Genomic DNA, 237573 nt, shown 5'->3' with positions numbered 1-237573 from the left:
TTATATATTTTTAATGATCCTTATTTTGGTATTCATTTCCCAATTTACTACCTTTAGATTCAGTTTTGCACAATATACTGGAGTTGCATTCAGTTTTAAGAATGAATTAAGAAAACAGTACTGACCTTAAGAATTCATAATTACTTCAGTGTTCTACAAGTCAGAAACTTGCCTATATAGAGATAGAAAAGACAATGGTGATCCCAGGATTTCAGAAGGGGAGGCTAAAACAGTGAGATCATTAAATTCCAGGATAATTCCCTCCCCCACCAGAGTGGAAAAATGCTCTTCCCTTTTTTTTTATTGGTAGACAAGTTGTGGTGTGTGTTAAGCACCAAGGCAACTAAGGCTATCAAGTTTAAGTATCTTGTGTCCAATGGCACATATTCTTTGGCCAGTTTGCTGCATGAAAAACACAAGTTTCTGGGAGATGAACCATGTAACAATTGCTAGAGACCAACAATGCCACATTGAAGGCTGACATGCATAATTCCTTGTTGTTTGTTAAATATAACTAGCTTTTATTTAATCTGTTCATTTTATATTTGAATAACCTTTGTAATAATGTAGTTTCACAGTCATCAAAAGGATTTTGCAATTTTTTGACTTGAGTTTTTATAAGAGCCATTTTCATAATCATTTAACTTATTCAACACATAGCCTCTTTTATACTTATATATATATATTTACAGCATCATCATTTAAGCATAGCACATGCATTTAACATCTGCAATTTCTTTTTAGCAATTAAGCAAAATGTTCTACTTTGTTCAAAAGCAGAACATTTTGTTGGAGAGGGGAAAAACATATATATGTACATCATAAACATTTTATAAAAGTACTGCATTTGTGCAAATTTCTGCAGCTCTGCTGCAAAATAAATTAACAGATGGCTAAATAATCTGACAGATTTGAGGTGTATTACTGCAAAATCTACCACATCTTTTAAAAAATTTAAAAAAAAACAACAAAATCTGCTGTGACAAATGGGCCTGGAGTACTGGGGTCCATAGTTTAACAGATATTTATTTAAAGTATACCCAGTATAAAATAAAAATAAAATATTTCCAGAAGCTTTCGGAACTTGTGTCCCTTTCTCAACTGACAGAATTTTTTGAATACATTACAAGCAAAGTGTGGCACGTTACTCATTCGTCATTGTTGTAGCACGGACGTGTGCTGCCTTGCGCCAGTGATCATCCATCAATAAAACGGTTTTATTGATGGATGATCACTGGCGCAAGGCAGCACACGTCCGTGCTACAACAATGACGAATGAGTAACGTGCCACACTTTGCTTGTAATGTATTCAAAAAATTCTGTCAGTTGAGAAAGGGACACGAGTTCCGAAAGCTTCTGGAAATATTTTATTTTTATTTTATACTGGGTATACTTTAAATAAATATCTGTTAAAATCTGCTGTATTGTTTTCTACATTAAAGTATCCTCCAATACTTTAATGCAGAAAACAAATCCATGATGCTATATCATTAATCCATGGATCCATAATGCTATATCATTATGGCTTAACCAAGTTTTCATAGGCAAAAAAAAAAAAAAAAAAAAAAAAAAACATTCTTTAAAAATCTGCATAGAAAATTAGAAGTGATTATCACATCTGAAATTAGAACTTTTTTTTTTTTTCAATTTGAGAAAAAAAACAAACAAAACCTGAGGCCCTTATTGTTGTTATTATGATTTTAATAGCACATTAGCATCTAAGCCATAAAATTTGTATTGTGTGTATTATGTGCAAGAGTGTGTGTTCAGGAACTAATCTGCATGTTATGCAAGCTGGAAAGCCCGGAACAACTCAGTATATCAAATCCTTATTGTCCATAGGCAACAGGAGGAATTCGATCTAATAAGTAACGAGTGGTGAAATCACTATAGTGTCAAAAAAGATCTGAGGTCCCTAGACTATGTAATGCACCATTGATATGTATAGCTCTTTAATTGTGTTTTTTGTGTTTTATCTATATTTGTGTTTATGATAAAATGCTCAATAGACTACACTGCTGCATTGTATTATTGCATATAAATTTTGTTTGTGTGTGTGTGTGTGTGTGTGTGTGTGTGTGTGTGTGTGTGTGTGTGTGTGTGTGTGTGTGTGTGTGTGTGTGTGTGTTCTAAGTCAAGTTGTACTCTCAAAAAAATTAAAAGTTCTAATATTATAAGTGTTTTTATTTTTCATTCACTCTGATTTTAACTCAACTTGTGGCATTGGTTTAAGATCTGGGGAGACCTACAAAAAGAATAATTATTATTAAATATCTGAATGTAATCAGCATACAGTACTAAATTTCAAGCTGCAAAAAATTTCAAAACACCAAAGTATGCTACATAAAAACACACAAAACATGCTCTTTTAACTGATAACCAAAAGTTTCCTATATCAGCAAAACTTATACATTTATAAGTCAAACAATGTCGACAGATATTAATGAATGTTCAAAAAAAAAAAAAAGAGAGAGAGAGAGAGGACTCAAACTATTTTATTATTTAAAGGTACGATGCGTATAAGCTCTACCAAAATCCACAATCAAGACAGCATTACCATCATCCATGTCCAAAGAAGGGATTGAAAGGGATTTTTCAGTAATGGTGCCTTCAGGGCAGCACCAGCTATACACTAATGGAAACCAAATAGCAAATGTAAACATCTGCACATTTGCTATCAATGTATTTTAACTACTCTATTTCATTCGAGAATCAAATTTTTGTGGCTAAAATATTTAAATTTTCAAAATGCATGATAAAATCTCAAATTCAGCATTCAAAACTACAAAATTCTCAATAATCTGCCTTTTAATGAAAATTTTTGCTAATGATATATATATATCATTATCATTTTTTTTTTAAGTAAAGAAATAAGAATCATGTACAAATTATTCAGTGTTGCTCCTTCAGTTATCATAAATCACATGCAAATCTGGGAAACCTGCCCACTGTTTTCCAAAGTGCAAACTCCTTGTGAATGTCTCTATTTGTTTTACGTAATTGACAGACAACTATTTATTCAAACTATATATCGGATAAACTTAGAAAGCATATATTATATTGTGTTATACTTTTTTAACATATCACTCACATTCACTTCAAGAAACTTTCCCATGGCTACTTCAACAGTTGCCACAATGAAGTTTCCCAAGCATCACATTCTAAGTGATGCTTGAGACTAAGAGGCAATGAAGACCAATGTTCTGTAAACACTAAAAGAGACAACGAAGACTAAGGAGACTAAAAGTTCAATGTATCAAAGAATGTGTTTTGTCGTATTTTATATTGTGATAATAAATTTGATTTAAAAACAAAAGATCAGTCTCAATCATTGTCAAATAAAATTAGATCTTTTTTAAATTCATGTGCTCTACTATTATTTGGTCTGACATTTATCCAATGTAAATTTTGTAAGCAAATTATTACAAAATACACAATCAGATATATTAACATCACTAACACATTTAAGAAAATTAAAGAAAACAATTATAAACTTTAGGACAGATGAGCATTTTGTACATGTACTTGAAAACGCAGCAAAAATTGCTAGCTCATTACAAATTGACACCGATTTTCCAAAAGGAAACAAAAAATTTGATTGTGAGGCTAAACTCGATTATTTGGTAACCACTTGTCTCCATGCAGTGGGTGTGGTTGTAGAACGGAGTGATTGTGCAGTCGAGTTCTTTGATTATTGTGAAGGCATTTTCTTTCCGATTGTTTTGTGTTGTTGAGGTGGGAGGTGCTTAGCTGAAGTAGGGTGTTTATCTCCCCATCCCACTATTTTAAAATCGGAAAACGAGTTCCTGATTTAAAAACAGTGGCAAGTGGGGGGGGGGAATACACCCTAGGCATATCAAGCTAGAAGGACAGTGGAGGGGGGAAAGCAGTGAGCGGCATCTGCCAATCACTGCTTTGTTCCTGTCCATTTGTCAAAATATGGACTAGTACCCAAGATCTGGAGATGAATTTATTTGTGCCAACACCAAACTATAATTTTAAAATAAACTTATTTTTTGCCATTTCAGACACTACAAGAAATGCAATAGGTGAACGTTTTGAACAGCTTGAGGTTTAAAATAACAATTTTAATTTTTTACAATGTTTTAACGAGCTAAGTAAAATGTCAAAAGATAAAATTTTAAAACATTGTTCAGATTTATAATTACAGTTATCATATGCCACTAGGGATGTCAAATAACCACAGTTTTCTAATAACCGGTTATCCAATTGTTTTTGCACTAGATAACCAGTTAACCAATGCATTTTTTGGCTTATAGGAAGTAGTACAATAAAATGCTGCTGAAAATTACAATTTTTTATTAATAACATGAATTAAATAAACAAATCGATGATATAAAAAAAGTAAGTAAAAATATTTATTGCTTATTAAATAATTATTACAATTAAAACAAACAATTTTCAAGCTGCAAAGAATTTCAAAACACCAAAGTATACTACGTAAAAACACAAAACATGCTCTTTTTTTGTTTGAAAATTTATTTTTTCAAAAATCAAGTGCATCTAAAAGTTCAGGATTAATTCTATTTCTAATCTTAGTTTGTATGGTAGAGTACATAGAAAAAATTCGTTCTGTAGCAGTGGAAGTTGGCTTTACTTCCACTGCTACAGAACGTGGCTTTACTTCCACTGACAAAGAATTTCATTTCTTTCTGCATGTCATCAGCTTTCGAACAATTATTGGACTTAAAACAGCTATCAAGAGTCACTCTTAATTCATCGACAAGTGACATATTTATGTCAGTGTTACTATTTGTTTTGGTACTATCCGTCATAGTTGTTTGTTTGTTATTTGGTTTTTAGGAGCATTAGCAACTAAGGCCATATTGCTCCGGGATATGCGGTGGTCATTCCCTGACCTTTCCACATCTTCCGTATTTGGTGGTGACGGGCTCGAACCCCGGTCTAATCAAGAAGCGTGTGCTACGCACTGCTGCTGCTCCTTCTCACCTGGCTATGGAGGCACCTATCCGTCATAGTAACATTATTTTCAGAAAGACTTGTGTCTTTATTAGGAAATAGTCTCATAATTAATGTTTTTTTGCAAATGGATATAAAACTGACTAGAACATAGCTTAGATCATCTTGATCTTGATTATTTTCAGGCAGGTTTCCCATTTGTAAAATTTCATTAGAGATATTAATTTTTTATTCCTGCATTCAAAAACTTTATTTTTTAATGCTTCTAAAATTTTGATACTTAAATCATTGTCTATTTCTTCAAGTTTTGCAAACATAAATTTTAAAATACCTTCTGCATTCATCAATGTCATTGTTTCTTTGTTAAGTTCCACTACACCTAATTCTATCGGTTTTAAAATTTTTATTAATAATTCCATAGATTTGAAATCACTCTCATAATATACATGATTTTGTCCCACATCATGTAGAGCTTTTTTAATACAATTTTTAACAAGAACTAATCTTTCAAACATTAGAATCAATGAATTCCATCTAATTTTCACATCTAGACATAATGACAATTAATTCTTTCCCCTTTCCTTCAACTACAAACTCCCGGACTTACATAAGGGTTGCATTCTGCAGAACGCTATGTAAGTTAGAATTTCCCCCATGCTTGTGCAGCACTCACAACTGTGCTCGCTGAATTGATTGAATCAAAAAAGAAATGTTCGACGAACATATAAATAGAATTATTTATTGAATTTATTCAATTTTTTATCTCATGCGCAGGAAAAATTACAAAAGTGTGAAATTTAAAAAAATTTCAAAATTATAAAATTATAAAAAAAGAGAGGAGACAGGCATAACATCAGTAAGTTTTACCTCTCGAGCATCATTGCCAGAATCAACATCTTCAGCTCATAAGTATGCCGCTGAGGAGGTTGAGGGCTGTGGAGATTTTGAAGAGGTCGGCCGCTCAACCTTACAAAAGAACATATTAATGGATGACTGGATGGTGGCTTTTTTATTTTCATCGCAGATTTCTTTGTAGCAAGGAAGCATATTCTCCCCTCTGTTAACTTTTAAGAATCGTTTGCTGTCAGGACCATCTTCTGAAACCTCGCCATTGCCAATGCAATTTCATGAAATGCCATTGCCATCTCTCTGATGATGAAGCATCTTGGCTCCTCATTTTGGTTCATCTTGAGCTTCGTCAACATTTACTTCTTTCACTATCGCTGCCTGCAAGTCAATAAGTTCTTTGTTAGATAATTCCTTCTCTTCTTTCTCTATTAACTCCTCCATGTCTTTGGCATCAACCTGGGGTGCCTCCATAGCCAGGTGGGAAGGAGCAGCAGTGCGTAGCACATGCTTCTTGATTAGACCGGGGTTCGAGCTCATCACCACCAAATACCGAGGATGCGGAAAGGTCAGGGAATGACCACCGCATATCCCGGAGCAATATGGCCTTAGTTGCTAATGCTCCTAAAAACCAAATAACAAACAAACAAGCATCAACTTCCAACCGAAGTAGCTCTACAACCTTTATAATCTTATCTGTAACCTCTTCATATGATTCATCTTTTTCAAATCCTTCGAAGCCTTTTATATGCTGTGGGCCATATTTTCTTCTATGCGCCATTTAAACAACTTATAGTAATTTCTGCCCAGGCCTTATTAAAGTTTAAGATGGCATGGTAAATACCGTAAGATTTTCAAAAGTCTCTTAATGTAAAATTTTTCTCATCATCTACTGCTGACAATGGCTGACCAAATGTTGTGCGTAAATAGCATGCATTTAAATTCGAAATAACGCCATGATCCATAGGTAGGATGAGTGAAGTTGTGTTTGGCGGTAGAAATATGACTCTCACATTTAAAATGAAATCATCTGGATGCGTAGGATGTCCAGCATCTAATAGAAGCAAAATCTTGAAAGGAACGTCGTTGTATTTACAAATATTTTTCGACCTTGGGAATGAAGCAGCATTTAAACCAATCCTCAAAGAGAGATACTGTTATCCATGCTCTCTGGTTCGATTGGAAATGCATGGGTAGGGTGACTTTATTGATGCCCTTAAATGCACGAGGATTTCCAGAAGTGGTTTTAATTTGTAATCTCCCACTGCATTAGTCCCAAGCAAGAACATGGCCCCATCTTTTGATGCCTTGAAACTTGGCATTGTATTTTCCTCTTTGGCAACGTATGTTCAATCTGGCATTTTTTTTTTCCAATACAGTCTTGAGAAGAGCAAATTTTTAACGTTGACAAGAGCAGTCTTGTCAACGTTAAAAATTTGCTGCATTGAATAGCCGCCTTCATCAATAATTTTTTCCAACACATCACAAAATTTCTCTACAGCTGCAGAACCTTCATTGGTGACTTCACTGCATACTTTAAAGTTGTGGAAACCAGCGCAATGCTTGAACCTATTAAACCACCCATTGCTTGTCATGAACTTGTGTTGGGATTTGCCGCACTTAATCTTAATATCTCTATAAATACTTGTTGTTTTGCTTGAATGGTCATTAGACCCAGGGGCACCTGCTTCTGAATCTGATTTTCCATCCATATTATTAACAGCTGTTCCATCTTCAATATAGCATCTGAACGCTGTTGATCTTAAGTGCGTTGTTCCTTTGGCATGTTCTTTTATACGTGTACTGTCCTTTAAAATAGTATTCACTGTTGAAGCAGCGACACCTAATTCCCTTGCAATAAATGACAAACTTTGTCCTGCTTTATACTTCTTAATCATCTTCATTTCTAAATCAATTTTGTTTCGTTTCCTGGCACTACCACCACTTGCACTTTTCGTTGGTCGCTTTCCCTTCATCATTGTAATACATAAATAGGAATGAAGAGAAGTTTCTGAAAATTTGTTTTTTATATGATAGAAAATTTCAGTCAAAATTTCAAATGCAATAAGATCTAGTTTAATACCCTTTTATAATTAGATGCACTAGAGAAAAGGCCAATAAACTGAAAAGTGCAAATTGTTTTTATTGTTTTTTGGTCATAACCTCCAGGAACGTGCTTTGGAAAAATATCACAAAGACATTCAAAATTGATTCTTATAACAGGAACATATGATAATGATGAAAGGATAGTGCAATTTCCATTATAAATATGACCTTTTAGAGAGATAAATAGCTTAGTAATATAGCGAAATTATCAATTTCCAAGGACTTGGAATGTATTACAAAAAAAAAAAAAAAAACAGTGTTATTGGGTTCACATTACGATCACATTACAATTTATTCCTATGAGATGCAAAATAAGTTTCCACGATTTTTTTCAGTTTGCACCGGCCGGCAAAAACTTACGTAAAGTCGATTTCCGTAAGTTGAGTATCACGTAAGTCGGGGAGTTCCTGTATATATTTTTGAAGAATTGAATTTTTCACACTTGAATTTTTAAAAACTTTTATAAGTGCTCAGTACAACTGTATTTAAATTTTCTGTTAACTCCAGTTCATTATTATTCTGATACGTAATATCTAAAGTATTTTCTAATTGTAAGTCATCATCAGAATTGGATATGTCATCAGTTTCATCTTCATTAACTTCTGCATCAAGTGATTTCTTTTTCTTTTGATAAAAAACGTCAAGAACAGCTAAGTGAATAGTGTGACTATAACATAACTGATTCTCAACTCCAGTTAACAAACCATACTTTTGCATCACCTTTGCACCGTCATGTGTAGATGCAACAATGTCATTTTCAAATTCAATGCCGAATTCTTGTAGTTTATTCTTCACAATTTCTTTAGTGTGAAGGGCGTTGTAACTACCTTTTATGTAAATCAGTCCCAAATTATAATTACTTTTTTCTAGGTGTAAAGTCACATTAAGATAATGCTTCATAGTAAAACTAGTCCATTCATCAACTGTTACGGAAAATTTGACATTATTGTTTGATAGGTATTGTTAATTAACTTTTTGAATTCATTTTTCTGTTTCAATTTTACCTCCTTACAAAATGATACAATTAACTTTCTTACTGTTGCTCGACTCTGTGGCATTTCATAGCCCCTTTTCATGATAAATTCGTGAACAGCTCTAGAATTAGTTATTGCACTAACTGAAAAATTATCTTCTTTCACTGCACATTCAGACAATAATTTGCCTAAACTTTTGCATTTTATATATGTCAATATAGAACCCCCTTTCGGCTAAGGTAAAGAAAGCAAACACGAGAACAACGAGAAACGTCGGATAAGTTATGCGGAAAATTAGTTTCCCGACACCGGACTCTAGCACTGCTCGTTCAGTAAACAGACAGTAGGTGTTATCGGTCTGGAGCCAAAATCGAGAAGGATATATTGATTGACAGGTAGGCGTGGCAAAAAATGAAATGATTGGTGGTGGGCGCAACAGACAACAAGCTATTGGTTGGCATTATAATGTATATTTATGAGTAAAGAACGGTGCATAATAGTTTTGTGATGAATGGTAAAGAGGTAATAGTAGCGATGAATCTTTTAAAGATGGAAGAAATTTGTAAGGAAAATAAAATGTTAATAAACAATTTATGTGCTAGTCCACCCATGATTCTAGAGAAAAAAGGTTACATTACCCCCTCCATTTCGGGAGGGGTTCAATCTCCCATGGGATTCAAGTGGAGGTAACCTGACCTTTTTTCACCCTTAGAGTATATTATTGAACAAGAAAATAAAAATACAGTCATAAAAAAATTTATTTTTTTATAAATGTATTTCTAAATATGACTGTGATTCTAAAGAAAAAAGGCTAGGTTACCCCCACCACTTCGGGAGGGGGGTAAAGCTTCCATGGGATTCAAGTGGAAGGAACCTGACCTTTTTTCACTATTATGGAAAGCGTTCATTAGGGCAAGTTACCATTAGTGTTTCTGAGTGCTACTAAACCGATGTTATCGTGTGTTGTGTTCGTGCACCAATCAGCATATCATTTGCCACGCTTACCTGTCAATCAATATATCGTTCTTGACTTTGCTTCAGACTGACAACACCTACCGTCTGTTTACCGAGCGAGCACTGCTCTCTCCAATGATATGGAAATAATTATCTCTAACAGACAGTAGGTGTAAACAGACGGTAGGTGTTGTCAGTCTAGAGTGGCGTATCAGGAAACTAATTTTCTGCGTAATAATTTACAAAAGAGATTCATCTCAATACTGGGACTCCATTCTCTACTATCCATATACTGCATTTACAGTCATTCAAACTAATTCCAGCTTCATTCCAACCAAACAAAGTAGAGATACAGAGCCATAAAAATGAAATGTGACAGAATCCAAAGAATCAGATCAATTCCAGACACAGAAGGGGGAAAAGAAAACATTTGTTTAATGACTATCATTATTCTGGACTTGAGACAACTGAAATCGGCATGAGTTCATTTTCGTCTTTATTATTTAACCTATTTCACATTTTATGCTGACACTGCCTGAGATTGGAAGTATTTAGGTCCACAGTCCCCACCGGGGATGATCATCATTATTTTTGAGGCAGTATGTTTTGCTACACTGTTTATCCAGAGGGTCAACAGAGTTACAAGTCAGACTACTGCTGCTATGTTATTAACTCATCCCAAGGTATCTAGATTACCACTTTTGCAATTCTGCAGGTTTAAGAATTTGGGAGTGGTGATATCACAATTAGAATGGGCCATGGTCTGTATCAAATGTTTCTGGTGGACTATCAATTACATAGGTCACAGGTAAGAACTGACTGGTTATTTTCTCTTGTGAATCCATTATTAATTAGACTAAAATCAAAACACAGTTGAGCTGTGATGGAAGACTCGCATGATGCATGGATGTATGATGCCATGTCCAGAGTTATAGTGAAACATAAAAGACACACAGATTCCAAACCAAACTTTTCCATTTAACACAGTATTGAAGAGATTGCTCCCTAATCAGGTAGTCAACTCCATTTACTACTTATGAGCATAAATAAGTTTTTATGCAGTTAATCAGGAGTCTACTATCCTTGAAAAACGATAACACTACTTCTCTCCCATTTTGTCTTGATGTGAAAACTGCTCCAAAGACTGCAGTGCGGCCACTACAATGCACTCTTGCTCTCCAGCCAGTTCTTAGTCGTGCAGAGCACACTGGCTCACATCTAGAGGTATTGACTCTAACATAATCATCTTATTCAATACTACAAGCAGTCTGGAAGAACAGACTGAGGGCCAATGATATGAAAATAATTATCTCTTTCCCTCTATATCCAATTTCACCAACAATGCCTGCTGTTTCTGTTGTTTCACATGCAGAAAATATATTTCTGAAACAATGTGCCTGCATGATTATCACAGCTCAGAGGAAGATTATGTTCTATGATAAATGATGTGAATAAGCATTCAGTACACAATACTATCGGAGCTATTTCCATGGGGGACTTGGTATTGGAATCCCCCACATTAGCATTAGCATTAGTAGAGACACATGATGCAAGAAAGCAAGCCTATACAGCATCAGCCAAAAAAAAAAAACCCTTCCCATTTCACTGATCCATTCATTCCAAATGTTTGTCTAGTTCTTGCCTTGAATTTATTTATTTATCAACTTCCACAACAACAGATGGAAGTTTGTTCCAGCAATAAATTACCCGCTGGCTAAAGGCAAACTTCCGTACATCTATTCTACAACTGCCTTTCCTCAGTTTGAATCTATGCCCCCTTCAAGCATCAGATCAAGAGGAAGAATCCCATCAACATTGTCACTGTAATAGCAAACCCAGGGTCCTGAGCTGGATATCATGATTCTTCTCTTTCTTGTTGTGATTCCTTGCTATCTCTCTCTCTCTCTCTCTCAGGATAACTCGAGAATTTTTTTGGCTGGTGCAGCATAAGCCTCAGGCTTCCTTGCACCATATGGCTAATAATAATAATAATATGAATAAGCAAATTATTATGATTAGCAGTTTAATTTGGTCCTTGAGGTTGTCACAGACATTCTCTCAGATATACCAGACAAGCTGTACTTGCTACCTGGGAGTCTAAAACGCTGACGGAACTGATATTCAGGTGACACTCAAGTCAAGTGGACCCAATTTCGGCGAAGTCCGGATGGTCTGTGACAGCCAAATCCTCTACTTGCACCTTCACGATGGTGGGACTGTTAGTAATCCTGGGTATAACCTCTATGCACAAGTACATGGTGGGTGACCACCCAGGTGTGAACAGGGGTCGAGGTGTGGCGCCCACACCACATGGAGGAATGCCACCCCTCTGTGTTGCCAGGCAGTACTAGGTGACAGATAACTCTCATCAACCAGTGCAATACCACCACTTTGCTTATTGGAGGCTTGAAGTGGTGGAACCCATGTATAGTCTCCAGAGCTAAGTTCTGGTCAACTGTTCCCCATCTCTTCCATCATGCAGTATGACTGATGACTTTTGAGGTTATGATGAACATCGTGGGGAGATCCAATATTCCTTACATTTCGAGGGTACAGCTCTTAAATGGTGTTCGCAGGCCGTCCGCTAGTTAGTACACCGGACCGAACATATTGGTAAGTCTCTAGAGGCTTCCGGATCAGTTAGTGCATAATCTTGCTACCTCTACTCTGCCAGATAGTGACTGGAGGGAGTCCGAGTAGTGTGTATGCGAGGAAGCATTGTCGAGGCCACATTATGTCAAGGATCTGGGTATATTCTTACCATGTGTACGCCATATCCAAAAATTTCATTACTTCATATAGCATGTCGCTCCCACTTTTTCTTACAATTGAATACACCATGAATTGTCAAACTAATGGAGTAAGCTTATCTGCAAAAAGATCTAAACCTCCCAAACACTTCCTAATTCATTTCACAAATATACGTAGTCTCAATTCTAATCTCAACGACGTCCATTTCCACTTGCAGTCTGCCATACCCCATGTACTTTTTCTGACAGAATATCAGTTATCAGTTGATTCAACTACTGCTCATCTCAGTTGCCCAAATTATTCGCTGTATGATTCCTTTCACCTCAAAGGTGGTACTTGTGCAGAAGTCTGCTCTGATATTCCCTGTCAAAGACTTGGTAATTTGGAATCTCCTCTTTTCGATCTTCTCTGGCTTAAAATATCTCTACCTCATTGTGTCAAATTCATCTGTTGTCTCTACCATTCTCCCAACTCCACTAAGGGCACCTCTGTAGCCAGGTGGCCAGGAGCAGCAGTGTACAGCACACGCTTCTTGATTAGACCGGGGTTCTAGCCCATGACCACCAAATACGGGGGATGCGGAAAGGTGACGGAACGACCACCGCATATCCCCGGAGCAATATGGCCTTAGTTGCTAATGCTCCTAAAAACCAAATAACAACAACAACAACAACTCCACTAATCACTTAGAGTTCTTTGACTTCCTCTCTTTGCAACTTGACTTTCTGCAGTCAAACTTTCCTAACAGTGAGGTAATTTTCCTTGGTGATTTTAATGTTCACAACTCCAGCTGGCTTCCGTTTTCAAGCCACACTGACCCAGCTTGGTTGAGATGCTGAGGCTTTTGTAATTACTAATGACCTTGCACAAATTGTTCATTTACCTACAAGAATACCAGATAATCCTAACCATACAGCCAACACGCTTGATCTTTTTCTCACAAACAACCCTTCTAAGTACACAGTCGAAGTGAGAGGTCCTTTAGGCACTTCAGATCACAACTTGGTGATTGTCTCTTCTCCAATGGAGCCTTTATCTCATGGCTATTCCCAACCTTGTATTGTTTGGCCTTACAAGAATGCAAAATGGGATGACCTGCGAGATTTCTTTTCTTCTTTTCCTTGGTCTGATTACTGTTTCAAAACTTCTGATGTCAACGTTTGCTCAGATCGTGTCAGTAAAATTATTCTTGCAGGAATGGAATCCTTTATTCCACACTCCACTTTAAAATCTCCTCCTTTATCTAAACCATGGTTTTCCAATAAATGTGCTAAGGCTGTTCAAGAGAAGAACTGTGCATATCGTAATTGGCTTGTTTCTAATTCTTCAGTTTCATTTTCTGCCTACACTAAAGCTTGCAACAATTGTAAAGCAGTTATTAATCAGTCCAAACTAGAGTTTGAACAGGTCAAGAGTAGAAAACTTGCTTCTTGCTATTGGCCGCATCTTTTGACCATCTCTGCTCCCACCTCTGTCCAAACCAGATGGTTCTGTTGTCACTTCAGCCAAGGATAAAGCTCACTCGATAGCATCCCATTTTTCTTCCAGCTCATGTATTAATGATCTTGGTAAAACACCTCCCAGCATTCCCAACATGCTCGGTCTTCCATCAAAAGGATGTCAGAAGGATTTTGACGAATCTTGATGCTAAGAAAGCTCCAGGTCCCAATGGTATTTCTCCACTTGTTCTCAAAACCTGTGCTACTGAACTTACTCCTGTTCTTTGCCGTCTTTTTTCACTTTCTTATTCCAAAGGTGTTTTTCCTTGTGCTTGGAAATTTGCTCATATCCAACCAGTTCCTAAAAAAGGGTGACAAATTCCTCCCATCCAATTATCATCCCATTGCAATTACTTATATTCTTTCTAAAGTAATGGAGGAATCAATTAACCGCCAACTCTTAGAAACTACCTAGAAACTTTCCATCTGATCAACGATCGCCAGTATGGATTCCGTCAGTGTCGATCCACTGGTGATATTCTGGCTTATGTTACCCATTTATGGCCGACCGGACTAGCCAGGTAGGTAAAGTGCAACCTGGCAACCCAAAGGTCGCGGGTTTGATTCCCGTCTCGGGCTTGGATCACAGTAAAATGCAAAAACTTTGGGAGGTGCATTATGGCCATAGAAGCTGATGCGCCAACAACTAACAAGGGAAAAAAAAAATACCCATTTATGGACTAATTCAATGGAAAGGTTTGGTGAAACACAAGTAGTTGCTCTAGACATCTCAAAGACTTTTGATCATGTTTGGCATAAAGCACTTCTAAACAAGCTTCCATCTTATAGTTTGCCAACTGTTTTTTTGCCATTGGTTATCCAGTTTTCTCTCTGATCGCTCACTGAGGGTGATGGTAGATGGCTCCCTGTCTTCTAACTTCTCCACTAATGCCAGTGTCCCACAAGGTTTAGTTCTTTCCCCCACTCTTTTCGTCTTGTATATTAATGACCTTCTTCCATTGACTGGAAATCCTATCCATAGTTTTGCGGATGATAACACATTGCATTCCACTTTCCATTTTGAGAAACCTTGCCCTGCTCAATCAGCTTCAACTTCTCGAAAATCTGCTACCAATTCCTTAAATGCCGATCTTCAGGTAATTCTCCAGTAAAGACAACTAGTTGATTTCAATCCTTCTAAAACTCAGCCTTGTCTTATATCTCACAAAAAGGATTATTCTGCCCCTATGCTTATCTTTGGTGACACTCCGATTTCTAGGCAAAATGGTATATCTCTTTTCGGGATTACCGTGACTTCTAATCTCTCTTGGCACAAGCACATTACAAATATTGCTTCCTCTGCATCTAAAAAACTTGGTTTTCTCTTTTGCTCTTGGCGTTACTTTTCTTCCAAACAGCTGCTCACTCTGTACAAATCAAAAATTTGCCCTACATTGGAATATTGTTCCCACATTCTGGGGTTGTGCTCCCAAAATCTCCCTCAGACTTCTTGATTCCGTTCAGAAGAGGGCAGTTTGGTTAATTAATGATTCATCTCTAACAGAGTCTCTCCACTCGCTGTCTCATAGATGTACTGTTTCTGCTGCATGCCTCTTTTACAGATATTTTCAAGGGCACTGTTCTTCTGAATTGGCTTCTATAATTCCCACTCTCTCTTTCAAAATAGTCCGAACACCAGCCAACATCCATTTACTGTCCAACTTCAAACTCACAAAACCAACTTTTCATCTTCCTCATTTATTCATTCAACTGCCATTTTCTGGAACAACCTTCCTTTATACCTATTTCCTGAAAATTACAGTCTAAAGAAGTTCAAGTCCAATGTCAACAAATATCTTCTTTCGTCTTCTCAACCTCCAACCCAAGTACGGTACTAAGTGCTAGGTTCTAATACCTCTCATGTTTGGGGTCTACATAAAAAAAAAAAAATTATTATCATTTATTAGCACCTATGCCACTGAAAAAATGATTTCAAATTACAGTTAAGCTGTGGCAGACCAGCTCTGAGTCCAACTAAATCAGCATTTCTAAGTACAATGAGAAGTACAAACAGGCACAATGTATTGTGCCTATTTAAGGTATTATATGTTAATCAACGATTTTGTCTATTAAATACAAATAGGTATGATGAGAATATAACAGGCATTAGTTTGAATTACAAGACAGATGGAGATAAATAAAATGAATAGACATGGACTGGGGGGGGGATTTCTGGAGCCTAGTTGGTTTTTCTTATTTTGTTTACATACATGATATCCTATCATCTTCATATTGAAATGCTACATCTATTTTCAAATTTATTTCAACAATTGCACATTTTTCATTTGCTTATTCCTCTGCAAATATCTGATTAAATACTGTTGGACATGAATGACTGTTGTAAAAACTGGAACAGTGCAGCATTAAGGGAAAGTTACTGCTATGAATAAAGGGATAGTTGAATGGGAGAACACAGAGTGATTATCAACGGACATTACTCTTCTTGAACTAATGTTATTAGTGAATATGCCCCTTAATGTATCAGGCCTTTGCAGATGATACAAATCATTACTGTCATTAAAGCATCCTTGGCAGGATGCTTAATGACAGTAATTAGGATATGCTACTGCAACAAAATCTTGACAAATGCAGGCACCACATATGGGTAGTAGTAATCCCAGAAAAACCACCTGTGTGGTACTACCCTCAAAGATAGTACAGAACAAAAAATCCCTGGGGTAACTGTGCAGTAAGGAATGAAGTTTTCTGAAAATTGCAGAGGAGATGCTAAGACAGGCCAGCCCATGTGGTTTTGTCAATATATATATATATATATATATGGAATATGAAAACAAGGATGTGGAAAAACAGGAAAAATAATATCTTATCTTTTTTATATCTTATATATATATATATATATACAAGAATTTTGCTAGCAGGAATAAGGAGGTAATTATTCTGCTGTATAAGGCAATGGTTAAGGCCACATTTTAAGTACTGAACACAGATCTGCAAGCCTCATTTTAGGAAGCATGCTAAAATTCTTTGTTGTAAAATTTGCTATGAAATATACACAGTCATCAAACAGCCTTTAATCTGTGTATATGGTTTTTTTTTTTTTTTTGTTTTTGACTGATGTCCTTTACATCATCTTGATAATACCAATACTAATGAAAACACAGTATACTCTTAATTATCTAGAGTGACTGGGAAATAAATTTCTCCAGATAATTGAAATCCTTGATAATCTGCTAAAAAATAAAATAAAATAAAAAACATAATTTAAAAAAACTTGCAAATGTGACAAAAATGTAAATTTATTATATTGAATTTTATGTAAAATCTTCCAATACTGTAGTGGGAAGAGTCAATATAAAATTTAATGTGTGTACATTATTTATTTTTGAAAATGGTAAGAAAGAAATTTCTGTTTCCCTTGGTTGACCTTCCTACAAATGGTAAATTATTATATAAATTATCTCAAATTACTGCATAATGTTTAAAGTTATCTTGTTAGGGAAAGAAGTGGCTCCTTGTTCCACACAGTCAAGTAGAGACTCCACATGAAATAAATCACTACTAAATAGGACTGCAAAGACCCTGATTAATCAGGAATCTACTGTCTGTAAAGTGTATAAAAAGAGCCTTTGTTTTAATATAAAGCAAGAGAGTCAATTACTCTGAGATGCATTCCACTTTAAATATATGCCATGGTACTGCAAATTTAATTACATATCAGATATGCAGTGCAAATAAAGTCAACAGCACAGCTGTCTTAAAACAGAAGTGATTAATCCGGAACAATCAAGCTGCCTGAGTGAAATCTTAATCATAATGAAATATAAGTCATTAAAATCTTTGAAAATAGTTACCTGAAATATGCATGCAGTTGTTTTTCTCACATCTTGCAGATCTACTCCATCAGCAATTTCAGTTAGGGTTAATCCTTTCATTGTATCTACTTCAAACACACCCTGCATAAATAAAAGAAAACACTAATACTCTTAATTGCTTATATTTCAAAATCATGTGTTCCAAACACTCTCTGATGTAAGAATGAATTACTTCGTTGTTGCATTTTGAATTGCAGTAGTTAAATATTGAAGAATACAGAGAGCAGAATTAGCACATTTCTGCTCTCCATATCGTTATCCCAGTGCATTATAGCTTTCGTTACTAATGCACCACTAAAACTCAAATATACCCAAATCCTGTGTATCCAGACTTAGCGCTAGTGATGCACATACAGAATTTCACAGTGGCACCATAAGCACACTATAACCACAGCTGCTGATACCCCCAGAAAAAAATTCAAACACACAAACAATCACAGCGGCATCTACAAAGGCTGCATCCAGCATGAATACCAAATATTTGGAGAACTATTATGATCTTCCTCAGGCTTAATCTTGGAAAAATATGAAATCAATGCAGTAAATGAAAGAAAGAAAGAAAGATCAAGGCCAAAAGACAAAAATAAACCTGTACTGATACAAGTTAATGCATATTCTGGTTGGCAATTTCTGGATTCCTTAGCATATAGACTACTACAGATTACCATAATAGACTGCTGTGCTTTTGGGCAATAAGCAATCACCTAAAAGTGCACTGGTTTGTATTGTTTACCACATATCAGATCTGTATGAATGTGTGTAAACATGATAGAGAACACAGGCTGACCAAATTCTGCAGAATCAAAAAAAAAAAAATAATGTAATGCTAAAACTACTAACAGGTTCACCTTGGGGTAGTGAATAATGAAAAAGACCTAGGGGGGTGAATGTACAATTTTGTATCCTAAGTCATGAAGCTCAAAGAGCTTCATGACTTAGGATACAAAAGGATACCTTAGACAAGCTGCTAGGACAGCCATGGGAATTCTGTTAATGATATGTAGCAATTTTTCCAGTAATGATAAGGAGGTCATTATCCTAATATATAAGGTAATTTGTTAGGCAACATCATTGGAAGGATCTAGACCTGCTGGGTGCAGAGAAGTGCAACAAGATTATTTAAGAACAAAAGGGGTACTCCAACTAAAGAAAAATTTGCATCTGTAAGTTACAGCATTTGGAAATTACAGCATCATTCCAGATACTGTAACTTACAGCATCTGGAAATTAGGAAATTAGCCAGAAAGCAAATTGCTTTCAGCCAGAGTAACTCACTTCAAGAACACCAAACTTCCATTTGATGTTCTGGAGGTGAGCAATTTGAATAAATTTAAAGGAACTGACAAATTATTTTAAGGGATAAAAAATGAAGTGGGTAGTGCATGTTTTTTTTTTTTTTTTTTGCTCATGCACTACAATCTTGCTTCATTTTGCCATTACTAATACTAAAACTTGACATGAAATTACCTTATTTTCACTGGAAATTAGAAAGTGCTCTTCAAAGTTTACATAATTTTTCCATGTTTTAAATTTTCTCTATCCTGTCATTACTTTCTTTGCATATGTGCCAATATCCACTACTTCTATTTCACTATTAACATCCATATCCAGTTTGGAATTCCCAAAAAGTATATTAATTTGAGCTTTGGTAAACCCATTTATCTAACTAAGGAGCCATAGCTAATAACAAAGAAAATAGTGATGGTACATTTGAAAGGGACCAATTATGAACCTGAAAGCAAATGCTATTTATAGATGAATCCACATAAAATAGATGGCAGCACAGGGTATATTTAAGGTATATTTAAGAGTATATTTAACTATACCCTTGACATGGTTAATGATATATAAATATATGTAAATCTTCCCTTGACACAAACTTGAAAATGTTAATTTATACTGCATATATACTCTGGGAAAATGTATGTACTCTAGAAAGGGTAAGGGTACAAAAAAATGCATGCACTATGCTGCTGATATGCTTAGACTTTCATATTCCCACAGTTTTCTCTTGTTAATTAATTTGTGGGGTGTGTGCCTAAGATCAGCCATGCATTGGGTTGGTTCTCTTTCTATTGTTTCCCCATTTTGCACACACTCTAGAATTCATGTTATTGGTTTTTCTTTTCCTCCCTTCTTATTTAGGTTTAGTTTATTTAACTCTCACTTTATTTTCCATTTGACTGTGTCATTCTATTTACTTTCTAATTTTATAAATATATATACATACACACATTGTCAAAGCTCTTTATAGTGACCCCCCACGGGCATTAGAAAAATGGTCATCATTATATTAATAATTCACAAAATCAGCAAAAGAACATTTAACATACTAATACAACATAATATAATCTAATTCAGAATACAGTAGTATATATGTATTATAGAGTAGTGTATATAGTATACACTACTGTATAATACTGTATAATGTACACAGTAGTATATATGTATCTATGTATATGTGTACATACTTGTATATCAGGGCCTACCCAAGAAAGGGGAACCGGTTTCCAACTAAAATAATCTGACAAAATGTGCTGTTTCAGTGGGAGAGCATTTTTTAGAAGAGAATTATGAAGGTGTATGATAGTGTTTAATTCACTTTCATAGTTAGGCTGTGCTTGATAAAACAAAGTACAAGTTCTAATCCACAATGAGCATCCTCCAACAAAAGTTCTCAACCACAGTGGATTCCTCTTCGTCATTACTGCAAATTTCAGGTTCCAAATGCATGTGCAATGAGCTCCTCTTCATTCGCATATCCTGAAACATGCATGTCTGCATCCACTTCGGTGTAGTCTTCAGAACACACTTCCCTCTAACTTTAAGTGATGATGCACATCCTCAAAAATTGTTTTCACTATTATCAGAATGTTTTTCATGATTAGCAGATGAAGAAGCATGTGAAGCTTCATTTGTTGCATCACTCAAGGCAACAAACCAGCATGTTTGAGTAGTCGGCCAATCACTTTTTCATAAATCTCATCTCATGCATAAATAAATACATTGTCTTCAGCACATCTGTCTTTGTCATAATCACATAAATACATTGTCTGCAGCACACCGATTTCAGCTTGTGATTTGCTTTCAGACACAGCACAATTTTGTTTAATAGCATTCTTCGATAGTTTATCTTTGAGGCAAGGACAAGGAGCAAAGATTATTTGACCAAGTAGCTGAAGAACTGATGTCATATTAGGCGGAGAGTACTCGACCGTGATTGCATGTTGTCCATTCACTTAGCAATGAGGGGTGTGGTTCTACAAATGGCAAAATTTTTCTCTTGTCTCTGCTCATCTTGAGATCTATATCTCTGATCCATTCTTTGTAGATTTTTCATGATATCCAAGAGCTACTTGGTTGTCCAAAATGTAGTCAGCATCTTCAAACCTTAAAAGCATTGAGACTTCTGGACTTTCCCAGTGATTAGAGATGAAGCTTTTCTGTGCCAGACATGTTTGCCAATAGGAGAATGGTAATCCACTGTTTTGCCTTCCCCCCTCCTTGTTTACACAAAAACACTCACTTTTAAATGCAAAGGTTTACCTGGTAACAACTTAAAAAAAAAAAGAAACCACAAGTGCAGTTTTGTCAGGACTGAAGATGTTGTTCTAGTCATAATATCAACAAACATGTTTTAAATGATTCTTCCTTTCAAAATTGCCACCATCCACTTGAATGTGGATGGTGGCAATTTTACCACACAGTTTTTTGAAGACAGCCCATCATGGACTGTCTTAAAAAAAAAAAGTGTGCAGATTCAAAATTTCTCAAACCATCCATAAGAAGACTTGAAATCTTTAATATTCATCCAATGCACTAACAATTCAGTCTTAATTTGATTTCCAGGTACAGGAATATTTTTTGATGCATCATCTTTAGCCATTCCAAGTGTTTTTTTCTTTCTTTCTCTCTCACTCACTCACTCCTTTTCAAGGCAGATACTTCGCTTTTGTGCTCTGAGCTTACCTGGTGCAGTAGGTTTCTCTAAGCTTTGAATCTTTTTTTGATCTTTTAGAATGGTAAACAGTGTACCTTTTGGAGTGACAAACTGTTTAGCAATGTAGAGAACCCTTACCCTTTCATAGAATGCATGCCATTATCTACAGCCTGTAAAATCTTAATTTTTCTGAAAAGTGACATAAAGCAGTTGATAAATATACCTATGGATAGTCTACACATACTATAATGAAATGTACTTCTGGTAAAAGTCAAATTTCATTATACAATGAGTGTAAGATTTGCCAAACAGCATAGGAAATCACCAATGAGTAATTTCTCTTAGCATGCAAGCTTGTCATTAGTTTCAATAGATTAGTGTTCTTTCATTTTCAAATGCAAATACTGCAATAAAACTGATCATAATGTGAGTAATTAAGCATATTGAGATGAGCAGTAGCTGAAGAAAACTAACATTAGAAATTCAAATCAAAAAGCTCAAAAAAGATAAGCGGGCCTTAGAAGATTACTGAATTTTCAGTCCTAATCTTAATGAAATCCATTCCTACAGATGGAAATGAACTTTGAAGAAATCAGAATTGAGACTACATAGATCTGAAATAAATTAAGTGATCTTAATTTGGCTTTTCAGAGTTTATTTCAGAATTTATGCTATTTGATCCCCTACCTAATAAAAATATAATACAATTATTATATAAAAATAAAATAAAAATATCAAAAAAATATATATTAGCATTTTTTTATAATAATTAATATATTATTACCACACACACACATTGCAGTTAAGTTTCAGAACACTTGCTGCTCCATCTTTTGATTGATTCTATATTTTGATAAAGGAAGTAAAAGATGCATGAGTTTTCTTCCAACAAGATTTAAATATAGTGGACCTTACCTTCTCTGTTATGATGGTGTTAACACAATTTCTTCCAGTTAAGGGCAATGTACAATCTTCTACAATTTTGGGTTCTCCTGATTTTGAGGTGTGTTCCATAGTGATTATAACTTTGGTACCTGCAGCAGCACTACCCACGAGATCCATAGCACCACCCATGCCTTTTACAAGTTTTCCCTGATGAGACAGGAAACACTAAATTAGCTACTTAAATAGATTTACTTATAAATCTAAAATATATTCAGAGATTGACGTCATAAGTACATTTATATAAAGGCATATGACTTGCATTTTGGTTCTTTAATCCACAATGATGACATACAAATATACTTACAGCAATTAAAAACAGATCATTCAAATGATACAAAGAAAGAGAAGAAATGGTTTTGAATAAACAGGTATCCTGCAACTGCACACTAAAGATGCATATATGAGATGTGCACACAGCATGTAAAGCAAAGCATATGATATGTACTTAATGAACTGCAAAGGCAGGTGTGAGATGTAGATAGTGGAACTGACAACATCAAGCACAGCTTGATTTCTAACCATAGCAAGAACTGCAGATGAATTTTTTTTACACAAAAATTATAAGAATTACTGTCTGAGGTCAAGCAAAAGATTACACATTACAAAAGATTAGAAGAAATATTACAAGAATAGCCATCATTTTACTGTAGACCAGCTGTGAACTGAAAACCCTTGATCATGTAATTAATGATGCAACAACTATGAAGGTACATTACCTGGTATAGGGAAATTAAAATTAAATTCAGTAGTTGGTAATCTGGGAGATTCCTCTGTATGTTGACTTGTAGAGTATAGTACCATTAGTTTTATCATGTATGTCTGTGCATAAGATGATTTGCGTATTGTTATGTAAAGATCCAAAATAACTAAAAAGTAAAAAACCTGGCCTCTATTCAAAATCATCAACCTTGACTTAGGAGGCCTTTAACCCGGCAGTTGTGGTACCATTAATTGTCACCATTAATTATTATTAGTATACTACTAATAATAATAGGAATTCACAGTGTACTGATGTGGGATTTACTCAAAGATGTAACTACCATTAGGAGTAAACGGAAGAGTTTTTGGTTTCGTAAAGGAGAATACAGTGTCTCCGACAGTTTTTAAATTTTATACAGTGGGACCAACTGATGATTTTACCAAAAGCAAATTCGCTAGACTTTTCATAACAGCTAGGCTTTTCATATCAACTAAGAAATACTGTTAAAGGTTTAGGCCTAAATAGAGGTCAAATGAACTAATGAGACTCTTAAATAGAGTCTAAATAGAGCAGAGAAGAAAATGCATGGAATGAATATAAATTATCAGGACACACAGACACCAATGGTATACATAAGATAGCCTTGTGTAATCAAGTCACAAAGGAGGTTAGGCAAGCAAAGGATGCAAAGAAAAACAGTAAAGACTTCTTTACTTATATAAACTCTAGAAGGAAGGGGATGAATCAGATTGGTCCACCTGATATCGATGGTTCGATTGTTGATGATTCTGCTCAGTTAGCTGACAAACAGAATGAGTATTTTGTATCTACATTCACACATGAGGAATTCCGTACGGAAGTGGAGGTCAGAAGCTTATCAAACTTGAACATGGAGGTAATGATTTTGTAATAACTGAGAGCAAAGTAGAGGAGAAATTGTTGAAGTTAAACATAAGAAGGACACCTGGGGTAAATGGGATCTCTCCAGTTATATTAAAGGAGGCAGCAAAAGGAAGTAAGCAGGCCCTTGGCCACGATTATGAGGCCTTCCTAGGACTCAGGGAGGTCCCCTTGGACTGGAGATGTGCAAATGTATCCCCAATTCACAAAGGAGGACAAAAGGTGACATGAGTAATCACAGACCTGGTTAAAGAAGCACTGCAGGATCATCTAGACAAGACTGCATTTATAGTTCAGATACAGCATGGATTTGTTAATCTTGTCTGATCAATTGATTGGTTACTATGATTGGTCACAAAGGAACTGGATGCAAAAAATAATTCTGAAATCACATATTTAGATTTTAGGAAAGCTTTTGATACTGTTGCACATAGAAGACTACTGTATTGGCATTAAGTTGAAGCAGTATGGCATTAAGAGCAATTTGCTGCTATGGATAAAGGGATGGTTGAGTGGAAGAAGACAGAGAGTGGTAATCAATAGACACTGCTCTTAGCATTAGCATTAGTAGAGGCATATGATGCAAGAAAGCAAGCTTATGCAGCATCAGCCAAAAAAAAAAAAAAAAAACTTCCACTTCACCCCTCCGTTCATTCGAAATACCTGTCCAGCTGAGCCTTAAATTTATTTAGGCTATCAACTTCCACAACAAGGGATGGAAGTCTGTTCCACCAACCAACTACCCGCTGGCTAAAGGCAAATTTCTGCACATCTATCCTACATCTGTCTTTCCTCAATTTGAATTTATGCCCTCTCAGGTGATTATTCTGAGCAAGAGGAAGAATTCAATCAGCATTGAGCATGCTGAAACCATTCAACACTTTATACACCTATATCAGATTACCTCGCCAGTGCCTAGTCTCCAGACACTGTAATTTGCAAAACTTAAGCCTTTCTTCATAAGAGCAACCCTTTGCTCCATTCACTAATCTTGTTGCCCTTCTCTCTCATTCCAGCAGCTCTACATCCTTCTTGAAATGAGGCCTCCAGACCTGTATACACCTTGAGTGGCCTGACCATTGCCTTATACAAGGGAATAATCACCTCTTTATCCCTGATAGAAAAATTCCTGTATATCATTGACAAGACACCATGGGCTACTCTTGCAGAATGGGCTACTCTTGCAGCCCATTCTGCACTGCTCAGAGAACTTCATATCTGCCTGCACAATTACCTTCCCAGTCCTTTTCATTCTCTACCACTGTCATTGTAGAACCACAGAGCTGATACGTTGCTCTGGGGTTGCTGTTTCCCATATGTAGTACTTTACATTTGTCAATGTTAAAATTCATTTGCCACCTCTGAGCCCATCTGTTAAACCTTTCCAGATCCTGTTGCAGCAGCAGCATACTGTCAGTAGTGTCCTTAACAACCCCGCCAACCTTTGTATTGTCTGCAAACTTGGACATTAAGCTTGATATACCATCATCAATATTATTTATAAATACAGAAAACAATAATGGACCCAACACTGAATGCTGAGGGTCTCCACTAATAACATTAGCCCAAGATGAGCAGTGTCCATTGATTACCACTCTCTGTCTTCTCCCCCTCAACCACCCTTTTATCCATAGCAGCAATTTGCCTCCGATGCCACACTGCTCCAATTTGTGCAGCAGTCTTCCATGTGCAACAGTATCAAAAGCCTTTCTGAGATCCAAGTATATAATATCAAAGTTATTCCCTGCATCCAGTTCTTTTGTGACTACATCATAGTATCCAATCAAGTTGGTCAGGCAAGACTTCCCCTTAACAATACTATGCTGTGTCCGAGCTATAACTGAAGTCTTGTCTAGATGATCCTACAGTGCTTCTTTAACTAGTGCCTCCATTAATTTTCCTGGAACAGAAGTTAAACTCACAGGTCTATAATTACTTGTGCCAGCCTTTGATCCTCCTTTGTGAATTGGGGTCACATTTGCACATCTCCAGTCTATGGGTACCTCCCCTGAGTCCAAGGAAGCTCTCATAATTATGGCTAAGGGTTTGCTTACTTCCTTTGCTGCCTCCTTTAATATAACTGGATAGATCCCATCCACCCCAGGTGCCTTTCTTGTGTTTATCTTCAACAATTTCTCCTCCACTTTACTCTCAGTTATTACAAGATTATCTAGCTTACTGCCAGAGTTGAATACACCTCTGGCATTCCCCTCGCTGAATAACTCCTCATGTGTGAATGTCAATGCAAAATATTCATTTAGTTTGTTAGCTGCCTGAGCAGGATCATTGTTAGCTACCTGAGCAGGTTGGAGCAGTATGGCATTAAAGGCAAGTTGCTGCTATGGATAAAGGGATGGTTGAGTGGAAGAAGACAGAGAGTGGTAATCAATAGACACTGCTCTTCATGGACTAATGTTATTAGTGGTGTCCCCCAGTGTCCATATTGGGCCGATCATGGTTTTCTGTATTTATCAATGATACTGATGAAGGTATATCAGGTTTAATCCCCAAAGTTTACAGACGATTCGAAGGTTTGTAGGGTTGTTAATTACAGTAAAGACAATATGCAACAAGATCTGGAAAAGTTTAGCACATGGTCTGAGAGGTGGCAGCTGAAGTTTAACATTGACAAATGCAAAGTGCAGTATACGGCTAGCAGTAACCTCAGAGTAACATACTAACTGTGCGGTACTACACTGAGTGTAGAGGAGAATGAAAAAGACTTGGGGATAATTGTGCAGTCAGATCAGTTTTCTGAGCAGTGCAGAGATTTTGCAAGAGTAGCTCATGGTGTCTTATCAATAATATACAGGAATTTTTCTAGCAGGTAAAAGGATGAGATTGTCACCATGTATAAGGCAATGGTTAGGCCACACCTTGAGTACTGTAGGTCTGGAAGCCACATTTTAGGAAGGACGTAGAGCTGCTGGAATGAGTACAGAGAAAAGCAATGAGATTATTTAATGGAACAACGAAGAAAGGCTTAAATTTTGAAAATTACTGTACCTGGAGACAAAGCACCTGTGAGATGACCTGATTGAGCCTTAAATGAGTTGAGCACGTTGAATTCTGATGGGATTCTTCCACTTGCTCAGATTTCACACCTGAGGAGGCATAACTTTAAATAGTGGAAAGACAGTTGTGGAATAAATGTGTGGAAATTGATCTTTAGCCAGCAGCTGGTTGATTGCTGGAACGTTTAGAGTGAATGGATTGGTGAAATGGGAAGGTTTTTTTTTTTGGCTTATGCTATATAAGCTTGCTTTCTTGCATCATATGCTTCTATTAATGCTAATAATAATAATAACTCTGGATCACCGAAGAATTCAGCAAGGACATCAGGATGGAATTTTATCTAGAAAAATTCAAGACCCACAAATTAGTTGGCCGAAATTACCAGCTGCTGACTGGTAAAGAGATCGAAGCTATGACAGGAGAGACCTACAAATACCTAGGGATAATGCAGGCTGAGCAGTTAGAGCACAAGGAAATCAAGAAGTGCCTGACCGAAAAATATCATCAGAGACTCAGAAGCCTACTGAAAGCAAAATTGAATGGAGGGAACACAGTTAAAGCCATAGACATCTATGCAGCTCCAGTACTAACATACACATTCAGGGTTATAGATTGGACTAACACCAAGCTAGAAGATATCATGCGAAAGACAAGGACAATGATGACCAATACCACCCGAAGTCAGCAGTGAAGAGAATAACAGTACCTCGGAAAGAGGGAGGAAGAGACCTGATAGAACAACAGAAAACAGCAATAGTTAACCTGAAGGATTACTTCGAGAACAACACAGCACCACTACACCAGACCATAAGGAAGATAGATAAGTGGTATACCCCACTCAACCTAAGCGAGGAAACCCCTCCTGCCCAGACAGTACAAGAAACAAAGTTAGAAAGATGGGCAAAGAAGACACTCCATGGCAGACAATACAATGACCTCCATCAAGATCACATTGACACCATTGCTTCCAGTGCATGGCTCACAAGCAGGATGCTCTTTCCCAAGACTGAAGGATTCATGCTGGCCATCCAAGACCAGGCAATCAACACCAGAAACTATAGAAAATGCATTGCAAAGGAGCCCGGAATGTCAGATGACACGTGTTGACAATGCCACCTGGCCTCAGAAACGATCCAACACATCACTGCGGGGTGCAAGGTGATCACCCAGACTGAGTACACTCATAGACACGACCAGGTAGCCAGGATCAGAAGCTAGCGAGGAAATACCAGTTGACCAAAGAAAGTGTACCATACTACAAGTACGAACCCCAGGCAGTACTGAAGACCCGAACCCACAAGCTGTACTGGGATTGAGCCATAATAAAGAATAAGACCATCCCACGCAACAGACTGGACATAACACTTGTGGACAAGATTGAAAAGGCTGCCTACCTGATTGACATTGCGGTGCCGAACACTAGCAATGTCCAGAAAACCCATGAGGAAAAATTAGGAAGTACACGAACCTGAGACATGAAATCAAGGAGATGTGGCATATGCAAGAAGTATCAACCACCCCAATCATCGTGTCAACCACCGGTATGGTACCAAAGACTCTACATAGCAGCCTAGCAGCAATAGGTCTCCCAGAGAACACCTACAAGGAACTCCAGAAAGTCGCAATCCTGAGCACCTGTAGGATAGTCAGAGATTTCCTCGACCGACAGTAACACCAGACATCACAACCACCCTGTGTACTTGGAAGCAGTACCCGTCACAGAGTGGAACCCCCCAATCAGGGAGAAATAATATAAGAGCAACAACAATAATAATAATAATACAATACAATACAATTTGTTTACAATAAATGAACTTGTTAAGAAAAGTAAATTTCTTGACAACAAGTTGTAATTCTTCATTTACAACAGTTTTTGCATACAAATTTGTTATCTAACAAAAAAGATAATGAAATCACAACACAGTATTCTGCACTGCAAACAGAGATAGCAATTTATCTGCATAGCAATTCTAATCTACTGTATCATTGAGTAACAAAAATTTTCTTATTAACAATTTTAATTTGGAGCTAGAATAACTTCTCCTGTGCCTGAAATCTACACTAGTCAACAAGTTGTTTGTTTTATTCATTGTATGCCTATCTCCAAATCTATTTAGTACCTTAGGGTGAGGCAAAACAATTGCTTTTAGGTTCCTTGAATTATGTGAGACATTTGTTTGCAGATTCGACTCTTCAAAAATAGTGTTAAGATTTTTCAAGATTAAATTTGACTTCAGTTTTTGAACTGGATAAAGTTTTTTATATTTCAACAAAAATTGCCTTCTCTAATTCAGGTTATTCCAAAAGTTTGTCATTCCAAAATAATAATAATAATAATAAGAGAGAGGGGCACGATGGCCCAGTGGTTACAACACTGGTTTGAGCCCAGGTTTGAGTACTGCCTTGGTGGAAGCGAACGCGGCTACATCATGCTGGGAGACTGGTATAATAATGATAATAGTAATAAATTAGAATAATAATAATAAATAAATTAATAGTAAAAAAAATTAATAAAATAAATAAACATCGTGAAAGTTGCTCCAATGGACCTACCCATCCCAAGGTTGGAGTGGCGGTTAAGGCAGATTGTGCCGCCATGTGGCGTCACTCGCAAGAACTACCACTGGATATAAGCCGAAGCTAAAACAGGTCCACCTCCAATAATGGATAATGTCGCAGAGAAATATTAATCATACTGCATCGAGTGTGGCGCAGGATAAAGTCACTCGTGTTCAGGCCTTAGGCAGAGGTGTCGGTTCAAAAAATCAGAGATGGTCTCCCGAGGAAGACAGTGGAGCGAGTGGCGCTGTCCTCCATATGGCTACCACAAGAGAAGGGCAAGACCATCCAGCCCCACCAACTGGAAGTGCTTCCTGCGCAACTGTGCTAGTGACCACCCAGGAAGGGAGAAAACGCCAATGCATGAAGTGGAGCATCGAAATGAATATGTACATCATGCAAGCATACTACGAAATAATGAAGCTGGAGACCAATATGACTTACGGGGCGAGACTACATACCAAGTGGCTGGAACGATTCCCAGATATTCAGGTCACCGAACAGTGGACCAGAGAAGGACCATCGTCACGAAGAACCTAATAGCCCCTGCAACCTTGGAAAAAAATCAAGCAGTACGTGAGCGATCAACTGCAAAGGATAAAGAATATGGAACCAGAGGAGGAAGAACATACCACTGCCGAATCAGAGAGAGGTATGGCATTAAGGGTAAGTTGCTACAATGGATAAGGGGATGGTTGAGTGGGAGATGACAGAGTGCTAATCAATGGACACTGCTCTTCATGGACAAATGTTATTAGTGGAGTTCCCTGGAATTCGGTGCTGGGCCCATTGTTGTTTTGCGTATTCATCATTGATATTGATGAAAGTATATCAGGATTAATGTCCAAGTTTGCAGATGATACAAAGGTTGGCAATGTTGTTAACGACAGTAAAGACAGTATGCTACTGCAACTGGATCTAGATAAGTTGGGCAAATGGGCTGAGAAGTGGCAACTGAAAGTTTAACATTGACAAATGCTAAGTACTGCATATGAGCAGTGCAGATGGGCTGCCAGGGCAGGTCGTGAAGTCTTGCCAATGATATATAGGAATTTTGCTAGCAGGGACAGCAAGGTGATTATCCCGTTGTACAAGGCAATGGTCAGGCCACACCTGGAGTACTGTATTCAGGTCTCATTTTAGGAAGGATGTAGAGTTGCTAGAATGGGTAGCAAGAAGGGTAACAAGATTGGTGAGGGGAAGAAATTGGTACTCTCACTAGGAATGGCTTAAGTTCTGCAAATTGCAGCACCTGGAGAGGAGGCACTTGCGAGGTGATCTGATTGAGGTGTATAAGGCCTAGAATAGGTTGAGCAAGCTGAATGCTGATGGGATTCTTCCTCTTGCTCAGATTAAGAACCTAATGGGGGGGACATAAGATTGAAACTGAGGAAAGGCAGTTGTAGAATAGACGTGCGGAAATTTGCCTCTAGCCAGTGGGTGGTTGATTGGTGGAACAGCCTTCCATCTTTCGTTGTGGAAGTTGATAGCCTAAATAGTTTAAGGCTGAGCTGGATAGGCAATTGAAATGAGTGGAGGGGTGAAATAGGAAGGGTTTTTTTTTTTTTTTTTGGCTGATGCTGCATAAGCTTGCTTTCATGCATCGTATGCCCTACTAATGATAATATTATGTACTTAATTGACTAATTTACACTGCTTTTGTAAGCTCCTCTGAAGGATCCATATATTAAAGCATTGCCTTTTTCTTTTTTCTTTTTTTTTAATTATGGAAAATAAAGGATTTTATTTGAAATCGCATATTGTGGAAATATTTCATCACTAGGGTGTCTGGTCATTTGCTGACTATGCCTGCCTATCCAAAATTAGGTGCAACATGTGCAAATAACAGTTGGGTAACTAACAGCATGCAATAAAAATAGCAAGCTTCAACTAAGCAGCAGAATATCATTTTGGGAAAGTGCTTTTTTTTGAAGTGTATATACAACACAAGACAATTTGTAGCAACTTGTGAGAAATGAATTCTATTGTAAATTCAAACTATTTAAAATGTAGATATTATAGCATGATTTTGACCATAACAATATATTGATAGATATATATTTCTTGATCATTTAATAACATAATTTGTTATTAAATTATCAGATGATCAGATAAATTCTAAAAACTGTGAACATTAAAAAAAATTAGTTTCCAGTTGATTAGCTAATTTCTGTAGGGGGGAAAAACATTTAACGCTGGTTAAGAGGGGACTTCAGTGTATTCTGTAAATGAGGTAGATCTTTTCACCACTGCTATCATGGTAGCCAAAAGGACAACAGATTTTAATGAGAATAGCTGTGGCTCTTATGACAATTAAATAGAAAGAAATGAATCTGCATAGTGTATATTTAAAAATTTTCACCTCAGCTGCCACCAAGTTGTTCCAAACATTGGATAGCTGCATGAGTTTCTATTTATTTAATGGATAATCAAGGTTTTATGCTGGCATCTACTTGCAAAAAGCTCATTATCTCAGACATAAAAGGCGCCTCCGTATCCAGGTGGGCAGGAGCAGCAGTGTGTAGCACATGCTTCTTGATTAGACTGGGGTTCGAGCCCGTGACCACCAAATACAGAGGATGCGGAAAGGTCAGGGAATGACCACTGCATATCCCCGGAGCAATATGGCCTTAGTTGCTAATGCTCCTAAAAACTAAATGACAACAACATCAGACGTCAACACAATCATATTGTCTGTTTTGAAAATTAAGAAAAAAAAATTTAATAATTCAAAATAATCTTTATTTTATAAACAAAGATGGTTTTGATTTTTTGCAGAAGTCTTAAAAACCTTCTGTTATAAAATTTTAATTTGTTCACTTACTGGTATCATCCAATTAGCCAAGTCTCCATATCTAGAAACCTGCATTGCTCCAAGCATTGTAATTTCTAAATGGCCACTAAAATTATAAAACAATTAAAGAGGTTAATTTTTTTCACTTATTAGGTTTAAATTTAGTAAATTTAGGATTAAATGAATAATTTTACATATTAGGGATTAAATTAGGATTTAGATTTAAATAAACAATCCTAATTTTATGATGAATTTCAAAAGGACCAAGAAGCTTATTACTGCTCCCAGCCTAAACACTATTAATATGAACATAAACAATTTTTTTTCAAGCTTCTTGGTAGATATATGATTTCAGTTTAAGTGTAAGAATATATTTCCAATTTTAATTTTATTTTAGTTAATCATCATAACAGAAATTACAACTGTTGTTGTTTAAGGGTTTTAAGACACAAGGGCATCAAAGGCCAAGATGTGTGTGTGTGTGTCTTTCTAGGTTTGTTAATGTATATCATATTTTGTTAGGTTCATTTATCAAAGCAGAATTGTGAAATGAAATTAAACAGTTCATCTAGACTTACAGAATACATGGAGTGATTTCAGTATTGGATTTACATCTTAATAGGGCTAACAGTTACAAGCACCTTGGGTCAGTGTTAGACACTAATGGCAGCTGCGAACAGGACATCTGAAGTTGAATAAAATCTTGATGAGCTAAGTGGAGGGAAATGTCTGGTGTTTTGAAAGACAAGAAGATGCCAATCAAACTGAAATCAAAAATTTTCAAACAGGGTAAGGCCATGTATGTTATATGGTTCAGGGTGCTGGGCTGTCAGAAGAAAGGAGAATGAGCTTTAACGTTAGCAGAAATGAGAATGCTAATGTGGAATCTGGGAATAACCCTGAGAGATAGAAAGCAGAATGAAGATGTGAGACAGAAAACTGCATCCATCAACCAGAAGATCAGGGAGAACAGACTTGATGGTTGGGGCACATCCAGCACTGCAAACATACCCACATTACCAGGTGGGTGTTAAGCTGCGAAGTCCCAGGCCGAAGATGACAATTGAGAGCAGAGTGCAGCAAGATATGCAGGAATTAGAACTCACTCCAGAAGACTATACCAACCGTACTAATTGGAAGCATTCCATCCATGTAGCTGATCCCTAACCGGAACAAACAGTGCAGATAAAGTAAAATAAAGTATCTAGACTTGCAGAATATCTGTTGAAGGATAAGTGCATTCTGATTATTACATAAACTCAGGAAGCAAAGGAATCTGGAATTTCTGAATCAAGGGCATACGAAACGCATTTGTCTTACTGAAAGCTGAACTTGGCGCTGAGCACAGAGAGGACATAATTATACATATGCATGTATTTCCATTCAGAATAATATTAGAGTGCCAAATGTGATCAGTTAAAACATACAAATTAACTATGGTAAAAAATGAGTAAAAAATAAGTTCATACAGTTAAAAGGATGAATATACTTGGTGAAATAAAATTTGGATCTTTAATAGTGAAAGATGAAAAAACAACTTAATCATTAGTTGATAAGACAATGTCTAAAAAAAAGCAAAAAAAATGATAGGGTGTGTTGTGGAAAAACAATAATGAAAGGGATATTCAGTTGTAAAAATGTTGAGAAGCACCTCCTATACTTTGATTGTTTGTGTTTGTTATTTGGTTTTTAGGAGCATTAGCAACTAAGGCCATATTGCTCCGGGATATGCGGTGGTCATTCCCTGACCTTTCCGCATCCTCCGTATTTGGTGGTGACGGGCTCGAACCCCGGTCTAATCAAGAAGCGTGTTCTACGCACTGCCGCTCCTTCCCACCTGGCTACGGAGGCGCCCTATACTTTGATGTAGGAAGATGGATGCAAGTGATAAAAACAAAACAAAAGCTTCATCGGAGTTCCTCAAATGTTACTGAAGCTTGACTATGAAAGGAACATCTCAAAATCTGAATGAAGTCTGTAAGGCTCTGAAGAAGAATTACAAAAATAAATGAGGGAGAAATATTCTCGCTGATGAGTGGGACAAGAAACAGAAGGCATATAAAATATTAGGGAAGAACAGTAGACTAGATCGTATGAAGTTTACCTTCTTAAGTTGCCTGCAAGGGTGGTTGAAGCAGAGTTTGACAAAATTAAAGGAAGAACTGGGATACTAAAGAAAAGTGTAGCAAATAATGAGCTGTTCAACAAGTTTGAAAAAGTGGAGCCAAATGCTACAATGCAGACAGTGTGGTTAATCCACACTGTTTCCATTGCAGCACCTGTTCAAAAAAGTTCATTCTACATGCTCATCTTTTGGCAGAATTTAAAAAAAAAAAATAGAGATTGAAAACAATCACGAACCAAATGTTCCTCATAAACCAGGGCACACCCAATGAAAGCAAAAGAATAAAATGTATTTAGTCTAACTTTCTGCACTAAATACATTTTTTTTTCTTCTTCTTCTTCTTCATTTCAATACAGCTAAACCAAACATCAAGTAAATAAACAAACAACTGGTCACTCTTTAGTAGTTTGTCCAAAGTTGGCCACCAAATTCTTAGAAACAATGTTGGAAAGAAGACTATCAGATCTTGTTAGTTAGTTAGTTTTTAGGAGCATTAGCAACTAAGGCCATATTGCTCCGGGATATGCGGTGGTCATTCCCTGACCTTTCCACATCCTCCGTATTTGGTGGTGACGGGCTCGAACCCCGGTCTAATCAAGAAGCCTGTGCTATGCACTGCTGCTCCTTCCCACCTGGCTACGGAGGCACCTTCTATCAGATCTATAGCTGTAGTTGTTCCAGTGGAGAAGTGAATATAAGTATCAGTACTAGTATTTAAGTAATGTTAGATTATGTTTGTCAAGAAAATATTTGATAACTTTTTCCCATCTATCTGTATGTGGAGAGATGCTGTAGAGTGATGGTATGCACTAAAGTCCCCATTAAACAAAAAGGATGAAGAAGCTGTATCAGGAATCTATAAAAGAATCTATGTAATCTGTATATTCTTTCTTTGGTGATAAGTATATTGAAACTACTGGTAACATAAGAACTAATGAGGTCTCTAGGGGAATGTATTTGGTGGGAATTGTGGAGTTCACAAGAATGGCCACATGCAACAAACATGTTACTTCTATTTTGTTAATAGATAGTGTAGTTCTTGATTGTTGGGATCATCTATGGAGTTGATGCCTGGAGACATATGCTTGCTGAACTATATGGTTTGATTAGATCACAAATATCATCAATATTGGTATGAAGGACTCTACAATTTCACTGTTTGATTCAATCCTTTATTTGTTTTTAGTAGTTGGATTTGATTCAGTCTTCTAGGTCCAGTTCCAGTTTTACTTTCTCCTTTCTCAGAAAGAACAGTACAGTATGTCCAATGTCTACATCATCCTCCTGAGCAGGTCTAAGATGGTTCATCTTTGTTTAGTGTTGTCAACTATATCCACATTCATTAAATTTTGCTGATTCTTCATTGGAGCCAATGTTTTACTTTTTTATAGTAAAAAAAAAAAAAACAATGTTTTTCTGTGGAGTATGGGATGCAGTAGTGGAACCATAATTGGCATTAGCATTAGCATTAGTAAAGGCATATGATGCAAGAAAGCAAGTTTATGCAGCATCAGCCAAAAAATAACCCACTCCCATTTCACCCCTACGTTCGTTCAAAATACCTATCCAGCTGAGCCTTAAATTTATTTAGGCTATCAACTTCCACAACAAGGGATGGAAGTCTGTTCCACCAACCAACTATTCGCTGGCTAAAGGCAAATTTCCGCACATATATCCTACATCTGTTTTTCCTCAATTAGAATTTATGCATCCTCAGGTGATTATTCTGAGCAAGAGGAAGAATCCCATCGACATTAAGCATGCTCAAACCACTCAAGGTTTTATACATCTCTATCAGATCACCTCGCCGGTGCCCAGTCTCCAAACACTGTAATTTGCAAAACTTAAGCCTTTCTTCGTAAGAGCAACCCTTTGTTCCATTCACTAATCTTGTTGCCCTTCTCTGTACTCGTTCCAGCAGCTCTACAACCTTCTTGAAATAAGGCCTCCAGACCTGTATACAGTACTCAAGGTGTGGCCTGACCATTGCCTTATACAAGGGAATAATCACCTCGTTATCCCTGCTAGAAAAATTCCTGTATATCATTGACAAGACACAATGACCTACTCTTGCAGCCCGTCTGCACTGCTCAGAAAACTTCATATCTGCCTGCACAATTACCCCCAGATCCTTTTCATTCTCTACTACTGTCAGTTTGTACCGTAGAGTTGATACGTTGCTCTGGGGTTACTGTTTCCCATATGTAGTACTTTACATTTGTCAATGTTAAACTTCATTTGCCACCTCTCAGCCCATCTGCTCAACCTTTCCAGATCCTTTTGCAGCAGCAGCATACTGTCAGTAGTGTCCTTAACAACCCTGCCAACCTTTGTATCGTCTGCAAACTTGGACATTAAGCTTGATATACCATCATCAATATTATTTATAAATACAGAAAACAATAATGGACCCAACACTGAACCCTGAGGGATGCCACTAATAACATTACCCCAAGAGGAGCAGTGCCCATTGATTACCACTCTCTGTCTTCTTCCCCTCAACCACCCCTTTATCCATAGCAGCAATTTGTCTCCAATGCCACACTGCTCCAATTTGTGCAGCAGCCTTCCATGTGCAACAGTATCAAAAGCCTTTCTGAGATCCAAGTATATAATATCAAAGTTATTCCCTGCATCCATTTCTTTTGTGACTGCATCATAGTATCCAATCAAATTGGTCAGGCAAGACTTCTCCTTAATAAAACCATGCTGTGTCCAAGCTATAACTGAAGTCTTGTCTAGATGATCCTGCAGTGCTTCTTTAACCAGTGCCTCCATTAATTTTCCTGGAATAGAAGTTAAACTCACAGGTCTATAATTACTTGTGTCAGCCTTTGATCCTAATTTGTGAATTGGGGTCACATTTGCACATCTCAAGTCTATGGGTACCTCCCCTGAGTCCAAAGAAGCTCTCATAATTATGGTTAAGGGTTTGCTTACTTAATTTGCTGCCTCCTTTCATATAACTGGATAGATCCCATCCACCCTGGGTGCCTTTTTTATGTTTATCCTCAACTATTTCTCCTCCATTTTCCTCTCAGTTATTACAAAATTATCTAGTTCACTGCCAGAGTTTACTTCACCTCTGGCATTCCCCTTCCTGAATAACTTCTCATGTGTGAATGTAGATGCAAAATACTCGTTTAGTTTGTTAGCCACCTGAGCAGGATTATCAATAGTTGAACCATCAATATCCAGTGGACCAATCTGATTCATCCCTTTCCTTCTAGAGTTTACATAGTTAAAGAATTCTTTTCTGTTTTTCTTTGCATCCTTTGCCAAGGATTTCTCATAATCTGCCTTTGGCTGCCTAATCTTCTTTGTGACTTGGTTACAGACCAACTTATATCTATCATAGGCTTCCATGTCACCCATTAATTTATATGTATCCCATGCATTTTTCTTCTCTGTCATATGTCTCATTAGTTCATCTGACATCCATTTAGGCCTAAACCTGGAACAATATTTCTTAGTTGGTATGTAAAGCCTAGTAGTTTCCAAGATAAATTCTTTGAATGCTTCCTATTTTGAATTTGCTGTTGGTAACATCATCAGTTGGTCCCACTGTATAGAATTTAAATACTGTCTCAGACCATCGTAGTCGCCTTTACGAAAGCAAAAATCCTTCCCTTTACCCTTAATGGTAGTTACCTCTGTGAGTAAATCCCACTTCAGCACACTGTGATCACTGCCACGTAGTGGTTCCTTTATCTGCAGATTCTTAATGCATGAAGAATCACTACTGATAATCAGATCAAGAGTATTACTCCCTCTAGTTGCCTCCCGAACATGCTGATGTAGAAAACAATCATCCAATAAATCCAAAAAAGCCTTGCTAGTGTGTGAGTGACCAACCCACAAATTCCTGTCATTATCTGGGAAATTAAAATCCCCCATTATAAGACTCTCTCATTTATTGGCCCACTCTATTTCCCTGTACAGTTTCTTATTATACTCATCAGATTCATTAGGCCTATAGCACACTCCTACTCTCAATTTTGATCTCCCAATGCTTATGCCACACCAAACTGACTAGACACTGCACCGTCCAGTCACTTCACTTCCCAGGATTTTATGTGTTTCTTAACTAATAGCATAACCCCTTCTCCCTTCCTATCCTGTCTATTCTTTCTGTACACATTGTACCCCCTAAATTCCAGTTCTGCATTCCTTATATCTGTGTGACACCACGTCTCTGATATCCCAACAATATCTGTCTTTGATGTTTTGAGCAATACCTCAAATTCATGAAATTTATTTACCAAACTCCTAGCATTGGTGTACACGCAAGTATACATGCACCAGTTCCTATTCTTAGCTACCCTAACACAACCCATGTGTTTACTTGTACCGCAATGACTCCCAGCAGTCTCTGAAATACCCTGCATCTTGTTTTCCAGGCTGCTGCTCATTCCAATAGAAGCAGTGCAAGAATCATTTTCGCCTCTGCCAGTCGCTACTGTTAATCTATTAGTCCTTGTATCCCCCCCCCCCAAGCTAGCAGTTTTCCGACCCACCTAACACTGACTCGATAACATCAGCAAATATTCTTGCATCCTTTCTATTTAAGTGTATCGCATCCCTGTAGAAGCAGTCTCTCCTGTTAACAAGTACAGCCCAGGCTGAAAAAAATTCTACCCCTTGAGCCTTGCACAATCTTTCCAGGACCGAATTGATCGACAAGGCTCTCATCATATACTCCCTCCTATTGTGTCTGGGCAGAATTGCAGACACTTTCAAATTCAACTCTAATTCACAGCTTTTTTTCAACAGTGACATGTTGTTGGCATGATCTATCACAGTCCTTAGGAGACTGCTGTTAGGATGAGAATACTGTTTATGTCCAATCTTCAATAAACATAGTGGGTGGAACTGAAATGTCAGTTTGTGCTGCTGCTGACTGGCATTTCTTTGTTACTGTTGTTGGAATGTGTTGGGGTACAGAGCATTATTTGCTTCTTTGCCTCCTGATAGGTGACTTTCGACTCTACCTTATATTTTTGAATCTTGATTTCCTTATTTTAAATTCACAAGACTAAGCATAGGCTGGATGTTGCCCTTCACAGTTCAGACTGTTTCAGCATCACAATTTGGAGCCATGGTTACGAAGATAGACCTAACCCTATAATCCTATACATGACCCTCATCAGTTCCTAACTGATGAAGGTTAGGAACTTAGGATCTTACACAGGAATTGAGATAGCTAGCTTTAATACTGGATACTAAATACAAATGCAAGAATGACATTCTGTGTAGTAAGAAGCTCGCCATCCTTTTTGATCATAACTCACTTAGCTTGCTTGACTTTGAATTTTCAACTCAGATCAACTCAATCTCTGGCATTCACCGAACCCACTCTGCAATTACCCTTTTGTATTTAGTTTTGAATGTAGAGTAAGTTGTATGGGTATACCACGAAAGGCTGAGAGTTTTAACAGTCTTAGAATGCTTATGACTCAAGTCTTTAATAAATTAGATTAATTTACTCTAATTTACATAGCAGGTAAACCATTTTTGGTTAACCAGCTAATTTTTCTAAATATTTCTGTATGGGAAATGGGGACAGTGTATGTCTATTTGACAAAAGAGTGAAAAGTGAATAATGATTGGATCTGTCCGTACACAGTCTTTTTGACTGTGATGTGCCGATGTGTCAAAGCTTAATTGGAGGGTAGATGTCATGTGCTTTGCCTTTTAGTCCTGGGGGAGGTAGCTCTTTCAACTCATTTTCTTGACATTGGCCACATGGTGGCAGGAGAACAGTACCAACCAACAACCAAGCGATCAGAAGAGTAAGAGAGCACGTTGCTAACAGAGGTAGCAGTGACATTGCAAGCAGTAATGTTGTGAACAGAGAAAAAGTTATGAAAGGCACTAAAAACACACTAGTCAACTGTACTATAAAAAAAAAAAAAAAAATCGAGCTTGGAACTCGGGGCCATGGACGATGTTGTGCTGGAATTCTCTGGTTATGCACATTAAAGAGAAAGTGGATGAAGCAGTGATTTACTAATGCTTAGATAAGAAATTGACAAACAAACTGTCAATGTAAATCACCTGTTATCTGCTGAGGGGTCAAGTTTTTTTTCCTATCATAGTAGTGTCTCATCTTTTAAATCACTGATTAACATTTTGACAAACATCATTTGTTTAAATGCAAATACAAAGGAAACTCATGGTAAAGTGAAGTTTAATCTGCGGCAAACATTAAGACCACTGCATTTACTAACATCTTCACTTCCACTTATATTTATGAGGGACCTTTATTTGGGGCTTGGGGAACTTCTCTGGGGTAATGGATCAAGTAGGCGGTGCTTTTTTAGTAAATGGATTTCACCTGTGAAGAATCATCACTCAAAGTTATAGCTCTCATTTAAGTTAAAGTTATAGTTATAGCTTCAGTTATAGCTGGGACACAGCATGGTTTTGTTAAGGGAAAGTCTTGGATGACCAAGTTGATTGGATACTATGATGCAGTCACAAAAGAGAACTGGATGCAGGGAATAACTTTGATATTATATATTTGGATCTTAGAAAGGCTTTTGATACTGTTGCACGTGGAAGACTGCTGCACAAATTGGAGCAGTGCGGCATTGGAGGCAAATTGCTGCTATGGATAAAGGGGTGGTTGAGGGGAAGAAGACAGAGAGTGGTAATCAATGGGCACTGCTCATCGTGGACTAATGTTATTAGTGGAGTCCCTCAGGGTTCAGTGTTGGATCCATTGTTGTTTTCTGTATTTATAAATGATATTGATGATGGTATATCAAGCTTAATATCCAAGTTTGCAGATGATACAAAGGTTGGCAGGGTTGTTAAGGACACTACTGACAGTATGCTGCTGCAACAGGATCTGGAAAGGTTGAGCAGATGGGCTGAGAGGTGGCAAATGAAGTTTAACATTGACAAATGTAAAATATTACATAGGGGAAACAGTAACCCCAGAGCAACGTATCAACTCTGTCATACTACACTGACAGTGGTAGAGAATGAAAAGGACCTGGGGATAATTGTGCAGGCAGACATGAAGTTTTCTGAGCAGTGCAGACGGGCTGCAAGAGTAGCTCATGGTGTATTGTCAATGATATACAGGAATTTTTCTAGCAGGGATAAGGAGGTGATTATTCCCTTGTATAAGTCAATGGTCAGGCCACACCTAGAGTATGAATGTATACAGGTCTGGAGGCTTCATTTTAAGAAGGATGTAGAGCTGCTGGAAGAAGTACAGAGAAGGGCAACAAGATTAGTGAATGGAACAAAGGGTTGCTCTTACGAAGAAAGGCTTAAGTTTTGCAAATTAGTGTTTGGAGACTGGGCACCGGCGAGGTGATCTGATTGAGGTGTATAAAGTCTTGAATGGTTTGAGCATGCTCAATGCTGATGGGATCCTTCCTCTTGCTCAGAATCACCTGAGAGGGCATAAATTCAAATTGAGGAAAGACAGATGTAGGGTAGACGTGCAGAAATTTGCCTTTAGCCATGCAGGTAGTTTGAGGTGTATAAAGTCTTGAATGGTTTGAGCATGCTCAATGCTGATGGGATCCTTCCTCTTGCTCAGAATCACCTGAGAGGGCATAAATTCAAATTGAGGAAAGACAGATGTAGGGTAGACGTGCAGAAATTTGCCTTTAGCCATGCAGGTAGTTGGTTGGTGGAACAGACTTCCATCTCTTGTTCTGGAAGTTGATAGCCTAAATAAATTTAAGGCTCAGCTGGACAGGTGTTTTGAACGAACGGAGGGGTGAAATGGGAGTGTTTTTTTTTTTTTTTGGCTGATGCTGCATAAGCTTGCTTTCTTGCATCATATGCCTCTACTAATGCTAATGTTAAAGTAATGCTGGCACCTGTTGTTTGTAGCATTCTAAGAATAGATACATTTGAATGATATTCAGAATCCACATCACTTGAATAGAATTCTATTTCAATATCAGATGACATATTATAAAGAGCCAATTCAATGTCATCAGCTTCAACATACTGTCCATTCCTGTTCCTTTCAATCCTGATGTACCAGGCTGTGAATTCATAATAACTCTTTAGAGTAAAATTTTATAGGAAAATACTTTTTACACAAAATTTTATCAATAGACACACACTAATGTTTTGTTTTTCACATACTAAAGAATTAAAATTCAGCAAGTATAAACTTCAAAAACTTTTACCTTTGTTCTTGTGGAAAATACTAAAGTAGATAAGCAAAGAAAAAATACTAAATTAGATAAAATAACTTCGACATAAGCAAAGAACATAAAACTGCAACAGCCCATAGTTCAGTGTGCCAATATCACTGTTATTCATTTCATGTGCTTTTCCTTTTTCAGCACTCATTTACTAACTGCAGTTCAATGGACACATATTAGCACTGAAGCACAAAAATTGCAGTTGATTTTGATGCAAGTTTGCATTCAGGAAGCAAAGTGTTAAGCAGTTTAAATCATGCTGAATTTAAAACATCACAGAGCATGAGAAAGTTCTACTTTTTATAATGCAGCCTAAGACTAAATTGACTAAATTTTATAACACATATATGGAAGGTATATATATACATATATATATATATATATATAGTAGATAGTAGATAAGATAGTAGAAAAACTAACATCAGTGGCAGCAGAAAAGCACAGTCCACTACATGCTGCTTATAATAAACTAAATTAAAATAGGATTTTTGCGAGTAGCATGGCAAACCAGTAGAGTGAAAATGAACCAAATAAAAAATAACAATAACAGAAAATGTAGGGGGGGGATTTATCCCCCTATATTTTCCATTATCCGTTTCCCCCCTTACCTCCCTATATTTTCCATTATTGTTATTTTTTATTTAGTTCAGTTCATTTTCACTCTACTGGTTTGCCATGCTACTGGCAAAAATCCTATTTTAATTTAGTTTATGTATATACAGGGTGATTCACTACCAGTGTGACAAACTTGCAGGAGGTGTAGGGGGCACAAAGACGAATCGGAATCACATAGCATTGCAGGGTCCGAAATGCCTTCATCATGCGGTAGAGGACGTTGAACGGGAGGTTGCGTGAACAGCGATCCCGCTGGAAGTCAGCATTTGCGAACCGTTTCTGTTGAAGAAACCAAGTAGCAAAAGTCCTCCGGAGTGGATAATCCGCAGGCTCCAATGATTGGACGCATTGCAGATGGTATGAACTCATTTGGTTTGTTGACAGTATCCTCCATACAGTGGATTGGGAAATACCCAATCGTTGGCCTATCGCTCGAGTACTCGTACTTGGATTGCCTTCTGCAAGACGTAGGACATTCTCCTCATTGTCTGGCATCCTCATCATTCGCTCTCGATTCATGGTACCTCTCGTGAAACAACCAGTCTCACGTAACCTTCTGTGCACAAGTGCGAAAATCATATGATGAGGAGCACACCTGTGCGGGAAATGTTCTTGGTACAAGCGCAGAGTGGCGCGCCCATTACAGTCCGCAGCTCCATACATGAGGTGCATGTTGGCCAGTTCAACATTTGAATACTCGTCCATCCTACTGCCTCGGGAACCGGTTTGCAAATGCTGACTTCCAGCGGGATCGCTGTTCACGCGACCTCCCCGTTCAACGTCCTCTACCGCATGACGAAGGCATTTCAGATCCTGCAATGCTATGTGATTCCGATTCGTCTTTGTGCCACCTACACCTCCTGCAAGTTTGTCACACTGGTAGTGAATCACCCTGTATATACTTGGATATATGCCTTCCACTGATCACATCAATGTTCATATGCTAAAATATCAGATAACAAAGTGTTTACTATACAAGTTTAATAAACAAATTCTTTAAAAACTCAAAAGTCTATTTTCAATACATTTTTTTTCACTCATAATGATATTCTAATAATATATTTTATTACATTGCACAACTATGGTGACATACCCAGCTTCACTTTAGTGAACAACCTACCCTCGAATCATTACAAAGGATTCATCACTGGCAAAGCAGGACCCACCAGGTAAAACAGTAACAGTCTCCTTCGCAGCATTAATGAGATCTCCATCTACTTCGTCTATAAGTGGATATGGACCCTGGCAGGGAGAAATATTGTTGAAGCTCTCCTACTTCACATAACAAATGACACTGAAATTTGACATAAATCTGACTGTTTTAAACCACTTCCATTGGGGGAATGTTTACCAATAAAACTCTATGTTAAATAAAAACCAGTTGTTTAATGTTAACTGGGCTTGACGAAATATGAGTGATATTTAAAATTTAATCAATACTAATAAAATAATAAAGTCAAAAAGCACTACATGCATTTCTGCTAGTCATACTGCTAGCATCATCAGTGAAATATTAACCAATGCATCTGTTGCTTGTATAAAGGGGTAAAAAATAATTCCAGTATGTGACAAGGAAGGCAACTATCATGGATGGTGGTAGGAGTACCTGAATTGGCAATGATTGGAAGCAGGGCCACGGAACAAGAAAATCTACTCTGGTTTAATGGTCTATCTACTTTCCGATATTGCAAATAATAGGGTAATGAAAAAATGCATACTTTGTCTGAAAAAAGCTTCTTTGTATAAATTTCAATTCTCTGGTATTTCAAAGGAAAATTCTCCTTTGAACGTTGAAAATGCTATAATTATTCTACAGTGTTGGAAATAGGGGTGTAAACTCAACCAAGTATAAGTATACTGAGCATACTCTTTCATACATTTTCTGGTATAATGATATGTAACAGCATTGCAATATTTTTAGGAGATCCTCAAACAGGCCTATGGGGTTGGGAAATTCCATATTCAAAAAAGTTAATACTCAAACACCAGCCAAGTAATTAAATATTTTAATAAAATAAAATAAAGTAAGATGATACAGTAAACTGGACTATTACAATAAGTACTAAAAGAAATAAAATCAGTTAAAGTAGTTAAAAACTAACAATGCTAAAATCGTTAAAATAAGCTAAAAATACCTGAAATCTCAACAGTGTACTGTTGCTACAATGACACATCCTTAAGTAACAGGCCCATGGTACTCATGTGACTCACCAGGAACATCGTCAGTATTCTCTACTTGCGCCCCGGAAACGGAAGTGAACTGGGAGTGTACCATGTGGAACCGATCATCACGTCTGAGGACAATTGTCTCAAAGAGGGGGTGTAATCACACACCCCTGTCCCTGTTAATAGTATGACAGGATGAACCGATTCACAAGCTCTCGAGCCACTTGCGTTCCCAGACCCATGCGCACAGTCAGTAATGACCGCATCCTCAGGGGAGATCTGATGCTGCTTCTCCCAAAAATGTTCTGCTACAGCAGACCTAGCATAGTTCGCAGCCTTACAGGTGATACAAGCCGATGAAATATATGTTAGGATTGCTTCCATTCTAAGCCAGTCCAAGAGAGCACAGTTTAATCTTAGTTATAGACATAAAAAAGCACTGAAGCAATTGAGGCAAGATGACGATATCATTGTATTACCTGCTGATAAAGGTAGGTCTACAGTTATATTGGGTAAAGAAGACTATTGCTCAAAAGCTCTGGATCTCCTACAAGATACTAATACATATAAATTTACTAGGCATAATCCATTGTCTAGTTTGGAAAGAGAGGTTAATGGTATCATACAAAGTTGGTATAAGGCAGGTAAAATATTTAAAGAAGTGTATTGGACTTTACATGCCTCAGGATGCCGAATACCTCGGTTTTATGGTCTCCCGAAGACCCACAAGGTGGGTGTTCCGTTGAGACCGACAGTTTCATTTGTGGGTAGTCCCACCTATGCCTTATCGAAATTTCTAGCTAGGATTATTTCGCGTATAGTAGGACATTCTGGTTTTGTGGTCAAGGACAACAAAGAATTTGTAGAGTATGTAAGAAATCAGATTATAGGGGATGATGATCTTATGATCTCCTTCGATGTGGTATCGTTGTTTACATGTATCCCAATTAAACATGGGGTTCATTGTGAAAGATCAACCTTAGAACAAGATGATGCTATTAGTGCCAGGTGCAGGTGTTTGTTAAGCATTGATGACATTTGTAAAGGGGTGGAGTTCTGTCTTGCCAGCACCACTATGATTTTTCAAAATGTTATGTATAAACAGGTCCATGGGTTCCCCCATTAGTGCCATGGTGGCTAATCTAGCTATGGAGGAACTAGAAGCCAGGATTTTCCATCAGTTAGATTCTCCCATGCGTGAATGGAAGAGATACGTTGATGATACGTTCACCATTATAAAGAAGGGGAGGGAAGATGAAATACTTAACTTACTTAATAGCTTCTCCCCATTTATACAATTCACCTCGGAGATGGAAACAGCTGGTACCCTCCCATTTCTTGATGTCCTGGTTATTAGAGATGGTGCTAGAGTGAAGACTACAGTTTATAGAAAATCAATGTGTCGTAGTCAGTATGTCCATTACAGTTCAGCACAGGCTTATCAACATAAAGATAGTGTAGCCAGGGCATTAATAAATAGGGTGTGGTCCCACTGCAGTACCCCCGAGGATAGGGAATTGGAAGTTAGTAAGATCACGGCAGACCTTAGTAAGTGTGGTTACCCCCAGAGGGTCTTGGACAAATATGTTTATAGGATTGGCTCCAATCACCGGAAACCACCTCCCTCGGTGGCTACTGCTTACATTCCCTACTATCCAGGCCTTTCAGAGCGTGTGGCGTGGGCACTATGGGAGTGTCAGACTTGCTGTGTGCAGCTTCAGGGACAGAGGTTGCACACAGTGGTGTCTCAGTCTCAGGTCAAAGACCCCGTAACCCGGGATTCCACCAGTAGTGTAGTTTATGAGATTAAGTGCCCAGATTGTGGGGGTTGTTATGTGGGGGAGACAGGGTGACATCTAAAAGACCGTCTGGGGGAACATTTGACTGCCATTAAGACTGTGAACTATGAGAGGTCTGCTGTGGAGGAATCTTTTTGGGAGAAGCAACATCGGATCTCCCCTGAGGATGCGGTCATTACTGACCATGCGCATGGGTTGTGGGAATGCAAGTGGCTCGAGAGCTTGTGAATCGGTTCATCCTGTCATATTATTAACAGGGACAGGGGTGTGCGATTACACCCCCCTCTTTGAGGCGATTGTCCTCGGACGTGATGATCGGTTCCACATGGCACGCTAGTGAGTCACTTCCGTTTAGGGTGCGCAAATAGGGAATACTGATGATGTTCCTGGTGAGTCACATGAGTACCATGGGCCTGTTACTTAAGGATGTGTCATTGTAGCAACAGTACACTGTTGAGAAAGGAGACAGCTGTCTCCAAAAGCTTCGGATTTCCGGTATTTTGGCTTATTTTAACGATTTTAGCATTGTTAGTTTTTAACTGTTTTAACTGATTTTATTTCTTTTAGTACTTATTGTAATAGTCCACTTTACTGTATCATCTTACTTTATTTTATTTTATTAAAATATTTAATTACTTGGCTGGTGTTTTAGTATTAACATTTTTGAGTATTTTTAGGAGAATAAGAGAAACTTACCTCAATATGATACATAGAACACTTCCATGTGATACTCTCTAGAAATTAAAATGAATAAAAGATTAAAGCAAAATGATTACAATAAAAAAATCAATTGAAAACAATTCATATATTAATTAAGATTTAAAGTCAATTTTGAAAAACGATTTTACTTCCTGAAGCAGACAGCACTTTTCGACCGTATGTCGTGATCACAGGAATGAAAATTATGGACTGCATGAACTTGAATCTTAAATAGAGAGATTTGTCCTTAAGTATGTGGATGAAATGCCATAATTTTTGTCTTCAGGCATGTGCACAAAAGACCACAAATCGGAGATTAGATATGGACGATGAACGTTAATAGAATTCTCATGTAATTTAATTTCAATGGTTTCTGAATTAATAGCCTGTATAATTACATTGGACACTAAGCATTTTGGCCTCATTAAATAAAAATATATGTTTTTCGTTAATGGCATGAGAGGCTAATTCTGATGCTGCTGAACAAGAAGCACAAACTGAGGACGGTTGCTGTTTTACTCGAATATTCAGCAGAAATATTGTAGATCCTCGGTAAGATGAATCGCAATCACTGCAAGAAATGTTGTATACTAAGTTATTTATTTGTGTCACGAAAGAGGAAAGGACTGAGTGATTGTTCATTATAGTGTGTAATTTCCGTATTGGTCTGGCCATAACCTCAAATTCGGCATTTTTAAAGAATTTGTTAAGCTGCTTGTGCCACTGTTCAATGTATGGGCCAGAAATAAAGTATTTTTTGATGTTACTATTGTTGGTTGGTATAGATTTTTGTATCCTATCCTCAGCTTGTACAATAATTTGGTTTATTGTAGCAAGGGTGTAACCCCTGTTTAAGAATCTGCTGGTTAATATCTGTATTTCTGAGTCTAAAGAAGATTCCGTCATTGCATATTTATAAGCATTAAGAAACTGATTAAAGATAATAGACCTTTTGTAGATGAATAGATGACAGCTATCATAATGTAGAAGCACATCAGTGTTTGTAGGTTTACGATATACGTTAAATTGGATTTTATTCGCATCTCGAGTAAGCATGAATTTTAGAAAATTTAATGACTGTATCCACGTTTTCTCTTTCCAATGTAAAATTGAGTCTAGGATGAATATTATTAAATGAATATAAAATGTCTTGAATAGTGCTATTATCAGTAATAACCAGAACGTCATCTAAATACCTTCCATAGTATGTGATATAGGGTAGAAAAGGTGTCAAATGTATATGCTGAATCGTTGAGAGATAGACATCCAATATTAAGCCGCTTAGGATCAATCCCATTGACAAACCAAAAATTTGCTTATATACTTTGTCTCAAAAGGTGATATAGTTGGCTTCAACTAAAATTTAATCAAGTTAAAAATTTCTTTAATAGGAAGCTTCGTATAATTAATCAGTATTAAGTTATTATTTAATATATTCAAGAATATCTAATGTGCATTCAACGTTTAACGAACATATAACGAAGTAACATCCAGTGAGAATAAATTATCATTATCGCCGAGTTTATAGTCCTTAAGGTTATTAAATAATGTATCATAGTTTTTTATCCCAAATTGTATCGCCTGTCTAAAGGGCTTTATAATACTATACATTTGTGTAGCTAAGGATGAAAATGCTGAGTTTCTGTAAGAAACATTGGGCCGAATAGGAAATCCAGTCTTATGCAGTTTTACCTGACTGAAAAGGGCAGGAATGTTGTATGTTCTGGCCTTCAATTCCTTTAACTAAGACTAAGACTAACTGAGGCAAGGTTGTTAATGAGAGTAAAGACAGTATGCTACTGCAACAGGAGCTAGAAAAATTAGGCAGATGGACTGAGAAGCGGCAACTGAAGTTTAACATTGACAGACAAATGCAAAGTACTGTATATGAAGTACTGTATATGGGTAGGAGCAACCCAAGAGAAATGTACCAACTGTGTGGAACTACACTCGGGGAGGTGAAGAATGAAAAAGACCTGGGGGTAATTGTGCAGTCAGATATGAAGTTCTCTGAGCAGAGCAGATGGACTGCCAGAGCAGGTCATGGAGTTTTGTCAATGATATATAGGAATTTTGCTAGCAGAGACAAGGAGGTGATTATCCCTTTGTATAAGGCAATGGTCATTGAGTACTGCGTACAGGTCTGGAAGCCTCATTTTAGGAAGGATGTAGAGTTGCTAGAGCAAGATTGGTGAGAGGAACAAAGAGGTGCACTTACAAAAAAAAGGCTTAAGTTCTGCAAGTTGCAGCATCTGGAGACTAGACACCTGTGAGGTGATTTGATTGAGGTGTATAAGGCATTAAATGGTTTGAGCAGGCTCAATGCTGACGAAATACTTCCGCTTACTCAGATTAAGAACCTGAGGGGGCTAAATTCAAATTGAGAAAAAAACCATCGTAGAATAGATGTGCGGAAGTTTGCCTTTAGCCAGCGGCTAGTTGATTGCTGGAACAGACTTCCATCTGTTTTTGTTGAAGTTGACAGCTTAAATAAATTTAAAGCTGAACTAGACAAACATTTGGAGTGACCAGATGGTGGGTGAAATGGGAAGTTTTTTTTTTTTTTTTGTCTGATGCTGTAAAAGCTTGCTTTCTTGCATCATAATGCCTCAACTAATGCTAAAAAATGATAAAGACTGCGATTGAGACAAAGTCATTAAATTTCACACTTACTCGGGATGCGAATAAAATCCAATTTAACATCTATTATAAACCTGCAAACACTGCTTGTATTTCATAATGTATACTTCTACATTATGACATCCATTCACCTACAAAAGGTAGGTAATTACCTTTATTCAGTTTCTCAATGCCTATAAATAGTCAATGACAGAATCTGCTTTAGACCCAGAAGATTCTTAAACCAGGGTTACACCCTTGCTACAGTAAACCGAATTAGGATACAAGCTAAGGATAGGATACAAAAAACTAAATGATGACATCCTAATGACACCAACCAACAACAGTAACATAAAAAAATACTTTATTTCTGTCCCATACATTGAACAGTGGCACAAGCAGCTTAACAGATTCTTTAAGAATACCAAATTTAAGAATGTGGCCAGACCAATGCTATACTGAACAATTGCTCAGTCCTTTCCTGTTTATCAACACAAATAAATGACTTGGTGTACAGCATTTCTTGCAGTGATTGCGACTCATCTTACCAAGGATCTAAGAGTTGTTATTGTTATGTTATTTGGTGTTTTAGGAGCATTAGCAACTAAGGCCATATTGCTCCGGGATATGCGGTGGTCATTCCCTGACCTTTCCGTTTCTTCCGTATTTGGTGGTGACGGGCTCGAACCCCGGTCTAATCAAGAAGCGTGTGCTACGCACTGCTGCTCCTTCCCACCTGGCTACGGAGGCACCAAGGATCTAAGAGATTTCTGCTGAATATTAGAGTAAAACAGCAAGCATCCTCAGTTTGTGCTTCTTGTTCAGTAGTGTCAAAATTAGCCTTTCATGCTGTTAACGAAAAACATATTTTTATTTAATGAGGCCAAAATACTTAGTGTGCAATGTAATTATATAGGTATTAATTGCAGAAACCATTGAAATTAAATTACATGAATATTCCATTAACGTTCGCCATCCATATCTAATCTCCGATTTGTGATCTTTTGCTGCATGTGCGAAGACAAATAATTGCAGCCTTTCACACGCATGCGTAAGGACAAATCTCTCTATTTAAGAATCAAGCTCACACACTCCTGTGATCATGACATACGGTTGAAAAGTGCTGTCTGCTTCAGGAAGTAAAATTGTTTTTCAAAATTGATGTTAAATCTTAATTAATTTTTTAATTGTTTTCAATTGATTTTTTACTGTAATCATTTTGCGTTAATATTTTATTTGTTTTAATTTCTGGAGAGTATCGTACAGAAGTGTTCTACGCATCATATTGAGTTAAATTTCTCTTATTCTCCTAAAAATATTGATATCAACGTAGAATATATTGAGCATCATAGCGCTGTTATATACTATCAAAGCAGCATTATAATGCACTGAATGCTGTAAACTGTTTTCCCTTAATGTTAAGGGGGATGGGGAAATAACAGTGGTAAGGAAGCTGTTTCAATTTCTTCCCACTGGTGAAGGTTTCTTTACCACCTTCTCTAATAAAAACAAATCAACTTTTGCTGCAATTAGGCACAAACAAGATGGCAAATGTGCTTTCCTGTTGGCTGGGGAGTCTCTGGAAGGGGATTGATATGGAGAAGGTCTCAACAATGGTCCTCAGCAGCGGCTCCCAATCTTTTGTTCCTCAAGTCACACTTTAAATTAAAAGATACATACTGATACCATACCTAAATAGCGATTGTTATTTAAAATGGAGTGTTTCCTAATCTCATAGTACACTTGAAAAGGATTGCAGCACAATGAAGGGAACTACTGGTTCTGGAGATAGTGTTACTGAATACTCCTAGAAGATAAAGTTTTTCCAAAGGGTGATATTGACCAAATTCACTTATCCTTCCAAGTCACTTCTTAGCAAGTTTTGAGCACCAACAAGGATTAGGCTGGCTCATGGTGATACTAGTTTTGATGCTGCAGGAATAATATGACAAGAAGTTCATGCAGTTTAACCATGTTGGTCAATCACAACATGGGTAAACTGCTGAAAATGGTCCACAATATGCTATGGTTCTAAGATTCTGAAACATAAAGAACCATAAGGTTTTTTATGGTTCTGAAAGCGATGGAGAGAAAACTATTAGGATGGGAAGTGTTAATCTCTTTCCAATTCTAACTTGGAAGGAGATTCTGGAATGTTAGAAATCAGGTGTCTGTGGAACTCTTTAACCAGGAGGCTGCTACATTGCCAAATCATTAGGATGTCATCAATATGAAGATCCACCTCATTAATGAAGATTGACCCGATTAATGTGCCCAATAAGAAAACAATTTTGAATTATTTTCATATTTATTTGAATTTTTTTTATTTATGGAACTCAAATTTTGAATGCATCAGCTATATACCTAAGCCCTTTTCATCTGAATAACTTATCCCCCCCCCCCAGTTTATAAATTATCAATTTTTGTTTCCTAACTGCAAACACCTATGGAACAGAAATTTCTGTCCCTTACATTTAGAAGCATTAAAGTTCAGTTGCTAAATTTGACCATTTACACAACCAATCTAAGTCATTTTGAAGCAAAATAGCCTGGAAATTAACCATCCAAACTAACTTTAAATGATCACCAAACTTAGAAAACTTTCTCTGCATCCTCAACATCACTAAGGTAGATTAGAAATTGAAGTGGCACCAATACTGTTACCTGAGGGACCCCACATACCACACTGGCCCACTCTGAGAAATATACATATATGACTACTCTGCCTCCTTTCTTTTAGTCAGTACTTGATCCAACAAAGGATCTTACTATTAATCTTAGTTTGCTACAATTTATATAATAACCTTTCATACAGAGCTGTATCAGAAGCTCCACTCAAGTCAAATTAATATGCAAGTTGTAAATGTGAATTCTACATTCTGAAGTTTTATGGATGGGAATGCCAGAAGTGAGTCAAATTCTGGTAGGGAGCTTAATGATTCTGTGATAACTGATAGGAAAGTCGAGAAATTGAAGCTAAATATAAAAAAGGCACCCTTGGAGTGGATGGAATCTATCCAGTTATATCTGACAGTCTGTTGGTGACGTCATTAATAGTTGCTCACGGCAGACATACCATGGTTCTAGTCCACCTATTCTTATTACAAAAAGTATTTCCTGTTTCCCTGATAATAGAATCTCCTAATAAAACTACGTCCTTTTGAACCAGAGTAGTTTGCACTTGGTTATTTTGTTCTGGGGCCCAAATAAAGAGTGCATCACTTGGTAGGCTGCTAGAGTCTTGAGTTGCTGACAAGCTCCGATTTCCATTATTCTTGAGAGCAAGCAACTGTTTATCAGTGACTCAAATTGTTCCAGCAATACACCAAATTGTAACTTAAGATCGGTGCACTTCTTACAACGCTGACAAAGAAAAGAATCTCCAAGTGAGTTAGGATTATCCACTCGGTCGATCTTGGAATATATGGCACAGGTTCTGCAAAGGATAAAATCATGACTCATCTGGAAATCGCCATCTGCTATTTCTGTATGAGTCATGGTTCACTCTGACGAAGTGTTCAAGGCAGATCTTGTAATAGCCATTATGAAATTTACTAATTTTTATTAATAAAAGAAACTTTCAAAAAATTATATTTATAATAAAAAAAAATCAAACTATTACAGGAAAAAAACATTAAAATAAACTTTACAATATACTAAATAATCTTTGAAATCCTGCTCTACTTCACTAATTCTGCTTTAATCCCCCCCCCTTATCTATACTTCTTTAATGTCACTATGAAGAGCTGTAATAGACATGTCTACTCGCCGTGAATGCCAACAGTAGAAATATAATCTGATTGAGGTGTTTAAGGCCTTGAATGGATTGAGTAAGGTCAGTGCTGATGGAATCCTTCTTGTGCAGACTACCTACATGAGAGGGCATAAATTCAAATTGAGGAAGGATGGTTGCAAATTTGCCTTCAGTCAGAGGGTGGTTCATCTAGTGTTTGGAGGTGGGTAGTTTGAATAAATTCAAGAAAGAACTAGATAAGCTGTTAGAGGGGGGGATGGGCAGATGAAATGGGAAGTGGTGGTTTTCTGTTTTTTTTCTGGACCGATGCTGTATATAGTAGTAGTATTTGCCATACAGTGCAAGGAAGAAGCCAGAGGCTTTTGCTGCACTAGCCCAGAAAGAAAAAAACAAATTATTTGCTTCCCTCCTCATATGGGTAACTATCCAGTTGACCTTTGAATTTATTCAAACTGTCAGCCTCAACTACCCGTGAAGGCAACCTGTTCCAGTGATCAACACTCACTGGCTAAAACAGGCCTGGCCAACCGAAATTGTTCTGCAAGCCACCTTCACAAACTACAAATTTTCCACAGGTAGCACATAAAATAAAATAATCTTTTAAAAATAAAAAAGCCATAAAAATTTATTTTATTCATTCATTTTTATTGTATATCTACATCAATGAGATATTTGCTTTTCTTTGTGATCAATCAGATTTTTTAAAATCTACTTCAATATCAATCTTGGTAGTTGCACATCTTAAATGATTTGTTATTGAAGCTCGAGATTTACTTTTAATAAATTTCATTTTTGAAAAGAAAGTTTCACAAACATATATGCATCCTGAAGGTGTTCACAATTTTTTGTGCAAAAATTTTAATTTGGGATATTTTTCCTGTGACATGCATGTTGTAAAAGTTGATTTTTGATGTCGTGGCGTGAATGTGTTTTAATTCACTATTGCACTGTAAATCAACTACTTCCATCTGCAGAGTTTCCAATGTTAAGAAGGGAGTGAGTGGTGGGGATTTGAAAAGTAAGCTGGTCTAGTATTATATTTCTCGTTATTTATCGTGCCTAGTGCAGCTAGTGAATGATTTCCCACTGATGTAGTCAGTAGTATAAAAATCATCTGTCAGGCCGCAAAAGAAATAATGTGGCAGGCTGCATGTGGCCCGCAGGTTGGCCAGGCCTGGGCTTAAAGAAAACTTCTCACAATTTAGTCTGAATCTCTTCCCCTGTAATTTGAATTTATGTCCATGAGTTCTGGAATTCTCTATAACAGTGAAAATTGCATCTTCATTCATTTTATTAACCCCTCTTAGAGGCTTATTTTTAACTTCAATCATATCACCTCTGAGGTGCCCAGTTGCAAAGCTCTGTAGCTCACATATTCATATTCCTTATATGGTCGCTCATTTGCTGATTTCACCATTTCAGTTGCCCATCTTTGGACCCTTTCAAGAAGCTCAATGTCTTTTTTCAGATGAAATTTCCATACTTGAACATAGTATTCAAATTGTGGTCTTACAATTGCATTATACAGTGGGACTATGACCTCCATATCTCTACAGGATAATGTACAATAAATCATCGATATGCCTAGGCTTTCCTGGCTTCTTGTTTACACTTCTCAGAAAGCTCTGTATCTGCCCATATTATAACTCCAGATCCCTTTCTTCTTCTACTGTTTTTAATTCAATTCCACCAAGTACGTAATTTATTTTGGGGTTGCTGTTCACCAAGTGTAAGACCCTGCATTTTGCTGCATTAATATATAACTGCCACTTTTCTGCCATTCTTGCAGCCTGTTCAAGTCATCCTGAAGGAGCACTGCTTGGTACTGATCATTAACTACTCTACCAATGTTTATGTCACCTGCAAATTTTGACATCAATCCTTCTATCCTATCGTCGATGTCATTTATGAAAATCAGAAACAACAGTGGTCCAAGACCCGATCCCTGGGGGACCTCTCTTCTGACTTTACACCAATCTGAAGAATATCCATTAATCAAAACCCTCTTCCTTCTGCCCTACAGTCACCCAGCAATCCATCTTAGAATTTTTCCAGTAATCCCAACATGTTCCAGCTTATACAGTAGCTTCTCATGAGGGAATGAGTTAGCCTTGTTAAAATGCAAACTATGTTGAAATTGTTCCCTATATTCAGCTCATGAGTAACTGTGCCACAACAGCTTACTAAGTTAGTTAAACATGATTTTACCTTAACAAAACGATTTTGTGTGTTATTCAGAATGCCAATATCTATCTAAATATAGATTGCACTCTTAATCATAATTTTTTCTAAGATTTTTCCTACCACTGAATCTGTAGTTACCAACTTTGCTCTTAGAACGTATATGCTTGCTTTTTTGCATAATTTGGAATAATAACAACAATATATGCAAATGCACCTAAAAATGAATAAAATAAAATTACAAAATGAATACATTAAAAAAAAACTGAAACTGAAAGTTGATACTCATGACAGGAAGCACAACTTTGAAAAGTCTTGCAACTGCAAGGTGAAAATAAGGCAAGGATTCCCAATATGTGCAAACCTAAACCTAAAATTTTGGTTCTCACTGCAAGTTAAATAAAGAATACCAAAAGAAAGAATGAGGGGAAACACAATGAGCTCTTCATCGGAGTGGCATCAGCCACTGCAGATTGCAGGCATATTTCAGACACAGCCTGCCTGGAAAGCAAACTGGCCATTGATGTTACTATAGAACAAAGAAATACTGACCCACATCACACATGCTTAAATACACAAAGCTGTTTAAACAAAACCAATTTATAAGTAAACTAAAAACCTATAAAGAAGACATAAAAAAATGGAAATAAAGTAAAATAAAAATTGTAAAATAAATGAAATGGACAAAATAGAATGCAAATACCCAACAACAGAAAGCACAATTGTGTAGACACTTGTATAGGATGGTGTAACTCAGCCAGAAAGCAGAATTGTAAAAGCAAACAAACACTCAGAGAGAAAGAGGAAACAAAAGGAGTTTAAAATAAAAGGTGAGGTGATCTGATTGAGGTGTATAAAGCCTTGAATGGTTTGAGCATGCTCAATGCTGATGGGATTCTTCTTCTTGCTCAGAATAATCACCTGAGCTGACATAAATTCAATTGAGGAAAGACAGTTGTAGGATAGATATGCGGAAGTTTGCCTTTAGCCAGCAGGGTGGTTGATTGCTGGAACAAACTTCCATCTGTGGTTGTAGAAGTTGAAAGCTTAAATAGATTCAGGGCAGAACTAGACAAACATTTGGAGCGAGTGGATGGGTGAAATGAGGTTTTTTTTTTTTTTTTTGGCTGATGCTATATAAGCTTGCTGTTTTTTGTTGTTTGTTTTTTAGGGAGCATTAGCAACTAAGGCCATATTGCTCCGGTATATGCGGTGGTCATTCCCTGACCTTTCCGCATCCTCCGTATTTGGTGGGGACGGGCTCGAACCCCAGTCTAATCAAGAAGTGTGTGCTACGCACTGCTGCTCCTTCCCACCTGGCTATGGAGGCGCCATATAAGCTTGCTTTCTTGCATCATGTACCTTTACTAATGCTAATGCTATAACCAAATGGAAATGCAATTTCAAGGAAAAGCAAATCTATCAAATTAAAAATTAAATTAAAATAATACAAACTCAAAATTTGGACTTTAAATGGTTAAAAACCAAAGGCAAGGGCCACCATATTGGAGAGCACACAGTCAGATGGGGGAGGGGCTGAAAAAATCTGGAAAGGATACATAAAATTCTTAGAATGCTAAAAAACTAAAATAGCAAAAGGACCTTGTGCTGTCTGATATATCAGCGGCAATATTTGAAAATATTTGTAATGTTATCAACTAAAGATTAACAATTAAAACTAACTTTTTATACTACATGAGGATTTTATCACAAGCTGCAACAGGATGATGTTTGGAGGTTCAATTAGCATGATTGCAGGTAGCTGCAATCATGCTAATTGAACAATCAGTATCAGTATAAACACAGAAAAAAGCTAAAGAGAAAAGTAAAAATTAAATATTAATAAAATAAAAATAAATAAAATAGAATGAAATTGAAAGCCAACACCCATGATAAAAAGCACAATTGTGAGGTGGTGGTGGTCAAAATGCCAACCCTTTGAGTAGAAAAAAGAAAAATAAAAGAAAGAACAGGAGACACATACACACACACAGTAATTTCAAGATGGCATCGGCCACTATGGATCCCTGTCCACTTTACAGTTGTTTAGTTTGCTTATTGCTATTTTTATTTAAACAATTTTTCATTTCTTCTCTCTATCTCTATTAAAAGTTTGTAATCCATCAATTCTTATAATTCTATTAATGGTTTGATTTTATTTCCCCTGATCAATCCACAGTAGGAGTATTTCAGAACATTCTTATCAATACAATGCTTGCAATTTAATTCCATATATACTTTTTATATTTATTTGTTAAAAGCATTGCAAAAATACCTATTGTTTAAGAAATAGTACTTACCAAACCTAAAACACCATTTTCACCTTGTAAGAAAACTGTCATGCCAGATGGGATAAAATTGCTTGCAAGGACTGGAATACCTATTCCTAAGTTTACTAAAAACTGATGTTAAGGGATCTTCGTATGTCTTTCATAGGTCATACACTGTAACTATATGGATTGGTTGATGAGACTGTATGAATGCATAACTCTTTCAGGAGCTGCTAAGTGGAACTTTCTTTATATAAAAAAATGTTTTTTTTTTTTTTTTTTGAAATTTTTAATTAAAATTAGTAGTGTAGTTATTATTTGTGATTCTCTGATGAAGATGGTGAATTTGCTTGTTACTTAGCCTTTGTAACTGCAGCATAATGGCACAATTACAAAGGCCAAGTACGAGCATTTGTAATAGCAGTAGAAGTCAACCAGGGTCGACTTCTGCCACCACTGCATTGTATTGATAAGAATGTTTGAATTTTGCTACCCATAGTGCTGTACAGATAACAACATTCAAATTCTGCTGCTATTGTTATAATACTAATACAAGCAATAAATGGAGATTTTTTTTCTATAGTTTTGTGAAGTACACTGAAAGGGCAGAATTCATGGGATACCTGGTTCCTGGGCAACACGATGCTGTCAACCCTCTTGCTAGTGGATAAACCCACCACTTGGCAGGTATATAGGTACACTGCATTCATTAGGCAGTAATTAAATGTCAGTATGGATAAACATTGTGAGCTAACTGACTTTGAAAGAGGGATGATAGTGGGTGCCAGACACATGGGTCACTCTATCATGGAGCTGGTACAGAAATTGCACTATCCCTGTTTGATAGCATCAAGAGTGTATTGGAAATATGCCATTTCTGGAATAACATGTCATTGTGGACAGATCTGTGGGTGGAGAAAGGTGGTGGACAAATGTGGCCATTGAGGTCTGTCTCGCATTGTTTCAGCCAACTGGAGAGCAACAGTGGCACAAATCACCACTACTTCAATGAGGGAGGTGCCAGAAACATCTCCACCAAGACCACCAGGCGATTATTAGCTGTTATTTTTGTTATTGGTTTTTTTTTTAGGAGCATTAGCAACTAAAGTCATATTGCTCCAGGATATGCCGTGGTCATTCCCTGACCTTTCCGCATCCTCCATATTTGGTGGTAATGGGCTCGAACCCCGGTCTAATCAAGAAGCGTGTGCTACGCACTGCTGCTCCTTCCCACCTGACTACGGAGGCGCCGCGATTATTAGCAGCAATAGGTTATGGGAGCCACCGACCCACCAGAGTCCCATTGCTAACACCATGACACAGGACTCTGCACCTCAGCTGGGCAAAAGAACATTGGCACTGAACCTCGGATGATTGGAGACTGGTCTCCTGATCTGATGAGTCCTGTTTTCAATTATTTCGAGTGGGCCGGACAGTGCGTATCTGGCGGAAACTGCACAAAGCTATGCACCCGTCATGTCAAAAAGGAACTTTCAGGCAGGTGAATGGTCGGTAAGGGTCTGGGACATGTTCAACTGGCACACATTGGGACCTCTGGTACATCTAGATGCATCTCCGAAGGGTCCAGGTATGTGTCTATCCTTGAAGACCATCAGCATCCCTTCATGGTCATCGTGCACCCACAGGGCAATGGACTCTTCCAGCAAGACAATGTGCCTTCCCACAGAGCCATTGTTACTAGAACATGGTTCGAAAAGCATTCTACGGATTTTATCACCATGGAATGGAGCCCCCATTCACAGGACATGAACCCTGTGGAGCATCTTTGGGATGCTGTGGAAAGGTCCATTCGAGCTTTGGATCATCCACCCAGGAATGCAACAGTATTATGGGCAGCAGTGCAACAAACATGGATGGAAATATCTGTGGAATGCTTTCGTGAACTAGTGAACTTAATGTCTTGCCATGTGACTGCTCTTATCTGGGAAAAAGCTGAGCCTACCGATTACTAGGTAGGTATCCCATGATTTCTGTACACTCATTGTATAATCAGTATCAGAAAGGGAGCATAACTATAAATTTATATTAATACAAATGTGCCTTAATTAGACAACTTTATCAAGTAAAATTTTATCAAGTAAATCAACTTTATCAAGTAAAATTTTATCAAATTTTATCAACTTTATCAAGCTAAATGTAATCTAAAAGATCATGTACTGCCATAAAAGAAGCCAGATTAGCGTAGTGTTATTCATTTTGATCTCTTACTTTAGGGTAACTCCGCCATTGCCGGTCCCAAGCCCAGATGAGAAAGGAGGAGCATACCTCATGTAAAAAAAAAGCGGGCTCGGCTGGCTCCAGCCAACAATACCTGGGATGGGCCTCTGCCTGGGTTACAGGTGAAGATGGAGGATCTATCTTCAGCAACAGTGGAAGTCTGTCACTCTTCCAAGATACTGGTCCCATCTAAATTGTGGACTATGCAACAGAGGAATGGCAAGCCAGCTGCATTATTTGCCTTAAACCCTATGGATCTCAGTATTTGTAAGATAAACAGTCATGCTACCGCGTCCAAGTAACTGACGCGGCTGTTCTTATACCATGGAGAACAGCTGTAAAGAAAGCTACATGGTCTGCCAAAACTCAAATGTATCTCTCAACTCTAAACATAAGATCACTTTACAAGACTGAGAAAATAAAACTGGTAGAAGAAGAATTGAAAAAGATCAAATGGGATATCGTAGGAATGTCAGAGACACATTGGACAGAAGAAGGAACACTGGATATGACAGAAGGAAGAATATTTTACTCAGGAAGAAAAGACAACATACATAGAGGAGTCGCTTTCATAGTAAAGAAATATTTATTAAATTCAATAATAGAAATTCACCCACACAGCTCAAGAATGATAAGTTTAAGAATAAAAGGTAAAGAAAAAGGAATCGTCATAAAAATAATACAAGTATACGCCCAAGACTCCTCACATGATGATACAGAAACAGCTACCTTCTATTCAGACTTACAAGAAACCATAGATAACACAAACAAAAAGGATATTTTAATAATAATGGGAGACTTTAACGCAAAAGTTGGAGGCTTTTCGACAGATTTCAGTGACGTATTAGGAAAGTTCAGGATAGGAAATAGAAATGAGCAAGGAAAAGAACTCTTGAACTTCTGCAAAGAAAATAAACTATTCATCACCAACAGACTGTTCTACCACAGATCTCAACATAAGTATACATGGATATCACCAGATGGAAATACAAAACACTGTATCGACTACATTTTAATAAATAACAACTGGAAATCATCCATTCAAAATGTTAAAACTCTTAGAAGTACAGATTTTGACAGCAACCAGGAACTGCTAGCAGCAACAATTAAATGGAAATTTAAAAATACAGAGCCAAAGAACAATAGAGCAACAATAAATATATCATGATTTGAAGAAGATAAAATAAAGGGAATTTATAGGAAAACACACTACAAAAAAATTTAAAAGACATAAACTATTCATTATCTGTGGAAAATATATGGGAGAAAACCAAACAATTGACTAAAAATGCAGCCTTAGAAACCTTGGGCACAAAACCAAAACCAAATAATACTTGGATTACAGCAGAAATTTTAGATGTATGGTTGGAAAAAAGACAAATGAAAAACCTCCTAAACAAAGAAAATAGTCAAGACAAAAGCGAAAAATATAAAGCCCTAAAAAACAAAATAGACAACCTATGTAAAGCTGCTAAAAGGAAATAGTTGGAAGACAAAGCAAAGCAGTGGCAATAAACGTCACGACTCTAAAACAACTTACCACATTATAAAAGAACTCTCTAAAACATGCATCTCGAAAACACTGACGATGAAAAATAAAAACAATATAAAAACAAGAAACACACAAGAAATTAAAAAAATATGGAAAGAATATTACCAAACCCTGTTCAAAGGGGAAGGAAAACAACACTCTTGCCTTAGATAATAGAAGAGATAAAGCACCGTCGATAACAAAAGAAGTTCAGAAAGCAATTAGCCAAATGAAGAATGAAGAAAGGCACCCAGAAATGATGGTATCCAAGCAGAACTATGGAAATTCGGAGGCAATGCAATGGCAAAACACCTCGCACAATTGTTTAATCTAATTTTATCTACAGGTGATATACCAGAAGACTGGAAAAGTGGAATAATAGTACCTATACACAAAAAAGGAGATAAAGAAAATAGTCAGAATTGTAGACCCGTTACCCTTTTAAATCATATATATATATAAAATATTTATAAGGATCTTACAAAATAGGATGCTTAAAACATATGAAGAAACAATAGGGGAAGAACCAGCAGGATTTAGAAAAGGCAGATCAACAATAGACCAAATATTCACACTAAACATCATTGCAGAAAAATATTGGAATAAGAAGAAACCTCTTTATCTGTGCTTCATTGATTTCAAGCAGGCATTTGACTCTGTAAACAGAGAAAATTTAATGAAGTACAGATCATGATCATGATCTATGCTTCATTTGTTTCATGAGCCCACTTGATCATGAATTAATTATGTTTGTAAATAATTTCTACAAAAATAGAAGAGCAATAGTAAAATTCAGCAACCTTAAAACAGAGAAATTTGAAATAAAGAAAGGAGTCATGCAGGGATGCCCTTTATCTCCATATCTATTTAATATCTACCTAGAAGAACTAATGAAATCAATTGAAGAAAAAAAGAGGTACAATAATAAATGGAAAAAATATAAACCACATAAAATATGCAGATGATATTGTTATTTTAACAGAAACCAAAGAACAACTAAAAGAAATATTAACGAACATCAATAAAGCAAGCAACAATTATGAAATTAATATTAATATAAATAAAACCAAAGTAATGCAAATCGGAAAAAAAATAGAAAACATAAACATAAACATAAACGCCCAAAATCAACAAATAGAACAAGTACAAAAATTTGTATACCTGGGCTCTCTAATAACCGGAAACCTAAGTAATACTGACCAAATTAATCACAGACTGAACATCGGATGGAGAAACATGAAAAAACTCAAAAACATATGGAAGAGCAATAAAATCTCAAATAGTCTAAAAATTAAACTATATGAAACTGTCATCATACCCACAGCAACTTATGGATCAGAGAATTGGAGAATAAATAAGAAAGAAAGGCAAAAAATAATGTCATTTGAAATTAGATGTCTAAGGAAAATCAATAAAACAAATTGGAGAGAACATAAAACTAATGAACAAGTAAGGAGAGATCTAAATTTTGAATGCAGAATAATAGAGCAGATCTACAAAAAACAACTTCAGTGGTTTGGACATGTGAACCGGATGAAACAACACAGGCTGCCTAATGTAGTAGTGACAGGAAGTAGTAACTGACAGGAAGAATTGGAGATAAGAGACCACCAGGAAGACCCAAAAGAGAATGGCTCCAGTGCCTAAAGGAAAACACAGGTTTTCAGAGTTATCAACAAATGATGCAAGATTCAAGAGATCGACAACAATGGAGGATGAGATCTAAATAGGGACTCAACCTGTGCCAAACGGAAGAGTAGAATGATGATGAATGATGACTTTAGGGTGTTGTTTTAAATTTAAAATTTGAATAAAATCATGCCTCAGACAAGAGCAGAAAGCAAAGGGCTCAAATTAGTGGGAAAGCTTTGGTTTGGGGGAGGTAATATTTAAACAAATTAAGGAAAAACAAACATTTGTCTTATTGAATATCTCTCCAGAGCCAATGAACACATCTCTCTCTCTCTCTCTATTTAGAAATTGTGGTGCAGTACCTCATCAAACCTCTTAGTCCCTATCCAAAACAGGGCAGTTATATTAATTTATCTGTGTCTCACAAACTCTCTACGCTCTCTATCACATAGGCATTCAGTTTCTGCTGCATATGTTTTCTATAGATGTTTTCATTGGCACTATTTTTCTGAATTGGCATCAGTAATTCCCCTCTTTCTTTCAAACATGTCTTAATTAGTCAACATCTATTCACTGCTGAACTTCAAGATCACAGAACTAACTTTTCTTCTTCCTCATTTATCCCTTCAACTTCTGTTCTTTGGAACAACCATCCATCTTATGCATTTGCTGAAAGTTAAAATCTAAAGAAATTCTAGTCCAGTATCTACAAGTACCTTCTGTCTTCTCAACTTCACTCAGTATTAATTTAGAATTACCAATTTTTCCCATTCAAATCCAAAAACAAAATGGCTTCAATATGAAGAACATGGGGGGGAAAAATATATATCCTGTATATATATTTTATATATATATATAAATATTTCATATATACAGTATATAAATATTTCATATATATATACGGTGCTTTTTTTGAGACAGTATGCAATGGTACGGCGTAACAGCACCTTTATTAACAGTGACTTGTGACATTTAGATGCCGTACACTTTGAAATTTGTAATATTCCGTAAATTTTTTCGCATGTTTACCTACTTTTCAAATAAGCTTAAAGTTATTTAACTAAATTTGCATCTCACTGTCTATTGTTAAGATATCTACTATATAAAACTTTATAACCATTTTTAGAATTCTAAATTACTCAGTCGGATCTCCTTTTAGAGCGATTTATTTTTTTTAATCCCCTTGGAAATTACATTTAAAATAGTTTCAGTTGAGCGAAGAAAATTTTCATATAACAAACGGCTTAGGAGAGACTTAACTGCATACACACTGTTCGTGCTTTTGACCTTCAGGCAATTTAGGAAATTAGTGCTGCTGCTAAGCAAGAATTGAGAGAGCTAAAGGGACTACCATTCTACAACTTAGTAGTACCTGGTAACTTAGTAAAACCTATCCGACAACCCGTCCCACATACGGAGAAGTCACGCTAGTCAACAGTGAGCAGATCAAGGGGTATTCCCAATGAGTACTGGTTCACCTTCTACTGCAGTCGTGTCCAACCATTTCTCGTACAAGGGGCATATTCAAAGTTAGAATTCTTTCGGGGGCCGCACTGAGTTATTCGAGGAAAATTAGTGTGTTACATTTTTTTCCATATCTTGTTACATGTAAAAGGAAGTTTCTGTTTTCATGTTACCATTTTTTATTTTCAGGCTATATATAAAAAATGCAAATTCCCAATACTCTTATTTGTAACAAATCTGTCACTAATTTATTTTTTAGATTTGATTAAAATTATAAAAGTAAAAATTAAATGCAACAAGGCATCATATCTTTAAGAGTATAATAAGCTATATAATTTGGTGTAAACACACCATAGACAACTTTTAAACAAAAACCTACGTTATTAGTGTGAAGGGCATCATTTTATCTGTATTGTGCTCTTCCTTCACAATGAGTTGCCATATATTGCATTACCTCGAATAAGTAATGCTTCACTAAAAGAGAAGATTACTGTTACTTGGTATTGTCTGCAATACCAGAGTACCTGCCCACCCACCGATGAAAGGCCAGCAAGCCGTGAAATGGTACCGTCTGGGTGGTGGTGCCCACTGAGAATAAGTAACAACAGTCTTCTCTTTTAGTGAAGCGTTGCTTATTCGAGGTAGTGCAATACATGGCAACTCATTGTGAAGGAGGAGCACAACATGAGATACAGATAAAATGATGCACTTCACACTACTAACGTAGTTTTTTGTTTAAGAGTTGACTATGGTGTGTTTACACCAATATTATATAAAATTATAAAAATGTGACTTTTTTTTTGTTTTTCAAAAAAATACCTTATTTTTGCCATTAAATGCTCACTTAATGAGAATTTTTTTGATAATTAGCAAAATTTAAAATGCTGTTTTAATTCACTTTCCATGCGGGCCGTAGGTTGGACACTGCTGGGAATCAACTGTAAGCCCCATTCGAGAATTAGGAGGAAGTGATTTTCTTTTACTTTGACAAATTGTTTTGCGGAAGTGCGTTATCCACATTTTTCCGTAAATTTTCCCTATTTCTGTTTACATGGCCACAGTAGCTAAATATCCGAATGACACCGACATTTTGGACAGTTTCAAAAAAAAAAAAAAAGAAAAGAAGAAAAATTCAAATTTAAGAACTAGTGACAATATCGATGACGAGAGAAGGAAAATGAGGACAACGAAGGTATTAAACCTTTTAAACATGAAATGTTGGCATTTGGTGAGAATGAATTTATAAAATTGTCAATTGGGCTTAAGTTAAATGTAAGAGATACAATTGGCCCATTTCGGGAATACCTAATCGAAAGGTCTTTGGAAAAATTGAAGACCATTTGATGAACGCTCTGAGTATGATACCAATTTCATCAAGTGAATGTGAACGACGATTTTCACAAATGAATCTGATCGTCAGTCCAACCAGAGATTCGTCGATGACAAAAACAGTTTCTTCACTACTGTTTCTTAAAATTGTGGCCCACCGCTGACCCGCTTCGATCCAGCAAAATATGTCGATTCGTGGCTGCTTTGGAAATGTAAATCAGCAACAGCCACAGACAATATGTCGGCATAGTGTGTTGGATGAGAACTCAATAAAAATTTGGAATATTCTATAAAAACTTTATTATGAAATTATATTTACTTATTTTTTATTAATTTTTACTTATTTTTTACTTATTACTTATTTTTTATATACTTGAATAATAAATTTATGCTTAATAAACTGTGTGTTAATATACTTAATTTGCTGTTCTTATTCCAAAAACATTACTAGTAACTAACAATATCAGGAAATAATTTTTTAGAGTACTGTACTTTTCATGTCCTTTTAATTTTCAATTTTTCCTGATAGCAAAGAATGAGTACCGGCACCTAATTTTTTTACAAAAAAAAGCACTGTATATATATATAAATCATAATCTATCATTAATATAAATCATTATTTCATATATATATATATATATATATAAATTGCCAACAGGATTTAGAGTACAATTGTTCCTTACTATAGCATGGTTCATTCAGCACTTCTTAGCTACAGCACTATATTTTTTGATATCCTTCACAGGCTTGCACTATGTCTAAGTGGGAAATATCTGTACTTAGTTAATGTAATAGTCTAAATGGTCATAACAGAATAAACTTTGCATTAACAATGAGAAGCCCTGGTATTTCACTCTTTTCAAACAAATGAACATTGCAAGACAGTTAATCTGTAATTTATTAAAAAGATGAGACAATAGCTAAATGAACAATCAACCTCTTTTGATGTTAGAACAATGCTAAAAGGTTAATCTTTTAATAGCATTTCTTTCAAACATGGGTGTTTGAAAGTTATACAATACCAGATAACTCCCCATGAAGGCAGAGTCTGTTCTGCTATAAGCATTAAGATTACTGTGTTAATTTTAAAAAAAACAAAAAAAAAACATGAAATTATATTTGATTTGATTTGATTTTTTATGGCGCATTGGCATGAAATTATATGGAGTTCTCCTAACTACATATAATTTCAACTTTAACTAGTATAACAAAGAAAGGATACCAAACATGCCATCTTTAAACTCCAACACAGCTCTACGAATGATGCTCTCTCTTACTGGATCTACAGAAAATTTTCTACTTTTGTCACTGCTATCTTCTCGTGTTCTTATCCTCTTCAAAAGGGAAAAAAAAAAAAATTTAAGTTACAGTTATATAATTAACTGTAAGGATAGAACAAATTAGTTATTTCTTAAAAGTTATTGCATTTTTTTCTTTACAGAAGTGAAAAGTAAATAACAAATTATCTTTTTACCAATTACCAACTAGCATTACAAGGATGCAAAATGGAAAGATCAGCATGAATTCTATTTCCCTTTTCCTTGGTTTTAAATCTTCTGATCACAATATTTGCTCAGGTGATATGAACAAAATTATTCTTGTAAGGATGAAACCTTTTTCCTAAAATGTCATCCTTTATACAAACCATGTTATTCTGATAACTGTGATATGGCTTTTTTCAAAATAAAAATATAATCTATCATAACTGATTTATATCCAAAATCTCCATCTTCTTGTGACTACACTAAAGTTAGCAAAATAAAATGATGGACAAGAGCATACAAACTAAAGAGAACAGACTAAAGGATGGAAGAACATACAAATCAAATTGGGGAGGGGATAAAAGGAAATACCAAAGGACCATCTCTTTAAGACTGGTGGAAATAAAAAAAAATAATAATAAAAATAAAGATATTTAAAAAAAAACACTAAATATGGTTTCTTTCTTATTTTTAACATTATGTTTTTTTTTTTAATACTAGGGTATACTCAGCTAGCAGAACTGGACCTTGCCAAGTATAATCCTAACTGTAACGTTAATTTGCTGCATTAGTTTTACTTGTCTTTACAGTAACATTACTTTTGATATGAATGTAACAATTCTATCGGCATTTTCTTTTGTCTCTCCTTCTTCTTTTTCTTTCATTTGAATTGTACTCTGTTCAACTCTGTTCTGTTTATTTTGTATGTTCATGTCATTTGGTTTTTGGTTATCATTTGGTTTTCCATAATTATCTTATCACAACTGATTTAATTATGTTAATTAAATTAGTTGTTAACATAATTCAAATTCTGTGAATCATAATAAACAGAATTAATTTATGTTAATTCTGTTTATTATGATTCAGTTTAAGGTTAATTTGCTATTTTGATTGGTTTAGACCTGTCAATTGGTTGGGTCAACGTTACAAAATTTCATTTTTATGCTGTGTTCATTTTTTTTTTTTTTTTTTTTATGAGAACCCCAAACACGAGAGGTATTAGAACCTATAGTACTTAGTACCGTGCTTGGGTTTGAGGTTAAGAAGACAAAAGAAGATATTTGTTGACATTGGGCTTGAACTTCTGTAGATTGTAATTTTCAGGAAATACGTATGAAGGAAGGTTGTTCCAGAAAACGGCAGTTGAATGAATAAATGAGGAAGATGAAAAGTTGGTTCTGTGGGTTTGAAGTTGGACAGCAAATGGATGTTGGCTGGTGGCGGCACGTGTTCGGACTGTTTTGAAAGAGAGAGCAGGAATTATAGAAGCCAATTCAGAAGAACAGTGCCCATGGAAGTATCTGTAGAAGAGGCATGCAGCAGAAACAGTGCGTCTATGAGAAAGCGAGTGGAGAGACTCTGTTAGAGATGAATCATTAATTAACCTAACTGCCCTCTTCTGAATGGAATCAAGAAGCCTGAGAGAGGTTTTGGGGGCACCACCCCAGATGTGGGAACAATATTCCAAGGCAGGGCGGATCTGCGATTTATACACAGTGAGCAGCTGTTTGGGAGAAAAGTAATGCTGAGAGCGAAAGAGAAAACCAAGTTTTTTAGATGCAGAGGAAGCAATATTTGTAATGTGCTTGTGCCAAGAGAGATTAGAAGTCAGGGTAATCCCCAAAAGAGATATATCATTTTGCCTAGAAATCAGAGTGTCACTAAAGATAAGCATAGCAGTAGAAGAATCCTTTTTGCGAGATATAAGACAAGACTGAGTTTTAGAAGGGTTGAAATCAACTAAGTTGTCTTTGCCCCACTGGAGAATTACCTGAAGATCGGCATTTAAGGAATTGGTAGCAGATTTTCGAGAAGTTGAAGCTGATTGAGCAGGACAAGGTTTCTCAAAATGGAAAGTTGAATGCAATGTGCTATCGTCGGCAAAACTATGGATAGGATTTCCAGTCAATGGAAGAAGGTCATTGATATACAAGAGGAAAAGAGTGGGGGAAAGAACTGAACCTTGGGGGACACCGGCATTAGTGAAGAAGTTAGAAGACAGAGAGCCATCTACCATCACCCTCAGTGAGCGATCAGAGAGAAAACTGGATAACCAATTACTAAAAACAGTTGGCAAACCATAAGATGGAAGCTTGTTTAGAAGACCTTTATGCCAAACACGATCAAAAGCCTTTGAGATGTATTTTATTTTAACTATATAGGAACTGGTCATGGCATGTATTGTTACTGAATTTGCTTTGTTCATTATTTTCATTCTGTATTCAATATCATACAGTTGGATAGATGGTGACCAATGACTGAAATGTGATTCTTTTGAAATTCTTTTTCTAAGGAAGTAGTGGTTATGAGTTCCCTGTATTTACATTTTTTTAATTTCATTTATTGTGGAGGTGGATGTCTTCCTTTGGTGGGTATGCATCCTTCAGCAGAAAGTCATGCATTTCAGCTGCTGGGGGTATGGGGACAGCGGTGAGCTGCAAATATTTTAACACTGGCCTTGCAGTTATGCTGACTTTTAATATTTTTTTTATGATAAAATTTTAATATTGTGAATAAAAAATAACATAAAATATTTCCATGGCACAAATAATATAAAAAACTATCACAAAACATTCTAGAATACAAAAACAAATATTATATAAAAAAACAAACTATTATAGAAAAGGAACACAAAAATCAGATTACATGAAAAAAAATATTATACAAATATTCAATAAAAATTTATTCTAAAAACTGCCATATAGAATTTACTTCTTTATTAATATTTGTTGTCAATCTTCTGCTTTGCTCAATAGTGAGAAAGGATTACGAAGGAAAGATTTGATGTAAAGGTAAAGTGCAGCCATTATCAACCCACTGCAGGATGGAAGCTCCTCAACAATTCATGCTGAGGGAAATGGACCATAATCTGCCACGCTGGTCCAGTGTGGGTTGGCAAATCGACCGTATTCAGCAGTCAGGGGCTTGAACCCCGGTCTACTCAAAGAGCGTGTGCTACTGCACTCCCGCTCCTGACCACTCAGCTACGGACGATCCAGATCAAATTGAAGCAATGGTTTTCCATTTAGATTTATGGTCATCATATCTGCAACATGCTTAATTATCAAATATGTTCTTTGTATTGTTACAATATTATTCATTACGCTGAAAGCTTGCTCAGCTGAAACACTGTTAATCATAATGGTTTCAAGAATATTTCTGTTTTTTTTAACTGAAAAGGGAATTTCACTTGATTTTAAAGATAAACTGTCTTCAACAAAATTTCCAAAACCATTAATTTTTATTTCATATTTTATCAGAAAACTTCATTATCATCATGAACTTGGTCCAGCTTAGGTCTTTTAAGACCTGTTCCATTGTAGCTCTTGGAGGTGGTCTTGATCTTTCCATTGATGTCTTGGTCAACCCACATCTCTCTCTTGCCTGTAGGTTTGTAGTTAAAGGCTAATTTTGGGATCCGGTCTGGGTTCATTCTTTATATGTGGCTGATCCATTTTTTCTCATACCGTTTTATGTCATTTACTATGTTATCTACTTTTAATTTCTCACGAATATCTAAATTTATTTGGTGGTCTAGTCTTGTAAATCGTAATAATGGTCTTAAAAATCTCATTTTTGTTGCTTCTAGTTTGTGTGCATCTTTCTTATTTAAGACCCAAGTCTCACAGTTGTAGAAGAGGGTGATTTTGAAGTGATGTTGTGCAGTCGTAGTTTTGTTTCAGTTGTCATTTGTTTTCCAAAGTGGCGTTTAATCGTTCCGTTCATTTTATTATATTTTTGTAGTTTAGTGTGAATGTCTTTCCCTTCATTTGATATTAAATTTCCCAAATAGGTGAAATCAGATATTTGTTCTATATTTTTGTCATCAATAACAATTTTGACTCTTTGTATGTTTTTTCCACATAATCCCATTGATTTTTTTTTTGAGGTGGAGATTTTCATCTCATACTTTTTGCCTATTTTATTCAGTTCATTAGCTGATATCTGTAGTTCATCTTTGGATTTTGCAATTATAACTTGATCATCAGCATATAATATAGTTTGGATTTTATTCCTGTTGTTTCACTCCTTTATTGGTGTTAATTGGGTCTGGTAGTTGGCCATTAGAATATTTTATACAGACTTTTGAGTTTTTATATAGATTTTGCATTGCTTTCCGGAGTTGGGTTGGGATATTTTCTTCATGTAGAATCTGCCAAAATTTTTCTCGGTTTACATTGTCATATGTTTTTTCATAATTAATAAACAGCAGAAATGTTGGTAGGTTGAATTCTCTTCTTTTCTCCAAAATTTGTTGTAATGAGAAAATGGCATCTATTATGCTCCTCCCTTTTCTGAATCCACATTATTCTTCTTCTAAGAATTGTTCACTATATTTATTAAGTTTATTCTTTAGTATATTAGAGTATAGCTTTGAAGCAGTTGATAGCAGTGTTACCCCTCTGTAGTTGCTAGGGTTATTTCTGGAGCCTTTTTTGTGTAAATTGATTACTATTCCTGCTTCCCAATCTTTGGGTATCTGTTGCTTATGCCATATGATGTTAAAAATTAAATTTCCCAAATAGGTGAAATCAGATATTTGTTCTATTATTTTGTCATCAATAACAATTTTGACTCTTTGTATGTTTTTTCCATATAATCTCATTGATTTTGTTTTTGAGGTGGAGATTTTCATCTCACACTTTTTGCCTATTTTTTTTTTTTTTTTTTTTTGTTAGTTGTTGGCACATTGGCTTCTGTGGCCATAATGCACCTCCCAAAGTTTTTGCATTTTACTCTGATCCAAGCCCGAGGTGGATTTGAACCCACGACCTTTGGGTTGCCAAGCAGGCACTTTACCCACCTAGCTAGCCCAGTCGGCTTTGCCTATTTTATTCAGTTCATTAGCTGCTATCTGTAGTTCATCTTTCGATTGTTTAATTTTTAACTTCGATAAAGATTTTGTCGGTTATTACTTAATATCGGTAAGGGTATCCAATCCACGTGTTTTACAAGTTTTTGCAGCTCTGGCAAATGCGAAGTTTTTAGCAATATTTAGCGGCTTTATTGACTAATTGTTATATTAAATTATTTTCTATAAGTAGCTTATAGACCTAGTCAAGATCCTTGGTTTATTCTGAATTAAGATAGCAAGATTTTGGAAGTTAATTATTACTTAGTGTCCGTTGATTCACAGTTCGTAACTTGCTGCCATTGTTATACAATACAACATTATATCCCGTACTAGATAGCGTTAGCTTAGTATAGTATTATCGATTAATCAGTAAAATTTATTAATCTTGTTAAACTTCATTATCAATTAAATTGTACTTTAACTAAATACATATAACGACTTAAATTCTACAAACGTAACATTATTAATTAATATATAACTTGATACGGAAGTTATATAATGAAACTCGGAGATAATACTTGATACTGAAAAAAAAAAAAATATATATATATATATATAGTGTTATAACTACATTGGGATATAAGTTTAGGGTTATAAATTTGTATTGAAATTGAATTTTACTGGAAATGAATCGAAATCATGACTCGGACCAGAGCAGCAAAGCAAAAGGCTCAAGCTAATGGGAGTACTGTGGCTCAGGGGAGAACTGAGGGGGGGCAGCTGCACTCTCAATCACAGCCTTTTAAAATGCACTGCTTGCTTGGTGTTTGTGGAACAATCAGATAGGGGACTGATATTGCCAAGGGGAATGTCTTTGTGTGTGCACAATGTCAGGAGTGTGAGGAAATCAGGCGACAAATCAGCGTTATTATGGGCCTATATGAGAGCTTGAAGCACAGGGTGGATGTGCTTGAAGGATCTAAATTCAGGTGCCCATTAAGCTTTCAGCTGCCCAAATCAATTGCACTTGAACATCATGCAACACAGCAGCAACCCCCAAGGCAGAATGCACTGGTCCTATAGGAACTAGTACTTGTTGGTGACTCTACTGTCAGGGAAACAGGAAACACATTGTGTAAAAAGGATAGGTGGAACAGGACCAGGATATGTCTGCCAGGGACAAAGTTGATAACATTGTAGAGCAGATATCAAGGGCACAAAAGGTGATATTGTTGTACACGTTGACACTAATGATATTAAGAGTAAGAGACCGGCAGAATTACTTAACAAGTACAGGTCATTGTTGAAAAAAAGGCATGAATTAAGGTTGAATTTGAAAGTGTCTGCAATTCTGCCCAGACATGATAGGAGGGAGTATAGGTTGAGAGTTTTGTCGATCAATTCGGCCCTGGAGAGATTGTGCAAGGCTCAAGGGGGTAGAATTTTTCTCAGACTGGTCTGTGCTTGTTAAAAGGAGAGACTGCTTCTACAGGGATGAAATACACTTAATTAGAAAGGATGCAAGAATATTTGCTGATGCTATCGACGCAGTGTTAGGTGGGTCGGAAAAATGCTAGCTTGGGGGGAGATACACGGATTAATAGATAACAGTAGCCGCAGGCAGAGGTGAAAGAGATTCTTGCACTGCTTCTATTGGAATGAGCAGCAGCTTGGAAAACAAGATGCAGGGTATTTCAGAGATTGCTGGGAGTCACTGCGGTACAAGGAAACACATGGGTTGTGTTAGGGTAGTCAAGAATAGGAACAGGTGCATGTATACTTGCATGTACACCAATATTAGGAGTTTAGTAAATAAATTTGATGAATTTGAGGTGTCGGTCAAAACATCAAAAGCATATATTGTTGGGATATCAGAGATGTGGTGTCATACAGATATAAGGAATGCAGAATTGTAATTTGGGGAGTACAATGTGTACAGAAAGGATAGATAGGATAGGAAGGGAGGAGAGGTTATGCTGTTAGTTAAGAAACACATAAAATCGAAGGAAGTGCAGCTGGTCGACATCGCTGGACAGTGCAGTGTTGAATCAGTTGGTGTGACATAAGCAGTGGGAAATCAAAACTGAGAGTAGGGGTATAGGCCTAATGACTCTGATGGGTAAAATAAAAAACTGTACAGGAAAATAGAGTGGACCAGTAAATCAGAGTCTTATAATGGGGGATTTTAAATTCCGGGAGGCAACTAGAGGGAATAATACTCTTGATCTGATTATCAGTAGCGATTCTTCCTGCATTAAGAATCTGCAGATAAAAAAACCACTAGGTGGCTGTGATCACAGTGTGCTGAAGTGGGATTTATTCACAGAGGTAACTACCATTAAGGGTAAAGGGAAGGGTTTTGGCTTTCATAAAGGTGACTACAGAGGTCTGAGACAGCATTTAAATTCTATACGGTGGGACCAACTGATGATGTTACCAACAGCAAATTCAAAATGGGAAGCATTCAAAGAATTAATCTTGGAAGCTAGTAGGCTTTACATACCAACTAAGAAATATTGTTCAAGGTTTAGGCCTAAATGGAGGTCAGATGAACTAATTAGACATGTGGCAGAGAAGAAAAATGCATGGGATACATATAAATTAACAGGTGACTCAGAAGCCTATGATAGATAGAAACTGGTCTGTAACCAAGTCACAAAGGAGTTTAGACAGGCAAAGGCAGATGATGAGAAATTCTTGGCAAAAGATTCAAATAAAAACAGCAAAGAGTTCTTTACATGTGTAAACTCTAGAAGGAAGAGGGTGAATCAGATTGGCTTACTTGATATCGATGGTTTAACTGTTGATGATCCTGTTCAGGTGGCTAACAAACTAAATGAGTATTTTGCATCTACATTCACGCATGAGGAGTTATTAAGGGAGAGGAAAGCCAGAGGTGAACTAAAATCTGGCTGTGAGCTAGATGATTTTGTAATAACTGAGAGGAAAGTGGAGGAGAAATTGTTGAGGATAAACATAAGAAAGGCACCTGGGGTGAATGGGATCTATCCAGTTATATTAAAGGAGGCAGCAAAGGAAGTAAGCAAACCCTTAGCCATAATCATGAGAGCTTGCTTGGACGCAGGAGAGATACCCATTGGACTGGACATGTGAAATGTGACCACAATTCACAAAGGAGGATCAAAGGGCGACACAAGTAATTATAGACCTGTTAGTTTAACTTCTGTTCCAGGGAAATTAATGGAGGCATTGGTTAAAGAAGCACTGCAAGATGATCTAGACAAGACTTCAGTTATAGCTCAGACACAGCATGGGTTTGTTAAGGAGAAGTCTTGTCTGACCAATTTGATTGGATACTATGATGTGGTCACAAAGCAAGGGGATACAGGGTATAACTTTGATATCATATATTTGAATCTTAGAAAGGCTTTTGAAACAGTTGCACATGGAAGACTGCTGAACAAATTGCAGCAGTGTGGCATTGGAGGCAAATTGCTGCTATGGATAAAGGGATGGTTGAGTGGGGGAAGACAGAGTGTTAATCAATGGACACTGCTCTTTGTGGACTAATGCTATTAGTGGAGTCCCTCAGGGATCGGTGCTGTGCCCATTGTTGTTTTCTGTATTTATTAATGATAATGATGATGATGGAATATCAGGTTTAATGTCTAAGTGTGCAGAAGCCACAAAGATTGACAGGGTTGTTAATGACACTATGCTAATGCAACAGGATCTAGGAAAGTTTAGCAGATGGGCCGAGAGGTGGCAACTGAGGTGTTTAACTTTGACAAATGTAAAGTACTGCATATGGGTAGTAGTAACCCCAGAGTATTGTATCAACTGTGTGGTACTACAATGACGGTGGTAGAGAATGAAAAGGATCTGGGGGTAATTGTGCAGGCAGATATGAAGTTTTCTGAGCAGTGTAGATGGTCTGCAAGAGTAGCTCATGGTGTCTTGTCAATGATATACAGGACTTTTTCTAGCAGGGATAAGGAGGTGATTATTCCCTTTAAGACAATGGCCATGCCACTCCTTGAGTACTGTATACAGGTCTGGAGGCCTCATTTTGAGATGGATGTAGAGCTGTTGGAACGAGTACAGAGAAGGGCAACAAGATTAGTGAATGGGACAAAGGGTTGCTCTTACAAAGAAAGGCTTAAGTTTTGCAGATTACAGTGTTTAGAGAATAGGCACCTGCAAGGTGATCTGATTGATGTGTATAAAACGTTGAATGGCTTGAGCATGCTCAATGTTGATGTGATTCTTCATCTTGCTCAGAATAATCACCTGAGAGGGCATAAATTCAAATTAAGGAAAGACAGTTGTAGGATAGATGTGTGGAAGTTTGCCTTTAGCCAGCAGATAGTTGACTGTTGGAACAGACTTCCATCTTTTGTTATGGAAGTTGATAGCCTAAGGTGGTAGATGACTTTCATCAACCGGTGAAATACCACCACTTTGCTTATTGGAGGCTTGAAGTGGTGAAACCCATGTTTAGTCTCTAGAGCAAAGTTTCCGGCATCCCCCTCCCTCCATACTTCTCCTTCAACCCATGCATGGTACTATAGGTTTTGATACCTTTCGTGTTTGGGGTTTTCATAAAAAAAAAAAAAAAATTTAAGGCTGAGTTGGACAGGTATTGGAATGAAAGGAGGGGTGAAATCGGAGCGGGTTTTTTTTTTTTTTTGGCTGATGCTGCATAAGCTTGCTTTCTTGCATCGTATGCCTCTACTAATGCTAATGTTAATAATTTTAGTAGTGCATTTTTACTAAGGTGCGACCATATTTAAATAGTTCTACATTCAAATTGTTTATGCCTGGGCTTTTTCAGTTTTTGTAATATTAACTGTAGTTCTTCCATTGTTATATTTCCTTCCTCTTCAGTTGCCAAAGATTCATCTTCCAATTCCCTAGTACCAGAGTTATACCATAGTTTGAAATAGTGTTGCTTCCATTCTGCTTGAGAGATGGCATTGGTTTATATTTGATCATTTGTGTCTCTGTGGGCCTGTGATATTGTGTTCTAAGGATTTAAAAAATTTATCCCAGTCGTTGTTGTTGTTGTTGTTTTTGGTTTTTAGGAGCATTAGCAACTAAGGCCATATTGCTCCAGGGATATGCGGTGGTCATTCCCTGACCTTTCCACATCCTCTGTATTTGGTGGTCACGGGCTTGAACCCCGGTCTAATCAAGAAGCATGTGCTACACACTGTTGCTCCTTCCCACCTGGCTACGGAGGCGGCTTATCCCAGTCATCTCATTGGATTCTTCTGGATAGTTTTCTGACTTCTGCTCTAAGCTTTTTATATTTTACATGTAGATGTAGGTCTTTAGTTTGTAGGAACAGTTTATAGGTCTTTTTTTTTCTCACTGATTGTTCGTTTCAATTCTTCATTCCAAGTTCTTAGCCAGTTTTTATTTTTTATAGATTTATATCCAAGACTTTCTTCAGCAGCTCTGAGAATTGATTTTTTCATGTTTGACCAGATTTCCTCAACATTATCACTTTTATCTCATTTGAGTTTATCGTTCATACAGGAATTTAGTGCTTCCATCTTGCAACAAATGCATTTTTAATTTTTTAGTAGTTTTTGTCGGTATTTTCTTCTTTTTATTAAGATAATTTCTTTTTATTTTGAAAGCACTTTCTACTAGGTAGTGATCACTGTCAATTTCACTGCCTCTAATTTTGTCATTTAAATTTTCATTAATGATAATATAATCTATTATAGACTGTTTTTCTTGCTTCCCATGTGAATTTATGGATATTCTTATTTTTCTGGCTTTCCATGTGAATTTATGGATATTCTTGTGTCTGAAAAAAGTATTTGTGATTTTAAGTTTATTAAAAATGCAGAAGTCTATCAAGCATCTTCCATTATTGTTGACCACAGGTTCACCTTTTGATCCTATACGTTTATCTATTGATTGAACACCAACTCTTGCATTAAAATTTCCTGCTAGTATGAGATATTCATATTTGTTAGTTTGGGCTATGATCTCTTATAATTCATCATACAATTCTATGATTTCATCAATGTTGTTTTTTACTGGTGTGTAAATGCCAATGATTGTTATTGTATAAGATAGAATTTTTAGTCTTAATTTCAATATTCTGGATGATATCCAAGAGTAGTGTAATATTTTGTTTTCCCATTCTTTCTTTATTATAACAGCAACTCCCGATGATGCCCACATTTCACTTGGTATTCCTGAGTATATCATTATGAAGTTACCTATTTCTTTTTCTTCTTTTTTGTTTCAGTAATGACTGCTATGTCAATATTTCTATTTTCTAGTTCCATTGTCAATTCATCTAATTTATGATTTATTCCCCTAACATTCCAAGTTGCTACTTTAACGTCCTCAATTGTAGTCCTATATCCATTGCCTAGGTCGTTATCCTTGAGTTCCATCCAGTTTTTTCCTTTGAGCTTATTTCGAGTAATTGGAATGTCCCCCCAGATAGGTTACCAGCATTTCACGGGGTAAATCAATTGGTGGGGCTGCCACCTTTTAGTCTCTAGACAGGCTTCAGGTACAGCATTTCCTCTGTATGTTATTTGTTATTTTTTTTTATTTTTTTTTAATTTTTTTTTAGGAGCATTAGCAGCTAGTGCCATATTGCTCCAGGGGATATGCGGTGGTCATTCCCTGACCTTTCCGTATCCGCCGTATTTGGTGGGCACGGGCTCGAACCCCAGTATAATCAAGAAGCATGTGCTACACACTGCTGCTCCTGCCCATCTGGCTATAGAGGCGCCCTCTGTATGTTATTTGTTATTTGGTTTTTTTTAGGAGCATTAGCAACTAAGGCCATATTGCTCCGGGATATGCGGTGGTCATTCCCTGACCTCTCCGCATCCTCCGAATTTGGTGGTGACGGGCTCGAACCCCGGTCTAATCAAGAAGCGTGTGCTACGCACTGCTGCTCCTTCCCACCTGGCTATGGAGGCGCCCCTCTGTATGTAATGGGACAGTTATACCGATGGGACAATTATTAGAAAACTTAAATTTCTTATTCGTTTTTCAACTTCTTGCCATGGAGATGAAAGTTCTTTCATATTCCACATTTCTGGGTAGCATATGTTTAAAAGTTTTTAAATTCCTCATCGTCAATGATATCATTATTTTTTTTTTATTTAATTCAAAATTACTTTGTTGCGTTAATAACCTGTCCTTCAAGGATAAAACAAAGCAGCTTAATAACTTGTCATGAGGTAATTTTTTGAATGTGTTCTTACTTTTGATTTTGATTCCTTCAAATTCTTTCAACTTCAACATGCTCTCAATTTTAGCTTCATAATTAATTTCCTTCAGAATTTTTCAAGTTATTAAAAGCATTGATATTTCAAATAATTAATTTATCTGCTTTTACTCAAGTGATGCTGTGATTTGTAAAGCTTCTGAAAGGTAAAAGAGCTCCTGCAGGATGTCAATCAGTAGTGCTAAATCATTCCAGACTTAAAAGTAGATTTAATAATTCAGAATATTTAACTTCTGATTCAAAATGTTTGCACAAAGCAGGATAATTCCTCCAAACCGCAATTGCTGTCTGCAAGCTACAAGCTGCCCATCATGGCCTGAACACACGACTGATCTTTACAGTTTCCACATCAAGTTCTTTAGCAATCATTCTTAACTCATGCTGGTTTTTTTGGAGATTGGTGATTATTATTTATTATTATTATTATTAGCTATATGGTGCTAGGAAGCCCGAGGCTTATGCTGCACCAGCCAAAAAAAATTCCCAAGTTACCCTGAGAGAGAGAGAGAGAGAGAGAGAGAGAGAGAGAGAGAGAGAGAGAGAGAGAGAGAGAGAGAGAGAGAGAGAGAGAGAGTCAGAAGTAAGTAGAAGGAAATCACCAAGAAAGCAAAGAGAAGAATGATGAAATCCAGCTCAGGACCCTGGGTGTGCCAAGCCCATACTCACCAGATGTGAGCCCCTGGGGTAAATGCATACAGTTTGTTTTTTTTATTATTATTATTGCCTGTAAGCAATTATATTTTAAAGCATTTTATTCACAGTGAGGGCCTCAAGTAGTTTCAAAATATGTCAATATTTCATCTTCGGAAAGTTTATTTAATATCTTAGTTGCCTTAATCCGGGGGGGATTAAGGCAACTTCACCTCAAATTCATCAAATTTGAGGCTTCAGCAATCAAATGTTTCCAACAACCTATACAACAGTTTAAGGTCATATTTAACTGGCAGAAAAGTCCAAGTTACCAACAGATTCCAGACAGTGACTAGGTACATTGATCGAGGCCGTCTGCAGGGCTCTGTGCTTGGCCCTTTCCTCTGGTCTATTGTCCTGGATGAGTTCCTGGGCATGGACCTGGGAGGTGTTGAGCCCTTGGCCTTCGCGGATGATCTTGTCCTTTTAGTATGTGCTAACACCAGGATGAACCTGGAGAAAATGGCAAATGGAGCACTGGTAAAACTTCAGAACTGGGCAGCCCTGCACAAGCTTACCATTTCAGGAGAGAAAACAAAATCCATACTCCTTAAAGGCAGGCTACAAATCACAAGACCACCTACAATAAAATTAAACTTTACACCCATACAGCTGCACACTGAAGTCAAGCTCCTAGGTATCTTCTTAGACTCAGGGCTTACCTTCCACCACCACCACCTAAAGTATCTAGCCAACAAAATTCAAAGGTACAGTGTTATGATAAGGCGGGTCAGCAGGGCAGACTGGGGGGCTGAAGCACAAAGCTCTTACTCTCATATACCAAGCGGTATATGTGCCAATTGTGAGTTATGGTGCCTCCATCTGGTACCGAAAAGCCATCCTAGCAAGAAATAAACATAAGCTGGATTCAATCCAGAGGTTCGTGCTCCTTTCAATTTGCAGGGCATGCCACACCGTCAGCACCCCTGCTCTGCAGGTATTAACTGGATGTCAGCCACTATACTTAGAAGTGGTTAAAAGAGGGCTTTTTTATCACTTAAGGAAGGAAGGGAGTTCCAACCCAACTGCTTAATTTTCAACTTGACACCACAAACGGCACCAAGCAGGAAAGACAACGGATAACCCAACATCTACAAGAGATATGGCAACATGACTGGGACACTACAACAAAAGGGGCCATCACAAAACGATTCCTTCCATCTATAAGTTCAACTCACCCAGAACCTCCACCCTGGTTTTCGCATGGCCTCCATGTGACCTTTATCATCACCGGCCATGGATCCTTCCAACAAAAACTGACAGCCATGGGAATCAAGAATGATCCACGTTGCCATTGCGGCAAATTGGAGTCCTGGGTGCACCTCATGTATGAGTGCCCCAGCTACAACAACATTAGGCTTAAACTCCTCACCACAATACAGAGAAACCCTCGCAATCAAGAATTCACTCTGCTACTCGAGGAAGATACCTATAAGGCATTAACCACCTATGCGCAGGAAACATTTACACTTAGGCGAGCTAAGATTGCAGAACTCAGAGCCCAAGAACTAAACTGGACTGACGTGGGATAATTCTCCATCCCCCCCCAGAACAACACAGACATGATCATGCTAACCCTAATAGGGTAGGATCTATTGCAGGCACCATCCAAGGTGCGGGATTCTGGCACTCCTCGGAGTGTGGGATTTAAGTCTTCGCAAACCCGAAATGGGTAGGCTATACTGCTGGCACCGAACTAGGTGCGGGATTGCTGGCACTGACCACAGTGCGAGATATACAGGCATTATGCCATTGGCAATTACACAGGGGTACCTGTCCCCTGTGACTTTTAAACTCACACCCTTTCCTATACTTCGCCTAAACTAGGGTGGATTTATTCTCCCCTGTCAACCCACCCAAATTCATTCCCCTTCTAATCCTCTCTTCTTCTATGCCCCTCTCTCTCTCTCTCTCTCTCTCTCTCTCTCTCTCTCTCTCTCTCTCTCTCTCTCTCTTTTTTAATCGGTTACTTTATTTACTTATTTTATTTATTTATTTTTATTTTTTATTATTATTTTTTTATTTTTTATTTTATTTTATTATTTTTTTAAAATTTATTTATAATATATATATATATATTATATATTATATATATATTTTTTATAATTTTTTTTATTTGGTCTCCGTCAGGAAGCTCAGGCAACCCTGGCAGAGGCCAGCCAGAATATAATGGGCAGCCTGGCTCACCTCCCAGTGGTGGGCAATGTGGGGTTCCCTTAGGGGCCCTGCGGCTCAGCAGCCAGAGACAGAACAACAGAACATAGCACTACTCTGTAACAAACCAAACACCACACTTTTTCTGGCTTTTACAGAGATTCTGTAATTCTTCACAAAGTACCATGGTGCAGATGTGGGAAACCACCGGTAGCACCTTCCACAAAACACTATGACCAGAATAGATTCACTTCAAAACGTCCAATTTAATTTTCAAACTCAGTTTTTTTCTTACCTTTGTAGTCATCGTACCATATCCAGATGTTGTTGCTTTTTCATTCTTATCCACCATTATTAACTCTTCGAAAATGTAACTGTGTTGCACTAATTTTGATACAATGGTCGAGTAAACTGTCCATTACAGATGATGTCTAACACTGTACTGAGTGATGACTACACTTCGGATAAATGATATAACACAATATTACAAGTAATACTGCATATTCCTTAACTTGATAATTTTTTCAAATGTTAATCTAAGAACTAGTAACAAGTCACTTTACTGCAATTAAATTAGCGTGGGACAGAATTTTACTGAGCATGGGAAATGTTTTAATGCTGTTTTGCTATTCATTCTCATACTTTAATGAAACATTTTCATTAAACATGCCAAAAATTCAATCCATAAAAGAATCCAATTCAAAAATTCGATCTGTATGCTGGTAGAACAGCGTTATAGTGAGATATGGGTTATATAAGGGATAATATAAGAACAGCATTATAGCAAATCAGTGTAAAGCAAACCGCATTATAATGAGAGCCTACTGTACTGTCCAAAATATTGGAATCACTCGGATATTCAGTTACTGTGACCATGAAACATAAATAGGAGAAATTTACTGAAAGGTGTGGATCACTCACTTCTCCAAAAAACAGATGACTGCTTACCAGAGTAAAGGGGAACCATAACACAGGTTGACCAGAGATTATTATTGTGTGTCATTAAATACACCTTAATCGTCTGACTGGCTATGGAAAGCATATTGACTAGCTCAACTTCTCAGTATGTGAGATAGGTGGCTGCATAGGTTTTATGGGCAACACTAACATTGCGGAATGGTAATCCCTTTAACCCTTAATTCACATTTTCCAATTGCCTAAAGGCCAGAAGTGGGAACAATGCGTACAGAGTTAAGTCTCTCGTAATCTGTTGTTATATGCAAAATTTCTTCATTCTATGGAAACTATTTTAAATGTAATTACCAAGAGGAACTGAAAATAATTCGCTATAAAGAAGTTTGTTAAACAGAGGTCCAACTGTAATTAAATCAAAAATGAGGCAATTTTAAAATACATAACTGGTCGAGTGTGCCCTTAAAATTCTGTGCCCAGGGCTGGGGCTCCAGCTCTGGATACCAATAATTGAATTCATAGGATTTAATTTGTAATATAAATGATCATTTCAACAATGGGCTTACAAATTTTCAAAAAAAAAATAATGATAGGCTCTCATAAGCCCACTATAGCTCAATGCAGTATGGGGGACAGAGGCATTTTATGACTTCGTTATATTTGATATTTGAATATTGGATATTATATTTGAATATTATATTTGAATATTGGAATACCTCAGTACTCAGGTAGCAGAATTTTTACCTTGACAAGAACAATTTTAATTGCAGCATTAATTTATCACATGGTTTCGTGGATATTATATTTACAATAAATAGTAAATGTATAAAATTTATATAAAATAAAATATTTTATATAACAATTTACTTCAATCTTCTTAATGAATGTTTCTCCTTTTAGAATTCTATCAACATAAATATTTGGAACGTGGATCTGTTCTGGTGCAATTTCACCAACATCTACAATCTCTTCAACCTATAAAAAAAAAATTAATGTATACCATGTTAACAACTTGGGTGCTTTATTTATCATATTATATAAATTTGTAACTATAAGTTCTGAAAATAATTATAAATTTTTTTATGACATAAGAGAGGTATGTTATATAATTTTTCATTAGGAATTAAAGTACAGAAAACAAAATTAAATTATGTGATGTATTTTACAGTAAGTATTGTGTCAAATGGGTTAAAATAGTCATCAACACTACACAACACAACTACTAAATACTTCAATAGTTGTGTTGTGGTGATGTATCTGGATTGTGTTCTGAAACCAAATCAGGCCTACAGCATAAGAGTAGTTGGTTGGTGGAACAGACTTCCATCCTTTGTTGTGGAAGTTGATAGCCTAAATAAATTTAAGACTGAGCTGGATAGGTATTTGGAATGAATGGAGGGGTGAAATGGAAGTGGTTTTTTTTTTTTTTTGGCTGATGCTGCATAAGCTTGCTTTCTTGCATCATATGCCTCTACTAATGCTAATGCTAATAGAAAAATTAAGGAAATTCGTGGGAAAATCAAATCATAGAAAGAAACTGAAATTCTTAAATGTGATATCCAAAATTTAAATAAATAATTTTAATACCAAGATGCTAAAGAATGTCTATCTTAACAATTCTAAGTTAACATTCATTTTAATTCATATTTGAATTACTTTAATTCATAATTTTGACATTTAATTTTAGAGGTTATATTAAATATCAAAGTGTTAAGAGAGACATTATGTGGTTGTTCATAAGGAAATAAATAAATGCAAATAACACTAATTAAACCACATGAATTGCGGTTATTAAGAGAATTTGCATCAAGAGTATTACATTAAGTTAAACTTCCACACACTTTTCTGAACATGTTGAATCTTGTTACCAGGTCTACGAATTGAGTTGTTAAAGAAACCAAAATTATTAGCATTAGCATTAGCAAAGGCACATGATGCAAGAAAGCAAGCTTATATAGCACCAGCCAAAAAAAAAAAAAAAAAAAAACACTTATTTCACCTATCCACTCGCTCCAAATGTTTGTCAAGTTCTGCCTTGAATCTATTTAAGCTATCAACTTTTACAATGACAGACGGAAGTTTGTTCCACCAATCAACCACCCGCAGGCTAAAGTCAAACTTCCGCACATCTATCCTACAACCGTCTTTCCTCAATTTGAATTTATGCCCTCTCAGGCGATTATTCTGAGCAAGAGGAAGAATCCCATCAGCATTGAGCATGCTCAAACCATTCAAGTCTTTGTACACCTGAATCAGATCATCTCACAAGTGCCTGGTCTCCAGACACTGTAATTTGCAAAACTTAAGCCTCTCTTGCTAAGAGCAACCCTTGTTCCCCTCACTAATCTTGTTGCCCTTCTCTGTACTCGTTCCAGCAGCTCTACATCCTTCTTGAAATGAGACCTCCAGACCTGTATACAGCACTCAAGGTGTGGATTGACTATTGCCTTATACAAGGGGATAATCACCTCCTTAACCCTGCAAGAAAAATTCTGTATATCATTGACAAGACACCATGAGCTACTCTTGCAGCCCGTCTGCACTGCTCAGAGATCTTCATATCTGCCTCCAAAATTACCCCCAGGTCCTTTTGAAGAAGAATCCCAACGGCATTGAGCATGCTCAATGCTGATAGGATTCTTCCTCTCACTCAGAATAATCACCTGAGAGGGCATAAATTCAGATTGTGGAAAGACAGATGTAGGATAGTTGAGCAGAAATTTGCCTTTAGCCAGTAGGTAGTTGGTTGGTGGAACAGACTTCCATCGCTGGAAGTTGATAGCCAAAATAAATTTAAGGCTCAGCTAGACAGGTATTTCGAACGAACGGAGGGGTGAAATGGAAGTGTTTTTTTTTTTGTTTTTTTTGGCTGATGCTGCATAAGCTTGCTTTCTTGCATCATATGCCTCTACTAATGCTAATGCTAAAGTAAATCTCACATCAGTATGCTGTGATCACTGCCACCAAGTGGTTTCTTTATCTGCAGATTCTTAATGTATAATCACTGCTGATAAATAATCAGATCAAACTCCCTTTGGTTGCTGCTCGAACGTGCTGCTGCTGTAGAAAACAATCATCCAATAAATCCAAAAAAGTCTTACTAGTGTGCGTGCGTGCGTGCGTGTGATCCACCCACAAATTCCACTCAATATCTGGAAAGTTAAAATCCTCCATTTTAAGACAATCTGATTTACTGGTCCACTATATTTCTCTGTATAATTGTTCACTATACTCATCAGAGTCATTAGGACTATAACACACTCCTACCCTCATTTTTGCTCTCCCAGTGCTTACGTCACACCAAACTGACTGAACATTGCATTTGTCCACCAGTGTCAACTGGATGCACAGCCTCAGATTTTATACGTTTCTTAACTAACAGCATAACTCCTCTTCCCTTCCTCTCCTATCTATCTTTCTGTACACATTGTACTCCACAAATTCCAATTCTGCATTCCTTATATCTGTGTGACTCCACGTCTCTGATATCCCACCAATATCCACATTTGAAATCTTGAACAGCACTTCAAATTCATCGAAATTATTTACTATATTCCTAGCACTGGTGTGCATGCATGTATACATGCACCAGTTCTTACTCTTAGTTATCCTAACAGAGCCCATGTATTTACTTGTTCCATGATGACTCAGCAGTTTTTGAAATTCCCAGAAACTTTCTTATCAGTTTCTGGGGAAATCAGTCTGCTGCTCATTCCAATTAGCATTAGCATTAGTAGAGGCATTTGATGCAAGAAAGCAAGCTTATGCAGCATCAGCCAAAAAAAAAAAAAAAAAAAAAAAAAAAAACAACTTGTACTTCACACCTCTGTTCATTCGAAATACCTGTCCAGCTGAGCCTTAAACTTATTTAGGCTATCAACTTCCACAACAAGGGTTGGAAGTCTGTTCCACCAACCAACCACCCGCTGGCTAAAGGCAAATTTCCGCACGTCTATCCTACATCTGTCTTTCCTCAATTTGAATTTATGCCCTATCAGGTGATTATTCTGAGCGAGAGGAAGAATCCCATCAGCACGGAGCATGCTCAAACCATTCAAGGCTTTATACACCTCTATCAGATCACCTCGCTGGTGCCTAGTCTCCAGACACTGTAATTTGCAAAACTTAAGCTTTTCTTCGTAAGAGCACCCCTTTGTTCCATTCACTAATCTTGTTGCCCTTCTCTGTACTCGTTCCAGCAGCTCTACTTCCTTCTTGAAATGAGGCCTCCAGACCTGTATACAGTACTCTAGGTGTGGCCTGACCATTGCCTTATACAAGGGAATAATCACCTCCTTATCCCTGCTAGAAAAATTCCTATATATCATTGACAATACACCGTGAGCTACTCTTGCAGCCCGTCTGTACTGCTCAGAGAACTTCATATCTGCCTGCACAACCACACCCAGGTCCCTCTCATTCTCTACCACTGTCAGTGTAGTACCACAGAGTTGATACGTTGCTCTGGGGTTGCTGTTTCCCCTATGTAATACTTTACATTTGTCAATGTTAAACTTCATTTGCCACCTCTCAGCCCATCTGCTCAACCTTTCCAGATCCTGTTGCAGCAGCATAGTGTCAGTAGTGTCCTTGACAACCCTGCCTACCTTTGTATCGTCTGCAAACTTCGAAATTAAGCTTGATATACCATCATCAATATCATTTATGAATACAGAAAACAACAATTGACCCAATACTGAGCTCTGAGGGACTCCACTAATAACATTAGTCCACGATGAGCAGTGTCCATTGATTACAACTCTCTGTCTTCTCCCCCTCAGCCACCCCTTTATCCACAGCAGCAATTTGCCTCCAATGTCACACTGCTCCAATTTGTGCAGCAGTCTTCCATGTGCAACAGTATCAAAAGTCTTTCTAAGATCCAAGTATATAATATCAAAGTTATTCCCTGCATCCAGTTCCTTTGGACTGCATCATAGTATCCAATCAAATTGGTCAGGCAAGACTTCCCCTTAACAAAACCATGCTGTGTCTGAGCTATAACTGAAGTCTTGTCTAAATGATCCGGCAGTACTTCTTTAACTAGTGCCTCCATTAATTTTCCTGGAACAGAAGTTAAACTCACAGGTGTATCCCATCCCTGCTTCTACAGGGATGGGATACACTTAAATAGAAAGGGTGCAAGAATTTTTGCTGATGCTGTCGAGGCAGAGTTAGGTGGGTCGGAAAACTGCTAGTTGGGGGGATACAAGGACTAATAGATTAACAATAGCCACTGGCAGAGGTGGAAGTGATTCTTGCACTGCTTCTATTGAAATGAGCAGAAGCCTGAAAAACAAGATGCAGGATATTTCAGAGACTGCTGGGAGTCATTGCGGTACAAGTAAACACATGGGTTGTGTTAGCGTAGCCAAGAATAGAAACAGGTGCATGTATACCTGCGTGTACACCAATGCTAGGAGTTTGGTAAATAATTTTGATGAATTTGAGGTATTGCTCAAAACATCAAAGGCAGATATTGTTGGGATATCAGAGACGTGGTGTCACACAGATATAAGGAATGCGGAACTTTAATTTGGGGAATACAATGTGTATAGAAAGGATAGATGGGACAGGAGGGGAGGAGGGGTTATGCTATTAGTTAAGAAACACATAAAGTCCAAGGAAGTGAAGCCAGTTGACATCGATGGACAGGGCAGTGTCGAGTCAGTTTGGTGTGACATAAGCATAGGGAAATCAAAATTGAGAGTAGGAGTGTGCTATAGGCCTAATGACTCTGATGAGTATAATAAGATATTGTACAGGGAAATAGAGTGGGCCAGTAAATCAGAGAGTCTTATAATGGGGGATTTTAATTTCCCAGATATTGACTGGAATTTGTGGGTTGGTCACTCGCACACTAGCAAGGCTTTTGTGGATTTATTGGATGATTGTTTTCTACATCAGCATGTTCGTGAGGCAACAAGAGGGAGCAATACTCTTGATCTGATTATCAGTAGTGATTCTTCATGCATTAAGAATCTGCAGATAAATGAACCACTAGGTGGCAGTGATCACAGTGTGTTGAAGTGGGATTTACTCAAGGAGGTAACTACCATCAGAGGTAAAGGGAAGGGTTTTTGTTTTCGTAAAGGCGACTATGATGGTCTGAGACAGTATTTAAATTCTATACAGTGGGACCAACTGATGATGTTACCAACAGCAAACTCAAAATGGGAAGCATTCAAGGAACTAATCTTGGAGGCTACCAGGCTTTACATACCAACTAAGATATATTGTTCAAGGTTTAGGCCTAAATGGTTGTCAGATGAACTAATGAGACATGTGGCAGAGAAGAAAAATGCATGGGATACATACAAATTAATGGGTGACATGGAAGCCTATGATAGATATAAGTTGGTCTGTAACCAAGTCACAAAGGAGATTAGGCAGGCAAACGCAGACTACGAAAAATCCTTGGCAAAGGATGCAAAGAAAAACAGAAAAGAGTTCTTTACCTATTTAAACTCAAGAAGGAAAGGGATGAATCAGATTGGTCCACTGGATATTGATGGTTCAACAGTTGAGGATCCTGCTCAGGTGGCTAACAATCTAAACGAGTATTTTGCATCTACATTCATGCATGAGGAGTTATTCAGGAAGGAGAATGATGTAGGTAAAGTAAACATTGGCAGTGAGCTGGATGATTTTGTAATAACTGAGAGGAAAGTGGAGGAGAGATTGTTGAGGATAAACATAAAAAAGGCACCTGGGGTGGATGGGATCTATTAAGTTATATTAAAGGAGGCAGCAAAGGAAGTAAGCAAACCCCTAGCCATAATTATGAGAGCTTCTTTGGACTCAGGGGAGGTACCCATAGACTGGAGATGTGCAAATGTAACCCCAATTCACAAAGGAGGATCAAAGGCTGACACAAGTAATTATAGACCTGTTAGTTTAACTTCTGTTCCAGGTAAATTAATGGAGGCACTGGTTAAAGAAGCACTGTAGGATCATCCAGACAAGAATTCAGTTATAGCTCAGACGCAGCATGGTTTTATTAAGGGCAGGTCTTGCCTGACCAATTTGATTGGATACTATGATGTAGTCACAAATGAACTGGATGCAGGGAATAACTTTGATATTATATATTTGGATCTTAGAAAGGCTTTTGATACTGTTGCACATGGAAGACTGCTGCACAAATTGGAGCAGTGTGGCATTGGAGGCAAATTGCTGCTATGGATAAGGGGATGGTTGAGTGGCAGAAGACAGAGAGTAGTAATCAATGGACACTGCTCAACGTGGACTAATGTTATTAGTGGAGTTCCTCAGGGTTCAGTGTTGGGTCCGTTGTTGTTTTCGGTGTTTATGAATGATATTGATGATCGGATATCAAGTTTAATGTCCAAGTTTGCAGATGATACAAAGGTTGGCAGGGTTGTTAAGGACACCACTGACGCTATGCTGCTGCAACAGGATCTGGAAAGGTTGAACAGATGGGCTGAGAGGTGGCAAATGAAGTTTAACATTGACAAATGTAAAGTACTACATATGGGAAACAGTAACCCCAGAGCAACGTATCAACTCTGCGGTACTACACTGACAGTGGTGGAGAATGAAAAGGACCTGGGGGTAATTGTGCAGGCAGATATGAAGTTCTCTGAGCAGTGCAGACGAGCTGCAAGAGTAGCTCATGGTGTCTTGTCAATGATATACAGGAATTTTTCTAGCAGGGATAAGGAGGTGATTATTCCCTTGTATAAGGCAATGGTTAGGCCACATCTTGAGTACTGTATACAGGTCTGGAGGCCTCATTTCAAGAAGGATGTAGAGCTGCTGGAACGGGTACAGAGAAGGGCAACAAGATTAGTGAATGGAACAAAGGGTTGCTCTTACGAAGAAAGGCTTAAGTTTTGCAAATTACAGAGTCTGGAGACTAGGCACCGGCGAGGTGATCTGATAGAGGTGTATAAGGCTTTGAATGGTTTTAGCATGCTCAATGCCAATGGGATTCTTCATCTTGCTCAGAATAATCAGCTCAGAGGGCATAAATTCAAATTGAGGAAGGACGGATGTCGGATAGATGTGCGGAAATTTGCCTTTGGCCAGCGGGTGGTTGGTTGGTGGAACCGACTTCCATCACTTGTTGTTGAAGTTGATAGCCTAAACAAATTTAAGACTCAACTGGACAGTTATTTCGAGCGAACGGAGGGGTGAAATGGGAGTGGTGTGTGTCTTTTTTTTTTTTTTTTTTTTTTGGCTGATGCTGAATAAGTTTGCTTTCTTGCATCATATGCATCTACTAATGCTAATGCTAATGCTATAATTACTTGTGTCAGCTTTTGATCCTCCTTTGTGAATTGGGGTCACATTTGCACATCTCCAGTCTGTTGGTACCTCCCCTGAGTCCAAGGAAGCTCTCATAATTATGGCTAAGGGTTTGCTTACTTCCTCTGCTGCCTCCTTTAATATAACTGGATAGATCCCATCCACCCCGGGTGCCTTTCTTGTGTTTATCTTCAACAATTTCTCCTCCACTTTACTCTCAGTTATTACAAGATTCTCTAGCTTACTGCTAGAGTTGATTACACCTCTGGCATTCCCCTCGCTAAATAACTCCTCATGTGTGAATGTCGATGCAAAATATTCATTTAGTTTGTTAGCTACCTGAGCAGGATCGTCAACAGTTGACTCATCGATATCAAGTGGACCAATCTGATTCATCCCCCTTCCTTCTAGAGTTTACATAAGTAAAGAACTCTTTGCTGTTTTTCTTTGCATCCCTTGCCAAAGATTTCTCGTAATCTGCCTTCGCCTGCCTAACCTCCTTTGTAACTTGGTTACAGATCAACTTGTATCTATCATAGGCTTCTGTGTCATGTGTTAATTTGTATGTATCCCATGCATGTTTCTTCTCTGCCATATGCCTCATTAGTTCATCTGACATCCATTTAGGCCTAAACCTTGAACAATATTTCTTAGTTGGTATGTAAAGCCTAGTAGCTTCCAAGATAAGTTCTTTGAATGCTTCCCATTTTGCATTTGCTGTTGGTAACATCATCAGTTGGTCCCACTGTATAGAATTTAAATAATGTCTCAGTCCATCGTAGTCGCCTTTATGAAAGCAATAACCCTTCCCTTTACCTCTAATGGTAGTTACCTCTTTGAGTAAATCCCACTTAAGCACAATAGAAGCAGTGTATCAGTTCCACCTCTATCTGTGGCTACTGTTAATTTAGTAGTTAAAATAGTAGTCTGCTGATCAGTACTCTCCACTTAATGTTCTCAATGTTAAGCTGCCTGCCTGCTTTTTCACAAATATGGCAGTTGAATCACATCAAATTTCCAATTCACATACTTCTCATGGGAAAATACTTAAAAACAAAAAGTTCTCTTCTGACACATACCATTTGAATCAGCTGACAATGCTTATGAAAATCCAATATCAGAACTCTTGGTTCTTTTCATGTTCTCACATTATTTAATATAGTTTTGGTTTACATAATAACAATTCCAATTATCCAACTACACAGTTAGGAAGTAAGTTTTATAAAAGATTAAGCTATGCTACTGAACTTGAATATAATGTCATGAGAATCATGACATTATATATACAAATTGGAGCAGTGTGGCATTGGAGGCAAATTGCTGTTATGGATAAAGGGATGGTTTGAGTGGGAGAAGACAGAGAGTGGTAATCAATGGACACTGCTCATCGTGGAATAATGTTATTAGTGGAGTCCCTCAGGGTTCAGTATTGGGTCCATTGTTGTTTTCTGTATTTATAAATGATAATTATGATGGTATATCAAGCTTAATGTCCAAGTTTGCAGAAAATATGAAGGTTGGCAGGGTTGTTAAGGGCACTAATGACAGTACGCTGCTGCAACAGGATCTAGAAAAGTTGAGCAGATGGGCTGTGAGAGGTGGAAATGAAGTTTAACATTGACAAATGTAAAGTACTACATATGGGAAGCGGCAATCCCAGAGTGACGTATCAACTCTGTGGTACTACACTGACAGTGGTAGAGAATGAAAAGGACTTGGGGGTAATTTTGCAGGCAGATATGAAGTTTTCTGAGCAGTGCTGACGGTCTGCAAGAGTAGCTCATAGTGTCTTGTCAATGATATACAGAAATGTTTCCAGCAGGGATAAGAAGTTGATTATTCCCTTGTATAAGGCAATGGTCAGGCCACACCTTGAGTACTGTATACAGGTCTGGATGCCTCATTTTAAGAAGGATGTAGAGCTGTTGGAACGAGTACAGAGAAGGGCAACAAGATTAGTGAATGGAACAAAGGGTTGCTCTTATGAAGAAAGGCTTAAATTTTGCAAATTACAGTGTCTGGAGACTAGGCACCTGTGAGGTGATCTGATTGAGGAGTATAAAGCATTGAATGGTTTGAGCATGCTCAATGCTGATGGAATTCTTCCTCTTGCTCGGAATAATCATTTGAGAGGGCATAAATTCAAATTGAGGAAAGACAGATGTAGGATAGATGTGCAGAAGTTTGCCTTTAGCCAGCGGGTGGTTGGTTGGTGGAACAGACTTCCATTCTTTGTTGTGGAAGTTGATAGCCTAAATAAATTCAAGGCTGAGCTGGACAGGTACTTGGAATGAACGGAGGGGTGAAATGGGAACGTGTTTTTTTTTTTTTTTCTGGCTGATGCTGCATAAGCTTGCTTTCTTGTATCATATGCCTCTACTAATGCTAATGCTAATGCAAATTGGCAAAAGGAATTAAACTCAGTTGTCTCCAAATGAGTGACATGTGGAAAACCACTATATTGTCACAGAGGACCCATTTCAGAATGTAGTACATACTCAAAACATTTTGTGTGCAGCACTTTTAAAACCACTGCATGGCCATGCAGGAATGCAACTTGAGGGAACCCTGTCCTCTAGTGTGATTCACTTCTTTTAACTGGAAAAATAAAACTAAAAAAAATTATTTACGGCTTTATGACTATTGAGAGAATTTTGGTTCCACTTTCATTCTACCCCATTCACTACCACTTACAATAACTGTTTTGGATATGACTGTTGATACAAATAATACATAAAGATATCTGTTCTTAATGTCAAAATAAAGTAAAACACTTTGCCATACCTACAAATGAGTTAAAAATATTTATCAGTAGAAATCAATCTCTATAATTAGAACTGTTCCAATTAAAAATTATAAAAGCCCAGAAAAGAAATATAAAAAAAAGGGTGTGTGTGTGTGTGTGTGTGTGTGTGTGTGTGTGTGTGTGCGTGCGTGCGTGTGCGTGCGTGCGTGCGCGTGTGTGTGTGTGTGTCCTTCAAAATTGCAGAAAAACTTACCTCTGCTATTGTTATTTTTGCAGCTTTACACATTGGGAGATTGAAATTTGAAGTAGACTTCCTAATTATAAAAATATGAATCTTCTTAAAGTAATTATGTTAGTCAATAAGAATAAGTTCACAATTAACAAACATGGTATATAAATACTGCTCTAAAAACAAAAGTTGAACCAATAAAATCGAAATCCATCCAATCTAAAAATAAAATAAACATTTTTAAAATTTCATTCTGAAACCTGTGTAGAAAATGAGTTCTTTTTTGCCCTATTCTGAGCTATGTGCCACTCAGGCAGACAAATCAATATTGATATCTCATAAGGCGCAGAAATAAAATAAAACGTAAAAGCATATAAAATATTCATTATAATTCAAATGGCTTTGAGGTTATCATATTAAAATTGTTGTTGGTTATCATAAATCCATGTCATTAGCATTAGTTGAGGCATATAATACAAGAAAGCAAGCTTATAAAGAATCGGCCAAAAAAAAAAAAAAACGCTTCCATTTCACTCATCTAGTCACTCCAAATGTTTGTCTAGTTCAGCCTTAAAATTATTTAAGCTATAAACTTCAACAACAACAGACTAAAGGCAAATTTCCACACATCTATTCTACAACTTTCTTTCCTGTTTCAATCTATGCACTTCACGTTCTTAATCTGAGCAGATGGAACAGGACCACGGTATGTCTGCAGGAGCAAAAGTTGATTATGTAGGGCAGATATCACCTTTTAAGGGCACAGAAGGTGATATTAGCATTAGAAGAGGCATATGATGCAAGAAAGCAAGCTTATTCAGCATCAGCCAAAAAAAAAAAAAAAAAAAAAACACCACTCCCATTTCACCCCTCCGTTTGTCCGCAATACCTGTCCAGCTGAGCCTTAAATTTGTTTGGGCTATCAACTTTAACAACAAGTGATGGAAGTCTGTTCCACCGACCAACTACCCGCTGGCTAAAGGCAAATTTCTGCACATCTATCCTACTTCTGTCTTTTCTCAATTTGAAGTTATGCCCTCTGAGGTGATTATTCTGAGCAAGAGGAAGAATCCTGTCGGCATTGAGCATTCTCAAACCATTCAAGGCCTTATACATCTCTATCAGATCACCTCGCCGGTGCCCAGTGTACAGACTCTGTAATTTGCAAAATTTAAGCCTTTCTTCGTAAGAGCAACCCTTTGTTCCATTCACTAATCTTGTTGCCCTTCTCTGTGCTCGTTCTAGCAGCTCTACATCCTTCTTGAAATGAGGCCTCCAGACCTGTATTCAGTACTCACGGTGTGGCCTGACCATTGCCTTATATAAGGGAATAATCACCTCCCTATTCCTGCTAGAAAAATTCCTGTATATCATTGACAAGACACCATGAGCTATTCTTGCAGCTCGTCTGCACTGCTCAGAGAACTTCATATCTGCCTGCACAATTACCCCCAGGTCCTTTTCATTCTCTACCACTGTCAGTGTAGTATGACAGAGTTGATACGTTGCTCTGGGCTTACTGTTTCCCCTATATAATACTTTACATTTGTCAATGTTAAACTTCATTTGCCACCTCTCAGCCCATCTGCTCAACCTTTCCAGATCCTGTTGCAGCAGCATACTGTCAGTAGTGTCCTTAACAACCCTGCCAACCTTTGTATCATCTGCAAACTTGGACATTAAGCTTGATATACCATCATCAATATCATTTATAAATACAGAAAACAACAACGGACCCAACACTGAACCCTGAGAAACTCCACTAATAACATTAGTCCACGATCAGCAGTGTCCATTGATTACCACTCTCTGTCTTCTGCCACTCAACCATCCCTTTATGAATAGCAGCAATTTGCCTCCAATGCCGCACTGCTCCAATTTGTGCAGCAGTCTTCCATGTGCAACAGTATCAAAAGCCTTTCTAAGATCCAAATATATAATATCAAACTTATTCCCTGCATCCAGTTCTTTTGTGACTACATCATAGTATCCAATCAAATTGGTCAGGCAAGACCTTCCCTTAACAAAACCATGCTGTGTCCGAGCTATAACTGAATTCTTGTCTAGATGATCCTGCAGTGCTTCTGTAACCAGTGCCTCCATTAATTTTCCTGGAACAGAAGTTAAACTAACAGGTCTATAATTACTTGTGTCAGCCTTTGATTCTCCTTTGTGAATTGGGGTTACATTTGCACATCTCCAGTCTATGGGTACCTCCCCTGAGTCCAAAGAAGCTCTCATAATTATGGCTAGGTGTTTGCTTACTTCCTTTGCTGCCTCTTTAATATAACTGGATAGATCCCATCCACACCAGGTGCCTTTTTTATGTTTATCCTCAACAATTTCTTCTCCACTTTCCTCTCAGTTATTACAAAATCATCTAGCTCACTGCCAATGTTTACTTCACCTACGACATTCCCCTTCCTGAATAACTCCTCATGTGTGAATGTAGATGCAAAATACTCGTTTAGATTGTTAGCCATCTGAGCAGGATCCTCAACTGTTGAACCATCAATATCCAGTGGACCAATCTGATTCATCCCTTTCCTTCTTGAGTTTAAATAGGTAAAGAACTCTTTTCTGTTTTTCTTTGCATCCTTTGCCAAGGATTTCTCATAATCTGCCTTTGCCTGTGTAATCTCCTTTGTGACTTGGTTACAGACCAACTTATATCTATCATAGGCTTCCATGTCACCTATTAATTTGTATGTATCCCATGCATTTTTCTTCTCTGCCATATGTCTCATTAGTTCATCTGACATCCATTTAGGTCTGAACCTTGAACAATATTTCTTAGTTGGTATGTAAAGCCTGGTAGCTTCCAAGATTAGTTCTTTGAATGCTTCCCATTTTGAATTTGCCGTTGGTAACATCATCGGTTGGTCCCACTGTATAGAATTTAAACACTGTCTCAGACCATCATAGTTGCTTTTACGAAAGCAAAAACCCTTCCCTTTACCTCTGATGGTAGTTACCTCCTTGAGTAGATCCCACTTCAGCACACTGTGATCACTGCCACCTAGTGGTTCCTTTATCTGCAGATTCTTAATGCATGAAGTATCACTACCGATAATCAGATCAAGAGTATTGCTCCCTCTAGTTGCCTCCCGAACATGCTGATGTAGAAAACAATCATCCAATGAATCCACAAAAGCCTTGCTAGTGTGTGAGTGACCAACCCACAAATTCCAGTCAATATCTGGGGAATTAAAATCCCCCATTATAAGGCTCTCTGATTTACTGGCCCACTCTATTTCCCTGTACGGTATCTTATTATACTCATCAGAGTCATTAGGCCTAAAGCACACTCCTACTCTCAATTTTGATTTCCCTATGCTTATGTCACACCAAACTGACTCGACACTGCCCTGTCCATCGATGTCGACTGGCTTCACTTCCTTGGATTTTATGTGTTTCTTAACTAATAGCATAACCCCTCCTCCCCTCCTGTTCTGTCTATCCTTTCTATACACATTGTATTCCCAAATTCCAGTTCTGCATTCCTTATTTCTGTGTGACACCACATCTCTGATATCCCAACAATATCTGCCTTTGATGTTTTGAGCAATACCTCAAATTCATGAAATTTATTTACCAAACTCCTAGCTTTAGTGTACATGCAAGTATACATGCACCTGTTCTTATTCTTAGCTGCCCTAACACAATCCATGTGTTTACTTGTACCGCAATGACTCCCAGCAGTCTCTGAAATATCCTGCGTCTTGTCTTCCAGGCTGCTGCTCATTTCAAAAGAAGCAGTGCAAGAATCACTTTCACCTCTGCCAGTGGCTACTGTTAATCTATTATTCCTTGCATCCCCCCAAACTAGCAGTTTTCCGACCCACCTAACACTGCCTCGACAGCATCAGCAAATATTCTAGCACCCTTTCTATTTAAGTGTATCAAATATTGTTGTACACGTTGGCACTAATTATTTTAAGAGTAAGAGATCTGCAGATTTACTTAACAAGCACAAGTCAATGTTGAAAAAAAGTGGCAAGTTAGGATTAAATTTAAAAGTGTCTGCAATTCTGCCCAGATACGATAGGAGGGGTATATGATGAGAGCCTTGTCGATCAATTCGGCCCTGGAAAGATTGTGCAAGGCTCAAGGGGTAGAATTTTTTTCAGCTTGTTCTGTACTTGATAACAGGAGAGACTGCTTCTACAGGGATGGGATACTCTTAAATAGAAAGGGTGCAAGAATATTTGCTGATGCTATCGAGGCAGTGTTAGGTGTGTCGGAAAACGGCTAGATTGGGAGGATTCACAGACTAAAAGATTAATGGCAGCCGCAGGCAGAGCCAAAAGTAATTCTTGCATTACTTCTATTGTAATTAGCAGCAGTCTAGAGAGCAAGTTGCTGGGGACTTCAAGAGCAGCTGGGACTCATCATGGAACAAGTAAATACATGGGCTGTGGTAGGGTAACTAAGAGTACGAACAAGTGCATGTATACTTGCATGTACACTAATGCTAGAAATATAGTAAATAAAACTGATGGATTTGAAGTGCTGATCATGACATGAAAGGCAGATATTATTGGGATCTCAGAGACATGGTGTCACACAGATATAAGCAGTGCAGAATTAGAATTTGGGGAGTACAATGTGTACAGAAAGGACAGACAGGGTAGGAAAGGAGGAGGGGTTATGCAGTTAGTTAAGAAACACATAAAATCTAAGGAGTGCTTCCAGTTGACATGGGTGAACAGTGCAATGTTGAGTCTGTTTGGTGTGGCATAAATACTGGGAAAAGGAAAATGCGAGTAGGAGTGAGGACTAATGATATAGTCATTACTCCTACTGATTAACTATAGGCCTAATGACTCTGATGAGTACAATGAACAGTTGTGCAGAGAAATAGAATGGGCCAGTAAATCAGAATTTATTGTAATGGGGGATTTTAACTTTCCAGATGTTACTGTATCTTGTGGGTTGGTCAATCGCATGCTAGGAAAACTTTTGTGGATTTATTGGAGGATCGTTTTCTACATCAACACATTCGAGGCACAACCGGAGAGAATAATACCCTTGATCCGATTATCAGCAGTGATTATTCATGCTTTAAGAATTGGCAGATAAAGGAACCACTAGGTGATAGTGATCACAGTGTACTGATGCGAGATTTACTTAAAGATGTAACTACCATCGAGGGAAAAGGGAAGGGTTTTTGTTTTCGTAAAGGTGACTACAGTGGTCTCAGACAGTTTTTAAATTCTATACAGTGGGATCAACTGATGATGTTACCAACAGTGAATTCTAAATGGGAAGCCTTCAGGGACTTAACCTTAGTGGCTACTAGGCTTTTCATACCAACTAAGAAATACTGTTCAGGGTTCAGAAATAAGTGGATGTCGGATGAATTAATGAGGCTTGTGGCAGAAAAGAAAAATGCATGGGATGCATATAAATTATCAGGTAACACAGAAGTCTATGGCACATATAAGATAGTCTATAATCAAGTCACAAAGGAGGTTAGGCAGATGAAAGCATATTATGAGAAATCTTTGGAAAGGACGCAAAGAAAAACAGCAAAGACGTTTTTACTTATGTAAATTCTAGAAAGTAGGGAATGAATCAGATTGGTCCACTTAACATAGATGGTTTGACTATTAATGATCCTGTTCAAGTACCTGATAAACTGAATGAGTATTTTGCATCTACATTCACACATGAGTAGTTATTTAAGGAGGGGAATGCCAAAAGTTTATCAAACTCTAAGAGTGAGCTAAGTGATTTTGTAATAACTATTCTCCAGATACTGAAACAAACTAGAGCAAAGTGGAGGAGAAATTGTTGAAGTTAAATATAAAAAGGGCACCTGGGGCAGATGGAATCTATACAGTTATATTGATGGAGGCAGCAAGGGAATTAAGCAAATCTTTAGTCATAATTATGAGAGCATCCTTAGAGTCAGGGGAGGTTTCCATGGACTGGGGATATGCAAATGTATCCCCAATTCTCAAGGGGGTTCAAAGGGTGACTCAAATAATTACAGACCTATTAGTTTAACTTCTGTTTCAGGGAATATAATGGAGTCACTGGATAAAGAGATGATACAGGATCACCTAGACAAGACAGCAATAATGGTTCAGACACAGCATGGGTTTGTAAAGGGGAAGTCTTGTCTGACCAATTTGATTGGATACTATGATGTGGTCACAAAGAAACTGGATGCAAAAAATAATTTTGATCATATATTTGGATTTCACAAAAAGCTTTTGATACTGTTACACATCGAAGACTACTATACAAATTAGAGCGATATGCCATTAAGAGCAAGTTGCTACAATGAATAAAGGAATAGTTGAGTGGGAAATGGCAGAGAGTGGTAATAAATGGATGTCGACTAATGTTATTAGCGGAGTCCCCCAGGGTTCGGTGCTGGGCCCATTGTTGTTTTGTGTATTTATCAATGATATCGATGAAGGCATATCAGGCTTAATGTCCACGTTTGCAGATGATACAAAGGTTAGCAGACTTGTTAATGACAGTAAAGAATATGCTCCTGCAAAAGGATTTAGATAAGTTTGGCAAATTGGCTGAGAAGAGGCAACTAAAGTTTAACATTAACAAATGCAAAGTACTGCATATGGGTAGCAATAACCCTAGAGAAATGTATCAAATGTGTGGTACTATCAGGAAGGTGGAGAATGAAAAAGACCTGGGTGTAATTGTGCAGTCAGATATGAAGTTCTCTGAGTAGTGCAGACAGGCTGCCAGAGCAGGTCATGGAGTTTTGTCAATGATATATAAGAATTTTGCTAGCAGAGACAGGGAGGAGATTATCCCTTTATATAAGGTAATAGTCAGGCAACACCTTGAATACTGCATACAGGTCTTCATCCTTCCTCAGTTTAGGAAGGATGAAGAGTTGCTAGATCAAGTACAGAGAAGGGCAACGAGACTGGTGAGAGGAACAAAGGCGTGTGCTTACAAAGAAAGGCTTAAGTACTGCAAGTTACAGCGTCTGGAGACTAGACACCTGAGAGGTTATCTGATCAAGGTGTACAAGGCCTTGAATGGTTTGAGTAGGCTCAATGCTTACAGGATACTTCCGTTTGCTCATTTTAAGAACCTGAGGGGGCATAGATTCAAATTGAGGAAAGACAATTGTAGAACAGATGTGCGGACATTTGCCTTTAGCCAGCGGGTAGGTGATTGCTGGAACAGACTTCCATCCGTTGTTGTTGTGGAAGTTGAGAGCTTAAATAAATTTAAGGCTAAACTAGACAAACATTTGGAGTGACCGGATGGGTGAAATGGGATGGGAAGGGTTTTTTTTTTTTTTTTTGGCTGATGCGGTATAAACTTGCTTTCTTGCATCATATGCCTCAACTAATGCTAATCTCATCAGTATTAAGCCTGCTCAAGCCATTCAAAGCCTAACAGACCTCAGTCAGATCACCTTGCTTCGCTTGTGCCTAGTCCAAACATCTAATCTACAATTATCTTTCCTCAATTTGAATCTGTGCCCCCTCAGGTTCTTAATCTGGGCAAATGGAAGTATCCTGTCAGTATTGAGCCTGCTCAAACCATTCAGGGGTTTATACACCTCAATCAGATCACATCGCAAGTGCCTAGTCTCCAATACTGAAACTTGCAAACCTTTAGCCTCTCTTGCTAAGAGCAACCCTTGTTCCCCTCACTAATCTTGTTGCCCTTCTCTGTACTCGTTCCAGCAGCTCTACATCCTTCTTGAAATGAGGCCTCCAGACCTGTATACAGTACTCAAGGTGTGGCCTGACCATTGCCTTATACAAGGGAATAATCACCTCCTTATCCCTGCTAGAAAAAATCCTGTATATCATTGACAAGACACAATGAGCTACTCTTGCAGCCCATCTGCACTGCTCAGAAAACTTCATATCTGCCTGCACAATTATCCCCAGGTCCTTTTCATTCTCTACCACTTTCAGTGTTGTACCACAGAGTTGATACGTTGCTCTGGGATTACTGTCTCCCATATGTAGTACTTTACATTTGTCAATGTTAAACTTCATTTGCTACCTCTCAGCCCATCTGCTCAACCTTTCCAGATCCTGTTGCAGCACCATACTGTCAGTAGTATCCTTAACAACCCTGCCAACCTTTGTATCGTTTTCAAACTTGGACATTAAGTTTGATATACCATCATCAATATCATTTATAAATACAGAAAAGAACAATGGACCCAACGCTGAACCCTGAGGGATTGCACTAATAACATTAGTCCACAATGAGCAGTGTCCATTCTCTGTCTTCTCCCCCTCAACCATCCCTTTACCCATAGCAGCAATTTGCCTCCAATGCCACGCTGCTCCAATTTGTGCAGTAGCCTTTCATGTGCAACAGTATCAAAAGCCTTTCTAAGATCCAAATATATAATATCAAAGTTATTCTCTGCATCCAGTTCTTTTGTGACTGCATCATAGTATCCGATCAAATTGGTCAGGAAAGATTTTCCCTTAACAAAACATGTTGTGCCCAAGCTATAACTGAAGTCTTGTCTAGATGATCCTGTAGTGCTTCTTTAACCAGTGCCTCCATTAATTTTCCAGGAACAGAAGTTAAACTCACAGGACTATAATTACTTGTGTCAGCCTTTGATTCTCCTTTGTGAATTGAGGTCACATTTGCACATATCCAGTCTATGAGTACCGCACCTGAGTCCAAAGAAGCTCTCATAGTCTGCCTTTGCCTGCCTAATCTCCTTTGTGACTTGGTTACAGACTAGCTTATATATATCAGAGGCTTCCATGTTATCCATTAATTTATATGTATCCCATGTATTTTCTTCTCTGCCATATGTCTCATTAGTTGATCTGACATCCATTTAGGCCTAAACCTGGAACAATATTTCTTAGTTGGTATGTAAAGCCTAGTAGTTTCCAAGATAAATTCTTTGAATGCTTCCTATTTTGAATTTGCTGTTGGTAACATCATCAGTTGGTCCCATTGTATAGAATTTATATACTGTCCCAGACCATCGTAGTCGCCTTTACGAAAGCAAAAACCCTTCCCTTTAGCTCTGATGGTAGTTACCTCCTTGAGTAAATCCCACTTCAGCACACTGTGATCACTGCCACCTAGTGGTTCCTTTATCTGCAGATTCTTAATGCATGAAGTATCACTACCGATAATCAGATATGCTCCCTCTAGTTGCCTCCCGATATGCTCCCTCTAGTTGCCTCCCGAACATGCTGATGTAGAAAACAATCATCCAATGAATCCACAAAAGCCTTGCTAGTGTGTGAGTGACAACCCACAAATTTCTGTCAATATCTGGGAAATTAAAATCCCCCATTATAAGGCTCTCTGATTTACTGGCCCACTCTATTTCCCTGTACAGTATCTTATTATACTCATCAGAGTCATTAGGCCTAAAGCACACTCCTAATCTCAATTTTGATCTCCCAATGCTTATGTCACACCAAACTTACTTGACATTGCACTGTCCAGCAATGTCGACTGGCTTCACTTCCTTGGATTTTATGTGTTTCTTGACTAACAGCATTACCCCTCCTCCCTTTCTATCCTTTCTGTACATATTGTACTCTCCAAATTCCAGTTCTGCATTCCTTATATCTGTGTGACACCACATCTCTGATATCCCAACAATATCTGCCTTTGATGTTCTCAGAAATACCTCAAATTCATCAAATTTATTTACCAAACATAAATCATGAAATTTATTTGCCTCCCAAACATGCTGATGTAGAAAACAATCATCCAATAAATTCACAAAAGCCTTGCTAGTGTGCGAGTGACCAACCCACTCACACACTAGAAAACTCCTAGCATTGGTGTACACACAAGTATACATCCACCTGTTCCTATTCTTAGCTACCCTAACACAACCCATGTGTTTACTTGTACCGCAATGACTCCCAGCAGTCTCTGAAATACCCTGTATCTTGTTTTCCAGGCTGCTGCTCATTCCAATAGAAGCAGTGCAGAATCACTTTCACCTCTGCCAGTGGCTACTGTTAATCTATTAGTTCTTGTATCTTCCCAAGCTACCAGTTTTCCGATCCACCTAACACTGCCTTGATAGCATCAGCAATTATTCTTGCACCCTTTCTGTTTAAGTATCCCATCCCTGTAGAAGCAGTCTCTCCTGTTAACAAGTACAGACCAGGCTGAAAAAAATTCTACCCCTTGAGCCTTGCACAATCTTTCCAGGGCCGAATTGATCGACAAGGCTCTCATCATATACTCACTCCTATCATGTCTGGGCAGAATTGCAGGCACTTTCAAATTCAACCCAAATTCACAGCTTTTTTTTAACAGTGACCTGTACTTGTTAAGTAATTCCGCTGGTCTCCTACTCTTAATATCATTAGTGCCAACGTGTACAATATCACCTTTTTTGCCCTTAAAAGATGATATCCTCTCTACGATATTATAAAGTATCACATCAACAACTCAAAAATCATAAAAGATAATATCAAAAATCGATTCATAATATTAAAAATCATAAATTACAGGTTCACCCTCCAAATTATAAACATTATATATAAACAAGCACCTGACTTATAGACAAAATCTCCTTACAGTGCACAGTCATCAGTGCTGTCACAAATGAATAATTTTCAAATATTCATTCATTTTTTTTTTCATCTTCAAATACAAATGGATGAGCTTTGCTTTATGGAAAAGTTACATTAAGATCTTAAGCATAACACCTTTAAAAGGGCAATGAGAGTAGCTTTGTGTGGGCAAAGGTTTTACAGCTCCAGCTAATAGAAAAGTTTTTCTGAAATTTTTGCCATTTTAATAACTTACTTGGCATATTAATTCATTTTCTAGAAGTAGCTTTATATTCCTAGTTACGATACTTAGTTTATTTTGAATTTAGATAGATATTTTTTAGGTTATTACTTAGTATTGGTAAAACTGTACAGTTCAAAACTTGCAATCATCATTGTAGTATATTAGATTGATACGGAATAGCGTATATCTTGAACTTGATAGCGTAAGATATAACATAAATTTAACCCCAGGGGCTCACATCTGGTAAGTATGGGCTTGCACCTAGGGTTGTGAGCTGGATATCATCATCATTCTTCTCTTTCTTGGTGATTCCCTTCTACTTTTGACACACTCTCTCAATCTCTCTCTCTCTCTCTCTCTCTCTCTCTCTCTCTCTCTCTCTCTCTCTCTCTCTCTCTCTCTCTCTCTGGGTAACTCAGAAATTTTTTTTGGCTGGTGCAGCAAAAGGTTCAGGCCTCCTTGCACCACATGGCTAATAATAATAATAATAATAATAATAAAACTAGACAGCATAATGCATAGCACTGTAATAGGAATCTGTTAGCTTAGTATTGTCAATTAATCAATTAAATTTATACATCTTATTAATTTATATTGTTAATTAAACTGCATTTAAAAGCCAATAATACCCCAGACTGGAGCAGCAAAACAACATGCACAAAGTAGCAGAAGTGCTGTGGTTTGGGGGAGAACTGAAGGGGGAAATTCTCGAACGCATCATAATCTAAAAAAATGTGCAAAATGTGACATGTCTGCAGACCTTTTTGGAACAGGACATGATCTATCCAGGGAGGATGTCTTTGTGTGTGCTAGGTAATGAGAATGTTATGAAATTAGGTGCCAACCAGCATTCTGATGGGGGTTTATGAGAGTTTGAAGAGTTGGGTAGATGCCCTTGAAGGAATTAAAATGGGGGGGGGGGCATCTTAAAGCTCTCAGCTGCCAAATTCAACACCAGAGCTCACTCTTGTGCACCAGGCAACACAGTAGCAATCTTCAGGGCAGAATGCACTGGTCCCACAGGATCTAGTTATTATTATATTTCCTGTTTCCTTTATAGGAAACAGGAAATATATTGGATAAGTATAGGTGGAATAGGACCAGGGTATGTCTGCCAAGGGGCAAAAGTTCATGATGTTGTAGAGCAGATATCATCTTGTAGTAGAGCAGATATCACAAAAGATGATATTGTTGTATACATTGGCACCAATGACATTAGGTGTAGGAGATCTGCAGATATACTTAACAAGTTCAGGTCAACGTTGGAAAAAAGTAACGAGTTAGTGTTAAATTTGAAAGTGTCTACAATCCTGCTCAGACACAATAGGAGGGAGTATATGATGAGCTATGATAGATATAAGTTAGTCTGTAATCAAGTCACAAAGGAGGTTAGGCAAGTAAAGGCAGATTATGAGAAATCTTTGGAAAATCATGCAAAGAAAAACAGCAAAGACTTCTTTACTTATATAAACTCTAAAAGGAAGGGGATGAATGAGATTGGTCCACTTGAATATTTTGCATCTACATTCACATGTGAGGAGTTATACAAGGAGGAGAAGGCCAGATGTTAATCCAACTCTAACAGAGAGTTAAATGATTTTGTAATAACTGAGAACAAAGTGGAAGAGAAATTATTGAAATTAAATGTAAGAAAAGTAGCTGGGTGGATGGGATCTATCCAGTTATATTAAAGAAGTGGCAAAGGAAGTAAGCAACCCTTAGCCATAATTACAAGTGCATCCTTGGACTCAGGAGAAGTACCAACAGACTGGAGATGTGCATAAGTATCTCCAATTTACAAAGGGGGATCAAAAGGTGACACAAGTAATTACAGACCTGTTAGTTTGACTTCTGTTCCTGGGAAAATAATGGAGTCACTGGATAAAGAAGCATTGCAGGATCATCTAGACAAGACTGCAGTAATAATTCAAACACAGCATGGGTTTGTTAAGGGGGAAATCTTGTCTGACTAATTTGATTGGTTACTATGATGCAGTCACAAAGGAACTGGATGCAAAAAATAATTTTGATATCATATACTTGGATCTTAGGAAGGCTTTTGATACTGCTGCACATGGAAGACTACTGTACAAATTGAAGCAGTATGGCATTAAGGGTAAGTTGCTACAATGGATAAAGGGATGGCTTAGTGGGAGATGGCAGAGAGTGGTAATCAATGGACACTGCTCTTTGTGGACTAATGTTATTAATGGAGTCTCCCAGGTTTTGTGTTGGGCCCATTGTTGTTTTGTTTATTTATCAATGATATTGATGAAGGTATATCAAGCTTAATGACAAAGTTTGCAGATGATACAAAGGTTGGCAGAGTTGTTAATAACAGTAATAACAGTATGCCGCTGCAACAGGATCTGGAAAAGTTGAGCAGACGAACTGATTAAAGAACTAACCCAACAGAAGGAGAAGGAGAAAAAATAAATATGAACAGCCTCCTCTAAAATCTATGAAGCGATCTACAGGGCATCCTTTCAGCCATCAAGACCCTCACTGATGAGCTCTGTGAGACTGACCATGCCTGGAAGTGCAAAAGTGAAAAGGAGCACAATTGTATCCATTGGCCCTTATTCTGTGTTCTCAAAGAAAGAAAGGAAATCTCGACTTCATGCTTTCTTCAAAAAAGGGAAAGGTCTTCAACCAGGAACTTCATCAGAGAAGTAAAATCTCTGCATTACACAAAGAAAAGATCAATGCAGGGGCACTTACAAAAACTTTCAGTCTGGGCTTCGAACATATCAAAGTAAATGTATAAAATTAAATTTTTTTATTTAAATTTTAATTTGGTTATTTTATACTGTATTACATTTAACTGATTTATATTCATAAAAATACTGTTTTTACATTCATGGCATTCATTTCAGAGCTTTAAAATGTAATAATATTATACCACATGTAAATTTTGAGAGGAGCCTGTAACATAAGTTGAGAAGAATAGAAACAGGTGCAGGTATACTTGCGTGTACACCAATGCTAGGAGTTTAGTAAATAAATTTGATGAATTTGAGGTATTGCTCAAAACATCGAAGGCAGATATTGTTGGGATATCAGAGACGTGGTGTCACACAGATATAAGGGATGCGGAACTGCAATTTGGGGAGTACAACGTCTACAGAAAGGATAGACAGGATAGGAAGGGAGGAGGTGTTATGCTATTAGTTACGAAACACATAAAAACCAAGGAAGTGAAGCCAGTCGACATCGCTGGACAGTGTAGTGTGGAGTCAGTTTGGTGTGACATAAACATTGGGAGATCAAAATTGAGAGTAGGAGTGTGCTATAGGCCTAATGACTCTGATGAGTATAATAAGAAACTGTACAGGGAAATAGAGTGGGCCAGTAAATCAGAGTGTCTTATAATGGGAGATTTTAATTTCCCAGATATTGACTGGATTTTGGGGGCTGGTTACTCACACACTAGCAGGGCTTTTGTGGATTTATTGGATGATTGTTTTCTACAAGCATGTTCGGGAGGCAACTAGAGGGAGTAATACTCTTGATTTGATTATCAGCAGTGATTCTTCATGCATTAAGAATCTGCAGATAAATGAACCACTAGGTGGCAGTGATCACAGTGTGCTGAAGTGGGATTTACTCAAAGAGGTAACTACCATTAGGGGTAAAGGGAAGGGTTATTGCTTCCGTAAAGGCGACTACGATGGACTGAGACAGTATTTAAATTCTATACAGTGGAACCAAATGATGATGTTACCAGCAGCAAATTCAAAATGGGAAGCATTCAAAGAACTTATCTTGGAAGCTACTAGGCTTTACATACCAACTAAGAAATATTGTTCAAGGTTTAGGCCAAAATGGATGTCAGATGAACTAATGAGGCATATGGCAGAGAAGAAAAATGCATGGGATACATACAAATTAACACATGACACAGAAGCCTATGATAGATACAAGTTGATATGCAACCAAGTTACAAAGGAGGTTAGGCAGGCGAAGGCAGATTACGAGAAATCCTTGGCAAGGGATGCAAAGAAAAACAACAAAGAGTTCTTTACTTATGTAAACTCTAGAAGGAAGGGGATGAATCAGATTGGTCCACTTGATATTGATGGGTCAAGTGTTGATGATCCTGCTCAGGTAGCTAACAAACTAAATGAATATTTTGCATCGACATTCACACATGAGGAGTTATTCAGCGAGGGGAATGCCAGAGGTGTATTCAACTCTAGCAGTAAGCTACAGAATCTTGAAATAACTGGGAGTAAAGTGGAGGAGAAACTGTTGAAGATAAACACAAGAAAGGCACCCGGGGTGGATGGGATCTATCCAGTTATATTAAAGGAGGCAGCAAAGGAAGTAAGCAAACCCTTAGCCATAATTATGAGAGCTTCCTTGGACTCAGGGGAGGTACCCATAGACTGGAAATGTGCAAATGTGACCCCAATTCACAAAGGAGGATCAAAGGCTGACACAAGTAATTATAGACCTGTGAGCTTAACTTCTGTTCCAGGAAAATTAATGGAGGCACTGGTTAAAGAAGCACTGCAGGATCATTTAGACAAGACTTCAGTTATAGCTCAGACACAGCATGGTTTTGTTAAGGGGAAGTCTTGCCTGACCAACTTGATTGGATACTATGATGCAGTCACAAAAGAACTGGATGCAGGGAATAACTTTGATATTATATACTTGGATTTTAGAAAGGCTTTTGATACTGTTGCACATGGAAGACTGCTACACAAATTGGAGCAGTGTGACATTGGAGGCAAATTGCTGCTATGGATAAAGGGGTGGTTGAGGGGGAGAAGACAGAGAGTGGTAATCAATGGACACTGCTCATCGTGGACTGATGTTATTAGTGGAGTCCCTCAGGGCTCAGTGTTGGGTCCATTATTGTTTTCTGTATTTATAAATGATATTGATGATGGTATATCGGGCTTAATGTCCAAGTTTGCAGACGATACAAAGGTTGGCAGGGTTGTCAAGGACACTACTGACACTATGCTGCTGCAACAGGATCTGGAAAGGTTGAGCAGATGGGCTGAGAGGTGGCAAATGAAGTTTAACACTGACAAATGTAAAGTACTACACATGGGAAACAGCAACCCCAGAGCAACGTATCAACTCTGTGGTACAACACTGACAGTGGTAGAGAATGAAAGGGACTTGGGGGTGGTTGTGCAGGCAGATATGAATTTCTCTGAGCAGTGCAGACGGGCTGCAAGAGTAGCTCATGGAGTTTTGTCAATGATATACAGGAATTTTTCCAGCAGGAATAAGGAGGTGATTATTCCATTGTATAAGGCGATGGTCAGGCCACACCTAGAGTACTGTATACAGGTCTGGAGGCCTCATTTCAAGAAGGATGTAGAGCTGCTGGAACGAGTACAGAGAAGGGCAACAAGATTAGTGAATGGAACAAAGGGGTGCTCTTACGAAGAAAGGCTTAAGTTTTGCAAATTACAGTGTCTGGAGACTAGGCACCAGCGAGGTGATCTGATAGAGGTGTATAAAGCCTTGAATGGTTTAAGCATGCTCAATGCTGATGGGATTCTTCCTCTAGCTCAGAAAAATCACCTGAGAGGGCATAAATTCAAATTGAGGAAAGACAGATGTAGGATAGACGTGCGGAAATTTGCCTTTAGCCAGCGGGTGGTTGGTTGGTGGAACAGACTTCCATCCCTTGTGGTGGAGGTTGATAGCCTAAATAAGTTTAAGGCTCAGCTGGACAGGTATTTTGAACGAACAGAGGGGTGAAGTGGAAGTGGTTTTTTTTTTTTTTTTGGCTGATGCTGCATAAGCTTGCTTTCTTGCATCAAATGCCTCTACTAATGCTAATGCTAATGCTAATAAGTCAGTGAGTTATGTTCCAGGCCCCTCTCAAAATTGACATAAGTAGTATAATATTATTATATTTTAAAGCTCTGAAACATTTTAAAACTTTAAAACTAACTGACTTCTCATTTACTTATATTATATAATTAGGTTCATTTTACACCTATTTTTTTTGCAACAGTTCATTCAGGAACGGAACCCAGTTGTAAACCGAGGGCTACCTGTATTCTGATTGCTAATGTTTCTCTTTCCCAAATTTTTGTTAATTAAAAAAAATTAATATATCATCTCAATTACCTGAATATTAAATTCCCTGCTTTATCTGCTTTCCAAGCTTTTATTAAGGCAAAATCTCCTGTTATTGCTTCTTCCAATATGTAGTTATGTCCCTTGAACTTGCGGTCCTACAAAAAAAATTTATGAAACAAATATGAACCTTTTTTTTAAACTGATACACCTATGTAAGTACCCAAATCTCTGAAAAGTAAGACAAGATTGCTTATACATATTTAAGACTGCTACAAATATCTCTGAAATTCCAACTTAAATAAAGCTAGCAAAATATCAAAGTATGATATATATATATTTGTTAAAATCAATTATTATTACAAATAAAGTATAAATAGTTCTGTATATTACACTTGACACCATGCCAACTGGTTAAACAACAGGAACTTGGCTCTGACTCTGGGTTAAACTTAAGGTCAGCCAATATGCAATGTTTGAAGAATGTCTCATGGGTACTTATAAAACATTTCTAATATCATGAAGCCATAGTCAAATATGCTGCTTGCAATATAGATTGAAGTTATTGTATTGAACATAGAGTATCAATTATTTTTTATAATCATTTTAATGCATTAAAGCATTAGTGACTATGCATATACATTTTTTTTTTTTTTTTTTTTATGAAAACCCCAAACACGAGAGGTATTAGAACCTATAGTACTTAGTACCATGCTTGGGTTGGAGGTTGAGAAGATGAAAGAAGATATTTGTTGATACATATTAGCATTTATCTGTTCATATTCTTCAATACAACAGAAGCTCAGAAGCAGGATTTCTGAGCATATTTCAGATTTTTCAAAATTCTGAGGGTTTTCTTTTTTTTTTTATTAAAAGATTATGCATAACTCACATTTGGTGAGTATGGGCATGGCACACCCAGGGTCCCAAGCTGGATATCATTATTCTTCTCTTTCTTGGTGATTCCTATCTACTTCTGACTCTTGTTCTCTCTCTCTCTCTCTCTCTCTCTCTCAGGGTAACTCAGAAATTTTTTTTTTGGCTGGTGCAGCAAAAGCCTCAGGCTTCCTTGCATCATATGGATAATAATAATAATAATATAACCTTGATATCATGAGGTAATTACTTATTTTTATTACATAATTGTTCAGACTATTCACCTGAAGGGGCATAAATTCAAATTGAAGAATTTGAATTTATGCAATCTACCGGTGGGTGGTTGATTGCTGGAACAAAATTCCATTTATTATTGTGGAAGTTAATAGCTTTAACAAATTCAAGGAAGAACTAGATAAACTGTTGGAGAAAATGGACAGATGAGATGGGAATTTTTTTTTTTTTTTTTTTGGCTGAAACTCTGTATAAGCTTGCATTCTTGCATCATTTGCCAAATGCTAATAATGCAGTAGTAGTAGTAGTAGTAGTGGCATGTGATGCAAGAAAGCAAATGTATGAGCTTATGCAGCATCAGCCAAAAAAAAAAAAAAAAAAATCACACCATTCCCTCCAAATGACTGTCCAGTTCCTCCTTAAATTTATTCAACCTATCAACTTCCACAACGACAGATGGAAGTTTGTTCCAGCAATTAACCACCCGCTGGCTAAAGGAAAATTTCCGCACATCTATTCTACATCTGTCCTTTCATAATTTGAATTTATGCCCCCTTAGGTTCGTAATCTGAACAATCATGCCCTCTATCCCTTCATCGATGTTGTTTATGAAAATTAAAAACAACAGTGGTTCTAATACTGATCCTTGGGGAACCTCACTTCTTACATCAACCCAATCTGAGGAATAGCCATTTATCACAACCCTCTGCCTCCTGCCCTGAAGAAATCCTGCTATCCATCTAAGGATTTTCCCAGTGATTCCAACCTGTTCCAGCTTATAAAGCAACCGCTCATGTGGGACTGAATCAAAAGCTTTGCTGAAATCTAAATAAACAATATCGAAATTATTCCCTAAATCCAGCTCGTGAGTGACCCTTTCGAAATAGCGAACCAGATTTGTTAAACATGATTTTCCCTTTACAAAACCATGCTGAGTATCCTTGAGAATTTCAATTCGATCCAAATGATGCTGAATTCCACCCTTATGATTTTCCTTACCACTGAAGTCAGACTGACAGGTCGATAATTTCCCACTTCACTCTTAGAGCCACCCTTATGTATGGGAGATACATTGGCACTTTTCCAATCCAAGGGAATCTCCCCAGAGTCTAGTGATGCTCGCATAATTAGCCTCAATGGTTCAATGCACTCACTTGCTGCCTCCCTTAAGATTATAGGGTATATTCCAGCAACTCCAGGAGCCTTATTGGCCTGCAGGCTCGAAAGTTTTTTCATTAAATAATCTTGCGAAATTTCAATATAATTAATTACATATTTTTCAACTTCGCTCCCACAATTTCCCATTGCCACAAAAGGTTTTTCATTTGTAAATATCGATGTAAAATAACTGTTGAGTTCATCTGCAACAGAAGCTGGTGTATTTAATACTATCTCCTTTCCCTTACGTAAAGGTCCAATCTGGTTTGTCCTGCTCTTCTTGGCATTTATACATGTGAAGAATTCCTTATCCCCCCTCTTTGCTCTGTTTGCTAGTGATTTCTCATAAACTGCCTTTGCCTGTCAAACCTTTTCTGTGGCTCTATTACAGATCATCTTATAGCTGTTATAGGCTTCAGTACTTTTTATTGCTTTGTAACCTTTCCATGCCACCTTTTTCTGCTCAAGTAATGTGGCAAATTCACTATTCATCCAACTTGGAACCTTCCTCGTGGAGTATTTTTTTAATGGTAAGTACGCATTCAAGGCATCTGTGATTAATGTTTTAAAAGCATACCACAGTTCAAATGTATTCATTCTCTGCACGATATCTACCCAGTTAATAGAGGCCATGTAGTACCTTAAGGCATCGTAATTTCCTTTTCTGAAATTAAATTTCCTTTTCTGAAATTAAAACCCATTCCTTTGTCTTTTACTGCTGCTACCTCTCTCATCATCATCCACCGTAGAATTTCTGTGATCACTTCCTGCTACTGGTTCCTCTACTGTCAGCCTTGTTATGTCATCTGATTCATGTGTGATGATGAGGTCTAGGATATTCTTTTCTCTAGTACTTTCCCTGACATGTTGATACAAATAACAGTCATCTAGTTGATTTAAAAATTTTGTTCCCCATGTTGAGTTTCCTACCCATTTACTCCAATCAACCCCAAAAGAGAGAGAAAACAAGAATCAGAAGTAGAAGTAAATCACCAAGAAAGAGAAAAATGATGATATCCAGCTCAGGACCTTGGGTGTGTCAAGCCCATACTCACCAGATGTGAGCCCCTTGGGCAGTATAAGTATTCGAGCACCATAAACATTGCAATTTTTCATTGTTTATGAATTTTTCTTTCTATTTTCTCTCTGCCTTTGTACATCAGTTACCCCCCCACCAGAGAAATGTTCAAAAAGTTTAAAATTTTTGAAAATTACAGATTTTTGAGGTTCTACTGTAGTTCAACAGTTTGTTTATGCAATTTTATTTTTCTTTTCAATACAAGCTATATGATAATGTTATTTCAAAAGAAATGGAAGTGAATGACAAATCCCCCCCCAAACTCCAAAGGAAACAATGAGGACAACACTGGTTGTCCTCATCAAAGTCCATTGCAACATCAAAGTCCAAGCAGCTTACAGTGACAGTAAGTTCTTATGTCCTAGAGGAAACACAAGAGTTTTTACAACAGCTCTGTATTACATGTCTTTTCTGTAGATATGATGGGTCAGGGTAGGCTCAAGGCTTAGGCACAAGAGGCACTAGCTTAGGGGCACAATGGCTTTGGGGCACCAACATTGTAAAAAAAAAGTAATAGTATTAAAGAGGACCAGAGAGTAAAAGTGTTGGTGGTACGAGCAATTCCCCCCAAAAGACATATTGCAAGGGGCGTCGTTTTTAGCATTTTTTGTTTTTGGTTTGCCTATTTGATTTTTCGTACCAGGTGCTGTATTGCATGGGTCTCCGTTTGATCAAAAATTTTATTTTTGGGGTGCCTATTTTACTTTTCACACCAAACTTCATTTTATCACGCTACAGCTGTATACCAGTCAGGAGCATGCAATAAACTAGAAAAATTAAATGACTGGTAAATCAATTAATTATTAGTTAACTAAGCAGTTAACTGGATTAATAGGTCTTTGAAAACTAATTTATACATGGCTATTAAACAGGAGGTACTACTAACGCTTTGCCCTATATAATAGTCTGTGAACTGGATGGAATAATACAAAAATTAGACTGGAAACAAGTTGTAATGACGACACTCATATTAAAACACTTCTGTGATACATTTTATTATTGTTATAATAAATGATGCTAAACAAAAGAATTTATTTTGGGGAGGCTCTTGCTCTTTTATGGACCAAATACTACTATTTACAACATTATGAATTGTTTGTTATCTTGATGTTAAAGGTCGCTACCAAAGAATATGAGTGGGGCATGAAGAAATAAAAGATAACGCTACCCTTTACTAACAAGTTTTGCCTGTTATTATTGTCCTTTGCCATGTATACTTTTCGCAATTTTAAAATAATTTTTAGTTCTCAAGCAAGTAGGAACCTACTAAATTGTATAGAAGAGTACATGAAACTGTACAAAAAATTCTTAATTTTTGATATGCCGAATGCTCTATACACACTTTTTTGGCAATAACTATAAATGCTTTTAACAATAAAGAATTTTATGATGCCTGTCTTGTCTTGTAAAGCGTTGATAGCCAAATCATCCAGACTGAGGCTAGAACGTTATTCCCCACAATCAATGACTCCCCAAAAATTACCTGCGGGCTTATAAAATTCCCCACATATTGGCAACACTGGCTACTATTAATGTGTGCTCTAGTGATATTTGCAAGAACTAGAAACACATTTTTAATTCATACATACAAGGTACAAGTTATAACATATATAGTATAAAAACAAACGTATACGTTTTTCAGTAGTCTCGGGTTGAATGTTTGAAAGAATTCATACAGGGAAATCAGCGTAATTTGTAGTGCTTCAGGTTTATGTGTACTTATCAGTTCTTAAACGAGGTGAATAAATTAAATAGTTGATAAAGATTACATACAGGGAAATCAGCGTAATTTGTTGTTGTTGTTGTTGTTGTTGGGTTTTTTTGGCGCAAGAGCTACTTTGGCCATATTGCGCCTGTTCTTGTCGAGAGACACAGTAATGATTAATAAAAAGGGTTTATAGGAGCATAAATATATTAATCTGTTTTAGATAGTGGAAAAACTCAGGTAAATTGGAGTTGTCTCCAATCATATGTCTAATTTGAAGAGGTTCATTTAAATTTGATAGGGATCGGAATGATGTGTTTCTGGCATACTGATAGTGAGTGCACTCTATAAGGATATGTTTTACGGTTAGCGTTGAATTACAGTGGAAGCACAGTGGTGGATTATTTCCTCGCAATAAATAGTGATGTGTAAGTTGGGTATGACCTATACGTGCTCTAGCAAGTACTACCTCTTCATGTCTGTTTGAATGGAAACTAGATTTCCATAGCTGTGGATTCTGTTTTATATTTAGTAACTTGTTATTTTCCTGATTATGCCATATTTCTCGCCATTTTTCATTGCAAATGCGGCGTATGATTGATTTGTAGTCTGTGTAAGGAATCCGGATGTGGTTATTATCGGTGGGGTTTCTTGCTGCTTTATCTGCACTCTCATTTCCTGGTATTCCAGTGTGCCCTGGAATCCAACAGAATGTGACAGTCTGCCTATTGTTATGCAATTCGATTATTTGAGTTCTTATTTGATTTATTAGTGGATGTGGAGAGCGAGAATTGCCTTGGAGGGCTATCACTGCACTCAAGGAGTCTGTATAGATAATAGTCTTCGGAGTGAAAACATGAGCAAGCAAGGTCAAACCCATCTTAATGGCATAGAGTTCTGCAGTGAAAATGCTGCATTCTTGTGGTAATGAAACAGACACTGTTGATGTTGGTAGCACCACAGCAGCTCCCACAGCTGTGTCATTTTTAGAGCCATCAGTATAAATTTGCAAAGTGTCTGCATTTGCCAAAGAGTGAGCTGCATGTAGTTTCTGAATGGTTGAATTGTTCAGGGAGTGTTTCCCCCAACGTCGGAAATAGTCATCACACGAAGGTATACACACTTTCCATGGAGACTGTACAATTTCTCTGTCTTGATGTAAATTGTCCAACTGCATATTCCACTGCTGAATCAGTTCTCGTAGACGGATTCCTGTAGGTTTGTTTTCAAGAGGCTTATTTCTGAAAAGGTTTACCCATTGTGGATCATAGAGGTATGGCCAGATAGGATGAGATGGAAGGCTATATATTTTAACTGCATAATTGAGGAGCAGCATCTTTCTCCGAAGGTGGAGTGGAGGTTCATTGGCCTCTATATATAAGCTTTGCACCGGCGAAGTCCTGAACGCCCCAAGAGCAATCCTGAGCGCACTATGTTGTATTGTGTTGAGACAGGCTAACAGAGTCTTTCGGGCGGAGTCATAAACAGGAGCACAATAATCTAATCGAGATCTGATTAAGGCCCGGTATAGGTGGAGTAGAGTATAGCGATCAGCTCCCCATGTCATAGATGAGATGACTTTAAGTATATTCAGCTTTTTCATACAGACAGTTCGCGTTTGTAGAATGTGTTTCTGGAATGTCAGTTTAGTGTCAAGAGTTATGCCCAAGAATCGGATATTGCTGGTAATTGGTATCGGTTGTTTTTCCAGTGATAATTCAGGTTCTGGATGTAGTTGGCGTTTTTTACAAAAGTGAATGGCTGCAGTTTTGGTTGCTGATAGACGGTAACCATTACGTGAAGTCCATGATACTATTTTGTTTATTGCAAGCTGCAAATGTCGTTCAATTGAACGCATATTCTGTGAATGGCAAGATATCGCAAGATCATCAGCATAAAGATAGATTTCTACGTTACTCAAGATGTTCTGCGCTAGATTGTTTATCCTAAGAGCAAAGAGGGTAGCGCTGAGTACCGATCCCTGTGGTACACCTTCTCTTTGGATAAGAGCTTGCGAAACAGCATTACGATAACTCACTTGAAAGGTTCTAATTTTAAGGTAACTCTCTATGATCATTGGGAGTCGACCTCTGAGTCCTACAGCATATAGGTCTTGCAGAATACCATAGCGCCAGGTGGTGTCAAAGGCTTTTTCAATATCCAGCCACACCATGACAAGATGTTCTTTCCGAATAAAGGCGTTCCGTATGTTACACTCAGCTTTCACCATAAGGTCTAATGTGGATCGGTTTTTGCGAAAGCCGTATTGATTACTACTGATGACTGAGTGGGATTCTATGTACCATACAAGTCTATCGTGTACCATCTTTTCCAATGTCTTGCCCAAGCAGCTGGTAAGGGATATCGGTCTATAGTTGCAGGGATTCGTCTGATCTTTCCCAGGTTTGGGAAAAGCTAGCACTGTTGAATGACACCATGAGCGAGGATAATAGCTTTCGGAGAAGACCCGATTCAGAAAAAGCAATAGGGAATTTAGAGCCTTTTTGTCTAGGTGTTGTAACATGACGTAATAAAGACCATCAGGTCCTGATGCCCCATTTCTTGATTTGTTTAGAGCAACCTGCAGCTCCAACATTGTAAAGGGTTGATTATATGGGAGCTCTATTCTTGTACTGAAGTTTAATTTGCTTTGCTCAGTCCTTCTTTTCAGTTGCTGAAAAGATGGTTCATATGCAGCTGTATCTGAGATATTGGCAAAGTTTTCTGCTAGAGCATTAGCTATTTCAACTGGGGATGATAAATCTTGTCCATTCCATCTCAGTATTGGAGAAGATGCTGGGAGAAATCTACCATTTAGTTTTTTTATTTTATTCCAGATTATTCTGCTGTTTGTGTTCTTTGTTATAGTAGAGGCAAACTGGATCCAAGAATCTCTTTTTGCCTTTTTCCTTACGAATCGCGCTTTTGCTTTCAGTTTTTTGAAATTTATAAGGTTCTCAGTAGTTGGGTTTTTACGAAACAGGTTCCATGCCCTGTTTTTCTCTTTTTTTGCAAGTTGGCATGCTTCACTCCACCAAATATTGGTATGTTTAAACGAACCAGTACGCATTTTTGGTATGGCCTTGGTCGCGGCATTCAGAATCTCAGATGTGATGTGCTGTGTGGCATCATCAATGGATTGGAAATTGATAATTTCATCATTGAATGAGATACTGAGAGCAAATAACTTCCAATCGGCTTTGGAAAATTTCCATTTTAAGCGGGAATTATTTACCTGAGGGATTCTAGCTATTTGGATTTCGCAAATTATTGGAAAATGGTCACTGTTTAGCGGATTGTCCAGAATTGTCCAGCGGATGAGTGGATATAATGTTGGAGAGCAGATTGTCAAGTCTATAGCTGTCGTTGTTCTAGTAGAGAAATGGATGTAGGTATCAGCACCAGTATTCAACAGTGTTAGATTGTGTTTGTCAAGCAGCGACTCCAGTACTTTACCTCGTCTGTCTGTATGTGGGGAGCCCCATATCAGGTGGTGTGCATTGAAATCTCCAAATAAACAAAATGGAGGAGGGATCTGTAGTAGAAGTACTTCTAGGTCATTATAAGTATATTCTTTGTTTGGTGATAGGTAGATTGAAACTACTGTTAACATGATTCCTAAGGAGACACGCACTGCTACTGCTTCTAAGGAAGTTTGCAGTGGAATGTGTTTAGTAGGGACTCTTGAGTTTACTAGAATGGCCACACCTCCACGCACGGTGGTATTATTATTTCTATTATGTTGATATATAGTATAGTTCTTGATTTTTGGAATTACTTGCGGAGGTAAATTAGTTTCTTGCAAACATATGCTTACTGGATTGTACTGTTGGATTAGGTCATGGATATCATCGATATTACTACGTAGACCTCTACAGTTCCACTGTATTATGTGATCCATTATTTGATTTTGGCGGTTGTGTTTGATTCAGTCTGTTTTTTAGGTCCAGTCTGTTTTTGTCTCTCAAATTTTATTCTTTCTTTTTTCGAAAAGATAGGACGCGCTGTGTCCATGTCATCATCTGCGTACAGCTCTAAGATTGGCTCATCCGGGCTGATGTTTTCATTAGTATCCATATTTGTTGTATTTTGCTGACTTTTCTGCCTTGGGACTGCTGTTTTAGTTTTTATAGTTTCTGAGGAAGACTGCAAAGCCGTTGGCGGTACTGTAATTGGTGTGTTATTGGCACTGTCATTCACATGCTGTTCCATATTAGTTTGCTTTGATTTTGAGAGTATTTCTCTAGCCCAGTCTGCAATAGACATGGATGGAGGAACTGACACGTCAGTTTGAGTGGCTGCTGACTGATATTTCTTTGTTGCTGCTGCGTAGGTGTGTTTAGTTGTAGTAAGCATAATCTGCTTCTTTGCTTCTTGGTATGTGACTTTCCGCTCTACTTTATATTGTTGGATCTTTTTTCCTGTTTTCCACAGTTCACAGGACTTTGAGTAGGCAGGGTGTTGGCCTTGACAGTTTGAACAATGTGGTGTTTCCGCATCACATTCCGTTTGTGCGTGGGATTTTGAACCACAGTTTGGACACACAGCATCCCCTCGACAGACGGTCTGAGAGTGTCCAAACTTTTGGCACTTATAACATCTGATGGGATTAGGAATGTAGGGTCTTATACGGCAATTGAGATAGCCGGCTTTAACACTAGATGGTAAATTTGGTGTGCCAAACGTAAGGATGATGTTCCGCGTTGGAACCAGCTGGCCATCTTTTTTGATCATGATGCGCTTAGCATGTGTGACTTTTTGTTCTTTTAATTCTTCGACTAATTCGTCTTCTGTGACGTTAATCAAATCCCACTCAGTGATGACCCCTTTGGAAGCATTTAGCGTCGCATGTGGGGTAACTTGCACGGGAATACCACCAAAGGCTGAGAGGTTCAGCAGAGTCTCTGATTGCTGACGGCTCACACTTTCAATTAGTAAATCACCTGATCTAAGTCTTTTCACCATTTTAGGTGAACCTGCTGTATTTTCCAAACATTTCTGTATCAGAAACGGGGAGAGTGTACTCATGCATTTGTTTGACAAGGAGTGGAATATAAGGAAAGATGGACATTCCTTTTGCTCTGTGTCAGTCCTCAGTCTTTTCGACTGTGATGTGTCATGGTCATTATCATTTGATTTAGGACATGAGCGCCGAGGCTCAATTGGAGGGAAATTGTCAAATTCCATGTTTGCTCCTTTTCGCCCCGGGAGAGTGGCTTTCTTCTCCCAGGTTACCGGCCCCGCCACGTGGAGGCAGGAGCGGTGCCACCAGTGACCAAGCGGTTGTAAAGTTTAGTAGCCTGTTAGTAATTAATATATATACTCTGAAAAAAGAAAGGTAGTTTTCCTTTCTTGGTTCTTACTTTAACGCTTGAAGCACAGAACCACTTTAGCTAAACAAAAGAGAAAACGACACTAGAAATAAAATTGAACTTTGTCGCTTAGAAATAGCACACTATATATCTCAGAGGAAATCGCTTGTCACTATCGCTTGGCACTCGGGGCCCGCGTAATTTGTAGTGCTTCAGGTTTATGTGTACTTATCAGTTCTTAAACGAGGTGAGTAAATTAAATAGTTGATAAAGATTCAATATCGGGTACAGCCACCAAAATTGGCGGCAAGGAGAGGAGGGGGAAAGCAATGATTGACAGGTTGTGATTCCGCCCAGTCACTGCATTCCCCCTCCTCTCTTCGCCCGGTGGATTTGAAATGATATGCAGACGGCACTTGGCACAGCAACAAATATGGCGGCTGAAAACAAATGAAGAAAAAGCAATTTTTAAAAAACCAAGAAACAAAAATTCACATGAAATGCAATCACCGATTCTTCTCGCCCATACATAACCAGACTATTTCACGAGCATTAACAACGATAATTTCTGATGCCAGTGAACACATAAATGCTTCTTTTTTTGCGAGTGAACACATAAATGCTTCTTTTTTTGCGAGTGAACACATAAATGCTTCTTTTTTTTTTTAATTTTTGGTGGGGGCTGCCGCCCCCTAACCCCCACTATTTTCCCTCCACAAAATTGGAGCTGAAAAAGAAAAGGTGATTTAAGGGTAAATAGAACTAACGAAAAGCAACGGCAAATCAACATTTGAAAAAAACATAAATGCACGTTTTCTAGGCTACTTTCCGAGCATTAACTATGAGAAAGACTGAAAACAAGAAAAATAAAACATAATTTGAGGGGAAATTTTACAAAACAGAAATGCATGTTTTTCTATGCTATTTCTATGAAAAACATAAATGCACGTTTTTTCTATGCTATTTCTATGAAAAACATAAATGCACTTTTTTCTATGCTATTTTACTTGCATTAACAGTGAGAAAGGTTGAAAAGCAAACGAAAAGGTAATTTTAGGGGAAATTTTACGAAACAATCAAAAATGCACGTTTTTCTATGAAAAACATAAATGCACGTTTTTCTTTGCTATTTTACGAGCATTAACAGTGAGAAAGGCTGAAAAAGAAAAGGTAATTTTAGGGGAAATTTGACGAAACAAACAAAAACACACGTTTTTCTATGCTATTTCTATGAAAAACAATCAAATTGAAAAACATAAATGCACGTTTTTCTATGCTATTTCTATGAAAAAAAATTTAATTTTTATTATTTTTTTACTTTTTTTTCTGGGGGCTACTGCCCCCAGACCCCGGGAATTATTCAGCCAAGAACAATACCAATAAACAATAGTTCATTTTTTTAAATTTTTCGGTTTCGTATTGGGTTTCGTAACCCAGAAAAACCTCAGTGTGCCTCGTGTTGCCTTTCATCAGTCAACATTTCAAAATTAATTTTTTTTTTCTGGGGGCTCTGCCCCCAGGCCACCGTTTGAGCGGAGGGTTCGGCCCCCTCACCCACTAGTTTAATTTCACCTTTAAATTCAGATAAGTATGATTTTTTTAAAATTACGAATGTAATTAAGACAGATGATTAAACCGCAACCACGTGATATCAAAACACCACAAGTAACAGGTGCAGCACAGGGTGACACGCACTGCATGGCACTCATGTCAGTTGTGATCGTCTAGATGTAAGTTGACTCTGCCCACTGGGTGGAGCCGGCTGAGCCGTTCTCATTGGCTGTACCCAATACTGAATCTCGACCAAATAGTTATTTTCATGCTTAATTTAAATTAACAATTTAAAGGAGCCTATGAATTAAAATATTTTATCTTGCAGAATCTTGCAGGTAAATGTCACTATCATTATGACATTGTTTTTTTATTAAGTACATTTAAAGGTATTCTCAAGATAATTTTTCAATTTTTACTGAATATATTAGAAGTTTTAAAAAATCGTACTTTGTATTTTTTATTGCATTTTGCAACAATAATTTATAACAAAGTTATAAGCAATCGAAATTCTCTAGTTAGTACTTTAATTGAAAAAAATATTCAAACAAAAGAATTGCCTTCTCTTCAATAGTGTATTCTTGTATAATTTTGCTAACTTTAACAATTTACGTGTCTATAGTAAAAAATAAGATATCTTCATGAACAAAGAAAATATTTACTGTAACTGATTGCAGCAATGAGTGCTACTCTAATGTAGAGCTTGCGAACAATGCAAATTTTCATTATTTGAAGAGACAAAAAAAATCTTTTGGGCAATAGTTGTTGCATTTCACTGATTACAGTAGATAAATTATTATTCGAAATAACTTTGGAACAATTTTTTAAAATTTTTTTTGTATCTTATTTATAAAGGCTTGGCAGTGCTCCTTTTGTGAAAATTTAATTTTTATTTTTGCAGTCAGTTTATTTCTATAAATTTAGAAAATTTAACGAAACAAAATTGTTACATTAATAATTAATTGATTTTACTACGCCGAATGTCACATGGATATAAGAAATTTATGTGGTGTCTACATCTGATATTTTCATATGGTGAAAATATCCTTAGAGTAAAAAATTTTTGGTAATAATTTATCAGGGGTGGTTACATTTTATATTGGCACCTCTGATGCCAGGTGGGCAGGAGCAGCAGTGCGTAGCACACACTTCTTGATCAGACCAGGGTTTGAGACCTTGACCACCAATTACGGAGGATGCGGAAAGGTCAGGGAATGAATGCTCTATATCCCCGGAGCAATATGGCCTTAGTTGCTAATGCTCCTAAAAAAAACCAAATAACATTTTATATTGAAAATTTTATTACTTTTCAAATAAATAAAAATCGATTTTAAAAAATAAATTCCACTTTATTCTAGAATAAATCCAAAGATGATGAGAAAAAAGAAACTTTTTGGGGCAGAAAATTGAAAGAGGAAGGCGGAAAAAAACGCATTTTTGGATAAATGCAAAGGCAACCTTTGAAAAGTTCGTTAAAAAATCCCACAATAACCATGATCTGCCAACAAGAATTTATCTGTGCTGCTGCAGTTTGAGAATTTTACGAGCATGACAATGAAGTTCCTACAGAATCAGTAGAACTAGAAAATGAACAAGCAAGCAAACGAGATGAACTTATACTACTACCAAATTTTAGCCTAAACAGTGAAACTGAAAGTATACCAAATATGTCTGAACAAAATTCTGTTCAAGAGTTTTTGCAGAATTATGAAGATGTTGGTGTATGGCCATTCTCGTAAGAATTGGAACGAAACAATTAGCAAGTTATACATTTCCTGAAACGTTTAAAAATGATAAAAATAGAAACTTTGGTCGAAGTTTCTACTATTGAACACTTCCAAATGGTGAAAGATATCATCACAATTGGTTAATTTATTTGAAAACAAAGGATGCAGCCTACTGTTTTTCTTGTAAATTATTTTCTGAATTAAAAATTGCATTAACAGTTGAAGGTATGAATGATTGTAAAAATATAACACAGTAGATTAAATGCTCATGAAACATCTAAGGAACACTTAATTGCTTATATCATGGGGAAAGACTTTATAAAAAGAATTGAAAGTTGTACAACTATTGACAGCACTTTTCAAAAACAGACTAACAAAAATATAAAACAATGGAGAAATGTCATAGGAAGGATTATTTCGATCATAAAGTTTCACGGGACACAAAATATCGCATTACGTGGATCATCCGACAGACTGTACGAAGATAACAACAGAAATTTTTTAAAGATGGTTGAACTGTTAGCAAAGTACGACCCTGTTATGAAAGAACACTTAAGGAAAATCATGAATAGTGAAATTCATCAACGAAATTTGGGCAAAAATATTCAAAACGAAATTATTAATCTGCTAAATACTGCAATTAGCATTAGCATTAGCACATGATGCAAGAAAGCAAGCTTATATAGCATCAGCCAAAAAAAAACCTTATTCACCCATCCACTCACTCCAAATGTTTGTCAAGTTCTGCCTTGAATCTATTTAAGCTATCAACTTCTACAACGACAGATGGAAGTTTGTTACACCAATTCTAAGAGTATAGTTAATAAATTTGATGAGCTTGAAGTGCTCTAGTCAACACATCAAAGGCAGATATTGTTGGGATATCAGAGATGTGTCACACAGACATAAGTAGTGCAGAATTGGAATTTCAATTCTACTTTTCAAGTACAATGTGTACAGAAAGGATAGACAGGTCAGGAAGGGAGGAGGGGGTTATGCTGTTAGTTAAGAAACACATAAAATCTAAGGAAGTGCATCCAACTGATGTTGGTGGATAATGCAGTGTTGAGTCTGTTTGGTGTGACATAAGCACTGGGAAAGGAAAAATGAGAGTAGGTGTGTGTTATAGCACTAATGAATCTGATGAGTATAATGAGCAGTTGTGCAGAGAAATAGAGTGGGCCAGTAAATCAGTGTCTTAAAATTGGGGATTTTAATTTCCCAGAGATTGACTGGAATTTGTGGGTTGGTCACTCACACACTAGCAAGGCTTTTGTGGATTTACTGGATGATTGTTTTCTACAGCAGCATGTTCGGGAGGCAACTAAAGGCAGTAATACTCTTGATTTGATTATCAGTAGTGATTCTTCATGCATTAAGAATCTGCAGATAAAGGAACCACTAGGTGGCAGTGATCACAGTGTGCTGCAGTGGGATTTACTCAAAGAGGTAACTACCATCAGGGGTAAAAGGAAGGGTTTTTTGCTTTCATAAAGGTGACGACAGTGGTCTGAGATAGTATTTAATTTCTATACAGTGGAACCAACTGATGATGTTACCAACAGCAAATTCAAAATGGGAAGCATTTAAAGAAATAATCTTGGAAGCCTTTCATACCAACTAAGAAATATTGTTCAAGATTTAGACCTAAATAGATGTCAGATGAACTAATTAGACATGTGGTAGAAAAGAAAAATGCATGTGACACAGAAGCCTAAGATACATATAAGCTGGTCTGTAACCAAGTCACAAAGGAGATTAGGCAGGCAAAGGCAGATTACAAGAAATCTTTGGCAAAAGATGCAAAGAAAAACAGCAAAGAGTTCTTTACTTATGTAAACTCTAGAAGGAAGGGGATGAATCAGATTGGTCCAGATATCAATGATTCAACTGTTGATGATCCTGCTCAGGTGACTAACAAACTAAATGAGTATTTTGCATCTACATTCATACATGAGGAGTTATAAAGGGAAGGGAATGCCAGAGGTGTATTAAACTCTAGCAGTAAGCTAGATAATCTTGTAATAACTGAGAGTAAAGTGGAGGAGAAATTGTTGAAGTTAAACATAAGAAAGTCACCTGGGGTGGATGGGATCTATCCAGTTATATTAAAGGAAGCACCAAAGGAAGTAAACAAACCCTTAGCCATAATTATGAGAGCTTCCTTGGACTCAGGAGAAGTACCTGTGGACTGGAAATGTGCAAATGTGACCCCAATCCACGAAGGAGGATCAAAGGGAGACACAGGCAATTACAGACCTGTTAGTTTAACTTCTGTTTCACGGAAATTAATGGATGCACTGGTTAAAGAAGCATTGCAGGATCATCTAGACAAGAATTCAGTAATAACTCGGACACAGCGTGGGTTTGTTAAGGGGAAATCTTGTCTGACCAATTTGATTGGATACTATGATGTAGTCATCAAGGAACTGGATGCAAAGAATAAGTTTATATCATATATTTGGATCTTAGAAAGGCTTTTGATACTGTTGCACGTGGAAGACTGCTGCAAAATTGGAGCAGAGAAAGTCAGAGAAACAAAAATTTCACTGATTGTAGATCAGTTTTTAAAATGAGAGGTGTGTTCAGCAGACTTTTTACCACAATGCCCTCTTTAACAGTGTTTTCAATATGTATTTATTCCTTGTAAAAGTAGCATTTTGTTAGTGCACAAATTATTCCAAAATTAATAAAAATTTGTGAAAAATCAAATTTTCTTTCATGATTTTTCCATTTTTCGTGATTTTTTCATCTGATGTGATGGAAAAAAATGGAAGTCACTTTTGAAATCAGCATTAGAAAATTATTCGGAAACACGCAAAGAGTAGTGTTAGTCTATCACACCATGCAGTTATCAAATCAATATTTACCAAAGAAGCAATGTATAAGTGCTGGCATATATAAGTGCTGCAATATATAGAAGAGAGAGAGAGAGAGAGACACAGAGAGGGAGAGAGAGAGAGAAAGAGAGAGAGAGAGAGACAAACAGAAAGAGAAAGAGAGAGAGAGAGAGACAAACAGAAAGAGAAAGAGAGAGAGAGATAGACAGACAAACAGAAAGAGAGAGACAAACAGACAGATAAACAGAGAGAGAGAGAGAGAGAGAGAGAGAGAGGTGGGGGACAGACAGATAAACAGAGAGAGAGAGAGAGAGAGAGAGAGGTGGAACAGACAGATAAACAGAGAGAGAGAGAGAGAGAGAGAAAATTGACTTATTTCTTGCCTTAAAAGCTCTTCCTGCTTTAGGCGAAGAAATAACTCAACTACTTACCAATTATTGCAATAAGCTTATTTACAAACTTTCAGATAACATACATTTTTCTGTTTTATAACTGAAACAATTAAAAGATAAGAACTATTCCTTATATTTTTGAAAACCAAAAGAAGCACTTTGTATAAACCAAATATGTTAATTTAAATGTAAATAAATTTTTATCTGTGCTATTCCATTAATATTATCAAAGTTAAATTAATTTTCAAATTTAGATGAATAGATGATTTAGATGAATAATATGCCTGTTAATAAGCCTGTTATAGTAAGCATCTATAAATAAGCTGAAGATGCTCCCTGGCAACCAGCAATCAGGAAAACCCATCAAAATTTCACAAGGTTATTACTGTGTTGGCCAAGATTTTTGCAGCTGCGGTGAATGCTAAGTTTTTATGTATATTTTAGCCGTTTTATTGACTTAATTGTTATACTGAATTATTTTCTATAAGTAGCTTTATAGTCCTAGTCAAGCTCCTTGGTTTATTTGAATTTAGATAGCAATTTTGAAAGTTAATGCATAATGTTTGTAGATCTTACCATTTATAACTTACCACCATTTTTATACAATACGGAATACCGCAACGTAAATCCCGAACTTCATAGCATAAGGTTTAATGTAAAATTTAATAGCAAAATACGTAGCACTGTATTAGAAATCTGTTAGATTAGTATAGTATTATCAATCAATCGGTAAAATTTATTAATCATATTAAATTTCATTGTTAATTAAGTTATACTTAAACTGAATCATGACCCAGACAAGAGCAGCAAAGCAGCGAGCACAAAGTAGTGGTAGTACTGTGGCTCGTGGGAGAACTGAAGGGGGCGATTCTCCAATCTATCACAGTTTAAAAAAATGTGCGAAATGTGAAATGCTTGCAGACCTGTCTAGAACAGGACATGATCTAGCCAAAAAGGATGTCTTTGTGTGTGCTAGATGCAGAGACTGTGAAGAAATTAGGCACCAACTCAGCATTCTGATGGGCATCTATGAGAGTTTAAGGTGTAGGGTATATGTCTTTGAAGAAATTAATATGAGGGGCACATCAAGCTCTCAGCTGAACAACTCAGTGCCAGAGCTCACTCCTGTGCTTCAGGCAACACAGTGGCAATTTCCAAGGCAGAATGCACTGGTCCCACTGGAAGTAGTTATTGTTGGTGACTCTATTGTCAGGAAGACAGGAATATATTATGCAAAAAGGAACAGAAGTAGGGAAGGTATGTCTGCCATGGGTGAAAGTTGATGACGTTGTAGGGCAGATATCTTTTAAGGGCACAAAAGACGGTATTATTGTCATGTCGGCACTAATGACCTTAAGAGTAAGAGATCTGCAGATTTACTTTACAAGTACAGGTCAATGCTGAAAAGAAGTTGCGAGTTAGGGTTAAATTTGAAAGTGTCTGTAATTCTGCCCAGACACAATAGGAAATTAATGATGACAGCCTTGTCAATCAATTTGGCCCTGGAGAGATTGTGCAATGCTCACGGGGTAGAATTTTTTTCAGCGTGGTCTGTGCTTGTTAATAGGAAAGATTGCTTCTACAGAGATGGGATACACTTAAATAGAAAGGGTGCAAGAATATTTGCTGATGCTATTGAGGCAGTGTTAGGTGGGTCGGGAAACTGCTAGCTTGGGGGGGATTCACAGACTAAAAGATTAACAGTAGCCACAGGCAGAGGCAAAAGTGATTCTTGTACTGCTACTATTGTAATTAGCAGCAGCCTAGAGAGCAAGTTGCTGGGAATTTGAAGAGCTGCTGGAAATCATCATGGAACAATTAATACATGGGCTGTGTTAGGGAAACTAAGAGTAAGAACAGGTGCATGTATACTTGTATGTACAACAATGCTAGAATTATAGTAAATAAATTTGATGAATTTTAAGTACTGATCAAAGCATCAAAGGTAGATATTGTTGAGATATCAGAGACATGGTGGTGGTGGTGTCACACAGATATAAGCAGTGCAGAATGGGAATTTGGGGAGTACAGTGTGTACAAAAAGGATAGACAGGGTAGGAAGGGAGGAGGGGCTACACTGTTAGTTCAGAAACACATAAAATCTAAGGAGGTGCATTCAGTTGACATGGGTAGACAGTGCAATGGGAGAGGGAAAGGGAAAATGAGAGTACGAGTGTGTTATAGGCCTAATGACTCTGAGTACAATGAACAGTTGTGCAGCGAAATATAGTTGGCCTGTAAATCAGAATGTCTTGTAATGGAGAATTTTAACTTTCCAAATTTTGACTGGAACTTGTGGGTTGGTCACTCGCAAGCTAGCAAGATTTTGTGGATTTACTGCAGGAGTGTTTTCTACAGCAACATGTTCAAGGGACAACCAGAGGGAGTAATACTCTTGATCTGATTATCAGCAGTGATTATTCATGCATTAAGAATTTACAGATAAAGATACCACTAGGTGACAATGATCACAGTGTACTGATGTGGGATTTACTTAAAGGGTAAATCTACTTAACTACTATCAAGGGTAAAGGGAAGGGTTTTTGCTTTCATAAAGGTGACAACAGTGGTCTCAGACAGTTTTTAAACACTATACAATGGGATAAACTGATGATGTTACCAATGGTGAATTCTAAATGAGAAGCATTCATTTTGGAGGCTACTAGGCTTTTCATACCAACTAAGAAATACTGCTCAAGGTTCAGGCCTAAATGGATGTCAGATGAGGCTCATGACAGAGAAGAAAAATGCATGGGATGCATATAAATTATCAGGAGACACAGAAGCCTACAGCAGGTATAAGCTAGTCTGTAAACAAGTCACAAATGAGGTTAGGCAAGCAAAGGGAGATTACAAGAAATCTTTGGCAAAGGATGCAAAGAAAAACAGCAAAGAGTTCTTTACTTATCTAAACTCTAGTAGGAAGGGGATGAATCAGATTTGTCCACTTAACATAAGTTGTTTGACTATTGATGATCCTGCTCAAGTTGCTGATCAACTGAATGAGTATTTTGCATCTATATTCACACACGAGGAATTATTCAAGGAGGGGAATACCAGAGTTTATCAACCTCTACAGGGAGGTAAGCGATTTTGTAATAACTGAGAGCAAAGTGGAGGAGAAATTGAAGTTAAACATAAAAAAGGCACTTGGGGTTGATGGAATCTATCCAGTTATATTGAAGGAGGCAGCAAGGGAAGTTAGCAAACCCTTACACATAATTATGAGAGCATCCTTAAATTCCATGGACATCCCCATGGATTGCAGATCTGCAAATGTATCCCCAATTCACCAAGGGGGTTCAAAGGATGACACAAATAATTATAGACCAGTTAGTTTAACTTCCCTCAGCATGAATTGTTGAGGAGGCTTCCATCCTGCAGTGGGTTGATAATGGCTGCACTTTACCTTTTTTTACCTTTTAGTTTAACTTCTGTTCCAGGAGGAAAATAATGTAGTCACTGGTTAAAGAGATGATACAGAATCACCTAGACAAGACTGCAGAAATAGTCCAAGCACAGCATAAGTTTGTTAAGGGGAAGTCTTGTCTGACCAATTTGATTGGATACTATGATATGTTCACAAAGGAACTGGATGCAAAAAATAATTTTGATGTCATATACTTGGATGTCAGGAAAGCTTTTGATACTGTTGCACATGGAAGACTGCTGTACAGATTGGAGCAGTATGGCATTAATGGCAAGTTGCTGGATGGATAAAGGGATGGTTGAGTGGGAGATGGCAGAGAGTGGTAACAAATGGGCACTGCTCTATGTGAACTAATGTTATTAGAGGAGTCCCCTAGGATTTGGTGCTGGGCCCATTGTTGCTTTGTTATTTATCAATGATATCAATGAAGGTATATCAGGCTTAATGTCCCAGTTTGCAGTGATACAAAGGTTGGCAGAGTTATTAATGATGCTAAAGACAGTATGCTACTGCAAAAGGTTCTAGAAAATTTGGGCAGATGGGCTGAGAAGTGGCAACTGAAGTTTAACATTGGCAAATGCAAACTACTGCGTATGGGTAGCAGTAACCCAAGAGAAACCTACCAACTGTGTGATACTACATTGAGGGAGGTGGAGAATGAAAAAGACCTGGGGGTAATTGTGCAGTCAGATATGAAGTGCAGACGGGCTGTCAGAGCAGGTCATGGAGTTTTGTAAATGATATACAGGAATTTTGCTAGCAGAGACAAGGAGGTGATTATCCCTTTGTATAAGGTAATAGTCAGGCCACACCTTGAACACTGCGTACAGGTCTGGAGGCCTCATTTTAGGAAGGATGTAGAATTGCTAGAATGAGTACAGAGAAGGGCAACAAGATTGGTGAATGAATTAAAGGGGTGTGCTTATGAAGAACGGCTTAAGTACTGCAACTTACAGCATCTGGAGACTAGGCGAGGTGATCTTACTGAGGTGTATAAGACCTTGAAATGTTTGAGCAGGCTCAATGCTGACATGATACTTCCACTTGCTCAGGCGAAGAACCTGAGGGTGCATAGATTCAAATTGAGGAAAGACAGTTGTAGAATAGATGTGTGGAAATTTGCCTTTAGCCAGCGAGTAGTTGATTGCTGGAACAGACTTCAATCTGTTGTTGTGGAAGTTGATAGTTTAAATAAATTTAAGGCTGAACTAGACAAACATTTGGAATGACTGGATGGGTGAAATGGGAAGATTTTTTTTTTTTTTTTTTGTTTTGTTTTGTTGGCTGATTATCATTAGCAAAGGCACATGATGCAAGGAAGCACAAGCAAGCAAGTTTATATAGCATTAGCAAAGAAAAAAAAAAAAAAAAAAAACCTCATTTCACCCATCCACTCACTCCATGTGTTTGTCTAGTTCTGCCTTGAATCTATTTAAGCTATATGCTGTATAGCTTGCTTTCTTACATCATATGCCTCAACTAATGCTAATGCTAATGCTAAAAATCTTTTATACTAACAATTAACTTCAAATTTGCCAATACCTTTTCACCCAGTTCAAAGATAATTTGTGTATGCATGCTGAAGATTTGAAGTTAATTTTTAATTTAAAAGATCTTAATTTTTTCTTGCTGTCAGTTCCCAGGAAGCATTTCCAGGGTTTCACTTATTTGAACTTCTTCACAGATGCTCACTATAATGGGAAATGAGGCTTGAACAAGTCAATTTCGATGGTAACTTGAAATTTGATAACAAAAATATCACTTTTAAACTAAATCAAATAAAGTCTGCCTATATATAATGTTTCAGAAGTGAAAACTCTAGAATTCCAGTAAGAACTCTTATAAGATTAATGTTTTTGCATGCTGAAATGGTGAATTCAGATAAGAATAAAATAGTCTGTCTAATGGAATGAGGATGGAAGTTGTGCATCATATATAACAGATAAATGGAAATAACTGAAAGCATTTGGGTATACTCTAATTCTTATTCAAGTAGGGGTACCCAGGTTATTTTAGACAACTGGAGTGGGTATACATATGAGAGCAGATTGAAAAATAATTAGACTGTCAGAACTTTTATGGCAACAATCAAACTGAATTATGCCTTCACATACTGCCTTATGAAAAGCACATTCTCCTTTATGTGTGCAAGACACTTTCTGGTGAAAAATACAGGTTGCTCATAATCTAAGCACTTTCACATTTGATCAGAATCAAATGTGAAAATGCTTGTGTGCTTGCATTTCCCTGATCTGAGGGAAAAATAAGTGGATATTCATTTTGTGTTGTTGTTATATGTAAGTTCACACAGAATCCAAATCTCTTACAATGACACTTTTCCAAACTTACTGAGGTAAGTACAAATGCCTGTATACAAAAGTATAACCTTAATATTTCAGCGATATGCTGATGATGTCATTCTGTCCACTTCCATCATTACTTGTATAGCAAGTTCAAACAAACAAAAATGACATATGCAGATTTCATTTGCACTCATAATTTATTCTTAAAGGAGGACCTAACTTCCATCTTCCGAATGAGTCACATGAAAAAAAACACTGAACTTTTGCTTTTGACATGAATGAAAGCATTTTTTCCAGACTTAAAAACCTGATACCACAGATCTACAAGTATATACCCCTGGCTTTGTGGCCGTGAAGGGCTTATTGCAATGTATCCATTGTATTATTATTATTATTATTGCAATAAAGATTTCTATATTTCATCAGGGGCTCACATCTGGTGAGTATGGGCTTGGCACACCTAGGGTCCTGAGCTGGATATCATCATTCTTCTCTTCCTTGGTGATTCCCTTTTATCTCTCTCTCTCTCTCTCTGGGTAGTTCAGACACTTTTTTTTGGCTGATGCAGTATAAGCCTCAGGCTTCCTTGCACCATACGTCTAATAATAATAATAATAATAATCATGAAAAAAAAAAGTGGACTAAACACATCTATGAATGTTGATTCCAAATTTATTTTCAGTTTCCTCTAGCAGGCCTAGTTTTTTTTTAATGAGACTGATTATGCCTCACACACAGACAGACAGACAGACAGACCCCTATTCGGCCAACCAACATGAATATACAGTAATCATTTATTTATTATATCCTTGCTGTTTGAAAATTTAATTATTTGATATAAATTGTTTCAGGTAAGATCTGGTAAATTACTGAAATACATTTATTGTTGTACCTTGAAAGTGTAAAAATCACCTCAACATATTTTTCTATGGGCAACAAATTTTTCTATTTTTCTGTGTGGCTCTTTCCTAACTAAATTATGATAGATATTCAGAAAATTTACCAGTTATACTTTGACTGTCCTCCAGATGACCAGAATAAGATGTGGGTACTACATGTTATTTGTGCCACTTGTTCAAATGGATTACATGAATGGTTGAACAAAAGGAAAAAGTCAATGCAATTTGCCATATTCATGATATGGAGGGAGCCAAAAGACCAGGTGATTGTTACTTTTTTGATGTGTATGTAATTGGATTCTCAGTGAAGAATAAGCACAAGGTTGTTCATCGAAGCCTAGATTCAACAGCGAGGCCAATCTCTCATGATGATAGCATATTAATACCAGTATCTCCACAACATGAGCTAGATTCTTTAGAAGACAAAATGCAATAGGATGAAGGTGTAGCTGGAGAAGACCAGAATTTCAGTCAATTTTGAGTACACCCAATGAAGAGAAACTGGAGCCAGAGCTACTTACCCAAGGTTAGTTGAATTAATTTTCAGAAAAATAGCTCTCTCCAAAGATAAAGTTAGACTTCTCACCCCAAGAATAAAGCAGAAATACTTTGTTAAGAAGAATATCAACATGTCTCACTATCAAAAGAGAAAACAAGTTTCAGTAATGTTCTTTATAGTAAATGGTTTGCTCTGCTATTGCCATGATATCATTGGAGTTTTTAGGGAATTGTCACAAGTACACATAACATCTGAATGATGCCTCTTCATTGACTCCTCACGACAAAGTTTTAAAGCTATTCGCTTGCATGCAACATTGCAGAAATTAAAGCCATGCATCCCCATTTCCCAATCTATCCATCTAAATAAGATGAAGAAACTACTTTAAGCAATTCAATACTGTACTCATCAATTTGGTAGCAGTGATGATTTCAAAGTCACTGGCATGTAAATGGCCATATCAGAAGGATTCACAAAATGTTGTTTCTTATGCCAATGGGATGCCTATTCTACTACAGACCAATGCATCAGCCACGATTGGCTTCAGAGGACTTATGAGACTGTAAAGGGTAGTGTGTGCAGTATGTTCCATTAATGGATCACAATGGAGATTTTTCTTCCACCTTTCTACATTAACTTAGCCTAATGAAGAGTTTTTCTGAAAGCAATGGACAAGATGAATTCCTGAGGATTTCATTACTTAAGCAAGAAATTTTCAAAAATCATTGCCACAAAAGTAAAAGAGGGAATCATTGTGGAGCTTCAAATCAGACCACTTCTGCAGGATGAAAGCTTCAAAAAAATGCCTCACTGTATTAAAACTAAAAGCATGACAGCTTTCAACTGGCTTTCTGGGTAACTATATGTATCCTGCATACAAAGATGAAGTTCAGAAACTGCTCGATGCATAAAAAGAAATCAGATGCTGTATATCACTGAAACTTCATTTTTGCATTTGTTCCAGAAACCTTGCTACCAAGTTTTATGGAACAGACATATGTTGACAGACTATGCTGGATGACATTTCACACAAAGTGTACCAAAAGAAATCATATGCACAATATTTTTAAATTTTAAACATATTTTTTACAACAGTATACTGTATTATTTTAACAATGTATAAAGTATTTTGGGTTTAACCTGTAAAAGCGATAAAAATGTAATTTTAACAAGTCTCATATGTTTTTTAATGAAATCGTCTTAACTTGTGCTGACATTATCAGCAGTCATATATAAAAACTACATGTGCTAGGAAAAAACCAACTGAGAACATATTTGAAATCAGTATGTAAAACTGGTTTAGAAAAGTATGTTTACATTTTTTATGGAAAAAAAAATTGTTTAATTTTGTTGACCCTAAATGTAAATGTACCTAAAGAAGATATATAAAGCGTCAACATGAGACTTTCTTACCAGTCATGCCATTTATTAGTTAGTTAATCAGTATGACCTAAATATTTTAAAAATACTGAAAAATTCTTTTTAAAAAAATTGAAATATTTTTAAGAAAGTATTACAAGTAACTAATATATAAAAATTAAAGCAGCTGACTATCAAAGAATTTTTTATTACTAAATCTGAATATTCAGTTAAACTGATAAAAAAAAAGTTTTGAAGACTATTGTTTTACAATTTATTAAAGAAAAAATAAATAAAAGCACCTGCCTCCTTTGCTTTACTGTAAACAGCAACTGTTCCATCTGAGTTATACTTAACTGGAGCACCACCCATATGCACCACAGTTCCATATCCAGCATTTGTATAAAATGCAGGAATACCTGCACCACCAGCTCTTATTCTCTCTGCTAATGTACCCTAAATAATCACATAAGATACACAAAATGAAAATAATGAACCAAAAAATATAATAAATAACTTTAAGCGAGGCAAAATTATAAATGAAATAAAATATAAAAATATACCAATTTTGTCGAATCTAATAAAAGGTAAAGAATCACTCAGTATTCACTAACATGGTCCCTGATAAAAAGATAAAGCTGACACTAGCATCTTACTTTTCTTATTTGGGATCCTGTGCATTTATCCTGTGAACTTATGTAACAAGCTGATATTTAGCCATCATATGAGTCAAGTTTGTCAAATTTCAAAGCCAACTGTTCTGCAACAAAATCTGCTTACACCTTCACATTTGTAGGAAAGCCTTAGTAACTATGAGCAGATCAAATGCGCAAGGTAGAAGTATACTATGCCTGGTATGTTGAAGAAGATCACCAAGGTGCAAATCAATGTAAAGAGAAAACAAGGTGTAGTAAATGATAATATCATCATTTTCAATTATTCCATCACTTAACTTAATGGAGATGATGTGGAAAAAACTATATTTGATCTCTTCAAAAAAAAAGATCCAGCATTGCCCCATCTCTACTATTATGTAGAACAAGTCAACTTTTGATGGTATTATGGCAGGATCAATGCCTTAAATTCTGAGTGAGAGTGCAAAGGTAAAATTTTTTTTTCTTTTTACAAGCCAGTAAATCCATCACCAGATCCAACCTAGTGTAGCTGATCTGAATACCTCATAGGATAATACCCTATCTATGAAATATTCAGATCAGTTACTATATAATCTTATTGACTCTACTCTGCCAGCTGTGACTGAAAGGAGTCTGAGTGGTGTATGTATATAGGGGGGAGACACTTTCCAAGGCCACATTATGCCAATGAGCTGAATATATTCTTCACGTTGTAGTAGTATATGGGCAATACCTAAAAGTTTAATTAATTCCTACATCAAACAAAGTCCAGCCTCCTATTTCACATCATCTAGTCATACACAAATAATGAAACTAGTGAAAAAAACTTAATTTCAAAAATTCCAACCACTGCTAACACACAATATTTCAAAATTAATTATGCTATTTCTAGCATCCTAACTTCTACAAAGATAAACTTAAACTGAACAATTTAATCTTATCACTGTATGTAAACTTGAAATCCTGTGAATTAACATGACTGAACTTACTGGGGCAAAGATATTCACCAAAATATATCAGAATTCATGGATAAAAGGGCTGGGATCAATTAGAGGAATTATAGTCACAGGCTCAGATATGCCTTTGACAGCAATCTGTTTATAAACCTTAAGAACTGTAAGTTTTATATATGGAAGGGGAAAAATGGAGAGACATGGAAAGTTGCAAAGAGTGTTGTTTTTAATCTGAAATTCTTAACAACCCAATTTTAAATTTTAATCTGAGATTCTTAATAACTCCATTCTTAAAAATATGAAGATAGCTGGAATCTTTATATAGCCTGTTTCTGTTATTACTAAATGACATTTATAAAAAAAAAAACAAACTTGAACAAAGTGTTTCTATGGATCATATTCTAATTAGCAATGCATTACTCACTAGTATTTCCATAGCCAGACCACTAATTTTATTGCTATTAGTAAATCGTGGACCTTCATTTTCATACAAGATTCAACATTTTTATTATTTATTTTACCTGATATTAAAGTAGTAATAGTTCCAAAAATGTTCTAAAGGTCAGGTTACCTATTTTTTTCTCCACCAATAAAATGCACAGATCTTTGGCAAAGTATATCATTTTCTTTTTGAACTGCAGCCAGAACAGGAGACCTCAGCTGATAATCATCATTAGTGAAAGTAGATGAGAGCTAACACCAGCTACATTCATGAAAATGTACAACAGGAGTAGTAATGCAGCATCAAAAAAAAAAAAAAAAAAAAAAAGCTACTCTTACTGTACTTGAATACAAAACTTCAAAAAATAAAAAGTTTTCTTCATCCTCACAAGAGACAATTTACTGGTAATTTTTCATAGCTTGCCAGAAGTTCCACCTGTGATCTTCTGGCAAACTATGAAAAATGGGGTCTGATTTAAATATAACTGAACACATTTTTTAAAATAATTTTTGTTCTTGTTACCTTCATTTGCAAATAAAATGGTCTCCATTTTATTTGCACTATGTAAAATCTACAATTTCCATGCCATCATTGCTGTGGAAGGGGCATTGCTTGTTTGGTTGGGGGGAAGGGGGTTATAATCATATTTTTAAAGGCATATAGATCTACTTTAATGAATCCAAGTTAAATATTATATCATGAGGAAATTTTGGCTATGCAATCACTAATTTTTTTGAACACAGTACAATTATGAATTGGTTGCCATCCTTGGGGATGGCAACCAGTCTGTGACCAATACGGCCCATTTTGTGGTACCTGTTATTCATAAATATGTAAGGACATCTTCTTAAAATGGCTAGACTCTTAAAGAAGATGTCCAGGCCTCACCATACTCTGGTGAGGCATAAAACTCTACTTTTTTAGAATTGGTATTAGCCCCAGACATTTGCTGCCAGCCAAAAAAAAAAAGTAGTTAAGAAAATACAAATTATGCTTTTCCCTCCTCACGTAAGTACCAGCTGACCTTTGAATTTCTTCAAACTGTCAGCCTCAACTACCTGAAAATGCAACTTGTTCCAGTAATCAACATCTTGCTGGCTGAAAGAAAACTTGTACAATCAAGTCTAAACCTCTTTCCCTGTAATTTGAATTTATCATCACTATTTCTGGAATTATTTATAACAGTGAAAATTCTGCCTTCATTCATTTTACTAACCCCACTCAGAGCCTTATAAACCTCAATAAGGTCCTCTCTAAGGTGCATGGTTGCCAAGCTTTGTAGCCCACATAATCGAAGTCTTTCCTCATACAGCTGCAGTTCTGCCAATCTCACAATGCATGTCTGTCTTTGGATCCTTTCAAGAAGCTAAATGTCTTTTTATAGATGAGGTGTCCAAACTTGGACACAGTATTGCAAATGCAGTCTTACAATTGCCTTGTACCATGGAATTATGACCTTCCTATCTCTAAAAGGATATTGTTTGATAAATCATTAACAGGACACCATGGACTTTTCTGGTCATTCCACTGCTCACAAAACTTAATATCTGTCCATATCCCTTTTTTCTTCCCCCCCCCAATTTTTTTTTTTTTTTAAATTCAACCCTACTTATTTTGGGGTTGCTATTTCCCAAGTGTGAGACCTTGCATTTTGCTGCATTAAAACATAGCTGCAACTTTCTGACCATTCCTGAAGGAATGCTGCTTGGCACTGATCATTAGACTTTCTCAAGTCTTTATGTCATCTGCAAACTTTGACATCATGCCAATTATCCCTTCATCGATAATGTATATGAAAAGCAGAAACAACAGTGATCCAAGAACCAATCCTTGGGGTTGCCAAGCTCTCAAAAAAGATCCCACTTCTGATATTACACCAATTCAAAGAACATCCATTAATGACATCCCTCTGCCTTCTGCCCTGCAGTAATCCCAAAATATTCAAGCTTATGCAGTAACCTGTCATGAGAGACTGAGTGCTAAAATTCAAATAAACTGTGTTAAAATTGTTCCCTACACCTAGCTCATGAGTAACTGTGTCAAAATTTTAATTTCTGGAACTTGAGGATTGGTCACTCATAACTAGCAAGGTTTTTGTTGATTTATTGGATGACTGTTTTCTACAGCAGCATGTTCAGGAGGCAACCAGATGGAGTAATACACTTCATCAGATTATCAGTAGTGATTCTTCATGCATTAAGAATCTGCAGATAAAGGGACCACTAGGTGGCAGTGATCACATTGCTGATGTGGGATTTACTCAAAGAGGTAACTACCATCAGGGGTAAAAGGAAGGATTTTTGCTTTTGTAAAAGTGACTATGGTGGTCTGAGACAGTTTTTAAATTCTATACAGTGGAACCAACTGATGATGTTACCAACAGCAAATTCAAAATAGGAAGCATTCAAAGAATTAATCTTGGAAGCTACTAGGCTTCACATACCAACTAAGAAATATTGTTCAAGGTTTAGGCCTAAATGGATGTCAGATGAACTAATGAGACATGTGGCAGAGAAGAAAAATGCATGGGATACATATAAATTAATGGGTGACATGGAAGCCTAAGATAGATATAAGCTGGTCTATAACGAAGTCACAAAGGAGGTTAGGCAGGCAAAGGCAGATTACAAAAAATATTTGACAAAAGATGCAAAGAAAAACAGCAAAGAGTTCTTTACCTATGTAAACTCTAGAAGGAAGGGGATGAATCAGATTGGTCCACTGGATATCGATGGTTCAACTATTGATGATCCTGCTCAGGTAGCTAACAAACTGAATGAGTATTTTGCATCATCATTTACACATGAGGAGTTATTCAGGGAGGGGAATGCCACAGGTGTATTAAAATCTGGCAGTGAACTAAATTATTTTGTAATAACTGAGACCAAAGTGGAGCAAAAATTGTTGAAAATAAACATAAAGGCACCTGGGGGGATGGGACCTATCCAGTTATATTAAGTGAGGCAGCAAAGGAAATAAGCAAACTCTTAGCCATGATTATAAAAGCTTCCTTGGACTCAGGGGAAGTACCCATGGACTGGAGATGTGCAATTTGTGACCTCAATTCACAAAGGAGGATGAAAGGGTGACACGGGTAATTACAGACCTATTAGATTAACTTCTGTTCCCGAAAATTAATGGAGGCACTGGTTAAAGAAGCACTGCAGGATCATCTAGACAAGATTTCAATTATAGTTTGGACACAGCATGGGTTTGTTAAGGGGAAGTCTTGTCTGACCAATCTGATTTGATACTATGATGTGGTCACAAAGAAACTGGATGCAAAGAATAATTTTGATATCATATACGATCTCAGGAAGGCTTTTGATACTGTTGCACATGGAAGACTGCTGCATGAATTGGAGCAGTGTGGCGTTAAGGGCAAGTTGCTGCTATGAATAAAGAGATGGTTGAGTGGGAGAAGACAGAAATTGGTAATCAATAGACACTGCTGTTCTTGGACTAATGTTATTAGTGGATTTTCCCAGGGTTCATTTTCGATCCATTATTTGTTTCTGTATTTATTAATGATACTGATGAAGGTATATCAGGCTTAATGTCTAAGTTTGCAGACAATACAAAGGTTGGAAGGGTTGTTACTAATGCTAATGACAGTATGCTACTGCAACAGGACCTATAAAAGTTGAGCAGATGGGCTGAGAGGTGGCAACTGAAGTTTAACATTGACAAATGTAAATACTGAATATGGGTAGCAGTAACCCCAGTGTAATGTATCAACTACACTCAGGGTGGTAGAGAATGAAAAGGACTTGGGGATAATTGTGCAGTCAGATATGAAGTTTTCTGAGTTGTGCAGACTGTCTGCAAGAGTAGCTCATGATGTCTGTTGATGATATACAGGAATTTTTGGCTAAGGTAAAGAAAGCCTGCACGAGAAGCACGAAAAAGTTCGATGAAATTTTCCGGTAAAAGTACTTTGCCATAACGGCATTTGTATTGTTGCTCGCTCGATAAACAGATGGTGGGTGTTATCGGTCTGGAGTAGAAGTTGAATCCCACGGGAGATTGAAACCCTCCCGAAGTGGAGGGGGGTAACCTGACCTTTTTTCTTTATAATCACTAATTGAATCATGAACAGAGTCATATTGGAAGTTCTGGCGTCGTAAAAAATATTCATAATGTAGTTTCACCGGTAAACTTTTTCGAAAATCATTGTGCTTCTCGTGTGGGATTCCTTTTCCTTTTTTTTCTTTTCTTAATAAACGATTTATCCACTAATTCACCAGTGATTCTAAAGAAAAAAGGTCAGGTTACCCCCTCCACTTTGGGAGGGTTTCAATTTCTACTCCTGACCGATAACACCCACTGTCTGTTTATCGAGCGAGCAACAATACAAATGCTGTTACGGCAAAGTACTTTTACCGGAAAATTTCATCGAACTTTTGTGTGCTTCTCGTGCAGGCTTTCTTTACCTTCGCCGAATCTTTTTATCAGGGATAAGGAGATGATTATCCCCTTGTATAAGCAATGGTCAGGCCACACCTTGAGTTCTGTATACAGGTCTGGAGGACTCATTTTAGGAAGGATGTAGAGCTGCTGGAACAAGCACAGAGAAGAGCAACACGAGATTGGTGAGGGGGACAAAGGGGTGCTCTTACGAAGAAAGGCTTAAGTTCTGCAAATTGCAGCATCTAGAGACTACGCACCTGCAAGGTTGTTGTTGTTGTTATTTGGTTTTTAGGAGCATTAGCAACTAAGGCCATATTGCTCCGAGGATATGCGGTGGTCATTCCCTGACCTTTCCGCATCTTCCGTACTTGGTGGTCACAGGCTCGAATCCCAGTCTAATCAAGAAGTGTGTGCTACGCACTGCCGCTCCTGCCCACCTGCCTACGGAGGCGCCACCTGCAAGGTGATCTGACTGAGGTGTATTAGGCCTTGAGTGGATTGAGCAGACTCAATGCTGATGGAATTCTTCTTCTTGCCCAGATTAATTGCCTGAGGCGACCTAAATTCAAACTGAGGAAAGACAGTTGTACAATAGACATGCAGAAATTTCCTTTAGCCAGCATGAGGTTGATTGCTGGAATAAACTTCCATCTGTCATTGTAGAAGTTGACAGCTTAAATAAATTCAAGGAAAAACTAGACATGCATTTGGAGAAAATGGATGGGTGAATCGAGAAGGGTTTTTTTTGGCTGATGCTGTATAATATTGCTTTCTTGCATCATACTATTATTAGCTATATGGTGCAAGGAAGCCTGAGGCTTATGCTGCACCAGCCAAAAAAAAAAATTATGAATTACCCTGAGAGAGAGAGAGAGAGAGAGAGAGAGAGAGAGAGAGAGAGAGAGAGAGAGAGAGAGAGATATGCCTCTACTAATGCTAAAGTAGCTTAGCAGATTAGTTAAACATGATTTTCCTTAACGAAACCATGTTGTGTGTTCTTCAGAATATGACTTCTGTCTAAATGTCCATGGATTGCATTCTTCATCATTGTCTCAAAGATTTTCTGTACCACTGAAGTCAGACTAACCAGCGTGTAGTTACCAACTTCACTCCTGGAACCACCTTTATGTATTGCAATACACTGGCATTTCTCTAATCCAAAGGATTGTGTCTTGAGTGTAAAAATGCCTTCATAATTAATCTCAATGGTTCAATTACACTCTGGCTGCTTCTCTCAAAACTATTGGGTATATGCTATCAACTCCAGGAGCCTTACTTGCCTTTAGGTTCAAAAGTATTTCTAATAAACAGTCATCTGTAATTTTGACATTGCTAATTTCACATGGCTTAGCTTCATTTGCACAGCCTCTCCTCAGCATAAATGGTCTTTCATCAGTAAATACTGAGGTAAAGTACTTCAATTCATCAGCAAAATCAGCTGGGTTATCTGTCCAACACCCAGTTCATAAGGGTCCAAATTACTAATCTGATTCTTCTACTTCTTTTTATTCACATACATAAAAAAATCTCCTTGTCCCCATTCTTTGTTCCCTTGTCAACTGCTTTCTCATACTCTGCCTTGGCCTTCCTAGCCTCTTTTGAAGAAATAACAGTTGTATGAGAAGTGTAACACTTTTCCAGTGTGTTTGACTTCAGGTGTCCTGCAGGTGTCCTGCAGACAGTATGCTGGAGAACATTAATTTATACTTTCATGAAGCTTACTAACACTTTCACTGCTGAATGTATTTATGTACTGTATCTACAATGGCAATGTTCATGAACCCTATTATATGTCCGGTAATGCTATATCATGCAAGTGTAAAGTGTTTTCGTGTCTAATGGCACCAGGGGTTCTCCCCATCTCCACATCATGCACTTGAGGTAGGACATTGGATTAGTAACAGTGTCAGCCTGGACAGATTAGGCCTTGATCTTAATTTATATCTAGAAACATTAGACAGCCATGCAGCAATATCAGGGGATTAATAGCAATAAAATGGAGGCTGCTATTTGGCAGGGCTGGCAGTGACTAGATGTACTTTCTCATACCAAATCCAAGAGAATCTATTATTGTTGAAAATATCACATAAAAGCATTCAGTTCTCCATTAAGGAGTTTCATTTTCTCCTATATATCACTTAATTTTTGATGTTGATAGCTAGCAGCATCCATTTTTCTTGTAAGCACATAAATTTTAGCTAAAGATATTCAATCTGCAATTAATGATAAATTATTTTTCTACACCATTAACTAGTAGCTGACAAACTCTCCCAAACTGCAGCAGAATTAAATACACCATGTCAACCCGTTCACAAGTGAGTTTCCCAAACACTTCATTCAGGATTAATTCATCACATTGCTAATAAGTATCCCATACATGTCATTGTCTAATATGCAGCATTAAAAAATGATACACTTTTTACACAGCAATATTCCATTAATACATAACACTTCCAGATCTGAATTCTAGGGAATTTCTACAATTAATTCGTACAATTTTGCCCAAATAAAAAAAACTGAGGATAAAAGGTGTGCAGATTCTCCTTAAATTTTCAAAGCTATTTTTCATGTTGCCATCTTTATCTACAGTTGGTTAGAAACAAAGATATCATAATCCAACACATACTGGAAAAGCCAAGACAATTTCTAAGTTTGCTTTCAGTCAGACTATACCTGATGGTTGAAACAACCTTCCATCTGGTGTTGTGGAAGTAGGCAATTTGAATAAATTTAAGGAGGAATTAGATATATTATTAGAGGGGATGGATGATGTGGGAAGTGTTTTTTTTTTTTTTGTTTGCTTATTTTTATTTTATTTTATATTTATTTTTTGGCTGATGCTGTATAAGCTTGCTTCTATGCATCATTTGCCAATACATCATCTTTCACAATTCTACAAAATATTATTTGTCGTTGTTGCTGTAAAAATGACCTTAGGTATCTTACCTGAGGAACAAACTCAACTTCCAGCTCTCCAGAAAAATAAAGTTTCTCAAAAAGGGAATTTTCTCCAACATAAGATGCCACCACACACTTAATCTGAAATATATTAAAAATTTTATCAAGTGAAATATTGCCACAACAAACTTTATAAATTAAATTGAAATCACCAGCTAATACAGTTCCCAATCAAGTTATCTCTCTCTCTCTCTCTCTCTCTCTCTCTCTCTCTCTCTCTCTCTCTCTCTCACACACACACACACACACACACACACACACACACACACACACACACACACACACACACACACACACACACACACACACGAAACAATGCTAGGATCATAGTATATAAATTTTATGAATTAAAGTATCAGTCAAGTCATCAAATGCATGCATAGGATTATCAGAACCATGGTCTTGCTCTGACACTGGGGATGCAGAATTTGAAATCTTCATGTACAGAAGGGACATACGAATATATTTTTCCCTTAAGGTGGTTCCCAAAGATCACTGTACAATCTGCTGAAGTCATTTGTGTGGTATCATCTCTGCATAGGCAATAATGTGAATAATTCTGGGTTTAGGAACAGATTTATTTGCAGCGGGCTCTACTGAATCCCCATGAACCCCCCCATGACATCTAGTGGATCCATAAATGAAATCCTTAATGCATGAAGGGGCACTACGAATAATCAAAATGCAGAGTATTTTCATCTCTTGTTGCTTTCTAATATGTTAGTATAGAAAACTATTCATCCAGAAAATCCAGTGATATTCTTATAATATGTGAGTGATCGATCCACAAATTCCAGGCAATTAAAATTAAAAATTCACTATAATAAGACATTCTGATTTACTCAACTACCTATTTGTGTGTATAGTCTTTCATTATTTATCATAGTCACTTGGCCTATTAGCTACTCATACATTTTTTTATTTTCTTAGTTCTTATTTCACACTAAACACACTGAACATTACATTGGCCACCACCACCCATATGAATATGTTGTACTGCCTCAGAATCTGTTTCAAAACCAAGAACAATGTTAAGAAACCCCTCCTCTTCCCTTCCCTTTAGAAAATCCTAACTGGGAATATGGATTCCTGTTGTAACAATTTATTTCAATCCACTGTGCCTTCCTTATAGCTGTATTAATACTGTCAAATGAAGCAAAAAAGCAAGCTTATAAACAGCATCAGCAAAAAAAAATTTAAAAGAAAAGCCAACACTTCCAATATCACCTCCTGTCCATCCTCTCTAATAGCTTGTCTAGTTCTTCCCTGAATTTATTCAAACTATCCAAATTGGAGTTTGTTACAACAATCAACCACCCTCTGGCTGAAATCAGCAAAAACACATCTGACCCACAACCATCCCTCCTCAATTTCAATTTATTATTTATTATTATTATTAGCCATAAGGTGCAAGAAAGGCTGAGGCTTATACTATACCAGCCAAAAAAAAATTTCCAAGTTACCCTGAGAGAGAGAGAGAGAGAGAGAGAGAGAGAGAGAGAGAGAGAGAGAGAGAGAGAGAGAGAGAGAGAGAGAGAGAGAGAAGTAGAACAGAATCACCAAGAAAGAGAAGAAGAATGATAAATGCTCCATCATTTGTGCAATCTGAGCAAGGGGAAGAATTCCATAAGCATCAAGCTCATTCAATCCATTCAAAGCCTTAAACACCTCAATCAGATCTCCTTGCAGTTGTCTAGTCTCCAAACACTGCAATTTCAGAACTGAAGCCTTTCCTGAAAAGAGCACCCTTTCATTCCACTCACTAATCTTGTTTCTCTTCTCTAGACCAACTCCAACAAATCCACATCCTTCCACAAATGAGGCTTGCGGACTTGTATGTACTATTTGAGATGTGACATAACCATTCCCTTAAACAAATGAGATAGTGTAAAGTGTAAAGTATAAAGTGTGTTAGCTGTCTGATGTCACCAGCGGTTTCCCCCATCTCTGCACTCTGTTCTCTGTTTTAAATTTCTGGCCTTCACAGAGTGAAGGCCAGAGATTTAAAAAGTGTGTGGGGAGTGGAAGGATGTGTAGTGTTCCGTTGTTCTTCTGACCATTTAGCCATTGGGCCCCTGCTGGGACCCACCATTACTGCACTTGGCCCCGGGGAGGCAGGTCAGGTACCTAGTAGATTTTATTTTGTACTCTGGCAGGCCCTGCCACCTAGTACCGAAGATTTCAGTGCCAAGGGCCTATGTGAAAAAAAACAAAAAAAAGAGGGGGTTAACGCTAGAATATAAAAGGCCGAGAGAGAGGTTTATGTAAGCGCGGTTTAAATTTGGACGTTATTAATTGATAAATTGTGGGGTGTACACTGCAGGTTAGACAGAGTAGGGGGGACACTGAAGGCTAGGGGAAATATAGAGGTATGGGGATGATAGAGAAAGTCAGTGAGGCAGGCCTGTACCTCACCAGGCAGAAGGGGGGAAGGAGGGGAGGAGACAGGGACCCCCATCCAGGGAGGAGAGTAAAATAAAACCATACAGTGCTCAGTTTGATTGCCAATGTGGCTTGTGGCAGAGAAGCTGAGTGGTATCTCCAATGTCTGGGTTTGGAGTCTTGCATTTGGAGTCAGGTCCCGGTTGATCTTGCCCACAGATTCAATTGCAGATATCAGCCCGATGGAACTTGGATGAAGGAAGTGAATTTCAGTTGAATTGAGCTTCGAAGGGGCTGGCAGTTGATGCTACTGGAGAGGGATGCCCAGAATCTGTCTCAAGTTATTGGTGTTGGTGGTTTAACAGGCTCCTTAATGTTCTTCATCTGTAGAAGACATAATGTGTACAAAAGTGTGAAGTATTTATAATTGTCATGGGTATGAATTAGTATATGTTCTTGGTCCTTTGGCAAATTAGTAATCTTTGTGATCAGAATAGATCTCAAGTCTTTGTAGTCAGGACAGTCATACATTATATGGTGCCAAGATTTGTCAGTGCCACAGTGGCAGCATGAATCATCTGTGATGTCCACAGACATTAATTTTTCTTGTATTGACCCATGGCCTGTAAGGAGGTACATTATGTACAAGCCAGGGGGGAAACCAGCTTGGGGCTTTTGGGAATGCGAACATGACTTCAGGGATGAATTTCTTTGTAATTGCTCCCTTAGTGGATGCCGTCCATCTGTCCTGCCAGGCCTGCTGCAAGTGAGCAAGAATTGCCTTTTCACTGTCTTGCACTTGATTGCCAGGTTGGTGGTGAATTCAATGGTCGTAGAGGAGATTCCTTTGGACAGATGATAGAACATGCCACATCTAATTATTTCAAGGTATGGAGGGAGCACTCGAGCGAGGACTTGGACAGCAGCAGTGCTCACAGTGCAGCAGGCTCTGGTGATGGTAAGTAGTATCGCTCTTTGAATATTGGCTAATTTCTTCTGATTTGTGACAATAGTTGCCCAGTGATACCAGACCCCTCAGCATATGAGATGGCTGGAATAAATACTGCTTTGTAAAACAGGACTAGGGTACTTCGGTTTAAACCCCAGTCCCTGCAGGTGACCCTTGCCATCAATGCTGTGTAATTTCTTGTCTTCTTTTGGATATACTGTAGGTGTGGGAGGAAGGACAGTTTTGTGGTCCAGGATCAAACCAAGGCATTTAAGATGGGTGTGGTGCTTGATGGTTGTGCCATTGATCTTAATCTGCAGTGGTCTGGTTGAGCTTAGGTTCCCTTTCAGGAGGATGCTGAGGTTTTCTCAGCTGAAATTGTCAGGTTGTGCTGAGTAGCCCACACCTGGAGGAGCCAGAGTGCTCGGTTAGCCAAAATTTCAAGTTGGGCCCTTGAGCTGGCAGGAATGGAAAGGTTCAAATCATCTGCATAGGCTTGGGACTTAACATGTACAAGGTCTTGATTTAGGAACTCATCCAGGACCATGTCCCAGAAAGTTGGTCCTAGAACTGAGCCCTGTGGGTACCCCCTATGGATCTTTCTGATCACTCTGGAGTAGGAAGTCTCTACACTGACAGATCTTCACATAGATAGCTCTTAATGCAGGAGTAGAGATTTTTAGGAATCTGTGCTTGCCTGAGCCTGCCAAGGATGCTTAGCCACCAAAGTGAGTTGAACGCCCGGCGAAGTTAACTGCAATTACAAGGAAGTGTTATCAGGTTATTTAGTGCATCTACTGTCGAGTGCCCCTGAGGGAATCCATACTGGTTGTTGGCCTGTAGGTTTGTGTTGGTATAATACTTGTGAATTCTGAAGAAGATGAGTCTCTCAAAGAATTTGCTGAGAATAGTTAGGAGGGTGATTGGTCTGTATGATAATGGCTGTTGTGGCAGTTTATTTGGATTCTTGAGGAGAAGTCGAAGATTAGCTGTCTTCCAATCACGTGGAAAGGATCCTTTTTCCAGACAGTGGTTGAAAAGGTTCAGCAGTAAGTATTGTAATCTGCTACTCTTCTGACAATCTCAGACTCCAGAAGGTCAGGACCTGGGCATTTCCTGTCCTTGAGTTTCAATACTGCTCGATGAAGTCCCTCCAGGGTGACGGGCTCTTCGTTTCCTGCGTGGTGTAGCAATCATTGGAGGCATACAGTTGGGCTTGTGTGGGTGTGAAGTCAGAGATTGGTGGCTGGAAAATGCTATTGAGTATATTATTAATTGACTGCTCCCAGGTAGTGGTTATTGTGCCTTGCGGTGTGAGAGTGGTTGTCAAAACCTCTCCCCTGGGGAGTTTATTGGTGGTAATTTTATATACCAACCCCCAAGGGCCAACATTCCCAGTCAATGCCACCAGATGGTCCCAAGATGTCCTTTTTTCTTTGGTGGATTAGAGCTGTATAGGTGATCCTGACTATTCTATATTGTTGTCTCAAGACCTCTACCTCTGGCTGCGGCCATGCTCCTTGCTCTTTGGAAAGCTTTCCTTTTACTATTTGGCTGGAATAGTTATGGCTGGAAAATGCTATATAATAATTATGGCTGGAAAATGCTATTGAGTATATTATTAATTGACTGCTCCCAGGTAGTGGTTATTGTGCCTTGCGGTGTGAGAGTGGTTGTCAAAACCTCTCCCCTGGGGAGTTTATTGGTGGTAATTTTATATACCAACCCCCAAGGGCCAACATTCCCAGTCAATGCCACCAGATGGTCCCAAGATGTCCTTTTTTCTTTGGTGGATTAGAGCTGTATAGGTGATCCTGACTATTCTATATTGTTGTCTCAAGACCTCTACCTCTGGCTGTGGCCATGCTCCTTGCTCTTTGGAAAGCTTTCCTTTTACTATTTACCTCTCTGCGGAGGCACTGCTGCTCTGGGGACCACCAGGGAACAGCACTGGGGAGCAGATTTTTTCATTTAAAGGTTGTGGTACAGGCGTTTGTAATGGCTCTGGTGCCCTTCTGGACCCAGCAAGTTACAGTCCCCTGCAGGAAGTTGCATGACAGAGATGTCCAGAGCTGCTATGAAGTTGTCCTAGTTAGCATTTTCTATTTTAAATCTGTTCAGTGTGAGTTTGGAATTCAATCGTTGCTGTTGGATTCTAGACATTTGGAAGGTTATGGCCCGGTGGCCCGAGGTGGTCCAGGCCTCCTGGACACACCAGCCAGAGATGTAGCCAGTCATCTGTTTGCTAGCCAGGTCAAATATTGATATCAATATTTGATTCCCAGAGAGTGGATGAGAATGTTGACAAACTGTGTGGTCTATTTAATATGGTAAGCTGTGAATTGGAGATAAACATTAGCATTTACCCCGGGGGCTCACATCTGGTGAGTATGGGCTTGGCAAACCCAGGGTTCTGAGCTGGATATCATCATTCTTCTCTTTCTTGGTGATGCCTTCTACTTCTCTCTCTCACACGCACGCACACACGCACACACACACACACACACACACACACACACAGGGGGTAACTCGGGAATTTTTTTTTTTTTTTTTTTGGCTGGTGCAGCATAAGCTTCAGGCTTCCTTGTACCATATGGCTAATAATAATAATAATAATAATAATAATAATAATAATTAGCATTAGCATTAGTAGAGGCATTTGATGCAAGAAAGCAAGCTTATGCAGCATCAGCCAAAAAAAAAAAAAATAAAGTAAAATAAATAAATAAAAAATAATCACTTCCACTTCACCCCTCTGTTCGTTCGAAATGCCTGTCCAGCTGAGCCTTAAACTTATTTAGGCTATCAACTTCCACGACAAGGGATGGAAGTCTGTTCCACTACCAACCACCCGCCGGCTAAAGGCAAATTTCCGCACATCTATCCTACATCTGTCTTTCCTCAATTCGAACTTATGCCCTCTCAGGTGATTATTCTGAGCAAGAGAAAGAATCCCATCAGCATTGAGCATGCTCAAACCATTCAAGGCTTTGTACACCTCTATCAGATCACCTCGCTGGTACCTAGTCTCCAGACACTGTAATTCGCAAAACTTAAGCCTTTCTTCGTAAGAGCACCCTTTGTTCCATTCACTAATCTTGTTTCTCTTCTCTGTACTCGTTCCAGCAGCTCTACATCCTTCTTGAAATGAGGCCTCCAGACCTGTATACAGTACTCTAGGTGTGGCCTGACCATTGCCTTATACAAGGGAATAATCACCTCCTTATCCCTGTTAGAAAAATTCCTATATAACATTGACAATACACCATGAGCTACTCTTGCAGCCCGTCTGCACTGCTCAGAGAACTTCATATCTGCCTGCACAACCACACCCAGGTCCCTTTCATTCTCTACCACTGTCAGTGTTGTACCACAGAGTTGATACGTTGCTCTGGGGTTGCTGTTTCCCATGTGTAGTACTTTACATTTGTCAGTGTTAAACTTCATTTGCCACCTCTCAGCCCATCTGCTCAACCTTTCCAGATCCTGTTGCAGCAGCATAGTGTCAGTAGTGTCCTTGACAACCCTGCCAACCTTCGTATCGTCTGCAAACTTGGACATTAAGCTTGATATACCATCATCAATATCATTTATAAATACAGAGAACAATAAAGGACCCAATACTGAACCCTGAGGGACTCCACTAATAACATTAGTCCACGATGAGCAGTGTCCATTGATTACCACTCTCTGTCTTCTCCCCCTCAACCACCCCTTTATCCATAGCAGCAATTTGCCTCCAATGCCACACTGCTCCAATTTGTGCAGCAGTCTTCCATGTGCAACAGTTTCAAAAGCCTTTCTAAGATCCAAGTATATAATATTAAAGTTATTCCCTGCATCCAGTTCTTTTGTGACTGCATCATAGTATCCAATCAAATTGGTCAGGCAAGACTTCCCCTTAACAAAACCATGCTGTGTCCGAGCTATAACTGAAGTCTTGTCTAGATGATCCTGCAGTGCTTCTTTAACCAGTGCCTCCATTAAATTTTCGGGAACAGAAGTTAAACTCACAGGTCTATAATTATGTGTGTCAGCCTTTGATCCTCCCTTGTGAATTGGGGTCACATTTGCACATCTCCAGTCCATGGGTACCTCCCCTGAGTCCAAGGAAGCTCTCATAATTATGGCTAAGGGTTTGCTTACTTCCTTTGCTGCCTCCTTTAATATAACTGGATAGATCCCATCCACCCCAGGTGCCTTTCTTGTGTTTATCTTCAACAATTTCTCCTCCACTTTACTCTCAGTTATTACAAGATTCTCTAGCTTACTGCTAGAGTTGAATACACCTCTGGCATTCCCCTCGCTGAATAACTCCTCATGTGTGAATGTCGATGCAAAATATTCATTTAGTTTGTTAGCTACCTGAGTAGGGTCATCAACAGTTGACCCATCGATATCAAGTGGACCAATCTGATTCATCCCCTTCCTTCTAGAGTTTACATAAGTAAAGAACTCTTTGCTGTTTTTCTTTGCATCCCTTGCCAAGGATCTCTCGTAATCTGCCTTCGCCTGCCTAACCTCCTTTGTAACTTGGTTACAGATCAACTTGTATCTATCATAGGCTTCTGTGTCACGTGTTAATTTGTATGTATCCCATGCATTTTTCTTCTCTGCCATATGCCTCATTAGTTCATCTGACATCCATCTAGGCCTAAACCTTGAACAATAAACTCTTCCAATTGATGCCCATTGCGGGTGCCACTAAGGTCATCAGATCCTGCAAACCAAGCAGGAGAGCGGCAGTTTACATCCTCTCCCCTCACGATAATTTTCTCATTGGGAAAGAGGGCCGCTATGTTTTTCAGATAGTTTATTGTTGGTAGAATATCCTCTCCCAGTCTGTTATATATAGAAACCACATAAAAGGTTCCAAGTGGGGCCTATGACATGCAGTCTCTGCACATCCTGGGCAGTGCAGAGACTTGATATTTTGGTGGTAGTGAGTTCTGGGTTCCTGACTACAAATGCCACCCAGGGAGTTTCATTATCTGCTTGAATTATTTTGTATACAAGTGGGTAACCCTGCACCTGCTTGGCACGGGTATAAGGTTCTTGAAGGATCATGATGTCGATATTTTCCTCATTTGCAATTACTTTTAGCTGCTCTAGAACTGCCTTGGCCCACTACGCATTAAGTTGGATGAATAAACTGTTTAAGGCATAGGCCCATAATCGGTTCTACTTTGTTCTGCTTGCTTTGCGCTTAGATAAACTGGACAACTGTTGTCTCTTATTGAATGATTATGAGAAAGTTTTGAGCTTTTGCAGTTTGCGTAGACAGGCTTGCTGGTTTTGTTGGGGCAGTCCTTATACTGATTTCCCTTCTGGGCACAGTGCCTACAGTTTGACTCCACCTGAGTGCAGGTGTGGCCAAACCTGCAGCAGTTGAAACACTTTGGGACAGCCATGTGTTCTTTAAAACGATGGCTGCTTCAATCTATATATATTCTGTCTTGATTTTTTATTGTATTCCAAGTCTGACTTAGACTTTTTATGAAATTTTGGCTTAATAAGCTCTTCTGGGGCCGAGTCAGGTGAGAAGCTTGCAGGTTACGGAAGTATAGTTCCTTGGTGATTTGCATAGGTGTGGGGTCCTTGCTGACATCAAACAAATGGGATAATCATAATTACCTCCTTATCACTACTGGCAAAATTCATTGACAATATAACACTGACAAAAGCCCCAAGGGCTGTCCTGGCAGCTGAGTTAGCCATGTTGTGATAAAGACCCGTGAAAATTCCTCGTGTCATTGTCAGGATTTGTCCCAGCAGAGAGAGAGAGAGAGAGAGATTGCATTAGACTGGAGATATACCAATGGATCGTCAGATCGTCAATATATAAAGTGCCTGGATGCAAATCATATATTGGCACCCTTCATCTCATTGGACTGTGCACCCATCACCAATATAAATTGGTGTGAAGGGTTAACAGGCAAACAAAAAGTACCTAGTGAGATTGGCAAAGCACAGCATTCATCTGTATGAAAAAAGACTGAATATGTGTGTCAGCCAATTAACCACCTCACAGGAGACCCTGATTAAGGTATATGAATGAAGGAGAAATATTTCAGTTTTAATGCAATCAGAAGAAGCTAAAATTTCAAATTATGAAGGAAGATGTTTGGGCAAGGTGGAACAAATTTTCTTGTAGCCAGCAAGCTGTTCACTCTTGTAATAATTTGCTTGGTAGTTGAGGCTTGGAGAAATTCAAAAATTGGCTAAAGTATTTATTTTATTTTTTAAATAATTTTTCTTATCTTATCTTCCTTCATGGATTAGGCGATCCGCCTGTTCCGATCTCGAAGAGGTCTGCCCATCTTTTCTTTGGTCTTCCTCTGTCTCTTTTTCCTTTTGCTCTATATGTATAAGCTAATTTAGGGAACCTATTATCTTCCATTCTTTCTACATGTTCTTTCCATCTTTGTCTATATTCTATAATTTTTCCATTAATCGAGTAAATCTTTAATTACTTTCTAATATTTACGTTCAGTATTTTATCTAATTTTGTACATCCTTTAACATATCTTAAAAATTTCATTTCTGCAGCTTGTATTCTATTAATGACTCTTTGTTTTGGTATCCATGTTTCCGAACCATAAAGAAGTGTTAGTATTGCCATTACTTTGTAAAATTTCAATTGTGTTTCTTTCCTTGTTTTTTTAGCCAGAGTTCTTTTTATTGTTCCACATATAGTTTGAAATTTCGCCAATTTCTGGTTCATATCTTCTTCGACATCATATGTCATATCACATCCTAGATATTTAAAATGTTTTACTTGTTCTAATATTTTATTGTCTATAACTATTTTTGTTCTCACCGTATTTTTCCCTTTAAAAGCCATTGTTCTAGTTTTCATCATTGATTTTTTAACTTTATATTCTTCTGTTATTTGGTTTAATTCAAATACTGCTCTTTGTAAATTATCTTCACTATCTTGAATAATTACTTCATCTTGAATAGTTACTTTTCCAATTCTTCCTTCGTTGTCAGATCTATATCATTAACTGGGTCTAACTGTATCTGTTCTGTTTGATATGTTGGGTCTTTCCACAATTCTTCATAATTAACCCCGGGGGCTCACATCTGGTGAGTATGGGCTTGGCACACCCAGGGTCCTGAGCTGGATATCATCATTCTTCTCTTTCTTGGTGATTCCCTTCTAATTTTGACACACACACACACACACACACACACACACACACACACACACACACACACTCTCTCTCTCTCTCTCTCTCTCTCTCTCTCAGGGTTACTCGGGAACTGTTTTTTTTTTCCTGGTGCAGCATAAGCCTCAGGCTTCCTTGCATCATATGGATATTAATAATAATAATAATAATGTTTTTTCCATTGTTCTTCCTTTATTATATTTATTCTTGAAGTGTCTTTTTCTGTGCTATTCAAGTGTTTCATCATTTTATATGCCAAATTTTGTCTTCCATGAACATCATGTTCTATTGTGCTTATAAATCTATCCCATGACTCTGCTTTAGCCTTCCTTATTATATCTTTAGTTTTATTGCGTTCTTGTTTATATATTTCTTCATTCTCACTTGTCTTGTTTTGTATATATTTAAGATATTTATCTTGTACTGCTTTAGCTATTTCTTCATTCCATATCTTTACCCCCTCTTCTTATAGTTTTGCCTGAATTGTCCTAGTGTCTCTTTTGCTATCTTTTGAAATATATTTCGTATATTATTCCATTCTTCTTCTATTTGTTCTCTTTCCAATGTTTTACTTATTTCGTCTTTAATCCTTTTTTCATATAAATTTTGTATACTTTCTTCTTGAAGTAGATATACTTTATAACTCAACTCCTCCTTCCCCTGTTTAATAGCTTTTCTCTTCTTCCATTTAACCCATAACTCTATTTTTGAAGCCACTAAAAAAATGACCTGAATTAATATCATATCCTCTAAACACCTTAGTATCTCGACATTGTTTTGATAATTTTTGGTTTACTATTATATAGACTATTATTGATTGTGTATCTCTTGCCGACCATGTATATTTATGTATATCACGTTTTCTAAAAAAGTGTTGCAAAATCTCTTAATTTATATCCATTTCCATTTACTTTATTTTCTCCATAACATCCCATAATATTTTTTATTGGTTTATTCCCTACCTGAGCATTATAATCTCCCAAAATAAGTACATGGTCCTTTTTTATATTCTTATCTAGTTCTTTTTATAACTCTAAATAAAATTTATTTGTTTCTTCCTCTTTTCCATCTTCTGGAGCATAAATTCCAATTATACATAAATAACCTCTGTCTAATTTAAATCTTGCTGTTATTATTCTATTATTTATAAATGTGTAGCTCTGTATTTTGGTTTTCCATTTCCGATCTATTAATATTGCTACCCCTCCACAAGCTCTTTCTTTTGATTTACTCCACTGTATATCATAATCTTTCGTACCTTTTAATTTTTTCTTTGTTTCTGTTATTACTGCTATATTTACTTTCTTCTGTTTTAAATGTTTAAGTATTTCGACTTCTTTATATCTTAATCCTCCTCTTATGTTCCATGTTGCAATATTTAAAATGTCCATTATTCCTTTATTTTTCGTTTCCTTTTTCCAGTCCGAGTCGTATCCCTTTGTCCGTCCAGTTTTCCTTTTTGAGTTTTTATTTTTTTTACAAGGGAGGGAACCAGCCTCCCGCAAAACCCCCAACCTGGGGGTTGTGCAGGAGGCTAGTTTAAATAATTTATTATTTTTATTTATTTGTTTTATTATTATTGTTTTTTTGCTTGTGCAGTGAAAACCTGTTTTCACTGCACCTTGCACCATATGTCTAATACTGTTACTGCTTTCACCTCACATAAATGGAAGGGAGGGGCGGAGAGTGAAGGGATTTGTTTACACTCAATGCTTGTCAGTACCATACAGCAGACTCCCAATTATCTGAGGGTGGATTAACCGTGGTCTCTATGGGCCAAGGGAGTCTAAATCAGTCCATATCAGATAAAGAAATATATGGGATTCATTATAGGTATTTGTTTATATTTTGTAATTTTCCTGTAGACAAGACTGATGAATTTTCATAAATCTCATCCCCACCTTTCCTTTTTTGTGCCTAATGGTTCACTCTAGTCATAATTCTTTTTGTTAATCAGTAGCGAACTGTAAATTCTGGACCTTTATGCAATATTCACAAAGAATCCCTCAACCCTGCACTCTTTAATAACAAAACCATCCAAACTCCCTAACCCTTTAGAAACCCCAAGCTGGTGAACCTGGTAGTGTGGTGGTTTCACCACTTGGTTTCACTACTATACTGTTAATTCTAGCATTCTTCTCAGAGTTATTATTATTATTAACTTCAGTCTGTTAAAAGGAATAGTCTATTGTCAAAACAATAGGCTGTCCTTTTTTATTAAAGAAAAACTTTAGCTCATCTGTAAACATAAAACCATGCTAAGTGCTAGCTATTAAAAGATTTCTCTCGACAATAAGGAGATGCTTGTTGTCAAGAGAAATTTTAACAGAAAATTTAAACAGTTATTCTGTATGTAGTAGCAGTAGTAGTAATAATGGTGCAAGAAAGAAAGCTTATATAGCACCAGCCCAAAAAAAAAAAAAAACCCCTACACAGTTCACCCAACCATATACTCCAAGAATTTGTCTAGTTCTCCCTTAAATTTGTTCAACCTATCCACTTCTATAACAACAGATGGAAGCCTCTTCCAACAATCAACCACTGCTGGCTGAAGGTAAACTTCCCCACATCTATCGTGCAACCATCCTTCCTCAACTTGATATATTTATTCCTCCCCTCATGTGTGTAGTCTCAGCAAGCGGAAGAATACCATAACACTCAGCTTACTCAATCCATTCAAGGCTTTAAACACCCCAATCAGATCTCCCTGCAGGTGCCTGGTCTCCAGATGCTGCAATTTGCAGAACTGAAGCCTTTGTAGGTAAGAGCACCCTTTTGTCTCCTTCACCAATCTGGTTGGCCTTCTCTGCACCCATTCCAGCAGATCTACATCCTTCCTAAAGTGAGGCCTCCAGACCTGTATACAGTACTCAAGATGTGGCCTAACCATGGCCTTATACAAAGGAATAACACTTAACCCCTGCTAGCAAAGTTTCCGTATATCATTGACAAAACCCGATGAGCTATCCTGGCAGCATGTGTCTGCACTGCACAGAGAATTTCATGTCTGACTGTACAATTACCTTCAGGTGTTTTTCATTCTCCACTACCCTGAGTTAGCCAGGTGGGCAGGAGAAGCAGTGCATAGCACATACTTCTGGATTAGACCGGGGTTCGAGCCCGTCACCACCAAATACGGAGGATGCAGAAAGGTCAGGGAATGACCACCGCATATCCCGGAGCAATATGGCCTTAGTTGCTAATGCTCCTAAAAACCAAATAACAAAACAAAAACTACCCTGAGTGTAGTACTACACAGTTGATAAGTTACTCTGGGCTGTAGATGTGCAGATCCTTGCATTTGTCAATGTTCAACTTCAACAGCCATTTCTCAGCCCATTGAACCAATTTTCCTAGATCTTGTTGCAGGGAAAATCGAGTCAATGGGCTGAGAAAAATCTTGGAATGTGACAAAAACTTAACTTTGTTTACATAAATACTGTATTCATATGATTGTATATGTATATATTAGAAACATTAAAAACCATAAACAATTAAAAAAACAAGCTTTTATTTACTTGACTTTATTGGTTAATATACTATACAGTAGAAGATAATTCATTGTGACAAAGTAGTGCCATAAAAAAACCTTCAGAAGTGGAGCTGAGAAGCTAAGGTGAGTTACTGGTATATTTAGAATCCTTAAAACCTCTTTTAAGGATTCTTTAGAATCTTTAAAAGTGAGGTTATAATGAAGAAATAAAGCAAGCACTTAATAATGTAACAGTAAATTCATAGGGGTGCTTTTCCCCATCTCACAAATACACCAAGATACACTCTGGTGTCAGTGAAATTTTCTTAAATTGAGGGTTTAATGTGCTTTTTCATCATCAGCCATTTTCAATCCACTGCAGGATGAAGCCCTCTCCAGCAACTTTCCAGTTCCTTCTGTTTTGTGCAATGGCCATCCATTCACTACCCACAAACTCATGAATTTCATCTGTCCATCTCCATCGTTGTCTTCCAGGTTTTCTTCTAGCTCCTCTTGGGTAGCATTCTGTTATTTTCTTAGTCCATCTGTCATCATGCCTTCAAGCTATGTGTCCTGCCCAAGGCCATTTTAGTTCTTTAGTTTTGATAAGAATGTCCTTTACTTGAGTTTGCTGCCTAATCCATGTGTTTCTCTTCTTATCTAATAGTCTGATTCCCAATATAATTCGTTCCATTCTTCACTGTGTCGTTCTCAGCTTCTCTTCCATTCTTTTGGTGAGTGCCCAAGTTTCACTTCCATAAGTCATGGTGGGGAGTATACATTGGTTCATTATTTTACGTTTCAGATAAAAATTGGGATATTGCTCCTTAGTATGTGACTATATTTCCTGAATGTTATCCATCCAAAATTTATTCTTCTCTTGACTTCCAGCCATTTATCATTATTACAGCTAATGACTTGTCCCAGATAAGTATATGAATCCACCTTTTCAATTACTGTTCCTTCAATGATTATATCCCTTTCTGTGGCATACTTGTTTATCATTACTTTTGTTTTAGCCATATTCATCTTTAGTCCAAAATCCTTACTAACTCTGCATAACTGACTAAGATTTTCCTCTAATTCTTTGGGATCATGGCATATGATCACAATGTCATCTGCAAATCGTAAATGGTTTAGGTACTCTCCATTCATATTAACTCCTTTCTGTGACCAGTCTAATCTTATGAAAGCTTCCTCAAGGGCAGCTGTAAACAACTTTGGAGATATTGTGTCTCCTTGTCGAACTCCTTTCTCAATTTTAAATTTCCTACTGTGTTTGTCTAGTCTAATAAAGGAGGTAGCGTTCTCATATATTTTCTTCAAAATCATAATATATGGAGTGCCTTGTGTTTCTAGTGCCCGAAACATTGCCTTATGCTGTATGGAGTCAAATGCCTTTTCATAATCCACAAATGCCAGGCATAATGGTGTTTTTTATATTCATTTGCTTTCTCCATTAGCTGTGATATTACATGAAGGTGATCCATAGTTGAGAATCCTGTCCTTAAACCCAGCTTGCTCTTTCAGTTGTGCTTTTTTTTAAATCCACCTTGCTCTTTCAGATGTGCTTTTTAAGTTATGTCAAATCTTCTCTAGCTTATATATTTTATACCGTATTTACCTAAACAAAGTTAATATTACACGTTCTTAGCGTTTTTTTTTTTTTCACCAACCTTTCATGAAATAAAATAAAATTAATATATACGTATTACAATATTAAAAGTATTAAAACACAAGATTAAAATGCATTAAAATATACTAAGTTAAAAGCGATAAAATTCCGTAGCTTTCAAAGGCTCCAGCCTTCTTCTTCAGCAGTATTCTCTATTATTCAGTACACCTTTAAATATCAGCAGGGTAATGGTAGACATCACATGTTTTCATTCTCACGTGTTCCGCTCTCTTGCATTGTGGAACCGGAAGTGGCTCGAACGGAAGTCGTACGGAACCGTTCATCCTTTTTTAGGATAGTAGTCTCTAAAAGGGGGTGAATCCGTACACCCCTATCCCTATTAATGTTGGTTGTAGAGCTGATCCGCAAACTCTCGAGCCACTTACGGTCCCAAAAACATTAATAGGGATAGGGGTGTATGGATTCACCCCCTTTTAGAGACTATTATCCTAAAAAAGGATGAACGGTTCTGTACGACTTCCGTTCGAGCCACTTCCGGTTCCACAATGCAAGAGAGCGGAACACGTGAGAATGAAAACATGTGATGTCTACCATTACCCTGCTGATATTTAAAGGTGTACTGAATAATAGAGAATACTGCTGAAGAAGAAGGCTGGAGCCTTTGAAAGCTACGGAATTTTATCACTTTTAACTTAGTATATTTTAATGCATTTTAATCTTGTGTTTTAATACTTTTAATATTGTAATACGTATATATTAATTTTGTAAATACAGGTTATTGTAAATATAGTTATCAAGAATTTGTTGTGTTTTATTTTATTTTATTTTATTTTATTTTATTTCATGAAAGGTTGGTGAAAAAACGCTAAGAACGTGTAATATGAATATACCCAACCTCAGAGGCCTATTTGAGGAGTAAACAAAGTTAAGTTTTTATCACATTCCAAGATTTTTCTTTCATTTTGAGCATTATCGACTTTCGGTCATCCTGGAATATTTATATTCCAATTATCCCAGTACACTATACAACGGGTGACCATTGTATAGTGTACAGTATTGACTAACATTTATTTTCCCCTAAGGTATTATGGACTTGGTTTTGTAATGCTTTAAAAAATTACTGTGATTACATTTGATGCAAATTAATATTGATTCTATACTTTTTTTATGGTTTAGTAGACATTCTAAACATTCCACATTCCAGTCACATGTATCATGCCATGTCCATATACCAGCTCTGCTTGAAAATAAAACTGAATTTAATTATACAACGTTTTTTGGACCCTTTACCAATGAATGCTGGATGTCTAATATGCAAATTGTTCCATGTTGTTGAGATAAAAAGATCTTCTATAATGTTATAATTTAGTCTAATTTAGTATAATTTAGAATATATAATAATTTTACTTGATTATTCTGTAAAAGCAAACCCAAACCGAAGTCTTCTACTCCAGCATTGTTGGTAACTGCTGTAATGTGTTTCACTTGCTTTTTTACCAGAGCACCAATTAAGTTTTCTGGTAGACCACATAAGCCAAAACCTAAAAAGAAAAATTTTGAAAAAATTTTTAAAAAAAAGTGTACAATATAATTTAGTTATGTGCTATAGACTTTATATGTACTGTGCATATACACCAAGTAAAACTTTATTAGCTACACCTACTCTTTTTATGAAATGGAGCACTCCTTCAGAAACAGTAACGTAATCTTACCACACATTGAGAGGTGCACATAGTGAATCAGAGGAGAAACCTTGCAGTGTTATATTTCACTTGTTACTAAAATCAAGAAATAAGTAAAATTTCATTATGACAGTATACTATGATTGGCTAATTTATTAAATAGCATACTTGCTTTAATTGGGATGTATCAATGTGGCTTATGTCATTTTTGCAACGTCAAGTTTGTAGATGGAGTCATCTAAAATACGTAATGACTAATAGTATAGAATAGTCCTCTCCCCTTTTGCCTTTGGATAAAAATCAAAGATGTGATTAATCACTGAAATGGAGATATCGGGAAATACTCCTGCTGCCATATCTCAGAAAATTGGAAACAGAAAGGTTTCCAATTTATTCAAATAAATATGGTGAGTCTTCCATTTATGTATTTTTATTATAATTGGAAAAAAATTAGAGTAAAAAATCCATTTCTTTTCCTAATTTTTAAAAGGACAGATGGTAGATGTGCTATTTCCTTAATTCAAATAGTTCAACAACCTTTCTTAATCATTTGTTAACTCACTCAGATTACACATTCACACTGCACAATATTTCAAATTAGCATTAGTAGAGGCATATGATGCAAGAAAGCAAGTTTATACAGCAACAACAAAAAAAAAAACCTTCCCATTTCACCCATCCAATCACTCCAAATGTTTGTCTAGTTCTGCCTTTAACTTATTTAAGCTGTCAACTTCCACGGCAGATGGAAGCTTGTTCCAGCAATCAATCACCTGCTGGCTAAATGCAAATTTCCGCACATCTAATCTACAACAGTCTTTCCTAAATTTAAATTTATGTCCCCTCAGTTGTGTAATATGAGCAAGAGGAAGAATCCCATCAGCACTGAGCTTGCTGAAACCATTCAAGGCCATATACACTGCAATCAGATCACCTCACAGGTGCCTAGTCTCCAGATTGCAGAATTAAAAAAACTTTCTAGGTAAGAGAAACCCTTTGTTATTTGTTATTTTTTTTGGTTTTTTAGGAGCATTAGCAACTAAGGCCATATTGTTCCGGGATATGCGGTGGTCATTCCCTGACCTTTCCGCATCCTCCGTATTTGGTGAAGGGTTCGAACCCCGGTCTAATCAAGAAGCATGTACTACGCACTGCTGCTCCTTCCCACCTGGCTACGGAGGCGCCGAAACCCTTTGTTCTGCTCACCAATCTTGTTACCCTCCTCTGTACTCATGCCAGCAGCTCTGCACCATTCCTAAAATGAAGCCTCTAGACCTGTATGCAGTACTCAAGTGGCCTGATCATTGCCTTAAACATGGGGGATAATCACCTCCTTATCCCTGCTAGCAAAATTCCTGCATATCATTGATAAGAGCTACTCTTGCAACCTGTCTGCACTGTTCAGAATATTTCATATCTGACTGTACAAATACCCACAGGTCTTTTCCATTCTCCACTTCCTGATCAAAGAACTGCACAATTGGTATGTTACTGTGGGGTTACTTACTACTACCCATATGAAGTACTTTGCATTTGTTCAGTTGCCACCTCTCATCCCATTGGCTCAACTTTTCTAGATCCTGTTGTAGTAGCGTACTGTCATTAACAACCCTGCCAACCTTTGTATAATCTGCAAACTTGGACATTAAGCCTGCTATACCTTCATCAATATCATTGATAAATACAGGAAACAATAATGGGCCCAACACCGAATTTCGGGGGACTCCACTAATAATATTGGTCCATGAAGAGAAGTGTCCATTTATTACTGCTCTCTGTCATCTCTCACTCAACTATTCTTTATCCATAGCAACCACTTGCCCTTAAAGCCATACTGCTCCAATTTGTACAGTAATCTTCATTGTGCAACAGTATCAAAGGCTTTGCTGAAATCCAAGTATATGATATCGGAATTATTTTTTTGCATCCAATTCCTTTGTGACCACTTCACAGTATCCAATCAAATTGGTCAGACAAGACTTCCCTTTAACAAGCCAATGCTGTGTCTGAACTATAACTGAACTATAATTGCCTAGATGATCCTGCAGTGCTTCTTTAACCAGTAACTACGTTATTTTCCCTGGAACAGAAGCTAAGCTAACAGGTCTTTAATTACTCGTGTCACCCTTGATCCTGCACTTTGTGAATTAAGAATACATTAGTACATCTCCAGTCCATAGGGAACTCCCCTGAGTCTAAGGATGATCTCATAATTATGGCTAAGGGTTTGCTTAGTTCCTTTGCTGCCTTGCTTTAATATATAACTGCTTTAACGATTGTTCATTAATTATCGCTTTAATAAATCACTTTTGTTATACTCTGATATGCAGACCAAATTTATGTTGTTAAAATAACAGTAGGTTGATTTGGATACTGTCCCACTATTTTTTTACACATTTTCTAAAGTCACAGTTTTAACATGAATCTAGCATAATGTATCTGAAGTGATTCTGCCCATAATTCTGACTTTGCAGAGGTGCATATTAATGCAGGGGCACAAGCTGCATTAATATGCACCAGTTAAATCACAGATCCTCAAATACTGTTGCATATATTCACCACCAAAGCAACTATGGTGACAGTATATTGTGTCTGTAAACTGCGTGTATTCTGTGGTCAATGGACAAAAAACCCTGATTGCTGGATGAAAAATCCAAGTTTCCGGGAGACGGAAAACCTTGAGACTGACTAGTCACATTGCAAAAATGCTCATAAAATTCCCTGTGTCACTGACAGGATTTGAAAACAGGCAGCTTTCTCCTGGTGTCAGGAGGATGATGATTATATTCACTATTACACGTGATGACAATACTGTTGCATTTCACGCACTACTGATTATAAAGTATTACAAAACGCAGAGTGAATATTACACTGTGAAGTAACTGCAGTGAAGTTAAAACAATCACTTTATAAATTTTTATTTAATCACTTAGTAATTAATTGATAACAAGATAATTACTTACTTTTCGCTTCAGTGAAGTTAAAACAATCACTTTATAAATTTTTATTTAATCACTTAGTAATTAATTGATAACAAGATAATTACTTACTTTTCGCTTCTATTAATCACAGAAAAAGAAAATCAATTTAAGAAATAAAAATATAACACTATTATATTTTAGTGTTATAGTGTTATAAAAATATAACACTATAACACTAAATTTTATCCGATTAAGTAAACAGTATTATTCTGTTGTTTCGTGGTATGTGCAATGTTAGTCTTTGATTAATAGATATATGTTATGTTTGAAGCGATAACTTTTCTAAGACAGATATTGATTTTGCTTAATTTAGCAGTAATTAATTGCATTTTTAACTTAGATATTGTTTAATGATTAAAATACACATAGGTGAGAAAATGAATAAAGAGTTCTTTACTTATGTAAACACTAGAAAGAAGGGAATGAATCAGACTGGTTCACTTGATATCGATTATTCAACTGTTGATGATCCTGCTCAGATAGCTAACAAACTAAATGACTATTTTGCATCTACATTCACACATAAGGAGTTATTTAGGGAGGGCAATGCCAGAGGTGTATTAAATTCTGGCAGAGAGCTAGGTGATTTTGAAATAACTGAGAGCAAAATGGAGGAGAATTTGTAGAAGATAAACATTAAAAAAAAGTACTTGTGGTGGATGGGATCTATCCAGTTATATTAAAGGAGGAAGCAAAGGAAGTAAGCAAACCCTTAGCCATAATTATGAGAGCTTCCTTGGACTCAGGGGGCGGTACCCATGGACTGGAGATGTGCAAATGTGACCCCAATTCACAAAGAAGGATCAAAGGGTGAAAAATGTAATTACAGACCCTTTAGTTTAACTTCTGTTCCAGGGAAATTAATGGAGGCACTGGTTAAAGAAGCACTGCAGGATCATCTAGACAAGACTTCATTATGGCTCAGACACAGCATGGATTTATTTAGGGGAAGTCTTGTCTCACCAATTTGATTGGATGCTATGATGTGGTCACAAAGGAACTGGATGCAAAGCATAAGGCGCCTCCATAGCCAGGTGGGCAGGAGCAGCAGTGCGTAGCATATGCTTCTTGATTAGACTGGGGTTCGAGCCCATGACCACCAAATATGGAGGATACAGAAAAGTCAGGAAATGACCACCACATCTCCCCAGAGCAATATGGCCTTAGTTGCTAATACTCCTAAAAACCAAATAACAACAACAGCAAAGAATAATTTTGATATCATATATTTGGATCTTAGAAAGACTTTTGATACTGTTGCACATGGAAGACTGCTGCACAAATTGGAGCAGTGTGCCATTGGAGGCAAATTTCTGGTATGGATAAAGGGATGGTTGAGTGGGAGAAGACAGAGAGTGGTAATCAATGGACACTGCTCTTTGGGGATTAATGTTATGAGTGGAGTGCCCCAGGGTTCAGTGTTGGGTCCATTGTTGATTTCTGTATTCATTAATGACATTGAAGAAGGATGTAGAGCTGCTGGAACAAGTACAGCAAAGGGCAACAAGATTAGTGAATGGAACAAAGGGTTTCTCTTATGAAGAAAGACTTAAGTTTTGCAAATTACAGTGTCTGTTGACTAGGAACCTACGAGGTGATCTGATTGAGGTGTATAAGGCCTTGAATGGTTTGAGCATGCTCAATGCTAATGGGATTCTTCCTCTTGCTCAGAGTAATCATGTGAGAGTGCATAAATTCAAATTGAGGAAAGACAGTTGTAGGACAGATGTGCAGAAGTTTGCCTTTGGCCAGCGGGTGGTTGTTTGCTGGAACAAACTTCCATCTGTCATTGTAGAAGTTGATAGCTTAAACAGATTCAAGGCAGAACTAGACAAACATTTGGAGAGAGTGAATGGGTGAAATGAGAAAGGGTTTTTTTTTTTTTTTTTGTCTGACGCTGTATAAGCTTGCTTTCTTGCATCATATGCCTTTACTAATGCTAATGAAACACTGTAGAAACTTTCAGTCTTCGTATCCCCAGTTTACCTTTCGCTTCATGGTTCCTTGTGAATAATTCATTGCGAGTTATCGTAGAAGTTTGACAGGTAGTAGTTGCATTTCGTTCGAATATTTAAAATCTTTATATCTGTATTGAAATGGCTGCTAGTGATGCAAATGCAGATGATTCGCTTTATCCTATAGCAGTTTTAATAGATGAACTACGAAATGAAGATGTCCAGGTGAGTCTTAAGTAGTTGTAGGCTTACAATGGCTGTTATGGATTTAGATTTTTTTTTTTCGTAAGTACTTGCTGTTTAATCAATAGAGGGTAGGTTTTTGCAGTAATTATAAAGTTAGTTTATAGTAACGCTTAACGAAATGTAGACTGATGGTTATAATAAATTTCGGTTATACTTTACGGCCGGGGGCCAGAGTGGTTAAATAGTCTATTACCTTTCACCTTTTAGTGGCCGACCGGGCTAGCCAAGTGGGTAAAGTACCTGCCCGGCAAGCCAAAGGTCGCGGGTTCGATTCCCGCTTCGGGCTTGGATCAAAGTACTGCAAAAACCTTGTGAGGGTGCAATATGGCCACAGAAGCCGATGCGCCAACCACTACCAAATCAAAAAAAAAAAAAAAAAACCTTTTAGTGGTTAAATACTCTATTACCTTTAAGACTTACTATAACTATCTAAATGTCTATTACCTTTTATATCACCATAAACTAGCACCCAGGACCTCAATTTTTTAAGTTCGTGGTTAAAAGTCTTGTTTGCAAGCAAGAACATGTTGTCCTGTCACTATATGCAAAAGTAATTATAATGCCGCATTCATTTTGTGTAGCTGATGATACATAAGCTCATACACTTGGTTTCTTGCACCACATGTCTCTATTACTATTATTATTTTACTAATAATAATAGTAATAGAGTGCTTGGAAAGCCCAGCACTTGGAGCCCTTCCCGCGGCTCCGAGTGCTGGGCTTTCCTCATGATGCTTCTATATTAATTAGCACTCATGGAAAAAAAAGCGTGGACTAGTAGAACTTTTAACATTGTTGAAGGATCTGGGATTTTAAATGCAGTCTGATATGAAGTTCTCTTAACAGTGTAAAGGTTTCTGGCACAGCATGTGTGGTGTCCTTAATGATATACATGAATTTAGCTGCTAAAGATAAACCGGTGTAATTATCTCACTGTAAAAATCAATAGTTAGACAACATCTTGAATAAAGGCATTGATTTACTTAAAAGTTGACAGCGGAGGACAATACTAGTTGTGGTTGCAAAAATTATTCATACAGGAAGACAGACACTCAAGAGATTTTATATTTATACTGTGGGTTGTAACCCATGGCTAGTAGTCATGAAGGGTGTTCTGTATGCTGTGTGCCTTATGTATGCAATAAAGAGTTCTTCTGCTGGCTGAAAGAAATTTTTCTTACATCTGTCCTTCAACCGTCCTTTCTCAATTTGAATTTATGCCCTCTCACATGTTTATTTAAACAAGAGGAAAGATACTGCTATCATTTAACTTACTCAATCCATTCAAGGCCTTAAATGCCTCAGTCAGATCTTACTGGTGCCTAGTTTCCAGATGCTGCAATTTGCAACACAGAGGCTTTCTTTGGTAAGACTAACCTTTTGTCCCCCCTCACTAATCTTGTTGCCCTTCTCTGCACCTGTTCAGACAGATCCTGGTCCTTCCTGAAATTATACTTCCAGACCTGTATGTGGTATGCAATATTTGCTCTAACCTTATACAGTGTGATAATCATCTTATCCCTGCTGGCAAAATTCTGGTATATATCATTGTCCCATGAACTGTTATAGCAGGAAACCTGCACAGCCCAGAGCACTTCTTGTCTAACTGCAATTATTCCCGTGTTTTTCATGGGAATTTTCATTCTTCGCTATCCCTTATCACAAAGTTGATAAGTTATTCTGGGATTACTGTTGCCCATATATATCTTGCATTTGTCAATGTTAATATGTTAAACTTCAGTTTCACTTCTCAGCTCATCTGTCTAATTTTTATAGATCTTGTTGTAGTAGTGTACCCTAATTAGCATCATTAACTACCCCTGCCAACCTTTGTATCATCTACAAACGTAGCCATAAGCTTGATGTGTCTTCATCAGTATCATTAATAAATATTGAAACTACAATGGGCCAAACACTGAGTGACTCCACTAATAACATCAGTCCAAGGAGTACAACCCATTGATGACCACACTTATTCTCTCTCTCTCTCTCACACACACACAACTTCTTTTTACGGCACCCTTTTCCTCATTTCACCTGTTGCACCACCCACCTTTGGACCTTTTCAAGAAGTCCAGTGTCTCTTTTACAGGGGCAGTCCTTATACTTTGCATTTACATTCATGCAGGAAGAATTTTTTAGGGAAGGGGATGCCATAAGTTTATCAAACTCTAACAAGGAGCTAAATAAGTTTGTGATAACTGAAAGGAAAGTGGAGGAGAAATTGTTGAGGATGGACATAAGAGTCTCCCGTGGTGGATGAAATCTATCCAGTTATATTAAGGGAGGCAAGCAAACCCTTAGCCATAATTATGAGAGCATCCTTGGGTTCATGGGAGTTCCCTGTGGAGTGGAGAAGCGTGAATATATCCTCAATTCATAAAGGGGGATCGAAAGGCGACATGAGTAATTACAGACCTATTAGCTTAACATCGGTTCAAGGGAAAATAATGGAATCACTGGTTAAAGAAGTAATGCAGGGCCATTTGGACATGCATGTAATTATACTGCAATCACAGCATGGATTTGCCTAGGGGCAGTCTTGTTTAAACAATCTGATAGATTATTATGATGTAAAAGTGACCAAAGAACTGGATGTAAAAGTGACCAAAGAACTGGATGTAAAAAATAATTCTGACATCATATACTTCAGTAGCGTAGCTACCCTTTTTCGGGCCTGGAGGCAAAGAGCATGTTCGGGCCCCTACTTAATGAAAATTGCAAAAACAGGAGACAGCCAAAGACGCCTGGCCCTAAAGGGCCCGGAGGCAAGTGCCTTGCTTGCCTACATGGTAGCTACGCCACTGATATACTTAAATTTCAGGAAGCCTTTTGATACAGTTGCATATAAAAGACTGCTGTACAAACTGGAGCAATGTGGCATTAAGGGTAAATTGCTGCTATGAATAAAGGGATGGTTAATTGGAAGAAGACAGAGAGTAGTTTTCAAGGGCACTGCTTTTTTGTGGACTAATGTTATTAGTGGAATTCCCCAGAGTTCAGTGTTGGGTCCATTGTTGTTTTCAATATTTATCAATGATATTGATGAACGTGTATTAGCTTAATGTCTAAGTTTACAGATGACACAAAGGTTGGTTAATGATAGTCATCAGGAAAATGAAACAAGATCTAGGAAAATTGGGTTGATGAGCTGAGAAATGGCAATTGAAGTTTAACCTTGAGAAATGCAAGGTAGTGCTCATGGGTAAAAAAAGTAAAGTAAAGTGCAGCCATTATCAACCCACTGCAGGATGGAAGCCTCCTCAACAATTCATGCTGAGGGAAATGGACCATAATCTGCCACGCTAGTCCAGTGCGGGTTGGCAGATCGACCGTATTCAGCAGTCAGGGGTTTGAACCCCGGTCTACTCAAAGAGCGTGTGCTACTGCACTCCCGCTCCTGCTCACTCGGCTACGGATGGGTAGCAGTAACCAAAGAGTAGCTTATCAACTGTTTGGTACTACACTCAGAGTAGTTGAGAATGAAAAGACCTAGGGGTAATTGTGCAGTCAGACATGATATTCTCTGAGAAGTGCAAACATGATGACAGGACAGCTCATAGGGTTTTGTCAGTGATATACAGAAACTTTGCTAGCAGGGATAAGGAAGTGATTATCAGTTTGTATAAGGCCGTGGTTAGGTCACTTATTCAGTACTGTATACAGGTGTGGAGGCTTCACTTTAGGAGATCTGTTGGAATGGCTGCAGAGAAGAGAATGGGGCATCCAGAATTCTTAAAGGAACAGAAGGGTACTCTTATCTAGAAAGGCTTCTCTTCTGTACGTTGCAGCACCTTGAGACCAGGCACCTGCAGGGAGATCTGATTGAAGTGTGTAAAGCCTTGAATGGATTGAGTAAAGTGAATGTTAATGGTAATTGTGCACTTATTGAGACTACACACAAGGGGCCATAAATACAAGTTGATGAAGGATGGTTGCAGGATAGATGTGTGGTGTGGCAGTTTGCCAGCAGGTGGTTGATTGATTGTTGGAACAGGCTTTCATCTGTTGTGGAGTGGATGGGTTTAATAAATTCAAGGGAGAACTAGACAAATTCTTGGAGGTTACAGATGGGTGAACTGGTTTTTTTTTTTTTTTTTTTCTTGCTGATGCTGTATACGCTTACTTTTTTTTCACCATTTGCCATTACTACTACTTGGGTGCAGGTATGGAGACTGCATCTTAAAAAAAAAAAAAAAAAAAGTATATTTCAAGTGGAGACTTGCAGTTGCCTTATTTATACAGTAGGATTACAACCTCTATTTCGGAAACATGTTCAATGGGCCCTCCTTGCTACCTGTCATTGTTTCTCAAGAAAGTTCGAGTCAGCCTGGATTGTAATCCCAAAAAATTTCATTGAGAAGGAATATATAGTGGGGGGATGGAGTGAACAAGCAGACATGAACTGACAGTTGATATTCTTTAAACTTAGTAAATGGTACTACACTGACAGTGGTAGAGAATGAAAGGGACCTGGGGGTGGTTGTGCAGGCAGATATGAAGTTCTCTGAGCAGTGCAGATGGGCTGCAAGCTCATGGTGTATTGTCAATGATATATAGGAATTTTTCTAGCAGGGATAAGGAGGTGATTATTCCCTTGTATAAGGCAATGGTCAGGCCACACCTAGAGTACTGTATACAGGTCTGGAGGCCTCATTTCAAGAAGGATGTAGAGCTGCTGGAGCGAGTGCAGAGAGGGGCAACAAGATTGGTGAATGGAACAAAGGGGTGCTCTTACGAAGAAAGGCTTAAGTTTTGCAAATTACAGTGTCTGCAGTGTCTGGAGACTAGGCACCAGCGAGGTGATCTGATAGAGGTGTATAAGGCCTTGAATGGTTTGAGCATGCTCAATGCTGATGGGATTCTTCCTCTTGCTCAGAATCATCACCTGAGAGGGCATAAATTCAAATTGAGGAAGGACGGATGTAGGATAGACGTGCGGAAATTTGCCTTTAGCCAGCGGGTGGTTGGTTGGTGGAACAGACTTCCATCCCTTGTCATGGAAGTTGATAGCCTAAATACGTTTAAGGCTCAGCTGGACAGGTATTTTGAACCAACAGAGGGGTGAAGTGGAAGTGGGGTTTTTTTTTTTTTTTTTTTGGCTGATGCTGCATAAGCTTGCTTTCTTGCATCAAATGCCTCTACTAATGCTAATGCTAATGAAACTGAAATAAGGCATCTACAAAAAAAGCATATCCGCAACCAAATAAAAAAGCAAATTTAAAAGTAGTAATTAGCCAATTTAATTAATGTGATAATCATGAAACTTTGCACTAACCAAAATTATCTGTGGTTAGTTGGTTGGGTTTTAGGCGCTTCAGTAACAAAAGCCACGTTGCTCCATGTATATTGTATATTGCATGTGTTCTGATGTAAATTTTCTGTTTGCTGGACAAAAAACCAGATTTTCCAGGATAAAAATTCCATGCTACCCTTGCCTGAGATCGACTTATTAAAATTAGAAAATAGGATATTTTTACCACAGATATTTTAGCATTAGCATTAGGATTAGTAGAGGCATATGATGCAAGAAAGCAAGCTTATGCAGCATTAGCCAAAAAAAAAAAAAAAAACCCGCCCCCATTTCACCCCTCCGTTCGTTCAAAATACCTGTCCAGCTGAGCCTTAAATTTATTTAGGCTATCAACTTCCACAACAAGGGTTGGAAGTCTGTTCCACCAACCAACTACCTGCTGACTAAAGGCAAATTTCCGCACAACTATCCTATATCTGCCTTTCCTCAATTTGAATTTATACCCTTTCAGGTGATTATTCTGAGCAAGAGGAAGATTCTCATCAGCATTGAGCATGCTCAAACGATTCAAGGCTTTATACACCTCTATCAGATCACCTCGCCGGTGCCTATTCTCCAGACACTGTAATTTGCAAAACTTAAGCCTTTCTTCGTAAGAGCAACCCTTTGTACCATTCACTAATCTTATGGCCCTTCTCTCCACTCGTTCCGGCAGCACTACATTCTTGAAATGAGGCCTCCAGACCTGTATACAGTACTCAAGGTGTGGCCTGACCATTGCCTTATACAAGGGAATAATCACCTCCTTATCCCTGCTAGAAAAATTCCTGTATATCATTGACAAGACACCAGGAGCTACTCTTGCAGCCCATCTGCACTGTTCACAAAACTTCATATCAGCTTGCACAATTACCCCCAGGTCCTTTTCATTCTCTACCACTGTCAGTGTAGTACCACAGAGTTGATACATTCTGGGGTTACTGTTTCCCATATGTAGTACTTTACATTTGTCTATGTTAAAATTCATTTACCACCTCTCAGCCCATATGCTCAACCTTTCCAGATCCTGTTGCAGCAGCATACTGTCAGTAGTGTTCTTAACAATACTGCCAACCTTTGTATTATCTGCAAACTTGGACATTAAGTTTGATATAGCATTATCAATATCATTTATAAATACAGAAAACAACAATGGACCCAACACTGAACCCTGAGGAACTCCACTAATAACATTAGTCCACAATGGGCAGTGTTCATTGATTACCACTCTCTGCCTTCTCCCCCTCAACCACCCCTTTATCCATAGCAGCAATTTGTTTCCAAAGCCACACTGCTCCAATTTGTGCAGCAGTCTTCCATGTGCAACAGTATCAAAATCCTTTCTAAGATCCAAATATATAATATCAAAGTTATTCCCTGCTTCCAGTTCTTTTGTGACTGCATCATAGTATTCAATCAAATTGGTCAGGCAAGACTTTTCCTTAACAAAACCATGCTGTGTCTCATCTATAACTGAAGTCTTGTCTAGATGATCCTGCAGTGCTTCTTTAACCAGTGACTCCACTAATTTTCCTGGAACAGAATTTAAACTCACAGGTCTATAATGTCTCCCTTTGATCCTCCCTTGTAAATTGGGGACATATTTGCACATCTGCAGTCTATTAGTCCCTCCCTTGAGTCCAAAGAAGCTCTCATAATTCTCATAATTACGGCTAAGGGTTTGCTTACTTCCTTTGCTGTGCCTCCTTTAATATAACTGGATAGATCCTATCCATCCCGGGTGCCTTTTTTATGTTTATCCTCAACAGTTTTTCCTCCACTTTCCTCTCAGTTATTACAAAATCATCTAGCTCACTTCCAGAGTTGACTTCACCTCTGCCATTCCCCTTCCTGAATAACTCCTCATGTGTGAATGTAGATGCAAAATACTCATTTATTTTGTTAGCCACCTGAGCAAGATCATCAACAGTTGAACCATCAATATCCAGTGGACCAATCTGATTCATCCCTTTCCTTCTAGAGTTTACATAGGTAAAGAATTCTTTTCTCTTTCTCTTAGCATCCTTTGCCAAGGATTTCTCATAGTGTGCCTTTGCTTGCCTAATCTCCTTTGTGACTTGGTAACAGACCAGCTTATATCTATCATTGGCTTCCAGGTCACCCATTAATTTATATGTATCCCTTGCATTTTTCTTCTCTGCCATATGTCTCATTAGTTCATCTGACATCCATTTAGGCCTAAACCTTGAATAATATTTCTTAGTTGGTATGTAAAACCTAGTAGCTTCCAAGATAAATTCTTTGAATGCTTCTCATTTTGAATTTGCTGTTAGTAACATCATCAGTTGGTTGCACTGTATAGAATATAAATACTATATCTCAGACCACTGTAGTAACCTTTATGAAAGCAAAAACCCTTCCTTTTACCCCTGATGGTAGTTATTTCTTTGAGTAAATCCCACTGCAGCACACTGTGATCACTGCCACCTAGTGGTTCCTTTATCTGGAGATTCTTAATGCATGAAGAATCAATACTGATGATCAAATCAAGAGTATTGCTCCCTCCAGTTGCCTCCCGAGCATGCTGATGTAGAAAACAATCATCCAATAAATCCACAATAGCCTTGCTAGTGTGTGAGTGACCAACCCACAAATACCAGTCAATATCTGGGAAATTAAAATCTCCCATTATAAGACGCTCTGAATTACTGGCCCACTCTATTTCCCTATACAGTTTCTTATTATACTAATCAGAGTCGTTAGGCCTATAACACACTCCTACTCTCAATTTTGATATTCCAATGCTTATGTCACACCAAACTGACTCGAGACTGCACTGTCCAGCAATGTCGACTGGCTTCACTTCCTTGGATTTTATGTGTTTCTTAACTAATAGCATAAACCCCCCTCCCTTCCTATCCTGTCTATCCTTTCTGTACATATTGTACTCCTAAAATTCTAGTTCTGCATTCCTTATATCTGTGTGACACCACGTCTCTGATATCCCAACAATATCTGCCTTTGATGTTTTGAGCAATACCTCAAATTCATCTAATTTATTTACCAAACTCCTGGCATTGGTGTACATGCAAGTATACATGCACCCGTTCTTTTTCTTAGCTACCCTAACACAACCCATGTGTTTACTTGTACCGCAATGACTCCCAGCAATCTCTGAAATACCCTGGATCTTGTTTTCCAGGCTGCTGCTCATTCCAATAGAAGCAGTGCAAGAATCACTTTCACCTCTGCCAGTGGCTACTGTTAATCTATTAGTCCTTGTATCCCAGTAAGCTAGCAGTTTTCTGACCCACCTAACACTGCCTCGATAGCATCAGCAAATATTCTTGCACCCTTTCTATTTAAGTGTATCCCATCTCTGAAGAAGCAATCTCTCCTGTTAACAAGTACTTGAGGTTGTCACAGACATTCTCTCAGATAGGCCAGACAAGCTGTAATTGCTACCTGGGAGTCTAAAACGCTGATGAAACTCATATTCGGGTGACACTCAAGTCAAGTGGACCCAATTTCGGCAAAGTCCGGACAGTCTGTGACAGCCAAATCGTCTGCTTGCACCTTCACAATGGTGGGATGTTAGTAAACCTGGGTATAACCTCCATGCACAAGTACATGGTGGGTGACCACCTAGGTAAACCAACGTAAACAGGGGTCGAGATGTGGCACCCACACGACATAGAGGAATGCCGCCCCTCTATGTTACCAGGCAGTACTAGGTGGTAGATAACTCTCATCAATCGGTACAATACCACCACTTTGCTTATTGGAGGCTTGAAGTGGTGGAACCCATGTTTAGTCTCTAGAGCTAAGTTCTGGTCAACCCTTCCCTACCTCTTCCATCATGCAGTATGATTGATGACATTGAGGTTATGATGAACATCGTGGCAAGATCCAATATTCCTTACATTTTGAGGGTACAGCTCTAAAACGGTGTTCGCAGGCCGGCCGCTAGTCAGTACACCAGACCAAACCTATTGGTAACTCTCTAGGAGTCTTCCGGATCAGCTAGTGTATAATATTGCTACTTCTACTCTGCCAGATAGTGACTGGAGGGAGTCCAAGTAGTGTGTATGCGGGGAGCATTGTCGAGGCCACGTTATGTCAAGGATCTGGGTATATTCTCATCATGTGTACACCATATCGAAAAATTTCATTACTTCATACAGCATGTCCCACCCACGTTTTTCTTACTATTGAATACACCATTAATTGTCAAACTAATAGAGCCAGCTTATCTGCGAAAAGTTCTAAACCTCCTAAGCACTTCCTAATTCATTTCATAACTATACATGGTCTCAATTCTAATCTCAACGATGTCCATTTCAACTTACAGTCTGCTAAACCCTATGTAGTTTTTCTGACAGAATCTCAGTTATCGGTTGATTCAACTACTGCTCATCTCAGATGCCCGAATTATTCGCAATATGATTCCCTTCGCCTTAAAGGTGGTACTTGTGCATATGTCCGTTCTGATATTCCCCGTCAGAGACTTGGCAATTTGAAATCTCCTTTCTTTGATCTTCTCTGGCTTAAAATCTCTCTACCTCATTGTGTCAAATTCATCTGTTCTCCCAACTCCACGATTCACTTGGAGCTCTTTGACTTCCTCCCTTTGCAACTTGACTTTCTCCAGTTCAACTTCTTAACAGTGAGGTAATTTTTATCGGTGATTTTAATGTTCACAACTCCAGCTGGCTTCTGTTTTCTAGTCACACTGACCCAGCTGGTCGAGATGCTGAGGCTTTTGAAATTACTAATGACCTTGCACTGATTGTTCGTTTACCTACAAGAATACCGGACAATCCTAATCATACAGCCAACGTGCTTGATCTTTTTCTCACAAACAACCATTAGAATTAGCATTAGCATTAGTAGAGGCATATGATGCAAGAAAGCAAGCTTATTCAGCAACAGCCAAAAAAAAAAAAAAAAAAAAAAGAAACACCACTCCCATTTCACCCCTCCGTTCGTTCGAAATACCTGTCCAGCTGAGCCTTAAATTTGTTTAGGCTATCAACTTCAACAACAAGTGATGGAAGTCTGTTCCACCATCCAACTACCCGCTGTCTAAAGGCAAATTTCCGCACATCCATCCTACATCTGTCTTTCCTCAATTTGAATTTATGCCCTCTCAGGTGATTAATCTGAGCAAGAGGAAGAATCCCATCGGCTTTGAGCATGTTCAAACCATTCAAGGCCTTATAGACCTCTATCAGATCACCTCGCCGGTGCCTAGGGTCCAGACTCTGTAATTTGCAAATCTTAAGCCTTTCTTCGTAAGAGCAACCCTTTGTTCCATTCACTAATCTTGTTGCCTTTCTCTGTACTCGTTCTAGCAGCTCTACATCCTTCTTGAAATGAGGCCTCCAGACCTGTATACAGTACTCAAGGTGTGGCCTGACCATTGCCTTACACAAGGAAATAATCACCTCCCTATCACTGCTAGAGAAATTCCTGTATATCATTGACAAGACACCATGAGCTACTCTTGCAGCTCATCTGCACTGCTCAGAGAACTTCATATCTGCCTGCACAATTACCCCCAGGTCCTTTTCATTCTCTACCACTAAAGGCCGTTTTCCGTTTTCTAGTCACACTGACTTAGCTGGTCGAGATGCTGAGGTTTTTGCAATTACTAATGACCTTGCACAGATTGTTCATTTACCAACAAGAATACCGGACAATCCTAATCATACAGCCCACATGCTTGATCTTTTTCTCACAAACAACCCTTCTAAGTACACGATCGAAGTGAGAGGTCCTTTACGCACTTCAGATCACAACTTGGTGATTGTCTCTTCCCCAATGGAGCCTTTATCTCATGGCTATTCACAACCTCATGTTGTTTGGCATTACATTAATGCAAAATGGGATGACCTGCAAGATTTCTTTTCCTTAGTCGGATTACTGTTTCAAAACTTCTGATGTCAACGTTTGCTCAGATCGTATCAGTGAAATTATTCTTGCAGGAATGGAATCCTTTATCCCATGCTCCACTTTAAAATCTCGTCCTTTATCTAAACCTTGGTTTTCCAACAAATGTGCTAAAGCTGTCCAAGAGAAGAACGTTGCAAATCGTAATTAGCTTGTTTCTATTTCTTCAGTTTCATTTTCTGCCTACATCAAAGCACGCAACAATTGTAAAGCAGTTATTAATCAGTCCAAACTAGAGTTTGAACAGGCTAAGAGTAGAAAACTTGCTTCTTGCCCTAATGGTAGCCAAGTATTCTGGTCTCTTGCCAAAGCTATTGGCCGCAAATTTTGCCCATCTCTGCTCCCACCTCTGTCCAAACCAGATGGTTCTGTTGTCACTTCAGGCAAGGATAAAGCTCACTCGATAGCATCCCATTTTTCTTCTAACTCATGTATTAATGATCTTGGTAAAACACCTCCCACCATTCCCAACATGCTCCATTCAATGCCTCCTGCGGTCTTCCGTCAAAAGGATGTCAGAAGGATTTTAACGAATCTTAATGCTAAGAAAGCTCCATGTCCCGATGGTATTTCTCTACTTGTTCTCAAAACCTGTGCTCCTGAACTTACTCCTATTCTTTGCCGCCTTTTTTCACTTTCTTATTCCAAAGGTGTTTTTCCTTCTGCTTGGAAATTTGCTCATATCTAGCCAGTTCCTAAAAAGGGTGACAAATCACTACATCCAATTATCGTCCTATTGCAATTACTTCTACTCTTTCTAAAGTAATGGAGAAATCAATTAACCGCCAACTCTTAAACTACCTAGAAACCTTCCGTCTGATCAACGATCGCCAGTATGGATTCCGTCGGTGTCGATCCACTGGTAATATTCTGGCTTATGTTACCCATTTATGGTCAAATTCAATGCAAAGGTTCAGTGAAACACAACTAGTTGCTCTTGACATCTCAAAGGCTTTCGATCATGTTTAGCATAAAGGTCTTCTAAACAAGCTTCCATCTTATGGTTTGCCAACTGTTTTTAGTAATTGGTTATCCAATTTTCTCTCTGATCGCTCACTGAGGGTGATGGTAGATGGCTCTCTGTCTTCTAACTTCTCCACTAATGCCGGTATCCCACAAGGTTCAGTTCTTTCCCCCACTCTTTTCCTTTTGTATATTAATGACATTCTTCCTTTGACTGGAAATCCTATCCATAGTTTTGTGGATGATAACACATTGCATTCCACTTTCCATTTTGAGAAACCTTGCCCTGCTCAATCAGTAAATGCTGATCTTCCGGTAATTCTCCAGTGAGGCAAAGACAACTTAGTTGATTTGAACCCTTCTAAAACTCAGTCTTGTCTTATATCTCGGAAAAAGGATTCTTCTGCTCCTATGCTTATCTTTAGTGACACTACGATTTCTAGGCAAAATGATATATCTCTTTTGGGGATTACCCTGACTTCTAATCTCTCTTGGCACAAGCACACCAAATATTGCTTCCTCTGCATCAAAAAAACTTGGTTTTCTCTTTCGCTCTCAGCGTTACTTTTCTTCCCAACAGCTGCTCACTCTGTATAAATCGCAAATCCGCCGTGCCATGGAATATTGTTCCCACATCTGGGGTGGTGCCCCTAAAACCTCTCTCAGGCTTCTTGATTCCATTCAGAAGTGGGCAGTTAGGTTAATTAATAATTCATCTCTAACAGAGTCTCTCCACTCACTGTCTCGTAGATGTACTGTTTCTGCTGCATGCCTCTGCTACAGATACTTCCATGGGTGCTGTTCTTCTGAAATGGCTTCTATAATTCCCGCTCTCTCTCTCAAAATAGTCCGAACACGTGCCGCCACCAGCCAACATCCATTTACAGTCCAACTTCAAACTCAGAGAACCAACTTTTCATCTTCCTCGTTTATTCATTCAACTGCCATTTTCTGGAACAACCTTCCTTCATACGTATTTCCTGAAAATTAGTCTACGGAAGTTCAAGTCCAATGTCAACAAATATCTTCTTTCGGCTTCTCAACCTCCGACCCAAGCACAGCGCTAAGTACTATAGGTTCCAATACCTCTCGTGTTTGTGATTTACATTTAAAAAAAAAAAGTATAGACCAGGCTAAAAAAAATTCTACCCGTTGAACGTTTCACAATCTTTCCATGGCCGAATTGATTGACAAGGCTCTCATCGTATACTCCCTCCTATCGTGTCTGGGCAAAATGCAGACACTTTCAAATTCAACCCTAATTCACGGCTTTTTTTCAACAGTGACCTGTACTTGTTAAGTAATTCCGCCGGTCTCCTACTCTTAATATCATTAGTGCCAACGTGCCCTTAAAAGATGATATCCTCTCTACAATGTCATCAACCTTTGCCCCTGGCAGACATACCCTGGTCCTGTTCCACCTATCGTGTTTACATAGCATGTTCCCCGTTTCCCTGACAATAGAGTCACCAACAACCAAAGAAGGACTTTTATTTTGTGTTACTTCAACCTTTTTAATTTTATTCCATTTAATATGGAAATTATTAAGTCTAACATAAAAAATAAATGATTTATCTGTTATTTTTTATGTTAGACTTTATTTGTGGTTTCTTCAGAAATTTATCCAAATCCGTTTAAACATAGTTTACTATGTTTAAATCGATTTGGATAATTTTCTGAAGAAGTCACAAATAAAAGTGCACTTTCTAAAGCAGCATTTTCAAGATTCGACATCCAGTAGATTCTTTTTACTGCTAGTTCCTCCTTCACTATCCATAATATCTTTCACTCTAATAAGACAATAAGAGAAATCAAAATAGGGAACAAAAGGAAATATTTATTTTTTAATGCTAAAATAATGACAGTTATTTCACAAACACCACATTACTGACAGTAATCACAGTTTAATTATATCAAAATCACAAATTAAAATTTGCAAAAAAATCATACAAATTATAATCAAACATTATAATAATATAAAATATCATTATAATAATATAAAATATCATTATAATAATAGTAACATTATAATAATATAAAAATCAAATAATAATATTAATATACTTAAATAATCTTAATATTAATACTTAAAGGCTAAGCTCCATTATTTGGGTAACATCTGTCTCTTTGCAGGGTGCGTTTTTTAGAACGGATTTATTGGACGGTCAAATTCTGTAATTGGGTGAATATTGTGAAGGCGTTTTCTTTCTATTTATGTCGTCGGGGGGGGGGGGGGGGGGGGGGGGGGGGGGCATAGCTGGTAAACGAGTTCGCGATTTAAAAACAGCATCAAGTGGGGGGAAAACACCCTAGGCATATCAACATAGGACAGTGGGCGGGAAAGCAGTGAGTGGCACCTGTCAATCACTGATCTGGAGTTTTACCTACTTAAATAATCTTATTATAATAATAACAAGAAAATGGAATATTGTTTCCTGGAAATAATTTTACCGGGGATATTTTTTTCCATTCATTTAGAATGCTACCTCTTCATCTCAGCGTTTATTGATGAAATGGAAGAAACCGAGTATTTATAAAAACCATTAATGCTTTTAAGTTATGTTAAATTAAATATGTAAAGATTTTTATTGATCAAAACATGATTAGGGCAGCAATATTAACCAGGAAATTTTCCCCAGGTAGAATGTCAAGACTCAAAGAAACAATATATTTTTTTTCCTTTTTTTTATATTACTCTTTTTTTATTTTCTGCTTTTTATATATATTTAATCGATGTTTTTATTTGAAAGAGAGTAAAACTACTTTGTTTTTATGCTGTATTTAATCACAATACCACTGTTCATAGTATGAACAGTGGTATTGTGAAGGGATATGAGAGCAGACTTCGCCGAGGAGCCATTTTATCTCTGGAGAGCACTGAAATATATATTACAAATAACAATAATAAAGAATTTTAACTAACCTCCAATCAAAAGTTTTGTTCCATCAGTAATATCACAAATGGCTTCTGTAGCACTACTGCAGAAACTAACATTTCGTCTGATGCTTACAGAAAAAACTGTTACCTAAAAAAAAAAAAAAAAAAAAAACACACACACAGAGGAAATTAATGGAAACAAAAAAGGTACAAATAAAAGATTTACTATTACTATTATTGAGAGGCATGTCATTTGTATGGATTCTAATTTAACATTAGTAGATTTATAATGAGATCAGATAAAGTACTGATTACATTAACTATCCAGTGCCAGAATATGGTAAAGAGTTAGTTTCCCAAACCTGATACCTGATCATGGTTAGCAAAGAGAACATCTGAAATTACTTTATAATGATGATGTACCCACTTAGTGGCTCAATTATATTTCCCGGGGATATCTAACTGAAATGTATAAAGTACTGAAGGGATGGAGTAAATTGAATAATGAATAATAAGGGTACTTAAATATAAATCCATAGGTGAACTTTATGACATGAGAATACTGGATGTCATAAAGTTCACCTATCTATAGCAGATTGTCTAACATTGGGATAAGTTGCCTTCCATCTTGCTGGAGGCAGTGAGTCTGGCTAAGCTTAAAACAGAATTGCATGATTAGCTTGTGAGGATGGGAATGATGTAAAGATTCTGTTTTATTTTAATTATTATTATTTTATTTATTTTTTGTAAAATAATAAGTGAAGTTTACCTCAATATAGTACGTAGAACACTTCCGTATGATACTCTCCAGAAATTTTTGGAGAGTATCATACGGAAGTGTTCTACGTACTATATTGAGGTAAACCTCTTATTATTTTACAAATATTGATATCATATCAACGTAGAACGTATTGAGCATTATAGCTCTGGTTCATACTATCTAATTTATTTATTTTTGGCTGAAGAAAAAAGTTCACTTCCTTGTATCATTTGACCTTACTAATAATAGAATTAAAAAGAGTTATAAAGGTGTGTCCACATGGATCTATATCAGACCCTCTCTGTGAAATATTTTTGACAGCTTAATGTAAATTGATTATCCAGGCGTTATTTTGACAGCAAATGCCGATGATCTCATATTCGTAAAAGGCAATTCACACACTGTGGTTGCAGAAGGAGCAGCGCTTACAGAGAACTATGTAGTGATGGGCATTAATCAAATGAATAATAATCTAATATTTCAATAATCGAAATAATTCAGAATTAGCATTAGTAGAGGCATATGATGCAAGAAAGCAAGCTTATATAGAATCAGCCAAAAAAAAAAAAAAAAAAAAAAAACACCTTTCCAATTTTACCAATCCATTCACTCTAAATGTTTGTCTAGTGCCTGGAATTTATTTAAGCTGTCAACTTCCACAATAAAAGATGGAAGTCTGTTCCAAAAATCAAATATCTGCTGGCTAAAGGCAAACTTCCGCACATCTACAACTGTCGTTCTTCAATTTGAATTTATATCCCCTCAGGCAATTAATCTGGGCAAGAGGAAGAATCCCATCAGCACTGAGCTTGTTCAAACCATTCAAAGTCCTATACACCTTAATCAGATCACCTCGCAGATGCCTTGTCTCTAATTTGCAAACCTTAAGCCATTCTTCGTGAAACAAAGTGAATGAAACAAAGAACCCTTTGTTTCATTCACTAATCTTGTTGCACTTCTTTGTACTCGTTCCATCAACTCTACCTCCTTCCTAAAATGAGGCCTCCAAACCTGTATACAGTAATCAAGGTGGGCATGACAATTGCCTCATACAAAGGGATAATCACATCCTTGTCTCTGCTAGAAAAGTTCCTATATATCATTGACAAGATAGCATGGACTACTCTTTGAGCCTGTCTGTACTGCTCAGAAGCTTCACATCTGAATTCTCAGGTACTTTTCATTCTTTACCACTTTGAGTGTAGTACCACACAGTTGGAACGTTTCTCTTGGTTTACTGTTACATATGGAGTACTTTGCATTTGTTAATGTTAAACTTCAGTAGCCACTTCTCAACCCATTTTCCTAACTTTTCCTGTTGCAGTAGCAAACTGTCTTTACTGTCATTAACAACCCTGCCAAACTTTGTATCATCAGCAAACTTGGACATTAAGCCTGATACACCTTCATCAATATCATTAATAAATACAGAAAATAACAATGAACCCAACACTGTACCCTGGGGGACTCCGCTAATGACATTGGTCCACAAAGAGCATTGTCCATTGATTACCAAAGAGCAAACAAAGAGTCCACAAAGAGCAAAGTGTCCATTGATTACCACTCTCTATCTTTCCCCACACCACCATCCCTTTATCTATAGCAGCATTTTTCCCCCAATACCGCACTGCTCCAATTTGTACAACAGTCTTCCATGTGCAATAGTATCAAAAGCCTTCTAAGATCCAAGCATATGATAACCCCAGGGGCTCACATCTGGTGAGTATGGGCTTGATATCCAGCTCAGGGTCCTGAGCTGGATATCATCGTTCTTCTCTTTTTTGGTGATTCCTTTCTACTTCTCTCTCTCTCTCTCTCTCTCTCTCTCTCTCGGAGTAATTCAAAATTTTTTTTTTTTTTGGCTTGTGCCAGTATAAACCTCAGGCTTCCTTGCACCATATGGATAATGATAATAATATCAAAATTATTCTTTGCATCCAGCTCCTTTGTGACTACATCATAGTATCAAATCAAATTGGTCAGGTAAGACTTCCCCATAACACACTCATGCTGTGTCTGAACTAAAACTGAAGCCTTGTCTAGATGATCCTGCAGTATTTCTTTGATCAGTACCTCCATTAATTTACCAGGAACAGAAGTTAAACTAACAGGCTTGTAATTACTTGTAGAGCCCGAACTAGGGTGGGCTAGTGGAGTTCGTCGGTAATGGGAGGGATGAAGTCAGTAGACAGAGCATTCAGATATCAATCACTACATTCATGGAGACAATCTGGAAGGGGACCCTTTTCTAAAATTCAACCCTTCTCTTTCTTGGTGATTCCTTTCCATTTCTCTCTCTCTCTCTCTCTCTCTCTCTCTCTCTCTCTCTCTCTCTCTCAGGGTAACTTCGAATTTTTTTTTTTGACTGGTGCAGCATAAGCCTTAGGCTTCCTTGCACCATATGAATAATAATAATATCAAAATTATTCTTTGCATCCAGCTCCTTTGTGACTACATCATAGTATCAAATCAAATTGGTCAGGTAAGACTTCCCCATAACACACTCATGCTGTGTCTGAACTAAAACTGAAGCCTTGTCTAGATGATCCTGCAGTATTTCTTTGATCAGTACCTCCATTAATTTACCAGGAACAGAAGTTAAACTAACAGGCTTGTAATTACTTGTAGAGCCCGAACTAGGGTGGGCTAGTGGAGTTCGTCGGCAATGGGAGGGATGAAGTCAGTAGACAGAGCATTCAGCCATCAATCACTTCATGGAGACAATCTGGAAGGGGACCCTTTTCTAAAGTTCAGCCCTTCTCTTTCTTGGTGATTCCTTTCCACTTCTCTCTCTCTCAGGGTAACTTGGAATTTTTTTTTTTTTTTTGGCTGGTGCAGCATAAGCCTCAGGCTTCCTTCCACTACATGGCTAATAATAATAATAATAATAGCCAGACCAATCCCCATCAAAAGAGGAAAAGGAATTCCCATCAAAAGAGGAATCCCCATCAAAAGAGTCTTTCAGGGAGATGCTCTGAATCCACTGTGGTGTTGTCTAGCACTCGACCAACTCTTCACCATGCTTAATGGCAGCAAGTACGGATATAACCTCAAAGAAGGAAGAAAGAACCTGTACACCCTCAACCGCCTGATGTACATGGATGACATCAAGCTCTAGCAACTACTCCAAATCACTGAAGAATTCAGCAACGATATCAGAATGGAATTTGGTCTAGACCAGTGGTCCCCAACCTAGGGCCTGCGGGCCGGATCCGGCCCACCAGATGATTTCATCCGGCCTGAAAGACTATTTCATCCGCCTCGTGAAATTTATTCTATAGAAATCTTTTCTGGTTGCAACACATCGTATATAAGGATATTTTAATCAAAATATAATGTAAATACGTCCAAATATAATTTTGTAACATTGTTGCAACTCTATGCGCTTCCACTTGGTAGCAGCGTTTCTTGCAATTTCGGAAATCCCAACAGTGCGAGTGCCCAAGGCTATAAGTCTATAGCCTCGAGTATTTCCATAGCAGCAATTTGCTTCCAATGCCACACTGCCCCAATTTGTTCTGCAGTCTACCATGTGCAACAGTATCAAAAGCCTTTCTAAGATCCAAATATATGATATCAAAGTTATTCCCTGCATCCAGTTCCTTTGTGACCACATCATAGTATCCAATCAAATTGGTCAGGCAAGACTTTCCCTTAACAAAACCATGCTGTATCCGAGTTATAACTGGATTCTTGTCTAGATGATCCTGCAGTGCTTCTTTAACCAGTGCCTCCATCATTAATTTTCCTGGAACAAAAGTTAAACTAACAGGTCTATAATTACTTGTGTCAGCCTTTGATCCTCCTTTCTGAATTGGGGTCATATTTGCAGATCTCCAGTCTATGGGTACCTCCCCTGAGTCCAAAAAAGCTCTCATAATTATGGCTAAGGGTTTGCTTACTTCCTTTGCTGCTTCCTTTAATATAACTCGATAGATCCGATCCAGTTATATTAAAAAAGGCACCTGGGGGTACCTTTTTTATGTTTATCTTCAACAATTTCTTCTCCACTTTCCTCTCAGTTATTACAAAATCATCTAGCTCACTGCCAGAGTTTAAATCACTTCTGGCATTCCCCTCCCTGAATAACTCCTCATGTAGATGCAAAATACTCATTTAGTTTGTTAGCCACCTGTGTAACATCATCAACAGTTGAACCATCAATGTCCAGTGGACCAATCTGATTCATCCCTTTCCTTTTAGAGTTTACATAGATTAAGAACTATTTTCTGTTTTTCTTTGCATCCTTTGCCAAGGATTTCTCATAATCTGCCTTTGCCTGCTAAATCTCCTTTGTGACTTGATTACAGACCAGCTTATATCTATCATAGGCGTCCATGTTACCCATTCATTTATATGTATCCCATGCATTTTTCTTCTCTGCCATATGTCTCATTAGTTCATCTGACATCCATTTAGGCCTAAACCTTGAACAATATTTCTTAGTTGGTATGTAAAGTCTAGAAGCTTCCAAGTTAAATTCTTTGAATGCTTTCCATTCTGAATTTGCTGTTGGTAACATCATCAGTTGGTCCCACTCAGAATTTAAATTCTGTCTCAGACCACCGTAGTCACCTTTACGAAAGTAAAAACCCTTAGTTACCTCTGTGAGTAAATCCCACTTCAGCACACTGTGTTCACTGTCATCTAGTGGTTTCTTTATCTGCAGATTCTTAATCATGAAGAAACACTACTGATAATCAGATCAAGAGTATTACTCCCTCTAGTTGCCTCCCGAATATGCTGAGTTAGAAAATAATCATCCAATAAATCCACAAAAGCCTTGCTAGTGACCAACCCATCAATTCCAGTCAATATCTGGGAAATTGAATTCCCCCATTATAAGATTCTCTGATTTACTGGCCCACTATTTCCCTGTACAGTTTTTTATTACACTCATCAGAGTATAAACAGAAGCAGTGCAAGAATCACTTTCACCTCTGTCAGTGGCTACTGTTAATCTATTAGTCCTTGTATCCCCCCAAACTAGCAGTTTTCCGACCCACCTGACACTGCTTTGATAGCATCAGCAAATATTCTTGCACCCTTTCTATTTAAGTGTATCCCATCCCTGTAGAAGCAGTCTCTCCTGTTAACAAGTACAGACCAAGCTGAAAAGAATTCTACTCCTTGAGTCTTGCATAATCTTTCCAGGGCCGAATTGATCGACAAGGCTCTCATCATATACACCCTCCTATCGTGTCTGGGCAGGGCAGAATTGCAGACACTTTCAAATTCAACCCTAATTCACGGCTTTTTTTCAATAGTGGCCTGTACTTGTTAAGTAATTCTGCCGGTCTCAAATTCAGGCTGTTTTGAAGGCTAAAGGAGGCTCAACACTCTACTAAGTAGATGTACCTAATAAAGTTGCAGCACAGTGTACCTTCATCAATATCATTAATGATCATAGAAAAGAACTGGAGACCAGCGCTGCACTCTGTTATTGTTGGAGTGGGATATTAGGGGCATCACTGACTAAGTCATATTGCTCCGTGTACGCTGTCTGTAAATTTCGTATCTTCTGTGGTCGATTTTCTGTTTGATGAACGAAAAACATGAGGTTCCGGGAGAAAAAACCATGCTACCTTTGCCTGAAATCGACTAGTTTAACCACGTTGTGAAAAGCCTATAAAAATTCCTCAGGTCACTGAACTCTCCAGTCTCAGATGATAACATCAGTCCATGAAGAAATTAATGGAGCGATTTCCATTAATAACCACTCTGCCTTCTCTCACTCAACCTTCCCTTTATCCAGAGCAATAACTTCTCCCCACTGCTCCAATTTGTACAGTAGTGTTTTTTCTATAAGGCTCTTCGGAAATCCAAGCATATGATATCAAAATTATTTTTTGATATCATATACTCGGTGTCATATATTTTTTGATATCATATGCAGAGCAGTAACTTGACTACACTGCTCCAATTTGTACAGCAGTCTTTTATATTTAAGGCTCTCCAGAAATCCAAGTATATGATATCAAAATTATTTTTTGATTTCATATACTTGGTGTCATATATTTTTTTATATCATATTTATTCTAACATGTACTACAACGACCGTATTCATTTTTGTTGAAATATACTTTTAAAAATTAATTCATGTCAAATATCGCACTAAATTTGCCGCTAATGATGTTAGAATAAATTCGACTTGCACTATAAGTTGTACATCCCCACGATTTTTCAATTTTTATCCTTTTAAATAACTATTGTAAACACGAATAGCTCAGAGTTCATGAGAAAAGGCAACACAGTGAACTAATTTTATTATTATTATTATTTCTCCCTGGATAACAACAACCACCCTGTGTACTTGGTAGCAATACCCATCACGAGATGGAACCCTCGTGACGGGTATTGCTACACGTCACGAGTCAGAGTGAGATACTATGGGCAGTGGATTACATATACCGAACATGGAGTCTCTTCCCAAAATATTACATACACATTTTATATATACACAGTATTTTATTATTATTATTATTAGCTATATGGTGCAAGGAAGCCTGAGGCTTATGCTACTTGGGAATGTTTTTTTGGCTGGTGCAGCCAAAAAAACATTCCCGAGTTACCCTAAGAGAGAGAGAGAAGTAGAAGGGAATCACCAAGAAAGAGAAGAATGATGATATCCAGCTCAGGACCCTGGGTGTGCCAAGCCCATACTCACCAGATGTGAGCCCCTGGGGGGGGGATATAATATTGGTTTAGACACACCATAGACAACTCTTAAAGAAAAACTATGATAATAGTGGGAAAAGCATCATTTCATCTGTAACTCATATTGTGCTCATCCTTCACAACGAGTTGCTCATGTATTGCACTACTTCGAATAAGTAATGCTTCACTAATAGAGAAGACTATTGTTACCACCACTACCACCACCCAGGCGGCACCGTTTCAAAGCTTGTTGGCTTTTTATCGGAAGGTGGGCAGGTACCCCGGTATTGCAAGTGAAGCGTTACTTATTCGAGATTCACTTGAATAAGTAACGCTTCACTTGCAAGTGAAGCGAGTGAAGCGTTACTTATTCGAGATAGTGCAATACATGGGCAACTCGTTGTGAAAGATGAGTAGATATGGTGTATCTACACCGATATTATATAGTAATGTTTAGTATGTACTTTACATAGTAAAAAATGGATAAAGGAACTGAAAAATGAGAAAATATATTTTCAGTCATTTTTTATTATACGTCACACAATGTAAGAATGAATGAATCCAGAGTTGTTCGTGTTTTTTTGTATTTTTTTTTGTCGTATTTTTTTCAGATAAAATTGTGTCGTAGCATTTAGTTGTTTTTAACTTTGCGCTTAACATTTGTTGTACGATCATGAAGAAGATCGTTCTCATAAAAAATATTTCAAGTTCTTGGTCAATTTTCTCAAGGGAAAAAGTTTTAATTCTTTAATTTTCAAATCCTCGTAACTGCGAGGACTCAGATACAGGGACCCCCTGTAAATAACGTAACGTAAGTCCGAAGCTACGTAAGTCGGGGACTTGCTGTACTGTATCGAAAAATGTTCAGCAACCTACGTAAAAAGTATGGCGAAAGGTGAAAAAGCTTACCACGTACTACTCGAGTGTCCAATACGATGCTTTCCTTTATTTTTTACGATGTCGATGTTATATCTAATAGCTTCCCATTATTTTTTACAGTGTCGCATATGGTTTGGTCACCAACATTATAATGGTTCTGTAGAGATTTAACGAATACACCGTTTTCAAACTTTTGAATATTTCAAATTTTTGTTTAATTGAAAGCACAACTCTTGCGTTTGCCCATCATTTTCGTGATTTCTAAACAAAAAAAAAAAAAAAATAGTTACTATAAAAAATAATTCCGACATCCCTGGCATAAATAACGAAACAAAATTTGTCCTTTTGCGGTGCAACTGAACACAACAATCGACTCGATGCACTAAAACAAACTAAACATGTGAATAAAGTTTTTAACCCCAGGGGCTCACATCTTGTGAGTATGGGCTTGGCACACACCCAGGATCCTGAGCTGGATATCATCATTCTTCTCTTTCTTGGTGATTTCCTTCTACTTCTCTCTCTGTGGGTAACTGAATTTTTTTTTTTTTTTTTTTTTTTTGGCTGGTGCAGCAAAAGCCCCAGGCTTCCCTGCGCCATATGGCTAATTATAATAATAATAATTTTTTTTTTTTTTTTTTTTGAGCCGCGGTGTGAAGACAACGGGGATTGCAAGATAATAGGTACACTAAGCTCCCAATGACGACTTGCCGCTTCTTGTCACTTATTTACTACTTGCAAAACATCTGTTTATACCTGTTATAGTTATTACTTAAATGCTATGATTTCTGGTTGAGTTATTTTTATTTTTTTTTTATTTGGAGTCTTGAAGTGTACCGGTTAATCCGATCCCGGTTAATCGAGTCTGCTGTATTTACAATTCAGTAATTCCATACATAACTTATATATTTACACAACTGTTAGGGAAGGCATATTTTACGAGTCAATAGCTTATCAAATTATTGGCCCCGCGTGCCAAGCGTTATAGTGATCAAGCGCTTTTCTGAGAGATTCCTAGAGCGTTTTCTCAAAGATATAGTTCTGTTTCAGTTATAAAAGTTTTCTTACTTTCCGTTGATTAGGCAACTTAGTCTTAGAAATCGTAAGCAAGTTTCAGAAAGGAAAAACATCTTTCTTCTTTTTTTCTTTAGATTAACGTACTAACTTTTATACCGCTTGGTTACTCTAGCGGCACTGCTCCTGCCTCCCCGTGGCGGGGCCGGTAACCTGGGTGAAGAAATCCACTCTCTGAAAGGAGCAAAGATGGATAATAATATGTATCTACCTTTAGAGTCATTGAGCTCAAGATGAGACACAAATGACAGTGAAAATGACTTCTCTTAACCCAAGAGGCTGAGAACAACCCCTCAAGAAGAGATACCATCATTCCTCATTCTCCACTCTCTCTCAGACCAGCCTCTGAGTAAGTTATCGCCATTCTTTATTCAGAAATGTATTGAGTCTGTTGCAGGTTCACTGAAAACGGTAAGGCGACTTCAGTCCGGGGATATTCTGGTAGAGACCATTAAATCTCAGCATTCTGCAAAGTTATTAAAGCTAACCTTTGGTGGACAACCAATAAAGGTTACTCCCCATGCCACACTAAACTCCTCGAAGGGAGTAATTGCAGAATGGGACTTATTAAATGTATCAGAGGAGGAAATAGTCCAAGATCTTCGTGAACAAAAAGTAATCCAAGCAAGGAGAATCCTGACTCGGAATGATGGTATGCTTGTTCCCATAAGGAGTATAATCCTCACTTTTAGCTCTCCTATCCTACCAACATCTGTTAAAGCAGGCTATCTTCATTGCCGTGTCCGTCCTTACATCCCGAATCCAATCAGGTGCTATAAGTGCCAAACATACGGACACTCCCACAATGTATGTAGAGGTGAGGCAATATGTCCTAATTGTGGATCAAAGGATCATAACCACTCTGAATGCACTGCTGCTTCTCATTGCCCAAACTTAAAGGTAATCACCCGGCTTTTTCCAAAATATGCGAATTATGGAAACAAGGGGAAAAAATCCAAAAATATAAAGTCGAGAATAAAGTCACATACACAGAGGCGAAAAGACAAATACTCAAAACAGAACCAAAGCGTACATCTGACACTGCTGCTAAACAATTTCAGTCAGTAGGTATCCAAACAGATGTTACAGTTCCTCCAAATATATCCATAGCTGATTGGGCACGTTCCTTGCTCTCTGCTTCCAAACAGTGTCCTTCACAACAAAAAGCTGAACAAGCCAGTAACACCCTAATTACCATTCCAGCCGACGTGCCGCAAACAGCAAAACAAAAAGTGGCAGAAACTAAGGTACTGCCCACCAGTTTCAACGGGAATGGATGTTAACCAACGCTATGAATCAGTTGATGGTATATTAGAACTTCATGCGACCGATGAGATGGACGTCACACGTCCCTACTTTCCAAAGAAAGAAAGAGAAAGAGAGAGCGAAATTGGATCGATGCAAGTAAGTTTCAACTAAAAAGCAGTCAGAAACAAAAATAAACAACAAAACCACTTAATGGAAATGGAATTGTAGAGGTGTTCGCAATACAAAAGACGACTTATGTGATCTCATCGACCGGTATGATCTAGCACGCATATCCCTACAAGAAACCTACTTAAATGCACGACTGTGTCCCACCATTAAAAATTATACCATCTTCAGACGAGATAGGAGTATAGACTCGCCAGCCCGCGGAGAGTTACAATTCTTGTGAGAAACAACGTTCCATCGAAACATATTGCTCTTCAGACTACTTTTGAAGCAGTGACAATGCGTATTGCAATTGGCATCACTCTTATAATAGCGTCAATATATATCCCTCCTAATTTCTCATTCTCTTCAGATGACCTAGAAAATCTAATTGACCAGCTACCATCTCCGTTCTGCTTGCTCGGAGACTTCAATGCACATCATTCGCTGTGGGGATCTCCAACAATTGACAAGAGAGGTAAGCTAATTAACTCTCTTGTCAATTGTTGCTGAGTTGATAAGCATCCTTTCTTGATGCTTATCAACTCAGCCTTTTAAACACTGAGTGCAATAGATCTCTCTCTCTGTTCTCCATCCATATATACTATTATGGAGTAGTCTGTTCTTGAAAACCCACTGAACAGTGATCACCTGCCCAATACTCTGCAAACTCCAAACACGAAGAAACTCCCCTTCACTACATCGCTCCATTTGAAAATTCCGTAGGGCACACTGGAGTGAATATGCCTCTCATGTTCAGTTAGATGATAAAATAATACAATCTCAGACCATAGAAAATGTCACGTAACACATTACTAGTCAAATATTACTGGCTGCTACCATTGCAATACCAAAATCTTTACCGGGGAAACGGAAACACAGTAACTACTGGTGGAACCAAGATTGTACGCATGCCAAACAGGAAAAAAATAGATCTTGGAATTTATTTCTTAAATTTCCCACAACTAGTAACCTAATTAATTTCAAAAGACTGAAAGCAAAGTTCCGCCAAATAAGAAGGAAAGCAAAGGAAGATGACTGGATTAGCTTTTCCTCAGGTATAAATAAAAACACGGACAGCAGAATCATCTGGAGGAAAATTCAAATGCTCAATGGCAAATATGTTCAGTCCACATCTACAATCCTAAATTGGAACGGGAAAGAGTTGGCATCACCGGGAGAAATAGCAAATGCCTTAGCAGAATCATTTGCCAGCATATCAGCAATATCCACCTTTCAACGAATTAAAAAATCTGCAGAACAGCATAAGATAAATTTTTCTACGACAGTTTCACACCCATACAACCAGCCATTCACATTAACAGAATTTCTAGGGGCGCTCAATTAAACAACCAGTAGTGCTGCTGGGCCAGATGGGGTCTATTATATAATAGACCGTACCTTTCCGCATGACTACAGATCGTACCTTTCAGCATAACTACAGGCCGATTTCACTGACTAGTTGTTTAGGAAAAGTCTTGGAAAAAATGGTCCACAAACCGCTAACGTGGTTCCTGGACGCAAAAAACTTACTAAACAGCAGCCAGTATGGATTTCGAAAGATACCACCTGGCGATATGGCGTACTTAAAGATCTCCATTCTTTCGGCTTGAGAGGCCAGTTACCTCAATTTATTCAAAACTTTCTACGCAACAGAACGTTTCGGGTAAGGTATAGGAACAATTTATCCAAATCATTTGAACAAGAGGAGGGTGTACTGAAGGGGTCCATTCTCAGTCCAACATTATTTGCAATAAGAATTACAAATATGACACGGGAAGTATGAAATACAGTAGATTAAATACAGTAAAATCGTACGTTTGCCGATGACCTTATTATCTCTTGTCAATCCCAAATTATGAACACCATTGAAAGAAAACTTCAAATTTCCATAGCTAAAATAGAATCATGGACACTACGGAATGGTTATTCTTTAGCAGATAAAAAATCAACTGCAATTCATTTTTGTAAGAAACGCAAACTACATCCGGATCCATAAATATTTTTAAAAAACAGCCTGATTCCTATCACCAACAATTTTCGTCTGTTGGGATTATTTTTCGATACTAAACTTAACTTTGCTTCCCATATATCTTACCTTCGAACTACATGTCTTAAAAAAACTGAACATCCTAAGAAGTATCTTTGCTATGTCCTGGGGTGCTGACAGAAGCTCTCTCCTTCATCTTTATAGAGCTTTAACAAGATCACGCCTAGATTATGGGTCACCTGTCTATGACTCCGCTAGGAAAAGTTCGCTATTACGTCTGAACACCATACAGCATAGTGCCCTTAGGATAGCTGTGGGAGCCTTCAAAACATCTCCAGTCCACAGCCTGTATATTGAGGCAAATGAACCTCCATTGCATCTAAGGAGAAAATCCTTATTGTGTAACTATGCACTAAAGATTAAGAGTATTCCATCACATCCTAGTTGGCAGCACTTGTTTAACCCTCAATACACCATGCTATATCACAATAAACCTAATGAGAATCGCCCCGCAGGGTTTCGACTGCAAGATCTCATGATCAGTTGGAACATTAATTTTCAGAATGTACCTTGGTACTCCTGAACCTCCCTGGACTGAATTCGTACCTCTCTGCGACAATTTCATTTTAAGATGGAGGAAGAACTCCCTGGATAATACAAATTTTCAACAGCTCCATATATCGCATTCCTTGGAAAACTCAGAAAAAGTACATATCTATACATGTGGCTCCAAAACAGATACAGCAATAGGTGCTGCAGCAGTTTCTTCCACCTTCTCAGTAGCTGTGTCTCATTCTGTTGAATGCAGAATTATCCACAAATAAAACTGGCTCTACATAATATAAACCATTTCCATATCAAGGAATCTTTGATATATACATTTTCTCCCTCTCACCTCATTCTTAAAGAGATCCGATCTACGTTATTTCACTATCAAACAGTCAATCAGAAGGTTACCTTCTGCTGGTCATGTTGGTATCCCAGGTAATGAACATGCGGATGATGCTGCTGAACATCCCGACTCTGGATCTTCCAGACAACTAAAAGTTCCCTACACGATTACAAATCTATCATTAAAACAACATGCAGGAAAAATGGTCGCCCCTTTGAAAAACTCAAATCAATAATAAACTGCTACAGATAAAAAAAAAGAGCCACAACTGTGGCCATCTAGTTTCAGGAGAAGCAGGCGCCAAGAAGTGATTCTAGCAAGGCATCGGTCATCCGCATCCAACTCACCTGCATTTGCTTATGGGTGCGAGGTTAGCCTGTGCAGCCATTGCTCCTTAAAGCTCTTCAAACAGAGAAGTTTTTCCTGATTTATTTTCTGCTTTATTAGTTTAAATTGTCATATTAACTTATTTTCTAGAGTAGCTTTATATTCCTAGTTACGATACTTAGTTTAAAGTTTAACTTAGACAGAGATTTCGTAGATATTACTTAGTATCGGTAACGGTATCAAATCCACGTGTCACAAATTGAACGAGAGGTCTTTTAACCAAATTTAGTCGATTTATTAACCAATTGTTATATCAAATTATCTTCTATAAGTAGATTAAAGACCTAGTCAGGATCCTTAGTTTATTCTAAATTGAGATAGCGAGATTTCGAAGCTAATCAATACTTACGAGTCCGTAGAAATACCGTTCGTGATTTCCCGCCATTTTTACACGATAGCATAAGCTTAGTGTAGTATACTGCATAATATAATATTGTCAATTAATCAGTAAATCTATTAATCTTGATAAACTTTATTGTCAATTAAATTGTATTTTTAACTCTATATATATATAACGACTTAATCGTAACAAATAATTAATACATAACTATAGTGGTACACGTGATACGGAAGTTGTATAAAGGGAACACTAGATACCGAAAAAAAAAAAAAAAAAAAATATATATATATATATATAACATAACTGTTTTGGGATATAACTTAAGGATTTAATTTTTGTTTTAAATTTTATTGAATTAAATTGGAATCATGACTCTGACCAGAGCAGCAAAGCAAAAGGCTCAAGCTAATGGGAGTGCTGTGGTTCAGGGGAGAACTGAGGGGGGCAGTTGCCCTCTGAATCACAGTCTATTAAAATGCACTGTTTGCTAGATGTTTGCGGAGCAGTCGGGTACGGGACATGATACTGCCAAGAGGGATGTCTTTGTGAGTGCACGATGTAAGGAGTGCAAGGAAATCAGGCGACAACTCAGCGTTGTTATCGGCCTTTATGAGACCTTGAAGGACAGGGTGGATGCCCTCGAAGGAAATAAATTGAGGGGCCCATCAAGCTCTCAGCTGCCCGCATCAACGCCAGAGCTTGCACTTGGTCATCAGGCAACACAGGGGCAGCCCCCTAGGCAGAATGCGCTGGTCCCACAGGAACTAGTAGTTGTTGGTGACTCTATTGTCAGGGAAACGGGGAACATGCTTTGTAAAAAGGATAGGTGGAATAGAACCATTGTATGTCTGCCAGGGGCAAAGGTTGATGACGTTGTAGAGCGGATATCATCTTTTAAGGGCACAAAAGGTGATATAGTTGTACACGTTGGCACTAATGATATTAAGAGTAGGAGACCGGCGGAATTACTTAGCAAGTACAGGTCACTGTTGAAAAAAAGCCGTGAATTAGGGTTGAACTTGAAAGTGTCTGCAATTCTGCCCAGACACGATAGGAGGGAGTATATGATGAGAGCCTTGTCGATCAATTCGGCCCTGGAGGGATTGTGCAAGGCTCAAGGGGTAGAATTTTTTTCAGCCTGGACTGTACTTGTTAACAGGAGAGATTGCTTCTACAGGGATGGGATACACTTAAATAGAAAGGGTGCAAGAATTTTTGCTGATGCTGTCGAGGCAGTGTTAGGTGGGTCGGAAAACTGCTAGTTGGGGGGGATACAAGGACTAATAGATTGACAGTAGCCACTGGCAGAGGTGGAAGTGATTCTTGCACTGCTTCTATTCAAATGAGCAGAAGTCTGAAAAACAAGATGCAGGATATTTCAGAGACTGCTGGTAGTCATTGCGTTACAAGTAAACACATGGGTTGTGTTAGGGTAGCTAAGAATAGAAACAGGTGCATGTATACCTGCGTGTACACCAATGCTAGGAGTTTGGTAAATAAATTTGATGAATTTGAGGTATTGCTCAAAACGTCAAAGGCAGATATTGTTGGGATATCAGAGACGAGGTGTCACACAGATATAAGTAATGCGGAACTAGAATTTGGGGAATACAATGTATATAGAAAGGATAGACAGGACAGGAGGGGAGGAGGGGTTATGCTATTAATTAAGAAACACATAAAGTCAAAGGAAGTGAAGCCAGTTGACATCGATGGACAGGGCAGTGTCGAGTCAGTTTGGTGTGACATAAGCATAGGGAAATCAAAATTGAGAGTAGGAGTGTGCTATAGGCCTAATGACTCTGATGAGTATAATAATATATTGTACAGGGAAATAGAGTGGGCCAGTAAATCAGAGAGTCTTATAATGGGGGATTTTAATTTCCCAGATATTGACTGGAATTTGTGGGTTGGTCACTCGCACACTAGCAAGGCTTTTGTGGATTTATTGGATGATTGTTTTCTACATCAGCATGTTCGTGAGGCAACAAGAGGGAGCAATACTCTTGATCTGATTATCAGTAGTGATTCTTCATGCATTAAGAACCTGCAGATAAATGAACCACTAGGTGGCAGTGATCACAGTGTGTTGAAGTGGGATTTTCTCAAGGAGGTAACTACCATCAGAGGTAAAGGGAAGGGTTTTTGTTTTCGTAAAGGCGACTATGATGGTCTGAGACAGTATTTAAATTCTATACAGTGGGACCAACTGATGATGTTACCAACAGCAAACTCAAAATGGGAAGCATTCAAGGAACTAATCTTGGTGGCTACCAGGCTTTACATACCAACTAAGAAATATTGTTCAAGGTTTAGGCCTAAATGGTTGTCAGATGGACTAATGAGACATGTGGCAGAGAAGAAAAATGCATGGGATACATACAAATTAATGGGTGACATGGAAGCCTATGATAGATATAAGTTGGTCTGTAACCAAGTCACAAAGGAGATTAGGCAGGCAAAGGCAGACTACGAAAAATCCTTGGCAAAGGATGCAAAGAAAAACAGAAAGGAGTTCTTTACATACTTGAACTCGAGAAGGAAAGGGATGAATCAGATTGGTCCACTGGATATTGATGGTTCAACAGTTGAGGATCCTGCTCAGGTGGCTAACAATCTAAACGAGTATTTTGCATCTACATTCACGCATGAGGAGTTATTCAGGAAGGAGAATGATGTAGGTAAAGTAAACATTGGCAGTGAGCTGAATGATTTTGTAATAACTGAGAGGAAAGTGGAGGAGAGATTGTTGAGGATAAACATAAAAAAGGCACCTGGGGTGGATGGGATCTATCCAGTTATATTAAAGGAGGCAGCAAAGGAAGTATGCAAACCCCTAGCCATAATTATGAGAGCTTCTTTGGACTCAGGGGAGGTACCCATAGACTGGAGATGTGCAAATGTAACCCCAATTCACAAAGGAGGGTCAAAGGCTGACACAAGTAATTATAGACCTGTTAGTTTAACTTCTGTTCCAGGTAAATTAATGGAGGCACTGGTTAAAGAAGCACTGCAGGATCATCTAGACAAGAATTCAGTTATAGCTCAGACGCAGCATGGTTTTGTTAAGGGCAGGTCTTGCCTGACCAATTTGATTGGATACTATGATGTAGTCACAAAAGAACTGGATGCAGGGAATAACTTTGATATTATATATTTGGATCTTAGAAAGGCTTTTGATACTGTTGCACATGGAAGACTGCTGCACAAATTGGAGCAGTGTGGCATTGGAGGCAAATTGCTGCTATGGATAAGGGGATGGTTGAGTGGCAGAAGACAGAGAGTGGTAATCAATGGACACTGCTCAACGTGGACTAATGTTATTAGTGGAGTTCCTCAAGGTTCAGTGTTGGGTCCATTGTTGTTTTCGGTGTTTATGAATGATATTGATGATGGGATATCAAGTTTAATGTCTAAGTTTGCAGATGATACAAAGGTTGGGGTCGTTAAGGACACTACTGACGCTATGCTGCTGCAACAGGATCTGGAAAGGTTGAACAGATGGGCTGAGAGGTGGCAAATGAAGTTTAACATTGACAAATGTAAAGTACTACATATGGGTAACAGTAACCCCAGAGCAATGTATCAACTCTGCGGTACTACACTGACAGTGGTGGAGAATGAAAAGGACCTGGGGGTAATTGTGCAGGCAGATATGAAGTTCTCTGAGCAGTGCAGACGAGCTGCAAGAGTAGCTCATGGTGTCTTGTCAATGATATACAGGAAGTTTTCTAGCAGGGATAAGGAGGTGATTATTCCCTTGTATAAGGCAATGGTTAGGCCACATCTTGAGTACTGTATACAGGTCTGGAGGCCTCATTTCAAGAAGGATGTAGAGCTGCTGGAATGGGTACAGAGAAGGGCAACAAGATTAGTAAATGGAACAAAGGGTTGCTCTTACGAAGAAAGGCTTAAGTTTTGCAAATTACAGAGTCTGGAGACTAGGCACCGGCGAGGTGATCTGATAGAGGTGTATAAGGCTTTGAATGGTTTGAGCATGCTCAATGCCAATGGGATTCTTCATCTTTCTCAGAATAATCACCTCAGAGGGCATAAATTCAAATTGAGGAAGGACGGATGTCGGATAGATGTGCGGAAATTTGCCTTTGGCCAGCGGGTGGTTGGTTGGTGGAACCGACTTCCATCACTTGTTGTTGAAGTTGATAGCCTAAACAAATTTAAAGCTCAAACTGGAGAGGTATTTCGAACGAACGGAGGGGTGAAATGGGAGAGGGTTTTTTTTTTTTTTTTTTTGGCTGATGCTGAATAAGCTTGCTTTCTTGCATCATATGCCTCTACTAATGCTAATCCTCCTCAGTGTTTCTTTTGTCAGTCGCAGCTAACAATAAAACACATCCTCATAGAATGTCCCCAACATTCAACAGTCAGAAAATCAAGCTTCAGCATCCAACTTGCAGGAACTCTTAACCTTATTTCATATTCTTGGCAATGAAACAAATTTCGAGGAACTGTTTAATTATTTGAAACACATAAATCTGTATAATAAACTGTGATCATAGTGACAAGCAAATCATGAACAGGCACAATATGGCCCAAGAGGTCCTTGTGCCAAAAAAACCCCAAATTATTATTGTTCTTAATTAAAACAGAAAGTTTCGCTTTTACTCACAATTCTTTGGTATATTGTCACTTTGCAGCCGATTCATATTTCGGTAAGTCTGTAAGAATTCTGGAAGATCTCTTTCCGGTAGGTTGCATCCTCACAGAGTTTTTCGGCATCTATGTGAAAAGAGTTAAATATTTTTGCTGGATTTGATGGGAAGAATCTTTGCAGACTTAAGATTGTTCAGAATTAGATGCAGTGGATGATTTACTCCTCCGCAACGTCTAGCATGGCACGTGGTTTGACAAGAACATTATTCAGGGCTGGCGCATCCACTCTGCCTATGTATTATGTATTTGAAGCAGTAAAGTATTGAATGTTGAATGAGTTAGGCAATGCACGCACTCAGTTACATTTCAAGCTCGTTCGATTATCAAATAAGGCAGAAGTTAAAAACATTAGTACTGCAGTCAAGAAATATTTACCAAAACTGCGCCACATGACGTTCATGTGATGGGTGGATTTGTGTAGGACTGGAGGACTGGATTTGTGTACAAGTATATATAAATTTTTGTTATTGTAGGAATTAAGGCAAAGGGATGCACAACGGGTCAACCTATAGACATAAAATTTGGTATATGGTTCCCTAAGATATTCTAAATAAGGATCTGAAATTTTACAATGGACCTGAGTTGCTGATCAAAATTTACAACAATATTTCTGTAGGGAGAAAACGGGGGCTTTGAAACGGAATTAGACTTAAAGTCTTCCCGGGACCAACAGAACATACGCTAAAAATTTGGTGTGGAATAATTTTCGAACATCCGAATCTCAAACATAATTCGTAAATACAGAGTTACTCAAAAAAGAAGCACACAATTCAGGATGTTCGTGAAAACTGTGAAGTATTTTTTTTTTTACAATAATAGCAAAAGATACAACTCATTCCTCCTCCCTTACAAAATTCTTAGAATAACTGAGCATTCTTGTAGTATGAACGGATTGAAAAACTAAAAATTCTACCAAACTCAACAAGGGAAATTTCATTTTCAACCCCCTCGTTGCAAATTTAATTTCCTTCGCGTCCAACACAGGAAGTATGTTGTTAAAATATTTCATCCTATTTTATTCGTTTATTTACATTTCTTGTACATTAAAAAAATAGGACGTACTTACAAACTAATTTAGGTTGTCCGTCTTATTAGGATGACAACCTAAAATAGTTTCTCAGTTTTCAATCTGATTGGCACACCTAGGGTCCTGAGCTGGATATCATCATTCTTTTCTTTCTTGGTGATTCCCTTCTTCTACTTCTCTCTCTCTCTCTCTCTCTCTCTCTCTCTCTCTCTCTCTCTCTCTCTCTCTCTCTCTCAGGGTAGGTAACTCGGGAATTTTTTTTTTTTTTTTGGTAGGTGCAGAATAAGCCTCAGGCTTCCTTACACCATATGGCTAATAATAATAATAATAATAATAATAATAATAATAATAATAATGTGCCCACTCTGACTCTGAACTTAACAAAACTGAACTCTCCAAAAAAATTAATCAGCTATCCACTAAATCTGATTTACGATCAGATAAAATTATTCTATGAAAGTAGCGAGTTTCATCATAATGGATAATCGTATTGTTACTGAAGGCTGGCTGCCTAAAGATTGGAAATCTTACCGTCAAACACCAGTGAAAATCCAATGCTGATATCAGAGTTCAGATCCATAGCTATCATTTGTGTATCGCCCCCCCCCCCATTTTTGAAAATATTGGAAAAAGCGTTATTAACACCATTATCTTAAATCTTAGCGTATAAATCATGAAGGGAAGATCGACCGCTTCAAAATGAAGGGGAACAATACATGCCTCACGTTTATCAGTAGTGGAATGAAAAATCCTCTCTCTCTCCATGCTATCTTCGTTCTTACATGAACGAACGAAAAATTATATCCTAATTTTTGGTCAAATATCAAAATTCTGAAATTTCTGCTCACAGAGAGCGTATTGCATTTATCTCTTTAAGATCATCAAATCTAGAATCACTTCTTTGGATATACCGCAAGGCGGGTCAATATCACAGCTTTTATTTATTGCCATATTCGTACCAGTTTTCAATTATTCTTTGCATATGATATGTTTTCTGTATCAAATCGCCTGCTTTTACCAGTTTAAATTCTCTTGCTAATCAAGAATTACAGGTTTATGTCAAACACGTAGCAAATTTTATTTTTAAATGTAACATGAAGAAAATCAAGTATGTTCGTTTTTATTTAGCCAACTTTCCTACCTTGCTTGATTTGCACTCAGGGGTAGTACCGCTGGTAAAATCGCTTTCCATCCCACACCGGGTTGAAAAGACCTGAGTTCGTTGGTCTCATTCAAATCGACTATAGAACACACGCAATTTACAAACACTAATATACTACGCAATATGGCATAATTCGACGGTGCGCCTAAAACCCTGCAACAAAAAAAAACAACAAAAAACAGTCACATTAGGGCCATCCGGAATATACTTTCATCTGCCCAAGTATATTATGTTTGTGAATTGCGTGTATTCTCTGATCTATTTGCTGAACGCAAAATCGGAGTTTCTAGGGGGAGGGAGATCTTTCTATCTACGCCTCAGACTGACTAACTCAGCCACGGAGTGAAAACAACCCATAAAAATTCCTCGCTTCACAGTGCCGGGTAATTCTACGCCCCGGGAAGAATGATTTTTGCATCCCAGGCAAGGTCCCTGCTGGCCCATACCTTAATCCGGCACTGGTCTGCGCGAGTGGCACAGTGGTATCGTCACCGTTCTCCCCCACACCCGGTGGAAAAGGGCCGGGTTCGAATCCCATCGATGACACGAGGAACTTTAATGGGCTTTTTCCACTCCGTGGCTGAGTTTGTCGGTCTCAGGCATAGATAGCAAGATTCCCCCTCCCCTCAGAAACTGGAGTTTTTTCGTCTAGCAAACAGGCAAATCGACCAGAGAACACACACAATTTACAGACAAAATAAAAATGGGTAGATGTAATCATTTACAGGGGACCCTAATATCATAATTTTTTACTACTGTAATAATTTCGTAGCCTCCTGTTGCTATCGCGATGAGCTCAACTATTGCGAGTATCCGCTTAAAATGCCGTGTGATGCTAATCATCTCTGCGTAAGCAGTTCGTCTCTCCAGTGGAAATACAGATATGCCATCTGTATTTCCACTTCTCAGTGAATTTTGTCCAAAGATTAATTTTCTCCTGCCGAATGTCCGTGGCCGGATTACTTGCAATGTCGAGGATTTGAGTTGCCAAACCTTTCTTTAAGTTAGAAATCATAATCATGATTCGGTATGCCACATAAAGGTCAATCGGAATACAACCTGAGATCACTTGTAATGCATTGGTTGATGTTGTTCTGCAGCATCTGTGTGTTGCCAATATCATCTTTCTCTGCAATGATTAGAGTTTGGCCTTCACTGTGACGTGAGTAACTGTAGGAAATCATATGGCAGCCGTATATACTACAATGGGCAAAAATATAGACTTATAATATAATGCCAAAGTTTTGTGTTTTATACCCCATTCAGATCTTGAGAGCCTAATCACATTGGCAGTAAACTTTTTAATCTTTTCAGCTAAGTTCTTTACGTGGGGGATAAAAGAAAATTTATCATCAATTAAGAGACCAAGATATTTATTTTGAGAAACATAAGGAATTTGGACATTGTTGATATGAAGGTTAGGAGGTCTGTTATAATCCAGTTTATTGTTGAAGATCATCATTTTAGTTTTTGTCTCAGAAATTTTTAATTTGTTTATTCTAGACCATTCCAGCAAATCATCCAGGATTTCTTTCCGATGTGTTTCTTGCAAAAGTCTTGACCTGCCTGGTATGCATAGCGCTAAATCGTCGGCAAATGCTATTTTATTGCAAATTTGACTTTCTTTTAGTAACCATTGGTCTAAAACAGAATTCCAGAGGAGAGGCCCAAGGACCGAGCCTTGTGGGCATCCTCTGGAAATGAATTTTGAAAATACCAAGTGTTGTGAGATGACTTTTATCTGCCTATTTGAAAAAAAAGATCTAATAACCTGATATAGTAAATCATCACATTCTGCCTCTCGAAGTGACCTGAGGGCGCTCTCGCACCAGAATGTATCGAAAGCGCCCTCAAAGTCGATAAAAACAACCATCATGTATTTTTTGTCTGTAGTTTTACATAGATTCACCAAATTTCTGATGGCATCTTCAGTGGAGGAGCCTTTCATAAAGCCGAATTGTGAATTAGAACTCGTATTACTTGCAACCAAAACCTTCTGCATCCTAGGCGCTAATAATCTCTCATAAAGCTTTCCAAGATTTCCTAGAAGGAATATTGGGCGATATACCTTGGGATCCGTTGCCAATTTTCGAGGCTTTCTGAGCATTTTTACTAATTCAATCTTCCAAAAATTTGGAAAAGTCCTCTCTAATAGACATTTGTTGAATACATTCAACAATATATGTGGAAAATGTTGGTGAAATCTTTTGATTTCCACATTTTCAACTAAGTCCATTCCAGGACATTTTGACAGATTGATTTTAGAAATTGCAAGTGCAAGTTCATCTAGACTAAATAGTTCCGTGTCATTTGATCCCTTGTAAGATCCGTTAACGAACCTTATCTGAGCTTGTTCGGTTGTGTCTTGCTCTGGGTGATCATCAGGGAAAAGTCTCTCTATAATAGCTTCAACCGTGGAGAGCCAATCAGTAGTCAGACTTCCGTTAGAGTAAACAGAACTATATATCTCAGGAGTTACAAGTTTGTCACGACAAATTTTGTATATTAATCCCCATGGGTCAGAATTACCTGTATGGGACACTAGTTTCTGCCATTAGGATCTTTTGGCTTCCTCAATAGCTTCGAAATATTCCTTACGTAATTGACAATAGACTTCTTTTAGTCGCCTAACGTCTGTTTCTGTTAAGTATCTGTGCCTCTGGAAATTCTTCCTTGCATTTATAACCCGTCTTCTCAAAACAGATAACTGGGGATTCCACCATGGGGGTGGAGCCAGGTCTCCTAACTTTCCTTTTAGTGGATTCAGTCAAAGCTCGGTAAAGAGTGTTTTGCACAAAGTAAGCATATTCTACTGCATATAAACTGTTCAATTGTGCAATTTTATCATTTGAAAATTCTTGTTGCAAGACTTGCTTAAATTTGGTCCAGTTCGTGGTTCTGATAGAGAAGCGGTTTAAATCCTGAAGGTGACCTGAAGAACCTCTATCCCCAACATTTAATACTAAATCAAAGTGATAGCACGGTGATCGCTATTGCATACATCCGGGCAGATCATCCAGTTTTTTGCATGCTGCGACAAGCGTGGAGAGGAAAGGGTAAGGTCTATGTTAGACCGTCCGTGAACGTTCCAAAAGGTTGTTGGCATGTGAAGATTATGCACATTCCAATGGTTAGTTAATATAAATTCTTCAAACACAGAACCTCTAGCGTCATTGCGTTCGCTAAACCAAAGTTGAGATTTTGCATTGGAGTCAGTTGAAACCAATATATTTGCACTAGGAAAAGTGCTTAAAATTTCTTCCAAAAGATTCATTGATACCTGCTCGTGCCTACTTCATATGCAAAATAAACAGTTCTTTACAGCAATGCTACTCAAAGTGTGATCCGCGGACCTGTGCCAGTCCGCCAACAGTTTGTTACCGGTCCACAACGATTTGTATTTTACAAAAGTACCGGTACGTGACGGATTGGAAATAAAAGAAACTGGTCCTTCACCACAGATAGTTTGAGAAGCACTGCTTTACAGATTCATAATTTAGAAGATGGAAATAACTGCCATCTTCTTCTAAATTATGAATTCTTATTCTCGGCTAAATTATGAATCTTTACTTTCAAATGAAGTAAAGTTTTTTTTTCATGATTTCTTATAACAATTCAGGGTCAGTCAGCAGTAAATAAGTAATAAATCTTAATCATGTGAAAGTAAATTTAAATTGTATATAGATGCTGAATGAATCAAATATCCACACCTCATCGAAAATCCAAGTTCTCCCGACACCCGTTTCCATTTTACCATTTGTGTTGTATCACAAAAGTTGGCAGAAGTTTGGATGTTCCAATTATAACAATCATACTACTTATTTTATTTATTTTGCGTCGGACGATCCCCAGAATATATTAACTTCATAAAGCAACGAAAAAAAAAAAAAAAAAAAACAAGAAAACAGTAATTTGATTTAAGCCAAAAAAAGGTGTCAGATCTTTGAATGAATTTTCAAATGTGATTTATAGCTTTGTGAGCTCTAAACAGATTCCTCATCTGCAGAGGCCCGTGTACGGTCTTCTACAAGTGACGGTTTGTGGAGTGATGTGCATAATAACTGAGAGGTCATAATCGATTAGAGCAAATCATACGATTATACTCATATCTTTCGATTATTTTGATAATGGAAAAATTATGCCATTATGTTATTAGAATGATATAATCGAATAATTAGTAGTTATAATTACTAATAATTTCGAATATTCAAACGTCTCGATTACTAATCATTCGGTTATTGAAATTATTTTTATGCATATCGCTAGTGCGAGAGAATAATGACTCTAAAAGCATCTTACTTTCTGTAGGCTCAGTTCGAATCGTGAACTATTTGTGCATACGCTTTATTGGTATCGAATTCTTTGATAAATGTCGAGCAAAAGCGACGGAGATATACAGTACGTACTCTCTCTCTCTCTCTCTCTCTCTCTCTCTCTCTCTCTCTCTCTCTCTCTCTCTCTCTCTCTCACCGCTGGACTCGCACCCTCTTCTTATACACAAATAAAATAACAGTCTCATCACTGCTAAAAGCTTACTGTAAATAAATATTTTTGCTAAAATATCTAAATTAAAAAAACGGCCTCACGTGATTTAGTGCTGCATATTTCTGACGAATACGCTTAAGAATCTGCGTTAATTGCAGTGACTTCTTCAAGTTCAAAGCCATCACTTAAATTCCAACAGTCTTAAAACACTACCTCTTGTGAATATTATCTATGTTTATACAGAAAGGAACTCGTATGAGGCGCCCATGTTATCAGAATGCCTTTATCTTATCATAAAATATGAGCTTCTTTTTTTTTTCTTTCTAAGTAGTAAAGTTCTTTATAGGATACAGGCCTATTATAAAACTAAAATGTAATCTAATTGTGCAATTTATTATTCTAATTATGTGAATGAAATTTATAGTAAATATAATTTTTCTACACCTTATTTTTTGGTTTTAAATAAAAATGTATGCAGAAAAAAAGTTTTAAGCATCAAAATTCACTTTAAGTAGCAAAAGTTTTAAGCAGTGAAAATTCACCGTTATCACCGAAATTGGCACACACAGTAGAGACTCTATATAACGACCCCCGAGGGAAATGAGAAAAAAATGGTCTAAAGGACGTTATATCGATCGTTGTTAAAATCAGCAAAAAAACAAGTAAAAGCTTGAACATTTAACGTAATTCTACTAATACAATATAGTATAATCTTATTTATAATAATTATGTACAAACAAGAAATTATGATTGTAAGGTTATAATTAAATTGTAAATTTTCCTACATAGGCTACACACCAGTCAACAACTAATAAGAGAATTGTTCCATACTTTGAAATAATCTGTCAAAACACGCTGTTTCAATGGTAGAGCATATTTTAAAAGAGAATTATGAAGGTGCGCGATAGTTGTTATTTCACTTTCGCAGTTAGGCTGCACTTTGAAATATTGACGTACAAGTTCTAATCCTTGATGAGCATCTTTCACTGAAACTTCTTGTTCAATCACAGTAGGTTCATCACTACAATTTCAGAAGATTCCATTACGTCTGCAATGAGGTCCTCTTCATTCGTGCATATCCTGAAACACACAATATCCGCATCCACTTCTGCGTAATCCTTGAAACTTAAGTTTTCCTGTAAGTTTAGGTGATGACGCATATCCTCAAATATTTCTTCCCTATTATCGGACTGTTCTTCACAATTAATAGAGGAGAAGCATGCGGAACTTCACATATTGCATCATTCAAGGCGGTAAAATCCAGCATGTTTGAAGCAGTTGGCTGTCACGTTTCATCAACTTCATCCCATGCTGAAACACATAAATACACATAAATATGTTTGTGGTTAACTGCACCCCCTCATTGGGGTGCAGTTAACCACAAACACAAAAATTTTTCTAATCTTCTCATTCATCCTGCGTCTCTGATCAATTCTTCGTAGATTTGTGATGTCATCCATACCTTTTGGTTTGCTCGATACATAGTCGGTAATGCTTTCAAACTTTAAAGTATCGAGGCTTCTGGGCTTTCTCAATGATTAAAAAGAGGAAGCTTCTCTGTGCCAGACATGTTTGCTGCTAAGACAAAAGTAATCCGTTGTTTGTCATCCGGTAGCCAATTAAAAAAAAAAAGTCCAGTTTCATCAGTATTAAAGATGTCATTGTGGTTGTATGTCAGCAAACCATTTTTTAAACGATTTTCCTTCTATTTCTTTGTGGTTTCACTTTCGCAACACACTTTTTTGAAAGACAGGCTATGACAGTCTTAAATTTCTGGAATCATCCATCTGGACTTTTAAATTTTTCAATATCCATTCGATGCCCAAATGATTCAGCTTTTGCTTTTAAAATACAGTATTACCTTCTACGGGAACGTTTTTTGCACGCATCATCATTAGCCATTCCATTTAAAGATCAGGATACTTTGACTTTCGTGTTTGATTCTCTAAACTTTCAATCTTTTTTCGATCATTTAGAATAGTGAACAGAGTACTCTTCGAAATTTCGAAATGTCAGTCTTAGAATGCAAACCATTATCTGCAGCTTGCAAAATTCTAATTTTATCTGCGATTGGCAAAGCTATCCGCTTTCTTGGAGCCATACCAATAAACATACACTAACTAATGAACTTCTAGCCGATGTTCACTTCATCACCGCACTGCGAGAAAAGAGCGTGAGAAATATTAACGGTCAGGCTGCAATTACTTTATATTTGAAGCGTTCTCTCATTTTTAAACGCGAATATTGTACACCAAAAACTTAAGGATCAACACTATTCCTAAAGGTTACAACCACAAAATCAAACGAAACAGCCTGTGGCGATTTGCATAACTGTGGCCGTTCAGTAGAAAGCTGGTGCACATGCAAAAATTTGAATCGTGATGAATTTGAATCAAAAATTTGAATCGGCTCACATAAACAGATAAAAGTAGCAGTTCAGCAGTATATGTGCAAATTACTGAATGGTGGCACAATCGTTACAGACGTTCGATTGATTTCATGCAGTGCTACAGACAACGAAATGGCCAGTAGACAATATCTGGATACTTTACTCGGGAGCGAATAATTGGGAAGCTCGAGGAAGGTCGAAGTGCGAGGAGTGTGGCTGCAGATTTTGGTATCGCCCATAGCATCGGCTCACGTGCGTGGCCGACCTTCAGAACGACAGGTTCATCTGTTCGAAGGACCAGTGGTGGTCGTCCATGAAAAACAACGCCCAATGATGACAGCTATATACTCCTACGGAAAAAGAGGGGACCGAAACCAGTTAGCGGGATCCTGTGCAAACTAGCTGCACACGACGCAGGATATCGCGGTTTACTGTGGCCAGGCGATTCCACAAAGGTGGACTGTTTGCCCGACGGCCAGTACGCTGTGTCCCTTTAACACCTGCCCATCGGAGACACCGTTTTAGTGGCGCATCGAACACAAGAACTGGACAGCAGCGTAATGGGGTAAGGTACTCTTTACTGATCAGAGTAGATTCAGTCTCAGCAACGATTCTGGATGTCAGTTGATCTGGCGAGAGGTTGGCACACGGTATCACCCCTGAAATGGCTCGATATGTTCTCGTCTGGGGAGGCGTTATCTTGGATGGACGTACACAACTCCAGATACTGAAGGACGGTACTGTAACCGGGCACGCTACTGTACTGAGGTAATCCTTGCCCATGTGCGTCTGTTCCGAGGTGCCATTGGCCCCGAGTTCGCGTTCATGGATGATAAGGCTACACCCCATCGCATTGCAGCTGTTGATATGCTTTTGGAAAGTGAGGACATTGTTCGTGTGGATTGGCCCTGCCCGTCCCCACCGATCTAAATCCCATCGCAAGAACTTATCAACAACATTGTTCTAAGTATGGACAGGCGGTGCAAAGCCTGCATCGACATTAGGGGTGGCCATATCTCCTACTAAGGACCACCCCTTCCCTTTGTTCCATCTTTGGCATTGATGCATCTGTATCATGGCAGTCAGTGCTATGTTCCCATTTTTGAATAAAGTCCCTCTGTACCGTTTTGTTCACAGCTAGAGCTTCGACTGTAATTTTCGTTGGAAAATAATTTGTTTTAAATTTTTGATTTATTTACGACGAATAGAATGGGTAATGGACACAGGCATTCACATTGAAGAATCAGGCTTGCATAAATGTCGCAAATTTGTCCCATTGCCATTGTGCTGGTACATATTTATATATATACTGTATATATAAAGTGACCAGATCCTTAGTATTCTAATGCGTGAGAAATTTTTCAATCCACCCTAGAAACAATATACACATATTTTTTTAAATTTTTTATGCGTAAAAAATATTCATATGCAAAATATGCAAAATTTTATATGCAAAATATAAAATACAAATTAAATATATTGATTTCTTTGAACTAAACATAAAATAAAATATCAAACTTCTTAAAAAGAAAAAAAACCCGAATACAGCGTGTATATATATATATATATATATATATATATATATATATATAACCATACAAATAAATTAGAATGAGTATTAAAATATAAAATAATGGCAGCAGTATGGCAAGACAAGAGCGAAAATAGTCGAAATTAAACTTAAAAATCAAACCAAACAGGGAGGGAAGAGAGAAGTAACAAGAGTAAAAATATTGCGGCAGAAAATCTCTAAGATAATTTAGAACATCTAATTATAAGAATAATAATTCATTAAATTTTAAAAGCCAATTAAAATATAAATTTAACGGCGCCCCCTCTGAAGGGCACCAGGTCCAAATTTATGTGAAATATCACCAACAGAGATCTAGACCACTACAGTAAAATTAAATAAAACAAAAATAAACCAAAGATAGACTATTACGCCCCATCTCAACAGAGGACCACAAGGCCAATAATGGTCAGGGAATCGCTGCATTTCGATCACTAGACAAATCGCCACAAAGGCGAGTCGATCGAAAGATCAGTCCACCACTCGATCTCCAGATCGAACCACCAATGCAGAGGACTCGAATAGTGGTGGTCCTGATGCAGCGAAAATTAAAAATAGAACAGATACGAGCACTCCAGTGCAAAGTCACACTACTGACAAAAGTAATCTTAAACAGTTTATATAGACGAAAAATGAACATATTTCAAGCATCGTGTAGAGGAATATGCTTTTTGCTGTCTCTGATGTTTGCTGTACAGTACCTTTTTATTTTATTATTATCATGAAAGATTCAGTTTCTAACTATCTTAAACATTATTCAAATCATCATCATTCTTCTCTTCTTTTCTTGGTGATTCCCTTCTTCTTCTCTCTCTCTCTCTCTCTCTCAGGGCAATTCAGAAATTTTTTTTTTTTTTTTTTTGGTTGGTGCAGCATAAGTCTCAAGTTTCCTTGCACCATATGGCTAATAATAATAATAATAATATCACATGACAGTAGTGGGCGAATTGCTAACGCTGCGCCTGTGCTGCCATCCATAGTTCATTTTTCGTCTATACAATTGGTTAAGATTAATTTTGTCAGTAGTGTGACTTTGCACTGGAGTACTCGTATCTGTTCTATTTTTAATTTTCGCGGCATCAGGACCATCGCTATTCAGGTCCTCTGCATTGGCGGTTCGATCTGGAGATCGAGTGGCGGACTGATCTTTCTGTCGACTCGCCTTTGCGGCGATTTGTCTAGTGATCGAAATGCAGCGATTTCCTGACCATTCTTGGCCTTGTGGTCCTCTGTTGAGATGGGGCGTAATAGCCTATCTGTGGTTTATTTTTGTTTTATTTAATTTTACTGTAGTGGTCTAGATCTCTGTTGGTGATATTTCACATAAATTTGGACCTGGTGCCCGTCAGAGGGGGCGCCGTTATATTTATATTTTAATTGGCTTTTAAAATTTAATGAATTATTATTCTTATAATTAGATGTTCTGAATTATCTTAGAGATTTTCTGCTGCAATATTTTTACTCTTGTTACCTCTCTCTTTCCCCCCCCCTGTTTGGTTTGATTTTTAAGTTTAATTTCGACTATTTTCGCTCTTGTCTTGCCATACTGCTGCCATTATTTTATATTTTAACTCTCATTTTAATTTATTTGGCGGTTATATTTCAAGCATTATATAGAGGAATATGCTTTTTGCTGCCTCTGATGTTTGCTGTACCATCTTATTTTTATCATGTAAGATTCAGTTTCCAACTATTTTAAACGTTATTCAAATATATATATATATATATATATATATATATACAGGGTAATTCACTACCAGTGCGACAAACTTGCAGGAAGTGTAGGGGGCACAAAGACGAATCGGAATCACATAGCATTGCAGGGTCCGAAATGCCTTCGTCATGCGGTAGAGGACGTTGAACGGGAGGTCGCGTGAATAGCGATCCCGCTGGAAGTCAGCATTTGCGATCCGTTTCTGTTGAAGAAACCAAGTAGCAAAAGTCCTCCGGAATGGATAATCCTCAGACTCCAATGATTGGACGCGTTGCAGATGGTATGAACTCATTTGGTTTGTTGACAGTATCCTCCATACAGTGGATTGGGAAATACCCAATCGTTAGCCTATCGCTCGAGTACTCGTACTCAGATTGTCTTCTGCAAGACGTAGGACATTCTCCTCATTGTCTAGCGTCCTCTTCGTTCGCTCTCGATTCATGGTACCTCTCGTGAAACAACCAGTCTCACGTAACCTTCTGTGCACACGTGCGAAAATCGTATGATGAGGAGCACACCTGTGAGGGAAACGTTCCTGGTACAAGCGCAGAGCGGCGCGCTCGTTACAGTCCGCAGCTCCATACGCGAGGTGCATGTCGGCCAGTTCAACTTTTGAATACTCGTCCATCCTACTGCCTCGGGAACGGTTCGCAAATGCTGACTTCCAGGGGATCATGTCTAAGAATATATAAATTCATACACCGACCATTGAATAAAATTTAAAATTTAATATGACTACAATCTTTACACAAAAATATTTACAATAAACTATTACGGAATGCTAAAAACTGTAATAAAAGATCATTTACAATAAAATTTGCTAAAATATAAAACATTAAAAGCGATAAAAACCTGAAGCTTTCGGGAGCGTCAGCTCCCTTCTTCAACAGTGATATGACTTCCTGCAACATCTCCTTAAGTAGCAGGCTCACGGTACCTCCACACGTGGTATTTCTCCACGTGGTTCAATCGGCACATGGTCAGAACTGGAAGCGGAAATGTCTCGGGAACGTGGCAAAGAAAATCGTTCATCCGACCTTAATATAATTGTTTCAAAGATAGGATTAATACGTATACCTCTATCTCTATTCATTGTATTCCTACTGGATGAACTAATCCGTAAACCCTCGAGCCATTTACGCTCCCAGTATCCATGTGCACGATCCAAAATAATAGCGTCCTCCGGGGAGATTTGATGCTGCTTCTCCCAAAAATGTTCGGCCACAGCAGACTTGTTGTATTCAGCGGTTCTTATGGCATTTAAATGTTCCCCCAGACGATCCCTCAGCCGTCGTTTTGTTTCCCCCACATAACACTCCCCACAATCCGGGCATTCTATTCTATAAACCACTCCACTACTAAGATCTTTTGGTATGCGGTCTTTGACCTGAGACACAGCTGTGCACAGCCTCCGCCCAGGAAGCTGTACACACCGTGTCCCATAACCCCGTAAAATTCTTGCTAGATGTTCAGTAAGGCCCGGATAGTATTTAGTATTAGTATTAGTAACGGCCGCATGGTGCAAGAAAGCCTATGGCTTATGCTGCACCAGCCAAAAAAAAAAAAAAAAAAAAAGGTAGGGGATGTATGCAGTGGCTACCGGAACGAACGACTCCCTACGTTCGGACACTCCTCTACTATATCTATCCAGGATCCTCTGGGGGTATCCGCACTTTCTAAGTTCTGCCGTGACACGATTAATTTCTTTTTCTTTATCCTCAGAAGTGGTACAGTGTGATCTTACTCTGTCAAATAAAGCTTTTGCAACACTATTCTTATATTGTCCAGCTTGTGCTGAATTGAAATGGGTGTATTGACCTCCACACATGGGTTTTTTAAAAACTGACGTCTTAAGTCTAAAACCCACCCTGGAGATCAATACATCCAAAAATGATGTGTCTTCCACACCGAGAAGTGATCTATTACCAAGGGAGGCATCCCTGGTCAATGCCATTTTTACACAATATACTGCATGACTAATAGGAATACATGTAAATATTCACAAACTCTCTACTGTCTTTAACAACATATTCGGACTGCCCCACTATGGGTGCAATTAATTTAGCCAAGTACCCTGATAGCGCATAGGAAGGACTCCCTATGAATGAAACTATAGGTCTCAAGGGCACTTCTGCCTTATGAATTTTTGGCAGTCCGTAGAATCGCGGGAGTTGACTACCTGTAGTGTGTAATGACCAGTAAGTCTCCTTGGAAATCTTCTCCGTGTTCAACCAGGATTGTATCAGTTTATTATTTTGTGGGGAATTTGACTATAAATGATGATGAGAGCATGATCTCTTTTGACGTTATATCTTTATTTACATGTATTCCTATTAGTATATTGTGATGATGCAGTATATTGTGTAAAAATGGCATTGACCAGGGATGCCGCCCTTGGTAATAGATCACTTCTCGGTGTGGAAGACATTTGCACCGGGGTAGAATTATGTCTAGCTAGTACCACCATGTTGTTTCAAGGAACTATGTATAAGCAGGTTCGCGGTACTGCCATGGGTTCACCCATTAGTTCCACCGTGGCCAATCTGGCCATGGAGGAGTTGGAAAGTAGGGTTTTTAGTGGGTGTTCGTTTCCTATTAGGAATTGGAGAAGATATGTTGATGATACCTTTGCCCTGGTCCAGAAGGGGAGGGAGGATGATGCCGTTTGCTGGATTAATAGCTTCTCCCAATTTATACAATTTACCTCAGAGGTGGAAACGGGTGATACCCTGTCATTTTTGGATGTATTGATCTCCAGGGTGGGTTTTAGACTTAAGACGTCAGTTTTTAAAAAACCCATGTGTGGAGGTCAATACACCCTTTTCAATTCAGCACAAGCTGGACAATATAAGAATAGTGTTGCAAAAGCTTTATTTGACAGAGTAAGATCACACTGTACCACTTCTGAGGATAAAGAAAAAGAAATTAATCGTGTCACGGCAGAACTTAGAAAGTGCGGATACCCCCAGAGGATCCTGGATAGATATAGTAGAGGAGTGTCCGAACGTAGGGAGTCGTTCGTTCCGGTAGCCACCGCATACATCCCCTACTATCCGGGCCTTACTGAACATCTAGCAAGAATTTTACGGGGTTATGGGACACGGTGTGTACAGCTTCCTGGGCAGAGGCTGTGCACAGCTGTGTCTCAGGTCAAAGACCGCGTACCAAATGATCTTAGTAGTGGAGTGGTTTATAGAATAGAATGCTCGGATTGTGGGGAGTGTTATGTGGGGGAAACAAAACGACGGCCGAGGGATCGTCTGGGGGAACATTTAAATGCCATAAGAACCGCTGAATACAAGTCTGCTGTGGCCGAACATTTTTGGGAGAAGCAGCATCAAATCTCCCCGGAGGACGCTATTATTTTGGATCGTGCACATGGATACTGGGAGCGTAAATGGCTCGAGGGTTTACGGATTAGTTCATCCAGTAGGAATACAATGAATAGAGATAGAGGTATACGTATTAATCCTATCTTTGAAACAATTATATTAAGGTCGGATGAACGATTTTCTTTGCCACGTTCCCGAGACATTTCCGCTTCCAGTTCTGACCATGTGCCGATTGAACCACGTGGAGAAATACCACGTGTGGAGGTACCGTGAGCCTGCTACTTAAGATGTTGCAGGAAGTCATATCACTGTTGAAGAAGGGAGCTGACGCTCCAGAAAGCTTCAGGTTTTTAGCGCTTTTAATGTTTTATATTTTAGCAAATTTTATTGTAAATGATCTTTTATTACAGTTTTTAGCATTCCGTAATAGTTTATTGTAAATATTTTTGTGTAAAGATTGTAGTCATATTAAATTTTAAATTTTATTCAATGGTCGGTGTATGAATTTATATATTCTTAGACATGAGTTTTCCCGACCTCAGAGGCCTCTTTCAGGATATTCCAGGGGATCGCTGTTCACGCGACCTCCCGTTCAACGTCTTCTACCGCATGACGAAGGCATTTCAGACCCTGCAGGCGCCTCCGTAGCCAGGTAGGAAGGAGCAGCAGTGCGTAGCACACGCTTCTTGATTAGATCGGGGTTCGAGCCCGTCACCACCAAATACGGAGGATGCGGAAAGGTCAGGGAATGACCACCGCATATGCCGGAGCAATATGGCCTTAGTTGCTAATGCTCCTAAAAAAACCAAATAACAATAATTCGGACCCTGCAATGCTATGCGATTCCGATTCGTCTTTGTGCCCCCTACACCTCCTGCAAGTTTGTCACACTGGTAGTGAATCACCGTGTATACAGGGTGTCTCAAAAATATTGGGACAAACGTTTAGGGGAAGTACGTAACATCTAAAGGAATGTGAATCGCATAGGAACCCATAACCGGAAAAGTCACGGGAAAGTAGTAGCAGAGGCACATGAAGCAGAAACGACACAAGACAGTAATTAGTGGCAAACATTTATTTGACATAATATTAACAATGGAGTACGAGATGGGGGCATTTAATGATGTTACAACAGATGCTCGAAGGTTCCACCATGAGACGCGATGCATGCGTGACACCGACGCAGCATGGATTGGCGGACACGGTCGAACACACCTGGAGTTTCTTTGACAGTAGCAGCAGCGCAGACGAGTCTCGCCATGAGATCCATTTCCGTCTCCACAGGCGATTCATACACGATAGATTTGAGGGCTCCCCACAGAAAGAAATCAAGGCTCAATAAATCAGGTGAGCATGGGGGCCAGACAACGGGTCACCCACGGTCAATCCATTGACGCTCAAAACGCCTGGTCAAACGATAACGAACACACCTTCCATAATGGGCAGGCGCCCCGTCATGTTGAAACCAAATGTTGCGTCTCACATTTACTGGAACATCGTCAAGTAACCCTGGCAGAACTTGTACAAGAAAGATCGGATATTTAGCGGAGTTCATGCGAGATGGTAATACATATGGGCCGACTAAGCATCACCGACCATACCTGCCCACACATTTATTACGAAGCGATGTTGTTCCGCATGGGGGCGCACACCGTGTGAGTTGTCGTGAGACCACAGATGAGCATTGTGCTGATTGAATAAGTCTTCCCGAGTGAAATAAGCCTCATCCGTGAACAAAACATAGGCTGGAAAATTCAAGTCTTGAACACTTTCTTGGAGAAACCACTGCGCAAACGCCACACGTGCAGGATGATCTTGGGGGAGCAGTAACTGAACCATTTGGAGATGAAAGGGGTGTAAGGAATCGTCTTGCCAGACACGCTGTGCACTGCAACGAGACACTCCACTCCTAAGGCAGAGGCAACGGCACGTGTGCTGGTAGTAGGATTATTCTGGACGGCATTCAACACACTTTCTTCCATGGCGGGAGTTTGCGTCGAACGTGGTCTGCCCGCACTACTCCTGTTACCTCTGAGTGACCCTTAATCGCACAAATTTTGATGCACACGCGCAAACAAACGGTGTTCCGATACATGTCTGTCTGGGAAGCGTTCTCCATAAATTCGTTGAGCGGCTCGTCCATTGCCCTCTGCTAATCCATACACTAGGTGCATTCTGCCAGCTCACAGTTCGTATATCGATGCATGCTCTTTGTGTGGCGACTACTGCTTGAATGAGTAAACCAGAAATTTTCCCTCTCGCGATCTGAGGAACAGCGCCGTGTACCAATTTACGGTGACGTTTCCGGTTATGCGTTCCTATGCGATTCACGTTCCTTTAGATGTTACCTACCTCCCCTAAACGTTTGTACCAATATTTTTGAGACACCCTGTATATATGTATATATATATATATATTTTTTTTTTTCCCACAGAAAGGCTGAAATTCAGGATACGGTACCCTTCGTGTTGCGCTACGTAGCGAACAGTAAGTTGCGTGAAGGATGTGAACTGACAAAAAAAAATTGTAATTAGAAGCGAGAAAAACACTTGTTGGAGGGAGGATCATGTTTTTAATTGATTTTCATTTTTGTTTAGTCAAAAAAGCTTAAGATTTTTTCTGTGAAATAATACTAATAATAAAAATACATACTTCTTTTAACAATAAAAACAAGATAAATTAAATAATATAATTAAATATATTTTTCTGCTGAGTGAATTTTTGTTCATTATTTGATTTTTCTTCGTGAAATTCTTCACAAGAATTAGCAAAATTGCACTTACCTTGTATTCCTTTCAGCGTTTCTACTGTCAGTTGTGTTTTTGTTGACGTCCAAAGCGTGTTTACTTCCCAAAAAACTATTTCCGTTGTACACTGGTTCCCGGCAAATATAATGCAAATGATTTAAATTATGTTTTCCATTAAGTATAGAGGCTAATGTCCAATTTGCAATGCAGGGCAAACGACTGAAATCCGGGACTGTCCCGCATAATCCGGGACGTCTGGTCACTTTATGTATATAAATAAAATAAATTTTCTGTTTATACTCCGGGACGACCAAATGAGTTCACAAAATAGACAGAATACAATAAACAGCACCGTATTCAGCAGTCACGGGCTTGAATCCCGGTCACTCAAGGCACGTGTACTTATGCACCCGCGTGCCTGACCACTAGGCCAGGGCAGCACAACATACACAGTAATAAAAAAGTAACCAAAGTAGAGAATAAATTCTAAAATACGAACTAATTCTGTGTTTAAGCAAATCTATATTGGTAGTTCATACACTTTTCCTACTTTTAGTGAGACATATATAGGGGGGATAAATTTCCATTCCCCCACAAGACGTTGGCGAACAATCCAGTCTTGAAAAGTAATTTCTTTATTATTTTATTTCTAATTTCTTCGCAAACAGTTGAATGATGTACGAGGTATCTCTGAAGTGATGACATGAATTTCCTCTGTGACATCTGGAAACAGAGGTAGAGCGATCACAGCAGTCTCTGCTGTGATCGCTGATTTTGACGTACAACGTCTCGTTGTACGTCAAAATCAGCTGATCAGTTTTGTGCTAGCAGCAGTGGCAACTGCGTTTTTACAGTTCTTCATATAGGGAATTTATGGCGCAAAGGGCAGCTCACGCTTTACTATCCACAGTGAACAGGGGGGTGACCGGGAGTGAAACTGTTTCACTTGCGGTACAATAAAATTCACACACCGGCGAAAAATAGTAATTTTTGGTTTAATATTCTTTCAAAGACCTTGGACGTTGAAATTTTCGCCACATTTTTTGTTCAATTTTAATTGAAATATTCTTCGTACTAAGGGGCCATGTTATCAGTTTACACAACGTTGTAATTATAAAACACGAATTCAATAAATTTATGTCAAATAAACGCAACACTAAAAATCACAGTAACTAAGGGACTCATTAGGTGATACACGGCTAAAATAAATCACCAAAATTCAAAGACACGAAATTTTCAAAACGATTAAATGGGAAATATTTCTGGCTGCACAAATTGTAACTAAAAGCCACTATTTCAAGTGTCGGCATTTTCGTTTTATGGTTCCCTTTATTTTTACCAGGGATGCGGCAAGGGTGTTTGCCGCCTGGGTGCCAGAAATAATTTGTCGCCCTTCAGGCCGTTTACATCAACTGTTTTCTCGTCAGGCACTGAAAAGTTAATGAAGACGAGTTCGATTCGTATGTACATGTCTTATTTTGAAGACTAAATGCACAAGGCATAATATGTTATGGGTTGAAATTAACTATACAATATTGGTGTAAATACACCATAGTTTACCCATAAGTTTAACTGCATGTAGTAGTGGAAAGGCATCGTTTGATTTCATCTCATATTGTGGCTACCTTCACGAGATGCCAGGTATTGCACTACTTCGAATAAACAACGCTTCTCTAATAGAGGAGACTACTGTTATTTATTTTCAGTGGTCACCACCACACAGACGCTTTCGGAGCTGGTTGGCTCACTCATCGGTGGGTGTCTCCTCTATTAGAGAAGCGTTGTTTATTCGAAGTAGTGCAATACCTGGCATCTCGTTGTGAAGGTAGCCACAATATGAGATAAAATCAAACGATGCCTTTATACTACTACATATAGTTAAACTTATGGGTAAATTATGCCGTATTCACACCAATATTATATAGTACATGTCTTATGGATGTATGTCTTTACATTAGTCCGGCAAAGATGCCGGTCCGATACTGGTGCATCGTTCGGTCGTCTTAATCATCTTACGATGACCGCCAAAAAAAAAAGCTTCGAACGCCTTTTCAGCTATAAGAGTCAAATTTATTTATTTGCCGCCTGTACAGGTTAAATTTTTTTTTATGGAGCAATAAAAACGCAACTAGTAGATATTCTTTATCACTTTTAAAATTAATCTATAAAAAATTTGATTATAACAGATATAGCGCTCTGCATTGAAAATATAAGGGGAATATTAAAAACAATAAACTGTCCATTTAAAGTTTTATAATTGTATTTTAATGAAGGTTACAGAAAGAAAATAATTGCAAAGCATAAAACAAATGGTTTTTCTTTCCACGTTTATTAGAAATATGACACCACAAAAAAAAACAAAAAAAAAAAAAACAAACGAAAATAAAAATTACACACAGATTTTAAAAAGTCAGCCATCTAAAGAGAATGATTCAGCAAATTTTTATTTAAATAAATAATATTTAACAAAAAAAAAAGTAATTATAACTATAAATCGTCAAAAATTATTTAATTTCTATCCAAAATTATTAAAAAAATAATTTTAATTTTCCACCCCATTATTTAAGCGACTTAAAATAATAATTAATAATTATTATTTTGTCATTTATTATTAATTAAAAAAATCTTTTATAATTTTTTGTAGAGATTTGTAATATAAGAATTATATAATTTAATGGCCTTTAGCGTCGGCGCCACTAAATATTCAGCGCCCTCGGATGCGATGCACCCTTTGCACCCACAGTCGGCGCACACCTGATTTTCACCCTACCCATCTCTTGATAGTGTTTCACACAAACGGTGTGTTTGATTAATTGTTTGTATATTGAAAACAAGACCGATTGGATCGCAGGAAGTGAACAAGTTCGCCCAAATTGGTTCCTCAGTGAGTGATGCTATTGTAATTATAAAGTGTCCGGCGGCTTTCAGGGAAGGGACTAAAAGATGTCTGTGCAGAGAGAGGAGTGTACTGCAGCTACTATACCAATCGTCGGCAATTTCACTTTATTGTTTTCACATTCCCTTTGTTTTTTTTTTTCACAACAAGAGTCTACTTGTGGCTAATTCTTTCTTTGTATACCGTTGGGTCGGGAAACTGCTAGCTTGGGGGAATACACTGACTAAAAGGTTAACAGTGGCCACAGGCAGAGGCAAAAGTAATTCTTGCACTGCTTCTATTAGAATGAGCAGCAGCCTGGAAAGCAAGGTAATGGAGATTTCCAGGACTTCTGGGAGTCATAGACACTTAAGTAAATACACTGGTGTGCAAAACTTAAGGACCAGTCAGGTTTTCACCTGTAGCTTCTCATAGGAGTGGCCTGGATATGGGAAAAGCATACCAAAGGAGGTACAGAAATGATGAAGGAAACAACACTGACACAACAACGGAAACAAAACGGTATAAAGGGATTTTATTCACAAATAGCAACATAGCACTGGCTACCATGATACAGATGCATCACTGCCAAAGATGGAACAAAGGGAAGAGGTGGTCCTCAGTAGAAGATATGGCCACCCCTAATGTCGATGTAGGCTTTGCACCGCCTGTCCATACTTGGAACAATGTTGTTGATGAATTCTTGCAGTAACATTGTCCATTCCTCTGTCAGTGCCATCTGCAGCTAGTGAACATTTTCTGGTGGGTGTGGGCATGCCGTTAGGTGTCTCCCCAGAGTGTTCCATATGTGTTCGATAGGATTTAGATTGCGCCAATCCATATGAACAATGTCCTCACTTTCCAAAAGCATATCACAGCTGCAGTGCGATGGGGTGTGTCGTTATCATCCATAAACACGAACTCTGGGCCAATGGCACATCGGAACAGACGCACATGGGGAAGGATTACCTCAGTACAGTAGCGTGCACCAGTACAGTACCGCCTTCCAGTATCTGAAGTTGTGTACATCGAAGATAACGCCTTCCCAGACGAGAACACATCAATATTGCCATATCGATCCCTTTCAGTGATGTTTGCGAGGTGAAACCGTGTGCCAACCTGTTGCCAGATTAGCTGACTTCCAGAATCGCTGCTCAGATTGAATCTAATCTCATCAGTAAAGAGTACCTTACATCATTGCGCTGCTGTCCAGTCCTTATATTCGATGCACCACTGTAAACGGTGTTTCCGATGGGCAGGTGTTAAAGGGATTCAGCGTACTGGCCGTCGGGCAAACAACCCACCTTTGTGGAGTCGCCTGGCCACAGTAAACCGCGATATCATGCGTCCTGTACAGCTGGTTTGCAATGGATCCCGCTGTCTGATGTCGGTCCTTCTTGGTCTGTAGGAGTATATAGTGGACATCATTGGGCGTTGTTTCTCATGGACGAGTACCACTGGTCCTTCGAACAGCTGTACCTGTCGTTCTGAAGGACAACCACGCACATCAGAGGGTGATTTTCCAATATGGCGGCCTTAGTGTCAGGACACGTTTTACCGCGCTCCTGATTTTTAATGGAATTTAGTAGTTTAAAATGTGCATATAGTTCAAAAAAGTGTTCAAGCTGAAAGAACTTAATCGGAGGATTCCCTAGGTGAGACTATTTTTATATTCTACTGGTAATTTAGTAAACTACCAGCGTTTTTATCTGTGTCCTTTGTTGCCAGACCTACAACGGTCACCACGTGGCTGGCGGCAGGGCCATAGAGAGGCACTGATATAAAGCAGTGGCCACGTCGGTAGTTTGCACTTGACTGGGGAGGTTCCCAAACCGTGTTAAAACCGAGCAGGAAGTTTGCTCCACCAAACTGTGCTGATAACTGCTGTATGTTATATTATGTGTGTATTAACTGCTTTATGTGTACATTAAACCAGAAGCAATGAATTCAGTGACTCCCCCCCCCATCTTGCCATAAACTTTGCCTGGCTGACTGTGAACTCCTTACCTATGCATTCCACGGAATTACTAATGGCACTATCGCCTCCGGCGCCCCAGGAAGCCCCTATGAGAAGTAATCCTGCTCTTCTGGGAGCATTTTCACACTAGGGTATTTCCACCCCCCCTTAGTGACCGAAGGGGATAGCACAAAACTACAATAACCACCTGTGTGCCTTCAAATTCAACCACAGATTTGTGGAGGATATCGTCCGACAGCATTTTCAGTGCCCTACCAGATCATTCCAACATACGCCCGATAAACCGAACTGTCCCGGTTATCCGGAATTCGCTAAATGGAAGGGAAAACAGAAAAAAATATGGAATCCTTGATGCAGTCACAAAGTGACCACCTCGACATTATTGACGAGACAGAAGATATGGAGGACACCCGATCAGGGGCCTCTCAAGCTAAGCGAAAAAATAAGCGAGTGACCCACTCCAGACCGAGTCTAGAGAGGAGCCCGACCACATAGCATCTCAAAGGGAAACAAACAATGATGACAAACAACAGGAACCACCCCTGAACCACACTCTTCCAGAGGGCTCCGTCTATGAGAAAACATTCATTTTAAAAACTGCCCTTGAAAATATATTCAAAGAGAACCTTATCAGGATCTCCTCTGAACTGAGGTCTCAAATTGTGACAATATTTCACAAAATGGAGACAATTCTCCATGGTACATACTTAGAAAGTGAGAGAATATCTACACGGCTACAAACCTATATGGAATATGGGGCAAACAAAATGCCACAGCGCGCCCCCACATATACCCAAGCGCTGAGGAATATACCAAACGAGGCAGAGAAAACAAACAAAGTGGAAATCCAACAAAAGAAAGTATTATTGAAAACCCTGAACATCGTCATACTGAGACCCACTGGAGAAGAGAGACCCTCCAGTGAACAAATAAAGCAAAAAGTCATAAACAATCTCAAAGAGGACTTCGAAGACACTAGGATAAAGTCTATCCGGAAAACAAGAAGTCCTGGTATCGTAATTGACACGGAAAGCAAGGAGGAAGCTGAGGGGATAATAACGAACCCCAAGCTAAATACCCTGGGACTAATGGCAGAGACCCCAAAAAAAGAGAGGCCCATCAATAGTTATTTTCAATGTGGACCAAAATCTACAACCACAACAACTCACGGAAGAAATATATAGAAGAAACCTAAAAAGCCACCTACCGAATCAAGAACCCCTTCTGACCCCAAAATACATAACCCAGTCCAAAACATATGGAGGATATAACTGGACAGTTGAGCTGACTCCGCCTGCCTGGCAGGTTCTAAAAATCCAAAGCAGGATTTTTGTCGAGTGGAGCTGCCTCCGTTTTAGAGAGCATGTGGCCATACCGACGTGCTTTAGATTTTGCAATTATGGCCACACCACTCACACCTGTGCCCAAAAGGAACCAACCTGCGGCCACTGCTCAGAGAGGGGACATGATTTTAAGACCTGCCCCAACAAAACTAAGGAACCCATCTGCACCAATTGCAAAAGCCTCAGAATGGATCACAACCACTCCATCCGAGACTCAAACTGTCCCACTTATCTCAAGGTAAAAGGCACCTACCAACAAAGAATTGATTATGGGAATACAACATAAAAAATACAATTGCGGCGTACTAAAGATACACCAACTAAACGCCCACCGAGCTCGAGCGGTTGTTGAGCAGGTACGACTCCAAGCAGATGAGGATAATGCCGACATTATCATAGTCCTAGAACCGTATACCAATCAGAAACAAGTAAGGGGATACCCGCTCAATTATAAAATTGTTCAAAGCAACGAAGACACCCCCTGGGCAGCAGTACTAGTAAGAAATCCAGAGATAACGGTTACAAAGGTACCACAACTTTGCACGCCCTGGGCAGCCTGTGCCCATATAATATGCTCCATAGGCAGCTACTGCATAATAGCCCTCTACTGTAGGCCTGGAGTAGAAATCGACTTTGCCACAACATATCTACAATCAGTATAGACAACCCTGGCAGGACATAAAATCTTGATTGGAGCGGATGTAAACTGCCGATCACCTGTCTGGCACAGTGCCAAACCGGACCGCAGGGGAACCTCAAACGGACGGAAACTAGAAGACTTCCTAGCAAATTCAATATTTACAGTCATAAACCAGCCGTTCTGCCTCCCAATGTATTGTAACATGCTATGGGAAGAAATAACATTAACATAACTTTCGACATAACTTTAACGTCCAGAAATATAGATACAAACGTAACCCACTGGACTGTACAAAACGCGTGGACTACGTCTGACCACCGAACCATCACTTACAGCATACAAAGGAATCAGGCTAGAACAGTCGCCACTAAATACCTGTCAAACAGATTCGCAATCGGGAAAGCAAATTGGGACGCCTACTGCAATTTCTTATCCACCCAAGGGAGACAGTACATGGAGGACTTGGACAGACGGGAGACCGAAGGTGACCCCAGCCAGTTCGCACAAGATATAACCTGCATAATCACCAATGCAGCGGAAGCGTCCATGAAAAGGAAAACTCTGATGACGGGAGCAATGCCATGGTGGACCCCGGAGCTGCAAAGAATGAGAAGACAAGTACAGGATAAAAGAAAGCAGTATCAAAGGGCACGAAGAACATGGCCCCAGGCGGAAGTCGCGGAACTGAGACAACAATATAGACAGATCCGAAACTTTTATACAGAAACTATTAAGAAAAACAAGAAAACATCCTGGGAACGACTTGTCCAAGGAACAGGAAATACTGAACCCTGGGGAGTGGTGTATAAAATCACCACAAACAAACTCCCCAGAGGCAAAGTGATGACCGCAACAAAGACGGCACAAGGAACACTCACTGCAACATGGCAGGACTCAATAAAGAACATACTCAGCAATCTAATCCAAGACCCACCAGGCATACTAACAGAGGACCAGAAAGCCATCTGCCAAGCAAACGAAGAATATGAGACCCAACAACAAGAACCCCCTTTCACAGCCAACAACAACAAGGAGTTGCCGGGATATTGCACTACCTCATGGCAACTCGTCGTGAAGGCAGAGCACAATATGAGAAACAGAGCAAATGATGCCTACTACAACAACTACTTCGTAGTTTCTTAAGAGTTGTCTATGGTGTATCTACACTGATATTATATAGATACTAATGCTAATGCAAACAAGACGGTTTGGTTGCAGCCTATAAACAATACATTTTTTCTTTTTTTATTATTGCAAGATTGCTTGAGGATACCATTAGAAGGCCTGAATGAGTTATCGTAAAAATTAATAAATTAAGTGATTGAACATTTAAAATAAATGTAAATTTTCTGTTTATATTCCAGCATGACGACCAAGTCAATAGAGTTTACAATAAATCGTCCATAGAAATATTTATCGTATTCAGTAGTTACCGGCTTGGAACTCTGGTCCACGCAAGGAACGCGTGCTATGCACTCTCGATGTTGACCACTCGGCTACGTCAGGCCTCTTTCAAAGAAAATATGCAAAGAATAAGCAAAGAAATTGAACATATGCAAAGAAAAACCAAAGAATAATATTATTATAATACTTGCATGTTTCATTATAATTTTCATGATTTTTTTGCGAATTTTAATCAGTGATTTTCATATTATTAAACTGTGATTGTCAGTAATATGGTTTTTCTGAACTTTAGATGTTAAATATTTCCTTTTATTTTCTCTTATTCTCTTATTATAATATTCATAAATATACAGATTTGTTTGTAACGTATGCATACCGTATGTTGTAAATATTAAATCATAATAAAAAACATACACATATACTACAGTATCCGCGAAATTTACATCCATCCCCCCCCCGTGCAAACACTGACAGTAACAATGATATGGTAATACCTCCACGACTTTTCTAAAAAATCACCTGTTTACTGCATCATCAGGTTGAATGCTGCTGCTATAGGATGCTATAGTAAAGTGTAAAGTGAATTGATTTCGAGCGGCACCAGGGATTTCCCCCATCTCCACTTGCTGTCATTGTGGGTGTACCATTTCGCTAGGACGGCCAGAGATTTAAAAAGTGTATGGATATTGTCTACGTGTGAAATGTTATGTACAGTTGTTCTTCTGGCCATTTAGCCGCTGGACCCCTACTGAGGCTCAACGTTGCCCACTTTCGTCCCATGGAGGGAGACCAGGAACCCAGTAGTTTTAGATTTACTTTGGCAGGCCCTGCCACCTAATATCCTGAGATTTCAGCGGCTAAAACCAAAAAAAAAACAAACAAACGCGCTCGCTCTTTTATATGCACGTACTTACAGACAGATCCGGGCGTCTCCGTAGCCAGGTGGGAAGGAGCAGCAGTGCGTAGCACACGCTTCTTGATTAGACTGGGGTTCGAGCCCGTCACCACCAAATACAGAGGATGCGGAAAGGTCAAGGGAATGAGCACCGCATATTCCCGGAGCAACATGGCTGTAGTTGCTAATGCTCCTAAACACCAAACAACAACAAACAGACAGATCCATATATATGCAATACATATATCCACCATTGTCAGTTTTGGTTATCGTTACGTGAGAGAGAAACCGCTTGCAAAAGGCTGAAAACATGGGCGAACAGTAATTTGGACTGTGTGGGGGCATTCACTGGCGTAAAGATAGAGTGGGTGGGAGACTGAAGACTGGGGTGGGTTAAGATAGAAATATGAAGATAGTGTAGGCAACCCCAGAAGTCAGTGAGGCAGGTCCATGCCTCACCAGGAGACAACAGGTGGGGAGCTAGAGGGGGGACCGTCCCCCCAACAGCACAGGGGAGGGGATAAAAAGGCACTAGGCAAGGGAGCCCGGTGCGATCGCCAACAGGCGTCTGCATGAAAACTATACATAGACCCTGCTGGCGGTGTCCAATCTGGTGTCATGTTCGAGTTGTCATCCGTGTTAGTCTACCTTAGTGTGGTTTATTACTGTCTTCCAGTTCTTAAGAACGTGTCTTGTTCATATAGACCCAGCTTGTGGGGTGCCCAAGTTTGGTAGTCATTTCCATTTGTCACTCATGGGACATAGGTCCTGTCCATGTTAGTCTACCTTGGTATAGTTTGTTTCCTGCGTTTTTTATTTCTTGGGGGTGGGTCATTTCTGGTGTCCTAGTCCAAGCAAGCTGAAGAACAGATGTTCTATGGTTATAGTGGTAGTGGGTTGGGGGCTGCGGCGATTTGGTTTCTCTTCCTTGCGAACAGTGCCGGTGCGTAATCCAAGAAGGCTTGATACACCTCCTTCATGTCTAGGAGGTGATGTTCTTGTACATGTGGTAAGTAGTGGATCCTGGTGAATAAAACACAACGTAGCTCTTCATTGCGCCGGCAGTCATACATGAGGTGCTGCCAGCTCTCCAGCCCCCCACAATGCTAAATTACATCTTGGATCCCAAGTAGAGACAGTTTGGCATTAATCGCTCTGTGTCCAGTTAAGAGGTAAGTTATCTGTAGACCTGGGGAGAACCAGTTTGGTCAGGTTGGGTAGTTTCGTTCAATATTGGGTACAAACTTCTTTGTGATGTCTCCCTTTTGAGAGGTGCTCCAGCTTTCCTGTCATGCCTGCTGGAGGTGAGTTTGTACATTCTTCTTTTCCACATTTCAGTTGCTGGTTAGGTCCATAGTGAACTCCATAAAAGTCTGTGGAGTACCTTTGTCTAGGTAGTACAGAAGGCCGCAACGTACGACTTCTAAGTCCAGCGGGAGAATGGCAGCGAGCATCTGCAGAGCATGAGTCTCACTGTGTGGCAGGCGTGGGAGATGGTTAGGAGGATGGATCTGCGAATTTGGTCTGTAATACATGTTTACTGTTGTTTTTTTAAACTATGCACCAAATGTGTAGGTGACGATTGGAGTGAAGATAGTTTTGTAGAACAGCTGGAAGACTCACTTTTTCAAGCCCCATTCTTTACGTGTCCCTGGCTAGCATGGCTGTGTAGCATCTTATTTTTTCATGGATAGTTCAGATGGTCCTGAAATGACAGGTTTTGGTTCATTATCATGCCTAGAATACCTCAGTATTCAGTTGGTTAGAGAATTTGATTATTTTCTACTCAATTTTTATTTGTGGGGGCTGCCTAAGATCAAGGCATCCCTCGAGTAGGATGGCGTTTTTGTGGGTGATATTTTGAGTTGGTTTTGGTTTGCCCATTCTTGGAGAGTGAGAGGGCCTGATTTTCAAGGAACTCTAATGGGGCTCTTGAGTTTGCCTGTATCGTCAGAATGAGATCGTCTGCGAATGCTTGTGATTGTACTTCATGGAGATCGATGTTGTTTGTCTGTTATTTGGTTTTCAGGAGCATTAGCAACTAAGGCCATATTGCTCCGGGATTTGCGGTGGTCATTCCCTGACCTTTCCGCATCCTCCGTATTTTGGAGATCGATGTTAAGAAAGGTGTCCAAGATGATATTCCACAGTAGTGGGCCAAGGACCGAACCGTGAGGGCAGCCCCGATGGACACGCCTGGAGAGTATGCCATAGGAGCAGTGACTTTGATGGTTCTGTTGGTTAGGTAACTTTTGATGGTGTTATAGAGGTTTTCCGGCATGTTGGCTTCACGCAGCCTCACCAGGACGATCAGCCACCAAATTGAGTCAAACACCCCTGCGAAGTCCACAGTCATCAATAGGAAGTACTTTGTATTACTCTGTTGACCCTGGTCAGGTTAGTTAGGGCATCCATGGCGGAGTTGTCCCATCTGAAGCCGAACTGGTTTGCTGAGGCCAGGCCAGCCTGATCATAGTAATGTTGGATCCATGTGTGGTGTAGTCGTTCAAATAGTTTACTGATGACTGTCAAAAGTGCAATGGGTTGGTAGGAGTCCGGAAAGTGTGGTGGCTTTGTTGGATTCTTTAGGATGAGTTTAATGTTTGCCCTCTTCCAGGTGTTCGGGAAGGTACCTTCCTGAACACCTGGAAGAGGGCAAACATTACCTTCACCAAGGCAGAGGTTATATAGGTTTAATAGTAAGTTTGGGGCATACTACTGTTTTTTTGATAATTTTGGGTTCCAGAAGCCCTGAGGCATCTATTTCCCTTTATTAAGGCTGCTGCATTGCTGATCTCTTCCATAGTACAAGTGTGCTCTTTTGTTGCCGTTTGGTGAGTCTCATCCTGGCAAACTTGGGTCTGTTCTACTGTCATTGTTTGTATCTCTGGATGAAAGGCAGCGTCAAGGATATTGTTGATGGTGTTGTTCCCAAGTCATAGTCATGTGTCCTTGGGGCATTTTAGTGGCTTCAACTACTTCCCTTCTTGGGAGTTTGTTGGCGATGAGCTTGTATACAAGTCCCCAAGGGTCCTTTGTTTCCAGGGTGGAGACCAGGCTCTCCCAGGATTGGTTTTTGCTTCCTCTAATTTGTGCTGTATAGGCGTTTCTCGCCTCTTTGTAGCTCTGTCAAAAAAAAAAAAAATCAAATTATTATATTAGGGCCACCACGTATTGTGACTGTAGGTTGCGTGTTGTCCGGTCGATTTGCCGGTTTTCTGGATGTAAAAACTCCATAAACTGGGGTTTTTATGTCCAGAAAACCCCTTAGTCAGTCTACGCCTGACACTGACTAACTCAGCCACGGAATGAAAAAAAGTCCACTAAAGTTCTTCTCGTCATCAACAGGATTTGAACCCGGGCCTTTTCCACCCGGTGTGGGGAAGATGGTGACTGTAGCTCTGTCTTAGGGTTTCAATTTCTGCTGCTCGACAGGAGTGCCTGGCTCGCTGGCTTTATTCTTTCCTGCACCTCCTTTGAGTCACTGGAGGTTTTGATTCTACCAGTGCACTGCCACCGTGTCGGATTTTCCTTCCGAATGGCTGTGTCGCTGGGTTGTTTTATGATTTCCATCATTTTAATTTGGAGGATTCTTGGGTCCTCGATATGTTGGAGTTGTCTCTGTTGTTGTTGTATGCTATTCCATAGGGTGGTCTGGAAGAGTTTCCAGTCTGCCTTTGCTATGGCATACCTATGGGTGGTTGTCTGTTCACAACCACCTCTGGTTGTGAACAGACAACTCTGGTTGTGAACAGGTACTCTGGCCAGTGATTTGTTTAGACTGAACGTAATGGCACACTGGTCAGACGTTGTTGGCAGCATTCCTCGTTGCCATGGTGGCCTCCCATAATGTGTTGTAGAATGTAGGCAAATCGTTTGGTAAGTTTAGTACAGTTAATGTTGAGGTTGCCAGGAACTCTTCCAACCTGGTCCCATTTCTGGTACCCTATCTGGGGAATGGCTGTGCCACATTGGCGACTGCCAGTTAACGTCTGTTCCCAAGATTTTTGCATTTGGGAGCATATCAATAGCCAGGCTGAGGTACCATACTGTGAAGTCGATATCCTCACCTGGACGGCAGTAAAGGGCTAATATAAAACGCTCCCAACGCCATGGTGAGCTGGGCACATGCGGCCGAAGATGTGCATAGCCGAGTGATTTTGATCACTTATATCTGCGTTTCTTACCAAGATCACCGCAAATGGGGGTGTCGTCCCCCGTTTGGACTTCTTTTGTTTTGGGATAGCCCTGACAGCCTTCATATGTACATATGGTTCTTGTAGTATTACTACATCAATGTTTTCTTCTTCCACCTTCTTGCAGATTTGGTCGGCAACCACCTTGGCTCTATGTACATTTATCTGCATGAATTTAACCTCTGCGATCTTGTATTTTTTAGGTGGTGTTCCTATAGTTGAGTCAATTGGAATAAACTCTTTGTTTTGAGGTATGTAGAACATTGACCATCTCTGATTTCGTGTGCGGTATGTAGCTTTAAACGTTTGCAGTTTGCACAGGTTGGGTCGGTGTTTGCATTTGGGCAGTCACATAAGGTGTGGCCTTTTGCTGAACAATGCCCGCAAGTGGGGACTGTCTGAGTGCATGATTGTCTGAGGGTCGTATGCCCAAATTTGCAGCACCTGCAACATTTGGGAATAGTCACATGCTCCCGAAAGCAGGGAAAAAAAAAAAAAAAAATTATCGATTGCATTGGGATGTTGCTTGAAATGAATAGGCCGAAACTCTAAATTTGGTCAAGATTAGATTTAATGTATGGGGCATTCACTTGTGTGCAGATAGAGTGGGGGAGGGAAGGCGGAAGACTGGGGGTAAAGGCAGAAGAATGGGGATAGAGATGTCCCCAGATGATCAGTGGGGATGCCCACCAGGAGAAGAGAGGATCAGTGGCGGAAGGGGGAGCCAGGACGCTGTCTTCCCCTTCCCCGCCGGGGAGTGTGGTTTAAAGTGAAACGGGCTGAAGTGCTCGATTCAGGTTGCCAATAAGGCTATTGGCAGTAAGCTGCGTAGTCCAGGCTGTGTATAGCAGTCTGGTCCTAGGATTACAGTCATTCATGTAGCATGGTTCCACGTGCATGTTGTCTTCACTTAAGTATGGAGTTGTGTGTCGTTTTAGAGTGTCCAGTTAGTTGGTCTTTTGTTGTGGCTTGGATTCTGTTCTCTGGAAGGGTGAGTCTTAGCCCACCTGCCACATTTTTTAGTTAAATCAGTTGAGTGTTTTGTTTGTGGTTGTTCCTCGTGTAAGGTTTGTTGTTGTCCAGATCCCAGTGTTGGGTTTCTCCTATTCCTCTTGATTAGGTTGTTTGGTTCGCTTGTTGGGGTTGCAGGGTTCGGAATCTTGCGAATAGTTCCGGTGAATATTCAGAAAAGGCGATGTATGTCTCCTTGCCTTCTAAGGGACGTTGTTCTTGGTCTTTGGGACAGTACTGTATTCTTGTGACCATTTGGTAGCGGAGGTCATACATAAGGTGCTGCCAGGTTTTTTGCCACAGGTACAGTTGGGATCATCTGTAATTTCGAGTGAGGTCAACTTGGCCTTGATGGCACCACGTCCTGTTGATAGGTAGGTCGTGAATAAGCCTGGTGAGTACCAGGTTGGTGTCTTCTGTTGAAATCTGTCAACTTTGGGGAGGAATTTTTTGGTGATTTGTCCTTTTGTGGAGGCATCCCAGAGCGCCTGCCACACCTGCAGCAGGTGAGTCTGGAGCCTTCTTTTTTCTGCAGCGTGGTTGTTTGTGGGGTTTGCATTGAAATCCTGGTGTGTGCAGGCTATACCCCTGGTGAGCTCATAGAGTACACTTTTGACCACCTCAAGGTCGAGGGGGGAGGGAGATCCTGCGATAATCTGTAGTGCGTGTGTACTCACCATGCTGCAGGTGTGGGTAGTGGACAATAGTATAGTTGTGAGTGGAATCCAGGATCCTTAGGTTGACAGCAGTGCTGGCTTTTTTATACCATGCACCCACTGCAT

The 237573-nt window shown here is 38.2% G+C and overlaps 1 protein-coding gene across 1 annotated transcript; it reads right to left on the bottom strand.

The window, feature by feature from the left end:
- Window positions 1–2194: 2194 nt before the first annotated feature.
- Window positions 2195–235698, bottom strand: LOC150081122 (succinyl-CoA:3-ketoacid coenzyme A transferase 1, mitochondrial-like). Its single transcript, XM_090380930.1, has 16 exons — window positions 235655–235698; window positions 211529–211718; window positions 185003–185105; window positions 164454–164587; window positions 147424–147516; window positions 138344–138493; window positions 112726–112832; window positions 95893–95953; window positions 85490–85597; window positions 68582–68693; window positions 59196–59290; window positions 44798–44919; window positions 32788–32863; window positions 22760–22936; window positions 17884–17985; window positions 2195–2245 (listed from the first exon to the last, which is right to left on the bottom strand). The coding sequence occupies exons 1-16, from the start codon at window positions 235696–235698 to the stop codon at window positions 2195–2197; spliced, it is 1725 nt and encodes a 574-aa protein (XP_090237056.1).
- Window positions 235699–237573: the final 1875 nt, after the last annotated feature.

The sequence above is a fragment of the Mastigoproctus giganteus genome, chromosome 9, assembly GCF_048544385.1.
Source record: "Mastigoproctus giganteus isolate SK-2022 chromosome 9, ASM4854438v1, whole genome shotgun sequence".
NCBI lineage: Eukaryota > Metazoa > Arthropoda > Arachnida > Uropygi > Thelyphonidae > Mastigoproctus > Mastigoproctus giganteus.
This window is presented reverse-complemented; position numbering and strand designations above follow the sequence as displayed.

Bases quoted from the DNA above. Each gene is read 5' to 3' on its own strand.
- LOC150081122 (XM_090380930.1), bottom strand. From the start codon at position 235,698: ATGGCGTTGGGAGCGTTTTATATTAGCCCTTTACTGCCGTCCAG. The intron at 22,937-32,787 runs GTAAGTGAACAA...CTGTCTCATCAG, and splicing joins TGGCTAATTGGATGATACCA to GGAAAACTTGTAAAAGGCAT. The intron at 17,986-22,759 runs GTAAGGTCCACT...TTATTTATGCAG, and splicing joins ACACCATCATAACAGAGAAG to GGTGTGTTTGAAGTAGATAC.